The sequence below is a fragment of the Ursus americanus genome, chromosome 27 (assembly GCF_024610735.1).
Source record: "Ursus americanus isolate L20-20 chromosome 27, mUrsAme1.1.p, whole genome shotgun sequence".
In the NCBI taxonomy this organism is placed as follows: domain Eukaryota; kingdom Metazoa; phylum Chordata; class Mammalia; order Carnivora; family Ursidae; genus Ursus; species Ursus americanus.
Window position 1 is genome coordinate 24,410,198 of NC_142153.1, and position 254,438 is coordinate 24,664,635.

At 43.7% G+C, this 254,438-nt stretch overlaps 2 protein-coding genes, 2 long non-coding RNA genes, 1 other non-coding gene and 1 pseudogene across 13 annotated transcripts; 3 read left to right on the forward strand and 3 right to left on the reverse strand.

Moving 5' to 3' along the window:
- The first annotated feature begins 15,607 nt into the window (after positions 1–15,607).
- On the forward strand, positions 15,608–139,339 carry LOC148107642 (uncharacterized). Of its 3 annotated transcripts, none has more exons than XR_015721981.1 (6): positions 15,608–15,961; positions 20,072–20,181; positions 66,983–67,095; positions 101,065–101,211; positions 113,913–114,061; positions 132,070–139,339. It is a non-coding gene; the product is annotated as an uncharacterized LOC148107642 (long non-coding RNA). The 3 variants fall into 3 exon arrangements; XR_015721983.1 differs by having other exon boundaries at positions 132,331–139,339; XR_015721982.1 differs by having other exon boundaries at positions 132,336–139,339.
- On the reverse strand, positions 39,539–121,201 carry LOC123800914 (uncharacterized). Of its 2 annotated transcripts, XR_015721985.1 has the most exons (5): positions 120,916–121,201; positions 55,464–55,746; positions 54,296–54,469; positions 48,416–48,570; positions 39,539–47,892 (listed from the first exon to the last, which is right to left on the reverse strand). It is a non-coding gene; the product is annotated as an uncharacterized LOC123800914 (long non-coding RNA). The 2 variants fall into 2 exon arrangements; XR_015721984.1 differs by lacking the exons at positions 39,539–47,892; positions 48,416–48,570 and having other exon boundaries at positions 52,047–54,469.
- TRNAM-CAU (transfer RNA methionine (anticodon CAU)) lies at positions 112,001–112,073 on the reverse strand. The gene has a single exon. It is a non-coding gene; the product is annotated as a tRNA-Met (tRNA).
- Positions 139,340–155,468: 16,129 nt separating the features above from the next.
- On the forward strand, positions 155,469–157,730 carry CLDN23 (claudin 23). The gene has a single exon (XM_045810861.2). The coding sequence runs from the start codon at positions 156,044–156,046 to the stop codon at positions 156,917–156,919; it is 876 nt and encodes a 291-aa protein (XP_045666817.1). The 5' UTR covers positions 155,469–156,043; the 3' UTR covers positions 156,920–157,730.
- Positions 157,731–164,172: 6,442 nt separating this feature from the next.
- LOC123800916 (low-density lipoprotein receptor-related protein 2-like) lies at positions 164,173–204,261 on the reverse strand. 6 transcript variants are annotated; one of them, XM_087856468.1, is made up of 33 exons: positions 204,186–204,261; positions 201,372–201,485; positions 199,826–199,945; positions 199,188–199,427; positions 198,235–198,348; positions 196,833–196,952; positions 195,774–195,899; positions 194,854–195,057; positions 194,014–194,182; positions 193,468–193,636; positions 192,107–192,332; positions 191,457–191,582; positions 189,468–189,692; positions 184,516–184,827; positions 183,649–183,861; positions 182,274–182,471; positions 181,501–181,716; positions 179,726–179,964; positions 178,718–178,847; positions 178,316–178,500; positions 177,369–177,555; positions 176,570–176,788; positions 175,991–176,174; positions 174,394–174,595; positions 174,142–174,306; positions 173,765–173,965; positions 172,235–172,784; positions 171,697–171,822; positions 170,478–170,588; positions 168,950–169,186; positions 166,655–167,135; positions 165,148–165,256; positions 164,173–164,336 (listed from the first exon to the last, which is right to left on the reverse strand). In XM_087856468.1, exons 1-33 carry the CDS (start codon positions 204,259–204,261, stop codon positions 164,310–164,312), a joined length of 6,321 nt encoding a protein of 2,106 aa, XP_087712594.1. In that variant the 3' UTR covers positions 164,173–164,309. The 6 variants fall into 6 exon arrangements, with proteins under 6 accessions (XP_087712594.1, XP_045666824.2, XP_087712593.1 ...); XM_045810868.2 differs by lacking the exon at positions 204,186–204,261 and adding an exon at positions 201,637–204,145 and having other exon boundaries at positions 201,372–201,550; XM_087856467.1 differs by having other exon boundaries at positions 164,173–165,256.
- Positions 204,262–207,424: 3,163 nt separating this feature from the next.
- On the forward strand, positions 207,425–208,337 carry LOC123800917 (large ribosomal subunit protein eL30 pseudogene; annotated as a pseudogene).
- The last annotated feature ends 46,101 nt before the right edge of the window (positions 208,338–254,438 follow it).

Consider the following 254,438-nt stretch of genomic DNA (forward strand, 5'->3'; position numbering starts at 1 on the left):
CCCACCAGTGTCTCAGTCTTGCCCAGACTTATCTAGATGCCAATGGGGAGCAAAGCTCCCACTGGAACCTCCTGCTGGACCACATCTCTCTCCTTCATCCCCACCCTCCTCTCATCTCCCCTAGTGATGAGGAGCAGTTCAATTTCTCCTTTATATCTCTGGCCCAGATAGATAGATAGACAGATAGACAGACAAACTTTGATTTGTAGTATCTGCTATTGTTTCTAATTAAAAAAAAAAGTTTAAAAAAGGGAGTATATGGTCTAGGGAAAGCATTTTAAAATATATTTTTCTGAGTAAATAGAAATATGCCAGACTGAAGAAGACAAAAGCAATGCAGTATTCACCCAGAGAAACCACTATTTTATTTTCAAGATAAATTATTATTTTATGACTAGGGTTTAGAACCTTCTCATTATTTTATTTCCTCGGCTTTGTTTGCTGAGATTTTGTTAGTATAGCTTAATCTCCTGTTGCTCTCTGTAGATGTTGACTGTAGTGCCCCCATACCAGACAAGACCACCCGTGTCTTCTTACAGTTTCCATTGTGTGCACACCAAACGTGGATACGTTCCCACATAGCTCTCTAAAAATCTGGATCTGTAAGACCTGAAAGCTGATGATTGGTATATAATTTTATGTAGTTTTTGAAAATTATAATTCCTGAAATATGTAACTGTTCCTCTCACTCTACTCCTTCTGCCCCTCCCCTCTGTCCCAATAAATATTTGGGGTTGGGAATGTGCCCTCATAGAAGCCCTAGTTACATTTACTTATAAATACAAATCTAGTAGCTTGGGAATTTGGTCGGGGAAGAAAAAAATCTTCAAATAACTTCCCCAAAAGAGCAAAAGTCATGATGAACTTTTTATCACCTGGATTTCCTGCCAAGCAGAGCTGCTCGTGGAGCTGACTTTAGTCTTGGTGTCTAAGTGCATGAGGAGATGTGGTGGGAAAAGGGAGAGGCCCCTGCAACAAAGAAGGAAGGAGAAGGTCAAGTCCAGGGAGAGAGTAACTGCACACCCAGGGCCAGCGTGAGGAACTTCACATATATTTGCTGACTTCTTGGAGGTGTTCTGGGGACAATGGCAGCAGCAGATCCCCCTGATATTGCTAGACCCTTCACAGAGTCCATGTCACAGTGCTGGCATGGGGGCAGAAGGGGTGGGGTGGGGTGGTGAAAGCACTGTCTGCTGCCACCTGCATAATGGAGAGATTTAAGTCAGACAAATGGAGGCCTTCTTCGACCAGGAATCAAGTAGGCCAAGAGGTCCAAATTAGCAAGAGATGTTAGAGATTCGACATTCAGCTAAGCCAATGAGCAAGTCCCATGGTCTTCTGCCAAAATACTTTGAATCAGTTACATAAAAATGTTATTTTTTAAACAGGAAGAAAAAAGGGAAATTTTGTAAAATTTATCTTTGCTTTGGTAAGAGATAGTGCTGTTTTCATCTTTTTAAATATTCAAGTAGCCTGAGAGTTGATTGTTCCCAAGGAATGGAAACATTTGCTTTAGAATCTGTTGGGAATAGAATTCAAATGCTTTGAAACTGTGGGCTAGGCCCAAGGCTCCCAGACCTGGGTGTGCTTTGGAATAGCCTGAGAATCAGAATCTCAGGCTCAGACTGGCCTCAGCCAGGGGTCTTCAGAGTGGGTACAGGGACACAGAGGGTGTATTAGAGAACCCACTGCAGGGGAAGAGGAAAAGATTAGAGCTTCTCTTTTTATATATTTCATCTCATCTTTAAAAAATATTGGGGCGCCTGGGTGGCTCAGTGGGTTAAGTGTCTGCCTTCGTTTTAGGTCATGATCCCCAGGGTCCTGGAATCAAGCCCCGCATCCGGCTGCCTGCTCAGTGGGGACTCTGATTCTCCCTCTCCCTCTCTCCCTGCTTGTGCTCTCTCTCTCTTTGTCAAATAAATAAATAAAATCTAAAATAATAAAAAAAATAATAATATTTATTATTTATGTTCAAAATGTATGTAATATATGTTTAAATATATATAATATATTTAAAGTATAGTAATACCACTTATTTTGTATGTTTACAATATACACTAGCCTATTTCATGTATAAGTAAATAGATATTCATATTTTGGGTTCATGCTCGAAAAGTTTTACACAGGGAAACATGACTAAAATTTTGAAGGCCACAGACCTAGATCACTGGAGCAGCCTCCAAATGGTCTGTCCCTGTGGCCTGTCTCTCATCCTTATTCTTCCCATTTGTCATCTGACCATGTCACACCCCTCAGCAGCCTCAGGAAGAACACGTCGCATGCACCCATCTCAGCTGTGCGGCAGCTGCTTCCCTCCCTCCAGTCTCCCTTCTCTCCAGCATCCTCACTCCGTTCCACAGTCCAGCCATTTGGGACCAATCCTGTGCCCCAGACCCCTGTGTTGGTGGTCTTTCCCAGGCCTTTACTCACACTGTTCCTTTTCCTGGGACATTCTCTTCTTTCCAACCTCACTTGGTTAACTTCTATGCAACCTTCAGAGTTCAGTTTGGATATTATAGGCTTGGACCCCAGAGACTGGGCCAGGGGGCCTCCCCACATGTTCTCAGAGCCACCAGTGCTTCCCATCAGAAGGGACAATCATAACGCACAGAAGCTCCCTGTTTCCCTCCTGTACCATAAACCCTTGGAGGGCAGGCTTGTCCAGCTTTTCATTGTAATTCCAGCAGCTGGTATGTAATAGATATGTCAGATGTAAGTGGAAACCATTCCGTTGTTATTTTTCTAAACAATAAAAGTGGGTCATCTCTTGATGTTTGGTCCCCTCCTCCTCATCTTTTATGGTTTCATAAGAAGAACAAGAGAATTCACAGTTTCCATCTTACCCAATGCATAATCTCAGGATATTAAATTGTATGATCGAGATATAAAATTGGGGACGTGTGAATGAATCTCTCATCCAGGCCACCCAATCTCATCAGAGGACATTTGGCTATTGAAAGGAATAAAAGAAAGAAAAAAGAAAAGTAGCAAAGGAAGAAGCATTTTCATCTACTTGGAAGTAAAGATTAAAATACATTCTGTTCTCTTTGCAATCTCCAGCACTAAGCAGCAGTTGTTATTACTTTGTAACCCGCATTGTACACTATTCACCATGCAGCCTTCGCTACAGAAAGGTCATTTCTGTAAAGATGCACAATGGGATCACTTCATTGCCAACAACAGCTTATAAGAACACAAGATAGACAGCCTCGGTGTCCACCCAGAGTGGAGACTATAGCTCTCATCCAGGACATTGCCATGAGTTTCTAGTTTATATGGGAGACTGGGGCAGAGGTTATCAAGTGACATAAATAAAACATCACACACAAACCCAGCTAATCCCAGAATATCATTCCTTCCATGGTTTCCTGACATTAGAAATAGACATCCAGATGGGTCCAAATTCCCCTAAATAAGTTCACACGGGCTTGAGTCCACAGTTTGAGATCAGTGCCAACGCAGGACTGTTAGCTCTGTGTTCCAGCTCTGCCACTGCCTGAGGGAGCAGAGGTTCTGTAGTCTGCATACCAGTCAGTGACGGATTGGGCCACAGCATTAGCACCGACTGCCCATCCATCTCCTCAAGGGTGCCTTGCTTCTCATTCCTGTTTAAGGAAATCACTCCTGTAAGTTCAAGTGTGGCATCCTTGCAATCATCAGCTCATCTCATCCCCACACTGTTTCCCCATTCTGAACCAAACTCCACCCAGACCAAACCCTCCAAACCCTTCCATGTGTCCCCCAAAGTCCCAGAAAGCGCACAATATCTTCAACCACATTGCTGAACTTGCCTTTCAGCTCTTGGCCTTCTCAGAAAGCCGACTACTCATTGAGACTCTGCAAATGTCATGTTCTCTGGTGGCCAATGCAAATGCAGGCTATCTCCCACTCCCGCATGCGTGCGCGCACACACTCATACACACACACACACACACACACACACACACCCCTGCCAACAGCAGGGGGCTCAGCAGAGGCTTCCCAGAGGAAGGGCTATCCAAGGATGCATGCATCTTGCAAGATCAGTTACAGATTTTGCAAGGCCCAGGGCAAATAAAAATTTATGTCCCGTTGTTCAGAAATTATTAAGATTTTCAAGACGGTGACAGCAGAATATTAAACCAAGTAGGAGAGCCTTCTGAGCACAGGATCCTGTGTGACTGCATGTGTCAAATGCCTATGAAGGTGGGCCTGCTGTCAGCGTCTCTAGGGCTTGGATAAGAGAGTGTAAATAAGCATGATTCTGGAAACGACACAACCTAAGATTTGAAAATGAGAAAGACCCTCATTTGTCCAGCGTCTTGTTTGAGAGAGGTGATATATTATCTTCTCTCTTTAAAGGAGTTTTCTGAGGCTCAGAGGAGTGAAATTCCCCCCATCTCAGAAAAAGTCAGTACCATTAGGGTATTAGAGCCATGCTTCCACCAGGACAAAATGATTCTCAAGGAAAAGACAAGTAGTATGTTTTCTCTCTGTTTCTTGTGTGAACTGAGGAAGTAGGGGAGGAGGTGAAGCTAAGCCAGTGAGTGCTGGTGCAGCCTGACATCTTCTGTGGGGGCCGTCCAGATGAGCCTCTAGCTAGGCACTGCAGAAATGGTCTTTGCCGGGAGATTTCCCAGGGAAATCTTTTTGCCTCCAGCAAAAGTGTCAGCAGCATTTGCTTTTGCTCACTTGATGTCCTCTCTCCCTTGCATTGATCCTTTCTGGTCCTCTGCGTCTTTTAAATATCAAAGGAGTCCTTCATGGTGGACTTCCATCATTTGCAGGTTCGTGGTGGGAGACACATTCATGGTGCTAGAAGCCCAGTCCTGCTACAGAGGTGGCCATGCATGACCTGTGTCTGCAGCTATACCCTCCCTACAGAGAGAACACCAGTCTATCTCCTTGGAAGACTTGCCTGGGACTTGTGAACATGCCCAGTGTCGGCTGCATAAGACCAGCTGGTGTGAACAAACAAGCCAGGACACATCACTGGCAAGGCTGGGCTAGAGCTTGACAAGGTTCCGTTGGGTAAGTTAGGCCAACCTTTCCTCTTTGGGAACAACATAAGTCTCTCCAAAACAAAAACAAAAACAAAAGCAGCCACTAACATGGCTGCCAAGACTCTGAGCAGATAGATGCATGTTTTTGTGTGAGGGCTGCAGGTTTCTTTGGGGTGTCAAGCAGGATGAGGGCATGCTGTGGCTTCGGTTTAATTTAACGGAGACATAAGAGCTTTACGCTTCAGGCATGTGTGGGTATGTGTTTAAAGTTACTGTCACACCCAAAAGTGAATGCCAGGAAAGAAACTTCACATTTTCCATGCCCTGCAGCTTCTTTGCCTCAAGATCATCCCCTACTTGCCATCTCTGTACTTGACAAGGAAAGCCAACACCTTCCATAGTTGTTGGTACATGACAAAAGCAGACCTGTGACGGATGTTTGCTGAATGGGTGAATGAATGAATGAATGAATGAATGAATGAATGAATGAATGAACTCACTGCTGTTGGGCTTGGCCACCACCAGATGGAAACAGATGAAGCTGTAGTCTGTCAAAATCAAGTTGGATTGCTCCAGTGCGGTACTGTATTGACTATGAGAAAGCTCACCTTTCTACGAGTGCTAACTAGCATGCTCCCATTTTTGCATAGTAATAGACTTCTGTAGCCTATTATGTAGTGTATACATTTAAAAGGAGGAATGCTTTAATTAACATATCTGTCTATTTTATTATTAATGATATAATGTGTAAAATGCCTTGGGATTCACGAAGATGAAAGCGAGCAATTTAAATGTGGGATATTATTACGTTTCTTATAATTACAGTATGTGTATACAACAGTTCGCCATCATGAGCAGCCATCAAACAAAGTACCCCACCAAGCTGCTGCAACAAAAGGCAGCGGTTGGAAGGGTTCAACAAGGCCAGAGGATACCATTTTTAAAGGATTTGCGTTGGCTCGCTGTTTATGGGAATGCTTTGATGTGATTCAGGAACTTCAAATTCCATTGGCCCAGCCTTGAACATCAATTAATTTTTAATACGTTCAAAGAGTAAAACACAGCTCCTCCTAAACTTCCCAGGAGAACATTCATGGCACCTCCTGAGGCAGTGAGCGCTCGTAGCATGAGAAAGCTCTCCAACCTTATGGGTAGCCTGAGTCATTCAATGCTGGGGAATGGGGGTGGAGGTGGGAGCAGTGGGAGCATGGGGGGTGGGGAAACAGGCCCTTCTCATTTCTCATACACCTATGGACCCATCTTTCATCGACTCAACATGAATTTTCAGTGAAGCCAATATGTCCGCCAAGTAGGCAAAAACTGATTTTAAAAATTCTTAGCCTTTTTATATGTAAAGCACGGGTATTCATATAGTACATCAAGAATAGCTCTTAAAAATGTTTCTGCGGTATTAAAATTCATGGGGGAGGAAAATTCAGAAATAAATATCTAAGAGGTCTCCTCAGGGGAGTGAAACATGAAGAAGAAGGTTGAGAAACACTGCTCTTGATCTCTAAGACGAGTCTAATTGATATTAGACGTGCAGTTTCTCCATTCCATGCGAGGCAAGCTTCAGGGGGTGGATCACGGAATACTGGTAAGAGACAGGTCTTCCCAGGGAACTGTCACTGCATCATTTAATGGAAACCCGGCATTCCACAATTATGGATTTTCTCTTGTGACCTAAATTTTGAACCCTTGCCAAAGTGTGAATATCTCTGAGTGAGGTAATACTTTTAATTTTATCATCCACTTATATCTTGGCATAAGGATCTATCAGTCCGTTTTCTGACATCAGTTTAACTAGGAGCAGAAGAGACTATGAGGGTATTTGGTACGTGATGGGGGGAAGGGGGCACAAGTGGGGAAGGAGGTATATAAAAAGGAAAGGTCAAAAATATGATGGGGCCAATTACAGAGTTCCATCTACAGTCTCAATGGAAGAAATATATTTATTTTCTAGAACTTTATTTAGCTTTTTAAAGATTTCATTCTGCTGAGGTACCCAAAAATAAATCATGGTCAATTCAGGGTCTGTCTGTGTCCCAGAACTGGGCATGAGTTCCGTGGTAGTTGTGTAGAGCCAGGGCAGCGGTGACGGTGGGTCATGCTGTGACAGGTCTTCACTGTCATCTGTCATCTCATCTGGGCTTGGTCATGCAGATCAACACAGCGTCACCCTGCCAGGCCCTTCAGGTTTACTCTACCTCTGTGCTGGGAACTTGGTGAGACTCTCTAGCCCCAAAGGCCTAGGTACACCACATTCTCTTGGTCTTGCCTTCTCTCTGTGATTCCACCCAGGTGAGGGCACGGGTCTTGTCTAATTCTCAGTATCCCCCCAAAGCTATGTAGGGTTTTCATCTTCACCCCACACCCCCCACCTGTGGGAAGCCCCACTTCACAGAGGCAGGCACAAGGGGTGTAGAAGCCACCAGCACCTAAGCTCCCATTGCCTCCACCCCACCTTTCCTCCCTGCTGCAGCCTTGGAGTGCCTGCCAAGTTTCCAGGCTGAGGAGCTCCATCAACAAAGAATCTTCCAAATTCAAGGCTTGCGCACGTCTGTCCCTTCTATCTCCCCAAAGACCTTGGCTTCTGTGATTCAAGAGCCCTGAATGGACTCTTCTTTGCTCCACTCTCTGCTATATCACACCTGCCCCGAGGCAGCATGTGCAGAAATGCCAACCTGACTGGCCAGAGATAGGCCAAGAGGAAGAAGGAAATGCCAAGGGAGCAAAAACCAGTTAATATTTCAAAATATTTTACCACCTTAAAACAAAAAAAGGCATTGTTTCACAATTTGGAGGTTGGTCTACTACCCCAGCACTGATTTTGCTGACTTCCATTCTAGACTCTATTTGGAGAAATTGCCATGAATTTTAGGTATACAGGTGTGTCCTTCATAACACAAACCAAGTAAAAGCTCCCTCTCCTTTTTGCTCAGATCGTCCTATATTTCAACAGGGATAGAATCATAAAATTGTGAGTTTAGCTCCCAAGGTGAGAGTGGCATTAAAAAAATCATATAGGTGATTAATGAATAACAATTTTAAAAGGCTGTGATTATTTGAGTGTGAAATAAATGCTGTTGAAATGAATTATTCCAGGTCTGATAAGAACCAGGTAACTGTAGATATTACTTTGAAGTGAAAATAGGTTGAAAAAAATTACAAAGCCTTTCTAATAGTCCAGATGGAAAGTATATTCGTCATTCTGCCCTAAAAAGAAGCTACTGATGCTGCTTGGGTTGGGGGTGACTGGAAACCAAGGGTAAAATCTGTAAATGCAGGAGCTGGGTTACATCCCAGGCTATTAGCATAAGCTAAACTATTCTGGCTTGGCTTTACTGAGCATGTGGGGGTGCTTGTCATTGCTGGGGATGCTGTCATCACAGGAGAAATCAGACTTTCGCACAGGGGGCTCTCAACTCACTTGGTAAACTTGTTTCGTCCTCAAAGTGATACTTCAGATATGAGGTGGGGCAGGGGGTGTCTTCTTTTTTTTTTTTTTTTAAGATTGATTTATTTGAGAGAGAGAGCAAGGGGAGAGACAGAGGGAGAGAGAGAATCCTCAAGCTGACTTCCCACTGAGTGTGGAGGCTGACTTGGGGCTTGATCCCATTACCTTAAGATCATGACCTGAACCAAAATCAAGAAGTTGGACACTTAACCGACTGAGCCACCCAGACGCCGTGGGGAGAGCCCTATTCTTGTGTTTTCTGCAGTCTGATTATCTCATATTTACAATCCACATGTGTTCCTGAGGAGGAACTCAAGGTGTCTTACTCCTTACTTACAGATATTGCTGGGGAAACCATGATGGGAAGAGGGATGAACATCAATTTAAAGAGCAGTAAACACTGAGGTACAGTGAGATTTCTCTTTTCTGGTCACAGTAGGAATCAGAGAAATACTTTTTTGGGGAAGTTGCTTTTTATTCTCACTCCTAAATCCCACAATCCCAATAAATGCAGAGCTTTTCTGATTTTTTGTTCCCATCTTAGCGCTTACCTGACTACCAAAGCAAACAGAACAAAAACAAGCCTAAAAAGCAAAAAAAAAAAAAAAAAAAAAAAAACAAAAAACAATGAAACAACAACAAAAACTCAGAAAAACCACCCATTTACCTGATAAACAGATGATTTTCAAAGTTTAGCTTTCAAAATATATTGCCAAGTTCACTGTTCTTTGTATTAAGATGGAATGACAATGCAGTGCTTGGAAAGGCCGACAAAAACAAGTATGTCATCCCAGGTTACAGAGAAAACAAAGACACCAGAGAATCCTCACCAAGTTTTAACATGTGGAGATGGCAATGCACTGAACCAGATCCTTGGAGGCTAAATCAAGGGGAATAAAGCAATGCAACAGCTCATTTCCATGCGACAAACCAGCCCTGGGAACCCAGATAAGGCCTTAGCTTCATAAATGCTACAAATCTGTTTTCCGTTTTCCTGAAAGTCTTGGCAGTGATTCAAAGCCAAACCATGAAACAGACAGGAGGCCTGTTTCTGGCCAAAGTCTGTGACGGCGGAGGCTCTTTCTCCAGGCAATGTGAACAATAAGCGTCTTCTTTCTGGGTGGCGACTGAGTTCTCCCACAGAGCCCATTGTAAGTCAGGAGAATTTCTAGTAACTAGAAGCTAGCTGTAAGACAACTCTACTAGCGGTTATAATAATAATAATAGCTAACGTTTATTGAGTGCTTATTACATGCTAAGCACTGTCCTTGGCATTTTACATGATAACCTCCCCTATTATTTGCAATAACCCTGGTTATTATAGATGGTACTATTACTGGCTGTATTTTATTGATGAGGTAAATGAGGTCCAGAGAAGGTAAGTAATTTTTGTTTAGGGTCCTATGGCTAATAAATGGTATAGTTGGACTGGACTATGGAACCTATGCTCTTAATCACTGTACCATAATATTGCAATGTTCATAATAGCAAATATTATTATCCTCCTATATGTGTATTTGAAGGGTAGCATAACTAGGTAAAAACACTGCAGTTACTAGTAGACTACCTAGGAATTATTACTCTCCCCTAGATGCCAGACTGAATGTGACATACTAATGTGTAAGAAACAAAATGTCAACTGGTGGCATATTTGTAGAACACTTTGAATGCCTTTGAATGGTCATCGAAAATCACTGTTAAAATTTGGGGGGAGGGGAGGCAGAATAAGGTAAAACAGTTGCCCAAACTTTTATTTGGAGGACACAATCATCCTGTCAAAGTATAGTTTTCAAAGGGTTAAAAAACATGATTCCCATACAGCTACAAAATGAAGATGTGCAAAAGATTTTATTCAACTTATTAATTAATGGGGGAACCAGTAAGATGTTAAAACTGGTCCAAAGGGCATTTGGAAAGTTGCATATACACAGGCAATTTACTACATTGTTGAGTTAGATATAAAGCTGGTTAGTGCCCAATTCAGCTTAAAATGTAAACTTTGGGGTTATCTATTCCACCAGAACGAAATTATTTACATCTCTCTAGACAAAAATTTACAACTCGATCTCTTTCCCTACAAAGATATAAATTAGATCAGTAAATAGAAAGCGAAGCCTACCATTGCACTAGAAAAACAAACAAAACCCAAAACCCTACCCACTATTCTTTTACCTATTTTCAAGTTCAGATAATTTTTTCTAACAATTCTTACTAAGGTAGGGGGGCAGAGCCTGTGTCTAGCCAGCTCGAAATGGGGGGGGGGGATACATAAATATCTCCCTAACATGGGTAGGAAGTATGCTTTAAAATTTCTTAATAAAAATATTCTGTTATCTAATTATCAAGAAAGGACTAAGCCATTGGGTCAAGAGGAGGGGAATAGGCAAAGAATGAAGAAGAGGGAAGAGCAAAAATCTCAGTCCTCCATTTTGCTTTAGTGGAAAGTGCAAAGGATAGTGGGCTCATTTTATAGGCAGAAGTGATCAGTGATCAAATTTTAACACGAGGGAAGACAGATAATAAGAAGTCAATATGCTTTTAGCATATGTCCCTCTATATCCCATCAAAAGCCATTCCATCCCCTAATCAAAGTAGTCTTTGTTTCTACTCATGTAAAGAACATGAAATTAAATAGGTTCATTTACCCAGGGTAGTGTAACCTGATCATCGAAATCTCTGTTTTCCTTGAATTAGTTCTCACTTTTGTTTGTGTTACAGGTTAGAAATAAATTTGAGGCTCTTCAGTAACTAATTAAACATTTGCTAATTCTCAGGGCTTAATGTAACAGACTCCTGATATCAGTACCTTACTTGTGCTGAACTTTTTCTGAGCATTTCAGGAGATTTTTGAGGTTGGACTTTTAAGATGCCAATTGCTTATTCCTTATCTCATAACTATGATTTATGTACGGTGCTCTGGTTTTTATTCAGATTGATAGATAAATATAATAGTGTTCCTCCCCTTTTTTTCTTCTTGAGCAAATGAAATGTCAACTCTTCCCTCCCAACAAAACAAAACCAAAATATCCTACTATGGAAAACTACAACTGAATAAAACTGCCTTTGAAGAAGGTTAATGGATACTTTCTTAGACTATTGTAGAATAACTGGAAATCAAATCATTTTCATTGAATGTTACAAGCATCTCTCCCTCCCCCAATTCTATGAGATCCAGAAGCTAAGCTTGGAAAAGAAGAATGACTTGCCAACTCAGCATCCTTTGTGCCTTTTCAATAGGAAAACATGAATTGATAATGTTTATATCTGTAAGATTTCAAGGCATTTTTACTAGTTTTTATACTTAAATATTTGAAAAAGTTTAACAGCAAATATTTAGCATTCCTATAGTGAGAAAATAACTCCATGCAGCTATTTTACTTATTCCTTATTAACCTAAATTTTTTTTTTACCAAGACTTTTTTTTTTTTAGATCAGTTTAAGATTCACAGCAAAATCGAAAGGAAGATACAGATATTTCCCTTATAGCCCCTGCCCTGCACTTGCACAGCCCCTCTGATTATGAACATTTTTGTCAGAGCGGTGCATTTGTTACAATTGATGAACCTACATTGGCACGTCATAATCACCCAAAGACTAATTTATATTATGGTTCATTCTTGGTATTGTGTATTCTGTGGGTTTGGACAAATGTATGATGATAGGTATCCATCATTATGATATCATACAGAGTATTTGCACTGCCCTAAAAATTCTCTGTGCTCTGCCTATTCATCTCTCACCTCCTGCCCCCCTCAATCCTTGACAACCACTGATCTTTTTATTGCCTTTTCCGGAATATTATATAGTTGAAATCACACAATGTGTAGCCTTCTCAGATTGGCTTCTTTAACTTAGTAATATGCATTTAAGATTTCTTCATGTTTTTTCATGACTTGATAGTTCATTTCTTTTTTTCCTGCTGTATAATAGGCCATTGTCTAGTTGTACCACAGTTTATCCATTCACCTACTAAAGGACATTTTGGTTGCTTCCAAGTGTGGGGAGTTATGAATAAAGTTGTTATAAACATCCATGTGCAGGTTTCTGTGTGAACATATATTCTCAACTCCTTTGGGAAAAACCAAAGAGCATCATTGCTGAATTGTATGGAAAGAGTTTAGTTTTGGGGCAGCTGAGTGGTTCAGTTGGTTAAGGGTCTGACTCTTGGTTTTGGCTCAGGTCATGATCTCAGGGTGGTGAGATGGAGCCCTGTGTCTGGCTCTGTGCTGGGCATGGAGTCTGCTTAAGATTCTCTCGCCCTCTGCCTCTCCCCTCCCCTGCCTCTCCCCCCCTCCATCTCCACACTCTCTCTCTTTCTAAAAACACACACACAAAAAAAACCCCACAAAACAAAAAATGGAGCATTTGGTTTTGTAACAAATTGTCAAACTATCTTCCAATGTGGCTGTATCATCTTGCATGCCCACCAGCAATGAATGAGAGTTCCTGTTGCTCCTCACCATCGCTTGATATTGTCAGTGTTCCAGTGACAGGGTTTTAGGTTTTGGCCATTCTAACAATCTATCCCTGTTGTTTTAATTTACATTTCCCTGATGACATGTGATGTAGTGTAGCTTTTCATATGCTTATTTGCCATCTGTATATCTTCTTTAGTGAGGTGTCCATTAAAGTCTTTGGCCCATTTTTTAATCAGTTTTTTGTATTGTTGAATTTCTAGAGTTCCTTTGTATATTTTGAATAGCAGTCTAAAAGCAAATGTGTCTTTTGTGTCTTTTTTTTTTCTCCCAGTCCTTGGCTTGTCTTCTTATTCTCCTGACATTGTCTTTCACAGAGCAGGTTTTTAATTTTAATCAAGTTTGAGTTTATTGATTAATAATTGAGTTTATCAATTTTTTTTATAAATTGTGCCTTGAGTGTCATATCTAAAAATTAATTGCCAAACCTAAGGTCCTCTAGGTTTTCTCCTGTATCATCTTCTAGGAGTTTAATAGTTTTGTGTTTTACAGTTTGATCTGTAATCTATTTCAAGTTAATTTTTGTGAAGGGTGAGTGTAAGGTCCATGTTTGGATTCATTTTTTTTTTTTTTGGAACTTTTTTTTTTAAATAAATGCTGCTTATGACTTTTTTAAATTTACAAAATACTCCAACATACCCTGCAAACTGCAAAAAATCGAATACATTTAGAGTCATCAAAATGGAGAAGGGAAAGAAACTTTCTAGCCACAGACTCTTACCAAACTTCCAGTTGAGGAAACAAGTTTCCTCCTAGAGTTTGGGCCTAGACCACAGGGAGGAGGGGGGAAAAGGACCTAGAGGTTTCATCATGTCCAGCCCAACTCAGTAGTTTAGGAAAACTGGCAAAGTTTGAGGACAAATCTTAACCAGGAATAAACAGTAATATTTGATTGTGTCCTGCATCGTATCTCTCAGGAATCTAATACTGGTTGAATATGGACACATTAATTGCAAACCCTGCCATCTAGCATGCTTGATAACATCTGGGTAAGTAATATTCAGGGCGGGAGGTGGCATACACTTTTGCTAAGAGCCTCCAATGATAAAGGCAAGAGGAGCTACATTTTCCTTGGACTTTGTACTATATGGAGAGAGTGATGCCGCTGCATTAGCAGAGGTTCTTGATTTGGGTGCAGATTTAATTCTAACCTAAGGCAGATTTGGGATTGCTACTATCATACAGTTATATTAGCTACTTCAAGGTGTTGCTGCTATTATTACTGTTACTACTATTGATACTAATATAGCAATAAGAGGCATGATTTATTGTGTACTTACTACGTGCTTACTTTTTCTATGAGAAAGATATTCTTATGTCACCGTACATCTGGAAAAACTGAGACACAGAAATTAAGCCTTTTGCCCAAAGTCACACAGCAAGTAAATATCAGAACCAGCTTTTTAATCTAAATTATTTGAAGTCACCACCGTGGTTCTCTTTTCCTATTTCCGTATTTCTTAGTTTGTACACAGAGATCAATGTGCTATTTAAGGAACCTACTCCCACTCTTTCTGTTAAGGGCAAGCTGACATGTTTAGCTACATCGGCCATCAACGAGGGAGAGGCCAACAAGAGTGGGTTTTTAGAATTCCTGAGGTTTTTCCACAGATTGTCAAAGGCACCTGACCATGAACTTTACATACTGAGAACCTGAGATAAGCCAGTTTACTTTTTTTTTTTTTTTAAGATTTTACTTATCTATTTGACAGAGAGAGAAAGAGCAAGAGATCACAAGCAGGGGGGAGCAGCAGAGAGAGAGAGAAGCAGTCTCCCCACTGAGCAGGGAGCCAGACACAGGGCTCAGTCCCAGGACACCAGGATCATGACCTGAGATGAAGGCAGACACTTAACCGACTGAGCCACCAGTACCCCGAGATAAGCCAATTTCTTATACTGACTGAAAGGGCAGAAATATCCTGGAAAAACACACAAAAGATGATCCATTCTGGTCTCCACTGCTAGTGTTAGATGGTCAAATGGGCCTTCTCTTCCCCCAAGGAAAGGTTCCTCCTGGTTTAGGATTCTCTGTGAAACTTAAATCAGTCCTGATCAAAGGGGTGGAATCAGAGTATTTACCAGAGAAACCTTGAGCCATTTAATCAGTGAAGAGATACTTAAAATGAGTGTCTTCTTTTAAACAGGGAATTAAACATTTTCTTAGGTGGATGTTAAGGAAAAATTCATGGAATTAGCAAAATTCCAAGAGCTAATGAGGAATTTTTAAAAAATCATATCCATGGGACACCATGTTTCTGAGAATTAGGTTTGTTCTAAAGAGGAAGTGTCTGTTTTCTGTGGCTAAGACATCTTCAGAGACTGCTCATGAAGCCAGAGCTGTGACTCAGGAGATAGGTGGCTTTGGAAAAAGAACAACACATTCAGAGAAAAATGGTATTGGATATGAAAATGCAGTTTTATTTTGCAGTTAGGACAGAAAGAGTGGAAACATGAAACAAAGTGGGAAGGAAGAAAATATGGTTCAGCAAAAAGTCTTGAGGTAGATAGAATTTAAGTTGTGTGTATGTATGAAGAAAGAGAGAGAACAAGGCACAGTGTTCGGTGCTGGGAAATGAGAGAGTTTGGTGACTCTAGAACGATGCCCAGGTTTCTGACATGGCAAAGGGTTTAGATTAAAATGTCATCCATTAAGTGGGGCAGTCTTGGGAAGCAGTTTCCAGAGGCAACTCTAGTTAAGAGGAAAGGTGGGGGTGATTCTTCAGCTGTCAAGAGTAAAGAATATATGCTTTTTTTTAAGTGAGGAAATTCCCTGAGATTTGACAGCTACTAGCCTAAGCCACCAGCCAGTGCAGGAGGCAGAGAAAGGCACTCAGGAGGCAGGGATGGGACTTGGCATCCTGTCTGGCCCTGACAAGTTCTTGTGCTGGGACTGAACAACAAAGTTTTTTCAACCATCACGCTGGAAGCTCTTACTGCTCAAGTGGGGACTGCTGATTGTCGATGACCATGACTATCAGTGTTGACTGCAGATGAGACCACCAGAGCATGAGAAGTCAAACGATCATGGAGGTTGGTGGAAGACCATGGTAAGAGCCTGTGACTAGAGAGTTTGCTTCTCAGAGACACCCTTTTAGACAACTTTGCCCTGGCATATGTCACATTACAGGCTACCATGGTCCTGTGTATTTGTATTACTAAGAGCTTCTAATACAATAGCAAATATGAGCTAGCCAAAATTTCACCAACAGAGTGAAATTTTAAAAGCCTGATACATTCTTAACCGTATTCCTTATTCTTGTTTGATAGACACACCTCTGGACTTTTCTCTCTCTCCCTCTTCCACAACTTCCCATTCTTCTCCGTCACCACTTCTCTTCCTATGCTCATGCCCTACGCATTTTACAGATCAAAAGCTCATTTACTTCCATGGTGAATAAGCAGACACATTAAAGTATTCCCAAGGCAGCTATTCACTTCATTTGATCAGATGTAAAATGTCTGGAATTCGGATTAGCTTTGCAGCTATGGAAAGCTATTTCCAGGAAACCCTGACCCAAAGTTTAAAAGTTAATGCATCTGAGCATTTCTCTGGACTATGAAAATTAAAATAATCCTATTCCCCAGGAATCAAAGAGCATTCAAAACATTTTCACAAAATCATCACGCTTTCTGCAAGATACACTCAAAATTATGCACATGATCCCATCATTAATGAGATCTTGTTGGATTTTCTGAATGGAGGCTGAAGCCTTGCCTGGAAAGCTTTTGTTTTTGTTCCTATAAATGAGCAGCTGCAAAGATTCAGCACAAGCCCTGCTTCCTCAGCACTAAAATACAATTTTGAAACAAAAGACAGGAAGAGAGAGAGCTCTCAACCTGAATGACTTTCAGCAGAGGGTGCTGTTTGGAGTAGGCTAGCCATGGTTCCAGCAGGGATGAGATGTTCATTACTGACAGGTCAGGCATAGTGTGGGACATGCGGGCAAAGCTGCTGCAGGTTGGAGTGATCACATCATTTCCAGAAGGCAAGTGGAGGCAAAAGTCAGGGACCAGATCAAAATGGGACGGAGATTCGAGGGCAATAAGTCATCCCAGTCAGAAGGCAGGCTGAGGCCAGTAAGACTGGTGGGGGTCAGTTTACTAAACTGACTTCAGAGACCTCAATGAGTGCTCTGGGAAGCAGGTGCTTCCATGGTTTGGGCTCCTTCATGAAGTTTTTTGTTTTCATTGCCTTTGGCTCACTCTTAGTGGAGTCAGCTGTTCTTAAAGATCCAGGTCTGTTGCAATATGCAGGAAGGACTCACTGAGTGACTTTGACCTTGAGGTCAAAGGAATTTTGACCTTTAGGTCTAAGGAAGAAAAAAAAGAAGGAAATCAGCCCTTGTAAATTTTAGGTTTCTTCTCAAGCATTCTTTCATAAATCTTTATCTCAAGAAAATGGAAAGTAAGTATAATTATCCCCACTTCAACACATGATGAAACTAAGGGTTAGAAAGGTTCAGTAACTAGCCTAAAACCAACAGCTATTAAATGGAAAATCCAGAATTGAAAAACAACAATATATGGGGCGCCTGGGTGGCTCAGTTGGTTGAGCATCCGACTCTCGAATTCGGCTCAGGTCATGATTTCAGGATCCTGAGATCGAGCCCCGAGTCAGGCTACACACTCAGCGCAGAGTCTGCTTGAGAATCTCCTCCTCTCTCTCTCCTTCTGCCCCTCCCCCAGTTCGTGCAGGCACTCTAAATAAATAAATAAAATAAATAAATAAATAAATAAATAAAATCTTTTTTAAAAAGAGAGAAAAACAGCAATATGTTCCAAAGATCATGCTCTTCTTCCCCACCATATTACCCCATCTTCTGGAACAGCAGTTTGTGAACATTATGTTCTCAGTACCCCTGTACATTCTTAAAATTATTGAGACCCAAAAATCATTTTGTTTATGTGGGTTGTATATATCAGTATTTGTCATGTTAGAAATTAAAGCAGAGAATTTTAAAAATATTTATTCAGTTAAAATCATCAATCCCTTACATGTTAACATTTAATGAAAAATGGGTATATTTCCTCAGCAAAAAAAAAAAGAGTAGCATCATGAATTTTTGCAGGTGTTTTTAATGTTTAGTTTAAGGGAAGACAGTTGGATTCTCATATCTGCTTCTGCGTTCAATCTGTTGTGGTATGTTGTTGAGGTTGAAGTATATGAAGAAAATCCAGCCTCACACAGATCTGTAGTTTAAAAAGGGAGGAGTATTTAATCTTTTCAGGTAATTTTGTGTCCTGTTCTTTGAAGAATGTTGCAGTGTGGACTCTGAAACTATATAGATGAAGTTTCCATACTCTGTTGCATTAAAATCTCTTTTTAATCTCTTTTACATTTATTTTAAATCCCTTTTTAGGGGCGCCTGGGCGGCTCAGTCGGTTAAGTGTCTGCCTTCGGCTCAGGTCATGATCTTAGGGTCCTGGGATCTAGCCCCGCATCAGGCTCCCTGCTCAGCGGGGAGTCTGCTTCTCCCTCTCCCTCACCCCTCCACTCCCACTCATGCATGCTCTTTCTCTCTCAAATAGATAAAATCTTTAAAAAAAATAAATCTCTTTTTAAAAGTTTGTCTTACACTTTGAATGGATCTCTTACTTATGCATGATTTTGTAATGCTTTGGTTATGGTATACTGACTTATGCCAATGGTAGCATTCTCAATAGTAGCACATTTAATTACTCACTACCTAAAGGTCACAATTATTAATATCAACCCTGTTCTCTTCAGAAAATTTGTGAAGAATTGGGATGCTGTTAAGCTCAAGGTGGCAGATACAAGTGTTCCAATATTCTGTTTTCACCAGAAAGGTCAAATTTTCTCACTGGCAACAAACCCTATCAGGTTTTCTAGAAGTGACAGTTTCACTTCTTTCCTTTTTGAGAACATATCTACCAGATATCCAAGTCTGAATAACCATAGTTTGCCTATCAGTCATTTTTTTCAAGCAAAAAATGGTATTCCACAAAAAGCAGCCAGTTCTGCTCAGAACTCAGTCAGGCAGGTGCTTTCCCTCAGGACAACCACTGTCCTCAGGGGTGCCGCAGCACTGCCTTCTGGGTACTTCCCACTGTGTCACACAGAATGTTAAAAATATATATACTTAAGAGTCGAGAACTCTAAAATTAATGATTTTTATGGCTTTATTAAAAAGGGCATTCTTCAGTGATACTGGACTCTTCATTTATTTCGTTTTTTAAATTTTTGCTGTGAATGTATGGCTGTCAAGAAAACTAGTGCAGTTTGTTCTGCTGTCTTGATTTATATTAAGGCACAAGAAGTTTTTTGCCCACCTTTGCTTTTGCCCTATCAGTACAAATGCTAATATGGTAAAAAGGCAAATAGGGCCTGAGCATTATTATTAAAATAGATTCGATGTTGTGAACCCATGAAGTGGTCTTTGGTACCACAAGGGAGTCTTTGGGCTATACCTCGAGAACCCTGTCTGGAAGAACTGGATGAGCTTTCAGAGTCTGTCAAGGCTGTTTCCTCTCGCTCAGTGCCTTCAACCCGATGTGAGCCAGTCACCTGTGTGCAGGCTGGAAGCATGAACTCAGGACAGAAGCAGAATTCCCATCAGGCTTGGTCCTAAGATACCTCCTCTTGTCAAATTTACAACCTTTTCTGTCCTCACAGAATTTACATATTAGTGGCACAATGAACAGTATGAATAAGTAAATGAAAAAAAAAAAACCCTCAGACCTAAGTTTTGCTTCAGTCACCTGTTGAGGCAAATATTGTTCCCATTTTAGAGATGAGCAGATAGAGGTGCAGCTGGATTGAGTGAGGTGTTCCGTGTCCCATAGTTAGTAAATGATGAGCTAGGATTCAAGGTCTGAAGGCCGGCTCTCTCCACAGGCACGTGATTCTCACAGGTCCGTAACAGGCCTCAGTCACCACAGTAACATTTCAAAGTCAGTGACCCAGCTTTCGAGTTCTAAAGCTATTTAGGGAAATGAGATGACAATTTGCCAAGTAAAAGAGTGAGGAAAAAAGCACAATGACTTTCGAAGGCACTGAAATGTGTGCTTCAAAGGCAATCCTCAGGTTTTGACTGTTAGGCCTTCAAATGGGTTTCTTTCTAGATGCTAGGGTTCTTCTCTTCACTTATTCTGTGGGTGTTTAATAAGCATTTTCTTTGGGTCCTGCTTTGTGGTAGGTGCTGGGAGCAGAGACAGTTCCTGTGCTGAAGCACCCCACAGTCTTGAGAGAAGAGAGAGAGAAGGAAGAGAGGACATTCTGGAGGCAGAGAGACATTAGCATCAGAAAGTGAGTTTAAAATGGCTGAGTGTGTGTGCGCAAGCACACACACAGAACATTCTTATTCTGGGATCTGAGACCTCCTGCAACTATAATAGATGCAAATTTTAGAAGGACAGAAACAGCTCCCACCTCTGTGTGACCCACGTTCTCCCACAGGATAGGATCCTCAGAAAACAATAACCCTTTGTAATTCTAACAGCCGTACAAGGAAGATATCTGTAGTCTACAGATGAGGAAATTAAGGCTTAAAAAGTCTGTCTGCTTTCTTTTGTCCCATCTCTGTAGGTCTAAACTGCCTGGCAATGTCACCACCTCCCAGAAAGAGAAGTGCCTGGTGTCTCAGTCCTGCACACAGCATGTCCCAGGGCCTGAGCATCTCACTCCCTCTTTGTTTTTCTCTTTCTGCCTTCCTCCTGTTTCCACAGGGCTCTACTCTTTCTGGCTGTGTCTTGCATTCCGCAAACACTTGCTCACCTCTTACAAGCTCCTCTGGCCGAACCTTCTACACTTCGCCTCAAACTTCATTTTGTTTCGTTGTTTTGGTTTCTTTCAGACCTTTGGTTTTTACTGATTCTGCTTCTCATGACCTGGGGTCAGCCTGTCTTCATCCTGTCTCCACGACATCTGAGCCCCCTAGAGTCGGCCTCCTAGTTCAGGACTCTGATTCTCTGTCACTCAGTGTTGTGCAAGTGCAAGGTCGCCTTGAGAATAAAGCCTCCTTAAAGTTTACTCCCTGCACCTCTGTCTTGCATCTCCCTAGTGCTGGCCTTGCAAAAATAGGATGCTTAACATCAAAAATTCCCTGGGCATTTTTTTTTTCTTTCAAGGACTATATTATTTTGCCATTACTCACGCAGTAGAGGACCCGTGGGTATAAAATTACCGGAAAGAGTTTAAAATCATCTCAACCTTCTCTGAATCATAAACCAGTTTTCTCATGCATTCATAGCTCATCCTTGGATTCTTTTAGTTTATTTTCCTTCCTCAGTAATGAATTTTTCAATGAGTTTCAATGAGTCAAGAAGCATAAATCATTGATTCATTCATTAAATTATTCAAACATGTATTATTAGCACCAGTGTGCCAGAGTTTTTGACTGCTTCTGTTTTTTAATGGTCAATCCATGATTGGATGAGTAGGATTCATAAAGTATGATTACAAAAACAGCTTCATTATGTTTTTTCCTCACATCTTGACATGGATTCTATTTAATGTGGGTCACTCTCCTGACTCTGTAGGCACACATGGGTAGTTCTATGACTCTTCTGGTCACTCCTAAGTAAAAAAGGAAAGAAAAAAATCCTATAATCAATTTAAGTAAGATTCAGACATTAGAGTGTCTTGCTCAATATATTATTTAACACTTCAATCTTTATTTTCAAGCAAAAGCTCACCCTCCTTCCCCTGGTTGTAAGTTAGCTCACTGCTCTGAGTGACTCCTTTGGGATTGGAATGGGAGAGAGGGAGGTGAAGGGAGCTGCAGTTCCCACTTGACTGTCAGAAGTGTGAAGCTTCATACTCACTGGCCCCGGAAGTTCTGAAGAGGGTCTCTTGCACTGCCTGGCCCTTCCTTCCGCAACTCCCTCGATCCAGGCAAGGCTTTCTTTTAGATGGCTGCTCCTGTACCCTCTCAGATCCTGTCCCAGCCAGCTTGCTCAAGAGCTCCCTTCTGCTGCCATATCTTCACCCTGGGGCTTGGCCTCAAAAGATACAATCCTCCATTCTCCATTCCCCATAATATCCATAATATTAGCCATTCTCCTAGTGTTGGATGGTTGCGGTGGTTGTTTTCAAGATTCTGATGTTCTAAAGTATGGTATGTTGACCTGTCTATGAGGAAAAATGTGTTCTTACGTCGTTTTTACAACTCCTCAGACTTCAAGCCCAGCATTCTTTTCTATACAATGACATGGATTCTCCCCTGAAGCTATTTTAGTGTGAATTTCACTCTATGAATGGATGCCCCTACCTGGCTGATGCATTTTAACTGTAGAATAAAATGGCATTGGTCTTGTTAAAGATGTCTCAGGCATCAGTGGGTAATCTGGGATTGTTCTTCCTGGAGCCCTAAAGTCAGTCAGAGAGACATGGAAATCACCTGTTTCGCAAATTATACTTTGTAGGTAATGCTTGTTTATAAGTCAAGGTTGCTCCATCTGGCACATTCATTCTGTTAGGATTAGACTTGGCTCAATTGTTCTGTTAGACAATAGAGAAAAACACAGGGTGCAAATGTGTTAAATTTCTGCCCTAAGGGAAGAAGTTGGTACACGAAGAAAGAAACACTAGTGCAGGTCTCCCTGTAAACTTACAAAAGACTAAGAAAGCGAGGGAGTTGCATGAACCTAGGGCTCAGGTCCTCAGGAAACCTTCCCTAGGTGACTCTTCCTGGCCAGCAAGTGCATCCTCGCCTCCGACTCCTCAGCCCTGAGGAGTATAATTGGTTCCTCAGTTACAAGCATCTTTTCCTTCTTCTAATTTGCTTTTTGTTGGTGATGGTGGCGGTGATTTAGCTCCTGTCCTGTTTGCTGAACTTTTATTGAGTACTAGTTAGTGCAAAGTATTTATTGAATAAGTAGATAAGTAAATATGAATAAGATAGTACTTGCTACCAACAGCTCTGATCTGATTGAAGAGAAAGATATATAAGCAATTAACTCTAATACAGGCAGAATTAAACATGTGTCACAGGTGAAAATTATGGCTCAGAGGGAAAATAATGCATTTTCCCCAGTGAATCAAGAAAGTCTTCTGGAGAAGTTGACAGGAGAGCTTTTCTTTGAAGTATGATGGCTATTTTTAGAAGTAAATAAGCAAAGGAAAGCATTTCAATTTGAGTAACACAGCATGCGTAATGGCAAAAAATATATTGGTATATTTGAGGAAAAGTGGATTATGAGTTAGGCTAGAGACAGAGTTTGGGTCTAGAGATGAGTTGCCTAATGCAGTAGCTGCGTGTGCTCACTGAGCAACTGAAATGTGCTATAAATATAAGATATACACCATATTTTAAAGCCTTTATGTGAAAAAATAATCTAATCTGTCTTGATAACTTTTATGCTTATTAAATTTTGAAATGATACTTCGAATATATTGAGTTAAATAAAATTAATTCACTTTTTCAATCTGACTTTAAAAATTTAATATTACGTATGTGGCTCATATTGTAATTCAGTTAGATAGTGCTGCCCTAGCAATTAGAGGACTGTGAATTTTAAGAGAAGGAGTTTGAACATCCTGCTGCAGGCAGTGGGAGACTTTGAGCAATTTTGAATAAGTAACCCGTACTCTGTTCCCAAATCAAAAAGCCATGTTTTATCGAGAAAAGAAAAAAGCCTTATTTTCCATATCATGTATACTCTGATCCCCATAGGCGTTTAATGCTTGCTCAACAAATGACTTCTTTGGATATACACACTTTATCCAACTGATTATTGATCAAAATTACCCTACAAAATGCTTCGTTATAACTTTGACTTTAAGGCATGGGTATTAAAACTCAAATAAGCAAAAAGAAGGACTTAAAACTCACCCGGAATCTACTGGTCCAGATAGCTGCTATAAATATTTTAGTCCGTACCCGTCAAGTGAAGGACCATGCTGAGCTACTGTTCTTAAACAGCTGCATTGTATTAGCAGTATGGTGTACAGTTGACCATGGAGATAAATTTTGTTCCACGTGTGATTTTTAAAGGCTGTATAGTATTTCATTGTATCAATATATTCACTTAGTTAAGTAATCCATTATTATTGGACATTTGTTGTTAATTTTCACTACATAAAAGTTTCTCGGTGCTTTATTTCAGTTAGTTAAAGTTAAAGAAAAAAGCAATGAAAATAAAGATGTTAACATGGACTTTCATTTCTCTAAAGACATATAACAAAGCAGGTGCATAGCAATCACTGGCTCCCTTCAGGTCCAAGGCTGAATTTTGTATTTAAATGTCTTTTAAGTGTTCCCAGTAGCACAACAAAGTGATTCTAATTAATGAATCTCTCTCTCTCTCTCTCTCCCTCTCTCTCTCTCTCTCTCTCTCTCTCTCTCTCTCTCTCCCCCTCCCTCTCTCTCTCTCTCCCTCCCTCTCTCTCTCTCTCTCCCTCCCTCCCTCTCTCTCCCTCCCTCCCTCCCCACTCGGTTTGTGTGTATGTGTATGCATCATACAAATAAGCATAAGACAACTTTCTCTGGCTGAGTTAGCTCTCCACTCTCTTCTTGTTGCTGTTTGAAAAACTTGTTTATATAAAAGTTAGAAATATAGTACAAAGACCTTTTTTTCCTGAACCATTTGAAGGAAAGTTGCTGACTGGTGTTAAATCATCACCAGTTTAGTGTCTCTTTCTGCAGACAAAGACACCTCCTGTGTAACTAAAATACAATAACCAAATTCAGGAAATTAACCTTGATACACAACTACTATCTAATCTTCAGACTTTCCCCAGGTTTCTCCAGTTGTCCCAGTAATGCTCTTTATAGCAAAAGGATCCAGTTCAGAACCACACCAGGCATTTAGTTGCCCTGCTTCTTAATTTCCTTCAGTCTCTCCTTGATTTTTGTGTTCTTGACACTTTGATTACATGCCAGTTATTTAGAAGAATCCCCTTCAGTTTGGGTTTATGTGAGATTTCCTCACAATTAGATTCCAGTCATGCATCTTTGGCAGAAATATTACAGAAGTAATCCAATGTCTTTCTCATTTCATCCTATCAGGTAGCACACAATTTCAATTTGTCCTACCACTAATGACATTCATTCTGTTGGGTCTGCCAGGTTTCTCCACTATAAAATAACTCCCTTCCCCTTTGTAATTAGTATTGAGAAGGGGAAGTACTTTGAAACTATGTAAATATTCTGTTCGTCCTCAGGTTCTCAAAGTATTCATCTATTTATTTATATCAATAGGAACTCATTGTTTCTTACTTTATTCAATTTGTTATAACCTGTTATCACTACTTATTTTAATGCCCAGATTGTGTCTGATGTGGCCTGTGGGAGCCAGTTTAAGCTGGCTTCTGTGTCCTTCTAATGCCCAGTCATTGTTTGAGCATTTCCTTGCTTTCTGGCACAGGATATTTCAGACTAAATTTGTATTTGCCCTGTCTTAGTCTTGGAATCAGCCCTTGCTTATTTTAGTGAAAAACGGTATCTAGAAGCCAAGTTTTGGGTACTAGGAGTGCTTGTTGCTATTGGGGTGTCATGTTCTCAGGTCCTCCCAGTGGACAGAACCAGGAAGCATACATATCCACATACAATTACCTCTATGTTTATGTCTACATCTATCTTATATGTTGAAAACTGTAAGTTGATCCTGATGACTCTCATTCAAATCTAATACCCCAAGGTTCATTTTGTTTTTCTTTCTATATTTGTAATGCCCTTCTCTAGCAGTGAGAAAATGGGCTCCCCTTACTCTTAATATTTATATATGTGATCAACCTCCCTGTATGTACATGCTTTCCATCGCTGCTGCCAAATCCTCTCCCATCACTGCAGATGGCTCCCTCTCCCTACTTGGGCTCTGACACACCATCCCAGGTTCTCCTTGACCTTGGAGACTCCCTTCTTACCCTGCTAATGCTTTAACTTCTGATGCCACCTGACTGCCCTCCTCACCCTGCTTAGCCTCCACCACCATATCAGGAGACCCTTTTCTCTATTCAAACTTTGACACAGCATTCTGAGCTACTTGCCCCTCTTGTCCCTCTGCACTGACACCTAACTTAAAGGCTTTGGGACTGAATCATTCAAGAATGGAAGGAAAGGGGAAGGGAAGAGGAATATCTCCAGTTGTCTTTTATATTTAAAAAAATTCCCTGTTCCTTTGGACTCCAATGGAAAAATACTACTCACATCAAGGTATAAAGAAATGGCCCTTCTTTGTTGATAATTACAATAAGAGTCCTTAAAACTACTCTTTGAGACTCTGTACTTATTTATCTCTGTTACTCCTGATATACAGTATCATTTGTTAAATGAGGGACAGGGAGAAAGTTTAAATTCCCATGTGCTGATAACAGCAAAGAAGAGGAAATGTTCAGCCTACATGGCATTTAAAAAAAATAAAGAGGCAAATGTCTTCCAGCCTTGAGGATAGTGTATCTGATATATTCATTTGACTATTGAGATGTTACAAAAAAAGACTCATTGTTTAGAATCTTTGCAAGTTGACTAGATTTAAAAAAAAAAAAAAAAGAAGAAGAAGAAGAAGAGGAAGAAGAAGCCTCTTTGTGGGCTTTAAAGGGTTCCCAGGGCTATTCTGAAGGCCCTTTTCCACCTCAGATCTGCTGGTCACAGACGTCTGGCACTGCCTTCTGCGTTACAAGGCTTCACCAGCTAGAATGTGCTTCCTGGGCTCCCTTTGACCTTAGTAGAGAGCTCTATTATTTAACAGACACAGTCTGGTCAGGGGAAGACATTCTTGCATGTGTCAGGCTAATTACAGATCACTCTAAGTGCTACCAATGCAGATGTGTCATCCCCATCAAGGGCTGCCAGCACCACCCCTCCCCCCACAGCCCCTTCCCCAGGCCTTCCCTCTCAAAGCTGAATTCAGAAGGGCTGGCCTGGAGCAGACAGCCGCACAACTCCACACTATGACCAGGTCAATGTCTACAATGCAAGGCATTTTAAAATTGAATTTGGTCAAGACCAGGCATCAATGGATACCAGTATGGGAATCTAAAAATAAACCAGGCAGAAGAAGCTTCAAAGACTTTCTAGAAGGTGAAAGGAACTAGAGGTTATAGAGGGCAATGGGATGACTTCTAATGGCCTCATGGAAGCCATCAGGAATTCTTAAATTGCCAGGAATGTCATCAAGTACTGTACCATGCTGTCATGAATGGGGACAGGCAGAACTAAGCATAGTGAATATAATAGCTCTTCAGTATTTGGAACAGAAGTGTGTGTGTGTGTGTGTGTGTGTGTGTGTGTGTGTGTGTGTGTCTGTGTCTGTGTGGAGGGGGTGCCTTGTGGTGTCTGCCATGCATTGAGGATTTGATGTAGGTACACTCCATGCGCTGATGTCCTCAGAGTTTAGTTCCATCAAGAAATAGCCTATCAGTTCTTCATTTCTAGTAAATATCTGGTGCCGGATTTGGTGTGCAATTCTCCCTGCCTATCAGGGTTTTCCTTTGATCCCATTATGTCAAATTCAGCATGTCTAACCCATACTCATAGATATTCCTCACAAAACTACATGAACTCCGGGGTTTCCTTTTAGTCACACGGTCTTAAAAACTCAGTACTCCCTTTATATTCTTCCCTCCCTTATTCCTCCTTCCCTGCCAAGGACTCTCAGTTGCCAAGTCCAGAAGATTCCTTTACAACATCTCTTAATTATCTGCTGCTTGGTCCTTAGTTCAGACGCTAATTGTCTCACACTGGACTGCTCTAATTTAGCCTTATTTTTTAGTAAAATATTTTTTATTTAGTGCATACACATTTACACTTATTTACTAGCAAAATTTATAAATTCAGACTATAACCTATAGATCATTATGGTAATTTTTTTTTTTTTTTTTTTTTTTTTTTACAAAATTTGAACCAAAAAGTGGCATAAAACTATTCTCAATTGTATTGTGAAGTATCATGGGCAGTCCTTTTCTATTGTTGGAATAACGATTTATACAAATTTTAAGAAAATTATAAAACATTTAGGAAGGCCAATTTCTCCCACTCAAAAGTCCCCTTCATCACCCCGGGCCAGTCTTCCTGAGCAAACGGAGCCATGAGGGGAGGTGGGAAGTGACGGAGATTGCCAGTCATCACTGTTTATCCACGTGATCTGGACTCGTACCTTCACCCGTGTTTGCAGTTAAAGGCTGCTGTTGTCCATCACAGCCAAATGATCATAGTCTTGCTTGGAGTCTGGCAGTATTTAGGATAAGTGGTATAAAGATCGTAAGTTCTGACTGTAAGGTAGCATCTTCTTTGTAAAATCTGTTTTAGTTTTGCAAGTTAAGTAGCAGATTTGGAAGAACATAGAATGAGGCCACCCTACACACACATGGAAAAAAGTAGAAACTTGTTCCTTCTCTTCACATCATGCTGAACATTTGTCAGAAAAAGACATGGCGATAGAATTGAGTGGACGACAAAAAAAATAGAAATGAGTCTCTTTGATTTTGTTCTTTTTTAAATGTTTTTTATGAAAAATAGTACTAAAGTCATCCTAACAAAAGAAATAAATCTGTTTGGAAATCAGTCAGCCCATCCAGGCACTTAAACTGTGTAGTGAAAAATCTTATGCCTTCTAGCTCTGTCATTCCAAGTACCTTTGGGAAAATAACTAATTTACCTTCCTAATGGAATATTAGATGGACCATACTTGCCACCAGATATTGTTACAACATTCTTTGTGACCCCTTGTGAAAAGTCCTAGTGAGATACAAGAAAGGACACAGCCTAGAGGACACAAAGCACGTGTTTCAGCTGCTAAAACCAGGAGTCATCTGATATGCTTTAAAGTTCTCTCTCATCACTGCATTTATAAACAAATTACAATAAGCATTTTTGTAAGCACAATGACATCTTGTTACTAAGTATCTAATATTAAAGAAGCGTACCCTTTTAACTTCATTTAAAGTTAAAGACAATATGTAAAATATAATGGAAATTTTACATAACTACTTTTATGTTGTTTTAAGGCTGCCTTTGTGTGTTAGCTAAACGTTTCTGGAGCTTAAATGGTTGTTATTTTAAGTCTGCAAAATCAAAATTGCTTTGACCTTTTAGGGTATTGTTTTGGATTTCGTTATCACAGTGAACTTTAAGGGTATGATTCTGTTTTCTATTATCAAATACCTCCTTCTTGCAGTCTCATAATAGAAAAGTCACAGTCCTTAGCTCCAATACCCAATAGAATAAATATGACTATAATTTAACACAAAGAGTGAATGGCAAGGTCAGATTTTAAAAGCCACATGGAGATTAGATTGGCACAAATGAATGTATGCATGTATTATATTCAATTGAATAGAGTCAAATTATGTCTATAGTGTATGCATATCAATGGGTACTTCAGGGAAACTGTTCTCTTGGGTAGGAATTAGCTGTGGTTGACTGAGTTTGCAAAGTACGGCAAGGTTATTAAATAAACAATATAGTAAGACATTCCATTTAACCCAGATCCTAAATGAAATCGGTTGTAGGCTGTTTATGTCTGTGACGCGGAAGGCACAAATTGCCTTTCTCTTTCGGCAAGTGCGCTGATAAAGAGAAGAGATGCATCATGGTTACTGCTAAGCTTGTACTTGAAAATTATTCTACAGAAAGAAAGAGACAAAGACAGAAGCTGACTAATGGTGTGATGTTCATTGTTCAAGGCAACCAAATGACAAGGGCTGCCTCAAACTTTCCCCACTGGCTGTAGTTATAAAAAAGACAAGTTACTTTCTTGGGCTCTCCTTCAGGAGGACAGCAAGGTCCAGGCAGAGAGAGAATCACCGCAAAGCAGAACAGACCACTACCCTCTGTGTTCACACAGCCTGTCTGGCACCATGGAAATGCTTTGGCAGACCAGTTCTACCCTTCTGTACAGTTCATTCAGGGGCCTTACACTGAGAGGGGATAGTTCAAAGGGATGAGGCGCTCTTTGCAAGAGAGAATCTGAATATACCAAATACCAGAGCATCCTGGAGTTCTTCGGTTATACACTCCCTTGGGGGGCGTTTGTCAAAATGGGCTCTGATGGCGTCAGGTTCTTTTGTTTTCGGTAAATAAAATGGAGGGACTTATTAAAGAAACTCCTAAGTCAACTTTCCTGAAGCCTGGAAGCCCGCAACAATGGGGTAGGGTTAGGGGGAGGGCATCAAGGTAATGGAAATTCACAACCAACTTTCTGATTGGCGTGCATCTCTCTGATGGGGGAGAAAATCAGCCTTCAGTTCAATAACATATGCAGTGCAGACCTAGGTATTTGAGAAAAGCAGGACCTGTTGCATCCTCATCACAGTGAAGACCCAGGAGCAGACGTTCGAGGTTTATTCACAACCAAATGTGCTCATGACTGGCTTCCATCCTGATCAGACAGTGTCCTGGCCAAAGTGTTCTGATTGGTTGAGGCTCATCTACCAACAGTTACTACTCTGACCATCACCTCCACTGGAGTTCTTGCTAGCCCATGGCCCTTAAAGAGGCCAGAAAATTCACAAAACTGTCAGCTGCAGTTTTTCTGATTTGGAGAAAGAGAGAACGACAGACAGAGAGACAGAGTGGACCATATATTTTGTATCCAAAGATGCAAACAATTTAGCTATAGTTCTCCTATATGGAAAACTAAGCATTTTCCTCCCACTAAAGCCAAAAGCAAGCAAAGAAAGATGTAGGGAGATACGCTGTCTATGGTATGGTACTCCTGGAGCATGCCCTAAGTGTTTCCTCCTCACCATCTCCCTCCCCCCCCCCCAGCCCCCGCATCTGTAAAGCCCTTTCTTTCAGTTTAGATCTAACCTTTTGCTCCACGAATATGTACGCTGCTTTTTATTATTGGTTTCATTTTACAAGATCCTTGAAGGCAGGGAGGAACCATGTCATATTTTGTGTTGCCTTTGTTTCTCCTGCCTTATCTATTACAGAATATTTTGTCAACTGATCAATTAATACAAATAAATATGGTGTTGCTCCGTGGATTCAGTTCTTTCCAAGCTAAACAAGACTCCAGAGAAAAAAACTCTCTCTCATATCCCACACTTTTATTCCCTACTTTTTTATGAAAGACAGCCCCCAGTGTGTGGTTATGTGGTTCTGCGACGGTCAACCACAGCTCCTTCTGTGGGGAGGGCTGTGGGCACGGCAACATGGCTGCTAACCCATAGATTCTGGCAGAATGACTTGCTTTCAGGCAAAGAAGTGGGTGGATGAGTCTTTGCTTAATCATCTCCAGAGAAAGAAAAAGGACTGACAAGCTTCAGTGAGCTATTTCAGTTTTTAACTAATCTTTCATGGAGGAAGTTCTTTTTCCTGTCCAATCAAAATCATTCTGCCACAAATTAAGCCAAATTTTCCTGGTTTTCTTCTTTTTTGAGATAGATCAGAGGCGGGTGTCATCCTGCGTTTCGTAACTGGTTATGGGTAAAAATACATAGATCATCTAGATTGTTTACTTAATGACATTTATTAAGATGAGCATGTTACCAGAAGTCCCACTCAAAGTCAGTGGGACCTAGAAGGAAAAAGAGAGCTCACATCTTGCTGTGAAAGTGTGTTGAATTCCCCGAGTGGGGACAAAGGTGTCATGGGACAGTCTCTTCTTGGACAGGGTCTTGGGTGTCCTTTTGTGTTGTTTGGGTAGGTTGTGTGGGAGAGAGGATGTATTTGTTCAGCTGGTTTGGATGTTTGAGGTGGGGATGTGAGAGGGATTAGGTGAGGCTTCTGTGTGATAAAGGACAAAGAATCTTAAAGCTCTCTCCTCCTCACCTGCCTGTATTGGGAAAAGCACCTAACTCTGTCATCAAGGCTGTGACTTTTATACAGACAGGAACCACATGGAATATTTATACAAGATTGTCTGTTGTGTGGAATTTGTGGAAAGCAGACCACCCTTCCTATGGGTCCACTGCCAATGTCCTAAAATAGCTCTGAGGGCCAGGACCTTTCCACTATGGTATTTTGCTTTTCTGTGTTGCATACAACTAGGGGAAAGGAGGGTGACGTCCCATCATTCTTCATTGTGGCCTCTCTGGCCCCCAACATGTTACCACCCCTTTATTTCCTCTCATGCCCTTTCATCTGTCCAAACTTGGGAGAAAAACAGAGAAAGGGAAAAGAGGAAATGGAGTCTAGGACAGGCCTTCAGCTGAGGACAGCTGCCTGCAGCTTCAAGCATTTCTCGGGCATCTCCAAATACCTTCTCCAACCGCTGACCCCCACAGAAAATTCTCTTATTCCCTCCCAAGTTCAGATTTCCAACATGGATTGTATCATTCATTTTGCTTTATATTTATGCAATGAATTTTATTCTCCCCACATCTCCCCTCTACATAAACATACACACACACACACACACACACACACACACACACACACACAAATCCTCTTAATAATTTACCCATATTCTAGAATTATAATAAGAACATAGAGCACATTAGTGAGTACTCCTTGAGATTGTGAATTAGGAATTTAGAGAAACCTAATTCAACCCTCTCACTTTTCAATTAAGAGACTCAGAGGGGTAAAATGACCTATCCAAAATCAGACAAATCGTAAAATAAGGAACCAAACTAAAAATTAGTACAAATGCTTTGTGCAGGACTGTCTGCAGGTCATGGCCCTTGCAGCCAGTCAATGACCAATAACTGATGTGACTTTGAAACAAGGTATTAGAACTCTCTAATAATTAGGAATAAAGAGAACAGAGATGAAGAAGAGAAGATTTGCCCCAGGCTCAGGTACACTCTGAAAGGTTAAGTCTGCTGAAACCCAATGGAATATTAATTAAGGGAGCTTTATTCTGGGGCAGAAGCACCTAGACAGCTATTGTGATAGTCAAGACAAACTTCTGACCTTTCAGTCTGTCAAGTTTTATTGCCATGATTTAAACATTATGAAGCTTGTTTGAGCCATTACCTGCACCTCCTTTTGTTATAAATTACACTGAAAATGCTCCACGGCATCGCAAGAAGAAAAAAGGACCACTATCAGTAGAATACATAGAGTTTTGCTGGTTGAATAAGCCAAAGGGTTATTCAACAATGGCTAAAAATTCATTCCCCAAACCACATGTGTCCCTGCTAGTGTGTCCCCATTACCTCCTGCCACGCTGGGTTCAATGGATTATCCACCAAAGACAATGTCATGTCAAGTTCAAATATGATATATGAAGAACCAGGGTACAGACTCTCAGAGTTTTTAGAAAATGACATGTGATTTTGCAGAGATGCAAGATGTGGGAGGTGAATCCTGTTAGTAGTGCTTCTTTCTGTGAAATCCTAATGAAAATGTTTTTTGCTAACAATTTTTAAAATTAAAGTAGTCTACTACTAAAAAAAAAAAAAAAGCACGAGCAGTGATTAAAGTCAGTGGATTCCTCTGATCCTGTGCTATATTAAGAAATACAATAGGACAAATTAGCCTGGGCTTCTTTCACTTTTTGAAATGGTTCTGAAATCCTTGAACTTAAAGTCAGTACATAAAAACGTTCCATTATCTTAATTATCAGTGGTCATGGTTTTTCATGGAATGCCTTTCATTTCAGAGATGGCAGCTGCTTACTCAGCATTAGCAAATGTTAAGGGACACATTTACACTAACCCACTATAAGGTAGTCTTCATGGATAATTGAAATTCACATTTTTTCCAACTCTCTTTCATCTTTGAGGTAATCAGGAGGTACTGTCAAGGAATTTATCTCCTAGCCAATCACAAATTTTCCCATTGCTTCAGATCAGTACTTCTGATTGATGTAGTTTTTATGCTCGTAAGCTCTTCTGTCCACCTTTTGGCAGGGCCATGATGACATAAAGAGGATACCATTTTAGGAGTCAGGGCATTTGGGTCCAAGTCTGAACCCTGAAACATACTGGGGACCTCTGACAAGTCACTTTACCTCTCTATCTTGTTTCCTTCATCTGTGAAATGATAGCAGTAGACTCAACAAAATGCACATTTTCTTCTAGTTTTAGCACTCACTGTGTCTGAAATGGCAAAAAAAGAAAGAATGAAAGAGAAAGAGCAGAAGGGAACAAAGGGTTGGGCTAGGCCATGTTACAGGTCTTTCATGCCTGCATAGTTGGCAGTTAGCAGCACCAGAGAAACCAAACCCTGCCTGCTGGAATCGTTTTAACCTGGAGTGACAGCAGTCACCTTCTTGCTAGGACAAGATCTTACTCCATATCAAATAATACAGTTCCTCCAAGAGCTAACTTGGAATTAGTCATAATGCAAGAATTCCAAGGTATAATCATGATTGGATCACAATTCAATCACAAAGTGCATCTCTATATCTAACTTCTTCCAAGATCATTTTCTATATTAACCCAGGAATTTTTATCCCTTTTATTGTCCCTTTTTAGATATTTAACTAGCTTTTAAAACAAAGATGAAACTAACCTTTTGCAATTGCACACTGTAGTGTGAGGTACGATTCAGCTAAGGGCAATTTTTCTAACCATTTAGTGCTCTGGGAAATTACGCTGATGCATATTTATATACAAATGCTCAGTCATTTCCACTGAGAAATCCATACCTAGACATTTACCTGATGAAATCAGTTTTCCCCATTAGTTGCATTCCTGGCAATCCAACCCAAAACAGAAGGCCCCTTTGCAGAATCTGAAGACAGAGGTTAGGGCAGGTGGCATCTAATAGGATCTCTGAATCAGAGCTATTCTGGGGAAGCCCACGAGAGAACTTGCCTTTGGTGTCGGGGGCCGGGGGAAACACAGCATATTTCTGTCGGTTGGCCCTGGAGCTTTTCTGTCATGGAGCCCATGAGGTTTTTATTGAGAGGTCATGACAGTTAGAACAAGGATCAGAATGTGGCTTATGTGAGGCAGCTGACTCAGTTCCCTGGCGTGCCTGTGAGGCAGGCCTGGCAGTTGGTTTTGCTTCACAGCAGGTTATGCAATAGTGAAGCCCCAGGGCCTTTGCTGTCAAGATTCTCAGCAAAGTGTCCTTACACCGTTGGCAGTTCCTCTCGTGCTCGTGAGGGCGGCTCCATGTGACAGTGCACGTCCAGTTGCGCGAATCCAGCAGACATTGTTGAGTGCCTGTTCTGCATCAGGCCGCGTGCAGCCCTGAGAACATTGAGTTAATTATTCTCAATCCTTATCCCTTGAGAGCGTTTAGCTCCATCTGAGTTTCACAGAAACCTTCCTGGAGCAACTAATGCCTGCAGGGAGCCTGAAAAAAGAAGGAAGAGAGAGCCGCATGGACAGACTTGGGGAAACCTTTCCGAAAGAGATCTAGAAATGAGCAGAGTCTGGAAAGCTCCATCTCTAAAGGGAAAGGCAGGCAGGTTGGTGTGAGTAGAGCCCGGGTTGGCACATTTTTTTAAAGGGCCAGATAGTAATTTCTTCAGGCTTTGTAACCCTGTAGTTGAGAATACCCAACTCCGTTGCTGTAAGATGAAAGCAGCCATTACAGTTGGGTGTGGCAGTGTTCCAATCAAGTTTTATTTCCAAACCAGGCGGTATTTGGCCCAGGGACCGTAGTTCGCCGGGCCCTGGAGAAGAGCATCAGTTGCGTGAAGGGCAGAGCAAGTGTGGTGACTTTAAGGACAGGGCCTGTTGTCGTGGGACTTCTTCACCAGGTCAAGCAGGTTGGATTTGTGGGAAATGAGAAGCAGTTAAGGCCTCAGCTGCCCCTCTGAAGCCAAAGGCTAACGGGCCTTAGTAGGCCTTCCTGAGACTCAGAATGGAAAGCCCATACCAAGCAAAGACATTGGCGATGTCATCTCTTCTTCAGAAGGCCCAGAGCTCTTCCAAGGCCTTCCCTGCACAACTGGCATCATAGGAGATTCCAAGCTAAGCCAGGATCTTCCTGCATGTGACTAAAACAGCAGTGTCTCTTTCCAGTTCTCTCCAGAGGCTTTTGGAGACAAGGACATAATGAGATTTTTTTTATGTTTGTTCAAGAGCAGGGGAAGGGGAACAGGGGTTCTAGATAGCACCAGGGATCTTCTCAACAGAATACATGTATTTTCTCCATTCACATAGAGATTTGGGAAATCACAAGGATTTATGCAAATGTGTTTTCCATTACATTACCATTTCCTGTCTCTATTTGCAGACTCCCACTCCAACCATATTTGCTATGAACCCAACTGAGAATAATTTGGCTTGTTCCTTTCATTGTATGACAGTTTGGCTGGCCCCCTGCCACACATTCAGAATGTACCCTAAGTGAAATAGTATCTGCACTCTTCTTGTAGCTCTGGGTGAGGCAGGAAATACAGGGTTGCCAACACTCGGAGGAGTACAGCAAGGTTCAATCCAGCTGGGCAAAGGAGAAGTGAATGAATTCTCTTGGTGGTTAAGTTCTCCTTCTAAAACAAAGAGGAAGGAAAAGGGGAAATCAACATTACCCCAAGAGCCTTACATGCTTTGTCTCATTTGATGTTCCCAACAGCTGTCAGAGAAGGTTAGTGATGCCTCTATTTTCTGATGAGGAAGCTGGGTCTTAGAGATGGCTAAGCTAGGCTTCACTAGGTCAGCACGATTATCTTTGTAGTGTACATTTTTGCTCTTATAAATTAAAACAGTTAAAATTTATGAGTCAATATCACGAAGATTGAGATAGTATCTAAAGGTTATTGGCATGCAGTTTCCACAGTATTACTAGAAGTTAACACTGATTCATAGCCTCTCAGGGATGATGGGACTTCAGAGGTTATCTAAACTAAGCATTAGCATGGAGTGGCTGGAGCCTCGCCCAAGCTGGTGGATACGTAATGGTAAACCTGTGAACTCCTCTAGCATTGGAAATGTTAAGTGGTGATATGGAATCAGCCCAAACTATTTCGGGGTTTGAAAAATAGAAACATAGCTGGTAAAGACACCAATTAAAAATGACCCCTCTGAGCTACAGAAGATGGTGGGAGTTTTCAGCACATGGTACTTGTTAAGTATCTTTGACTATTTCAAAGCTTTAAATGTCTGGGAAGCTAAATAAGCAACTTGAAATCTCTATGCAGTTTCTCAGGGCATTGCCTAAGAAATACTAGCTCTATGATTGCAAAAGACTATTAGGGATACCTACCTCATTTACCTCTAGAGGTGAGAAATGCTGACTCCAAGAGGAATTTGTCTTTAACTGGAGCCAAAATGCTGTGGATAAATAGAAAAAGGAGCACGAGTATAATTGTGAAAGAAAACCCTAAAATACGAGGGCATCTACAAATACCAAGGGCTTCCCAAAAAACTAGAGAAGTATTTCATAGAATATGACTTTAGACCTTGAATTTATACTATGGCCACCGAAAGAGGGACACTTCCACCAAGAGATAGAGGAAATGTTCATGGATAGTTCCTTAAGATAAACGCTTCCTCAAATGTCAAGGCAACTCTGACCCTTGTAAATTATTTAGGGGAAAAAATGTAATTAGACTCAACAATTATGAAATGAAGACTGGGATAGGTTTATAAATTTTAACACAACCATATGCATCAGCTATAAGTCAAGTCCCTGTTAATACTAATTAAATCTTTAAAGTATTAATCATCTTTTGAATTCAATGCAGCTGTTGTCTATGGAAATACTTAGTCATCAAACGAAAAACACTTAATGGCAAACTCCAAATGTTAAGTCACTTGTTAACCTACTTTTAATCTTAACAATTGCAATTGATGAAGGGATAAGTCAATATTTTTAAAAATGTAAATGATCAACAGAAAAACTGGACATTCTGCTTAACTACAAATAGCATTCTCTCGGTTTATCTTCAGGGGCTCAGAAGACAGATACGAAAAGCATGGAAGCATGTCATTATCAAGGTTCTCAGCAGTTTGGGCATTCTTAAAGTCAGGACAATCCACTGTCACAGCTCAGAGATCTTTACAGCTCAACTCAGAAGCTGTGGGTGGTACCGTGAACTCTAGCCCAGTCCTTGCTGGACACTCAGATTTGGGTACCCACCCTACTCTCATTTTGTCATAGTAATTTCGGAGATAAATTTTAAAAACCACTGTGAAATTAACCTACCTTATTTAAGATATGGGTAAATCATGTTGAAGGAAAAAAAAAAGGATTCAAAGCATAGATGGAACAGGACTCCAATTTCCTGAGATATTTAACTTAGTTCTGTCTCACTGTTGGAATTATGGATGACTTTTCTTTTTCGTGCTTCCCTACATTCAACAAATATTGCTTTAATAGTTGGAAAACATTTTTAAATACTCTCTGTTTTTAATAAAGTATATAAGAAAACTAAAGGTGTTAAGCATGGAAAGTGTTTAAACTCAGACACTTAACCAACTGAGCCACCCAGGCACCCCTCATAAAACCAAGTTGAAAAAACAGAAGGAAAATACACATATGAGATGATTATAATTTATAAAAATATGTATACTTGTGGCCAGAGATTACAAGGAAACACAAAGAAAATAAAATAATTTTGTCTGAATCATGATTATGGGTGAAATTTTCAAAATAAAAGTTTAACATTTTATTTCATAAAGAAAATTTCTTTTGATAAAGTGCTCTAATATACAGTGTTCTCTTCAACAATGTGAAGCTATTCAAAATACAGTAGATGATGTGGGACAGGAATAGGGCAATCACCTCTTTATTTGTATCCTAGATCAGGTAGGTTAGCCTGTTAGAACCTGTTAGAATCTGTGTTCTGAGGAAGACATAGGAGTAAATGTTCATGATCAATATTAGACAATTACACAGGACACTGAGAGCACAAATGGCAAAAGAAATAATAGATACAGTGAGCTTCGTCAAAATCAAAAACTGTTGTGCTTCAAAGGATATCAAAAATGTCAAGAGACAATCTACAAAAAGGGGACTATATTTGCAAGTCATTTGTCTGACAAGGATATTTATAAGAATATATAAAGAATGACTACCACTCAACAACAAAAAGACAACAGAATTTAAAAATGGGCGAAGGACTTGAATAGTCATCTCTCCAGAGAAGATATGCAAATGGCCAATAAGCACATGAAAAGATGCTCAACAACATTCATCATGAGGGAAACACAAATCAAATCCACAATGAGGTATCACTTTATACGCACTTAGACGGCTATAGTCAAACCACAGACAATAACAGGTAGTGGTGAGGATGTGGAGAAATCAGAAATCATACATTGTTGGTAGAAAGGTAAAATGGTGCGGCCACTGCAGATAAGCTTCTCAGCTCTTCAAAACGCTAAACATGAAGCGACCATAAAACCCAGAAATCCCCCCCCCCACCCCGGGTATATATACTCAACAGAACTGAAGACATGTGCACATAAAAACTCATACAAAAATGGTCAGAGCAACATTATTTATAATAGTCAGAAAGTGGAAATAGCCCAAATGCCCATCAATTGATGAATGGATAAACAAGGTGTGATGTGTTCATACAATGGAATATTATTCAGCCATAAAAAGAATGAAATACTGGTGTATGCTGCACCAGTGATGAACCTTGGAAAATACTGTGCTAAGTGAAAGAAGCCAGACACAAAAAAACCACATACTACATGATTCCATTTATATGAAGTATCCAGAATAGACAAGCCTGCAGACAGAAAGCCAATGAGTGGTTTCCAGGGGACGGGAGGAGGGGGGAATGGGGAGTGACTGCTTCATGAGAAAAGGATTTCTTTTTCAAGTGATAAAAATATTCTGAAATTAGATAATGGCAATGGTTGCACAACATTGTGAATGTCAAAAAAAAAGCAACACTGAATTACATGCTTTAAAATAGTTAAAATGGTGAATTTTATGTTATATGAATTTTACCTCAATTAAAAAAAAAGAACATGCAAGAACATGATTGCTGCAAGTTTTTAAAATTTATTTATAGAGATCTGTTCAGTCTCAAAGTCGAAGAATTTCCAACTTTGAGTTTTGAATCAGAAAGTTGTTTCATTTCATCTCACCGTGTCTCCTGCCCAGAAGCTTTAAATCTGTTTGCCCATAACTAGAAAAGGAAAAGAGTCCCTTCTGCCCCTGGCAGCCAGGATGGCATGTGCCTAGGCTCAGACAATATAATTCTCTCACCCAGAATTTTGAATGTAAGGGACATGACACAAAGATTCGGGGTCAGTTTGTCAATTATTCCCGGAAGCTATGGCAGCATCAAGAGCTGGCAGAGGCAGCCACCTGTGCTCAGCTGAGTCCTGTGGCTTATCCAGGATTCTGGTTCATTTGTCCAGCTTCCCTGTTTCAATCAATCTCCAGGGAGGTGAGCATCATCTCCCACCCAGGGATTTCTTTGTATGTCAAGAGAGAAGACACAACACACCCACCAATGAATAGGAATAAAATGTATGTAGTATTCACAAGAAGCTGGGATTCCCAGCAAGGGAAGGCTTACTCTGTGTTTGATGAGAAGGTGACCAGAAGGCTTGGGGTGGGGATGGAGCATGGAGCTTCGATGGTGGGAAGGGGGTGGAGCTGGGTTGGGGCTATGCACTGGGCCAGAGGCTGAGGCTGTACTAATTGAGAATCTTGGCTGCCAATGGCAACATGAAACATCCACAGGTCTTAACTGGGCTGCCCAGATGTAGGGAAGAAGGGTGGGGACCTAAAAGCCGGCAGTGGTCAAACATTGAAAATTGAGTCACCTTCTTCATTACATGCCCTTTTTGTCATCTAGTTCTCTGTTCATAGAGCTGAATCTATGACATCTCGAAGAATCTTCCAATGGATTCTTTTTCATACAAAGTTAGCCAGACTTAATTTCTATTGCTTACAATCAAGGATCTTGACTGATACCAACAGCATTGGCAATTCTGAAAAACTATTACATACAATTTCAAATGAGAGAAACAGTCAAACAAGCATAAAACTATAAGCACAGAAAAACTGTGGAAAAGTGATTTTCACAAATGCATGTTCTTTCTGCAGGAGCAATTATAACAAGTCTCATGGGTCACAGTGTTGGAAGATGTCTTAAGAGGTCATTTAGTACAGCCTTCGACACAAAGCTGATTCAGGTGCATAGAAGCTAGAGCTTGAGGAGACCCAAAAGACTATTAAAACAAAACAAAACTTTAATTTAATGGTGAGGAAACCATCACTAAAAACAAAGTGCTTTTCGCAGGCGTATCAAGACTTAATGAAGTATCAGACAGCAGGCATTCAGACTTGTAATCAAGGGACTCTTACAGATTCTCTGAACTCACTTCAAGAGGCTTTCTCATGCCGCGGTGCTGGGAAGGACAGAATCACCCTTCACAACCTATAAAGGCTTTATCCTGTATCAATTCCACAGTGCTCTGGGGCTGCCTTGCTCATTTATGTCGGCTAATGCATTGATGAAGTCAAGGCCGTAGGCTTGAGTCCAGAGTGAGGAGCCAGTTTGGCTCATTTCCACAGCATAGTGTCCAGATGTTGGCTGGCCATGCTATAAAAATGAGATCTTGCTGGGGGCACCTGGGTAGGTGTGCATGAATGGCTCAGTGAGGTTCATGACCAGAACACCAGGCAGAAGCATGCTCCCAGGGGGACTGAGACGAGGACATGGCATCAGCTTTACAGATAAAGGATAGAATACTAAACCCTTTGCTTTAAGAAAACAAAGTGTATTTGACAGAAAACAGTAAAGAATTCCATTGCTAAGTGTAACAGCCTTGCCCATTTAGGAAACCCCCGCTATCTCAGGGCAAATGCTAGGTATTCTTTAACTTGAGAACATTTCTGTTCCTCCTCAGCTTCCTACTCCAGACCATGCCTGCCCTTTAAAAAGGGAGAAGGGGAGTGGTTCAGAGAATATTCCATTGCCATGGCCATACAGTTGCCAGCACCCAGTCTCTTATTGGTGGGATAAGTTTGGAAAGAACCAGGAACACCAAATGAACGCATATAATTGACTTAGTAAATTCAAAACAATGAAAGATGTCACTCTGGGCTGAACTAATTAAGAATTACTTGGAGAAAGAACAGATTCTTGAAGAGTGAGGAGGATTTTTATGGAGTGAAGGGAGTGTGGGAGGCATCCCAGTACTGAAGGAACAATTTATAAGCCAAGGCACGGGGAAAAGGGTGTGTGAGGCATCCTACAGAAAACCGACTGAAAAGGAAGGTGCAAGGAGGAGATGGGTTTGGAAAAACACTAGGCTAGGGCCATATTGTAGGGAACTCTGGTGACAGGCTAAGCAGTGTGCCGTTCTCTCTGTAGGCAGTGGGAACTATTTGGAGCTTTTTGAGCAGGGCAGGGATGACCGTCTGAGGCATATTTAAGGAAGAGAAATCTGACAGTGGTGTGTAGGCTGTGTTGGAAATGGGCAGCAGGGGGACTAGAAATTGCATTAGTTCAAGCAAAAGTGATGAAAAGTGACCTAACATCAAAGGGAGGTCTTCCTCCCTGACAGGCATGGACAGAGAAGAAGAAGTTACTTTTCTCTGACCAGTCCCAGAAGGCATGCCTTTGCCTCAGACCAAGATACCGAAGACCACTGCTCTGTTCAGTGGGCCTGGCGCTGCCCGCACAGACAGGCAGCCGAGCAAGCAAGCCTGATCCAGGAGCAGACAGGCCACTCTGGACCACACAATGCTTGGCCACCGTTTGTGCTTAGGGAGTCTTTGCTAGATGAGAGGTTTCGAGGAAAAACCAAGTGTGTTTGGTAGAAAACAGTGAAGAATCCCACGGGTGCCTTCATCTACCTTGTCCAGGACCCGCTCAACCAGATAGGATCTGACATCCATGAAAACCGCGTCTCCTTTGCAGGAAGGTGATGGGCTGAGGGTCCCGGCCCCTAGCCCCATGGAGCCTGGCCTCCAAACCCACTGTTTCCCTCTAGATGAGGAGGTGATTGCACCTGTCACCACACCACCCGGGCTGCAGGACACCCTACTTCCACCACCACACACTCACCCCATCGGATGGGGCTGGGGTGGAAAGGAAGAGACGTGAGAGAGACATTGACATTTTATTGTCAAATCTTTTAACTAGACTACATATCAATCTTAAGAATCTGGGTCCCTTCCAGTCCATGTTTATTCGGGTCTGTGGGTCAGATGATTTTGCCTGAATTACACAGCCCTCTAGGTCGAACAGACGGCCTAATGGCTATTTTACAGAAAGGACCTAATCATGGACTGTATCATCTGTACAGTTCCTATTATCAAAAGACACAGATGCTGCACTTCCCTGAAATTCTGCAGGAAGACTTTCTCGCAGATCCTGGCATCTTACCACCACGTTTGGAATAATAATCTTTTCTTTTCTGTTACCGCCTACATCCAACACATTTATGTGTAGCAAGTTTTCCCTGTCACAGAGCTTTAGAATCTCTGATTTGTCTACCCATAAGGCCAAAGGGGAAACTAGGTCTCAGCCTTGACAAAATCAGTAAGGGGAAAAAACGTGAGATAAGGGGAGTACAAAAACGCTTGGGATGCAGGCATATTCAGCCGGCGTATGCTCTGGGCTCACGAGATGGAACAAGAAGGTCCCGGGTCATTGGATCCCCGAGCCCAGAGCAGAAGCAGACAGACCAGGTGAGCCTGGAGGGAAGACTCAGGTCGGCCCAGCAAATCCTTGGCTTTGGACAAGCAGGCAGCACAGTAGCCTCCCAGCTGTGGAGCGTCCAGAGGAGTCCTCTGGCTACCGGGGCAAGTTCTCTTCGCCAGTACTTGCTCCCCTCAGCCCACTGCTGAGAAATTCAAGGGTTTAAGTGGCAAGAGCATTTCTGGCACATGTGTGGAGTCAGGGGAAATCACTGCCTGCTCAAGTTTGCCGGAATGTTCAAGAGGCTGGTTTCATTTGATTAAAAGCTCCATCCTCCAGGAAAGAAGCCAGGTCAGTGGGGAGCCTGATTACGAGCAGAATTCCACAGGGAAGCATGAAGACAAGTGAGGATTTGGACTCCGCTGCTACACAGCTGCGTTTATCCGTAGGGAGCTCCAAACCTTTCCAGCCCCAGGCTGTGCTCTGGGCACAATCCTATGATCCTGGTGAAAAACCAACTAAGAAGACAGGTCAAGCTCAATCCCGGGTGATGCTTTCCTAGGGACTCAATCAGGGAATATACCAGGCACATGTCCAAGAAAGAATTGTGCTTGTTGGTTCGATTTCAGGTCCAGCCTTTGCATGCTCTGTTCTGAAGGGTGGCAGGGGCGAGTGCATTTAGACAAGGCTCTGCATCCTGTCCTGGCCCTAACAGAGCAGTTCCATGGGTGTCCCAGGCGTCCCTCAGGCCCTCCCAGCCCTTTGCAATTCAGCTAAAATTGCCAATTCGATTCCCAAGACTTCACTTCTGCAATGTTCTCCCCACGATGTCTTCAGACCCGTGGAGGGTTTCCAGTGTCACAGTTCTTTCTGCTGAGTGACATCCTGCCTCCTTACCAGGTTCTGCATCACTTTGCTGAAGACCAGAAACTACCTGATTTCTTTGGGGGAAAAGAATAAAACAAAACCCAAAAACCCCAGCCATGAGAAGCATATGTGAGCACAGTAGACTAAGAAAGAACTGGATGTCACAGGGAGAGAGTCACCGTGCACCCAACATGGCAAGACATCGAGAAGCCTACAGTAGGCTCTCCTGTTCTGTAACCTCATTTCAGGCTCCCCATTGCTGGGCTCTGCTCTCTTGGCCCTTTACTGAAACAGAGCTGCAAAATGTCCCCACTGATGACTCTTTCCCTTCCTCTCTTCTTTCCTTCATCTACTCCATCCTCCTGGGAACTAGCTCATGTCTGCCTAGGCCCCTGGAGTATCACTGCCTACCTGAAGCCGTCATCCAGATATTTTTCCACAGACCCAGCTGATTCTTGCTATCCGCAGTTGTTGGTTATGTTCTGTAAAATCCTCGTGCGCTCTGCATTAGGGAGTGCCCAGCCGCTCCTCCCCAGAGAAATACAGGGTTAGGTTCTTAAAAGCCTCTGGTCACATTTTTCAACCAGTTGATGGCGTAACTTTGATGTGCAGTTTTCTTTAAAGACACCTTGTTTCAGAAATTTCGTTGATTCATTAGTGATTCATGGCCAATAGCACCGTAACTGGAGCCTGAATGAAATGTACATGACACATACATTTTCTCTGCGAGACACACCACAGGCTTCCTGGCCTTTGGACCATAGACAGCACTTCGGCACTATGCTTGGGGGATATCGTAAAGCAAAATCACCAACAAAAGCACAAAAATGAAAAAAAAAATATGTGGCACTAAGTAGATCTCTAAAAGGACAATGTGTTGACAGTTTGAGAGCCCAAAGAAAAAGGCAGAGCGTCGCCTCGTTTGACCTCAGCTGGGAACAAGTAGGTCCAATGACAACTTTTTTTTACTGCTCAGCAGATGTCTGTGGATGACAACAAAAGCACTGAAAGTATTGATTTTCTAGTTACACACATATTTTAGCAAGTAGGTGGATTGAAAAATATGCAGTGGGCAGATAATTGGGATCAATGGTGTGTCCTTTTGTAAGAAGCACCGTGGTGGCAACTGTTAACGTAACAGCTTCTCCATTTTGTCACATTTACATTGGCGTATGATTTCATTTGGAAAATTGGTTCTACTGTCTGAAGGAGATCTAAAAACCAGTGCCTGCCTGAGGAAACCTGATCCATGGCTCATTCAAGTGGTGATTTTCAGTCTGGTCTAGTGGCAGGGAACCGGTGAAGCTTGCCAGCCAGGTTGAGTCCTATTGAAAGAGAGCAAGGTTTGCCCACGTGAACAGAACAGAGTCCAAAAATGGGGATGTCACCTGGGAATGTTACTCGAAGTGGGGATGCCCCATGGTATTTTATAGATTCCTATTTGGTAGAGAAGGATGACCTCAAGGTCTTGATTTCATTGTCTGTAGGACAGTAACCAGTTTTGTATCTAATCTAGTAATCTTATTTTAGAATTCCTTTTTCCCCAAATGTCTATGTAGCAGCCCTTGAGAGTCTTATCTTCCCCTTCTGCAAGCCCAAGAAGCATTCTTCAGACCTTTCAAGGCCTCTGGGTATATCTTGCAGATGGTTGCAAACCTCAGAAAGATCCTCTTGTTTCAATTAAAAGACAAGAGCTACTGTAATGAACTTGTGTGTTTGTGTTGAAAATCAACACCAGTTTCTTCTTGTTGTGAAAAGTTTACCCTGAGGCTCCGGGATCAGCACCGGTCGAAATGCAGTAAACTCATACCGATGATAGGTTTACTGCAAGATATTTTATGTTTTTGGAGCTTTACCAAGGTTCCCAGGTATGCGGCCACTAACTGCTTTCACAGCTCCCCTCTGTTTGCTTTCAGCCATTAGATGTAATTGAAGGATAGAAGGTGGGTGGGGGAGCATGTGTGTTATTTTCATTTCAGTTATTTGAACAGCATTTACAAGCCTCAGTCTTTTGTGGTCCACTGAGCATGATTCTTGGCTGTGGAAACCTGACACCAGCTCGTCCTCCAGCAGCCGAACACGGGCATGTGTGCAGTCGTATTTACAGATGGCATTTCAGTCACTTAGCTTACACCTTCCTCCACTGTCACCACCATTCTGACAGAAATGAGTTACATTTGCTCCATTTTGCAGAAGGGTGAAAGACAACAGCAGCTTGCCAAGTTTACACAGTCAGTGAGAGCAGCATCTCGTCCAAGGTCGAACAAAACAAAGAAGTGATTGCAGATGTTAATCAAAGTGGAGCTTTTTAATTTGAGAATTATTTGATATGTTTATTCATTTGCTAAGAAAAATGATTGTAAACTTAGAAATAAAGCAACACCAAGAGCATGTCCTCTCAATGTTGTATCAGAGCACTGTTTAACAGGGTCACCCAAAGATTATATAATTATTTAGGGCAGTGGTTTTTAAACTTGGCTTCACGTTGGAGATATCTGTGGATCTTCAAAACTATGGATGCCTGACTCCTACTCCCAGGCATTCTGATTTAATGATAGGGGCTGATGTGAGGAGCTGAATCATGCCCCACACCCAAAGATGTCCACAACCCAATCCTCAGATCCTGTGACTATGTTACCTTACGTGGTAAAAGAGATTTTGTAGTTGTGATTAAGTGAAGGGTCTTGAGATGGGGAGAGGATCCTGGATTATCCAGGTGGGCTCAATATCAGCACAATGCCCTGACAAAAGGGAGGCAGGAGGATCAGACTGGAGAAAATGGACGCAGAGGTGAGAGAAGAGGAAGGAGAGCCTCCTCTGTTGGCTTTGAAGATGGAGGAAGGAGCCACAAGACAGGCAGTACAAGTGGCTTCTAGAACCTGGAGCAGGCAAAGAGTGGACTCTGCCTCGAGCCTCCAGAGGGAGGACAGCCCTGGGAGCCCCTGTGACACTTCTGACCTCCAGAATTGTAAAAGAATAAAGTCGTGTTGCCTTAAGCCCCTGTGTTTGTGGTAATTGTGTACAATAAGAAACTGATGCAGGTACAACCTTGGGCGTCAAGATGTACAAAATCTCCCCAAGTGATTCTGATGTGCAGCAAACCTTGGGCACCCACCGATCTAATGAAATGTATTTGCATTTGGCTTTGCCATTAACTGATCAGAATCAGCCACTACTGTGAGGTTCCATGAAAATAGAAAATAGATCCTAGTAGATATCTTTACAGATAGGTAGAGAAGATAACCTCGGGGTCATGATTTTATGGTTCCCTGGGACATTAGCCAGTTTTATACCTAATCCACGAATTTTAATTCCTTTTTTTCCCTCCAAAATGTCTATAAATATCTAGTTCTTCAAAATGCTTTTGGAACCATCTTTACTTTCATGCTAGCTCTCTCAGTCGTTGAATGCATTTTTGGCACATGTTCATTCTATATTTTTATGAGTGTCATGCCTTTAACTCTTTGAAAATATACTTTCACATAGTCAATAATAAATATTTGTGAGGAGGCAAAAACAGTGTGAGGATGCCAGTTTCCCCTGGAAGAGCCAGAAGTAAGGTTGAAGAGTTGCTTCAGAGGTTATGGCCATAAAGCCAGATCACATGTCGCTGAGGCCACATGGTTGGAGCAGGGACGAACCATCTCCTGCAGCCCCCTTCCTGGTTCTCAGGCGCTGCCAGGTCGGGCTGGCTTACATCTCCACTCTGCTGCTTAGTAGCTGTACGATCTTGAGAAGATCTTCTGAAAGTCTCAGTTTCTTCATCAGAAAAATTATGAAAATCTCCATCACAGCATCACTGGGGGGACGGAGCGAGAGAAGACACATGAAGCATGTCCACCTGGGGACACTCATCATAAACTGGACCCAGACGACTGAGCAGTGCTGGCTGGAGGACCCCCTCTCCTTACCTCTGGCACTACCCATGACCGTAGGGACAAAAAGTGTCAATTCCCTTCCCAGCGGGTCTCATTTTGGCCAGGTCAAAATTTCACCCAAGGAAGAAGCTGACCCCATTTGCCCCATGCACTCAGGCAGCCTGCAGGCCTTTTGAAGCCGATGGCCTACATTTCATACTCGGGAGATGATGTCATCATTGGCCAGCCTTTCCTTTGACGTTTCTACCATTCAGGTATTCCCTTCTCTCCAATAGGCTGGGCCCCGGCTTCAAATTACATGCTGGCAACTAAATGGGAATTAATGGGCTTTGCATTTCTCCCCATAATAATCTCTCAACATGGCTAAATGAGTGGGCACTGTCTACAGAGGAAAAGACTCTACGGCCATACGTTGAGGTGGCCGCAGAGGCTGCATTAGCTTACAACCCTCCTTTGCTGGGCTTCCAGTGACGGCACATCCATCAACATAAACAGGTCGTCATCAGAGCTGAAGACTCCTATACCTCACAGGGGAGTCTGTGCAACTCTCGCCTGGGCTGCTGAGGTCAAGTATGGTTCCAGAGGCTTGTACCTTGGACCTGGAAGGAAGTCAGACCCAGCAGAGTCAAATGATTAAGAATCTGGAGAGACTGATTTCAGGGATTAAATACCTACTCTGTCAGTTAACCCTCCTGCGAGTCAAGAGAGAGAGGAATGATAACCACGCAAGGAATTTTGACCAGATAAAGTACCAGATAGGTAAGGTCTCATTTAGGGTCACCCAGAGGTTATATAGAAAATCAGTGAAGCAAGACTACATCCATCACTAGATAGGAGGGGAAAAAAAAAAAAAAAACAACGAAAGCTTAACATTACTGAACCTAAATGAGAACAGAAGTCCCTCATTTAGATAAATCATGCGGATGATCAGATAGCTTCATTTATAAGTTGAAAAATTCACCAATTAATTCAGTTGGGTAGTTGTTCAACAAACATTTACTAACAGTCTGCAAATACCAGACAATGTGCCAAGTAAAGAAAAGCAAAAAGTATACCCCACCCCAAGGAGTACATGGTCCCTGCAGTGAATGTAATAAATGCTACTCTGGAGGTCTATACCTAGTGTGGTGGGGTCATAGGAAGGAGTGATATCCTACGAGAGGCTTCTAAAAATTACAGTGATCTTATGTAATTTCACATCTACTTCTGTATATATAGTTAAATATCCCTATTTTTAGACATCTAGAAATAAGCTCTTTTCTCAATTCTAATTTTAGTAGACTCTGACAAATGTTGGGCAGTATTTATTTTCCACAGGCAAGATACCACAAAGAGAAAATTTTCTCTGCTTCCCTCGAGAGGTCTGAAGTCCCTACTCAGGTCTTGACCAGGAGCAGCTCAGCCCTGGAGGAGGTGGCCTGTGGGAGAGGTGCCATGAGCTCTGGGAAGCCGAGACGCAGTTGGGCTCCCCAGCAGCAGGCCCGTGACCCTTGCTGCAGTGAGATCTCCAGGCACGGTCCCTGGCCAGGGGCAGCTCCTAGGGATAGCTCAGGCTTACATGCACGGAAGTGAGCCCACAGCCTCATACCAGAACCCTGCTATGGGAGCTGCCCTCAAAGACGGAAAAGAGAAGGCTGTGAGCTTGCTTTTTTGCTGTTAGCAATCAGCAGCTGTCTGGTTGCAGCCAGGAGATGCCTTCAAGTGAAGGAAGCAGAACCATCATGTATAATAGATTTGTTTCCAGGTAGAAGGTGTAATTTTTACAGTATTCGAGGACATTCAGTTCTGCTGTGGAAGATAAGCATATACATAGGAAGGGTGAAACCCATAAGATCTATTAGGTATTAGATGGCATTGTGTAGCGCCCACCCCCAAAATTCACGTTCACCAAGTACCTGTGAATGTGACCTTTTTTGGAAATAGGGTATTTGCAGATATAAGTTGTCAAAATAAGGTCATTCTAGATTAGGGTGGGCCCTAAATCCAATGGCTAGTGTCCAGAGAAGAAGGCCATGTGAAAACAGAGGCAGAGATTAATGTGCCTACAAGCCAAGGATCACCCAGGATTGCCAGCAACCACCAGAAGCTAGGAGACAGGCATGGGTCAGAGACGACAAAAGGAACCAACCCAGCTTCAGAAATGTGAGAGAATAAATCTCTGTGAGACAGGTTAGACACAGACAGAGTCGAGCGTGCACGTGCTGCACACGGATGGTGAGCAATGGAAGGCCCAAGGGACACCAATATTCATGGACCTCTGAATATACAGAAGGCACAGTAGGCAATCAAATTCATGAGGTCTTAAAGTGTGCAGTCATTGGAGACACCCATTCCGGCTCCACCTGTCTATCTACCACTCAAAATATTTAGGCAAAAGCAGCAACTGCTCAGGAGATCATGGTGAATTCCAGCGGCGGCCAGGAGTAATTCATTGTCCTGCAACTGTCTGATATAACAAGTGTGGGGTGGCCCCACATACCTCCTACCTGTGCGTCCCTTTGGCTCAAACCTCACCTCTAGTCAGCAGGGAAAGCTTCTATGGCAGAGAAGGAGGAAGTGGGGAATGGACGGGAAAAGGAGGAGGGAAGAAGGGAGAGAGAGAGAGAGAGAGAACCTTCAACTCTTGTGTGACCCAGGGTTCAGGTAGTGTGGTCCAGTCTTGCGCTTTATCCTAAGTCCGTTAACCAACTCTCCTCTTTCCCCTTGCTTCTCACTGCATTTTAAATTGAATCCATATACCATGTATTTTAGCATTATAATTTGGTCATGAGCCTTTCTGTTCCATGAATTCTGGAACAGCTTGCCAGATAGTATGTATGGAGGCAACAAGGTAATTTCCCATATCACATAGGGGACTCAGTTTCCCTGGTGGTATTTCCTGGAAACTAGTTACTTTTGAACAAATACGTATTAAGGACCCACTATGTGCCAGGCACAGGGTTAGGCCCCTGCTGTGCAATAATGAGCAATGCAGACTTGGCCTCTGACCTAGTCATTCGAGTTCCACAAAAAGAAAAATAATCAGTGTCTAATTTAGTGTAATAATTTCCCTGACTGTGGAAGTGTCCACATGACAGAGCACCTGGGAGGAGCACATAACCCAGTCTAGAACAGTGGGGGAACACTTCCTGGAGGAAGGATGTTCATACTGAGACCAGAAGAGCAGATAAGCAGTAGGGGGTATGGAAGAGTGTTCTAGGTAGAAGGAACAGAATGAGCAGAGTCTCAGAGGTAGAAAGCGGAAGGGGAGCTCTTGTATATTTCCTTCTACCTACCCTAAGGATTGCTTCTGGAACATATTTTTGGTCTAATGAGCCATGTTAGTTTTCCTACATAGTACCTAGTATTTGTCTCTTTGCTGCTGATGAAATAGTATATTCTAAATTAAGTCCCCACTCCCTCACACATTTTTTTAGGGCTGATATTTCCATCTGCTTTAGTATTGATAAAATATGAAACTTGTTTATAACTATGGAGAGTCAAATACATTATCAAGTTCTCAGGCCCCTGAACCTGGAACAAAACCAACCCATCGTCCATTAGATAAGACCTAGGTCAGCCATCTTTCCCCCTTCCCATACTCGTTACACCATCTCCTGAAAGCCCCTTCCTCCAGTCTCTGCCTCAGTTCTCCAGATCTTAAATGGCTGTTACACCTCACTTACCTGCAGAACATAATGAAAATAAGAGCAAAGAGCATTTTGAACATGAAACAATTTTGTTACTTATGAAGGACTGTACTTCTGCAAAGATGGCAAAATGTTGCTTCTTTTCCCCATAGCTCCTCACCCTGTCCCCATTTCCTTTTCTAGAGATTGTTAAACAATAAACACTGTGATGTGTGTGGGACTGCTAGGGTGCAGAGATGTCCAGAACAAGCATGATAATTCAGACAACATTTCCAAGTCCTGTCTGAATCTCTAAGCTCTAATTTCACAGATGTATCTTTTTTATACAATCCAAATATTTCTGAAAACTTGGAAATTGAACTTTATAGATTAAATAATATTTAGATTATACCTAATTAGCCTGCTTGTTTTAAAAACAAAATCCCAAAATAAATATTTTGACAAAATGAATTCTCCAAGTTGCATTTTATTTTTATGATTGACTTAGAATACAAAGAGGAATTTAGTTATGTTGGTAAATGTAATATCTGTGTGAAAATGTTTTGCAAGTGTAAAAAACTGTTAGTCCAACTGTTTAGACAGTTTTAGTTATCTAAATATTTGCTGCCTAACAAATTACCCTAAAACCTAGCAGCCTAATATCTCAGGAACGGTAAGAAGAGACGTTATTTAAAAAATCAGCAGTGGGGGCGCCTGGGCGGCTCAGTTGGTTAAGTGTCTGCCTTCGGCTCAGGTCATGATCCTAAGGTCCTGGGATCGAGCCCTGAATCAGGCACTCCACTGAGAAGAGAGCTTCTCCCTCTCCCTGTCTACTTCTCCTCCTGCTTGTGCTCTCTGTGTCTCTCCCTCTCTCTGTCAAATAAATAAATAAAAATCTTTAAAATCAATCAATCAACCAGAAATGTAAAACAACAAACGTTATATTTCATAGTTTCTGAAGGTCAAGGTTCTTAGCTGGGGGGTTCTGGTTGGGATCTCTTAAACCAAGTTTCAGTCAACCTATAGGCTAGAACTGCAGTCTTTGAAGGCTTAACAGGGGTCGGAAGATCCACTTCTAAGTTCATTCCCACAGCTGTTGGCAAGAGGCTTCAGTTCCCTTCCTATGTGGGACCCTGTGGGGCTGCTCACAACGTGGCTTCCCCCAGAGGGAATATCTACATGAGGAAGAAAACAAGAAAGACAGAAGCCAAGGTATCTTCTAACCTAATCTCAGATGTAACGTTCCATCACTCTCTATATTCTGTTGGTCACCCAGACCAACCCTCACACAGTGTGGACAGAGTGGCACAATGCAGAAGGTGTGCATACCAGGATGCAGGGAGCACTCGGGGCCATTTTGGAGGCCAACTGCCAAAAACAAGTTAAACAGATGATTCTTTCCAAAATCCTTGCCCTGTGACTTTTTATACATTCATATTAAGATTAATCAACAGATTTTCCCAGTGGGGTCTCCAGTTAGCCATAGAATCAGAGCCATCAATTTGAGACAAAAAGTTACATTAGATCAACTAGTATAGAAATACGTTAACTTGAAATATTTAGGCAAGGCTCTGAGAAAAGTATCCAATACCAAAATTAGTTGTGAGACAGAGAAGCATCTGTTTTTTAAAGGAAATATCTGAAAACTGGTTATACAAGTCTTGAGCTTCTCACCCAAGAGCTATTCCCACAGATCGGGGGTATAAAAAGGTCAAGAGGGACATCAGAACACGTAAGGAGAGTTGGTTGGAGAGAGTAATTTATTGCTGAGTCCCATCTAAAGGAGATGAGTGAGAGGTGCTCCGAGAGGGTTGTTTTGAGAGTGTGAAATATGTTCTCTATGGCCAGAGGGCAAAATGGTTCATGAGAGAGTCAGTTTCAAGTATCTGTAGGTGCAAAGAGGGTGAGCCCTCTAAGAGCAGTACCACTTGAGCAAGAACTTTCCAGTACCCCTGACCCTCTTCCTGCTCGGGTCCTGGTTGACCAGCTGGGGCAGGGTGCCACGGGGCGGGGGGGGGGGGGGAGACCAGCCACAGGCAGGAAAGCAAGAGGAGACCCCTTCATGCCAGGCTACTCACAGTAGGTCCTGGCTGGGGAGTCAAGGTTTAATGTTCACTCAAATTTAACATTTATTACCTACGACTAGACACGTTTAATTATTGTTATGCTGGATCTCTTCCCGAGGCTTCTTCTGACGAAACAAGTCAGAGGGGTCATCAAGTTTTTCTTCCAGAGGCAGGGTTATAATGGGACAGCAGGAGACAGCATAAAATTATTTATATAATTATATCCCATGATGTTTTTCTTGCTCAGTTTACAAGTTGCACTTCCAATTGCCTCTGTGTTTGAAATTAGGATCATTTTTTTTTTAGAGATATTACTTATTTACTTGAGAGAGAGAGCACAAGCAGGGAGCACAGCAGAAGCAGACTCCCTGCTGAGCAGGGAGCCCAATACGGGACTTGATCCCAGGACTCTGGGATCATGACCTGAGCTGAAGGCAGACACTAAACCGACTGAGCCACCCAGGCGCCCTGGAATTATTTCTCTCTAGGTGAGCTGCAGCCAGCACAGACCGTATTATCATAGGGGACAGCTTGACGGATAGAAAAGTGAACTAAGACAACACACAGAGCCCAATGACCACTTGTCACATGCCGGTAGGATTGAGGCTGTGATGTCTGTGGTTTCTCAAGGCCTGGTGGTGGGTCCTTACTTGCTTCGAGGCCCATTCGTCTGTTTATTCAGTCATCTCTTCATTTCACCTTTCTCAGAGCTCCTACCACATGCTAGCATCCTCCCACTCCTCCGGAACACTGGCTCACCATCTTCTGCATCCAGGTCATTTCTCCCGAGTCCCTCAGCTGCTCTGAGCCAGGTGGCAGCCTTCCTGTAAGAAACATTTGGATAGGGTTTTGAGAAAGTGAGTGTTCTATGTAAATGTGATACCGCACAAGGGCCTTGGAGGTCTCTGACACTTTTCTGTCCTAGTAGAACATCATATGTATATATTTTTTAATATATGTATGTAAATTCACATCATATATTTATATTTACATTATATGTATAGATATTCTTAGTAGCACATTTAGAAACAGACTTGCAATCTGGGAAGTTCAAATAAAAATAATACTGTGTATATTTATACTACTTTAAGAATGCTACCTAGTTTTATCTCCCAAGAAAGTCATCCTGACTTTTTACAGCCCAACCTGCTCACAGGCCCTAGACCTGTTACCCGTCTTGGTGAGGACGAGGGAAGCTGGATCATTGAACAACTAGATAAACTAATACCATCTGCTTTATAGAACACTTTAAATCACACTTTGGGGTTTTAAGTCTTTTTTTTTTTAAGGAGATTTCCCCCTTAATTAAAAAGCTATCTTTTTCATATATATATATATATATATATAATATTACTATCACATAGTATTTATATTTATATAACATCTTGACACTTAGTATATCTGAAATTAATTTGGATATGTAATGATTGATAGGAATGCACTGAATCATCGTTTCAGACAAATGGTTTCCTAATACCACATACTGAAAAGTCCATACCTGCCCCACTTATCTGAAAGGAAATCTTTAACAAATACTTAATTTCCATGGCTCTGTTTCTCTGTTCTGTTTGGCTGTATTCGTGCTGGTATAAATCCATTTTAATTACTACGGCATCAAAGTCCATTTTGATAGCTGGTAGCTATTCAGTGTTCCTTGACCGGCCTTATTGCCCGATCTTCTCCCCTCATCAGAATGCCTGCACCTCCTCTCCAAATCAGCCATCCTTGACATGCAGCTCAACCGGGGACACCTGGCTTAGCAGCAAGTTTAGGTACAAAAGGGTTTTTTGGTTGACCACACATTTGCTACTTACTTACAATGCAACATGGTGGCTGAAACCTGAGGCAACATTAGGCTGTATCAGTCGTGAATCATGTTCAGAGAATGACAACGTAAGGTCACAAGATGGTTGACTGGAATACACCCAGGGTGCTGCGCTGAGGGCTGGGCACCGCCTTTGGGCAGGAGCGTTCCCTGACTAGAATGGCCAGCGGATGGTGCGGGAAAGAGGGAAGGATGGTTGGTCTGCAGAGGAGAGGATCCCAGGGCTGTTGGTGGTTGTCTTCAAGTCTGAAGAGGGGTTGGGTGAAATTTTCTTGTCTGGAAAGGAAAACAAAGAAAAAGGGAGTTAAAGAAAGCCAGATCTCGGCTCTCTGCTGAGGAGAAAAATAAATAAATACAAGGGTCAATGTGTGAGGTAATGGATACTTGCTAGGGAAAGGTTTGAAAAGAAGTTGTATGCCGTGGAAAGGATGTCTGTTTGGGAAGGAAGATAAACTTGATACTTCTGTAGGAATTTTCCACCTCCCTTAATTCCTTTTCCCTCTGCTGAAACGTTTCAGCTCACAGCACTTGAACCCTCCCCCCAAGGACTCTGGAACTTCTAGCCTGTACCATCCATCTCCCAACATTCCCTGAGCTGAGTTTTCCCTTAAGTTGTTATTTAAATTTTCCCTCCTGTCTTTTTTGCCTGCAGGGACTCTTTTTCTTTTTCCCTTTCACAGCGCCTAGCTCAGCCCCTTGCATTTAAATGTGGCTTGATACGTGTTTATTTATCTTTCCACAGTGTTCTGACTGAGGTGCTAATTGTCCTGACTTCAGTCACCAGAACTTAACAGTGCTTGTCCTGGGGTTCTGTTTCAGAAATACCCACCTTTTCCTGTCACCACGTCTGAAACTGCCCGTCCTCATCATTCATTTCCCCCTCTCCAGTTCCCATCCTGTTGTTTTTTTTTTTTTTTTTTAAGGAAAGAACAATCCTTTGCCGAAATTAAACTCTTTTTTTGTGCGTGTGGTCAGAATTACAGACAGGAGGGGACCAGATGGCTGAGTTTTAAGGAGACAATTCCAGGCCGCTGAGGCTTAACAAGCTAATAAAAGGTAATTTACCAGAGACTTAGAGAGTCACGGGGCATTTGAGATTCTTTAAGGCCCCCAACCCACTGCCCTTGCCAAGACGTCCCCTCCCTCTCCCCCCTGCCCTTCTATCCTTCTGAAGAACGAAGAAGAACGTGAGGTTGCCAAGCTGCCGCTGATGTAGCCACTCTGAGGCTCCGCGCTCCCAGGCACATTTGCTGGGCTGTCTGGGTAACAGGCTGAGGCCCCATTGTCTTCCGGCAAATGGTCTTGGCACCGTTCAGCTGCCCAGGCCATGGCCCTGTGCACCTGGCTGGGGTCCCAGAGCCCCTGTCGTGAGAGCCACACAGACAGTGTAATGCTGCATTGGTGTCTTTATTTCACTGTGGGGGGAATGCCTTGTTTGGGTTCTCATTTCATTTTCCCCTCCCGAAAGGCCCAGCTTGACGCTTCCTACATCTGCTCTGTTCCATTTAGCGTTTGTGTCCAAAACCTCTTTTGATTCTGTTCCTCATTTTCTTTGAATAGAAAGCTTACGAAATGGCCCCATCTGCCTCGCCCAGGCTTCGTCCACAAAGGCAACCCGGACCTACATCAGCCATGACGGGGTGTCCCTTTGCTGTCCCCCTGGGCTGGGATCGCCACCGCCATACCCCACACAGGCCAGCCTCCAGGACCACCGAGAGAAAATGCCCTTTGTGGCTTTGTTTTCTTACGTTCAGGAGAGGATACTGTAAAACGTGTGTGACTCACTGTGGAATATCCAGGGTGCTTGGAGCCCAGGCTGGGTGAGGTGATGTAGACAGAACCTGAGTGGAGGCAGGAGTCATTAGCTACACGATGTCCTCCCTGCATCTGAGCTCTTGGTTTCCAGTGGAGACCGAGGGACTGGGGAGAAATTTGGCTTGATTTAGATTTATGCGAACCTAGTCTCTGAGCTTCGCCATCAGAGCAGCAAACGCTTCGGGACTGGTATGACTTTATGTGCCTGGCAATGTGCAAAGTATTTGCGGAGGGGGCGAGAGGAGCTTATGTTCAGTTACAAGAGGCAGACGGTTCTGCATGGTGTGATGATTGTTACGGGGAAGCGTGTGCAGGAAACCGCGGGTATACTCAGCCCTCCTTCTAGAGGGCTCCGAGATGTTGTCGGAGGTATGACTGGCAATTGAATTCCCATCCATCAGACAAGTCAGTGCAGAAGGGGGTTTCAGGAGCAAAGTAAGAAAACATGAAACACCCTATCTAAGACCCAGAATCACTATCTAGCATGCTGCATGGAGACTCCCCTGGGTGGTTTGGAATTGTTCTAAGGTAGGGCCATAGGAAATGAAGTTGGAGAATAAAGACAGGGCCATATCACAAAAGGCCTCCTGTAGTAAATGAAGGGGCTGTAGGTAAAGGGAGCTGCCAAAGATTTTGAGGGAGGAGGGACAGGATCAGGTTTGCAGTTTGGAAAGCTTGCTCTGGCGGGAGGATGGATTCCGAGGAGGGGTTCTGGACAGGGAGAACCAGGGGTGGGTCCACCACTCAGGTAGATTATCTCCCTATCCCTGACCCCACTACTTCTCTTACCATAACCAAGCAGTCCTTATAGTCCTTCCAGAAATTCCACTGGCTTGACTTTCAAAGTATTTCCAGAATCTGCTGTTTCTCACCAGCTCCACTGCTACAACCCTGTCCCAGCCACCAGCATCTCTCACCTGCATCATTACGACAGCCTTCTGCCTGGTCTCCACCTCTCTCCTGATCTCCCTAAGTCTGCTCTCAATGTGGCAGCCAAAATGATCCTTCTAAAACATGTATCCAGTGCCGTCATTCCTCTGCTCAAATCCTAGCGATGACTACTGATTCTGCTCTGAGGAAGCTGAAGTTCGTGTCATGGACACTGACCTAATTTCTGACCACCTCCCCTCCCTTCCTCAGCTCCGGTTGTGCTGATCTTCTGGATCCTTCTTGAACTCACTAGCCACTCTCCCATGTTAGGCTCTTTCCCCTTGTCCTGGCATGGTATCTCCCATGCAGATAACTGCATGGTTTGCCCCTTCATGTCTTTGCTCAAATGTTATCTTCTCAAAGAGTCTTACTCCAAACACCCTGTTCAAAATAGCAAACTGCAGCCTCCCCTACTCCCTCCCTCCCTACACTCCCACCCTACTTTTTTCCATTGGAATTATTATTTTTTTTATTGGCTATGTAATTTACTCATTTATTGTGTTCTTATTATCAGCCTTCTCCCTTCCTCTACTAACATGTAAACCCTTCAGGGCCAGGGATCTTTGTATATTTTGTTTGTTAATTGTATCCCCAGTTCCCAGAACAGTGCCTGGCTACAGTATATCCTTACCAAATATTTGTTGGACCAATAATTAACAGTAGTTCAAATGAGAGGTGATTAGGGCCTGAGCAAAGACGGTGATGTGGGAAGAAGGAGAGAAAAACTTTAGATACATTGATCAGACTTTCTGACTGATTGAAAATGCCAAGTGAGAGAAAGGGAATGACCTAGAATGAATGTCAAGCTTGGATGAACAACTGGAGCAGAGGACCACTTGGTATGGGGGAAAGGGAAGAGAATAATGAACCCCACTCAGGACATTTTGAGATGCCGTTGGCTGTGAAATACTCAAGTGGAGACCCAGCAGGCAGTTGGAATTCAAGCAAAACTCTCACTAGCAAGACCAGAACTGAGGTGTAGAATCTGGAGGCATCAGCACCAGCATATTGACTTGCAAATAAGCTAATGTTACCCTAACTTGCTCAAGGGACAACATAGCAGTGGCCAGAAAGACATGTTGTACTTTCTGTTATATGCACACAGAGGAGAGAGATGTCCCAAGAACATGTCAGAACCGTACGCAAAGGGGATGGCTAATTTTGTCTATAATTTCAAATTTCCTTCTCCAAGGGCAGTTTCTCCTGTGAGACACGATTTTTAATGTCTTAAGATAAAACATGCTTAAAGGTAAAACATTCTTGGGGTAATTGTATTTTGTTCAACTGAAAAGTACTAAGCACACGTAAAAATAAACTTAATTACATGGCTGGTCTCAGATAATCATCTACATGTTGCTGAAGGGGCAAACTCTCATTTTTCCCTCTAGACAAAAACACAGCTCCTGCCTGGGAATCTCAGAGATTTTTTTAAAAAGGCATTGTACTAAGGCAAGTAATATTATCTGCCTTTCCAGAAAGGATCAGGTCACAAGAAGGTTAAGGTAATTCCCAAAGATTGAACAAAGTCAGAGGACAACTCCTGGAACAAATCTTCAAAATCATGGATCCCAGGCCAGTGTCCCCCAAATTGAGGTCATCCTTATGGTCACAAAAGCTTTAGGCAGATTTACGAGACAATCAAGAAAAGTCACAGCAATGATGTTCGACTTCTTGGTTTGAACGCTAAGAGTTCACTCTTCTCTCTGATATTTAAAAACTCATCTCCTTTCATTTCAACCTTTTTAAAAAGCCTGAAGTCTCTCTTCCATTTGCATATTCTAGTCCTGGATCCTTCTGACCCAGACAGATTGGGGCAGGGGATAGAGGGGTCATCCTGCTCTCTCTCTCTAATGGAAAAGGGGCTCCTGATTTTTTTTTTTTTCTAGCAGTGTGAAACAGTGAAATCAGAAGTCAAGAACCTGAAACTCTGGGCAATGTTATGGCCCTAAGGAGCTGAAAGTGGCTGCGAATATTGGCCAGTGAGGCTCCAGTTTCTCACACTGCAAAATGAGGAAGCTGACCACCTTTGCAGCTGTGTCTTGCTCCAAAAGTCTGTAACTCCGTGTAAAGGGAATAAGTCTATTTGAATGCTATATCAAGATGTAGCCAATTCCATTCAAATCAACCAAAATGGGTGTATGTATTTATAGGTCAGTGGTATTTTTGTCCACTCTAATGCTGGGGCTCCCTGGGACAGACTGACCACATGGAGTTGCTCCCCAGCTGGAGGAAGTGTGAGAGCTGGGCCATAGCAGGGCCAATATGAAGTGGGAAAAGTTGTCCATCTGGCAAATGGGCCTTGGGAAGTGTTGGCAGTGAGGCTTTCGGGAGGCGCTGCGGTACACGATGGGATGCTTTTCTGGAACACCTCAGATTTCCAATTAAACATCATAAAACACAGGAGGGAGTATAGTGTTTGTGGAAACTAGAGAAAGGACAAGCTTTGTTCAGCTTGATGTCCACATTTGTCTCAGGTGGCACACCAAATATTCCAATGGGCTCACAAATAGAAACAGGAAAGCAAGAGCAAGAGATAGAAGTTGTGCAGAGGTCTCTGAATTGCTCCGACCCCAGAGCAAGCGTTAGAGTCCAACTTCACCTAAATTCTTGGGTGGCAAGGTAGCCAGCCCCAAGGGATATGTAATGAAGGAATATTTTAGGCCAAAGCCAGAACTCTTTGTCCCATTATTAATATGAATTGTAATATTTAATCTGTTTATATTATTATATATAATATCATTATTTCAATTTAAATTTATATTTAATGTAATAGTAACAGTTAATATTATTAATAAGTATAATATATATTGCACCTACAGAAATTTGAGTCCTAATTGAAACATAAAATTAGGCAAAATAATTATTATTGATGACTACAACTTTGTTCAAATCCAGTACTGAAACAATGACACACACATAGTATAAAACATCCCTAAAATCAAATACATGCCGTCGTTACAGATGTTTGCATGTGCCTATATTTATTGACAGAGAAGAACTACACAAGGTAATGTTGTGAAAAGAAAACCAAAACAAAACAAAACCCAAATGGCAGAGCAATTCGTGTAAATCTGCTTTTCCAATACATGTGTGTATGTATTCGCTTGGGGGGAAATACTGAGACGGATTTACATGATATGCATATACAGTGTCTATCTCTGCATGACAGAATTTCAAGTTTTATTTTTAAGACGTTTATCAAATAGGAGCGCCTGGGTGTCTCAGTTGGTTAAGCATCAACTCTTGGTTTCAGCTCAGGTCATGATCTCAGGGTGTGGGATCGAGCCCCGAGTTGGGCTCCGAGCTTGGTGCAGAGTCTGCTTGGGATTCTCTCTCTCACTCTCCCTCTGCCCCTCCCCGCCACCACCATGCACACACTCTCTCTCTCTCTCAAATAAATAAAATCTTTTTTTTAAAGTTTATCAAATAAATTTAATAAATAAATAAATGAAATGTTTGTCAATATATTCTAGCCTTTTTAGTACGTTTCTGTTTAGTTCAGAAAGTTCATTACAATCTGAAATCAGGGACTAGAAACCCAGTCAAAGGTGATGCCTCCTCACTGGCTTCTTCCCAAGGAGGCAGGGATAACCTTGTGTTAAGAACAAGTTGCCCCAGCAGCACTGTCCCCATCAGAACCCAGACCTGATTCCTGAAGCCAAAAAGCTACAGCCTACAGCACTGTTCAAATAGAGTGAGGAGAGGTGGCCTCTCGGGCCCAGTTCTTCTCTTCCTGCTCTCTCCTGGGACTGAGTTCCCTGCCGAGGACCAAATCAAGTTCTAGGGTCCTTGGCGTCACCAATGACCATTTTTGTTTAAGTGCTCTCCTCCCTCAGAAGCTATTCTTCACAATGAAAGGAGAGCAAGTCAGATGAGAAGGAAAACTGGATGAAGATTGTGGATAGAATAAGGATGTGTCCTTGAAGGCCTGTGGACACATGAAAAGTAATGCAGGCTTTCTCCTCAGATTTAGAGATCTGTCATGTCAGAATGTCTAATGTGTAGTCAAGGAGGCCATGGCTTGAGCTTCAAAGATGTTGGAAGCCCATGGTTCATCAAAACAAAAAGAACTAATGTGACTTCAGGTCATTTCTGGGCTGCAGAAGGGCCAGTAGTCATCTTGGATGGAAGTTCCATATGGCTCTCACTTCAAGCAGAGCTAATCCATTTGGAATAGTCAAGGGCATTTATTAGCAATCAATCAGTGAATATTTATTGAGCGTCTTGGACGGGGACTGGCTCTCTTGCTTAAAACAGTAATGAAACACTCCACGGTTGCATCAGAGAAGAGTTTCAGAAGGAAATTTCCAAATAAACAGAGGGAGGTAGAAAACCAGCCTCATTCTGCCCTACCCTTCCTGCTATAAGTTTATCTTTCCCTTAAGAACTTCAATTACTGCTACTATTATAAAACCCACCTCTTCTTCCTTTAAACCCCTGGTACAAGCTTAGATAAAAATGCCCTTTCCTTAGTTCCCTCAATAAAGCCTAGACAGCCTGACATTGGCAAGAGCAACTTACCAAATGTTAACACAGAACAAGAATAGTATTTTATAAAAAGTTTACCAGAAAAAACAATGGTCAGGATTGCGAAGTGGCTTAGTGCGGCCATGAGAGCACAGGTGGCAGGCCCAACTCCAGAGCCATCATACAGAACCTTCTTCCCTCCTGCTCCCTGGCAGCAGCCTTCGGACATCTCAGGGAGTTCCTCTTTCTGCTTCCCTGATAATTCCAAAGGCCCACAGTTCTCTTAGTTTCCATATGCTGTTCTCTAGGGAAGTACAGCATCTCTTTAACTGAGACCATGACAAGCATGTAATAGTTCAGGAGTGTTTAAGAACACCAGTCTTACCTCCTGGCCTTTCTCCTTACTTTAAATGTGTTATACAAGCCGAGGCCAACTTTTTGAAAGATGACAGTTGACCCTTTTTAAAATCTTGGTTAGGGCCAAACTGTAGTAGCAAATTCTAACCTCAAATAGTATGAACAGTTTTTAAATAGTGGGAATTGAGGGACACCTGGGTGGCTCAGTGGGTTGGCCAGCCGACTCTTGATTTTGGCTCAGGTCATGATCTCAGGGTCCCGGGATCAAGCCCTCCATCCAGCTCCACACTCAGCGGGGAGTCTGCTTGAGGATTTTCTCTCTCTCTCCCTCTGCCCCTCCCCCTCTCATGCTCACTCTCTCTCTCTTTCAAATAAATAAATCTTAAAAAAAATAATGGGAATTGAATTCAAGTCAACAAATATTAATTTAATAACCACTATGTGCTAAGTAATGCATAAAATATAAAAAAGGCTTACAAAAATAAGTAAAACGTGGCTTTGTCCTTCAAGGAGCTTAGAATCTAATGATGGGAATAGGACAAATATTGTTTTACTGTAACATAAGACAGAGGTGGTACTGCAAGAATTTTGTTGTTGTTTTGTTCTGTTTTTTTTTATGTGCTGAGGCAGCTTAGGGGAGAAAGACTACATCCAGTTGGAGGCTACTTCTTTTTTTATTTTTTAAAGATTTATTTATTCGTTTGTGAGAGAGAGAGAGGGAGAACATGGGGTGGGGGGAAGGGCAGAGGGAGAGAATCTTCAAGCACACTCCACGCTGAGTGCGGACCCTGAGGCAGAGCTCAGTCTCAGAACGCATGAGATCATGACCCATGAGATCATGACCTGAGCCGAAACCAAGACGTAGACACTTAACCAACTGAGCCACCCAGGTGCCCCTGGAGGCTATTTCTTAGAAGAAGGAGTATTGAAGGATGAACAGAAATGAAAGCACTCCCGAAAGGAGGAGTATTACTAAGCAAGGCCCAGAGTTGAAAAGCATGACAGCAGTCAGGTCACTGAGTATGTGGGAGGTTAATCAGAGAAGAAGCTGGAAGCAGATTCTGAGTCAAGAGTTTGGACTTAACTGCTAAAGATTTTTGAGCCTGGACACACTGACCTGAGCGGTACATTAGATAAGGCAGCTGCATGTGAGTACAGAGGCTAGGTTGCCCAGGGAGCCAGGTCAACTGCAGAGGTCTAGATGAGAAGAAATCAAGGTCCGAACGGGGGAGGTGTTGCTGGGGGAGGGTGGGGCTCAGAGCCTGGGAGAGGTAGTATCTGGTCTGCATGACCTAGACACCACCACTGTGCGGGGAGGGCAAGGAGGAGTGAAGGGTCAAAATAACTCTCAGGTGTGCAGCCTCGGAGGCTCAGAGGGTGCTGTTGCCTTGACAAGGAAATCAGGAGGGAGTACCTCTTTGGATTATTCAAAGTAGGAAAAACAGCCCCATGAAGCAAGCCAGTGAAGACCTCTTACAAGGAAAGGAGTTTTGGATCTTACTGCTTTTGTCTTTGTCCTTCATGCAGTGTTCAAACACGGGTAACTTCCCAGTTCCAGTCCCTTCCTTATAGGGATGGAAGGTGGAATGAGGACTTGTAATTGGTAGTTCCCACTCTTTCCACCTGGGAATGAGGTTTGAGGCTCTCGGGAGGCTTGATTCTCTCAGCTCGGCTCCAAGGGTCGTCTAATTGATGACAGAGGTGAAGTGCAGCCTAGGGATTAGGTGATCAAGGGAGGTCAGAGAATTCATTGATTCAGAAGCTCTTACAAAAAACAAATGCATAGGGCAGAGCTCTAACTCTGCAAATAGAACCTTTAAAGGAAGAGTCCCAGCAGAGAAAAGGGTAGCATTCAGGATGCTTCAGATCATAGATAAGCTCCCTCTCTAACCCAGAAAATCAGCCCCGGAGCCAACACTGCAGAGAAAAACTGTCCTCCCAGCACTCTTTCCCACTCTCAGTGGCAGGCAGGGTATCAGAGGGTCAGACATTCTCAGAGCTCTTGTCTTGCAATGACAGCAGAGAAAACAGCATCCAGGGCAGACCCAAAATTCAGTGCAGGTGTGTGACATGAGCATGTCCTGCTTCAGAATGGCCCTTTGATTACTGGTCCTCTTTGATCCCTGGGGATCTGGGAAGGAGGCTAGTTTCTGCTCAATGATCAGCTGAATTTTTTCCTTGCTTCTCCTAGAAAATGGGGACTCCTTTGTCACTTTGCCAATCTCTTCTGGAAGCCTCCAGACTTAGTGACAGACCATACATCTCAGTTTCTCTGGGACCACCCAGGTCTAGGCGTTGATCCCATATCTTTTTTAAGTTAAAATTTACATACAGTAAAAATACAACTCGTAAGTTCCAAGTCGATAGTTTTTGACAAACATATCCATCTGTGTAAGCACAACCCAGTCAAGATACAGAACATTTCTATAATTCCAGAAATTTCCCTCATGCCCTGGTCCAGCCGAACCTTCCCCCACACACATACACAGGCAACGGCTGCTCTGATCTCTATCACCACAGATTACTTTTTCCATATCTTAGAATAAAAATGAGCTTCGTATAAATGGAATCATACAGCTTGTACTCTTTTATGTTTGGCTTATGTCACCCAACATAATGTTTTTGAGATTTAGCCGTATTGTTGGTGTTCGTTCTTTTTTATCCCTGAGTATATTTCATTGTGGATGGACATGTGTGTTGTTTCCAGCTTGAGGAAATTATGTACAAAGCTGCTGTAAACATTCTTATACAGTCTTTTTGAAGGCATGTCTTGTATTTCTCCTGGGTATATACCTAAAAGTGGAATTACTGGATCATAGGGCAGATGTAGGGTCAACTGTTTTTAGAAGCTGTCAAGCAGTTTTCCAAAGGAATGTCTCGTTCTGTACACTTACCAGAAATATATGAGTTATAGTTGCTCTACATCTTAGCCCATATTTGTCATAATCAGTTTTTAAATTTTATCCATCCTCATGTATGAGAAGTAGCATCACACTACAGCTTTAACTTGCATTTTCCTAATAACTAATGATGTGCTTACTGATCATTTACCCATCTTCTTTCAACAATATGTATTTGGGGCCCCTGGGTGGTACAGCCGGTTGAGTGTCTGACTCTTGGATAGAGCCCCGAGTCAGGCTCCACGCTCAGTGAGGAGTCCACTTATGACTCTCTCTCCCTCAGCCTCTCCCCTCCCCCCAGATAAATAAATAAATAAACCTTTAAAAAAATAAAAAAATATGTATTTAAGCTTTTGCCATTTTTAATTGAAGTGTTTGTCTTTATTAAGTCTATGTAGAAGCCTGTTACATATTCTTGATTCCCATTCCTTGTGAGATATTAATGTATTGAACATAGTATCTTCCAATCTGTAACTTTAGTTTTATTTTCTTATTGTCTTTCCCGAAGCAGAGTGGTTGGTTAGTTTGTTTGTTTTTGAGATAGAAACTCACAACAAGTTGCAAAGACAGTACAGAGAGATCCCCTGCCCTCTTCACCCAATTTCTCCCGAAGGTTGCATCTTGTGTCACCATCGCGTGACATCAAAACAGGTCACGGACATTGCCACAGTGCGCATGTAGAGTTTTATGTCACTTTACCACAGGTGTAGATTGCTGTGGCCACCGTCACTTTCCAGATAGAGAACAGCTGCATCACCGCAGAGATCCCCCTCATGCTACCCTCTTACAGTCATGCCCATCGCTGCCCCCATTCCTAACCCTTGGCCATTTGTTCTCCAGCTTGATAAATTTTTCATGTTGAAACACTGTATAAATCAAATCACACAGTATATGACCTTTTGAAATTGGATTCTTTCGCTCAGCGTAACGTCCTTGAAATCCGTCCAAGTTGTTATGTGCATCAATAGGTCAACCTCAGTAATATTCCTTGCTATGGATGTACCACAGTTTAACCTATAGAAGGACCCTCGGGTTGTTTCTAGGTTTTGGCTGTACCGATAAAGCTGCTATCAACATCCACATACCGATTTTTGTGTGGACAGAGGTGTTCGTGGCTCCTGGATAAATAACCAGAGTGTGATTGCTGGGTTGAATGGTAAGTGGTATGTTTAATTTTTAAAGAAACAGCCAATATTGATTTCCAAAGTGATTGTACCTGTTTCACATCCCCACTAGCAATGTGGGAGAAGTCCAGTTTCTTCACATCCCCACCATTTGATACTGTCACTATTTTTTATTTTAGCTGTTCTAATAGCTGTGTAGTGATCCGATACACCTAATGCCTAGTGATCTTAAACATCTTTTCATGTGTTTCTCATTTGCCATTTTTATATCCTTTATGATTTGCAAACATTTTTCTCCCGGCTTGTAGATTTCATTTTCATCCCTTCAACAGAGTCTTTCACATGCAAATACTTTTAATCTTGATGAGTATCAGGTTATCATTTTTTTCCTTTATGGATCTTGCATTTGGTGTCATGTCTAAGAACTCTTAAGTAGCCCTAGGTCCTGATGATTTTCTTCTGTTTTCTTTTAAAAGTCTTATAGTTTTATGTTCTACATTTAAATCTATGATCCATATTGTGCTAATTTTTTATATAGATGTAAGGGTTATGTAATGGGGTAATGGGGAGTCAGTGTTTAACAGATACAGGGTTTCAGTCTGGAAGATGCGAAAGTTCTGGAGATGAATAGTGGAGATGGTTGCACAATATGAATGTACTTAATGCTACAGAATTGTGCACTTGAAAGTAGTTAAAATGGTAAATTTGATGTTATATATATTTAATCACTGTTTTAAAAAAAATTAATTCTTCCAAAAAGAGTGGGTATACTTCTGGATTTCTATTCTGTTCCACTCATTTATTTATCTATCATTATGCCAATATAACATTCTCTTGATTACTGCATAAAACCAGTATTTGTATAAAACAATTATTGTAGTAAGTATCAAAGTCAGGTAGTATGAATCATCGAACTTATCCTTCATGTTCAGGATAGCTTTGGCTCTTTTAGGTCCTTTTCATTTCCATATGCATTTTAAAATCAACTTACCAATTTCTACCAAAAAAAAAAAAAGCTTGTTGGGACTTTGGTTGAACTTGAGATCAATCTTAGATCAGCTTGGGAAGAATTGGCATCCCAACAATATTCCAAACCATCGTGTGATTGTGTCTTCTTTTATTAGGCCTTATTTAATTTTTTAAGCAATATTTTATAAATGTAGCAATGTATCTTTCGTTCAATTTATTCCTAGGTATTTGTTGTTGTTGTTTTGGTGTTACTGTAAATGGAATTGTTTTTATGTTATTTTCCAGTTGTTGCTATTAGTACTTAGAAATACAAACAATTTTTTGTATATTCATTTGTATTCCTCAACCCTAACTATATTAGTCTGGGCCTTCCAAAGAAATAGAACCAGGGATATATAAAGAGAGATTTATTATAAGGAATTGTTTTATGTGGTTATGGAGGCTGAGAAATCCCAGGATCTGCAATGAGAAAGCTGGAGACATAATTTCAGTATGAGTCCAAAGTCTAAAAACCACGAGAGTCAGTGGTGTAAGTTTCAGTCTGAGTCCAAGTTCAAAGGCAGGAAAAAAAGATGTCCTAGCTCCAAGATAGTCTTACTCTCCCTTTTTGTTCAATTCAGGCCTTCAGTGGATTGCATGAGGTTTACCCACATTGTGGAGGGCAATCTGCTTTATGCATCTACCAATTCAGATGTTAATCTCATCCTCATCCGGAAACATCCTCACAGATACACCCTGAATAACATTTAACCCAATATCTGGGCACCCCATCATTTAGTCCAGTTGACACTTAATATTAACCATTTATTGATTCCTTAGAATTTTATACACACATAATTATATTATCTGCAATTATTTTATTTTTGTTTTCCAACTTTTATGCCTTTTTTAAAAGATTTTATTTATTTATTGGAAAGAGAGTGAAACAGAGGTGGGGGGAGGAGCAGAGCGAGAAGGACAAGCAGACTCTGCACTGAGTGCAGAGCCCGACACGGGGCTCAATCTCACAACCCTAAGATCATGATCTGAGCCGAACCAAGACACTTAACTGACTGAGCCCCCCAGGCACCCCCAGTTTTTATGCCTTTTATTTATTTTCTTCCTTCATTGCATTAGTTAGGATCTCAAATACAATACTGAATAGAAATGGTAATAGCAGACATCCTTGTCTTGTTTTTGATATTAGAAAATATTCAATATATCATCAAGTATGATGTTATTAGCATTCTTTATTATAACCTTTATAAAATGGAGGAAGTTCCTTTCTATTCTTGATTTGTGAGAGTTTTAATCATATATGGAGGCAAATTTTTCTTCTGCATTTATTGAGATGACCATACGGTTTCTCTCTGTGATGGTGAATTACGCTGATGATTTTCAAATGCTATATAACATGCACATTTATTAAAATTTCCCTTTTCATTCTCAAAAGTGTCCCATTTTTTTACAACAAATTATATGGTTATTTGTTCTAGGTTCCTCTGTCAGTTCTGCATTAACTACTGGGCTTTCATTAATTTGGAACTTTATGAATCTGCTCTTTGCGGTAAATATGCCAGGCTCCCTCAGACAGCCTAAAGGTTTGAAGGCCTCCCTGATATTAGCGAGGAGGCTAGAAATTTGGGAATCTAAATAATTTCTTACCTGATGAGATTTTAAAATACGTAGAATTCTAAATACTACCTTTACCCAGATCTTCAAGTGCAGTCATCTAGGTTGTGTTTAAACCCACAGAAAAAATCCAAAATGTGGGCCATCAGTTGAGAATTAGTACTTATCCTTTTCTCTAGCCCCACCCTATACATTGACAAATATAATAATCATAGTTATATATATATATGTTTATTGTATATAAAGGGAATACCAGGTATATTATATGATTATATTATTATATTTTATTGATATGATATGATATGATATATGATATGATATGATATGATATTTATTATATACTTATGTGAGGGACTACTCCAGAACTGGGGTCAAAAGTGTCTCTTGGGGGGCGCCTGGGTAGCGCAGTCGTTAAGCGTCTGCCTTCGGCTCAGGGCGTGATCCTGGCGTTCCGGGATCGAGTCCCACATCGGGCTCCTCGGCTGGGAGCCTGCTTCTTCCTCTCCCTCTCCCCTGTTGTGTTCCCTCTCTCGCTGGCTGTCTCTCTGTCACATAAATAAATAAAATCTTTAAAAAAAAAAAAAGTGTCTCTTGGGGGTTCTCACTGTGGTCTGTTGCAGCTTCAGAGGTGAAGCCAAAGCTTTTCAAAATTGCTTCTTTCCCCCACCCCCCCCAGTTTTATTGAGTTGTAATTGACATACACACCGTATAAGTTTAAGGGGTATGGCATAATGATTTGACTTACATACATAGTGGAAAGAATACAATAAATTTAGTTAACATCCATTATCTCGCATAGATACCTTAATCCCCCAAAAAAGAAAAAGAAAAATATTGTTTTCCTTCTAATGAGGACCTTTAGGATTTACTCTCCCAACAACTTTTATGTACACTATATAAGCATGTTAACTATAGAGAGCATGTTGTACATATATCCCCAGTACCTATTTATCTTATAGCTGGTACCTTTTGACCGTCTTCATCCAATCCCTCTACCCACCATGCCCCACCTCTGGTAGCCACAAATCTGATCTCTTTTCCTAAGAGTTTGTTTGTTTTAGATTCCACATATAAGTGAGATCATACAATATTTGTCTTTTTCAACTGTCTGGCTTATTTCACTTAGCATAATGCCCTCAAGCTTCATCTGTGTTGTTACAAATGGCAGTATTTCCTTCTTTCGCATGGTTGAAAAATATTCCATTATATATATTATATGTAAATAATGTGTTTGTTATGTGTGTGTGTGTGTGTATTCTCACAACTTTATCCGTTCATCTGTCAATGGACATTTAGGCTGTTTTCATGTCTTGGCTATTGTAAATAATGCTGCCATGAACATGGGGGCGCATATAGCTCTCTGGCGTGGTTATTTTGTTTCCTTCAGATACATTCCCAGAAGTGGAATTCCTAGATCATATAGCAGTCCTATTTTTACTTTTGAAGAACCTCCATAGTGTTTTCTGCAGGGCTTTACCGGTTTACAACCCTACCGGAAGTGCGCAAGGGTGCCCTTGAGAATTGCTTTTAAATAATATCTAAAATTAATATGAAGAGAAATTACCTTTGTGGAGTAAAGTAGATGGCATTTTGATACCATCTTAGAATGGAACCTTCTTTAGACTGGGATTTCAGAGACCTGGTTTCTAATCTCTGCTTTGTCCTAACTCAATGTGTAAGACACGCCACTTATATAATTAATAACAACAACAACAATAATAATAATAATGGCTGTTGACATTTATGTAGAAGCATGCCAGGTATTCCGCATATATCATTTCACTAATATAAAAGACGAAAGATTGCCAGGGTGAATCCAAGAAAGAAATTCAAGAATAGAGATAATAAGAAATATCCAAAATAATAGCTGTCACTGTGATAAAGACTTGTCACTAAGTGTCTCACTGAATCTTCACAACAACCTGATGAGGTGGGTCCTATTACCCCAGGAAAGTGAGACTCAGCCTACCTTGCCCAGGGCAAGGCAGCTGGCAAATGAAATTTGGCTGAAATTCAAATCCAGGTAATCTGACCCTAAAACGTCTGTTAGTAATCGTGATGCTCATGTCCTACCATGGAAAACAGATACACAGAAAAAATAGATAAGCTTTTCATCAGAGCATGATCACAGGGATGCAGGTCAAGGAACTCTCTAGAACTCTTACTACTTTAGCCATTTACCTCACGGCTACCATTACTGAGTGTTAATAGATGAAAAGTTTTCCTGCAACACTTCACATGCATTTCTATTTTTACTCCTGAAACTGGCTCTTGCCATTGTCTGGTCTTACCCCACTGGCTCTGTAACATTGCTCCAGGGCCGTCTCTGGCCTCCTTGCTGTGGATGCCCCTTCTGATGCTCAGCTACTTAGGATTTAGCATATTTGTAAAGTTTCCCTGCTTTGCTCCCTCCTGAGTTTCTGAGAACCCATTCCCTTCGCTGAGGACAATCCAGTCCTTGGTCCTGGGAACCCTGACCAATTTCCTGGCCAGTCGCCAGCCCTCATCCGTGAGGGGTGACGGAATGATAAGGCCGTCTGCACCAGCATCTGCAGGAGCGCACGGGGCAAAGTTTTTAAACCTGGACTAAGCATTCTGAACTATATGTGATGAACTTGAGCTTCTCCTAACCAGCTGTGGAGTGGAACCCAGTGAAAACCTGCCCTAGTTCACTCTCAGGGGAAGCAGCAGCCACATGTCAAAGCCTAAGAGAACAGAGCACACAAAAGTAATACTGTGCACCCTGGGTCAGGACAATACAGCCAGGTGCCACACAGAGTGACAGCCAGAGCCTGAGGTTTAGATGAGAACCGAAATTCAGGTCTCGAGTTCAAGTCATGACTGGTTGGATTTTATTTTGGTTTTTTTTTTTGGTTTTTTTAAAAGATTTTATTTATTTATTCGACAGAGATATAGACAGCCAGCGAGAGAGGGAACACAAGCCTGGGGAGTGGGAGAGGAAGAAGCAGGCTCCCAGCGGAGGAGCCTGATGTGGGGCTCGATCTCATAACACCGGGATCCTGCCCTGAGCCGAAGGCAGATGCTTAACCACTGTGCCACCCAAGCGCCCCTGGATTTTATTTTGGTGGACAATGTTATTATGTGAAAACCCAGAGCCAGAAGCTTGGTCAAGTAGGAACCCAAGGCAACACCTCTGACTGGGGTATAACCTTGGCTTTTTTTTTTATTTTTTGTTTTTCATTTAACTGTTTCCCTCAGTGGGTGACAAAGAAGAGAGAACATGAAATCACTCAGTGCACTTGAGGTCAGAAAGTCCTGGGCTGGGACGTTAGCACCATTTTGTCCCGGATGTGAGTGTTATGATCTTGCCGCAATGTGTAATTATGGATTCTTGAAGGTCCCCGATAGTGGTCTGCAAACACTCTTTGTAAACTGCAGCTGTGGGCAGAATACTATCCCAGAAGCAGCCAATGGCATGATTTTTACATATTGTTTAGGGGAGTCTTCCGATTCTAGTTTTTCATGCAGCATGCCAGAGTCTCATTGTCATAGCGAATTCTCTCTGAAGTGTTTGTGGGCTCCTTGTAAAGCGAGAGCAAGGAGAACACACGAGAAACTAGTGCAGTGCCGTTGGCATCTTCAGATCCAGAGCGCGGGTAAACTTCTCACTTCCTGAGGCTTGGAGGGGCTGAGGGGGTGAATACCAGACCTGCCTGTGTCCTCTGGGCAGAAGCTGCTGCTTTCCCACAGACTCCTGGCCCAGGCACAACGCCTTTAGAACAGAGCCAGGAATGTTTCCTGGAGTTTAATGTAGCCCGGAGGTCATGGGTGTGACGTTGTGCAATGATTAATGACAGGGAACGCTTAGTCAGGATTATATTTAATTCATACTTAGGTGTTGGCAATTTCTTGTACACAATTATTTCTCCAGGACATTGCCCCTGAACCATAGGACAATTACTGTTAGATGTGCACTAGGGATCCCAGACTTAACATGAATATTTGATGGAAGACGCACAAGGCAGCAAATGTGTCCCTGATGGGCACCTGTCCCTTATGGTTCCTACGTTCATCCCTATCGTATGTCCTAAATTGGTGCCACTTTCCTCTAGTTAGAGGACTGTTCAGTTAATTGAATACTATCCAAAGAAGAAGAAGAAGAAGAAGAAGAAGAAGAAGAAGAAGAAGAACAACAACAACAACAACAACAACAACAACAACAACAACAACAAAGGGAAAAAGAAGTGTCCTCTTGTGCTGCCTTGTGTTCCAAAGTCTGTAAATGCAACATGTTATATGGTTCTGAGTTACATTATCCTAAATAGCCATACGTAATCTCATACCGTGACAATGTCAGACTCAGCTCGAAATGTAGATGGTAAGTCCATCCCTTATGTTTATAAATTTTGATATAAAATCTGAATCTCTGGGTTTGCTTTTTAGAGGAAATGGGGCTTCTAGTGATTTCTTAAGGAAACAGAGTTTCCTTAAGTAATTTACCAAAGTTAAGTTATCCACTTACGTAAAATAGGCAGCAAACAAAAAATGATCATGGGTGGAAAATCACTCTAACATGATCATATTGCCTCAAAGGCAAACATCCTGGGATCTTTATGAAAATCCCCAGCAACATACCCTTTATCACCACAGCGCTATTACTCCCCAGGTGAGAAGCCAAGTTTAGCGCTCACACATGTGGTTTGTGCTGATTTATCACGCTCCCGTGAGGACCAGGCTCCTTTCCGCATTCGTGTGGGTTGAGTGGATACGTGATCCATTCCTTCCTCCCAGCACTGGGGCCAGACAATGTCCACAAGCGTTTACTCACAATACATCCGCTCTTTCATCAACATGAACTCATGCCATAGCTTTATTCTCTTAATATAATTAGGGTAATTTGGTGTTAAACTATAATTGATCTAGCTGTTTCCTTGTCAACTGACCTATGAGGCAAGGGGAAAAAAATCAATCTCTAGAAATCTAAGGCAATGCATCTTCTCTGCCCAGAAGTTAGGCTCAATCCAGAATCCTCCAACAGATGTACCTTATCCTGGGGGAAATTAGACCAACTATATAGAAATTAGTGTTTTCAAATAGTAGCTGTTTTCTACCTGGGAAGAGTTCATTGTCCCAATAACATCCTAAGTTTAATTATGAAATAAAACTCATTATCATTATTGAAACTGGAACTTCTGGATTAATCTTAATTAACATGATTTTAGAATACCTAGTATTATGAAAGCATTTTCAAGCATACAAGCATTGGTTGCCTAGTTTCAAAAAGTGGAACGAGTCTTGATTGCCTTCAGAAACTGGCAAAATCAGCAGAGAACCAGGGTACACGGGAACATAACTGAGACTACCAAGATACTTGGAAAAGGAAGAGCTGATTTATATACTTTTGCCTGCAGCCTTGTAGAACATATTTGGGTGATTTAATTAACCTTTCTGAGCTTCATTTATTCAGATATAAAATGAAAAAATAATAGACCCTAACTCATTGGTTTACTGTGAGTATTCAATAGGAGGATGCTTATGTGGGTCATGTGGTAAGTGCTCAGTAAATATTAGCTATTAATTTTTTAAAATGAGGACAGAACAATGACAGCCCCTGAACAGAGTCCCTCTCTGCGTCTCCCAGTGTCACATACAATGGGAGTCAAGTCCTAGGTAGCATCCCACTTAAACTGAGGGCCCCAGGCTTTTATCCCAGAACTGCTCTGAAGCCCCATAGTGCTAAAGTCAAAGGGCCACAGAGCTCCCGAAAGATTTTGGCCCTTCTAAAATGACTCAGGGTGAGATTTCTACTAAATCCTGGTAAAGAAAACCAGATGTAAGTTAAGTTCATCACAGTTAAAGCTTACTTGGTACTCAATTCTAAGGCATACCTTTTTTTTTTTTTTTTACCATTTTAGCATTTAATAAATCAGTTTGCCTTAATCAATGTGGCTTTTAATCAATTTGCCTTTAATCAATTTCTACATGTAATTTAGAGTTTTTTCTCTCCTGTCCCACTCCCCTTTTGAATTGATGGTGTGTCTTAGAATCAATATTGATGTAAAATTAAATGCAGTGTGGGCATATATTATTGCTAAAACTTTTTACAAGTTTTATAACTTCTTTAAAAGTACCAGTTTGCTTTATTATAATTCATGGATTATTGGTATTTGATGACTGTTGTAATACAGAGTCGATTCTGATGGAAAAGCTTGATTGATTACATTGTGGGCCCATCTTGCTGTTAGTAATCTGTGGAAAGCTCGCACGGATGAGGGACATCAGCGCTTCTTTGAATCATAGGAGTAATATTTCGGAGGAAACAACACTCTGGAATGAAGCCTTGAAATCCCGCAGTGGTTCTCTGTGCCAGTTTGGGTGACGATTATGAGCCCGCTGGCTGCTCATGGCAGTACTTGCCAGGCAAAACCTCACACCTGATCACTTCTCTACACTCTGCTTCTGCCGCCTCCTCTGCCGAGCCCCAAGAAGAGTGAGAATGGTCTTCCACAAAGATCACCATATAAAGACGGCGAGATTCCTCTGGCTTGAAATATTTACCATTCCCTTTTTTGGGCATTAGCAACTTTTGGCTTTAGATGATGTAACACATATGGATAAGAAATGTGTTAGCAGGGGCGCCTGGGTGGCACAGCGGTTAAGCGTCTGCCTTCAGCTCAGGGCGTGATCCCGGCGTTATGGGATCGAGCCCCACATCAGGCTCTTCCGCTATGAGCCTGCTTTTCCTCTCCCACTCCCCCTGCTTGTGTTCCCTCTCTCACTGGCTGTTTCTATCTCTGTCGAATAAATAAATAAAATCTTTAAAAAAAAAAAAAGAAATGTGTTAGCAATATAAACATACTGATAAATATTAGATATATAAATTCTATGAAGTATATCAACTCTATATATCTAACAATAATAGATTTATATTGCTAATATTATAATAATCACAGATACTTATTTTTATAATACCCATTATTAGCAAATTCTACACCAGAATGCAGACATTCCATGGATAAATGCATGTTAGAATTACAGAATGTTGGATTGTATCATATATACAATCCTCCATCATTTATCAATTAATTGAGGGTTTGGCTTAGATTTTTTAATAATTAGAATTCATTAAATTTTTAAAATGGAACGATTAAAATTATCAGTCAGTGTTAAAATAAGGAATATTATGATGTTTGAGAATATTGCTTTTAGTCTTGAGTGTTACCTTTATTATAAGCGGCAGAGCAAGTGACTAATTTTATAAGCAGTACAAGTCTCTGTTAGAATAGGGAGACACCCTTCCTACTCCACGTGGCTTAAAATTTTCACCTTTGGGAACAGGGCTCTGGCAAGCATTAATAAAATTATGGATATGTCAAAATACTTTAATCAAAACATGTGTAGAGGTAAGAATTGACAACAGAAAAAATACGTGTGGTCCATTTACATATGAAAATGTAAACTTAATAATCAAAGAAACACAATGAAAATTATCATTTAAAAGTACCATTTTTGCCTTTCAAACACAAGGGCAAAAAACTTTTTTCACATGATGAAAATATTTTTCATCATGGTAAAAAAAAAATATTCTCATACACTTTCTAGCCCTTTCTCATTGGAAACTTTACAATACATATTAAAAGTCTTAAAAATGTTTAATCCCTTTGACCCCAGAAATCCATTCCTAGAAATGTACACCAAAGGAAAAAAAGAGAGAGAGAGATGCCTGTTAGTATTAGGTTTAAAGATAATCCATAGAATATTATTCATAAGAACCAAAATTGGAGGCATAACACATGTCTCACAATAGAAGAATAAACAAATTATAGAATATGCATGTGAAAAAAGGTTACAAATTAATTTTAAATTATGTTTGCAATTATTATTTTGTGACATGGGAAAATGTTAATAATCAGTGAGAACTGAGAAGTGTGGAAAAAGCAGTGAGACAAACGATATATACACACTATTTCCAACTTACTAAACTAATAAATTTGTAGAAGTTTGCCCAGGACCAACATTGTGGCCATATATTTTAGGGACACGAGAATTTTCACAAGATCCAAATTCGAAAGTCCAAGGAGGCCTCAGGCCCCATTTCAGGAGGACAGAATTGTCCTTCTTAACAGATGTCTTCCGAACAGTTTAGGTTTGTGACAACAGCAAAACAAGTTCTTATTCATGTGAAGCTCTTTCAGTTTACGGACGTTTTCAGATATATTTTCTCTCTGGACCCTCAAAGCAGTTACATCACATTATCTCCATTTTATGGATGAGAAGACCGAGGCTCCGAAAGTTACAGAGCTGGCAAGTGACGGGGTTCCCAGCTTTACCATTACCCTCCCTGTTCTCCCATTAGCCACTTCCTCCAGGGATGTGATTCATAAATACCTTCCATCAACTTTGGAATGCATTTCTATTTCCGACGTGCACTGCCTCCTGAGAAAGTGCATTGCTCACATATAGTCCGTCCTCTTTGTTCTCAGATTGCCATTTGCAGTGTCAGTGGGTAGAGAATAGATATCTATTTATATAATATATGGTTAGACAAAAGCAGGATAAGGGTGAGCCCCATCACACCACCCACCACCACCAGCAAACATGTTTGTAACCACCTTTCTCAGGAAAGTAAGATGGGTGTCAGGAAAAGCACCATTCAGGGCACATCCCTGGGGACAGGAGAATTTCTAGGACAGCACTGAGAATCAGCAGTCACTATGAAGGTAGGCCAGCTAAAGGAGTTAGAAGCAAAAGCTGAACTTGGCCTCTGTCTGAGGCCTAGAGGGAGGTATTTCCCACCCGTAGTTATTCTGCTCCACCCTGTGGCTGTCTAGGTCAGGCTTCTCAAGCCTCCCTGGGCAGATGAATCATTCCGGGATTTGGCTGAAACACAGTTCAATGGTTCAGTAAGTCTGGGGTGGGGACTGAGAGCGTGCATTTCTAGCAAACTCCCAGGTGACGCTGATGCTGCTGGTCCCATCCACACTTTAACCAGCAGGATCTAGAAAACCACCACCTAGTGGGTTGGGACAGAGAGATTGCACTTGATTCTCATTCCATAGAACAACTCACTTCTGTGTTTCTGTGTTCTCATGAATATCATTCCTTTATACAACTCTTGATCTTGGCTCTATATTATAATCACCTGGGGGGCTTTTTAAAACTTGATTCCCAGGTCACACGTGAGTAAAACTACATCAGAATCTCTGTGGGTGTGATCAGAATGTTTAACCTCTCACTGGGAGGATGAGGAAGGCTGAAAAGATCCCCCAAAAATCTGGCTCCAAGCTATGCTGCTGACATTTTTAAGTCTGGGTCTTTCCTTTGCCTTCGTTAACCTGAAAGTCGACTGGAAATAATTCCTTCAGAAGTCTATTTGCAAAGAAAAGTCACCTTCTTTGGAAACAGAGAAGATAATTTCAAGGAGACAACAGTGGAAGAAAGTCCATACAGTAGCTAAAGACTGAGTTTTTCCTTGATTTCTCTGTGATGGAATTATAAATTGATTCAGGATTTTACCATTCACTTCTATATCTTATAGACCTATTCTTTGAATCATGTTGGAAGAAACGAATGATTTTTTTTTTTCTCCAAGAAGGTGCAACACTTTAGACAAAAATCCGACTGATTATCTAGGTAATTAAATAATCACTTATAGGTTCTGGGAGTTGATGACACCATGAGACAGGAGTTTCAAATAGGTGAACCATTAAAAAGGGAAAAGCCTTTTTTCTCTGAAGTTGGCTCATTCGAGCAAAACTAGAACTGAAACCATGTTATTTTAAAAGCCAAACTGAGATGAAGAAGAGTTTTTAAAAATACAAAACATGTTATTCAGGGTGCCTGGGTGGCTCAGTACGTTAAGAGTCTTACTCTTGGTTTTGGCTCAGGTCATGTGATCTCAGGGTTGTGAGATTAAACCCCAAGTCCATGGAGTCTGCTTTAGATTCTCTTTCTCCCTCTCAGCTTCTCCCCCTGCTCCTTCTCACTTGCTCTCTCTCAAAAAAAAAAAAAAAGTAAAAATAAAACCTTTTGAAAAAAACATGATATTCATTCCAGTTTTTAGTTTTTCATTCATCTTTTCAAGTATCTGTGATTACTGTGATTATGATTCATTGCAAAAAAAAAAAAAAACCCAAAAACAAAAAGCTCCTTTTCTACAAATCAACCCGTATGTGATATATATTTTAAATCCCTATAATTCATTTGAAATTTTTTATTCTTATGATCCTCCAATTCTTTTCATAATGTCCTTATGATATAGGTTGCTAGTACATTTGTCCCCCACCAACAGGAAAAAAGCGCAAAACATTGACTGGGAAACAGCACACCCAGGCTGAATAAAATAGCCTCATCTCAGGAAATCGGAGAAAGCTTCGAAGTTCTGAGCCAATGTATCGTTCAGCCCATTGAGCATGTCTAGTAATGACATTCACTTGATACCTGAGAATTAAGTTTTCAGAATTGCCCAGAACATATGCATGCATTCATCCACACATTCATTCAGCAGGTATTTACTGAGGGCCTATTACGTTCCGAGCACTATTCTTAGGTGCAAAATATGGAAGTCATGGCCTTTGGCCTCAAGAACTTAGAGGCCATTGGGAGAAGTCAACTTATAAACAAAGAGGCAACGTGATACAAAGATGAACTCAGATGCTGGAGTCAGACAGATGGAGATTTGAATCCCAGCTCTGCCACTTTCTTTCTTAGCTGTATGATCTTAAGTTATTTACAGCCTCAGTTTCCACATCTGTAAAATCGGGATAATAGAATCTATGTCAGAGGGTTGCTGTGCAGGGTCAATGATATCTTAACCCTTCATGTAAACCACTTATCCCAGCGCCAGAAGTAGACTAAGCAAGCTAGGAATGCGAGGCCACGTACAGCTCAGTGGTAGCTCAAAGAGGACAGACTGGTCTGACTGAGTGGACAGAGGCACTTCTGTTTCAAGACCTTATGAATATAAGTAATACTGTGTTAAAGTCAGTTAGCCAAGAGCAGAGGGGCGATATCTCTAGAGTCGCTCTGTAGCCACAAAACATTCAACTTTTGAAGGACAGAGATACCCAATTATCTGAGGAGCTGAAATCAGAGAGGATCTTGATTAGCCTGAGAATGTGCAGTAAGATTTGATTCTTCCTGTCTCCTTGTGAATATACTGATAGCATATATTTCCTGTACATGCATATCCTGTTAGAAAATAGATATCATGATAAGGGTCTCATCAGAGTGTCATTACTGTCAAAACAGAAAATGCATGTGAAATTCTAAACAGTAAAGCATTGTACAAATACATGCCTGCCCCAATTATGCAAGACAAGATGAGGTACTCTCTCCAAAAAGCATGCCAGGCAGTCCTGAGTGGTGGCCACGATAGTTTTTCCAGAGCCATCCGGCTGACCTCTGCTCTTCTCTGCCCCCAGTTCCCCACCCCCTCCAAATCTGAGTCTAAAAAAAAATCAGTCTTCCCACCTAGGGGAACTGGGCACAGTTGATGAAGAGAGGCCCTGAGAATAATGAGGACATTGAGTAAGAAAGAATGAGTCAAGCAAATTCCACAGACTGGTCAGAAGTTAGAAAGGTCTTAGTATGCAAGGACCCATCGCCCTGGAGAGAAAGGGAAAATACACAAGGCGGATGGCACCTCCATTTGCCTAAGGAGGATGAGTCAAGGATTAGAAGATCAAAAATACACTTGCCCAGGGGCGCCTCGGCGGCTCAGCTGGTTAAGCATCTGACTCTAGATTTCGGCTCAGGTCGTGATCTCAGGGTCCTGAGATGGAGCCCCACATTGGGCTTCAGGCTGGGCGTGGAGCCTGCTTAAGATTCTCACTCTCCTTTCCCCTCTACCCCTCCCCACCCAGCGCATGCTCTCAATCGCGCGTGCTCTCTCTCTCAAAAAAAAAAAAAAATCAATTAATTAATAAAAATATGCTTGCCGGAAACTGTAAGATGAGTAAATAGTAGCTGGAGTAACAGTGAGCTAGGGCAGATGGGAACCCACACCAAAGAGCATATGTTAGAAAGCTCATACCGTGCCGGGACTGAAACACAGACAGAAATCAGAGTGTTGACAGCCCCCCATGCACGGGCACTGTCATGTTTGCCTGCCCGCCATCTGAATACCTGTGAGGAATCCACCATTCAGTGAGTCTTGCTAGGAAGAGAGATCCTGGGATTTGGAGTTTGGAGCAAGGGAAACAAAGCAACAGGAATCTCTTCCCTGCCCCAGTACGGGGACATCCAGCGGCCGGTGGTAATAACAGCATGTCCTAACCACCCCCTTCTTTGGCTTGGCGAGTAGAGCTGCTGGATGCCAGCTGTCATCTTATCTGACCTGGGGATCTAGCCAGCTCAAGGACTCAGATTCTAGGGGCTGGCTGTTTCCTCAACCTTTCACCAGCACCCCTTCACCTCTAAGGTGCCTTCTCAGACTTTTTTGTCCTGATCATTGCCTTGACCCCATGAAATTTTAATACTACAGATACTCAGTGTATCTGTTTACGTTCTATGGCCCTTTGTAAAGCGTCTAAAGACCATTGTAATAGTTAAGCTTTTGTTCGCTTGGCCAAAAATAATGTTCACCTGTTTTCTGGTGGCCACCTGTTTTCAAGATCGCCCCCACTGAGAAGGTGTGGAGTCCTTTCTCCTGCTTATGTGGACCAGAGTCAGTCTCATATGAGCCCCATCTCTTGCTGGTAAACCCAAATCCATAAAGTTGATCTTATTCTCATGTAACCTACATCAGAACTTTATAGGATTCTGTTAAAATTTAAAAATTTGGAAGAAATTAATATTTTTAAAAATACCAATAATGGCTGCCCTCTATGTATTTGTGCCAAGTGTTTTACACATTAGCTAGTTCACTCCCCACACCACCGTATGTACATGTCATTAGTTCTGCTTTACAGATCAGGACCCTCGAGTTCAGGCAGATCAATAACTGGGACAAGGTTACCCTGCTGGTCAGTGGCCGAGGGAGAAGGTGGGCCTTAAACTGTGGTGCAGAGTAAGATACACTCCCTGCTCACGTTGCCTCACGGGAAGTTTGCCTAGGCGCTTGAAACAGAGCTGTTTGCAGAGCGGATAGTTGTTTTAAAAATATTCATTTGTGGGGTGCCTGGGTGGCTTGGTGGGTTAAGCCTTGGACTCTTGATTTCGGCTCAGGTTATGATCTCAGGGTCGTGGGATTTAGCCTTTGTCGGTTCCTCTCTCAACGGGGAGTCTGCTGTCCCTCTCCCTCTGCCCCTCCTTCCTCTCTCTCCCTCTCTAATAAATAAATAAATAAATAAATAAATAAATAAATAAATCTTTTTAAAAAATATTCAATTGCTTTCCCATTTACAGTCCCGTGTGTCTTACCTTCCCCTTAGTCAGCGTGAGATAGTAAATGGGGTAGGGATGAAATTTCATTCGCTAAGTAGCGCATGTACCAGCCAAACAGAACAGATCAGGCAGCAGCCAATCACAACAGACCAGGCATCAGCCAATCACAACGGTCCAGGCGAGACATTCTGAAAGAGTCCTAGTGGCACCCGTTTTGCCCTCTGCTACCTTTGACCCCTTCCTCCTAAGGAAAAGGCCTGTGTGTGGCACATTCTGGGGACTTAGAGCAGCAGCTACTTAGCTACCATTGTGGAAGCATTTTAATATCTACCAGTTGATAGAGTCATATCTGGCGTATATAGTTATGTGTGTATGTGGCATTTACATGAGGGCACTAGGAAAGTTATAGGAGAAAGCAAAGAAAGTTAAGAGAAAAAAAGTAAATATTCAGCCTCTAACATTCAAAATGGCATTTTGAAGTAAGAAGATAGACTTGAAAACCAAAATCTGTTGAGAGATTTTCTAAATGTCTTCCTCAAAAATATGGAGAATCAAGTCTACAGGGCTCAGCGGGCTTTTGTTTCCTAGTGTAGAGAATATCTGAGTTATGAAGGACATTGCCCTAGGGTAGGAAGACAATAGAATCTATTGAGAGGAAAGGAGCCTGAAGCCCAACCCCTCTAGTCCAGAAGGGTTTGAGGAGGGAATAGGAGACAAAGGGAAGCAAGGAAGGCAGAAGCCAGAATATTCATCTGCACTTCACTCTTCTCACCTAACCTGGAGCGGGGGGGGGGGGGGGGGGGGGGGGGGGGGGGATTTAAAAACATCGGTTTGAGTAAAGTGACTCCCAAAAGGAAAGGCGGCTTTCTCTGCTTCCCCTGCCTTAGCTTCGGCACCTCCAAAACGGTACAGGAGTGATGCTCAGAAGGAGGCAGTGAAAGAAAGATAGATGAATAGTTTTGATGTGTTGCTCCTGCCTCTTCCCATGGTATAAAGTGGCCCAGAGGGGATCCAGAAACTCCAGGGCTAGAGGACTGGCAGAGGCCTGGCATGAAGATAGAGACGCTGATAAAGGCAGCATCTTTTAAGATGTGGAGCAAATACTCAGAACCATGGGTGGTGGGTGCAGTTCCTTGTGGAGATGCATGAAGACCACCCAAAGGAGGATAAGCAGAGGCTATTCATCAGAGTTTGCCCTCGCAAGGAGTCAGCCACTGTCGCTTGTGTTTTTGCAGAGCCTGGAAGACAGGCAGAGGAATGGGGAGGTTTTATAGTGGGGAAAAAAGGGAAGGCTTCAGATATGCGGTGATTGGAAGCTGTGAGCATGGGGAAGCTGTAGACAGACTAATTAGAAGGCTGACATCCTATGCGATTGGCTAAGGGTACATGTTTAGTTTTCTCTGGTTGGTCTGAAGTTGGAAGCAGAGAAAAAAATTAGAGAATCAATCAGTTATTAATCAAGCCCTGGCCATTTGGGGCTGATTCTTTAGGAAGCTATCTTTTGGCTTCCTGGATTGTTATTAGAGATAGCAGTCTGACCTTCTTCAAGCCTGACTTCTAGCAGGCTGGCTTCCCGGGCCAGTTATTGTAAATGGGTGATTTCCTGGGCGGTTCGTTTCAGGTGGTGGGTCAGAATTCTGTTTTTCTCCATGGCCTGGCCATTGTCCATTCGTGTGTTCTGTCTCTCAACCTCAACCCTAAAGGCCACATGGGACCAGTCATGTCTTAGGGTTATGAGTTTGGCTGAGGAGTAAGCCACCTCTCCCCAGCAGAGATCAGTGAAGATCCAGTGGAACTGGGTAAAACAGAGAACACCCCTCTTCAGCCAATACGCAGACTATAATGTGGAACAATGCGTTTTCAGAGAGGTAAGCACCATAAGGTTGGCAAAATTGTTACAGAGACTCTGCCCCCCCCTTCTCCATATCTGTCCACCTCTGCCCACCACCCGCTTTTAGGCATTGGGGTCCTGCTGCTTGCCTGCTTCTTTTCGCTCAAAGGAAAGACTCTGACGTTGGTCATTTGTACTTTATTTCAAATTAGGGTAGGCATTGTCCTTAATTTTTTATCTATACACTGTTTACTATTTATTATTCTATAATTATTATTTCATTTAGTTATGAAACAGGAGGTTATATATAATTTTAAGGCTATGGGTCTTTTTTTTCAGAGCTCCTGAAATCACAATACATTGGCTCTTAGCTGATTTATTAGGTTGACCTTTATGAAATTGCTGGAATTCATCGTTTTTGTTCCACAAAATAGCAATTTCATAAAGTCCAACCCAAAAACAAACTAGTGTCATGAGTTTTACTCCTAGGAACCAACTGGGTGACACGAAAATACTTTTTAAAAAATTACAAGACCACTTTAAAATTCTCCCTTTTATTTAGGAGAACTGCTGAGATGTTTGCCCCTCCCCACTTCAAAAATACACACAATGGTAACCAACTCCTATTATTTGTTTAAAGTGTGGAGGGAGAAACTAAAAGCACATCGCTCTCTAATTCAGCAGAAGGACTTAACCATTACAGGGGAACAATTTTCTGAACCATATTTTACTTCTTTCATTTATCCACTCTGGCGTAGAGACCTTCTTTTAAGCCTCAGAGTGATACATTTGAATTTCTCTCCCGGATATGATAATGAATAAAATTAAATGTAATCTCCTCTGCAGAGAGTTGGCGAAGGGAAGGCAGAGGGAGGTTGAAAACCGTGTTGTTAGCCTGTAAAGAAATATAGATGCCAATATTAGCTAAACCACAAGCGGTTACACGTTCCTCCCTGGTTATCAATTAAGGGGAAGCCATCACAACTCCCTGATGTTGAAAAGTGGGCTTGTCATTGATTTTCTAATGTGCTGGTGGAAATTTTGTCAGCCACTGTCAATTTAAAGCCCCATGTAATTACACTTCTTGCAAGAGAGATTCTGAGTGTATTTTCCGTCCCAAAGCCTTGTCCCCAAATACTATTTCATGGTAAATCAAAAGGGAGGTTGCAGCAATTGGTATCACAAGGGCCACATAAAGCTCCCTGAAGACTTTTCCTTTAATTAATGAATTAGACGCTCTATCTCTCCTATGGAGACCATCTGAGTCATTTCTCTTTCCCACTAGAGTGAAAACCTTTCACATGTGGGACAAGTTCAAGGTCGGGGAGTACTGTCACTGAAATTCCTGAAGCAAAAGAGCTGTCTACCAGGTTACATCAGATTTTTCTTTATGGACAGAAGGATATTCTATTGACATAACGATAAAGTCAATTCCTCTTGTCTCTGATTATTTTAGAGATCACACTTAGCACATATGAGTATTTCTTCCCCTCCCTTGATACTTAAAGGCAGCCTTATGATGTATTTTATGTTGCTAGTTTTTCTTATTTCTTTTACGTCATAAATCCAGTGAGAGAAGAAGCACCCATTTCAATACTGGCCATAAATTCGTATCTATTGAGTAGTAAGGGGACCTTCATCTACACAGGCTGGACCCTGTGCAACTCTTGAGAACCCAGGATAGAATACAAGCTAGCACTGTTGCTAAAAGGTATTGATTTGAACACTGGATTCAAATTCTAGGCATTAAAGTTTGATAGTTTTCTCATAATAATGGGGGATTTTGAGAAGCAAGTGGAAAGAAAGCTTTTCTATGCCTGGACACCAAAGAGAAGCACATGCGGGCCTTAGCCAAGGTTAGATGATTTTCAAAGGCAAGAGCCAAAGGAAAGCAGATAACTGACACTGTCTCCTGTGTCCTCCCTCAGAAAGGAGCCCTGGGGTTCTGGCCTTTCCACGTCTCTCCCACTCACAATGCCTGCTGTGTGCTACAAAACGGATTTTGCTCTGGCCCCTTGGCAAGATCTCCTCTCTCTGAATTCTCTAATAATGTCTCTACAAGGTTTCTGTACACCAAAGAAATATAAAACCAAAGATATCACAGGAAAAGTCAGAAAAACCTCACCCTCATCTTCACCCCTGGGAGCCATTCAATGTGAGCGTTTGGCACAAAAAAAAAAAAAAAAAAAAAAACCAAACATGTAAAGAAAAACAAAACAAACAAAAACAGCCCCTTGACTCTTTGTTCCTCTTTGTTCTCTTTGTTTGAAATGAAAATTTCACCTTGGAAATCAGGAACAAAGAAAATGGCCAGAAAACATAAAATCCTCCCGCGTTGGCTTCCGGCACGGGGGCTCCTGCACTGCCCGTTGATGCCTTTGCCAGATAACCCATTGCAGGCGTAAAAACCTCCAAAGCCCGGCAAATACATCATTCTGAAAGCTGGGGCTTCCCAAGGGTAGCATCAGAGATTATCAGTCAGGCAGAAATGTTAACATCCATTTTCCCATCGTTGTGAAGGCTTTTGTTGATGCGGGGTTTTTTTCCTTTGCAGAAAAGGCACAATGCCCTGCATTATGGGAACATTTTATGCAAAGCAGTTAGACTCTGTGAAGCTGCTCTGTGTTAGTCACTGTCCCCCAAGCAAATGCCCATTACGGAGGGATTTTCATCCCAGTGCAAAGTCACCTCACATGGCCCTCATATGAAAGGGTTGACACGGCTTGTCTCCACTCCCAGGTGAAAGGATCAGGCTTTGAGCTGACTGAACTCTCAATGGCGGCCCAGCCAAGGGGAGGCTCTATCCCACAGCAGGAAAGGGAATCTTCCAGGTCTCCTTTCCTGAAACTAAAAAGCAGGTCAGACCCTGGGTCAGTCTAACACTAGGAATCATGGGATTTCTGAGCTGGGAGCAGCATCTCATTTTATCTGCTTACCTCCACAGAAAAACTGAAGCCTAGAAAGGGGATGGGGCTTGCCCAAGGCCAGGGAGCCCATTCATAGTGATTCAGCATTGTATTTACTGGGCCACACACTGCCTATATTCATTCATTTCCTTAATAAGTAAAAATACTAAAGCAGGGTTCTGAAGAGCTAATAATAAATAAGATAAAACCTATGCCCCCTACAGACACTCACAGTCCAGAAGAGGAGGCAGAAATAAAGAGATAGACATGATGGCAAAAGATTGAACAACCTCAGTGCCTCTTATCAGGGAACTGGTTAAATCAGTTGCGATACATCCATACCGTGGAATATTAGGCTGTTGTGAAAACAGTTCTAGGCAGATCTGTAGTACCGATGTGGAAAGATCTCCAAGTTGTATTGCTGGGTGAAAAAAGCAAAGTCTGTGTTTTTCAAATGTAAAATGATAAGCTTGGATTTGTTTTTAAGGACTTTTTCTAATTTATTTGAGAGAGAGTGAGAGCAAGAGAGATCACAGAGGGAAAGGAAGAGAGAGAAGCAGACTCCCCACTGAGGGGAGAGCCTGACACGGGGTTCGATTCCCAAGATCATGACCTGAGCCAAAGGCAGACACTTAACCAACTGAGCCACCCATGTGCCCAGATGGATTTGGATTGTATCAGTGGTTTTCTGAACCTTTTAAAAAATTATGGTAAAATATACATAACAAAATTTACCATTTGAGCCATTTCTAAGTGTATAATTCAATGGTATTAAGTATATTCACCTTATTGCGCAACCATCACCACTACCCATCTCCAGAACTTTTTTCATCTCCTCAAACTGAAATTCCATACCCTTTGAACATTAACACCCATTTCCCTTCGTTACAGCCCCTGGCAACCACCATTCTAGTATCTGCCTCTACGAATTTTTTTAAGATTTTATTTATTTATTTATTTGAGAGAGAGAGCATGGGAGGAGGGCAGAGGGGGAGACGTTCAAGCAGACTCCCCACTGAGTGCAGAGCCTAATTTGGGGCTTGATCTCACAACCCTGAAATCATGACCTAAGCTGAAATCAAGAATCCGATGCCCAACCGACTAAGCCACCCAGGCATCCCTGTCTCTGAATGTGACTACTCTAGGTACGTGCAATATGTGCCTTTGTAACTGGCTTCTTTCACTTGTCATAATGTCTTCAAGGTTCATCCAAAGTTGGTTGTTGCATGTGTCAGAATTTCACTCCGTTTTAAGGCTGAATACTATTCCATTGTACACACATCTCACATGTTATCTAGTCCTCTGTCAACACTTTGGGTTGCTTCTACCTCTTGGCCATTGTGAATAATGCTCTTATGAATACAGATGCACAAATATCGCTTCAAGTCCCTGCTTCCAATTATTTTGATTTTACACCCAGAGGTGGAATTGCTGGGTCATATAGTAATTTTATATTTAACTTTTTGAGGAACCCTTATACTGTTTTCCACAGGGGCCGCACCATTTTACATTCCCACCAATGGTGCACAGTGGTTCCAATTTCTCGATGTCCTTGCCAACACTTGTTATTTTCTGGTTTTTGTTTTGTCATAGCCGTTCTGACGGATGTAAAGTGATATTTTATTGTGGTTTCAATTTGCATTTCCCTAGTGATTAGTGATGTTCAGTATCTTTTCATGTGCTAATTGGCAATTTGTAGATCTTCTTTGGTGAAATGTCTGTTCAGGTCTTTTGTCCATATTTTAATTGGGTTATTTATTATTTTGTTGTTGAATTCCAACCTTTTAAAATCTGTGGAAACTACTATCTTTAATGAAATTGTTTATCTAAGCCCAATATACAAAACAGGAAAAGGCAATGCAACTCCAGTTGATTTGGATTAATGTGGAGGGCCTAGAGCTTTGGCCCAGACCTTCCCAAGGGATCCTCATCCCAACTCTCTCCCCTCTATCCCTCTTGTGCCTCCCTCCAGCAGGAGGTGGCCTCTGGGACACGTCCATGCAAACCTCAGCACTCGCAGAACTGAGAAGGTTTGAAAACCACTAGACTAGATAACCTCCAGGTCATCTCTCAGGTATCAGGCTGTGTTTATGTGCAAAATTGCCAAAGTTTAATTTGCATAAAAGAAAAAGCTATTTAAAGTAAGGGAAGCTTCACCAATACTTACTTTCAGAGGGTTTGCTGTGAGGTTCACTTCCTTCCAGGAAGTCCCTTCAGTTTAACATGTAGGTCAGATTTATGCAACATTTTTATGAAACTCTATGAAGGTTTTATTCATGTGTTACCATTCTTGGAGTAAATCTGAATGCTCATCATGTCCTTTGGAGCACATTGCCTGGTAAGTCTGTTTGCAAAGTTTTTAAAAAATAATATGTTACTAGAATTATCCCTGTAGTACGTAGATGGCAAATTTTCCTTAATTTTTTCTCCCTTCCCTATATCCACCCTTTCGGCCCTTGCAATGTAACATTGTGGCCCCTTCATTAAGAAGTAGAGTCTGTTTTTCCATTTCCTGTGTCCGGGCTGGCCTTGTCATTTGTTTCCATCACTAGAAAGAGGTAGAGACTGTGCTGGACCAGTTCTGAGCCTCATTTCTACTCTCATTCTTAGAATCCTGTCCAGAGACAGTGAAAACAAGCCTGGCCTAGCCTGTCTAATAATGAGAAACAAGTGGTTCTATCATCTTGTTGCCCCAGTTCACAGCCAGCCAATAGTCACACATGTCACTAAAGCCACCCTAACCAATCCAGCCCCAACCACTCTACCCACTGACCACAGATACATGAGAGAACCCAACACAGATCAGTAGAAATGCCCAACTGGCCCATAACCCATGAGTAAAACTGAATGCTGCTTGTTCTAGGTTGCTGAGATGCTGGGTGGTTTATTACATGGCGGTGCCCAGCTGACGTTATCACCAACTCCTTCTTATAATAAAATCTGAAGTGTCAGAGGAGGCGGTACAAAAGAGGTAGCAGTTCTGAGATCCTTTTGGGTCCTCTACGGCTTAAATCTTTCTCTTAGTACCTTCTTCTTCAACAGGTACTTTGCCTTTCACCATCAGAAAGAAAGCACTACGAATTGAGTTCAAGGGGATTTGCACAAACCACAGAAGGGCCTGGAGAAAATGTGTCATTTCAAAATTCTCAGAGATGGGTAGAAACAAGTAGCTGGGTCCACCAAGGAAACATCCCTTGGAGGGGTTTTGTCCCCTACCGCCACGTGCTTGCAGTTGATAAGCCACATTTCTGTATGACACCCTCAAGCTTCACCAACATCATCTGAAGTCACTTCAGAAACAACATGTTTTTGTTTCTATTTGACTACGCAATGTTAAAAACAAAACCAAAAAGCAAGTAGAAATAACATTATATGTAATGCCCTTCCCACGTCAGAGAGTAGAGGGCCACAGTTGAATCCCAAATGCAAAAGGGAGTGCAAATCCTGAAATATGTCCTCTCTGTAAGCCCACAAGGGCTAGCCTTCTCTGTGTCAGGAGTAGCCCTGCAGTCATTTCCACGGTTAATTACAGGCAACCCTCCCCAGTATCAGATGGTCACCACAGCTCGGCCTTCTGGCTCCCATTTTCCCAAAGGCTGGGAGGTCTTTCTTTTGTGAGAGCTAAGCAGGAAGAAGGAAAATGAGACTAATTTATGCAAATGTATGCCACATAAATCAGACTGTGTCTGCCAGATAGCACAAATCGCAGACTTTCCCACTCTGCACAGAGAGCTCCAGACACCAGTTCTTTACTTTGGTGGCAGTGTACCTGGGTCACCAGCTAGGTTTTGCCGCAGTAATCTGTTTCTTTACCTTCAAAGAAAAAACAGGCACACTTCAATCTAACATACAACACGAATAGGTAAATCTACAAAGGGCGCGTCCACGTCTGAAATTCAGCAGGCCGGCAGAAAGGTAGAACATTTTAACTTAAGATCGAGTAGAATAAGAAAGAATTTTAAAAGGGAAGAATTTGAAAAAGGAGATGAGCACTTGGTCAACATTAAATATCTCAGGGACGTGGGAGATCGGGGAAACTCAAAAGAAACAATTATTTTTTGTGAGCTTTGTAAGCTCAACAGCCTTAGAATAATGGTGGTGGAAGCCAAATGAGAGCAGCTTTAGGAATGAGCAGGAATTGAGTGAGTAAAGATAGTGGGCGTGTTTATAGGAAATTGAGGGAGGAGAGATAAGAAATGCAGATGTAGTTGAAGGGGCAGAAGAGGTCAAGGAAAGAATTGTTCTTGGTGAGCAGGGTAATGAATTGCAGAAGCGTGACTAACCCAGAGCAGCTAGCAAACCGAGATTAACTGCATCAGGGAGAAAGGGGGCAAAAAGACTGTCCCAAAATAGGCAAGAGGAGACAGCATTCAGATAGAACAGGTTTAAAACTTACCTTTCTGGTGCTGAAATGTGCAACTTTATCTCCTTGTCTGTCATAGAACCTAATTTAGCTTATTAGCCATTTCAACTCAGGATCTCTGTCACTTTGGGTTTAAAGTAGGGTCAATTCAAGATTTAAACTCGGGTAATGGAATGTTAAAGATTGTCCTCCTCCCTCTTCTTCTCTGTTCCCCAGGAGGGATCTGACTTTCCATGGTCCTGGCACTTTGGCTTCCGCTGCAGTGTAGGTGGCTGTGCCTGGTCGTGGGCCCCATCATGACCTGACACACGCTGCTCACGTCCTTTCTCCCACATTCCCACAGTTTCTGCTCTCACATTCCATCGTCTCTGCATGCTCCTCAACAGGACGTCTGTGCTCAACCACAGCCTGGCAGACAGGGGGCGCTTATCTGCCACATATCATGCTGAAGGGCTGCTCTCTGGCCCAGCCACCTCTTCACCATGCCTCTAGCCACTGTCCAGCCACCGCACACACGTACATGCGGACCTAGTCTGTGAGTCTTCTAGAGTCTCCAGCTAATTCCTGATAAACGAGGCACTGGTCTCTCTGTCTGGAATCCCTCAAACTTTTCTGGTGTTCTGATACTCTCCCATCAGCCAGCAGAGTGTGGGGTTACCACTTCTCAGGCAACATCTAGCTATTAAACCCCAACCATTTCTCTTTCCTCCTCCCTGTTGGACCAGCTGTGGGAAATTTCATGGCCATTCCCAGTGGCCATTCCTAGATGCTGCTTTTTGGATTTGAGGGAAGATATACTTGTAGTTAGTCTTAATGTTTTTATTATTTAAAAAAAAATTGAAAATAACTAACTATAAGTTCCACTCAAGAATCTACAGCAGAAACCACTAAATAAACTAAAAACAGGCTGGAAATAGGCACCGGTTAAAAAAAAAAAAAAAAAAAGCAGCCAATATGTTCACTATTAATTCTCGTGGACTTCCCTCAAATCCCACTCAGTAACCCTGGATGCCCTCATCCTTCCTCTTCTAGAAAGTCAAGTCTCTGTTGGCATCTCATCCATGTCAACAACTGTAGAGGGTCTGAGATTTTACTCTCCTTGCAAGCTAACCAGTTAACCCATCACAGATTCATGGATGTTGGCACGAGACATGAGACTCCTGGGTCAGAGACAAAGAACTTTATTACAGCAGTACCAATAGCTAGGGCATTAGCGTTTTCTTGCTCTGATTCTCCAAGTCTCAGATTCCGGAGTGACATGAAGAGAACCTGGTGTCTCCTTCACATGCAGTGGATTGAGTTATGAGAGAGGAACTCTGAGTTTAGGGAATCCAAATCTTTTCTAATAGGCAGCAAGCATACCTGCCATTTGCTCTGTAGGGAGACATTATCTCTATCTTTCGAGATGGCTTGCTATACGAACATCCTGGAAAAGATATTCCAGAACAAATGCAGCCCGTGCCTCTGCTCAGAAACTACAGAAATGCAAGAAACCCGTGGAAAATTGTCTTCTAACAGGGTGGGGCCCTGTTAGTTTTCGGTAACCTATAGAATGTTTACAATTACATTGTTTCATCATTTCACTGAGAACTTGGGAGAAAGAAAGAGCCAAGTGTGTGTTTGGAATGTCATCTTTGTCTCTGAAATGCTGAAATTTGCCTGAACTTTGTTATGACCATGTTTCGCTCTCATAAAAGATATACTTAATTTATTTTAAAAGGAAGTTTTTTATGTATATGATAGAGTGTAACATGTTATGCATGTTTTACCATTTCTTTCATTCTGTGTACTCGTAATTGCATTTTATCCACATGGCCCTAGTGAACATCACCCATCATGTCTATTGCTATAGATGGAGGGAGAGGTGGGGAAAAGCTGCCTTTGAGATTAGAAATGTCATATGAAAATATAGTAGCCTTGCTTCAGTCATGCTATGGGAACTAATGTGTCAGATACCCTCTTCTACAGGAGGAGAAAATTTCCCTCAGACAGTAGAAGAGCTGCACTGATTTCTGGAGACAGAGAAAGATAAATCTCTATTTGCTCAAGCTGCCCTTTAACATTTCTAATATGGCAAAATCTTGACTTAAAGAGGAAAAGTGTGGGGTGCCTGGGTGGCTCAGTAGGTTACGCATATGCCTTTGGCTTAGGTCATGATCCTGGAGTCCCAGGATCGAGCCCCATGTCAGGGTCCCTGCTCAGTGGGGAGTCTGCTTGTCCCTCTCCCTCTTGCTCCTCCCCCTACTCATGCTCTTTCTCTCTCTACCTCTCTCTCGTTCACTTTCTCTCTCAAATAAATAAATAAATAAAATATTTTTTAAAAATTTAAAGAGAAAAAGTGGTTATGTCTCCATCATTCCTTCCGAAACCATCTTCAACGGCTTCTCCTCCAACATCCCTTTAATGTTAGATTCTTACTTCCCATATCCAGTCCTCTTTTCTTTTCACTCTACCTCATTTTAGTTGGCCTTATCTATTCCCAGCAAAACAATTACCTTATAGATTGCTAGTATACCAATGTAGCTGCTCCCCAGAACAAGAGATCCGTATATTGACTTTCCCAAGTCACTCCTAGATCAGGTGATCTACCAGGGTTTAGGTCGGTTTTATGATTTGCTAAGGTTGTGTCATATAGTTCGCTCTTAGATAAGAGGAATTAATCTTTCATGTATGAACTTTGGCACACAATGGGCCTTTCATAAATATGTATTGAACGAGTGAATGAGCTAGATAAGAAATAAGGGATGTAGACTGGTAATGGTTAATGATCATGTCTCTATTTGTAGATAGTGCTTTTATATAATATAATTGGCAGTGAACTGTCCTTCATACACATAAATATCACTGCTTCACTATTCATACAGTTCTTTCCTCCCACGCTGGTGATGAATTTGTAGTGAGCGATCTACCATTACTCTTTTGTCTGGTTCTCCTTGTAAAATGAATGGCACATACTGGTGGCCCGATAATAGACACTTCTACCTCCATGCTTCTTCCTTTCCGAGGTCTCCTTATACCTCTCACTCTTACTCTCCTTACACACGTCAGTTCAGTTGAGGATGGGGTAGTCTGGTTATGAAACAGAATGTAAGGAACTATGTCTTATGAGGACTGAAATCAGGACCTCATGTGTATAACACTTGTAACCAGTGAAGAGATGATAAATCTTTGTATTTATAAGAGTTAGTTAAATGTTCAGCTTTACTTTATCTACAATAGCCAAATTATGGAAACAGCCCAACTGTCCATTGACTGATGAATGGATAAAGAAGATGTGGCATATGTATACAAAGGAATGTTACTCGGCCATAAAAGGAATTAACTCTTGCCATTTGCAATGATGTGGAGGGAGCTAGAAAGTATTATGCTAAGAGAAATAAGTCAGTCAGAGAAAGACAGATACCATGTAATTTCACTCATATGTGGAATTCAAGAAATAAAGAGGAAAGGGGGGGAGGGAAGCAAACCAAGAAAGAGACTCGGAACTATCTATAGACAACAAACTGATGGTTATCAGAGGTGGGTGAGGGGATGGGTGAAATAGGTGATGGGAATTAAGGAGGGCACTTGCTGTGATGAGCACAGAGTGATGTATGGAAGTGTTGAATCACCATATTGTACACCTGAAACTAATATTACACTGCATGTTAACTAACTGGAATTTAAATTAAAACTTAAAAAAAAAATAGAAATTAAAAAAGCCAAACTCATAGAAATGGAGAATAGTGGTGGTTGCCAAGGACTGGGGGTGGGGGAAATTGAGAGCTTTGGTCAAAGGTAGAAACTTTCAGTTCGAAGACGAATGACTTCTGGAGATCTAATGTACAAAGTGATGACTGTAGCTAACAATGCTTATTATAAACTGGAAAGCTGTTGAGAGTTTAGATCTGAAATATTTTCACCAATAAAATAATGGTAATCATGTGGAAAAAACAAAGTGCAGCTTGAAGGAACATGCCTTGGGAAGGGGCTCCTAGAGCTAGATAGGTAAATACTCTTTTTTACAGTGAAATTTCTGAGCTTTATACACATTATCAGTAAGGAAAATCTTGAAATATCACTGCAATCACCTCGATTTCCTTAATGTGTATATCGTACATCAGACCGGGGTGGGAGGGGGGCAGAAAATGCAATGAAACCGAAGTACACGTGCAATGTTTGCATCTTCCGCCTCAGAAGTCTGTGTCTCTTTTGGCCAAAATTACTTTCAGAAAATATGAGTCCCCTGTAGTCAGCTTAAAGACTTCCTGGAATGTCATGGCTAAAAATGAATCAAATTCCTAGCTAATTTCCTTCAAGACAAGACAATACAAGAAGATATTACACTGCTTGCTTCTGCCTGGAGTTCCTCCTATCTAAAAATAAATAAGCATATTTAACATGAAAGAAATCCTAAGCCTTAAAAAAAAATCTTGATTTACTGGTTACATGAAACTCTTGTGTGCATACGATTGGTTATACTTGTCCTTACTTTGTCGTGGTTTTCGGCGCTTCTAGGCACACCAAAGAGACATCTTGCTTAAATTACCAAGGTTCTGTGCTTTCAGGAGACACTGGATTAGGAGCAAGGCGCTTCAGCCAGACTCTCCCTGGTCTCTCTGAGCATGTTCACAGCCTCCAGACAAGCCGACTACTCCGAATGAATTTCAAGTATTTGCGAAACTAAGTTGGGTTGATCACCGCCTCTTCACTGTTTTGTGCTCAAGCCTTAATTGTGAAGTTCACTTTTTTTTTCCAATCCATTTTCTATATTTTGTAGAAATATAAAAATATAGGAAACATTCTCTGTGTATTTATATTTTTCTATAGTTGTATATATTGATGAACTCTCCATTCAATTAATTTGGTATGCATTTTGGGAAGCAAGTTGGTAAATGTATCAGAAGTCATGAACTGTTCATAGGTTTCCTCCCTGTAAATCCATGCTTGGGAATCTTTCCTAAACAAAGCACCCTTAACATCTAAAACTTTATTACAGTCTTATAGCGTTGAAAAGGACCCAAATGTTCAATACGAGGGTGCTAATTAATATTAGCAAATATCTGTTATTCTATTAACTCAAAAACTGGATGCAAAATTATATTTTCTATATAATCATAGTATTCACAATGCAAGCACAGTCCTGGCACATAGTAAGAATTTTATAAATATTTGTGAAATGAATAAAGGAATGAGTCACAATTATGTTAAAAAGAAAAGATTCTTGCATAGAAAAAGAGACTGAAGCAGTATTTATACCTGATCTGGTTGTCTCTAGATGATGGAACGAGGCATGATTTTTCCCCCTGTATTTTAAAAGTTATTGTAATTTTTTAAAAAGTTATGATAATTAACACCTAGTAGGTTCATAACAGAGAAAATAAAATTTGTTTTGTGAAAGAAATATGTTCAGGAGCATATTCTGAAAAGTTTAACGCACAAGAAAAATTCAACTGTATCTCTAGGCTTTCATTGTCTAATAACTTTTAAAAAATATGGTCTATAGCCATCTGAAGTAGTATTTCAGATACTAGTTGAGAAATGTCATACATGACATGACGTTATTTATTTATCAATTGTAATCAAACTACCCTTTATTGAGTACCTAATTTATATCAGGTGCCCAGATAACATTATATACCATTGTTGTGTGGGTCTCGGCCTATTGCTGGTGATGCCGTCAGCTCAGAATGCCTGAGACACTCCCCTGGGCCCATACTGCATGGGGTATAGCAGCCCATTGTGGCTGGACTGGCTCTTGTGATTCTCATCATGATCACAGCCACAGCTGAGCAAAAACTGTCAGGGAACTTTGAAGAACAAGATTTATTACACACAGCTCCTGGAGGGCGCATGGCACTCCCAAGTGCCACACAACAAGGTCACAGTAGAAGGGAACGCAGACCAGGGTTCTGCCTTTATGAGGGGCAAGGGTGAGGTGCCTCGGGTTTCTAGGGTTCACTCTGTATTTACAAATTTAAAACATAAGAGCAGGAATTAAGGAGCGGGGAGAAGTGGGGGTCACTCAAGTGATCAGTTATGTAGGTTGCCCAGGGCTTTCTAACAGGGGAGCTTCGTGGAGGCCGGGGCGTGGAGGTGGCCTGGGTAATTACCTAGACGTTCTGCTAGTAGCTATGTTCTGCAGCTGGCAATGTGCTTACTCAGATGGGTGTCTTGGAAATGGATGCTGTGGCAATCAAAAGCTTAATGTCAGGCATTTATACTACCACCATTTAATTTTATTTTATTTTTATTTTATTCCTTCATTTAAAACATTTTTTGAGCACCTGCTAAATACAAGACACTGTTTTAAACACAGGAATATAAAGACAAATAACAAAGAGTCTTTACCATGAAGAAACTATAAGGAGATTTGACCTTATTCAAGGACAGCAGTGCTATACGTGCTAACAGACATTTGCAGGGGCACGAAGGAGGGGTGATCACATCCGGGTCAGAGGAGAGGGTCACAGGAAGGGCTAATAATTGAGCTGAAACTAGGATTAAAAGAAAGCCCTGTTGCCTCCAGGTTGGAGGGAGAGAAGGCAAGTCTGGGACATAGGTCGAGGCTGTAAGAGGAATGACCTGGCTCCTTCTTCAGAAACCATTGGTCGGGTTTCCCCAGGTTCGCACTTCCAAACAGTTATCTATTCAAAATCACAAGCCATTTTTGATGGGAAAGTGGGGGAAAAAAGATATTGCTCTCATTTTTTTGTTTTTTACAGGATATGTGTTCTTGAAGAAGGGATAGAAAATAGTAAAACCCACACGTGTCAGTGAGTGCTTCTTCTCTTGCCTTTACGGGCAAGAGAGTCTTTAAAGATGTGTCTACCATACCACTAATCAATGAAAACCAAAGATGTTTGATAAAATCTATTTGAGAAATCCCAGTAGAACTTTAAAAACATCTTTCCTTTGGGGCACCTGGGTGTCTCAGTCAGTTGAACATCCTGCTCTTGGTTTTGGCTCAGGTCATGACCTCATGGGTAGTAGGATCAAGCCCCGAGTCAGGCTCTGTGCTCAGTATGGAGTCTGGGGATTCTCTCTCTCTCTCTCTGCCCCTGCCCCCGTGCACATGTGCACACACTCTCTTTGTCTCTCTTTCTCAATAAATAAATAAATCTTTAAAAACATCTTCCCTTTTATAATTTCATTTAGTAGGCCTACCTTGAATACCAGGCTGATATATTTGCTAGCCAATAACTCTTCAATAAAATAATGATCACAGGACTTAAGCCACCCCTTGATATAGAAGCCAGATGCCTCTTCAGATCCTGAGGGATTTATTGGTTGATTAGTGAGTTAAGAAAACTGTGGTCAATTCTTCTACTAAAACAGTAAAATTAAGAAAAGTAAATTGGGATTAAAATAAGGCAGTTATTTTTTCATCTATTCACTTTGAAAAGGGATGTTTGCCAGCTACATCCCCCCCACAATGAACTTTCATTGAGTAACTATAGGCAAGATACCACTGGTCTGAGGCCATTAGATGAATTGTGTCATGGCCCAGTGTGGGAGAGAGCTAGCCAACAGTGATGAGAGAACAGAACAAAGACACCATGGTGAAAGCAAATGGCAGAGACCGTCTTGTAGCACAGCGAGCTATGGGGCAGCAGGCACGTCACAATGGGGAAGCTCGTTCTTACCCTTAAGTTGCTTGTGGGACTTAAGTGACCTGAGAGAGTTTAGGTCAGCTTCCTAGCACCGCAGGAAAGGAAAACGAGATCTAAGTCCGGATCTCACTGTCCCGTAACTGCTCTAACTTTTATGGCATCTACAGGTGGTCCTTTTGAGAAAGGAAATGGCTGAACTCCCTCATCAGGAAATGTAAAGGGGCACCTGCTAGTGCATATATTGTAATAAAATAGGTAGCTGTTAGAAGGTGGAGGAGGGTCGGTCATATATTCTCCCAACTGAGGAGGCACTTGGACACGGAAAAACGAATCAAGCCACTCCATACCACTAACAGTGTGGTATTCAGTGTCCCGTGGAAGATCTATGGCAACTGATTCTCTGCCCCACGAGGACCTAAAGCACAGATTTTATGGGGCGAGGGGCATCGTGGTGAGGTCACAGGGTAGTTATCTAAAGTGGCCCTGTCTGTATACCAGTCATCTCTACTACAGACCTAAAGTGGGGTCTTCTTTGTGCCACTTTAGGGAAGATCAGAACAAGCCTTCCCGTATTCCAGTCAGGGCATACACTAACCTCCATAGGGCCCAGAACATGTGGCCGTGAGGGAGGTCATTTCATGGGCATGAACAAGATGGCAGGCCAAGGATGTAGTCTGTGTAATCGGCACTCCCACAGTAGCCCTTACTGAGACCTTACCTTGTGCTGTGTATAAACCTAAACTCTTTATATGCATTATTCTAATTAACCCCCATAGTAATCCCACAAGGTAGGTACTGTTGTCATTTCCATTGCAGAGATGAGGCAGCCAAGCCACAGATAATGTTAATTAATACATCACAACTGGCAGGGTCTCCTTCAGCATCTGCTCTCTAGACCCTCCTGCTGCTCTGCATATTATGAAGAATAATGAATACCTAACATGATTAAAATAATAGTATCACAAAGCATTGTATATAACCCAAGGGCTTCTGTGCCTCTTCATACTACTCTTTTAAGTAATATTAAATAAAAGAATGTTCTAATACAATCAGAAAAGTCAGATCATCTTTGGATGTTTCTAATAATGGAATTCGAATGATGATCAAACTGCTAATAATATGTGAAAATATCCAGAGGAAGAAGTCAAGGATTGAGGTGTGATTTACTTTTTCCTTAGACAGCCAAAGTAATCTGACAAAACAAAACCATCCAAACTACAAGTCAAGAGGTCTGACAAGCGCTTCCTGGCTCCTCTAAAATACAATTTTGGCAGCAACTTTTGACAGGACATCAATTCAAATACATAAATAGAAGGACATGCATTATTACAAAGAGGACAGGGCTAAGCTCAGACATTTCCTATTTACATCTAAAATAACTAAAAAGTTGCGATCACTCTTTGAAAATGTATGCCCTGTGGGCTCTTAATTTCTCTCTGCAGGTCCCTCTGTGAGAAAGCAAATAGCAAGGGTTCCCAGTTCAGTACAGAAGTATTCCTGGTGGAAAGAATGATGACACAAAAGGCTGAAGGCAAGAGCATGCGTGAGATCAGAAGCTTCGATCGATCGATCGTGGGGTGCAACTGAAGGTTAGTGACTGAGAAGGGGTGTGGAGAGTGGAGGCAGAAGTGGCTGCAGGGGACTTTATCCCTAGGGCAAGAAGAAGCTATTGAAAAGTTTCAGTCGATATTAAGTAGATCTACTCTTTCCCAGGCCTGGTTTAAAGGATTCATGAAATCCTATTTGTAAAGTACATCTGTAGCCTTTAAACATGAGTATGAAGAAAATGCAAGGTGTTTATATCTCTTCTCCCAAATGGTAAATGCAAAACATCATCCATAAGGTCTTGAGGAAAGAAACCCATGGCTCTCCTTTTAATTGTGAAAGCATTCCCAGACATTCCCTCATGGCAAATCCCGAGAAGCCCAAATCACAGATCAAAACTCCACATGTTTTAAATGGCAAATCTCGACATATTTATAAACAGCTCTGGGAGAATTACACTTCCAAACACGCTTTTGCTCATAATTCTCCTTAAAGTGGCAAAACCATCACCGACCTGTGAACTAATTCTTCCGGAACACCTTGAGTCTACCCAAGTAACAACCACCAAAAGTTCCCAAACCACGCTCAGTGACGGACTTCCAAGGCATATAACAAATGAGGAACCACAGCCCTGATCCATGTAGCCCCTGTAACGAGGGAAAGCTGTAACAGGTACTGAGCCCTTGAGAGAAAAGTGGAAAAACCCACTCTCGGAAAAGACAGAAGATTAGAACCCAATTCCAGGACCCAGTTGGTCGTGCCGCAACATGCCTAGGTAATCATTACTTTGCCAACAGGGACACACAATAGGTACACATGAATCTTCATCTTTCTTTATCCCTTTCTAGCCTAAGGACAATGATGGATGATTATGACCATCTCTCTCTGGAACTTATAATCACTATGCCTATTCATCCATTCAACAAATTTTATTGAGCTTCTGCTCTGTTCTGGGCACTGTTTTGGGCACCAGAAAAGAGAAATTAATAGAACCTAATCCTTGCCTTTGAATTGCTCACGGTGAGATGGAAGAAGTAGGCAGGTTTAAAATATATCCATATTTGTACATAGAGTCAGGCCTAACAAGCATTGGAATATACAATGCTTTATTTGAAACTATGAGATCTATGTTATCCCCAGAACCAGGGTCAGAATGAAAAATAAACAGGAATTCCCAGCTGCAAGGTCCTACCAAACAATCCCTTTAACCCAGGACAACAGTTAATCTCTAATAGGAAAACAGGAAGCATCCTATTCAAAATCCTGGCTGAAGGATGCAGGCTGAATATTCATTAGGATGAGGGTGGAGGGGAGCAAGAGTGAAAAAACAGCAAGAAGCCAGGAACAACCAGGGCAGGAGAATTTCTCAAACTGCTGAGATGTGTTCCCTAGACAGCCTACCCGGAGGAGGGATGTTGAAATTTTCCTATTGTGAAACTAAATATAACTAGTGTAGATAATAGAATGTTCTTTAGTCCTCAATATGGTCAGCTCACAAACTCCTGATACACTTTCACATTAAGGCATGTGACAATAAAAGCATCGCTTGCTTTCTTTACTGTCACCTGAAGTCAGATTAAAGGAGTTCAGAAGCCACAGGAAATGATAATTTTGATGTAGTACAGCCAGGAAAGCTAACAAAAAAAGAATACACTTTCTCCTTGCTCTTTCTGTTGCTCTTATTAAGCTACTGCCTTCCTACTGCTGCTAACTGCGCTCATTGGGCTTGGCTGAATGGGTGGTGGGCAGGTCAGCCTAGAGGCCAACTGCCAGAGAGGGGATCATATAGATACAGTAGTGCTATAAATGCAGGACGATGAAACAGCTCACGAAGAATGAATGGCTGTCTTTTTCTCTCTCCTCTCTCCAAAAAAGGAAGGAAGAAATGCATATTGGCAGCATAATTAACAGTCAGCCTCCTTTCTGAATTGAGACATCATCACTGAATGCAGCTCCTCAAAGGGACAGCTAGGGAAATTTTAAAGGTGACCTAAAAAGGGATTTTATTATAAAAACTGAAAAATACTTGCTGGCAATATTTGAGTAGAAGCTAAATGCATTTGGCTGTGCTGCATAAAGGAAATCAATGTTCTCTATTAGCTAAATTTGAGGTCATTTGCGTTTACTTTCCCAGCCCCTGAGAATTTATAAAATCAGACAACCCAATTCTTTCAGAGTGAGTCACAGCCTTCTCACCTTCCTTCCCCTCCTCCCTCCCCCTGCCCACTCCACCTCCAGCCCCATCCTCTAGCTCTCACAAACACCAGGAGCTTGGCAGGATTGGCCCTTTGTGTACCTACTCTTTCTCCCACATCTTCCTGGGGGAATGGGCTGGGGCAGCGGTGGGAGCTGGGAAAGGGGTGACTCCCTCACACTGCCACTCTGCCACCAGAGCTTCTTACGGGTGTGCAGAGAACACCCAGCTCCAGTAAGGGGGGGTCCCTAGGAGGCAAATGGCACCGCATACTCTAGGGTCACCTCCCCTTCCTCCCTCCCCCAAAACAGCCTGCTGGAGGGCATGGTGGGGTGTTCGGTAAGGTGGGCAAGGCTGGGAAAGGGAATTTTGATTCAGGTTGATTCAGTTCAATTTGATTTGAGAATATAGGCCTTGTGGTTTGTTATTTGCGTATCTTTCAAGTTGCCCCAGCTCCTTTCCTCCCTACCATTCTACCTGAGCTCCCCACCACCACACTCATGCCCTTCCTTTTTTTTTTTTTAAGATTTTATTCATTCATTTGATAGAGAGAGAGAGCACAAGCAGGGGGAGTGGCAGGCAGAGGGAGAAGCAGGCTCCCCATTGAGCAGGGAGCCCAAGGGGACCCAGGGCTCAATCTCAGGACCCCAGATTCATGACCTGAGCTGAAGGCAGACGCTTAACAGACTGAGCCACCCAGGTGCCCCACACGCCCTTCCTAAAGAAGGGAAGAAGCTTTTGGGAGGAAGGATCAGTGGTCACCTATGCTTATAGCCAGGGGTTCTCTCCCCAGAAAATGAACATACACACCACATGTTTGCAAAAAAACTTCAGCTTTGGCTCCCCCCTAATCCTTCCCATGGTCTGCTTCTGCAAGTCAGAAATCCACCTCAGAGCTCCCCAGAGGAGACGCCATCCAGCCCCTTCTTTGCGTGACCCCGTCAGGCGACACCAGGATGTTCCCGGGGGCAGGGCCGCCTCCGAAATCTGAACTGCCCTCTTTCCATGCCTCAGACCCAACCGCTTGTGCTGCAGCATGATTTTGCCCTTTATAAAGCACCATGTACCTTATTCCATTGGAACCTTCTGGAACTTGGTGTGGTTTGTCTTCCCACTTAGAGATGAGACACAGGGACCTGAAGGCATCTTGCCTGAAGTTGTTCCTCCAGGGAGAGGGAGCTGAACTCCAAACTCATCTCTTGACTATAGGGCCCCCCACACCTCGCAGCTTGTTGTTAGTGTCTATGTTTAAGCCCTCATGACTGGGCACTTAAAATGAGTATCTGATCCAGATAGTTGCCCAAGGACTTGGGAAACCAGGGAGTTCCACAATAAGAGTGAAACCCCACCTTTTTTTTAATTTAAAACATTCTTTGGCATTGCATAGCATGAAAATAAATACTTTAGTGTACACACCCTTCTATTGGCAGATTTTCCACGAAGGGGTCCTTCAACATGCTTGTGAGACCAGGCTCAGCATTACTCTTTAGTGCTCCCTGATGTGCTCCTCATTTGTACTCCACCTCCAAGCACAGGGTATCCGAAAGGCCAAAACCTTAAGGCGGTTAGGAGCAAGGAATGTGAGATTAGCAGTTAGCAGACAATTAGCATGTTGCCAGAGTTAACTTTTCTTAGCTTCTTTTTTTTTTTTTTTAAAAAAAAAAAAAGGGTTTCACAAGAGAACAATTTCAAATAAATCATTTTATCTCTGTGGGATAGCCTCTCCATCCATAAAATAGGCATGACCTTCTTGGCCTTTCTGTATAAAGCAGAGACGTAAGGAAGACAAGGAGCTCTTCCGAGGTCAGAAGGCTTCCAAGCTCCTAGGTGATGGTGAGTGTGTTAGTGTCCTAAGACTGCCTTAACAAAAGAGCATGCACTGAGTGCCTTAAACAACCAAAATGTATTGTTTCACAGTTCTGGAGGCTGGAATTAGAGATCAAGGTTATCAGCAAGACCATGCTCCCTCTGAAGGCACTAGGGGAGGATCCGTTCCAGTCTTTTCTTCTGGCTTCCCTTGGCTTGCGGCAACATTAACTCCAGTCTTCACATGGTGTTCTGTGTGTGTGTGTGTGTGTGTGTGTGTGTCCGTCTTCTCACACAGCACCCTTTTTATAAGGACATTAGTCATACTGGATTAGAAGCCCACCCTACTCCAGTGTGACCTCATCTTAACTGATTACATCTGAATGACCTTATTTCCAAACAAAGTCACCAAATAAGGTGCTGGGGGATCAGGACTTCAACATATGACTTTGAGGGGGTGCAATGAAATCCGTGACAGTGAGCAATAATACAGCTGCCTGGAGAGGACAGTCCTGTGTTAATGTGCCCATGTCTGTTATCAGTAATGATTCTCAGTAATTCAAGGGATATATTAGGGGAAGGAAAAAACAAACAGCTTGCTCCTGCTCGTGGATTGTATGGCTGTGGACCTGCCAACGTTGAAGTAGGAGTCCGAGAACTGCCATGCCAGTTCCAAGTAACCAAGGGGAGGTAACCACGTGCCGGTGTGTGGCCTTACAGGACAGCTGGCTTCGTTGGCTGATGGCCACAACAAAGGTGGGGCAGAGCATGACAGCAAGAGGCTTGCAAGGTCCCAGTGAGAACATGACACGAGGCTTCTGAGCCTCCGGCAGATGGCCCTAGCTCACTGCTTCTGCCGTGTGCAGGGGCTGCCCCTCACGCCACCAGTGCCCTTCGAGCAGATTCCCGGAGGCTGAGTCACCTCACACGCAAGCACGCACACGAAATGCCAGCCTTTCATTTCTGCCAAAGGTTCTTTCTTTCCAGTAACAAAAATGCTCCCATTCCTGTCAGGAGCCCAGAAGCTTAACATCCTAACATGAATTAGAAGGACGCTGACTGAGCTTGGAGTGAAGTCTGCTGAAGCCTGATGCATCGTCCTCACCTGACCCACCACGGTCAAGGTCTTTCTGGCAGGGAACCCACGTGAGGGTTCCTCCCTCCCCTGGACGTTCTGGGTGAATACTGCCGAGCTCTGCCCCCGCTGTCCTTTCTCTGCACCACGGGCTGGCCACTCCCTGACGCTCACATGGTCTTTCTCCACCACGCCTGCAGTAAAGTCTTGTGAGGGTTCATCCAAATGTCCCCAAAGGAGCCCAGGGAGGGAAGGGGAACGGGGGTCCTTTGTAGTCTCCACGGGACTAATGAGATCTTCTATGTGTCTGACAAAATGAAGAAGCTTCCTCTCTCCCCACCTTCACCAGCCCTCAGTAACCCTCGGTCTTTTCAGCAAATCTACCTCGGTGGGTCATGTACCTGAGGATGAACGCAACTGCCAGGGAGACCTGCTCCAGCACCCAGGCAGGTCAGAGGTCAGAGAAACTCTAGGGGCCACTTAAAACAAGGATACAACAGTTAAGCTGCACCCTCTTCTCCCCTCCTAACACACACGCACACACACATACACACACACACACACTCTCTCTCTCTCTCTCCCTCTCCCTCTCTCTGCCTCTCTGTCTCTTCTGACTCCAGACAGGACCTTCAGGAGAGGAGTTGCCTCTATTGCAAAGCTGAGGTGTTGGAGCGCCCCCTATGTGTAATGCAATGCTAAGACTATTCTCCAGAAAGTTTCTGTCTGCCAGGATTTGGAGGAACATCAAGAATTAATTTGTTAATTCCACTCCTAAGAACATACTTATTGAAAATAATTCCATAAACCTACACTATATACATACACACACACACACACACACACACACACACACACACACAAGTTGGTCACTGGAGCTTTTCTTATATAATAGAAAAAAATTAAAAACCTAAGTGCTAGCATTAGGACCTGATTTTAAAAAGTATGTTTTATCCATACAATGAAATATGAATCAGCTGATTTAAAAACAAATTCTTGCAGATTTTGCCATGTCTTTGGGAGATGCCCACAAAATAATTATTAAAAGAAAAAAGTACGGGGGCGCCTGAGTGGCTCAGTCGTTAAGCATCTGCCATCGGCTCAGGGCGTGATCCCGGAGTTCTGGGATCGAGCCCCACGTCAGGCTCCTCCGCTATGAGCCTGCTTCTTTCTCTCCCACTCCCCCTGCTTGTGTTCCCTCTCACGCTGGCTGTCTCTATCTCTGTTAAATAAATAAATAAAATCTTTAAAAAAAGAAAAAAGTAGGCTATGAGACTATATTAAATTAACATTCTCTAAAAGGTTAGTTTTAGTACATGAGTGTACTAAATTTTTAAGTGTTTAAGTTTTAGTACATGAGTGTATTAGTTTTCATCTTTAGGCTCTTTTTTTTTTTCCTTTTTCTTTTTTTTCCCCCTTTAGGCTCTTCTGTATTTTCTAAGTTTTCTATAATGAATATGTGTTATCTTTATAAACAGAAAAAACCAACCATAATGGATGCATAAGAAAGAACCCATGTCTTGTTCTTTCCCTGATACGTTCCACCTGGACCCTGGGCCTTCTGCGGGGGAATTTCCCTACTTCTTAGCAAGCAGTGCTGGATCCAATACCTGGCCCAGGTCAACCTTGCTTTTCTTCACTAAGACAAGTCGCTCTGTCTAAATTCCTCTCCTCATTTCTCCTCCCAAGGCCCTTGACACTCCCAACTCCAACACAGAGAATCCTCCCAAACGCAGCAAGGAGCAACCTGGTCTTTGCACGTAGGCCCTGCAAGGTTCCTTTGTCCTAGCTAGGGTGAAACTTCCCCAGAGAGAGCAAGCAAAAGAGGGAGGGAGAGACAGAGTCAGAGACACAGAGAGAAGGGGGGAGGGGAGAGAAGTTGACCGATCTGACATTCAGCCGTCTTGGATGGAATTTGTCCAGTTCAGACAGGATGTATGAGGAACACAGGCCCATTCCTTCCCACATGTTTGGAACCCTGGCCCCGAGCCCTGAGCCCAGCATTCCATTTATCCTCTTTGTGGGCCGAACAGATGAAATTGCTTTAGCTGGAGGAAGTGGCATGAATTTACTTATGTATTAGATTCACAGGACACATCCAGCATACCGACCTTTGGATCAACTCGAATCATGAGACAAGTACACTCGAGCAGACAGATGAGGGCTGGGCGCTCACACCTCAGGGCCAACAGGGTGGGCAGCGCGGCCCCCATCCATGCACATGGGCTGGAAGTTGGCGGCTGGGCTGCTCCCCTTCTGACATGTAGGGTGGATTGTTTAGCAACGCTCAAGAGACCCCACAGCTGGCAAGAGGAAAGGCTGGTCACTTGCCATCTTGCCACCGCTGTGAGACCCGGACCAGAGGCTCCTCGAAGAGCTTCACCGTCCTCACATCTCCAGCCAAGTGGACAGTGTGAGACTTGTTAAAATAAACCATCCCAAAGGCAGTTCTTTGTATTTTTCTTTCCTTTCTGCCCACCACCCCCTCCCGCCCTTCCTTCCACAGACAAGAAACCATTTAACAAAGGACTTGGTCTCTCACCTGTTCTAAGACATCTTAGGCTGAAATGCCCCAGGGCCCATCTCTGATGAATATTAATATTAAATGCTCTCCCTCCCAGCACCAGCCTCTCCTCCAGACCTCAGAAGGCAGCCCCCCTCCCGCCAGGCAGCACTCCAATTCCCATTCTCACACCCCCACAATGGCTGCATTCCTCCCTTGCCTACCTCCCTTGCCAGACAGAGGCAATGTGTTAACGTGTCCCCACCTGAGACAGAGAAAGGAATCTTTGTTATACCTGCAAGATCCTAAACATTATCATCATTTAATTAGGGCCATTCTCCCAAGCCAACTTCTCGGCAGCGGGCGCAACTCCACTCAAATAGGCTTTTAAGTTTTCCCAGGGAGGCCGCTTCAGAGGTAATTTGTGAATGGAGACTAATTTAGGGTGTTGCTGCTGGGGTGTATAAAGAGGTGGCTCCAAAGTAACAGAGCCTTAAAAGACAAACGGGGGAAAAGTTAAGCATTTCCATCAGGCACAGATCAGCTTTTGGAAAGCACCACTTCTCTCAGATTCAAGGTCTTGGGCACAAACCAGTGGACTGCGTTATTAACTGGCCCAGATTATGTTTATTCTTTCTTTCTTTCTTTCTTTCTTTCTTTCTTTCTTTCTTTCTTTCTTTCTTTCTTTCCAACACAAGGAGAGCTGGGTCACACTCATTATGCCTTTGGTGGCCGGGAATTGTCTCTGGGTTGTGTGCTCAGGCACAAGGACGACTTTCCTTCAGTCTTCTGCTACGTGCATCAGCCAGGAGTGTCTGCTTGACCCTAAAAGGTGTCAGAAGCTTTCAAATTCTAAAATGTCACTCCATCTGCAAATAGTACAAGGATTCCACACCTGAAAGGATGACATTCCAGGCAAAAATGGCCCAGACTTTGGAAATGGGAACCCTGATTTGCTGCAAAGCATTAATGTGACCATGGGAACTCAGACTCAGCTCACACTGCCTGGACGTTTCTAACCATATGTGGTTAGGTCACAACCCTGCCATTTTCCTTATGACATTCTCATAGAACATCTCTGATTATGGGTTGCTTTAATGCTCCCAGCTGGAGTAGTTCTTCAGTGGTACTCAGCTTGGGCCACCTCGGTTGGAAAGAAAATCTGCTCCATCGGGTCAATGAGATCACTGACCATTCCTGATATCGGCAGACTGGAACTAAAACCCACGTGCCCAGCTTTTCTTTCTCCATCCTAAACTTATTATTATTATTATTATTATTATTATTGGGACGTAGAGTACATATAACATTGTGTAAATTTAAGGTGTACAATGTGTTGACTTTATACATTTGTATATTGCAGTGTGATTACCACCATAGCATTAACTACACCACTATACGTCACATAATTATTTGTTTTGTGGTAAGAACAATTAAGGTCTAGAGTCTTACCAACTTTGTAGTTTATAATACAGTAATTACGACTGTAATCTCCATGCCACGCATTAGATCTCCAGTAATTATTTATCTATTAATTGCAAGTTTGTACCCTTAAATGATATCCCCTGGATTCCCCCAGCCCCACCCCCTACCAACCACCATTCTGCTCTTTGTTTTTACCAAGTTTACCTTTTTAAAATTCCACACATAAGTGGAATTTGTCTGCAGTATTTGTCTTTCTCTGTCTGACTTATCTTAGCATCATGCCCTCAAGGTCCATCCATGTTGTGGCAAATGGCAACATTTCCTTCTTTGTCATGGCTGAATAATATTCCATCGTGTGTCTTCCAATGGAATATACACCACCCTAATCTCAAAGATAAGGGTAATTGTACCTTGCAAGTTCTATCATCAGAAATCATTCTCAGAGCACCATTTGCTTCTAAACTCTAGAATAGCTAATAAAATTACAGGAACAATTAAGAAAACATATGGTGAGGTCAGAGGAAAGTGGTCAAATTTGAACTTGGGTGAACTCTGCAGACAGAAATGATGATATTTATTGATGATAAATATATTAATGATGATAAATACCATACTAATGATGATATAGCCACAAAAGAAAAAATAAAGAGGGGGAAAGAGAATACACATCACCATGATGGCAAAACTTTATTTAAAAAAAAAAAAAAAGAGGTAGCTATCTCACTATATTTATCTCCTTGAAAGATATATATCAAGATTATCCATCACATGCATTTTCCTATTATCAGACCCAAAGTGACCATTCTTTGTAAGTATGTGTGTTAAATATGGAAAAGTGTTCCTTTGGAACATGTTCAGGAGGAGGTGAGGGGGTGGAGCGGAGAGACGGAAAGAAACGTAGGACAAGTCAAGAAGAGGGTTGAGGCATGCGTAGGGACATTACCAGAAATCGCACCCTAAGAGGCCTTGAGGAGAAAAGTGAAGTGGGAGGTTTGGGGCCCTCTGCTTAGAGAAATGCCCCACTCAGAGTCCTTAATGTTTCATTTATTTCACCCTGACATTGCCTTCTTGGTTCTGGTGTTGAAAATACCGTGGGGTGGAGGGATTCTCCGCACACCGCCCAGTGAGGGCTCATGTGTGACACTTTCTGATGCCGGTGTGTCTGCATCAGCAAGCAGGTGCTTTGCTGGAATCTCGAGGTGTCTGTGTAATAGTCTCTCTTTTCGAAGAGACGTGCAGCTCCTGGACAACGATGCCACACCGTGTCATCTCCGGGCAATGCAAGTAACACTTTTCTAAAGGAAAAATCCTCCCGTGCCCTTCTCTGCCCCCCTCTTCTTACACTGAGAACAGCAGTTATCGGGCCCCTCACTACTTGCCAAAATCTGGGGTAAGTATCTTACATTTACTGGAATTAACAGTCTCATTTAGCGTGTTCAACCCACCTTGCCAGCTAGGTGTTATTCCCATTTTACAAATATGGAATAAGCCTCTAAAAGTTAAAACAGAACAAAAACTGTCCCAGGTCACTGGTAAGAAGTCACAGACCTGAGATTTGGAGCTGTTTTCTTAAGTTCAAAACTCCCACTTTTTGTTGGTTTGTTGTTCTTTGCTCTTGGGAGAACAGACAAGGTCCTTTTGGCTGTGGCTTGCATCCTTTTGTTTTGAATGAGGTTAAATGATCTGCGTGTGGGCTTAGGCATTTACCCACACATGTCTTTGGGGGGGGGGGCATCCCTGTATCTGCCTGGCCGCGTAGGGCCTCTAAGCACCTTTGCTGAAAGTTTTTATTATTTCCTTCAAATACCCTTTTATAGCACAGAAAAAGAGCTGTGCCCTCTCTGAGGCTTGAACTCAGGACCTTCAGATTATGAGACTGACGCGCTGCCCACTGCGCTAAGAGGGCTGCTAGGCTGAATGTCAGCCTGAATAATAATGCCTCCTTAAATGGTAAGCTCCTTAAAGAGAAAGGGCTTGTCTTTGTAGTTCAGTCCAATGATTGAGTGGATTTGGAATAGCATCAGAAACGTTCTTTTCCCACATCTCCTCCCACAGCAGTAGATTCCTAAGTAACCTGGAAGATAACTCAGCAAATGATACGTGTACTTTGGAAAAACAAAAAGACCTCATTACGTTAATCGTAGCCCACAAGCAAAAGAACCAAAATGTTTTAGGCTCATCTAAAAGCGCAGGTGTATAAACATATAAATATTAACAAAAATTAAATGCTTGTCAACTTTGGCACAACTATCACTTCTTCCTTGGATATTGGAAGCTTATCCAATCTAGAAAAACCAGAGTCAAGGTGTAGACAGTTGAGTTGAAAAATTATTGAACATGACTTCTGAGTGAAAATAGAGCAATGGGCGTACCTCCCTGTGGCCACTCATTCCTGAAGCCTCATGAAATAACAATAAAAGGATTTGGAGAGACATAAATGCAAAAGGCAAAGGGAGAAAGAGAGGGGACACTAGCAATAAACTTGGAAGGTGGAAAACAATGTCATGGAAACCCTGTCTTACTTTGTAGAAACTTCCAGAAACTCAAGAGCTGGTAGCACCAGATACGTCTGAAAGTGGAGGTAAAGATGGAGCTAAACACAGAAAGTTGATCTAGTTAGTTTGTTGAAAAAATAGTGAGGCCCTTGGGTGGCCTCCCCCAAACCAAGCACCAGGCAGATTCTCCTGCCCTCAAGGGAGAAGACTGGAAGTATATTCTCTAGAGGGTAAAACAGAAGGTCTCTGGACTAGAAAGACCAAGCCCACTGAGGGTGGGCCATGCTGAGAAAGGACCCACATACCAATGTAGAGCTTCTCTAGTCTGTTCCCCTAGTTGGCTCCCCAAATACTAGAAGTCAGGACTGGACTTCTGCTTAAAAGTTCGTTCTCTGTGAAATATGACCAGCTCAAGAGAGGGAGGAAAGAACGAAGGGTGCTAACATCAGGAATCTCGTCCAAGAAAATAGGGCAGCAAGATCACCCTACGAGGAAGACCACCCGTGAGCACAGAGTGCTAGCAATCAGCTGTTCAGTACGTCACGCACACACATGAGCAGAAAGTCAAAGATCACCAGACATTGGAGGAAATCATATGAAATAAAACACAAAGACTTGACCAACCTGTATTTTAAAGGAACTTGGAAGAAACAAAGACTATCTGGGGGTAAGGAAAAAGTATTCAATTAATATTAATATTCTTGGAGAGCTAAGAAAAATTTGGATCCATAAAGCAAGAATAAATACACAAAATGAACATTTAGGATATATTCAGGATATATAAATTGCATTTTATTCATACAGCAGAGTTACATAAGTCCATGAGACTGAATAATTATTGCTGTGTATTGTGATGAATCTCACAAACATGGCATTGAAATTTAAAAAGCCAGACACAAAAAAAGTACATATTCTCTGGTTCCACCTATATAATGCTCACCAAAAAAGGCTACGGTGTTAAATTTAGCATGATGGTTACTCTTTGGAGGGAAGGCGTGGAGAAAATCTTTTCCGTTTCCAATACAAAAATAAACATAAAACAGGTTTTATACAAAGGATTGGGAGTCAGAGTGATACTGAATTTCTCAACAGCAGCTGTAAGCTACAAGGTAATAAAGCAAGCCTTCATATTTCTGAAGGAAAGTGATGCCCGTATCCTGCTAAATTATCAATTACTTGTGAAGCTATGCTAATGGCATTTTCAAACATACAAGATATTTCAAGATTTACGCTCCTTTTACCTTTTTCAGGCAAGCAACTGGAAGGTCTCAGGAGCTAGAGACACAGAAATATACCCAGGAAAAGGGACACAAGGGATCCAGGAAATAGATGCACCAATGGAAGAAAAAATCAATGAGAAGTCCCAAGATGGTGGCCAAGAGGGAGCCTAAGGAGACAGGTACGCAGCAAGCCTAAAGATCAAGGGTACGGTGGTGTCCTCAAGATTCATTGACCCACCACATAGAGAGAGGAGATTTACACAATTAGGGAAAGTTTAGGATTAAATATATATGTATATTAGATACATACATTATACATACCTACCATTGTAGGTGTATATAATTAAATTGCATATGTGTAGTGTTGTAACTAATATATTATGCACATTATGAAACAAAATATAAATAAGAAAGGATGAAATAAAAATAAATACAGTAAGAATTCTATTGTTTTCTTCCCTCACCCTGGCCAATACTGAACACACCTCCCGCTTGCACCCCATAGTTGCATGCCTAATACAAGTGATCACTTCCTGTGGTGGTTGATGAGATTAGCCAGGGAACATGGTGCCTCGAGGAAATGGATCACAGAAAAAGTAAACGTTGACACCTGGGAGAGAAGATCAAACACTGGTAAATGCCAGCCTCTACTGTGGTGGGCCTTCTAGGTACCACAAGCAGGCCCCAGCCAACATGGGGTCCTAGAACCTCAAAAGGCCTGTGTCAGAGAATCATAAACTCTCAGAGAAAACAAATGCCTTTAAGACCATCTCAATTATAGTTCTAAGTTTACCAATGAGAATACACTTCAGAATCTTGCCTAAATCTAGTTCTAAATCCATTTAACATATCTATATTTTATGGATGCCTGAATGAATGTATGAAAAGCAAATATAAAGAATTTTTTAAATTTTTTTATTTTCAAGTAATCTCCACATCCAACATGGGGCTCGAACTTACAATCCAGAAATCAAGAGTTGCATGCTCTAACTACTGAGCCAGCCAGGCACCTGCAAATGTACAGAAATCTTATGTGTGTTTAATCTCCTGTCCTCACTGTCTTCCACTGCCTAATTAGGCTGCCAACTCTCCTATTTGCCACAATCCAGGATATGAGGTTTCTCATAGTCAATGCCTCTGCAGTTCCTATACAGGCTCTGAGCTGGAGCTGGGCAGTTTCTTCCAAAAACATCCTTGGGGCGCCTGGGTGGCTCAGTCGGTTGGGCGACTGTCTTCAGCTCAGGTCATGATCCCAGGGTCCTGGGTTCAAGCCCCACGTCAGGCTCCCTGCTCAGCAGAGAGCCTGCTTCTCCCTCTCCCTCTGCCTTCTTCTCTGCCTACTTGTGTTCTCTCTCTATCTGTCTGTCAAATAAATAAGTAAAATCTTAAAAAGAAAAGAAAATATCCTCTGAAATATTTGTGAAGAGCTTCACAGAGCCCTTGTTATCTAAGAAATAGACCAAAAATCTGACTACAGGCATGTTTTCTTTTTCTGTTCCATCAAAGGAAAATAAAGATGAAAAGACTTTTTCTAAGTGCTTATGTCTTATTAGGACATTTTTAAAATAAATAGCTTTAGTCATTAATGTTAGAGGCAATCTGCCTAAAGTATATTTAAGGGGCTGGATTTCATAAATTCCAATTTACAAATTGAACTCATTGACCATAATTGCTTGCAACAGTTGGCTCTAAACAGAGAGATTAACATAATTGGATTGCAAACTCCTATTAGCATTTATAAATATAATTATAGCCAAGTATTGGGCTGTGTTGGAAAGATGCCACTGAAATTTATCTTGTGAAGACTTGAGAAGCACATATTCCTCCACCAGGAGGCAGTGTCATGATTAAGGGATGGATTGGTCCTGTGACCTTTAACCTCTCAGTGTCTCATTTTCCATCAGCAAAACACTGTGTTTCAATACACATTCAATATGCATTCAGTTTGCATGGTAAAAGAGTGCTGGTTGAGGAATTCCACTCAAGACAGAGTAAAAAGGACAGATTTTGCCTGATGCCTGAAAGAAACAGACACACAAACAAAAAGCAAAATATATTACACAACAGTTTTCAAGACACTGGTTATCAGGCAATGGTGGACTGTGGTCTCTGAAAGACAGGAAACAAATTGGGAGACCTCTACTATTGTCCCAGCTTACTACCTTTAGAGAGTTTCCAAGCTGTGGCATAGGAAGAGGGAGCCCAGGCCAAGCCCGGTGGACTCCCCAAGGTGAGGAGATGCAGATGAGCGTCCAGGGAGGCCAGGGAGACCAGGCAGCGAGAGTGTACAGACAGAGCACCAGACCAGAGACAGTGACACCAAGAGAGAATGCTGGTGATCTGGAGGAGGTCCCCTCAAGTATTCAGCAGAGGTCTCATCCTTACACACATGCAAACCTACTACCCAATGCCCAAGGAAGAAACAATCTGATGGGATCAGGTAAAAGCACCCGGCACTCTCACAGGGCCAAGAATATAGCCTGTTCCTACAGTCAGCCTGGGGGAAAAAAATCAGACTTTTCAGGACATTGGTCAGAATACTCATGAGGGTGCCTCAGTAGTGGGAAATATTTAGACCCAGACCAAACACTGACCCAGATCCACCTCATAAATCAGAAAACAGATCTGAAGAGCTCAAACTAGTAACTTCATGGCATCCCAGAGCAAAGCTCAAGAATGGCTATAGGAAAATAAAATGTCTCGCATTCAAAGAAGGTAATAACACAATGGCTGGCATTCAATCAAGGATTGCCAGACATTCAAAGTATAATGAAAATGTAACCCATAATGAGGAGAATAATCAATTGATCGAACCTGACTCAGAACTAACATAGATATTAGAATATTAGCTAATAGACAAGAATATTAAAACAGTTGTTATTAACTGTATTTCAGATATTACAAAAGTTAAGTATAGACATAAAGTTTCCAGAAAAGCACACCCAAAATGAACGTCTACAGATGAAAACTGCAACACCTGAAATGAAAAATAAACTTATGGGATTAATAGTAGATTAGACTTTACATAAGAAGACATTTGTAAACTTGAGGGGCACCTGGGTGGCTCAGTCAGTTAAGCATCCAACTCTTGATCTCAGCTCAGGTCTTGATCACATGGTCGTGAATTCAAGCCCTGCACTGGCTCCATGCTGGGCATGAGCCTACTTTGGAAGGAAAGAAGGAAGGAGGGAAGGAAGGAAGGAAGGAAGGAAGGAAGGAAGGAAGGAAGGAAGGAAAGAAGAAAGAAAGAAAGAAAGAAAGAAAGAAAGAAAGAAAGAAAGAAAGAAAGAAAGAAAAGAAAAAGAGAGGAAGGGAAGGAGGGAGGAAAGAAGGAAAAAGGAAGGGAGGATGGAAGGAAAGAAGGAGGGATGGAGGAAAGAAAGAAAGAAAGAAAGAAAGAAAGAAAGAAAGAAAGAAAGAAAGAAAGAGAAAGGGAGAGAAAGAAAGAGAAAGAGAGAGAGAAAGGAAGGAAAGAAGGAGAGAAGAGAAAAGAAAAGAAAGAAAGGAGGGAAGGAAGAAAGAAAGAGACATTAGTAAACTTGAAAACATGGCAATGGAAACTATGCAAAATAAAACCCAAAGAGAAAAAAATCTGAAAAAAATGAAGAGTATCAAGTGGCCTAATATATGTGTAATTGGAGTTGCCAAAGGAAAGGAGAGAGAAGAGACATGATGGAACAAATATTTGAAGAAAAATAAGGCCAAAATATTCCTAATTTAATTAAAAGTATAAATCCACAGATCCAAGAACTTCACCAACCCCCAAGCAAAATAAGCATGAAGAAAATTACATCAAGACCTGCCATAATCAAATTGCTAAAGAAACCAGTGATAAATGGAAATTTTTAAAGCATCCAGAGAAAGGGATAAGATATTACATAAAGAGGCACAAAGATAAGGGTGGGAGCAGATTTTTCATCAGAAACAATGTAGACAAGAAGATATCTTTAAAATACTGAAAGACAAAACTGTCAAACTAGAAGTTTATGCCCAGCAAGAATATGTTTCAAAAACAAAGGTGAAATAAAGATGTTTTGTTGGTTTTTTTTAAAGATTTTATTTATTGATTTGAGATAGAGAAAGAGCAAGAGAGAGAGCATGCGGGAGTGAGTGCGCACAAGTGGGGGGGAAGGGCAGAGGGAGAGGGAGAAGCAGGCTCTCTGCTGAGCAGGGAGCTCCATGTGCGTCTTAATACCAGGACCCTAGGATCACGACCTGAGCCGAAGGCAGATGCTTAACCCACTGAACCACCCAGGCACCCCAAAGATGTTTTTAGACAGACAAAAACTGAAAGAATTTACCAGCAAACCCACACTATAGGAAATTTTAAAGAAAGTCTTTTGGGCAGAAGGAAAATAATGCCAGATGAAAATATAGATCTACATAAATGAGTAAAAAGCACCAGAAATTGTAAATATATGATTTATTCTGATTAAATCTCTTTATATGATAACTGATTATTTAAACAAAAATTATAACAATGTATTGTGGGGTTTATAATATATGTATAGGTAAAATATATGACAATAGCATAATAACCAGAACAGAGAGATGGAAATATTCTATTCTAAGGTTCTTACATGCACGAAGTGGTAGATAATCACTTAAAGACAGTGATAAGTTAGAGCTGTATACTACCTTATACACTTTACACACCGTATCTTAGCAGCCATTTAAATAACAAAATAAATATTTATAGCTAAGAAGCCAACAAAAGAGGGTCAATGGAAGCACAAAAAAAATTAGTTAATCTGAAAGATGGCCAAAAATAAGATAAAGTGAATGAAGAACACATGGAATAGATAAAAACAAATAGCAAGATAATAAACGAAACCTAACTCGATAACCACAATAAGTGTAAATTATCTAAACACCTCTATTGAAAGACAGAGATTGTCGCATTGAATAAAAAAATCAAGTTGCAAATGATTGCTATCCATAAGAAATGTGGTTCAAGTATAAAGTGTAAGTATAAAGACACAGGTCAAAAGTGAAAGGATAGGAAATGATACACTATGCTAACAAATCAAATGAAATCTGGAGTGGCGATGTAAATAACAGAAGCACAAAATAATAGAACTTCAAACTACACGAAGCAAAAAACTGACAGAACTACAAAGAGAAATAAATCCAAAATTATAGTCAGAAATTTTAATAATTTCTCTCAATAATTAATAGTTCAAGTAAAAAGAAAACCAGCAAGCATATAGAAGATTCAAAAGGCGGGGTGCCTGGGTGGCTCAGTCGTTAAGCGTCTGCCTTCGGCTCAGGGCGTGATCCCAGGGTCCTGGGATCGAGCCCCACATCGGGCTCCCTGCTCCACTGGGAAGCCTGCTTCTTCCTCTCCCACTCCCCCTGCTTGTGTTCCCTCTCTTGCTGGCTGTCTCTCTCTCTGTCATATAAATAAATAAAATCTTTAAAAAAAAAAAAAAAGATTCAAAAGTCATTCGTAACCACTCGTAACCAACTTGATATAATTGACATTTATAAAACGCTCCACCTAACAATGGCAAGACCCACATGATTTTTAAGTGCACACAGATCATTTACCAAAATAGACCATATTCTGGACTATAAAACAAATTACAATAAATTTTTAAATGTTCAAGTTATACAATGTCTACTCTTCAGTCACAATGGAATTAAATTAAAAATAACCTTGGAAATAATCTCTGGAAAATCACAAATCTTTGCCAAATGGAAACTAAATAAAACACTAACAAATACTAAATGAATTAAAGAAAAAATCAAAAAAGATATTAGAAAATATTTTCAGTGAAGTGAAATGAACATATCAAAATTTGTGAAATGCTCTTAAAGCAGTTCTTAGGGGAAATTTATAGTACTAGGTGCTGTATGCTTCAATCAATCAATCAATTACCTCAACTTCTACCTTAAGAAACTAGAAAAAGGAAGACCAAATTAAATGCAAATTTATGGATCTTTGAGTTCGCTTAACACTTACAATTTTTTTATGAGCACTGCTTTAATCCTTGTCAGAAAATTCCAATATTATATCATCTTATCATTGGTGTCTGTTGGTTGTCTTTTCCCATATGATTGGAGGTTTCTGTAGTTATTTATATGTCAAGTAATTATGGTCTGTGTCCTGGACATTTTGGTATTATGCTATGAGACGATCGATCTTATTTATATCTGCTAGTTTGATAGGACTTAGAATTCTGGGTTCCTCCCCAATCTGCCTGCTGATTTATTTTTCAGCATTCTCAAACAGCTGTTCTTGCATTCTGTCCAGGTTTTAGAGTTGAGTTCAGTGGGAAATAAAGTGAGACATGTGCTAATTTCACATGATCCATAGACTTCTAAGACAGGTCCCAAGATTCCTGCCCCTCGTATAGACGCCCTTCCTAATCCCCTCCCCTTGAGTGTGACCAGGATTCATAAATATGATGGAATATCACTCCCATGATTATGTGACTTTATTATTTTTTTTATTTTGATGCAGTCCTATAGTTCTTTGTATTTTTTTTAAGTAAGCTCTAGGCCCAATTTGGGGCTTGAACCCACCACCCCAAGATCAAAAGTCGCAGGCTCTACCAACTGAGCCAGCCAAGCTCCCAGATTATGTTATTTTACACAGCAGTAGGGATCTTGCAAATGTAATTAAGGTCCCTAATCAGTTGACTTTGAGTACTCAAAAGAGATGATCAGATGAGGAATTAGATGAGCCCTTAAAAGCAGTCAAAGAGGTTCAAAGCCAGACAGGCTCTCTGGCTAATAACTTTGAAGATGAAACTAGAATGGCAGCTGAATTCTGCAAAGCTGAGAGGAAACGAACTCTGCCTGCAGCAGCTAAGCTGAAAAGAAGCCCTCAAGCCTCAGATGAGATGACAAGCCCAGCTGTCGCTTTAATTGCGGACTTGTGATATCCTGAGCAGAGGACTCCACTGAGCCCTGCCTGTACTTCTGACTTAGAAGAAACTGGGAAACTGACCCAACCAGTAGTGTTGCTTTGAGCCTCCGTGTTGGGATAATTTGTTACACTACAAAAATCTAATACACTTTCTCTTACCTGCAACAGGCTTGGAAACAAAGTGCAGGTACTCCGTAAGCAAATGTTATTCCACAGGTGTTGCGTATTTCTCAATATGTTCTTTTAACCAAGTTCTTTGTTGCTTTTCCTTCCTCTGAATTCCCAGTATAGTATTAGAGAAATATCTCAACATTTCAGATCTGTTCCGTATCAGCTTTCTGGCAGAGTTCAATGTGGCAATTTATCTGTGTGCGATCATAAGCTGCTTTGTTATTTTCATTTCCTTCGCTCCTCTTGGCTCATCAGGCTCACTGAGTTTTAGGGAAGAAAAGCTAATCTTATTAAATTATTGTATTAATTATTACCACATGAATCACCCAACAGGGACAAATAGCAAGCCTGGTATAATTAGTAAACCAGAAGTAGCCATTTACAGCCACCCATCAGATATGCCAAGTTAAGGTCACCATGAACTCACAGGTTCTCCCCTCCCCCCCAGATTTAACAGTTGTCTAAAGAAAGTATGATCTCCTGGTGAGAGATAAGAAGTGTCATACAAATCTAATTCACATATGGGGGGGGGGAACATGGGACACATAGAAACAAGATAGCATATCTTTTGGGATACTCCTTGAGAAAAAGATCTCTAATCAAATATTTGAAAAATACTAAATACAAACAGGCCCCCCTTAGAGATTCACAAAACTTGATAAAGACAGTCCAGGACCTGTTTAACTTGATTTATGCCAGCATTTCCCAAATGTATTAACTATGTATTCTGTCCCGGTTTTACAGTTGAGTTCGGTGGGAGGCGAACAGAGGTGTGTGTTTAATTCACATGCTAGGTACAGTCATTTCTTTGGCACGCTTATTATTCCCTAGAAACTCAAACATTTTTGCATGGAAAATATTTTGGGAAATGCGGATCTACAGATTTAAATGGATCGTGTGTTTATTTATCCTGCCCCCTCCTTCTGATGATACTCCACTCCAAGCCAAGTGTTGATAACATGTGAATTGGTGGGAAAAATTCCTAGCATAACTTCTCAAATAGAAATTGCTGCCCCACCCTCACTTCAAGTTGATGTAAAGCGCTATCGCTCCTGAGATAAAATGCATCCTCTGGAACTCAAAACTATCACACCAAAGCATTCACCAGACATTTGCTAGGAACTGACTTTGTGCTAGGCTCAGTGCATTCCCAGCACGCCAACAGGACCCTGGCTTTGCAGGTTCACAGAGGGCGTGGTCCTAATTTACAGAATGCCCAGTCCCCCCGGGGAGGAAGAGGATGAGCGGCCCCGGCTAGAAAATGACATTCAGCCCCAGCACAGAGAACCTCAAACAAGGTAATGGGGTGAGAGCTGCCGTGACCTCTCAAGCAGGGCCTTCGATGGGCCTGGATGGGGTAGAGAACTCATCCCCCAAAAAAGCAAAGCCAATTTACAGCAGACATTAGGTTCAATCAACCCCTGAAAGAAATTTCTTCAAATCAAGAAAGGAAAAAAAAAAAAAAAGAGTAGGAAAGAGGGGAATGTCAGAAATGGAAAGGAGTTACTTTCCATTTTGCATTGATGCTAAGATGTGCATTTTTTTTTTCATATTTTAACAACTCTAAACTCTGAAATTGGAATCTATCTTCTGACACAGAGCATCGTATAATTGTTGTCCTCCAGGCATCAACGCGACCCAGTTGTCGTTGCCTGCGTGTGTCAACTCATTCACAGCTGTTGCTCTTGTCATCACTTCAACGGAATTACGAGCCTTGTTGGTACTACACGTGCAGGGTTTAATTGCCATGTAAATGTCTTCAGAAAGATTCCACTGTGATTTCGGACTGAAAGGAAAACTTATGTGTATTCAAAAAGACGAGGGGACAGAGCAGTGGGGCATACATTTGTTATTTGTGAAGTGAATATTCATTAGAGGAGAAATGCTTGCAATTCCATTGTTCACGAAACAAACCAAGTGTTAGCGGCGCTACTCAAACTGTGGTCCACGGACCGGCAGCATCACCTGGGAGATGGTGAGAAATGCCGACTCTCGGGCTCTGCCTTAAACCTACCAAATCGGGATCTGCATTTTAGCAAAATCCCCAGGTGACTGCCCATAAAAGTTTGAGAGCACTGCTTTAAAGGATATAATGTGAAGCTGAGTCAACGTTGAATTATTGAGATACGTGCAAGGGAATGCTCATCAGAAGCCAAGCAGTGCAGCTGACAGCGGGGAGATTGTCAAGTCCTTCAGAATCAAAAGAAATTTCAACACAAGAAGAGGCACATGTGACCATTTCACTCACAGGCAGGGCTGTCATAAAGACACGGTGTCACAGCCTCGTTGGTGGGGGTTTTTTTCTGTCTTTGCAAAACATCAAAGAATGGTATGACTTAAAATGGAAGGCATTTTAGATTCAATTAAATTCAGTCGGTGAAAGGATCTGCCTTCGGCTCAGGTCATGATCCCAGGGTCCTGGGATCGAGCCCCAAGTTGGGCTCCCCATTCAGCAGGGAGTCTGCTTCTGTCTCTCCCTGCCACTCCACCTGCTTGGGCTCTCTCTCTGTCAAATAAATAAATGAAATCTTTTTTAAAAAATAAATTAAATAAATGTGGCAAGTAATCTTACTCCAGGGCCATGTGAGAAATTACAATAAAGGCATTTCCTTCGGTGAGGGGGAGCTGGCAGGCCACAGAACAGGGAAAATGGAACTAGAAATCTGAGAGAGAAATCTGAACTGGCAGGGGAAGGGAGGGACGGAGGTCGCAGGGGTGCTGCTGAGTATGAGCCATCCCACCTGTGTGCTGCTGTAGCCGTGGGTTCCAGGCTGCGGACCATCCTCCAGCTAATGACAAAAATGACATTTGACTCCCAATCCTTTCAAGTAATACTTACATCCATGATGTTGTATTATTTTTCTTTGATAACTCTTACTATGTCTTAGCCCCTTATCACCTCCCGAGTCTGACGGCAATCCCTGGTGAGTTGCAGCATGAACCGAAGTGGGAGGTTTGGATGATACTGTCCTTTCCAAGGTAGAGGTGAGGAAAATGGGTCCAAGATTGCCCTGCTGGTAAATAGCGGAATTGGGATTAGAACCTCAGGCTTCTGAGTATACTTTGGAAGTTCTAACAGGAAAGCAGGTATTGTTGGCATTTTGTGCAAGAATAAACAGGCTCGGAAAGTTCAAGTGAGTCGCCCATGCATGAAACTATCACAGATGGGAGCTATCACCCCGTTATCCTGGCATCTAACTTCACTGCTCTTTCTTCTACTCCCAGCTCCTTGGCAAAATCTGCTTAGTTATTCGTGATTTGAAGAGCTTTCTGTTATGACTCTAGAGTAAAGAGCTGAATGACTATGTTAACTTGACCAAAGAGCATAGGTATTATTTGAACATACTGAGGGTGGTCCCCAGGGAGGTGTATCACTCCCACGTATCTTTGAGAGCACTTCATACGAGGAGTGTGGCTGGCGCACAGCCTGTGCCTGCCACTCCTCTGATCCACGGCAGCTTTAATGCCGAAGCCCCATCCCTCCCGTGTGGTCCCGAGAACAACCGAGCAGGGCAGGGCTACGAGAGCCAGGCCGTTCCTGCCCGATGCAGGAATCCTCTGCTGGTTAGTCTTTGTGCTGGTTCTCTCCTTCAGCTGGCCAGGCCTTTCGCAGAGAGGCGATGCAGACCGAGTGTCCTACCCCCTCCTCTCATAGTGTCAGAGCAGCATTGAGGTGAGGGGGTCTTCTCTGCCTTCTCCTGCTTCCTCCCTCATAAATCCCCTCCACACATCTTCCTCCGATAATTCTCTTGCTTGCGCATTTCCACCTTGGCACCTGCTTCTCAGAGGACCTGAATGAAGACCCTGCCTCTTAAAAGGAAACTTCATAAATGAATACGATTGTGTGCTATTAGCGAGACCATTTTATCTGTATTCCTCAACTTACCTTTCAATTCTTCTGATTTTTTTCACTAATTTATTAAGAAATCTGTTTTTTCCCTCTACATTTTTTTTCTTCGAAACCATTGGTAGACAGTAATATAAAAGCTTATGGAAAATAAAGGTTGAGAGAGAAAATAGAAGATAAAAAGTGAAAAAAAATGCTGTGATTCCAGAACGCAGTGTTATTTTAGCATTTTTTTAAAGATTTTATTTATTTGAGAGAGAAAGTGAGTGAGAGAGAGACAGAGCATGAGCAGGGGGAGGGAGAGGGAGAAACGGACTCCGCACTGAGCAGGGAGCCCGACGTGGGGCTCGATCCCAGGACCCCAGGATCATGACCTGAACTGAAGGCAGATGCTTAACCGACTGAGCCACCCAGGCACCCCCCATTCTAGCATGTTTTGAATTAAATTTTTAATTTTGAAATAATCATAGAGTCTCACACAGTTGCAAAAAATAATACAGAGAGATCTTATGCACCTTTACCTAGTTTCCACCAGTGGTAACATCTTGCAAACCCATCATACAGTGTCACAACCAAGGTATTGACATCGATACAGTCAAGACATAGAACATTTCCACCGCAAGGACCTCTGTGGCCCTTTTATAGCCACGCCTCCTTCCCACCTGCCCCCACTTCAAGAATGTTAGATAAATGGACTCATGAAATGGTGAAGCTTTGGGGGATTGTTGTTTTGTTTTTGTTTTGTTTTTCCACTCAGCATAATTTCTCTGGAGATCCACATACGTTGTGATGTGTATCAACATTTTGTTCCTTCTGACTGGTGAGTCGTGTCCATGGCACGAGCACAACACCATTTCCCTAACCATTCATGCATTGGAGGACATCTGGGTGGTTCCAGTTCGTCGCGATCACAAATAATGCTTACTATAAACATTTATCTACAGTCTTTTATGAACATAAGTCTTTAGTTATCTGAGATAAATGTCCAAGAGCACAACTGCTCAATCATGTGGTAGCCACATGGCAAGTTTTTCTAAGAAACTGCCCAACTGTTGTCCAAAATGGATGTACCATTTTATATTCCCACCAGCAATGGACAAGTGACCCCGTTTCTCTGCATCTTCTCCAGCACTGGGCATTATCAGCGTTCCAGATTTTGGCCAGTCTAATAGTGTAATGGTATCTCACTGTTGTTTTCATTTGCATTTCCCTGATGATATATAGAAATGGAGCATTTTTGGGGGGTGCTTATTTACCATCTGTACATTTTTTTTTTTTAAGATTTCTTTATTTGAGAGAGAGCGAGCGGGGGGAGGGGCAGACAGGGAGGGAGAGAGAGTATTAAGCAGACTCCATGCTGAGTGTGGAGCCCAACATGGGGCTCAATCTCAGGACCCCAGAATCATGACCTGAGCCAAAGCCAAGAGGCAGACGCTCAACTGACTGCCCCACCCAGGCGTCCCCATCTGTACAGCTTCTAAGGTCTCTGGCCCATTTTTTAATCTGGTCATTTGTTTGCTTTTCCACTGTTGAGTTTAGAGAGTCTGAAAATATATTTTAGATGCTACTTTTTTTGCCAGAGGTTTGATTTGCAGATATTTTCTCCTGGACGGCAGCTTGTCTTTTCATCTTCTTAACATTTTGTGGAAGTTCAGTTGGTCCGTTTTTCCTTTTATGGATCATAATTTCTTTTGTCATGTCTAAGAATTCTGTACTTAGATCCTAGATGGTTTCTCATATTTTCCCCTAAAACCTTCACAATTTTACATTTTTACATTAGGTCCATGATCCCTCATAAGTTAATTTTTTGGTATGAAGTGTGAGACTGAACTTTGAGGGTATTTGTTTATTTATTTTTCAGCCCATGGAGATCCAATTGCTCTCGCACCATCTTTTCAAAAGCCTGCCTAGCCTCTGTTGAATCTGCACTTTGGTCAAAAACCAGTGGGGCGTATTCACACGCTTCTGTTTCTGCGTTGTCTCTCCTGTCACATGGATCTATGTGTCTATCCCTCTGCCATTACTAGTTTTGATGGTCGTCGCTACCAAACGCGTCTCCAATTTGGGTAGGCTGATTCCTTCCACTTCATCCTTTTTCAAAGTCGTTTTAGATATCTCCGTCCTTTTGCCTTTCCGTGTGAATGTTAGAATAATGTTGTCATCTACACAAGTTTTATCTTGCTAGGGCTTTGTTAGAAATTGTGTTGAACCTGTAAATCAATTTGGAGATACTCACATCTCTACCATACTCGGTCTTCCGATCTGAATCCGGTATCTCTCTCCATTTATTTATACCTTCTTCGGTTTTTGTGTTTGTTTGTTTTTTAAGTAGGTTCCACGCCCAGTGTGGGGCCCAACATGGGGCGTGGACTCACGACTCTGAGATCAAGAGTTCCATGCTCAACCAACTGAGCCCCCAGGCACCCCTACCTCCTTTGCTTTTTTATTAGCATTTGTTTTTCGTGTACAAGTCTTGTACACGTTTTGCTAGATTTCTACCTATTTTTCTGCCTCTTTGTTAGCAAATGATAAATAGTATTGTGTTTTTAATGGCGGTGTCCACCTGTTCATGGTTAGTACACGGAAATACAATTGCTTTTTGTATTGTGATCTTATATCTCGTAACCTTGCCAAAGTCATTCATAGTTTTAGTATTTTGTAGATTTGGGGGGATGTTCAATGCTAGGCTTTCTAGCATTATGTTGAATCTGAGTCATGAAACCCAACGTTCTTGCTTTGTTGTTGCTTTCTTCCTGATTTTCCAAATTTTATCATTTTACCATTTCTTTCATGTTTGGAGAACTTCCTTTAGCTATTCTTTGAGGGGAAGTCTGAATTTATTTTACAAAAATCAGAGCAGAGCCTTGGCCATTTCTTTACATACTGTCTGTAGCTCCTTTCCTGCTGGAACGGACAGTTGAAGAGCTGGAGGCAATGTTCATCGAACCCTCTTCCACTCCATGCGTCTCCCCAAATTGCAGATGTTGAGGGCCTCAATGTAAGGCTTTCTAATTCCTCACAGAAATATTCCACACCCCTAACACTTCTGCCCTTCCCACATTTGCCAAGCCGGAAAGTTTCTTGTAACTCCCTGAACACCTGTCGTGGATGGAGGAGAAAGACTACTGTGGAATCTCAGCTCAGGGAGCCCCACTGCCCCCGTCCTGGGTGCCATGCCCCGGCAACAAACAGACCCTCGACTCCGTCTGCGGTAGGCTGCAAGCTGGTTGCCCAGAGACGTCAGGTCCCAATCTCTGGAGCCCACAGAAGTTGCCTTATATGGCCAGTCTTTGTAGATGCAGTAAAATTAAGGATCTTGAGATGGAGAGATCCCCCTGGACTATCTGGCGGGCCCTAGATACAAACACACGTTCCCTATTAGAGAGAGGCCGAGGCAGATTCTGCAGGCAGAGGAGAAAAAGGCAACGTGACCATGAGGCAGAGACTGCAGCGACATGGCCACAGGCCCCAGAATGCCCCAGAATGCAGGACAAGCCCGTCAGACTTCCAGCTTAGACCGTAAGAGAATCAGCCTCTGTGGGAGTTAGTTGTGCAGCTACAGGGAGCTAATAAACCCTTCCTTTACTTACCTGTGCAGAGGCTAGAAGCCAGGTTTTTAATGTAAATTGAGCTACTGTCAGCGGAAGAAGTAACGATGAGGGGAGGCATTCGGTGATGTCTCTCACCAAAAATTTCCCCCTAATACTCTACGTCTCGAGTACCCTATGCAAGTAGAGAAGTAGAGAAGGCTAACACGTTCTGTGGCTTCTTATCCTGAAAGGTAGGGAAGGTTTTGTTCTCATCCTTACAGATGAGTTAGTGGTGGCTCAGAGTTTAAATCACGTGAATACCGAAAGTGACAAAGCCCCTGGAAGATCTGCCCCGATCTTTAGACCCCCAATCTCAAGACATTTCTCAAAGACGACACTCTGCCTCTTTTAAGGAAGCCGTAGCAAACTCTGATAGAGGCCCTACTGGTAAATCACTACCCATTTTCTTCATCTCTCTCCCCCCACCCCCAATTTGGAGACAAAAGACTGCATCTGGGAATCAGTTGTATTTCACGCCCTGAGATTTGCTGCCACCTGCTGGCAAAAGGAAGACTGGCACAGAGTAACGTTCTTGTGAAAAGGCCCCTGTACTGCCCTGCAGAGCTGTAAGCCAGAGGCCAGTGCAAACTTCCCCGCAGGAGACCGTAAAATAAAAGCAAAGAGCACTAGAAAAGGCACCAGGAGCTCGGAGCCTGCCCACCGGTCTCAGGCCAAGCAGGCAGAGCCACGAGACCCCAGTTGCGCCATGTAAACGCTCTATGGCCCGTGGGGCGGTCTGACGCGAAGTCTCGGAGTTTCTGTGTCCTGGGCAGCACGTACCAGGTGACTCATTTCTTGCAAGTACTAAGCTCACGGAGTTGCTCTGAGCAGAGCCCTGCAGTTCCTTGCCTCTGCTTTCCTGTAGCACCCCTATGACACACATTCTAGAATTATCCTAACTAAACTCTTACTGACATGGGTATGTTTAGATAAATAACCACCATACACATGAATACACAAAGGCCATCCTGTTTACCACTGGGTCGAAAGACGACCACCACGTCTGGCTTGTAAGACAATACTATACCATTTTATTCCACTAGGCGGAGCCAAAAGATCAGCCGAAGCGTATCCTGGGCCTTGACAAGTGGTTTCCAGCGCTCGGCAGTTTTAAATTTGGTGGGCTCAGCGAGCAGGGTTTTAGGGAGTCCGTATCCATCCTCATTTATATGACCCCCGCATTGGCCGTCCTTTTATGCCCAGCTTACGCTTCAGCCAAAACCCCCGCCGCATGTGTATAGATGGGAGCTCTGAGCGCCAGGCCTTGCCTCCGTCCTGGCTACCCTCGCCTAGTACGTCTCTCTAATCTCAGCCCTAAAATTGGCAAATCATGCTATCAAAATACCAAAATGTTCCACCTCGCAGACGCTGCTTCTTCCTCAACTGTACTGACCAAATCAAAGGAACCAAAAACAACAAGGAAAGAAGCCATTTATTGAGTACCTGCTGTATTTCAGGCATTTTCACGTGCCAGCCACAGGTGCATGGATACACAAAATGAGCTGTATACATACCGTGGAATACCTTCCAGAAGAAGGAGTGAAATTTTAGGGGCGCCTGAGGGGCTCAGTAGGTTAGGCATCCGCCTTCGGCTCGGGTTATGGTCGCAGGGCCCTGGGATCCCTGCTCAGAGGGGAGCCTGCTTCTCCCTCTCCCTCTGACTGTCCCTCTGCCTACTTGTGCTCTCTCTCTCTCTCTCTGTCAAATACATAAATGAAATCTTTAAAAAATAATAAAAATAATAAATAATAAAATTTTAAAAATCATCACCTGTTAAAAAAAAGAATGAAATTTTTATATATGCCACGGCATAGATGAACCTTGCAAATATTATGTTTGGTGAAATAAGCTACACACGGAAGACAAGTATCATGTGATTTCACTTATAGGACACGCCCAGAATCAGCAACTTCATAGAGCCAGAGAGCAGAGTGGAGGTGACCTGGGATGGCGCGGGGGCGGGGCGGGGGCGGGGGGGGGGGGGAGCGGTTACTGTTTAATGGGCACAGAGTTGTGTCCAGATCGTGAAAAGCTTTGGAGACAGTGGTTGCACGATATTGTGAATGTACCATTGAATGGTACACTTACAAATGCCGAAAATGAGAAATATCCTATTATGTACCATTTACACATCTGTATACTTACACAATTTTTAAAAATGTCTACTCACGTGCCTACCTCACCTACTGGATTGCAGCTTCCGAAAGGACCAGATTTTACTCATTTTACCCTCAACCCCAAGCCTAGAACCTGACACATGGAGACAATAAAGGGCATCATAGTAAAAACATACAAAGAAAAATCATAGATTTTAAATTTATTCAACAAAAGAGGGGGGGACAGGAGAAACCAAATCTACTGAATGCTTACTGTTTACTAGCATTTTAAAAGTCTCACTCACTGCATCTGAATGTCACGAGCGTGTCCCCGGTGCCAGGCACCAGGAGTGGACGGTGAAGAAGATGGGTTTCTCTGTCCTCACAGACTGTGTCTTTTCCGGATAGGAGACATACACAGAAAGAGATCAGTAACGAATACCCTGTCAGATGGAGCTGGGGTCTGAGAAGAGAGTAAAATGGCGTCACAGAGAAGTGTTGGAATGCGGTGGAAGATTCCCTGTGCCGCGCACGTCAGGGACTCTGAGAAGGAAGCATCTAAGACCTAAACCATGAGGAGGGAGCACATGCCAGTCTCAGGCACAGAATTCCTGGCAGGGAAGAGAAGGTGCAGGGGGGCTAAGGCACCGGGGACACGCTCTGGTACTATAGCACCTCTAAGAATGAGGCCAAAGTCCCTGCCAAGGTTGGAAAGACAGAAATACATAGTGACCTGTTCAGTATGAACTGAGCAGACTCTATTCTTGAATTTCTGTGCAAAACAATAGATTCATTACACACACTGAAGGCTGTCGCTTTTTCACTTGTTTGGAATTGTGCTAGAACTGGTTTTTTTTCCTAAGAGTTTTTATAACTCTCTTAGGTGAAATATTATATACATGTAATTATATATAACACAATATATAAGCTACATCGATTACATAACTATATTTATATGAAATGGTTTTAATTTTGGATCACAAACTTAATCAGTCATTCTTGGGGAAAACGCCACACCTGTCCGTGCTGGAATTCCACCTGACCGTGACTGCCAAGTGCGATCCGCCTGGCTGCTGGCCTCTGGCCCGGGACGCAGCCCCCACTGCTCTGTACAACTTGCTAGCATGTGTCTCGGTAATGCTCGCAGAGACGGTAACGCTAGCAGAGACGGTAATGCCCGCGGAGACGGTAATGTTAGCAGAGACGGTAATGCCCGCGGAGACGGTAATGCCCGCGGAGACGGTAATGCCCGCGGAGACGGTAATGTTAGCAGAGACGGTAATGTTAGCAGAGACGGTAATGCCAGCGGAGACCGTAATGCCAGCGGAGACGGTAATGCCAGCAGAGACCGTAATGCCAGCGGAGACGGTAATGCCAGCAGAGACCGTAATGCCAGCGGAGACGGTAATGCCAGCAGAGACCGTAATGCCCGCAGAGACCGTAACGCTAGCCGCCACGAGCGGCTTTATGCAACTTGCACTTGAAGAGTGATTTCGACCAACGTCCATTTTGCCAGCTCTGTATGAGGCAGTACGCGGGGAGCCGGGTGGCTGGCACCGTGTTTCCGATGTATCTGATGTAGTCCTTTTTTTTTTTTTTTTTTTTTTAGATTTTATTTATTTCTTGGAAAGAGAGAGAGCACAAGCAGAGGGAGCAGAAGGCAGAGGCAGAGGGAGAAGCAGGCCCCCGCTGAGCGGGGAGCCCGATGAGGGACTCGATCCCAGGATCCCGGGATCATGCCCTGAGCAGAAGGCCGATGCTACACTGACCGAGCCCCCCGGGCGCCCCTTTCTGATGTATTCCCACGGCACCCCGGCATCCCCTGTTCCTTTCTCTGTCTCTGTTCTCTCCTGATTTTTTTTTTTCTTAGCGCAGGTCAAATGGTCAACATTAATGAAGTGAAGATTCGAGGAGGCGTAACCAACATAATTCAGGGCCAGCCATGGGGTGAAATGCCCTGTGTCTTGGCAGAGAATCTGAGAATGCGGGATGCTCAGAGCTGGTACAGGCTCCCAGGAGAAAGCAGCCTTCAGAGACCACCCGAGATTTCTCCGCAAAAGGGCCCTGTTTTGGGACTCTGCTTCCACGTGGACTGGACACGGCACTGAGTGTGGCCATGGGTTGAATTGTGTCCCCACACACCAAAGATACGTTGAAGTCTTAACCCCCAGCATCTCACAATATGAACTTATTTAGCAATAGGGTCCTTGCAGATGTAATGAGTTACATTAAGACGAGGTCATATTGGAGAAGGATGGGCCCTGAACACCATATGACTGATGTCCTTCTAAAAGGAGGGAAATGTGGACAGACACACAGGGAGAAGGCCGCGTGATGATGAAGTCACACAGCCACAAGCCAGGGAGCGCTGGGCTGGGGCCTCGGGAAGCTGCAAGGTGCCAAGAAGGAGGCTTCCCTCAGCTTAGAGAAAGCACGGTCTTGCCAACACCTCGTTTTCCGACTTCTGGCCTCCAGAACGGTCCGAGAACCCATTTCTGTTGTTTTAAGGCACACAGTTTGTCTTACTTGGTTCGCTCCAGCAACCCTAGGAAACTAATAGAAGTGTGGACTGAAAAACGAACAAACTCCAAATGCCAACCTTGCACAAAAGCAATACAAGAAGTAAAGGGGGAGGGGCAGGTTCGTTCATAAGCTAGCTTCCCAATATCCTTGTATTTCTTATTCTACGCAGAGACTCATAACACACTTCTTTTCCACGGGCTTATTTAACCAGTTCAGATGGGAAAGTGGACCTTTGCGGTTGGGAGATATCCTGAGCCTTTGCTCCAAACTCTGGGAACCAAAAAGGACACATGTGGAGTCCAAGGGGCTTTGGTTCGTATATGAAATAAAACCCAAGGGCCGCCTGGGCAGCTCAGTCAGTGAAGCGTCTGCTTTCAGCTCAGGTCATGGTCCCAGGGTCCTGGGATCCAGCCCCACATCGGGCTCCCTGCTCAGCGGAGAGCTTGCTTCTCTCTCTGCCTCTCCCCCTGCTTATGCGCACAGGCTCGCTTCTCTCTCTCTGACAAATAAATAAAATCTTAAACAAAACAAAACAAAAACAAAACCTCGAGCTAACCTGAACCATACAACAGCTCAAGCCTGACACGTCTCTAAAGCGTCCTTTAGAACACAGCGTTCATTATAGCAAAAAAATGCTGACTGACCAACTCAAGTCATCATTTTCTCAGTGGATTTTTTTTCCGCTTTGGCTCGTGTCGCCAGGAGGTGGGTGACAGGTGACGGTGGCAGAACAGGTTGTACAGCGGCGTCTGGCATCTCTTGTTCTCAAGCTTTGAAGCTTCTGCCAAATACACGGAGAATTCGGAAACGTCACATTTAACCCTCTGTTGCAAAAGCATAGAATGAGTTGGTGTGAGCTCAGGATTTCGCACCCTGCTGGCACACGGCAGGCGCCTGGAAAATGCGAGCCATTATCGTTTCGTCATGAAAGAGACACAAGCTCAATTTTACCCTCGGGAGAATAGTTGCTGAAGTTGGCTAAAGTCTTGAACTGTACCTATAACCGGAAACTCCACTTCCGGAATAATAAAGTTGCCACGTATCCTGTTGTTTCAAGGCTCAATGAATGGGGATGAAAATGCTTTCAATCTGAGCTTCCCAGCGCTTCGAGGAGACATTTCGAGAAGGCAGAGTTCATTTCCTCCCTTCTCGTGGCCTCTCAGGGGCGGTAATGGAGCAACTCTGCAGGGCACAGACCGGAAAGATGTCCCAGTGTCTATTACTTCCGTCTATATGTCAAGATGGGAAAAGAATATTGGGAGAGGAAGCAAAAGTGGATAAATATGAGCTATGGCTATAAAGGTAAAAACAGAGTGTGGAAGGTAGGAAAACTGACAGTTCTATGCTCCTTAAAAAAAGTATTGTTATGTTAGTCACTTTTATTTTCAAGTGGGTTGACCTGTATTCTATTCAATTTCACTCTAAATATTAAAACAGTCCATTTCATCCTTAAAAAATGTATAATTTTTATTGTTGTATACAGAAAGCAACACTAAAAATCTAGGGGACTATAAGTTGACAACAAGATCACCCCAACAGATGAAAAGAGTCTGAAAATGTTGGCAGACCCAAAGAGGCACTGAGCTAACTTAAACAAGAGGCATCACATCTCACCCTGTTCGCTATCAGAATCTCTGAGTCATCTATGAAATCTTTTTTTAAATTCATTTTTATTCATTTTTTTACTTTTTTAATTTTAATTCCAATATAGTTAACATACAGTGTTGTATTAGTTTCAACTGTACAAAATAGTGATCCAACAATTCTCTACATTACTCAGTGCTCATCATGACAACTGTACTCTTTTTTTTTTTTAAGATTTTACTTATTTATTTGACAGAGAGGGAGACAGCCAGCGAGAGAGGGAACACAAGCAGGGAGAGTGGGAGAGGAAGAAGCAGGCTCCCAGTGGAGCAGTGAGCCCGATGTGGGGCTCGATCCCAGGACCCTGGGATCACGCCTTGAGCCGAAGGCAGACGCTTAACGACTGAGCCACCCAGGCGCCCCTGATAACTGTACTCTTAGTCTCCACGTATAACACTCATTCCCCCACCCACCTCTCCTCCGGTAACCATCAGTTTGTTCTCTATAGCTCAGAGTCTTGTTTTTGGCTCGTCTCTTCTTTTTTTTTGTTTGGTTTCTTAAATTCTACATATGAATGAAATCATATGGTATTTGTCTTTCGCTGACTGACTTATTTCACTTACCATTATACTCTCTGGATCCATCCATGTCATTGCAAATTATTCTTTTTAATGGCTGAGTAATATTCCATTGTAGATGTATACCACCTCTTCTGTAGATGGTATATATTCATCTATCAGTGGGCACTCGGGCTGCTTCCATGATTTTCCTTTAGTAAATAATGCTGCTATAAACATGGGGGTGCATGTAACCGTTTGAGTTCGTGCTTTTGTATGCTTTGGTGAATACCCAGGAGTGCAATTATTGGATCATAGCATAATTCTATTTTTAAGATTTTCAAGGAAACTCCATACTGTTTTCCAGGGTGGCTGCACAAGTTTGCATTCCCACCAACAGTACAAGAGGGTTCTTTTTTCTCCACATCCTTACCAACACTTGTTCCTTTTTTTCTTTTTTCTTTTTTTCTTTTTTTTTTTTGCCATTTTGACAAGTGTGAAGTTTATCTCATTGTGGTTTTGGTTTGCATTTCCCTGATGATGAGTTATGTTGAGAGTATAGAATCTTTTTTTTTTTTTAACTTCCAAAGTTTCCAAAGGCAAATTCACCCACACTCATATCCACAAGCCCTAGCCCTCTTCCTTCTCCAACACCCAAGAGTTACGAGTCCCCATCTTAACTCTTGGACGTGATTTTCACCTTCATCCAGACGCCAGGCTAAACACCACCGCCACCCTTCCCTCACCACGCTAATTTTGCTTTTCTCTTCTCCAGTACGATCGCTTCTGTCCAAGTCTGACATCTGTCACCTGAAGCATTACAATAAACAGCCTCCTAGCCAGTCTCCCCGCTTCCCACTTCTCTTCTGTTCTGCTCGAGAGATGGCTCAAACCCAAGTCAGAACAGGGCGTTGCCTAGCTTTACAACCGCGGCACTTCTCTTATCTGCGGCATGGGGGCGCTCCTGAGCACGGCAAGTTCTTTCAGAGCACTGCCGCTGGCCGTGTGATCGCACACATTTATACAAACACACATTTGCGGATTCTCAAGAACCACCCCGTGGTTTTGCTCCTACCGGTTCCTCTCCCTGACCCCCTTTCCCCTTTATCAGCCTGGTGGAGTCTCATCTCCCAAGACCAGTCCACCTTGTGTCGTCTCGCTGGCTTTCCTCAAGCCACCCCTTGCCCCCTCCCACCCAGGAAGACGGCTCACCGCCCTGTCTGATAGGACCCCTGAGGACCCCGCCCAATACCCAGCAGAGTCAATGTGTGCGCCTAGGATGGTGGTGGCTGGGGCTGGGTGAGGCCTTCAAGAAAATCAAAGCAACAAGAAGACACCGTTTTGTTTATTTATTTATTTATTTAGGAATTATTTCTTTCTTTTTTCTTTTTTTTAAATTTATTTGACAGAGAGAGACAGCCAGAGAGAGGGAACACAGGCAGGGTGAATGGGAGAGGAAGAAGCAGGCTCCCAGCAGAGGAGCCTGATGTGGGGCTCGATCCCAGAACGCAGGGATCACGCCCTGAGCCGAAGGCAGACGCTTAACGACTGCGCCACCCAGGCACCCTGAAGACATCGTTTTGAAGTGACAACTATGGAAGAAAACCGAATGAATAAGGAAAGAGTCACTGAAATGAGAAGAATGAATCATGTACAACAATGTGTCCATACTTTTAACTCACAAAATAAGATGAGATGAATCTGTATTTTCAAGTGGCTTGATGTGACACTTTGTCCAAGTTTACTTTAAGCACTAGAATAGCACAATGCAGCCTTAAAAAAAAAAAAAAGAGCCATGTATTTCCACATTCACCAGGAACAAGTAATTTGTCAGGTGCTCAGAAAACAATCTGATTTTCTTAATAGTGTCAACAGTGCAACTTGTGAATGAGGATGTGGGTAAGTCAAGATAAAAACAATGTTTGAAATATTTTTCCCTGTTATCTACAGGGATAAACAGATTAGACTTACAGACTGGAATTTTAAAACTCCCAGGAACACATTTCCTTAGTTACGTAATGAGACAATGAGAAACACTTGAGTCTTGGCCACATTCCAAAAAATGATATTTAGATACACTGCATCAGGAAGTTCAAGGACATGTTCTGATGACAAAGGGGAGTGTGCTGAAGCAGGTCAGGGTGAATTCATAAGGTCTTCTCTTCCATCTACTGCCCAGAAGGAAATCAATCCATTCATGTCACAAATGCAGATTACCTTCAAAAGCCAAAAGTCATGTTGGGAATTATGTTCACCTGTCCATGAGGATAAAATTACCAGCAGTAAAACTTATATCATACTGAAAAGAAAACTGCAGAAAGGAGACAAAGGATAAATCCTGAACCCCCTAGCAAAATATTACAAGAGTTGTCCTTTTCACTTTACAGACCCTAGTTGGAACTTCTTGCCGAAAGGATGGTGAAGAGCTAGATTGGGGGAAGTCAATCCAAAATGGACTGGAAGATGGGGCACCCGGGTGACTCAGTCAATTGGGTGTCTGACTCTTGATCTCAGCTCAGGTCTTGATCTTAGGGTTGTGAGTTCAGGCCCTGGGTTGGGCTCCATGGAGCCTTCTTAAAATAAATGAGTCAAATAAATAAATAAAAACAAAACAAAGTGGATTGGAAGAACGGGGTCCACCACAGGCAAAAGGCAAACCAAATCCAGTCCTACCACCTGGTTGGAAGAGTGCTGACCATTTCTGAAAACAGGCTTGCACTTAGCCATTTCCGGGTCTTTGGTCCCCTTGTCTCTGCCTGGAATGTCCTTTTCCAACCTTCTCTGGCTCACCCATCTTACTAACCCTTCATGACCCAGAGCAAATGCATGCCTGTGACCCTTCCGTGCTCACTCCACATCCCCAGAAACGGCACTCCATGCAGACCTCTCTTACAGTGTTTATCTCTCTGTATCCACAACTGTTTACTTACAATTCTATCTCTCCCTCTAAACTGAGCCAGTGTATTTCGTCACCAGGAATTAATCCTCAAGGAGTGAGCTCAGTGAGCACTCATGAATGTGTGGTGAAAGAGCGAATAAATTAATGCATTAATGGAAACCAAATTTCTGGACACAAGCCTGACGCAATGACGTCACCCCTCATTACGCTCCCTAATCCTAGCTTCCAGTACCCCTTCATCATAAAGAAACACAATGAAATGATTTCTAAAATAACTACAACTCTAGGACTCTATGGCCATGTCCTTCAATATCAGTGAATTATCCCCACATAATAAACCACCCCAAGAATGAATGACTTACGATTTATTCTTTCTCTGCACTTTGATTGGTTGAGCGCTCTCATGCAATGGCATTCTGGTGGCTGGGATGGAAGGGCTATGAGGGACTCACATGTCAGGGGTCTTGGTGCTAGCTGGGTGCCTTGATTCCCTCCCAGGCCTCTCACCCACCAGCCACTGGACTAGCACACTAACATGGACAGGCTCCCCTGAACACGCTCTGATCAAGCCCCCCTTATGTCCTCTATGCAGGTGTCCATTGGCCTGGGCGAGTCACAGGAGCTTACACTCTACCCCTTGAGGACAAAGTGGCAAAAACTTTAAGTCATTTTTTTTCAAAGATTTTATTTTTAAGTAATCTCTACACCCAATGTGGGGCTCGAACTTACAACCCCGAGATCAAGAGTCTCAGGCTCCACCCACCGAGCCCGCCAGGCGCCCCTGTAAATCATTTTTAATCTGCTCCAACATCGCAGAAATCCTAGTAAGTTAATTTTGTTGCTACCACTATTGCAAGTGGAGAATGGGACTTTTTTCCTTTGCTTTTCTTTCTTTCCTTTTTCTGGGGGGGTGGGCAGCAAAGCAAGGTTTATTGAGTGACAGCCAAGTGATAGTACAAAGTTCCCAAGGACGGAGGGGCCCCGAGTGGTTTGCCACCAGAGTGTCTAAGTCTAGGGGTTTTTATGGGCTTGTTGGCGGGCTGTTGGAATCTGATTAACGCTCCCTCCTGTCATCCAACCAGGTTTTTGTCACTTATCGATCACATGGGAAAGGGTGGAGGGCTCCTTCCAGGGTGTGTAAAATCCTTTTAAGGGTGGTTTCCTCTTAGGGCGGAGGCCCTTGTCCCTGCCTGCCTACCTTCCAGCTATCCTCCATCAATCCCCCCTCCAAGGAGGGAACCCTAACAGCTGTTAGGGAAGAAGGGCGGTGACCCACCAACCGATCGTGGCTACTTCCTGCTGGTCAGGGGCATTGGGTGGGGTGGCAGTCATCTCATCCTGATCTCTCACGGGGTCTCCTGTAGATGTGTGCTTTGACCTCCATGTCAGGCTCCATCTGAACCACCGTTTGGAGTTGATGACCTTTATCCTGGAAGATAGAAAGCGGACTAGGGCATTTAGGAGGGAAGGCCCAAAGCACAAAGCAAGACCCAGCACAGTCAGGAGTCCTACGAGAGATAGAGGATGTTTCAGTGAACCCCCCACATACTGTGAAGGGGGGGAATGCAATAAGAATTAGGATTTTGATGGGATATAAGGAAAGTAACTTTTAAGAAGACTTAGCTGTATCTTGTCGCTTCAAGACTAGTTTGAAGTCCTCTCTGGGTTCACCGAGGGATTTCAGTTCCTTGTTCTTAGCCCCCACTGGGGACCAGGGTTTGATTCTGGAATAGTGGACAGGCTTCAAATGGAGGCACTTTGACACTGTTGGAGTGGCTGAAGTCACTGTCTGCGGGCCTTTCCAGACTGGCTCTAACAAGCACTTAGTAAATATCCCACTTGTTGCGTTGATTCTCTGGGCCAAGGCCATTCCCTTTAAAGCTGGGGCACTAAGCAAGGTCCTCTTGAGATTTTTATGTTTTTCTGACTCTGGATCCCACATTAATAGATGGGGGGCATCAGCTGTCAGGGTGTCCTTGGTCAACCAATAGAAGGGGTGTGCTATTTCTCCAAATCCTGGTGTCCACTTTCCAACAGTGAGTGTCCTGTTAAGCCCCAAACCCCTTTCCAACGAGGGAAAGTTGGGGGGTCCTTAAGGTGTATGGGAACGGGCACTGCTGTGAGGACCCGATTCACTTCCCAGCCTGACTTGCCCAGACCCGGGAATTATTATCAGCCTCTATTAAGGGGAGGCAATGGCTAGTCTGCCCAGGGGCTACCAACATGAGAGTTAATATCTCTGCCTAAGAGAGGTGTGGGGCTCTCGGGCATTAAGAAAGACTGAGAGAAAATTCACTCTCCCCAGGTGCATCCCAGGGGCGAGAAAAAACTTTGACTATCGGGTCACCCAGTGACGCCTTTAATGACAACACTGCGGTTGGACAGTTGGCCTGGGGTGAGAGTAGAACAGAAACGTGGCTCCAGGAGCAAGAAGGAAATCGACTGGTTTTCCTTCTATGTCCAAAATCACCTGAGGCTCTGGGTTCCCGGTGGTGAGCTGTTTCCAAGGAGTCACCACACACAGCCCTGGGCCCCATCAGCCCGAGCAGGGGCGCTGGCCACCCGAGCCCTGGCAGCTTGAGGTCCCCAAGGGCATTCAGAGTTCCAGTGTCCCCCTCCACGAGTGGGACAAGGGTTACTGGGCCTTGGCTTTTGCCATTGGGGGGTATTCCAGGGTCCTGGGCGGCTGCAGAGGCCGCAACCAAAGCCTCAGCCTTTCTCTTCGGCTTCTGTTCCTCTCTCTCCTCTCGGTCCCAACTGTGAAAGACCCACTGGCAGCTCCTTAGAGCTCTTCTAGGGTCCCCTTGGAGCCAACAGCCAACTTTTGCAGTTTTTTCTGAATATCTGGGGCTTCTGGGTCTTTAAGAACCATCCTGGCTGTGGGAGAACTGGGGGAGATAGTTGTGTATTTAATGAGAGCCTCTCAATCTTTCCAAGAAAACTGTTGGTGTTTTCTTCCTGAGTTTGGGTGGACAGTTAGCATGTTTACCAACAGACCCAAATATCCTTTACCAGAGACTCTGAAAGCTACCTTAACAATCACCCATGAAAACTCTGAGACAGACAACCACCATTTTTCACCAACAGACCCAAATATCCTTTAAAAGTGCAAACCTATGTCCGGCCATCGATGCTTTAGCACTTTATCCTATTGGGAAAAGACCTCGAGGTAATCCCATCGACCCTCCAAGCAAAACTTTCTCAACAATTACCCAAGAAAACTTTGAGATAAACAAGATTAACTGCCACTTTTTTTAAAGATTTTATTGATTTATTTGACAGAGAGCACAAGCAGGGGGAACGGCAGGCAGAGGGAGAAGCAGACGCCCCATGGAGCAGGGAGCCCGATGCGGGGCTCCAACCCAGAACCCTAAGCCGAAGGCAGACGCTTAACCGGCCAAACCAGTGAGGCACCCCGATTAACCGCCGTTTTATCGCGAGTTTATTTGACTTTCAGCAAACCTAGATGGAATCATTCCCAGTTCTAAACCTCATCTGCTTGGACAGCTGAGCAAGCAGACTCTTTGGTTTTTTCCACCACAGTGGAAACATGCCGTCCATGTCAGGCCAGAGAAGACAGAGAATTTCCCCTAGACAAAGTGAGTTTCGGGAGTTTTGTGTTTTTTTGGTTTTTGGTGTTCGGTTTTTTTGCCTCCTTCTTCCAACACGTCTACACTCAAATTTCAGCTCTTACGTCGTTCCATTGCTTCGCCCTTCCAGGTCCATGTGGAAAACAGCTCTGAATTTATTGGGAATGCTGATGCTGTTTTACCACTTTGCTGTTGGCTATTGACCTAAGTACATACTCTCACCACTGGGGGAAATCTCTCTTTCCTATTTCGCTAGGGGTTTTCGTTATTTGTTTTAGTTATAGTAATTCATATTGAATGTGAACAAATAAAAGAAGCTTTTAGGGTGATTATTTCTTTTGGTTCATTAGCACGATGGATTGTATTCCATTTCCTGCTGTTGAGCACTCATTCTGTTTCTTATCCAGGGCGTCCCTCCCCGCCCCTCGCCCTCCGCTGCCAGGGATGTGTGCGGGGCTGGGAGGGCTGACTGCTCTGCACCCGGACTGTGGATTAATCTCAGTCTTCCGGTCCCACTTCTCCCCCTTCCTCACCTGTTAACGGCCACATCTGTGCTGCCCCAAAGCACAGGGGCGACTGGCCACACAAAGTTATCGAGCACTTGGAATGGTACATACGAGCTGAGTTGTGCCATAAGTGTAAATAAAACACGTCGGATTTTGAAGGCTTAGCACACACCAAAAAATGTAAACGCTCTCATTAATAATGTTTATATCAGGTACATTGAAATGACACTATTTTAAATATATTGGGTTAAATAAAATACAGTATTTTTTTTAAAGATTTTATTTATTTATTTGACAGAGATAGAGACAGCCAGCGAGAGAGGGAACACAAGCAGGGGGAGTGGGAGAGGAAGAAGCAGGCTCCCAGCAGAAGAGCCTGACGTGGGGCTCGATCCCACAACGCTGGGATCACGCCCTGAGCCGAAGGCAGACGCTTAAGGGTTGTGCCACCCAGGCGCCCCTAAAATACAGTATTAAGATTAATTTCACTTGTTTCTGTTTACTTCTTTTTAATGTGGCTACTAGCTCATTTAAAATTACTTTTTCCATATATAGACACCTGTATGCATACATAATTATCTCTCTTGTACCACATCCATCCAGATGAAGGCTACTTTTTGGTTACAAATATTTCTAAGATATTTTGATGGTCTCATTCAAAGATAATTGGACAAACCTGTGATAGATGGTTGCAGGATTGGCCCCAATTTGTTCTCATCTCTCTCTCCACGCCCTGGGTAATCCCTTCCCACGCTCACTCTGGCCTTGGCCGTGTGACTTGGCAAAGTGAGCAGAGCCTTGCAGAGCGCTGGTGCATGAAGGGCCGCCCTCTCTTGCTGCTGGAACCTTGGAATCAGACTGGAAGTATCCCTGGCAGCCTCCTAGAGGCCGAGAGACCCTGAGGAGAAGCCAGGCTGTGTGGGCATCCCAGGTGTTCCAGCAGAGCCTAGCCGCCAGCCCTGACGTCAGCGGGCAAGAGGGACAGAAGGATCACACAGCCAAGCCACAGAATCAAAAGAAACCATAAATCGTTGTTGTTTGACGCCCTGGAATTTTGATATAATTTTCATGCAGCAAAGGCCAACCGATTCAGTGCTTTCAGTCTTGAAGATAGAAATCATGCTGTAGAATGGGATTAGTCATAATTCAGTTTAATTACATGTCAATGTAAACCACCTTCTCAGATTCTCGATACTATCATATGATGGGTTTTAAAGTAGTCGATTTGGTCACCAGGATGTCATTTCCTACCAATGTCCTCCCTTACTTTTACCTGCCTTATCATGCAGTTCAAAATTCACATACTTTATAGATCTCTCTCTCTCAAGAAACTTCCTCTTCTCCTAACCACTTACAGATAAGCACGCTTGCCTCCAGGAGGTGACTTTTATTGCCCCTACAATAAGCAACTGTTTACAGGTTCTGTGACTAATGAGCGGCACCGCCAGGATTTCTGAATCCTAGTCGTTACTTCTCTTGGGAATCTTCCAGCGACTCGTCCTCCACAGCCAGCCTCCTCCCAGTGGGACCGGCAGGCGTTCCCCCAGCAAAGAGGGAACACATCTTCCAATTCATCAAATCTGTTACTTACAACAGAGCCAACAGCCAAGAAACATCATGACTAGAATTGTTTATGAATTGCACTCCAGTAAAATCAATTTTGCCCAAGAAATTTAAAACATTTTTTTTAAAGATTTTGTTTATTTATTTAAGAGAGAGAGCACAAGCCAGGGGAAGGAGCCAAGGGAGAGGAAGAAGTAGACTCCCCACTGAGCAGGGAGTCCAATGCGGGGCTCCGTCCCAGGACCCTGGGATCACGCCGTGAGCGGAAGGCAGACACTTAACGACTGAGCCACCCAGGCGCCCCTTAAAACATATTTAAACCAAAAACACAAATAACATGTGGCTGGCTTCTGAAAATCACATAAGGTATCAAGTGGCCGTCCTTCTAGGTATCAGGCAGAAAGATTCCGATTCTGATGGGGTCCCCTTTCTTTTGATTCACTGTCTTCCTCGTTATACCAACGATATTTTGTATGTATCTTCAACAAAGCGTTATTCCAATTTAGAATTTACATTTGTAAAAAAAAGAGAATTTTTTGTGTTGTCCAGTTATACATAAGCATATTCCACTCTCAGCAATGTTCTACTACACTTTCAGTGACCGAGAGAAAATATTTTTAATCGGCATTGGAGCTCCGTATCAACACTGGCCAGAACCAACTGCTAAGATTTCTATGTATCTCCTTCTCCAAAACAAACGAATTTTTAAAGTATGTAGGTTTTCAACACTTGAATTTGCTTTACAGAAAGAGTGACTGAAATCTGAAGATAAATGGAGCGAGAGCTGAGGATTCAGGTTGTTGTTAACGCTACATTGGTTTGTAGACTGGACACACTGGTTTTGATTCCCCACCAGCACGTGTGGGCTCTTCGTCTTACGTCCCATAGCTACAGAAAACTAGATACACCTAAACTTTGCCTTTATTCCAAGTCACTCCCACATCATCAACACGAACACACTACTCTCTGCTACGCCCTTGAGACTTATGGGTTCCCATCTTTATTATATTTTGGAAACATTATAAAGGTTAACTCATTCATCTTTTTTTTAAGTAGACTCCATGCCAAGCATGGAGCCCAATACCGGGCTCGAACTCACGACCCTGAGATCAAGACCTGAGCTAAGATCAAGAGTCAGACACTCACCGACTGAGCCACCCAGGCTCCTGACTCATTCATCTTTATAACAATCTGGTTACATAGGAACTAAGTGCTCCATTTATATTTGAAGGAAGTTGAGATTCTGGGACGTGAACTTGCCCAAAGGCAAACAAAGCATGGCAGAGCCGGACTTACACCCACATCTGTTCAGCGTCAAAGCAGGCGCCAAATACCTTCGCTCCATAGGTCTGAAAGCCCCCCCTCCTCTCCGCGACTTCACATCGGGGACGTGGAGAGGCTGGAGCCCACCTTCTCATGGTCCTGCCAGCCCCAGCATGTGTTTCCTTGGACACACCTGGTAGGCTTGCCCGTTCTCTGCTGCTGGGTTTCATCTGGGTCTTTCTGATGGGAAACAGGGTCAGGAACTGAGTGCGCCCGACCAGTCGTTAACATTCTGTGGGGTTTCCTGATCCAGGGGAACCGAAACACTGAGAAAATGCCTGGCAGATGGCATCAAACTTCACAAACAACTGACAAGTTTTACAAGTTTAACAGGTTCCTTTTGGAATTGCTTCTACAACAGAGAGGTGGAGAAGCACGCGGGGCTGGCCAGAAAGGGGTCTTTCTCAAAAGTGCCGGCAGAGAAATGGCACTGTGGCGTGGCATTCATTTGCCAGGTACCAGACTCACCAAATGCCACACCAACCGGAAAGGGAGTAATAACACATTTCTGCAGGTTTCTCCGTGATGTGCTTGTGAAATCAGTATCCAGAGGTCAGGGATATAAAACCCTTCTGTTTCTCATACTCAAGTTGTTTCGGTGAAATTCCCCCCTCTCCCCATCTCTGTCTGTTGATGTGAAACGTAACTGTGAACGGGAGCAGGACAAGACAAAGAACTTTCCAGCACAGTCTACACTGCATTCTCCTCTTAGCACTGAGGAGCAGAGATCGAAAATGTGCAACTGTCCAGACAAGGGGGATTATCTTTGCTCTGAAATTAAGGAGGGAGACAGGTTTTCCTCTACTCCTTTTTTGTTACTGAGTCCAAAGGATCCATCAGGCAAAACAACGGCTTGCTACATTTATTAACTTTTACTTTGTCCTGATAAATTAAACCCTTTGGGATGGGGCAATAGTTTCTTTTAAAGGCACTATAGTTTTGATATCTTTAGGTCTAAACTTCCCCTTCAATCTAATTGAAACTCCGTAATTGAAGCCTATGGACTAGCAGTATACGGTTCCTGCCCATTACTGGGTTCAATGCATTTCCCACACGTATTCAGACATAGCATAATATGGTAAACACAACACTGGGTCCTTCACAGCAGAGTATTATCTGCTTAGCAACCACAAGAAGTGTATTCAGAGTTCCAGGAAGAAAAAGAGAGACTATGTTTCTTAATATTCTTAAGTATGCACATTCACCACAATTATGAACATGGTATTATTAAAAATGCCCTTCCAAAGAAGAAATAACATAAAAACGAGAAAGTGGGGTGTGTGGTCATTCTGTTAGAAATGAGTTGGACAGTTGGGTAGTCAGGACCAGGGTCCCCAACAAGAACATATGGAGTCAGGACAGCTAAGAAAAAACAGCACTGACGTCCTGTTTTGCACCTTAGACAGGACCGCGCTAGCATTCCGCTCTGCTGCCGTTGCCGAGGTGACTTCTGCAAAACGTCCTACAATAAGGCCACTAACCACAAGGCATTTGTCACTATCACAGGCAGGGGCCAGTTACAGCACAAGCCCGCCGCCCGCTGTCAGAAAAACAAAAAGAGCATCTGCATGTTGACATTAACCTAATCGGTAGACAGATGATGCGACCAAAGCCCAGTTTAGCAGGACTCAGCACATTCTGACTGCTGAGGATACTGCCTTTTATTCCAAGTCACTCCCACATCACCAACACGAACACACTACTCTCTGCTACGCCCTTGAGCCTTACAGGTTCCATCTTCATTGTAGGGTATAGATGATCGATTTGTTGCTATGTAAAGAGTGTTTCTAGATCATGTAGAAGCATGAAAAATACTTGGAAGTATAAAAAACAGCACCCAATCTTCTTTCCAAAATAAGTGCATATCATTTCTTGTGTCTGCATTTCTTTTCTTTTTTTTTTTTAAGATTTTATTTATTTGACAGAGAGCTAGGGAGAGAGCACAAGCAGGGGGAGCAGCAGGCAGAGGGAGAGAGAGAAGCAGACCCCCGCTGAGCAGGGAGCCTGATGTGGGGCTCGATTCCAGGACCCTGGGATCGTGACCTGAGCCAAAAGCAGCCTCTTAACCAACTGAGCCCCCCAGGCGCCCCTTGTGCGTGCATTTCTGAGAGCAAGTCAATGCTACGTCACAAGAGAATTCAGCTCTTTTACTTTTCACTTAGGACTAGGCTTACTTGCGGCCAGAAAAGATGGTGCATTCACAATTGTGAAAGAGATATTGGTGTCGTAAGAATATGGAACTTGACTTTCAAAGTCAGAAAAATGGAGGAACTTAACTGACGATGAACTTTCAGAAGTTGTGTTTTTCAAATTTACAAAAGTCTACGGGAAAGAAAATTTGAAAATTTAGACAAGCTCAAAGAAAATGAAAAGTAATCATAAATCACATCACTTCAAGAATAGCTAACATTTTAGTATATCTCTTTCTAGTGTCTTCCAAAACACACATACATCTTTTTAACCTAATTGGTCTCATGCTGCAATACTATTTTATAATCTGTTTATTATAAAGCATACTACACCGAATAGCCTTATAGCTAAAGTCTTTCCACATCCTCAGTTTATTTCCTTGAAGCAAATACCTAGAACATTAATTGATAAATCAAAGAGACAGCACATCTCTAAGGCTTTAAAAAGCAAACTATAACATCACCTCTACAATAAATACACTATTTACTTTCCCTCCGGTAATGACTTTTTCCCCAACTCTAGCCAAAACTGGGTAGCGTTTCTCCCCCTTAACATTTCCTGTTTAAGAAAACTGGTTCCCCCATGTTTGGTTTTGGATGCGTGTGAATAAAAGAGTCACTTAATTGATCGCCTTCGAACAAGGCTTATTCGATGTTTATTTTCCTCTGTGATTGTGCATTTTCTTTGCCCGTTTTTCACTCTGCTCTTCACTATTCCTGTGGATTTGCCACGCAGATATGAAATATCAACTGCTTTTCCGCCACAAAAACTAAAAAGATTCGTCCAAATTTTGAGAAATTATTAAATTAAAAACGGTACGTTTCCATATCATTAAGTCTATCGAGCTTTTTCTCTATAATTGTCATCTTTGGTGTTTTGCTTAGAAAGCCTTTCCAGGGGCGCCTGGGTGGCACAGCAGTTAAGCGTCTGCCTTGGGCTCAGGGCGTGATCCCGGCGTTCTGGGATCGAGCCCCACATCAGGCTCCTCCGCTAGGAGCCTGCTTCTTCCTCTCCCACTCCCCCTGCTTGTGTTCCCTCTCTCGCTGGCTGTCTCTCTCTGTCAAATAAATAAATAAAATCTTTAAAAAGAAAAGAAAAGAAAAAAGAAAGCCTTTCCACAGCCCATTTATTCACCTCCCCCTCTACTTCCTTCCTCTTCTCTCAGGATTCCTTTCTACATGTAACTCTGCCATCCACGTAGACATTTTTCCCTTCTTTTTTTACATATTTTGTGATGCAAGGACTTACGCTTTTTCTTCCCCCGAAGCTCAGCAGTTGCCACAACACTATTGAATTTTCGTGCCTTTCTCTAAGAGCTGAAATCCCACTTTATCGTATTTATAAGTTTGTGCATAACTAGGACCCCCTTTTTGGCCTTGACTATGTTTTATTTCTCCACCTTCCCATTCTAGTGCTAAGTTCACACTATTGAATTATTAATTACAGCTTCGTAGCACATTCAACAGCCAGAGGGTGATACCCTTTTCATTTCTGCTGTCTCCAGAGATTTCTTAGCGTATTTCATTCACTTATTTTTCCAATTGAACTTTGAAATTACCTATTCGATCCTAGCATGACTTTTTATTGGAATGGCACCGAATCTTTCTGTTAACTGGGAAAGCATCCCTAGCATTACAGCACCAGGTTTCTCCATTTAGCAGTTTGCCACGGCTGCAATGGAGTGTAGATTTTGGCACACGCACACGCACGCACGCACACGCACGCACACCCACACAAACACTTGCAAATAAAAAAATACCATTCTCAAACTGAAAACTATCTCAAAGACCTACAGGCATCTAGTCCGTGGCCTGGCAAATATTTTTGCTCCGCGGTAGACAGGAGCGGACAGGAACGGACAGGGCTGCAGAGAAGCAGGCCATGTACGGCCGCCCGAGCCACTGCTCCCCCAGAGCATGCCACCCACACCTTGCAGCCCCATTTTTGCACAGCAGCAGCCTGATGCTAAGGCAAGAAGGGTTTGAAGCCTTTATTTTTTTAAAAAAGGGCTTTCTTTGTTTATTTGAGAGAGAGAATGAGCCAGAGGGAGAAGCAGACTCCCCACTGAGCAGGGAGCCCGATGCGGGGCTCGATCCCAGGACCCTGGGATCATGACCTGAGCCAAAGGCAGACACTTAACTAACTGAGCCACGCAGGCGCCCAAGCTCAAAGCCTTTTGAAGATAAAACTTAAGCAACTTCATTTTGTTTTGATTTGAAGTGGCATGATACCTTCCGATATGTACGAGAGGGATGGCAAATAGGTTCTTGCTTTAGATAGGCAATCACCATACAGAATGAAATGGAACAAATTGAAAGTGATATGCCATCAGGGAAGCATTATGCACAAAAGCCAAAAGGTGGAAACAACCCAAGAGACCATCGACAGATGACCAGATAAGCAAAATGTGGTATACACATGCAAAGAAATATTATTCAGCTTTAAAAAGGAAGAAAATTCTGACAGATGCTACAACACGGATGAACCTTGAGGACATTATGCTAAGAGAAGTCAGGCATGAAAAGACAAAGAGTGTAAAATTCCACTGATATAAGTTGCATAGAGTAGTCAAATTCACAGATGTTTTTTTAAAGTGTTGTATGCTGTGGGGCGCCTGGGTGGCTCAGTCGGTCAAGTGTCGTCTGACTCTTGATTTCCACTCAGGTCATGATCTCCGGGTGGTGGGATCGAGCCCCGCATCGGGCTCCATGCTCAGTGGGGAGTCTCTCTCTCTCTCTTTCCCTCTGCTCCTCCGCCCTCGAAAAAAAATAGATATATCTTTTTAAAAATAAAGCGATGTATGCTGTAACTTCCTTATGTGATATTGTGTGGAAATTTTATAAAACTTCTTTCATCAATGTAGTACATATTTACATATTCAAACGATTGAGTACCTACTAGCTAGGAATATTCTAGGTGCCAAAATACAGCCACAAACAAGACCAGCAAGGTCCCTAGTGTTTGGAATGTTACAATGCAGTGGGAGAAACAGACTATAAGTAAGTCAATACATAATTAATTTTTTAAAAAATTTTTTTAAGATTTTTTATTTATTTATTTGACAGAGAAAGACAGCCAGCGAGAGAGGGAACACAAGCAGGGGGAGTGGGAGAGGAAGAAGCAGGCTCATAGCGGAAGAGCCTGATGTGGGGCTCGATCCCGGAACGCCGGGATCACGCCCTGAGCCGAAGGCAGACGCCTAATGACTGCGCTACCCAGGCGCCCCCCAAAAAATTTTGGTAGTGTTAAGTTCCATAAAGAAAATAAATTAGGGTGATGTGATACTAAGCCGACTGGGTGCTATTTTAAATTAGATATCAAAAGTTATTTTGTTTTACAGTAAGAGGCACAAAGGCTAGCAAAAGAGCGCTCAGGGTGTTTGCCAACAAGGAAAGCGAATGTTATATTGAAGGGACTTTGTTCAATTCTAGCTGTTTTAATGCTGTTTTAAAATAGAGAATGGGGGCGCCTGGGTGGCACAGCGGTTAAGCGTCTGCCTTCGGCTCAGGGCGTGATCCCGGCGTTCTGGGATCGAGCCCCACATCAGGCTCTTCCGCTATGAGCCTGCTTCTTCCTCTCCCACTCCCCCTGCTTGTGTTCCCTCTCTCACTGGCTGTCTCTATCTCTGTCGAATAAATAAATAAAATCTTTAAAAAAAAAAAAAATAAAAAAAAAAAATAAAAATAAAATAGAGAATGACAAAAACAAAATAAAGAATGATTATAGTTTAATTTTTTTAATTTATTTTTTATTCTATAACCTACTGAATTTGCCGTTGAAAAACTAGCGACAGTGTTTAAGGCCTTTGTCTGTGGAGAGTGAAAGGTAAGGACCTTGCAGAGGGGCTCTGGGGATACCTCGTAAGAGTGCACGGCGGGGGGGGGGGCTGTGGGCCCCCCGAAGTTTGTCACGTGACTTCCAAGATCAAGTCCCTGCAGAAGATTGGCACTGCGAGCTAGGTGTCATCTGTGACCCAGCCGGCGAGGGATAACAAGGGACCTAGCCTTCGTCCCTTTAGAATTAGTGGCTGGGAGCTCACTATTCATCTGGAATCCTAGGGCATTGTACATAGATTCGTGTCTTACCATAGGACCGGTCTTCAGAAAACAAAGCTGTTCTAGGGCCTGGGGATCGGCTTACACTGACAGCTACGAATCTGAGCGGTAGTTCATTCCTGCCGCACCGTGATTCGTGCTTTCTCACCCCGCCTTACGATGAACTTGGAAGCCCACGGAACAAAGAGATCAGCTGATGCAGGTCTGCAATCAGAGGCTACCCTTACTGCCATCTCTTCTTTCTCTTACTCCCATAAAAGTTACCCCCACGGGGCTACCCTTCTTTGTCAGAAATCTCTGGAGCTAGCCTCCATGTCCTTGTTTTCTGTGCTGAGGAAAAGTAAGCGCTCATACAACAAATAAGTTGTATTGTTTACTGAAATTTGGTAACGACCTGTTTTGGCCAGAGGTCAGCTGTGACATGGCTGCTATCTGGGAGAATGCAGGGCAGAAGGAGCTGCGACTGGGTCGTTGTGTGGTACGTGGCCAGGCCCCAAGATGGACAAACATGACCCCCGCCCTCAAGAGTTTACGGCCTCGCTAGCCAGCCAGGTGGCTCGTGTCATGAGGACCTGCGGCAGGTGCTGTGGCAGGAGAGAGTGTGTGGCCGGACCCAACAGGAAAAGCTAACTCAATCCAGGAGACTGAGAAGCCCTCCCAGAGAAAATAGTATTTAAAGCAACGATCTGAAGGGTGCCTTGGGGTCTGGAAAGGGCAGGCAGGACTCCAAGAAAGGAAACAGCATATGCCAAGATCTTTGGGGAGAACAAAACGGAGCACAACACTTGGGGAAAAAATGAGAAAAAAAAAATTCAGGTTTTGGGGGTAAAGGTGTGAAAAAGAGCTGGGGGGAGGGGAGGTGGGCAGGAGTGGGTAGCTGGGGCTGGGCTGTGGACAGCCTTAAAAGAGGTTAAGGTAGGAGTGCCTGGGTGGCTCAGTTGGTTAAGCATCTGACGAAATAGGGCAGGGTCCTGAGATCGAGTCCCAAGTCAGGATCCACACTGGGTGTGGGGCCTGCTTAAGATTCTCTCTCTCTCCCTCTGCCCTGCCCCCGCACGTTCTCTCTCTCTCTCTCAAAAAAAAAAATAATAATAATCTTTTTTTAAAGGTGGGTGCTAATATAGGCACAAGATTCAGTTTCAGTTTTATAATGTCAGTTCTGAGGGCCTGTGTGGCTAAGAGAAGGGGAGAGAGGAAGTGTGGGTGTAGGAAACCAGTTAGAGGCCAGTTTAAGGGGAAGACGGCAGAATGTCAGGGGCTGAGGAAGAGGCAAAGGCAAGGAGAAGCGCAAGGGCAGGAGACAGGTTTAGGAGGCAGAACAGAGCGATTCCCGCCCTCCTCCCAGGTCACACTGCCTGGGCTTCATTCATTCCACGCAGGAATCTACCTGGGAAGAGGATGCAGATCCCATGGAGTCTTGGGCAGTCTCTCGATGTTCTAAACCACAGTAAGAGATAAGCTGTGAAATGCATTCAAAAGCAAAAATGTCCTCTCAGAGCTGAAGGGGATTTCAACTGTTTTTGGCTACACTGGCTTTGTGTCCCGCACTTCCCTAAACCTAAGAATCCCCCGGGGGCTTGTAAACCCACAAATTCCATCACACTGCCCTGGGGAATCCCATTCGGTGGGAATCTGTGTTTTCCCTTAGTGATGGCCCCAGGTCATCCTGAGCGCGGACGCGTTAGGGGGCTGCTGGACCCGGGGAGACTTGCTGGTAGTCTTCTGCATGTGATCCACTCATACAAAATTCTAGAAAATGCAAACCAATCTATACTGACAGAAAGCAGATCAGTGGGTGCCTGGGGATAAGGGTGGCAGGGGAGATGAGAGGGCGGATTACCCAGGGCAGAAAGAAAGTTCTGTGGGTCATGGATGTATCTACCACACTGATTACGGTGATCGTTCCGCGGGCGTTATATATATATCAGAACTTAGAAAATTTAATGTGTGCACTGTATGGTACGTCATTTCTACCTCATTAAAAATACATAGGTCAGTAACTTCCAATACTCAGTCTCGGAGTGTCTTAGATCAAATTTCGGACCACATTCACCAACAACGTATTAGCAAGCAGGTGCAAAAACAGTCTTTCGATCTGTTCCATAAATCTGACGAAGTCTCAGTTCTCTCTGTCCATCGAGGCGCTCCGCGAGCATCCGTCAGGGAAGTTCACTGGAGGCAATATCCCAGCAGCAGGATCGGCTAACCGTCTGGCTGGGGTCCAGAGAGGTGACTTCTCTGAGGCAGCCTCTAAACACGGGGTAATGTATAAATCAAGGCTGGGGCAGTATTCTCGCAGGTATTGGGTGTCGAGATTCTAACACGTTGTTCCTGGAGGGCCAAGAATGCTTCGCTGGTATTTCTAGCCAACCCACAAATCCAAGACAGGAATGACTTTGCCAGTGAAAGAGCATTAGTAACAGGTATTGGGCACATGATCGAAGTCTCTGGTACTGATTGGAGACGAAGATGGCTGAAGCCTGTAGATTCTGCTTCCGGAGCGTGATGTTTTGATTCAAGGCCCTGAAATGTCATCTAATCGGCCAGACAGTAACTCAGAAGGTGGAAGCAAAGTGTGCATCAAAGGATGAATGGATAAACCAAGGAACGACATTCTGAGACATGCTACTACATGGTTGAACCTTGAGGACATTATCTAAGTGAAATAAGCCTCATAAATACTGTATGATTTCACTTATATGAAGTATCTCGAGGACTCAAGTTCACAGAGACAGAAAGTGGGATGGTGATTGCCAGGGGCTGGAAGCATGCGGAGTGGTGGCGGAATGGGGAGTTATTGGTCAATGGGTAGAGTTTCAGTTTGGGAAGATACAAAAGTTCGAGACACGGATGGTGGTGACGGTAGCACAACAGTATGAATGTGCTTCACGACAATGGGCTGTATACTTAAAAATGGTTAAGAAGTAAATTCCACGCCATGTGTATTTTACCACAGTTAAGAACAAAAAAAAAGTTTTTAAAGACAAAGGTTATTATCCACTCTAGAATGTTTAAAATTATTTCAAATCAACACTTTGATTTTTAGAAAGTTTTTATTTTAACCAATTATAAAGGTAATATACCTCCATTGTAAGAAATATGGAAAAGTGAGAAAAACATCATTAATGATTTTTAGAAAAATGTAGGGGCACCTGGGTGGCTCAGTCATTAAGTGTCTGCCTTCGGCCCAGGGCGTGATCCGAGGGTCCTGGGATCCAGTCCCATATCGGACTTCCTGCCCCGCTAGAAGCCTGCTTCTTCCTCTCCCACTCCTCCTGCTTGTGTTCCCTCTCTCGCTGGCTGTGTCTCTCTCCGTCAAATAAACAAATAAAATCTTTACTTAAAAAATGTAAAATCATGACTTCCACACAAATATAAACTGAACACCTGTCAAAGATTTTATTTAACTCATTAATAAGTATGATGTTACAACCAGTTCAAAGAAGAATGCAGAGCACACATTTACAGATAAATAGCTAAAAAATTTACAAATCAGTGTCAAATTGGCCAGTATCTGTTGGGCACTAATCATTTAGGTTCTACTGACTCAAGCTCATTTTAATTTGTTTGCTCGTTTGTTTGCTTATTAAGGGAGGGGGGGATGCAACCGGTAGTGGCAGAGGGAAAGGGAGAGAGAGAGTGCCAAGCAGACACCTGGCTGAGCAGAGCCCCAGGCTGGGCTGGGTCCCACACCGGGAGAGCACCACCCCAACGGGAATCAAGAGTCAGAGGCCCAACCCACGGAACCACCCCGCGAACCACCCAGGCGCCCGTCATCTGCATTTCTATGAACAGACGTCACTGGCGGTACTCTAGGCTTTCTACCATTTACAGAGGGATGCAGTAGCTCAAACACAATGAACGGACCCTGGACCTATATGGTTGATACAACTGAAAAGTGTGCCACACAGGACACCCAGTAACACTCTCCACTTTTTTGGCCTCTTCAAAATTTTCCATGGGTCCAATAATAATTATTATTATTATAATAAAATCCTCTGGAACTCCTCATCCCAGAAAAGCACTCCTTTTGATTCTTTTGCGTGGAACGGAAACTGGAGTAGTGAGCTTTTACTAAGCACGCTCAACACGGCTTGCTAAGAGCCTAAGCGCGGCATCTGGGACAGGGACCCTCGCGGCGCACCCGCCCCGCGCCTCCCCTGCCGCGCAGGGAGGAGCGCTGGCACCGCCCCTCGGCCGCGAATGGCTCAAAGTCAACAGCGCAAACTTCGAGCGGACATCGGACCCGCAGCGAGTGGAGCCGGCAGAGGCTGCCTGCGCCGGGCCGACGGGCGGGGACGCGGGAGACTCCGGCAGACCCAGATCCGCCGCGAAGCCGGGCAGCGGCGCGGCCCCCGAGCCCGGTGCGGCCGTCCGGGCGGTGCCGCCTCTCCCCTCCCCCCGCCCAGGGCCGGCCCGGCCGCGGAGCCGCGCGAGGAGCAGGGGCGGGGCGACCTTTGCTCGGTCCCGGAGAGCCCGGCGGGGTGTGGACGCCGCCCGGAGCCCGCCGCGCGCGAGCCTCCCCGCCGCCCTCTGCTCGCGCACCCCCCGCCCCTCCCACTCCCGGGCTGGGCCGCGCCGGCCCCTCCGGGCGCTCGCACCTCGGCCCGCGGTTTCGGTCAGACCCGCCCGCGAGCTGGTTTCGATTGAGGCCGGCGGCCGGGCGGGAGGCCGGAGGGGCGGGGACGCGCGGAGGGACGCCGAGGCGAGCGGCGGAGGGAGGACGGTCCCGCGGCGACTTCGGCGCGGGCGGCGGGTGCGCGGGGTGGCGCGAGCGCGGCGCGGACCCCGGGATGCGGACGCCGGTGGTGATGACGCTGGGCATGGTGCTCGCGCCCTGCGGGCTGCTGCTCAACCTGACGGCCACGCTGGCGCCCGGCTGGCGGCTGGTGAAGGGCTTCCTCAACCAGCCGGTGGACGTGGAGCTGTACCAGGGCCTGTGGGACATGTGCCGCGAGCAGAGCAGCCGCGAGCGCCAGTGCGGCCAGCAGGACGTGTGGGGCTACTTCGAGGCCGAGCCCGTGCGCGTGGCGCGGGGACTCATGGTCACGTCGCTGGCCGTCACGGCGCTGGGGCTGCTGCTGGCGTCGCTCGGCGTGCGCTGCTGGCAGGAGGAGCCGCGCTTCGCGCTGGCCGGCCTGTCGGGCGCGGTGCTCTTCGCCGCCGGCCTCCTCAGCCTCATCCCGGTCTCCTGGTACAACCACTTTCTGGCGGACCGCAGCGTCCTGCCCGCCGACGCCAGCCCGGTCACGGTGCACGTCAGCTACAGCCTGGTGCTGGGCTACCTGGGCAGCTGCCTGCTGCTGCTGGGCGGCTTCTCGCTGGCGCTCAGCTTTGCGCCCTGGTGCGAGGAGCGCTGCCGCCGCCGCCGCAAGGAGCCCCCCCGCAGCCCGCGCCGCAGCAGCGTCAGCATCGTGCATGTGGACTGGCCCGAGCCCGCGCTGCCGCCCGCCATCAAGTACTACAGCGACGGCCGGCACCGGCCGCGGCCCCACGACGTCGCCAACGCCGGCAAGCCCAAGGCCGGCTTCCCCCTGCCGCGGCCGCAGCCCCGCGCCTACACCAACCAGATGGACGTGCTGCGCGGGGAGGAGGCCCACTCCGCCCGCGACTCCGCGGGCAGCGCCGGGTCCTGCCACGCCTCGCTGCCCTGCGACTCCGACCTGTAGCCGGCAAACCCCCCGCCCCCTGGCCGCCGTGGGCCGTGGGCCGGTGCTGCGCGGAAGAAGGCCTCGCCCCACCACGCCCAGCCTTGAACTTGCCTGTTACTGTGCGGCTGCAAACCCCTGCCTCGGAGTCTGAACCACGGACGCGTTCCTGTGACTGGTTTGGAGGGTGCTCTTCCTTTCTGGTGGCTAAACTAGACTCCTTGGATGGTTAGGTCTGGTTGGGTTGGTTTTCTTTCTGTAGAATTTAGTTTTCCTCCCCAGAGGGATGAGGCTCCTCTTACAGACTGACGAGGCTTTTCATACTTGAAGCTGAAGATCTAGAAAGGGCGCCTTTGCATCGTGTTGACACGGGACTACGACAACAAGGCGAAATCAGCAAATAGAGGCTCAGAAACCATTTTAACACCTCGAAACAGTATCCGGATATGCCAGTGACGTTTATATCAATATAATGTTTTTCCGTTGTATAATTTATTCTCCTGCAGACTCTCAAGGGACCAATAAACTGGCTATGTTTGATTGAAGCTCTTAAAATAAAGATAGAGCCATGCAAACACCAGCTTTTGTGGCTTTTATGGAATAACTTGATTAACTCGTATTTACATTTCTTCAAGTATATATAGGATTTATCTTTGTTACTTATTTTTGGTGTGAACATTGAGGTCACTGCAGTTTCTCTCCTAGAAGCCAGGTGGAATTACCAGACTAACTCTACTACTGTATTCCTTGCGTACCTCACACTGGACGTTGAGGACCATAAATTAAATATTTGTTACAGAATGGAACCTGTTAATCACATTACGTTAAAGAACAAGGGCATATATCTCTTATTTATAAATAAAAGCTGAACAGGAGAGTTTCAGTATACACACAAGCTTTTTTTGTCTCCAGTACAAACTTTGGGAGTTTACTCATTCATTACTAACAATTTCCTGGCTGCTTGGGCACTGTTTCTGAAATCTAGCTCTCAGATCTTTGCCCCTCTTAGCTTAAGATTACTAAAAGGAGCCAATGGGCCCCACTTAAATCCCTGATTGCTTTATTTTCAAGTTCGTGCTATTTTCTGGGCAAAGCCAAGTCTATTGTTGAAAAAACTAGAAGCACCAGTTTCCAACATGAAGTGAGACTAGAAATCTTTTCCTCTTGTAAACTGTGGTGCCTAAAATCACAGGTAGGCGGCTGTGTTCCAGGAAGGGGACTAAATCTCAGGCAGGGCCCGCTCTAATTTCAAGGGGTTGATTTAAGGGAGCCTTTCACGGAGTTGAATTTCATCTTTAAAAACCTGCCATTGGCAGCCATCAGCGGTAGGAACGTTCAGTAAGCACTGATAACAGAGAGCTAGAGCAGAACTAACTAAACAGCACACGCCACTCATTACAGCAGAAGGGACAGTACAGATATATTTTATACCCTTCTGCAAACAGACCTGCAAATGCAGGCATATCACCCGGTGATCTCTTTCAAATGCAAATTCTCATTGAGTGGGTCTGGAGTGAGGCCCAAAAGTGATTTCCTGATCAGCCCCCAGGAGTGAGCCAGAGCTGATGGTTGGTGGCCCCCATTTGGGGCTGCAAGGCTTTCCTTGGGACCCTGCCTCACTCAAAGTGCAATCCCAACTGGAGGCAGAGAATGAGACCTTGGAGAGCTTGCGGCCTCCCCGAGCTAGGGCACTTGCTCCAGGGAAGAGAGCCAGATGGAGAAAAGGCGACACTGCTTTCTCAGTTAACACCTCCAAAGGCAGGGATGAAGGGTCTGGGAAGTCAGGACCTAGCCGGTAACAAAGATACTGAGTTCCTAGCAAGTACTGAATTTAATGAATCTTGCCTGCTTAATCATTCCAAATATTTCTCAGGGAGACCTGGGTAAAAACAACACTAGTGTTTTGTATGTTTTTATTTTCCTCCCTGCCCAATTATTCTCCTGTGGCTTATATTCAAAACACTCCCCCTCTGGTGATTAAGGATTTGTTGTCAAGTGAGAGCTCCGTTTTTGTCCAAGCAACAGAAATGAAACCAAAACTCCCTTAAAAAATGCAAACTGGTTTTTGCTATAAAAATAGTCAAGACAGCATAGAGAGGCACTCCTGCGTCAGGCTGGGTTCTGTTTTGGGCACACGGGTCATTCTGTGCCACAGCAGCACAGAGAGACAATGGCTTAGACACTGAGGACACTGGCCCAGGTAGGAGGCTGTTGTGGGCGTCAACTTCTCCTAAACCGAATACCAACTAGCCAGGCAACCTCCCCACAGGGAAGACACGGATGGGGAACAGCCCTGCCACCTTGCCTCAAACCCCTCCCTCGCCCCCTTGCACCATCACAACCAGTTCTTAATGATCCCAATCACAAAGTATGTGTCCCCAATTCATGGGCGAAGCCTTCTCAAGATCACTCAGATTGTGCCTACAGGGACCGAGGAACGTGTGAAAGTAGAGCAGACACCGCGTTCACAGGGTTCCTGCTCTGCCTGCTTGCCAGTCTGGCTCTGATCTAGAACCGTGCCCTCACTAAGGAGGGCTGAAGTTCTTAGCACACAGGCTGCTGAGCCTTTGCGGCGGCTGTAAAGGTGCTGCCAGTGATGCTTCTCGACCACTCTCCTCTTCATTGCATAGGTCATCCAACCAGTAGGTGTGGGGACACCTGTCGTTCTGTCAGCACATTTGTGGACACCTTGGAAAACGAGCATTCCAGGCTCTGCCTTTGGGGGAACTTAACATGCTCAAGCATAGCGTGAGAGCTGTGTACAAGGAAAATGACGAGTAACAGACCAGGGACAAGAGCTGGAGGGAAAACGGGTAGTATTTTGAGAAAGGTGGTCAGGAGGGAGGTGATGCTTGAACAGAGAATGGCGAGAAGGGAGAGGAGTGCATTCCAGGCCCAGAGCACAGTGATGGTGCAGCAGGCCTGGGGGCAGCATGTTTTCTTCTGCTTGGCTCTAGAACTGGCTGCTAAGGACAGGAGGAAGCTGGCGGTGTCTCTGAGTGAGGCGGGGGCAATCTTGTCCTCTCCGCTTTGTCAAGCTAAGAGCTTCTTGAGGAGGGAATGCAGTCTGGCACAAACGCAGTCTTTCATAGAATGTTTTCGGAATCAAATATAAATGAGTTGATCTGTGACTACCTCGTAAGGAACCTCACACTCTGTCAACGTACAGACAGCCCACGGTGCCGTAGCAGAGAAGGAAATTCGAATCTCCAGGCCTTGTCACATCCCCAGATGCGGATCTTGCCCCCATACCCACCTCATAGCTTCAGTCCCACCTTCTTAAAGTGAAGGCCTGTCGATCACGTCTTTAAAAGCCTGAAGAACTTCCTTACATGTCATCCACTCTCTGCTTGAATTTCATTCATGGCTTGGCCAAGGCCTCCGTGATCACCCCCCCCCCTACACACACACCCTAAATGGTTACTTTCCCTCCTCAGCTTCAAGGCGTCATATTGGAACGTATCACTCACATGTTCAAGTGTGTCATTTTCTTGATGTACTTTCCTGTTTTACCTCTAAATTGAAGGTAAGGGTACGATGGTTTCTATGTATGTTTGTAGTTCCAGAATGGGTATTAACACTTGTTCAGGGCCCGTTAGAAATTTAATAAGTTAATGTTACTTCTAAAATCTGTTTCTGTACCCTAAGTGCCTCCTCGCCTTATACACGACTTGCCTTGTACAGAGTCCTCTGTGGCCTGAGGCCACGGGCCTACAGCGGTGGAGGCGCATGGACATGGGTGGGGGGGGAGGAACGGGCTGCAGGAGCAACTTTGTGAATTGGGTTATGATCGGCTTGCCAAGACCAGTCCAAAGCAACTGGTGCCTCCTCTGGTCTCAGCACATCATGGATGAGATTTTCTCCATGTACGGGGAACAAAATAAGAGACAGCGTCACAACGTCAAATAAAAATTTGTGGGAGGGGCCAAGGAGGGGAAAAACAAACTTGTATGCAATTCTCATCCAGTCTTCCCAGTGCCCTCCACACACATTCCTCTCTTCCCTCACTGCACGCGGTTAAATGACCCCCTCCAGCAACTCTCCATTACACAGGACTGAACACAGGAAAACAAGGACCTTTGTCCGAATCAAGGAAAATACGGACAAGGCTTTTGGGGTGGAGGACCAGGCGGGGAGCCCGAGATGGCAGGTGCACTCACGGGCACTAGTCACGTGGCAAACGCCCCGCCCCTGCTCTTCCCAGCCACCACGGTTGCCTCCCCAAGAGCTGCCACTCATCACAGGGCTGAGGGCCACTGCATTCGAGTTTGGGGGACATAGGCTTCCTAACAGCGTAAGCCCTGCCTTTACAGGATTTCCGTTTTCTCCTCTGTACAAGTGGGAAGACTGGGTTAGATGTGATCACAGAGCCTTTCTAAATTTCATATCTTGAGAGTGAAGGTTAAGAATTAGGTGAGGCCGAGAGGAGAGAAGCGTATGTGGAGAGTGAAGGCTGGGGTTGCCGACTGACCTGTAAATTTAGTAACTGGTCTGATGGTAATAAGCTCCAAGTTCTAGTTCCTGGTTTCTCTGAATTTCACAAGCCTTCCAATAGTTAAAATAGTAGGAACGTGGTGCACTCCTCCCATCATCAAGGATCTCTCCCCCATTTGTTTCCTAAAAAGAGTATCGAGTGTTTAACCAAATTGCTAGCTAGAGACCTAAAAGGTCAAGTTTTGCATTGGGCTCTTTGAACCTTAAGCATGAACCAATGAACTTTTCTTAAGTTCCTTGTCCCTCTAGAAGAAAACCCAAACCTACCACCTGGTTACAGATGTTGAGTTCCTATAAGAAAATTCAAATTTTACATCTGCTACGGAGTTCACTGCCTCATCTATATAGGTGGAGAGAAATTAAGAAATTAACAATATAGAGATCATCACAAAAGAAGGCTCTTCACAGTTAACATGCCTTCGCTCCAAACAGATAAGATTATGAAACTGACCTATGAAAGCCAATTTGGGGGGCAGGGATGGTTAGGGATTGTTAATCTTCGAGTGGGTACTTAACACTTATACCTAAGTCTTTCCGGTGAAGACGATGTTCAGACGTGTCTTGTAAATTCTTGAATTGGGGAAGCAGAGCAAGGTGCATTAAACTAGCTTTAAGCGGGATAATACTTAGGCACGGATAATACTTAGGCATGCATTCATCGGAGACCGAAGGTAGGAAAAGGTGTAACTAAGCTGGGGCAGGGCGTAGAGGGAAGGGGGGCCTACATGACACACAGATTTGACTGCAGTCAGCCACCCTTTCCTCCCAGGAGAGAAACGGTGGATGTGTCAGGGGTCTCACCAGAAGGTGGGCCTTGCAGAGTGGAAGGTGGGGCCACGAGTCCCGTTCCAGCGCACAGCCTTGGGAAGTCGGAAACAGTCGGAGCTGGCCAGAACGCAAGCCTTGGACGTCTGGTGGCCGCTTAGGGTCTGAAGGATGTGAAAGCAACAGCTGAAGTGTTAACCAAAGTGGTAAAGCTGTCTTTTTTACTCACTCTACCACAGACAGGCAGAGCCTTGCCAAGGGCCAGCAGGGGGATGCTCTTGGGAGAGGTGGCAAGAGAAAGCAAAGAGTCACTCCGTGGCGGACAGGGTCTCGGGCGCTTTGGTGCTGAACCGGTTCCTCTCGAATACAGCTAAGTGCCTGAGGAAACCGAATGCTGCTCCCTGTATCTCTCAGCCCCAGGAAGGGCGGAGACCCCAGCATTGTTTTTCCAGCCAAGTTGATCTGTACTTGGGAATTTTTATACTTGACTGCAAAGCACAGTCGATTTTATGTACCGTACCCCCAGTAATAAGTCTAGAACTTCTCTTTACGCCTGGTAGCCTATACAAATGCGTTCTGCAAGAAACTAAATATGAATAGTCTAGAAAAAAATCCAAGCAAGAAAAGACTTCCAATTCATGACTATAATTTGGACTTAGGTTCTCAGCCTCTGGTACTATGCACTGAGCAGTGTACAGGCATTTGTGTATTTTCATGCGATGATCCATTGGCCTGATGTAGGGTTCTGTTAATCCTCTTGTTATCATTGGGGAAACAGTTCCATGATTAAGTGATTTGCCCAACGTTGCTACTGAATTTTAGCCAACACTCCTATGACCCGTCTCCCATCAGAGATTCAGTGCCCTTAATTCCTCACATAGGAGTGTGAAGGAAGAGGTCATCTGGAGGGTTAAAGGCAGTCTGGGATGTAAGCAGCACCCGCGAGTTCCCCCAGCAGGCAAGAGCTCATTAAGATGAACTCTGGCCCACACCTGGAACACCATGCCGAGGCCCCCAGTGTCTACCCACTTGAAGTCTTAGACAAATCACTCGTCTGAGTTTCTACATCTGTAAAGTAGATTCACCTGTACAGTTGATGTTTGGGCATTCAGGGGTTGGGGCGCCCACCGACTGCAGTAGAAAATCCACATATAACTTGACTCCCCCAAAACTTAACAGCCTACTGTAGACCAGAAGCCTTACCCATAACAGTCGATTAACGCATATTTTGTATCTTACATGTATTCTATGCTGTATTCTTTTTTTTTTAAGATTTTTTATTTATTTATTTGACAGAGAGAGAGAGAGACAGCGAGCGAGAGAGGGAACACAGGCAGGGGGAGTGGGAGAGGAAGAAACAGGCTCCCAGTGGAGCAGGAAGCCTGATGCGGGGCTTGATCCCAGAACCCCGGGATCACGCCCTGAGCTGAAGGCAGACTTTAACAACTGAGCCACCCAGGCGCCCCCCTCTATGCTGTATTCTGACAATAAAGTAAGCTAGAGAAAAGAAAATATTACTAAGAAAATCATGAGAAGATACAGTCACACTGTTGCACGTGCTGACTGAAACAACCTGAATGTGAGTGGGCCCACACAGTTCAAACCTGTGCTGTTCAAGGGTCAGCTGGACTTAGTTTTAGAATCAAATGACAGCATAAGAGCACTGTTTTTACAAATTTTCAGCAAAAGTGAGTACTAACTTTGCAGTAACACGTATCTGAGAGGGAGTGATAAAGAATACTTGAACACTCGCTACACTGCAAAAACTTGACCTTCACCTCATTTCCTTTTGTAAGACGAGGAAGCCAGTTCAGAGCAATTAAGTACACCTCCAAGTTAGTGACAGAGCCAAGATTCAAACCCGGAACCTCTGACTAGCACTGGGCCGGGCACGCTGGGACTGACAGTTTCTGCAGATGAACTCTAACCGAAACCACATGGAGCTTGTACTGAAATCGGTCCCCGCCTGTGACCGTGCAGTCCTCCAACACCCACCAACAAAACCAGACGACCTCTTCCAATTTAAAAAGCAGTTATTTTAATAAATCACCATTTTAGCATATAGTTACAATAAGTTACAGACGTTAAAACAGTACACAATGCAATGTATAAACAATTTTCATTGAGATGTTTCAGCTCCTGTTTTATCAAGTTAGTCACTTTGTAAAGTTAGCAGTTCCTGTAGGAAAAGAGACGTGAAGTTAGAGAGTGCGTACTACGATAGTTTTTTTGGTTTTGTTTTTAAAGATTACTTTTCAGTAATCTCTACACCCGACATGGGGCATGAGCTCCCAAACTCTACATCAAGAGTCACCTGCTCCACTGACTGAGCCAGGCAGACACCCCTTAATATTGACTGATTGATTGACTGATTTTTTTAACTGTAAGCTCCATGCCCAGTGTGGGGCTTGAACTCGTGACCCTGAGACCAGGAGTCACCTGCTCCACTGACTGAGCCAGCCAGACACCCCTTAAGATTGACTGATTGATTGACTGATTTTTTTAACTGTAAGCTCCATGCCCAGTGTGGGGCTTGAACTCGTGACCCTGAGACCAGGAGTCACCTGCTCCACTGACTGAGCCAGCCAGGTGCGCCTGAATGCACACGACGTTAAAATACGGCAAACGCAGAGGTGGTTGAGTGACGGAGAGGTTAGGAGAGATCACAGGGGGACACAGTTTTAGGGGTAAATCCAACTAACCCTAATAACACCCCACCCCAGGACTGAGCCCCTTGTGGAGGTTCAGCAAAAGCTGAACGTCTTGGTTACGATTTCATGCACATTTCACTTTGGTTTGAACTAGAGATTGAACAGAGTCTAAACAAGTTACTGAACGTTCGTTTGATTCGCCTAACAGCGTCATTCTCCATTACAGAAAGCTCTCTAAGGTAACACTGCCTGCTTTCACCCAGCTCGGATTTTTCAGAAGGGGCCTCCTTCAGCTGTCTCTCACCATCTGCTCTCCTCAATGACACTTCCCAGGCGTACCTGCTCATCACAGGCTTCGTTGACAAAGGTCTCACTATTCATTAGGTTCTCCTCTTCTTGGCCGTTTTCTTTATGGCGGGTCGAATTTCTTGATGTTGCTGCACGATTTCTAAGAATCAAAAGAACAAAACAAAACAAAAGAACAGAGTCAAAAGAGTGGTTCCTTGAGGTTGAAGCCAGGATGGGTCTATGGTTGGAAAGGGCCAACTCATCCCCTATCAAAGGCTATTGTTATGGGAATTATGTTCTGTTTTGTCTTCTGAATGAATCCAATGACCTAGAATGGGTGATACTTGAGTCAATTATGATTTGTTACTTGGCATTCACTTAACTTCCAAAACAATACACCTTCTCAGTTGGGGCACACTACTAATTGGGGTCAAGCAGAACAGAATCCAAGGACAAGTAGGTGGCGATTAATGTGGTAGAAAGACCTGAGGTGACCATCAAAACCCCAGGGGTAGCATTCAGTCAGTCTTAATGTTAGTAATCTATCAACCAGTGTTACCTTGGGCAAAGACGCACCATTTCTTCTGGCCTTTTCTTCAGTCTGTGAGTGCGGGACAGAAACGTAACTTTTCCAACTTTCCTTATCTATTTCTTGAGACACAGGCTGCTTAATGTCCCTCCTCAGCATGTGTAACCTCAACAGCGTCTTCCGTTACTACAACTTCCCATACTAAAGCCAATTCTGTCATCATCCCTACTCTAAGCCAGCATTGTATTATCGTTTGTTTCTTTAATCTCTCTTGCTCTTGGGCAAAACTTAACGTGTTTGCTTTTAATCTTTCCCGAGTTCATTTCACCTCCTGCTATGGGCTGAGTTGTATCCCCTCCAAATTAGTATGTTGAAGTCCTAATCCCTAGTACCTCAGCGTGTAACTGTTTTTGGAGATAGAGTCTTTAAAGAAGTAATTATGTTAAAATGAGCTCATCAGTTTGGGCCCTACTCCAATATGACTGGTGTCCTTATAAGAAGAGATCAGGACACAGACAAGTACAGAGGGAAGACCATGCGAAGACACAGGGAGAAGTCTGCATCTATAATCCAAGGAGAAACCAGTCCCACAGACGCACTGATCTCAGACTTCCAGCCTCCAGGACGAAGAAAATAAACCTTTTGTGTAAGACACGCAGTCTGTGGTATCTGTTACAGCAGCCCCGGCAAACTAACGCACCTCTCGATTCTTCCTCCTGTCGTTGGCACCAACTCTGCCTCGTTGGTAAAGAATCTCATCACTTCATCCCTGAGATTGTGCAGACTGCCGCTGAGGCAAATTTTACCTGCACGAATGCCTCCTATCCCTTACAAGATCATTTGCCCCGGGTCTCAAAGACGTGGCCTCTCTTGTTTCTCCGGGTCATCTAACAAGTGATGGCTGCTTCGTCACCTAAATCCTTCCCCAGCGGACAAGGTCTTAGGGGAAGAGTCATACTTCCAACCCCACTAACCCTAGAAGCCTTCTTGGGCTTGAACTCCCCCATGATGACGTTAAGAGCTGCTCACCTTTTAAATTTGTGTTCTCTTCTAAAATAGACAAACGCTCCCAGAGCGACTAGCACCACTGGCAGGACAACTGTGAAGCTGAGGACGATGTAGCCAGGGGCAGGTCCACGCGCTGGCTCCTCACAGAACTGTCCGCCATATTCCATCAGACAGCGGCACTTCCTCAGCTCGCCCACCACTGTACAGATCCCTCTCCCATTGCAGAAATCCGTGCTGCAGGGCAGATGTGCTGCACCCTGTGAGTCCTTGCGCTGAACGAGCTCGCCTTTTTCCTTGGCTTCTGAAGTCTTGCTTTCTCTAGCAGGAATTGGAGGAATTAATGTTTTTCTGAGAGGATAACTCATCCCTTCTGGACCCGGGTATCTAGCCTTGGTGGACTTGGTAGCTTGGAGAGGAGGCCGGGCAGCTTTTGGAGTCAACCTTTTTCCAGCCTCTGCATTTTTAGATGTTGGTGTTGAATGGGTTTTATCTGGATAGGTACCTACAAAAACAGGTACGAGCGTGGGTATATACACATATTTGTCAGTTACGAAGGATTTTAGGAGAATAAGAATTCTAGAAGATTTAACCAGATAAGTTTGAATTTATGAAATCATCAAATCATTACCATTACTTTTGGCCAACCAAAAAAGTATTGAAAACATATAAAAAACTGCATATCCTAAGGCACTTAAAATGTTTGGTTTTGAGACCAGTCTATCATACCAATCTACTTTTAAACAATGGTATGCCCAGTTTTAGCCGTGGCAGATTCCCTCAGCTACAAAAATATTTTATTCTGTAAAGAATAGTATGGTAGATCTAAGTGGTAAATATCTAGAAAGATTTCTAAGATGTATGTTTATCTGTAAATATGGATTTTTTTAGTCCAAGTTGACTGTTGGTTTCATAAGATGTACAAGCTGCAAATCTTGGACCAGATTTGGTGGCAGTCGTGGGCAGGAGGGAGGAGGCAACAGGCTGCTTCTAACCAACGAATTGAAAGTTAGGTCTGTGTGTAAGACATTTCACCCTATCCTCCATCATCGTTGGCACAAGCATCGTTGCATACGTAAATACCAAAGACCAAACTCTGGGGAGGGAAGGCAGCAGTGTTAGTGACAAAACCGGTTGCTGCCTCTGCCTCGAGCTGGTGTCACAGGAATGTTTCCACTCCTGGGCAGTCTGGGGTCCCTGACAGTTGGGTATAGCCAGAGGAAGGCAGTCTAGCTTTACATGCCCACCACCATCCCCTCCGAAAAAGTTTCAGGTACAAGTCAGTGGGAAATACTTATTGAATAGAGCCAACTCGTGGTCATCAGGATGGGGGAGCAAGTGAGGGTAGGTCAGGCTTCCGGTTTAGGTCTAAAACCAGACAGGGAAGGCGATCCATTTCTCACGCACTGACCTGCCTCCTAGAGTCACTGTAACGTGAGGCTTTTGAGAAAACTGCCCTCATTCGAAAGACCATAGAATCAACTCTGGGAATCAAAATCTATTAACTTTCCTATTTAAGATGAAGTCATTGGGGGAACAACTGGTATTCCAACTCGTCAGCTTTGAGGAAGATGAGGATTTAAATTGAGAAGTCAGTAAGGACTCTTCACTGTAAGATTCCTTCTCCAGTTTGTTTTCTCACTAGTTATGACAAGTTTCAGTGTGGAGCCCACTGTGTCCTCGATGCCACGGCTTACGTGACTTGGCTACCACTGGAGTGGTGTAGAATTTGAGGAGAGTGACCACCACAGAATTGCTCTGTAACAACCGTCTACTAGCCAGCATTTAGGAAGTAACCTGACAACGGTAAGTACTAACATGGCCGCTTTATTCACACACTCTTGTATTCTGGAACTGTTTGAGATAGAAAGCGCTACTGCCCCATTAAAAAGGGAAACCGAACCAAGACAAGTTAAATCATTTACCCCACCTCCTCCTCCTGGGCCACCCTCACTATGTGATCAATTTAAATGGACAGAATCAAATCTAGTTAAATAAGTGCTCTTTCAGACAACACACAAACTGTCAAACCCTTTGGAGCTCTCATATCGCCCATTCTAAAACTGAATCAGAGGGCACGCTAGCTTTCCAGAAGGCGTCCGTGTAATCTATACCCAATTGCCCATAGTTAGAAGTTTTACCTTGTTCAGTTTAGAAGTGCCAGTAATAAAAGGCATGATTGAGAGGATAAAAGCTTCAGGGATACTGCAGAATTAGATATTAAGAATTAGATTGTGATACCGAGGATTATATTATAAAATATTCAAAGTATGTCATGTATGGTGATGAACAGTTGGCTCCTGGCTAGGAGTTACTCACAGCTCAGCTCATCAGATCCATCCAGACAGTCAGCATGACCATCACAAACTTGCTCCACGGAGACGCACTTCTGACCATCCTTACAGGCCTGGGACGGCTCAGAGCACGGGGCGGCTTCCACACATTTGCTTAGGTTAGCCAAGGAGTGCCCACTGGGACACTTACAAGTCAGTCCTTCAGGGTTTGGTAAACACATATGGCTGCAGCCTCCGTTGTCTTTTGAGCAGCTGTTACTACCTGTGGATCCCCCCCCCCAAAAAAAAACCCCCATTGATTTAATGGTTTCGGAAGGGTCTTCTGTAGACAGTGCTCTACAAATACACTGTCAGAGTTACAGAACCCAGATGTCCTTTCCGGTGGATAGCTTTTCAGTTTCATCCTTTTGGTCAACCAGGTACCAAGTGATTGGTGATTCTTCTTCACGGGTAAGGATGGCTTTAGAAAGCTGGGAGTTCAGACAAGGGACCAGCTTAATAAAAACTGAGCTGAGCTCTCGCCCACCCAAGACCCCTTGTGAGTTCTCCTTTCCCCTCACACCAACATCAAAACTAGGGGGTCTTAGAAATAACGCTCTCTTTAGATGAAAACATGAAGGCTGCGGTGTCTATTATCCCTAAGAATCCGAGTAGTGAGTCAGCTATTTATAGCTGACCATAGCTCAGCAAGGCTCATATCTCAAGCTTTAACTTCTAGTAAGGTCTTATTTTGAGATATTCCAGGACTTATGGAACAGGTATGTATGGAGTGCAGATAAAACCTACCTCAGGAGCGGCAAGGACCCTCCTTCTGCTTCTCAGAACTAAGCCACAGATTTTCATTTCACTTGGATGACCATAAATCACACTGAAGAATTCTAAGAAGGTTCTCTCCGCAAGGCCAAGACTTCAGAAGTTTAAGCTTGACTAACACTAGCTTACAAAGTTTAGCTTTCCAAAACAAGGCAATGGAGAAGCATTCGCTTAAGACCAGTATACTCAACATCCCTGGTAGTGGTAGATGTGGTTAACATTTGCGCTCACATTGTTGGTGTTCCCCTCGACTAGGAAAAGATTATATCTATTACTACTTTAACTAAGCCCATCATTACTCTACTCAAACACTGGAGAAAAACATCCGAGCATGCCCAAGTTGGAATTTCAAGGATTAGTTAACATCGCAAGTAGATACAAGTAGCAATAAGTAGAATAAAGACTAGTTTCCACTGCAGAGCTAAAAGACGATTTCGAGTATACCACGGTTGTAATTCCACCTACAACAGAACTTAAAATTATATAAAACTCCAGCCCAACGTATTTACCACTACTTTGTCTCCTAGAAAAGTAACAGCGCTAGTTATATACCAGAAGTATAATCCATGTAACTGCATAAAGACAAGAGAGTTATGCAGATCTGTAAGAATTTGCCAGAGAAATAATTTAGTGGGAAACAGAAAGCCATTTCAAGGAGATCTTGCGGGAGACAGAGGATCCCCTTCACGGGGAAATTCAGCAGGCTTCAATGTTGTCATAATCATTACAAAGTTGCTTACCCTGTTGACTAAGTTTACTATAAACTTTTAAATCCACAATCTTCTGGTCAATTTGGAACCACTGGTTTTCTGAAAGTTCTGCCTTGCTGTACCAAACTTTAGTGATCTGGGCTGAAACAAAAGCCAGTGAAAAATCATTAAGAAAAGCAAAATTTAAATTTTTTTAAGAAAAGCACATTTTAATTTTAAGACAATTTCCTGTGCCAAGAAAATTGCTCACTTTGAAAACCGTCACCCGTGTGCGTAAACGCCAGTTGAATAACAAGCGTTTTTACAGAAGAGACATGTGTTTTTCTAATTTTTTTTTTTCTGGGAAGAAATTTCAAGACAAATCAAAATTGTTCTATGCCTTCCTCCAAAATAAAGTCAAGTATAAGTTATGAGCATTCATATATGTCCAGATATACAAAGATAGATAATTAGGATCTGAGACACTTAAATGCAGTTCATGCAAATGATGGGTAATGATTTTAAACATTGTTCTAGAAAATACCTGAAAATGGCTTTCTGTAATAAGTGTTACCAGGGGATCTTAAAACAGATACCAAAGTCTCAGCCCACATCTAATAAGATAGCACCTCTCGGGTAGGATCAGACAACTCGTTTTTGCAATTGTGATGTGGCCAGCCCAACTGGTCAATGGACCAGCATTTGGAACTATTAGAGATAGATTTAAATAGCATTTTCCAGTTTAACCAAATCTAGACTCTAGGCATAAACAATGTACCAGGACACTGTTGTTTAGGCAAATCTCTTTAAATACTAGTGATACCCTGCAAGTACAGAATATTCCGTAGTTCACCTAGTACTTTTATGTGTACTGAGTCAAGTGAGACAGGTACTGTCTTCCTTTTACAGGTAAGGTGTTACAGCTACTAACTGATGGAGCAGTTATGCTACCTGGCTCCAATTCCTGGCCCAGCTCTCTCTGTACCGGATCACATTGTCCTTGACAGCAGAGAGCCTGAGATGAAAGCCAGAAATCTCAGGCAGAACAGGATTAAGCACATTCATATATAAAGAATGACCAAATAAGTCAAAGCTTCCCCAAGTCATAGAATCCCTGTTACACATACATGTTAGATTAGGGAAGTTGCTTAATTATTCGTCCCGAAGAAAGACCCTGCCAAAGATCAGTGCTAGGCATTAGCAGATTCGCTTAAGAGACCCAGGAGTAAATTCAGATCGCAAAGACAATCAGACGCTGAATGAGACTTACCATCATCAACTGTCGTCCAGAACATCATGCCTTGGCCGAATGTAAAGAGGGTGAGGCCCTCAATTCCTCTGCGGTCTACTCTGTAGCTAGAGCCATCTTGTTGAATACTCTCTAGGAGTCCTGTCCCTGGAAAGAGAGGCTCAGTGAATTTCACTCGGCCTACACAGCTCTACTCTACCCTGTAGCTGTGTCTTGTCTCGTCTCCCCTCCAGGAGGCCTTTGTCTACTCTGAGCTTTCTGAAGGACAGTTCTTTACTCACTCTACTCTAACAGTGATACGCCAAGATTTGCACATGCATATTTGTTAAGTTCCCGATTTTATGCCTTCACGAAAGGACAACTGCACAGCTCTGTGGGCCATGACATTCTACTCAGAATGGGGAATCACTGGGTTTGTTCGGAAGGTGGTGCAGAGTATGTAAACTCAGACCTAAAAGCTGTTTGAAGTCACGGCTGACGACCAGAAAGCAGAACGTCACCATTTCACTCTGGCCAAAGTCCTTCCGACTCACGTTTAGGGTGTGTTCTAATTGCTTACCAGTATCAGCCCAGTAAACTCGGGTTCCCGAATCTGAAAAGGTCAGGCCCTCAGGGACCTGGGCTTTCTGCCACAGCACCTTCCTCCTGCTGCCGTCCATGCAGGCACATTCAATGCTGGACCCACGCTCACCATCGTCCTGGGGGCCCAGGTCCACAAAGCACATGACTGCAGAAGGTGGGTGGAGCACAACAGAGGTCGGGCGGTAGAGATTGCCGCTGACCAGGACGGTGGGATACTGGCCTTCTGAGGAAGCTACATTGATGTGAGGATTCTCACTGTCAATCCAATATATGTTTCCACTCAACCAGTCCACAGCAAGGTCGATCACTGTTCCCTCCACAGATACGATTTTCCTCCAAGAGAGTCTTCCGGATTCTTTGAGCCTCAGTAGCCTGATATCACCGTTATCCAACTCTGAAAGGTAGAGAGCCTTTTCCTGGACTATGTAGTCCAGGGATGCCAGCTGGTTCACACTGGTAAAGGGAAGTATCCTATGTTCGGGTAAAGCTGGTTGTCCTAGCAAAGCTTCTAGATTTTTCAGATAAATCTATGGGAAAAAAATTAGGTGGATGGCACCAGCTGAATCGAGTGTAATTCTTCATCTTGATTTTGCATTAGTGTTACAATACTTAGAATATATGAAAATCTGAATTCATCATCTAAAAACAGGTAGCCGTTATTTCTCTCGCTTCCTGGAGCTTTAAGCACTTAAAAGTCCTTGAATCCACGTGTTTCAAAGATTGACTCCTTTGTTAAATGCCCTCCCCTTTATTTTGTAAATATTGAGCTATAATTGACATATAACATTTGTCTAAGTTTAAGGTGTTCAATGTGTTGCTTGGATACATTTATATATGAAAGGCCCTCCCCCTTTAAATGAGACGCTACTAATATCTTACTGAAACTCAAGTCAATCCTCTACCCCAGCATTTGCCATTTTAAAGTGCCCAAGCTGATAAATACTCTATATGGTAGAAGACAGAAGTAACTTGTTTGTTGGTACCTCCTATGACTTAAGAAAAGTTTCCTCATAAAATGTACCTCCCCCTCACCAGGCTAGAACCCAGCCGAGCTGCTCGGATTCAGAATTACTCTGTATCATCAGTGAGATGCTTGGACAGCTGCACTAGGTGAGCCGCACTCTCAGATCCCTAACCTGTGCTCTGACGTACTAGTTCTCAAGCTGCAGTCTTCGTCTCATAGCCCCTTCGTTTTTGGTCACGATAGCTCCCAGAACACAGTGAACACGAAAATTTAAGTTGTTTTTGAAGACTATTCCGGGGCAGTGGGGAGCACCTGGCTGGCTCGGTCAGTAGAGCATGCAATTCTTGATCTTGGGGCTGTGAGTTTGAGACCCACGTTGGGTGTAGAGATTACTTAAAAAATTAAAAAGTGAAGAAAAAAAAAAAGAATACTCCAAGGGCCATGGCCCCTACTATGTATAATTGTGCCTAGAGAACTCGAATTACTCAGTCTGTAACGGATCAGCCCAGGCACAGACATGTGAGTAAGGCTGCAGAACAGTACCTGCGTGATAACTGTGGGCAACGCGAGGAACAGAAATGCGGACTCCTGGAGCGGAACACAGGTGATGCCGTCATCTGCGAGCAGGAGTCCAAGTGGGCAGTGACAGCTTCCCTTGGATCGTGGGCTCAGAAGGCACAAGTGAGAACAGCCAGCGTCCAGACAAGCATTAGGTGACTTGGGCTGGAGCACTTCATGCATTATCTGCAAGAGAGGAGCTGGATGTCACTACGCATGATTGAATCCTTACAAAGAGCACATGAAGAAATCTTGCTTTTTAATCATGAGAAGGAGGTCACTACAGCTTGTACTTGGGAAGCTCATACACGTAGCCTTTTCAGGGAGAAGTAGGGGGATATTTTGAAGAGTACACCGTAGACCTTGAGTCCATAAGGCTGTTGGGAACGCTTGATGAGGACCGCCCTGTTCTTGCCTGTCGTCTTCCTCATGCGCTGTACTGTTCTCATCTTCATCTCAGACCAGAAGACCTCATCCTCAAACACGGCGACCGAAAAGGGGCTCTTGATTTGTGTTAGCTGCAACATCTAAAACGGGGATGATGTGGTTTCTGGGTGAGTTTTATACAGGCTTATAAGACATCTCCTGCAGCCTAATAACCAAGGAATACTTACGCTAACACCAGTACCGTCTAGGTTAGCAGAGCCAATGCAGTGAAATTTGTCATCCGACCAGAATATCTTCCAGCTCAACCGGTCGAGAGCTATGCTGGTTGGCCAGCCAAGACCTTGACTGATGAGGACTTTTCTGCTGCTACCATCCATCCCTGCTTGTTCTATTTGAGGTTCTCCTCCGATTTCAGACCAGTACATTAACCTGTACCGATAAAAGTCAGCTTTCAAGTATTACCTCCCAGAAAATATTGATTCATTCCTTATGATACTGATGTCTAGCCCAATTATTTCCTCTTCAAACGTTGTCTATTCCTTAAGTGAAATTGTGAAGTAAAAGAGAGTCTCCCTTGAAATCTAATGGTGCTTGTTTAGTCATCACTTGGGGATAAAATATCCTGATAGCTATAAGCAGCCAAGGACCACAGGAGTTCCTGGACCTGGAAAGTAGCCAGGGATCCCGCCAATCTTTCCTGGGCTAGAGAGCAGGTTGGTTCTATGGGAAGATGTGCACCTCAGACCTTATTCTTGGTCACAGTCAAAGCCATTAGATGCCTCGGAAACTACTGCCAATTTCCTGAGGACCATGGTAACTGATTCCCGGTTGAAGGTATTGAAAAGGTGAGAAAAGCAGATAAACGGTACCCAATCTGGGTCACCTTTCAGTCCTAAGTTTTGCTCTATCTTGTTCGTACATTGGATGGCCATCCCAATGAGGGCTTGGGTTCTGACAGCTGGGAAATGTTGTGTCTAAGTTCCTGGCCTTTTCCAGAAAGAAAGGACTCTGGATGCAAGAACCTAGATTCAACCTCAACACATAATTATTTCCACCACTACCACCAAGCACATTAGTGTAAATTAAACACTATCCTGGGGTGCCTGGGTGGCTCAGTCGGTTAAGCACCTGACTCTTGATTTCAGCTCAGGTCACGATCCCAGGGTCCTGGGATGGAGCCCCGCATCGAGCTCTGCACTCTGTGGGGAGCCTGCCTGAGATTCTCTCTCTGCCCCTCCCCCTGCTTGCACTCTCTCTCTCAAATAAATAAATCTTAAAAAAATAAATACTATCCCTAGTTTCATTCTCCTTCCTCTTGCCATTTAAAGCCATAAACAAATATACCTCTGAATGGAGAATTATTTTAGCAGAAGAAAGTACAGGTGGGCCACCAAGTGAGAACATCTATATCTCACTTTGCTGAAATAAAGAACCTTTTTTCAGAAGCTTTTAAGATTACTATACATATGGGGGCGCCTGGATGGCACAGCGGTTAAGCGTCTGCCTTCAGCTCAGGGCGTGATCCCGGCGTTATGGGATCGAGCCCCACATCAGGCTCTTCTGCTGTGAGCCTGCTTCTTCCTCTCCCACTCCCCCTGCTTGTGTTCCCTCTCTCGCTGGCTGTCTCTATCTCTGTCAAATAAATAAATAAAATCTTAAAAAAAAAAATTACTATACATATGGTTGACACACATCACCGTAAGATCTGAAGTCAAGTCAGATAGGTTTTTTACTCATTCTGTGTTAAGTGAACACAACCAAAGTAGAACTAAAGAGGAATAAACAACTTAGAGGACTTAGTGGCATTCTGACCCCTGGACTCACCCACTTAGGGGATCTAAAGCCAAAGACCGTGGTTGAGTCACGTCGTCATCCAGGACAATCGTGTGCTCAGATTTTCCTCTCCACACAGCGGTCAGCGGAACTGCCGAAATCTGGCCAGCTGTCCCATCCACCCAGTAGAGATTCCTCCCAATCCAGTCGACCGCGACACAGTCCGACTTTACCCCTGAAGAGAGAGCGGAAACCACTCAAGGTGTGAATCTAGGTTAAATTATGGCTTTTCCTAGGTTTCAGCTCAGAGGCATCGGACTTGAGTACCGTGTTAACTCATTTTACAACTGGTATATGCGTCTCCATCAGAGCAATCTTCAAATTCCTCCAAGGTTCTATTTGTAGAGGAAGATGACCGTGAGAGATAACGGCCACTGGCTGACAGTCTGCCGGGCTCCTGTGGTCTACTGAGGTGACAAGGCAGCCTTCTCATTTCTAGCCCACTAGCAGGCCTTGGTCACTTTGAGTTAAGATTTCATTAAATCAATGTCTAGAACGTTAATGGCCATTTTACTTTTCATGTTATGCATCATTCATAAAGGCAGGACAAAGCCCACACAGGGGACATACCCTTCACCATGGTCCCTCTCTTCTTTGCGTCCATACTCATCCACTTAATGCTTTCTGCACTGAGATCCGCCCAGAAGACTTTCTGGCCCACTAAGTCATAGTCAATAGAGATAATCATCACGTTCTTGTCTACAGTTGTCAGAATATCTTCCTTCAAGCTCCTCAAGCCATAGAGGAGGAGGCCGAACTGAATGGCCACCAGCAGGATCGGTTCGGTACCTGCCAGATAAGAACTGTGTTCAGCACAGGGCCTTACGGAGCTTGAAACTAACCTCAACACTGGCTAAGGAATTAGAGAACAAAGTAGCCTTTGCCTTCTCACTGCCAGGGCTGGGACACCAGCTGGCTGGTGTCTCAGCAGTTCTCCCCTAGATGTCATGCTTGTGCTAATACAATTTAAAGATACTTAGAATAAAGGCATGATTGGCATAAATTGGGGGAAAAAAACATTTCCAACTAAGTATTTAGGTGTAGGTGGAATCTAGCACTTCTACGAAGGGCTTGGCAAGACTTTTGACTCTTGTTCTAACTTGAGGTAAGGCTGACCTGTAGCTACAGGGGCCAGAGTTGTGGTTCTGCTATCATGATGGCTTATCTGTCAACACCTTCAGACTCTATTCCATCGAACCGCTATATTTAAAAAGGGGATCTGGAGAATGTGCTAGGCTTGCTCGGCAGACAGAAAGCAGGCAGGAGCATTTAAGACTCAAGAAAGAAGGTTTGCATTTGTAGTCCTGGGAGATTCAGGGCTTCGAAGTTCCTGACCTGTGGCTCCAGAGACATCCCGGTTCCAGCTTACCTGTTGCTTTACAGGTGTGGCCATCGGGCTCCAGCAAGTAGCCAGGGTGACAGGTGCAGCTGTAGGAGCCCTGGGTATTGACACAGGTCTGACTGCAAGGCTGACTGCCCGGCTTCTGGCACTCATCCACGTCCTTGCAGACATGGCGACTGCTCCCCAGCTCGAAGCCTTGTGCACAAGCACATACCTGAATGGGATTCAGAAACATTAAGACTTCCTGAAGACACTGAGACATAACCTTGATGAAAAGGCCTGACCTTGTTCTTAAAAGCACATGGCGATGCACTCAATTTCAGCAGCTCAACACGAAAAAGTTCTTAGAACCAACTTCATCTTAAATTCAATCATTCTCTCAGTCTTATCGATGTTGCCACACACCTCACACCCTTGCCACCACCGTGGGTCCTGAGTTAACAAAGGGGTCCAAGTTCAGCCCAGGACACCTGGAAGCCCAGCAGAACCAGTAAGACGCATGGAGACTGAGCTGAACTGGCTGCCCGCCACTAGAGAGGTTACCGTGATCAGACGTCAGAACACTGTTTTCTTTACTTGCCCATCAGAGCCAAGTTCACGATGTTCAGCCCGCTAATAATGCTAGACCAGAACACGGGCAGTCCTCGATTTAAGGGCGGGTCCATTCCAAATACAGCTATGGAAGAGACGTCCATAAAAACGTCTGGCTTAGTCCCAAGTGTCACCCTGAGCTCACAGTAGCAGTTTCTGGAAGTTGGGTGATAAAGTTCCAGGAGACACGACACAGGGAAGGAAGCTGACAGGCCTCCGCAGGAGCCAGCGAGGGCTCGGCGGACATGAGAGGACGGATCAGGGCAGCTCAGCCATGTAAGGCTCGGGGCTTCGTGACCAGTCAGGGCCAGACTGATGAGGTTGCCCCCCCGTCACTAAACCAAGTTTACGGCTGCTGGTGAGCAGTAGCTGAATGAACTCACAGGCCCGTGCGGGGACTGGTAGCAGGCGTGGGAACACTGCGCGTGGCTGCATGCTGACGACAAGCACCTTCCCCCTTCGTCGGAGCCGTCGGCACAGTCCTCCTTCCCGTCACACACCAGGCGGAGGTTGAGGCAGCCATGGGAGCGGCACTGGAACTCAGAGCTCTGGCACTTCTCGGGGGGGCCTACAGAGAATGACTTGTTACTTTTATAGTTTGCTCCCCACCGTCCCGAACATCCCTCCCGCAGCAAGGATGTACAATCATGACACCTCCATCCTGGTCAGGGAGTGGACGTCAGGGCCAGTGGCACTTGCCGGCTGAGCCGGCTTCAGGCCAAGAGGAAGCGAGCAGCCGGGGCCCCTGGAAGTGCCCTCCCCTCCGCGGGAGCGCCCGCGCTTACACCCAGCCTCGTCGCTGCCGTCCTCACAGTCTCTCTGGCCGTCACAGCGCCACATGTCAGGCACGCACTGGTCTCCGCCGGCACAGGACCACTGCCAGGAGCCACAGAGAAGCTCCTCGGGGTCACAGTCCTGAGGGGACAGTGACTCCGTCATTGACACCTGCACTCAGAGCCCAGGATGGGGGTCTCGGCGGAAGAACGAGCCTGGCTTACAAGACAACGCTCGAGTCCCTTCTGCAACAAGGCCAGAGAAAGCCCCAAGACTCAGAAAAACGTTTTCAGCAGCCAGAGTTGAGGTGAGGAGGTCTGGGTAAAGCGAACCTGGCTGTGAAGTGAAAAGGTCTGTTTTATCAAATCAGGATATCTCCATTTAAAAACCTAGGCAGGAGAATGTGCTCTAGAAGCTTTTCTTCAGAATCCCTTTGCCATTTCAAAACCATCCCAGCACAGTAAACACTAGGGCACCCTTTGCACCTGCCCTGACTCGGACGCTAGGCTCTGGGGCAGGATGTACTAGAGGAGGGGAGGGGACACCTGTGCCTCTGCTAATAGCCCCGAACCTTCGGAGGCATTCTCACCCCCTCAGGCACCACAAGGCCCATCTCCTACCCATTTGACAGAGGAGGAAGTAGAACCTGAGGGGAGTAAGTACTTCCTTCAGGTCAAATGCAAGCAGCAGGATTCAAGCCAGGCTGCATGTCCCACAAGGTGGCAGGGTCAGGGCACTTCTCAGTGATGCGGAGGCAGAGCTTCGGAGCAGATCTCCTGGGCGACATTTACACCATGGCCATGAAGACCGAACACTTGCAAACCTACAATAAAAGCCTCTTAAACATTTGTCTTTTGACAAGAGATCTTCTCTGGACACTCTGATGTCATGACGAGTGGCTTTTTGGACAGTAGGGATGAGAGCCTTCACTGTTTTTGGGTTTTCTCATGTTTTCTATAAGGAGGGCATGCATTCTGGCTGTGAGGAGAAATCCAGTTTTCTGAAGAAGGGTGTCCTACCTTCTCGTCAGTCCCATCTTCGCAGTCGAAGTCACGGTCACACAGCCACTCCGTGGACACACACTCTCCGCTCCCCTGGCACTTCACCTCCCCTGACGGGCACCGCAGTGGCCAGGCCACAGAACAGCCGTCCTCGTCGGAGTGGTCCCGGCAGTCTCGGTTCCCATCGCAACGCAGAGAGTTTGAGATGCACTGGCCGTTCTCGCACTGAAATTCAGGGGCACTGCATTTTGCACGAACTGGAAAACAAAGCTTTAGGTAAGAACTCAGCCAGATGTGGAAGCCATTTGAAGGCACATGAAGCGGTCTGAAGACTCCCCAGTCTTCTGCTCTCACCTGGGGAACCAAACCCCAGCCCTCGATGGTGGTTTGAATAGTGTTAGGCCAGAAAAGGCTACTAAGCTAGCCCAGAAAAACCCTGTCTCGGAGAATGAGGGCTGGGGGACAGGCATGGGACACACGTAGACGGACACTGGGATAGGCTGAGGAGTAGGACTCTTCTCCAGGACCTTAACGTCATCCATGAAGAGAGAAAGTCTCTCATGACGTCCAACACACCCTACACGTTACGTTCTTGGGCTCAGTTCATAAAGACAGAAGTTGCTTGACTTCGCTCAAGAAAACTCAGGTCCTAGGCAAAAACCATACATATGCATTGAAAAGTAAATTATACCTGGGGTTCCTTCCTGCCTCTCCTCCTGATGTTCTTCTCATAAGCCCGAGTGCACTGATATTGCCTGGCTACCCAGTGGCCTCTGCATTCGAATCTATCATGGTACCTCACCCAGCCTCCTCTTCTTCCCACTTCAATTCTCCAAGTTCTCTCTTCTACCCTATTCCCATAATGTGATTAAGGTCCTTGAAACAGGTCATTGAGAAGACTAAAAAGAAAGATTCCCATCGAAAAGAGGGGAAAGCAATCACACGTAAAGATAAGGACCCACCACATGAGAAGACCTAGGATCAAAATTCAAATCTTCAAGATGGTCGATTCAAGCTCAAGAAACATTGTGTCAAGTAAACTGGTTTTTCCACTGATGGGAATCTCGTCACGGAGGGGAAGTGTTATATCACCAACATCCCTCCGACTCAGACCCTTTCACCCCAGTCTGTTAACTTTGTGGTAAGTACAGTCCATCTCCATTATCTGCAGATTCATTATCTGCACATTCCCCTACTTGCCAAAATTCGTAAGCCGCCCTGGAATCCATGCTCCCATGCTTTCATGGTCATTTGAAGACAGGCATATACACAGCAGAACTCTTGTGTTGCCTAGCGCATGCGTCCACTTGAGATGGGACAAGGTGACGCTCTGCCTTCTCGTTTCAGTCCTCACACTCTAAACAAGAGTCCTTTCTGTGGTCAATCTAGAGCCATACTTCCCACATTTTTGTACTCTGGGGGGATTCTGCTGTTGAAAAGGGCCCCCAGGGGTAGTACGGAAATGCTGTCTGGTGTTCCTAGGGCGAGAAGTCTGTAGCTGCCTTACAGAGCAAATACATGTGTTAGGCTTTGTTTGGGCAGGAGTTCCAATGCTGTTGGCTGTGACTTCGATGTTAATGAGACAACAATGTGTGTATCACATGGTCTTTAAACAGCAATACACCTAAAACAAGGTTATATGTTGATTCGTTGACAAAAATATTGTCACGACAGATTCTCAGAAACCTCACCCTGTATTTTTTCTACGAGCAATGATGTGCTATCTGTTCACTCAGGGTTGGTGGCAACTTCGGAGAATGTAACCTACCACGAATGAGCTGCACGGTACTTACTGCATCCTTGCTCATCGCTCTGGTCAGAACAGTCTGCGTTGCCATCGCACAGCCAGCTCTTAGGGATACAGCGGGTCTTGTTGTCACAACGTAAAGAGCACTCTTCAGTGGGCTTCCAGCAGCCCAGCTCGTCAGACCCGTCGGAGCACTGCTGAGCCCCATCACAGTGGTATTTCTCCTCAATGCACTGGTTTCTGTTCAGACACTGGAAGACCCCTAAAATGGAAAGGACCAAGGGCTCGCACCATCTACTCAGTCCTACTGAAGGCTTAAAATTAGATGAACTCACCCTCTTCCCGGAGTTTGAGGGGTAAGTAGACTGCACCCTATTTGTTCGAGCTCGACAGTTTATCTAATCCAGAAGCAAGCCTTACTAAAGTGCTCAGGTCAATTACACTAGCAAGCTGAAGGAGGCTGTTTAAGTACCAAACGCTCATAGTGGTTTGGTTACTTTAACGACTTACTGAAAAACACCGCCAAATCTGTTCTAAGCGGTCCATTCAGGTCAGCTTATGGCTCAGCCTTTATAAAGGCAAATATTGGAACAGTTAAGCAAATTTGAGGAGGCAAGGAAGCAATAGTTAAAAATTACACCTGGTAAAACATCTGACTTAACTGCGATAACACGGATACTGGCAGAGTGCGTATTCTGACAGACCAGGACCTTCAGCTACAACAAGTTACCCAGAGGAAGCAAGGGTGAGTGTGATGAACGCTGGGCATTCACACCACCAGCCCAAAGCCGCATCGGCATTCCTGACGCAGAGACAGACCTGGTCCGTTGCAGAACCGGGAACAGTCCCCTTCATCCGAGCCATCCTGACAGTCCGGCTTGCCATCGCAGAGGTTCTCCGGAGAAACGCATCCCTCCCCGTTCCGACAGGGGACAGAGGATGGGGTGCAAAGCAGTGGGGGTGCTAGAGGAAGTGCGAGGGGAGGACCGCCTGCGGCCGCCTCTTCAAGCTCAGGATCTATAAGAAACAGTGGCTTCAGCAAGGCAGGCCCTGGGGTCTTGGCACCAGAGACGTACTTCTGTTGTCCCCCTCCTCCAAAAACCATGTCGGGGCTCGGCAGCTACATGTGTCTACCTCGTAGGAAGAAAAAAACGTGAGATGGCCTCAAAGCCTAGATCCTTAGGTGAGATGCTGTCCATCGGCCTGTCATCTCATGGCTTCAAATTTGGGCAGATTGTTTTCTCCTTCCAAACCTAATAACTTCTCACTGCCTGATGCTATCTGCTAGGAAGGAAAAATAAAGTTTCGGGCGCCTGGGTGGCTCAGTCATTAAGCATCTGCCTTTGGCTCAGGTTATGATCCCAGGGCCCTGGGATCAAGCCCTGCATCAGACTCCCTGCTCGGCGGGGAATCTGCTTCTTCCTCTCCCACTTCCCCTGTTTGTGTTCCCTCTCTCACTGTCAAATAAATAAAATCTTTAAAAAGGAAGGAAGGAAGGAAGGAAGGAAGGAAGGAAGGAAGGAAGGAAGGAAGGAAGGAAGGAAGGACAAGAAAAATAAAGGTTCTGTAGGCAGGGACTTGTTCTGTCTGGCTTCCTAGCCTATGACAAAGTCCCCTGGATCCTGTAATAGGATTTCTGCTTTTTCTGCCTCATGAGCCAGAGTCTGATTTTTTGTCTCCAGGCCAAAGGCTCGTGTGAAGAGAAAAAAAGCAGCGTAAGCAGGGTGATCTGGACTACCCGTGCAGCTTCAACAGCAGAAGGAACTGCGTGTCCTGGTATCCGCAGCCCCAGAACGGCTTTGCAAAGGATCCTCGGTGAGATGTTGCTGCTGGAGGAAAAGGGGGTTCCTCGGTGAAATCTGTTGGGGCAAGTGCTTTAGAACCAATTAAATGGATCTCTATACCGCCAGGTGAAGAGGTTTAAGGTGCTAACATGCAAGAGGACTCCCCAAAGGGGTTATGGGGGGCAAAGTTCTGGGAGTTTTGCCTGGGGTCTTGTGTCATTAAGCAACTTTGAGCAACGTGTCCGATTCTTACTCTTCCAGATAAGGCCAAGTTAGGGAGAAGGCCCGCTGCACTGTGGGCTGGGGCAACTGCCAATACAAAGATACCCAGGATTTTATCCTCAGAAAACACACTGATGAGAGGCAGAGAAAGTGGATTTCAAAGAAGAAACCCACAAAGGAAGACTCGCCTGAAACTTGCTGATTCTCTGCCAGGATGATCATTGTCCTCACATACGGCTCTCTTGACACTGCGAAGGGCTCCGGCATCCTCCTGTCCCACAGCAGGAGGGCTCCCCCGTGCACGGTCACCAGGTAGGGCTCGTGAGCCGCTATAATGCCGTCACTCCAGGTCTTGTTCAAAGTGTATGTTCTATTTTTGAGGAGACTCAGACTTTGCAACCCTAAGGAAGAGTCAGGTGCTTACAAGCTGGCAGAGAACAAGGAGCCCATGACAGTGGGGGGGGAGGGGGGCATGGGTAGCCCTCTATTGAGGTTCAATGAGCCCCACTGAAAATAAGCACAGATTCTTCCTACTGAGTTTTGTAGTTAAGGATAGCCCTGGGAAGTGTTTAAAGCTCCAGGAACGCGAGATGGGCCTCGTGGAAGCATCAGGCATGCTTTACCTCTTTCAGGCAGTGTGCTAACACACTCGGTCGCCTGCGCGCAGCCACCAGCCACCCGAGAAGACGGTCAGCGGCAGCGGCAAGGCAGGAGTCACATCTGCGACCCAGTGGACCTAAAGCACACCTCTGCTTCATTTGCAATGCAAGTTCGGGTCTGCTACTTCTACTCATGGAGACAGAAACACATTCTGAACAAACTGCGACTAAGTATGTTAGCTCTGCAGTTTTCTACCTTTCATGTCAGAAATCTAGACTTACAAAGGAAACCGGGTTTGAGCCTAGGGACGTGTGCCCAGGCTGTAACTATGAAAACCAGAATCTGAGCCTAGATCTAGCTAGTTCTAGGAATGACCGCGATCCTCATGCCGAAACGAGACTTACCATCACCACTCCCCAGCTTCTTCCAACCGCGTCGCTCTGGGTAGCCCTTACCTGACCCTTTGGTCGTCCAGAAGATGCTAGACGAGCCAAGGTCTAAGGCCATGTGGGTGTCCGCCGTCCAGGTGCCCGTCCAGACTTGCCGTCTGTTTTTGCCAGCGAGGGTCATACTTTGCAAGTGTTTCCCACTTTCTACCCAGTAGAGCACTCTCTTTGGCCAGTCGAGAAGAAGATGCAGTATAAGGCTGCCTGTTCTGTAGAGGGTCCATGTGTCCGGGCCAGGGATGCTAGTTTTCTGGATGGCACTTCGGTCACACGGCAGCCAGTACAAGTTCCCCGTGGATATGTCCACATTCGCTGAGCAGACTGTGAGGGGGGGAAAGGAACTCCCAGTAGAAAGGACATTCAAATACACTCGTGCTTGGTCTTACCGTTTTGGGTCAAGGATGGAAGGGAGACACTTGGAGGGATGCAAAGGCTGGTCCCTAACAAGCCCGCATGCCTCATTTACACGGGGAGTCCCATCATGCCCACTCTGGTTCCCGCACCCATCTGTCATACGAGCTCATGTGATCCTCACGACCAGCTGGTAAGGGAGATACCCACCACCTTATAGAAGTTAGAGATCTAAGTGGCAACGCTTGCATTTGAACGCAGACCTGCAACTTTGGATTCACCTCCCTCTTCGTCGGTTAAGTATGAAAATCAATCAATTACATGCCAAGTGCCTAGGACTGAAATCGCTATGGGAAAGCAGAGACTGGGTCAAGTGTCACCACAACAGTGGTGTGAAAGGTCACCAGTAGCATGGATAGATAGTGAGGAGACCTAGAGCTAGAAGACAGAGATAGCATAGGGACCAAGTATATAGAAGCCACAAAGTGGTAGCTTTCAAGTGTAACAGACGTGGGCACCAAGCCACCAAGCACTCCCTACTCCCATCCGGCCCACTAGAGCCACACAAGTCTCAGCTAGGTAGTACGTACTCTGGGGTGCAGGATAGCATAAAAGCTAAGAGCAGGACGAGGCTAGCAAGTCAGACTGCCATTTTGGAAGCACATTTCAAAATAAGATGTCAGGTAATTACTGTGCTGTAGTTTCTGCAAACGCGTGATAGGGACAGGGCTTCTCTCAGGTTTGAGGATTAGAGTGCGTACCTACGAAAAGCTTAGGTGAGCACCCGTTATTTCAGAGCGGTGTGCTGGAGCTCGTTTGCACAAGATCGAAATGGCTGGTTGTTAAATTCAGGAATGCTGCAAGCTTGCTGTCCAGAATAGTCGTTATTAAAACTAAATTACATCAACTTAATTGAATTCGAAACGAAAATACTCCAGTCCTCACTTTCCTGCATTTTGCTACCACACACCCCTTCCTAACCCTACGTTAAGTGACATTACATTGGGAGCTTGAAACCTGGCACTGTGGGAATATTTTTAACCAGAGACATTGGCAAACACTCCATATCAGGGCTTGATTTGTTTTCGGTTTTGTTTTCTAGACCAGGGACTGACAAACAATGGCCCTTGGGCCAATTCCAGCCTGCAGTGTGTTTTTTGTAAATTCCGGGGGAACACACCACGGTCAATCGTGCACATATGGTCCTCGGCTCCTCTGCAGATACAATGGCAGAGTGCCCGACCAGCCTGAAATACTTATTGTCTGGTCTTTTATAGAAAGAGGCTGACAACCCCTGGCCTGGACTTAAGTGGTAGAGGAAAATGTTAATACTGCACATTAAATTCATGTGTGTCACACCTATGGCCATGACATTTTAAAGACCACAAAAGTTGGGAAACCATTTTCCTAGAATTTGAAAACAATTATCCAAATCCATAAATAACTCCTTTAGTTCAATAAACTTATTCTAATTGGTCTTCACTGCTGCACTTCTTGCTTGTTTACGGAAACAAGTGTCACATAATGTTACAGGACTATATTCACTCAGGGATGGCAGCGACTCTTTGCCAAATCAGATCGCAATCAAGCATTTATTCATAGTTGGATTTTGTTAAAGTTTGACTGAACTGCAACTATAAACTGCTTTTTTATTCTGAATTCTTGGATCTGTAGCCAATCTGAAAATCATGTAGCTACAAGAAGTTTACAACAAAGAGCACTGTATACTTTGTTATTTGTAAATTGTGTTACAACCTTTGTATCAGTAAGCTTTATTACAAACATATATAATGTATCTATGCACACATCCCCCAACCCCAGAGAGCTGGGTCTTAATAGAATACCCTGTGGTGTGCTGGGATATATTTCAGAACTCCAATGTTAACTAAGGGGGAGGCTGACCAACAGACGAGGCGGGAAGCTGGGGCGTCGCTGGCAGAATGGACAAGCCTGTACACACAGGACTCCTGTGTTCTAGTTCTCCCCACTTCCTGGGTGTTAGGGGGAGAGGTCCTACTATTCCTCACATTTTCATGTGGAGGAACTCACACAGAGTTGTCCCCCATGTTCCTTAAGTCGCTCCAGGAAAGAAGGGCTCGAGGTCAGCCAGTTAAGAACAGACCAGCCACACCCGGTGCAGCTTCTCTCTGCTCCTTTGGGCTCCGCCATCTGCACAGAAGATGCTCTCTCTCTGGCATTAGATTTTACTGGTGCTGTGCAGATTCAAGGTTGAATGCCCAGTTGCCAGGGCCACGGAATGTTCTTTGAGAGATTCTACACAGGTTCTTAAAGACATGCACTCTTGCCTAAAATGTATTTTTGAAGCCCTCCTATTTTTTTTTATTAGCAATCTCCTCTGTATTTCCCAGCCTACACTTGTCAATGAGGACAAGATTAACTCATTCAAGAGAAAACACCGGGGCACCTGGGTGGCAGAGTCGGTTAAGCGTCCAACTCTTTGTTTCGGCTCAGGTCGTGATCTCGGGGTCAAGAGACTGAGCCCCCCATTGGGCTCCACACTCAGTACAAATCTGCTTTAAGTATCTCTCTCCCTCTGCCCCTCCCCACCATGTGCTCTCTCTCTCAAATCAATCTTTTTTTTTTTTTTTAGAAAAAGAGAAACCGCTGATATTAGCACCCTCTGATGTAAGAAGCTGAAAGCTGCATGCTCACAAGGGCTGTAAGGAGGCCCTGAGATCTGCAAATAGGTCCTGAGAGGTAGTGACCAGCCTGATTGATCCCTGCTGTGAAGGGCCTGCCTGGCTTTGTCAAGCTTTCAGGCACTGTACAAGAAAAAACACACCCCTGTGGCTCCTTTACTCCGCCAACACTTCTGACACCAGATGTGGGGGTATGGGGGGGGGGTCGCCATACCAAGCAATTCTGCAACACTAGCCGAATGTCTTACAATTCAGTTCTGACCCTGTCCTCCTAGACAGGCATCAGATCCCACAGGTTAAGGGCTCCATCCCAAGACTGCCCCCACTTCTGATGCCAGTCACAAGTCCGGGTTGTCACGTGCACGCTGATCCACTGGCTGTAAATCAGTGGATTTACAACCCCCTCGAGTTTGATAATTTGCTGCTCACAGAACTGAGGGAAACACATTTACTGGTTTATTTCATAAGCGATACAAATGAACAGCCAGCCAAAGAGATCCACAGGGCAACACCCAAAGGGCCCACGAGTAGGAGCTTCTGTTCCCATGGTGATGGGGTATACCGCCCTGCCAGCACAGGGATGTGCTCACCAACCCAGAAGCTCACTGGAGCCCCTACTTTGGGGATTTCATAGAGGCTTCATCACACAGGCATGATTGATGACTGATTCCATTTCTAGCCCCTCCCCCCTCTCCAGAGGACAGGGAGTGGGGCTGCAAGTTCTAAGCTTCTAGTCATGGCTTGGTCTTTCTGGTAAATACCCTCCCAGGGTCAGTGGTAAGGTTTTTAAATTTTTTCTGGTCTTAAGTCTGGGTAATGTAGAAATGGATCTTAAATTCAATTTGCATTACACTGCAGACCCCACTAAATTTGCTTCATTCAAACCAAACTCTTCCAATCACCTAGAAAAATTCAAAGGACTTAGGGGAACTCTGTGTCTGATGCTATGACTCAGGACGTTGCAAAGGTCTTAGGAACTCTGTGCCATTAACCAGGGACAGAGACCTACAGATTTTCTATTATTTCAGAGCCACCTACCACAGGGACACAACGTTCCACCCTAGAAGACTGCTCGAATGAAGTTGCCAGTCCCTTACAAACCCTTGATGTGATCACTGTAACACAGAAACCTATTCGCTAATATTAGCCAGTGGAGCGAAGGTGGCATTTTAACTGGTGGGAAGATATGGGAAGAAATTCAAGATCATAAGATTCCTCAAACAGCCATCAGAATGCTGCCCATTTCACTTTTTCCTGAAAGTTCTCTGGGGCAGGTACTGGAAGTTCTTAGGTGTCAGGCATTGTGCTTGCCCACAGGACTTGGTAGAGTCTACCGCTCTGAAGGATGTCTCAGGAACATGCATTTCAATATGGCGCTTCTTGTAGTAAAGCGTATCACTGGTACTTAGAGTACCCAGGGCGCAAGACATTCAGAAATCAAATTACTCACCCTAGAGCTCTAGCCCCAGGTCTCTTTTATAAAATAGATGTTTGCCTTTAGGTGGAGTACAAGGCGCTAAGGACGGGCTAAGTGGGAGAGTGTGGGAGAGGAGAGAAAGCATATATTACCACGTTAAGAAGATATCTTGCTAGTTCTTTCAGAAATCTGCATTGCAAATCACTTCTAAATTAGTGCAAGAAAAATCTGCAATGCAAAATTGAAATATTTAAGGTCTATTTCTATCTTACCCAAACTTAAGGCCAAAAAAATAGAATTTCAAAAAACTTACCACTGACCTTAGGATTTCCTGAATCATGGTAGCCTTTTAACAGCCTGCACACCTCTTGTAAGTACAAGGGTAAGTCACAGTTCATATTTAAATTAGTTTAAAACCACTCTTTGGCATTAAGGTTGATTCAGATCGGGAACAGGTACTTTTTTTTTTTGGTTCTAGTGAATATTAGAGCCAGAAAATAAAGGGGAAAATCCAAAAAAGCCATCCAGCTTACCTGTATGCTCTGTCCAAATCTCTTGCTTTTCTCCTGAATAGCCAGTTGAGCAGAACAGCTGTCCCTGGGCATTTGTCCAGTAGACGAGGTTTCTTTTCCAGTCAATATCCAGTAAATAGATGTTTCTAGGATGCTCTTGGACTAGGGTTCTCTCTACAGCAGTCCCCATAAAACCAACTTTCAACAAGTAGAGACGTGTGCCAGAAGAGAACACTAGCTTTAACTCTACCAAGAAAAAGGAGATTTGGCCATTTGTCAGATAAGCCCCATGCTTCCATAGTGAGCAATCTCTCCAGCTGAGGTACACCTTGAAAGGGGTCTTAGCAAGTTCGCTTCTGAGGCACACAAACAACACGAATGCCCTAGCTTCCTTAGAGAAAGGAGTCATTTGGGCAAATGAAGAATTGCTCTGCTCTCCCTGTATATATAATGTTCAAGGTACAATTTTTTAAATTTTTTAAAACTTTTTTTATTTATTTGAAAGAGAGAGAGATCATGAGCAGCTGGGGAGGGTAGAGGGAGAAGCAAACTCCTCACTGAGCAGGGAGCCTGATGCAGGACCAATCCTAGACCCTGGGATCATGACCTGAGTTGAAGGCAGACACTTAACCAATTGAGCCATCCAGGTGTCCCTCAAGATACAATTTAAACTGAAGTCCTGAGTTTGGCACAACAGCGTATTACATACACCGTGATCACATTCAGTGGCTTCCCCTGAGAATTGTGTTCTTTAAAGGTAGTTAGGGCATGAACATATTTACATCATTTATCCTTCTTAAAACCTGAGTGTTCTTTAGCAAAAAAAGTAATTTGGGGGGCACCTGGGTGGCTTGGTTGGTTAAGTGTCGGACTCTAAGTTTCAGCTCAGGTCACAATCCCAGGAATGTGAGATCAAGCCCTGCACTGGGCTCCACACTCAGCAGGGGTCTGCTTGAGATTCTCTGTCTCTCTCCTTCTGCCCCCTCCCCACCCATGCACTCTTTCTCTCTAAATAAAATCTTTCCCCAAAAAAGTAATTTGGATAGAGATGTTCAATGGAGCTTGTAAGCCTCAATATTTCAAAGACAAAACAACATGAAGAATTTATGTTAACAATATTGAAGTAGACCCTGCTTACAAACCTAAGTCAGAGTACACAACGGTCATAAGACTATGGAGGATTTCTTTCTTATACCAACTTAATTTGGGGTAAAACTGAGTGGTGTAATCTGTTTTTCCTGTTTTATAATCAAACAAACCCAAATATTCATTGATGGATGAATGGAGAAACCAAATATAATACAAATAAAATGATTATTCAGCCTTAAAAAGAAAGGAAATTCTGACACATATTACAACACGTATGAACCGTAAAGATATCATGCTAAGTAAAATAAGGCAGCAATAAAAGGACAAATACTGTAGGATTCCACTTACATGAGGTTCCTAGAGTAGTCACATTCATACAGAAAGCAGAATGGTGGTCTAGGGGTGGGGCTGGGGGGAGACGAATGGGGAGTTATTGTTTAATGAGTATAAAATGTCAGTTTAGGAAGATGAAAAAGTTCTGGAGAGGGGCGCTTGAGTGACTCAGTCAGACGTCCAAGTCTTGATCTCGGCTCAGGGCGTGATCTCAGGGTCATGAGATCAAGCCCTGCGTCAGGCTCTGCACGCAGCAGGGAGTCTGCTTGGGTGTTCTCCCTCTCTCTCTGCCCCTCCCTCCTGCTCATGCCCTAAAATAAATAAATCTTTAAAAAAAAGTTCTGCAGATGGATGGTAGAGTTGCACAAGAATGTGAACACACCTGATGCCACTATACACTTGAAAGTCGTTAAAACAGTTATATTTTTAACGCAATGAAAAAAACCTAATCAAGATCTTTGGATAACAAAACTTATCAGAGTAAAGTTGTCAGTGTAAAAGTGATCCCCAAACGGAAGCTATGTTATTTCCAGGCCTACCATGCAATGTGTCTCCTTGAGCCAAGCCCATTTCACCCAGCATACTTACCACTACATGTACCAGAAGGTAAAAGGAACATTCCCTCCGGACAAACACACTTATAGCCCTTGGGATGGACAGGGGACAGGAGACAGAGGTGGCTGCATGAGCCTGGAGCACATGCTGGGTACCTGCCTATTTTCAAATAGAAATAGGTTAGATACGATTTCAGAATTCTCCATACTAGTTCAAAACTTAATACTCAAGGGGAGTTAAATTAGTTTTGCCTTAAGAGGAATCCTAGTACACTCGTTACCTTCTAGGTTAGGCATGCTGACCTTTAAACTCCCGTAATCCCTTTTGGATAGTGGCAATTACTTAACCATATTAACCTCAGGCCAATAAGTCTTCAAGGAACAACCAAGTCTTTTGCCCTAGAGTTAAGACAAAAGGACTGCCCGGCTTCTGGATAGAAAGACTCCTTTAGAAGTAAATAGTGGTCTCGGCTCTCTACTTCAGTGAGTCTCTCAGACCCACTTAAGAAGCATTATCTGAGTTGAATTTGACATATAATTTCTGATTAACAAAAGCTTTTAACTCCTAGTCAATGAATATTTGACTTCCTCCAATAAAAGGATGCTGGGCTTTCTTCAATTTGCTGTCAAGAACAGAAAACTTTTAGTCAACAATAATTAACACTTAATGTGTCAATGACATACCCTTGGGCTGTTGGGATTTGTGGAGCACCGAGAAAGCAGATATGGAAGCATTGAGCAATATCACTCTCTCCTTTGGGGTGTGGGGTGAAGTGTGAAACAGCCGTATTTTATTTGCCCAGAAGAAAGAGTTCTCGAATACAGCTAGTCCTATTGGGTTGTCATCTTCCAAGAAGATCTCAGGAAAGGTGTGCCTCCCACTGCCATCCACGTTTACCGTCTCTATGGACTGAAGGGTAGAGTCATGAGAGCCGGTGAGCATTAGCAAGAGATGCCAACGTCAGTGCGCCTCTTGGTGGACACCGATTTACCATCTTCACGTGCTATCAACTTGATAAAGATGAAAGCATCTTAGAATTCATGGAGGCTAATGCCAAAGCCAGTGGCTGGACTGCTTCTTGCACGAACTGGGGTCACAGGTACCCTGTACAAATAGCTACTATATCTCACTGTCTGTATCCAGACATTGTACCAAGTCCTTTCCCTATGTTCTCCAACTGCTTTCCGAGGTAAACATTCTCTCTTTTCAGAGAGGGCAATGGGAGCTCAAACAGGTGCCATAAATGGCCAAAGTCACGACTGAAGTAACAGACTTAAAAATACGATTCCCAGGGTCCCTGGGGGGCTGTTGGTAGAGCATGCAACTCCCGATCTCAGGGTTATGAATTCCAGCCCCACCCTGGGTGTAGAGATCACTAAAAAAATGGGGCACCTATGTGGCTCAGTCGGTTAAGCATCTGCCTTCAGCTCAGGTCATGATCCCAGGACCACGGGATCGAGTACAGCTCCCTACTCATCGGGGAGTCTGTCTCTCCCTCTCCCTCTGTCCCTCCCCCGCAAGCTCGCCAGCGCTCTAATAAATAAGATCTTAAAAACAAAAACAGAACAAAACAAAAAAACTAAAGTCTTAGAAAAAAACCTGTGACTCCCAAGCCTATGCTTTTAGCCACCATGTCATATTGGTCTGTCAGTTTGATGCTTCCAAAATAAGATAAAATCAACAGTAATATTAAGACCTAGAAATAGGAATGCAAGTAAGTACTAAGAGGTACTTAAGGAGGTGATCTGCCATCTTAAAAGGTTTTATATCCTGGGTACAACATATAATATGACCTATGCTACCAGGAAATTCCAGTGCTAAGTTTGACCGCAGTGTTCGAGAAAGTCACACTGCGTCTCCCCACCCATGTTGATCCGGTCGAGCTCTACTAAAGATACTGTGCCATCATAGCTTGCTTTTCTCACTCTTCATGGCCAGAAGGCACCTTGCAGTGCCCATGCGAGACTTCGGAGAACTTTGCGGTTACCCACTGTCCTACCAAGCCCTGACTAAAACGTTTTTCTTCCTGACCTCTCTCCAGTACCTCTTTATATTCACTGATCCAGTACAGCCGGCCGGCCACATAGTCAAGCGTCAGCCCCACAGGCTCCTCCATGTGGACAGCTGCAAGCACCTTCCGATCTGAGCCGTCCATCCCTGCAGCTTCGATAGTTCTCGCGCCTTTCTCGCCACGATTTACCCAATACAAGGACCTGAGGAACGCAGAAGCGCAAAGTGTTAACAGTTCCCCCACCCCCCGCGCTGCACATGCGCTGTCCTGAACAGCCCAGTCCCCCCCCCCACTCCGCCCCCATCCACCACACTGCACATGCGCTGTCCTAAACAGCCAGGCTCCCTTAGCGCTCTTGTTCAGGCCCAGGCCGTTGTGCGGCTAAGAATGCGGAGATTTCTGCCCTTAGACTCAGTGGGCTGAAAAATTGCTCTCCCTAGGATTCAATTTAGACTTAAAATGAAGACATTTCTGGAGCAAATGAGACCTACACTGAAAACGTTGAAGGGCTATCTTATCAATTTAAACATCAAAGATAACCAATGATTTAGGATATATTCTCAGAGAAACACTACTTACTTCTTTGTGGGAAACACGATTAGCTGCTCTGGCACCAGATCCTTTTCCAAGATTTTGACATAGCCTCTGCCATCACTCAGACCAGCACAGATGACGCTCGCGAAGCTGCTAGCCCAGTACAACTGCCCCGTGAGCCAGTCCAAAGAGATACTGTCTATGGTTTTAAGTTCTGGGGATAACGAGACAGTATTATGCTCCTGTATTCTTCTACCTTCTTCTTACCTTGAAAGAAAGATTCAGACTAAACTTTTCTACATCTGGTTTCAAGCTGTATGAGGTGGCAAATGGGACACAGGAAAGGAAGACCAGAGACATGCTATGTGCAATCTACAGTGGGCAGTAGGGCAAGAGAAGGACCTTAGCAGAAGCAGAACCAAGAAATCCAGCGAATGCAACAACCTCAGTTTGGGGCAACATCTATTACAGAAGTCTCAGGGGAATTGCTAGGAGTTGTTCATCCCATGTGCCATTCTACTTGAAGCCCCCCCTCTTACCCAATGAGACAAGGGCTATCGCGTTCGTCTTACTGAGTATGGTTCAAAGGGGTTAACAACTTGCTCAAAGTCGCATACCTAGGGATGAAGCTGAGACTAACCTTGGCCTGAGCCCACGTCCCCAGACTTTCTGTACGTCTTTAGAGCGATCCATTCTCTGGTTATGCTCTACCAAAGCTCCTGTTGAGCCAAATCACGTGGTCTTATCTCAAATCGGGATTGTATGTATACACTCTCATGATTCACGACAAGTGAGTCACAGACGATGTCCAGATGAATACATAGGCTGCTTATACTCTGCTGAAGTAGCTTTAAGAAACTAGGCTCTTAACATCAAGAAATATACCTGGATAGAGAGGAACTGCGTTTGGCTTCCCAAGGATGAACACATGTAAGACTTCATCCACCCAAAAGTACATGCTTCTCTCAAGATCATAGGCAACAGAAGTAGGCCTCGATTTTATAGGTATCAGAGGCTCATAGATGCCTGTTCTTCGGTCCAGGACCCCAAGTTCTGTGTCTGCTGCTATGAGAATTTTTACAGCATCATCTGCAATAGAAGGTGGAAAAGGAATAGTGACACATTCCTTTGACACTTTCTTTCATGCTGTTCTCTTTCACCAAAGATCCTGTCCCATCCGCCGTGCTGAAATCCACTTATCCCTCAAGTCTGGACTCAGGTGTGTCTAGAGGAGATCTTGCTCAGCACCCTAAGTCACAATTCCTCCTCTGAACTCCAACACATTCCAACTCATCTTTGGAACTTTGGACCTATTTGATTTCAGATGCAGCCCTTCCCCCAACCCTAGACAGAAGTACTCTCCCTGCCTCGGACATAGCAGCCAAATGGAATTCACTGTCCCATGATTAAAGCAGCACAGGCCAAGTAGACATTACATCAGCGGGGTCTCTGGAGCACTTATGTGTATAGCCCACAGAACAGCTCAGTCATCTTAAAGATCCTTAATAGGGGCACCTGGCTGGCTCAGTCAGCAGAGTATGCAACTCCTGATCTTGGGGTCGTAAGATCGAACCCCATGTTGGGTGTAGAGATTACTTGAAGAAATAAAATGAAAGAAAAATAAAGACACGTAATAGCAACGGACACTTGATTTGGCCAAGGAATGCTGCAATAGCAGCTTCTTTATGGAAAGAATAAAGTCACCCCTAATACTAGACCCTAAAGTGAATCGATAGCACTTCTATCTATACTTACCACTAAGGACAGAGCAAGGGCTAGGCTTTGCATAGGGTCTCGAAACTCACCTGTAACTCGACAACTGGTACCATTGTAGAGCTGGTGACCTTGAACACACGCACAGGAGTAGGAGCCTGGGACGTTATGGCATAGCTGGCCACAGGGACCGTAGGCCTTGGAGCACTCATCTATATCTGATGATAGAGAGTCAAAGTCAGAGGCGACCATGGAGTAATCTCTTGAGCATTTGGGGGCCATTGGGCCCCCTTTCAGATGCTCACTGGACATGTATTATGTGGAAATCAGTGTGCTGGGTGCTGGGACAGACAGTCCCTGGCTCTGTGGAGCTGCCATACGAGTAAGGGTAATTCAGCCGGAATGTCAGTGTAGAGCCCCCGGGTGTGTGGCTGGTACAGAATCCAGATGGAGGTTACCCTAGCAACACTCTTGGGGGCATTGCTGATTCAGAATGAATGGTAAGACGTGGAGAAACGGAAACACTTGTGTGCTGCTGGGGGGAATGGCAAGTGGGGTAGCCCCCATGGAAAACAGTTTGAAGGTTTCTCAAGTTAAACGTAGAAGTTACTGCAGGATACCATAATCCCACTTCTGGTGTATACCCTGGAGTATGGAAAGCTGGGATTCAGACATGTGTACGCCAATGTTCATGGCATTGTCCACGACAGCCAAAAGGTGGAAACCTCCCAAATGCCCGTCAACAGACGGATAAACAAAATGGGGCACATACATACAATGAGGCATTTGGCCTTAGGAAGGGAAGGAGAGTCTGTCACCTGCTATGACATGGATGAACCTTAATGACAGGCTAAGTGGAATGAGCCAGACACAAAAGGACAGATGCCACATGACTGCACTTACATGCAGGACTAGAACAGGCAAATTCAGAGAGACAGAAAGTTGATGGAGTTTCCCAGGGACTGGGGACAGAGTTTCTGTTGGGGAGGATGAGAAAGTTCTGGAGATGGATGGGGCTGATGTTTACACGTGTTGTGAATGTGGTGGAGGCCACTGAATTATACCCTTAAAATGATTCAGATGGTAAGTTGCACGGCATGTATATCCCACTGCCATAAAAACTTTGCAGGATGAGCCAGATGAACTCTGACCTGCACAGCTCTGCCCGTCCGGCTGTAACTGCCACCCAGCTCCACACGAACACTGGACTCCCCAGGTGGTGTCACTGCACTGCCCCTCACAGCCCCCATTGGCCAGGGAGCAGTTTTTCCCTGGTAGAGACAAGGCAGCGGTCAGGAGAGTTGAACATGGTACAGAGCAAACGTTTTCTAAACCATGGTGTTACAACCCCCTACATGGTGTGAGGGCTACAGAGGACCTCTAAAGAATAACCTTTGACCCTGCCCTCTGACCTAGGAATGTGGAGGCTTTGGGGAAAGACCATAGAACAGGGAAAGTGAGGAATCATGGAGCAGGAAAAAGGACTTTTCTAGGCAGACAGTCTGAACAATTTCAAATGCTGGTGTATTGCTCACCCACGGAAGGGCCAGCAACCTCTTCCCTATTTTCTCTAGAAAATATGAGTGGCCAGGACCCTCACCTCAGGAGGAGATACAGTAACTTCTTAACCTCAGTGATTTATCTCTACAGCACCGGAAACCTGTGCTTTGTCCCACTGTTCATGCTTTCAGTGTCTTACGTGTTCCTTTAGTAGAAAGCAGCTTTCTCAGCCCTCAGCAGCACTACAGGGGTCTCATCACATGCATCTAAGCCCAGATTTAAGGAGGAAATGAGACAGATGACAACGTGACCTGGGGACAGGTGCCCTCTCCCCCTCCCACCCAACTTGAACCAACAGTGATTTTTATAGTGAGAATCACAAGGTTTTAAAGCTTGAGATGCAGGGGCACCTGGGTGGCTTAGTTGTTAAGCGTCTGCCTTTGGCTCAGGTCATGATCCCAGGGTCCTGGGATCGAGCCCCGCATCGGGCTCCCTGCTCAGCGGGAAGCCTGCTTCTCCCTCTCCCACTCCCCCTGCTTGTGTTTCCTCTCTCACTGCCTCTCTCTCTGTCAAATAAATTAATAAAATCTTTTAAAAAAATAAAAATAAATAAAACTTGAGATGCTTGCTCAGGAACCTCCCTCCTCACCAGGAGATAGTCTTCCTCAGTCCTTCCTCAGTTAAATCCTTACAGAATTCACCATATGGTCTTGAACACGTGATCTGCTTCTCAGTGGCAAAGTCTATGTTCTTTATTCCAGAATTTTTGGAGCAATGTGGTTTGAGGTGTTTAGTCTATTTCCCTAGAGCCATAACGTGAGGAGAACTCGAAAACTTTTACAGCTCAGATAAGCTTTGCGCATCCACAGGAGACCAGAGCCAAGGCCTGGAACTTGTAAAATGTGGGGGACCCATCACAAAGGATGATTGCTGACATAGGAGTTTGGTCCAATCACTCTCTTGAGAGCGTGGACCCCCATGATAACTAAGGCATCGGCTGACGTGATCGGATTCTCCCCACCCCCACGTGACACCCGACAATTGGGTCCTCACCACATGTAACGGGTTCATCAGCACCATCTGTGCAGTCTGCTTCCCCATCACACATCAGGGATTCCAGGATGCATTTCCCTTCATCACATCGAACCATGCCTTCTGGACAGGAAGCTGTGTAGGAAGGAAAGCCGCCTTTTCCAACAGCACGTGGGGGAAGGGGGAGTCAAAACAGACAATTATTAATTACAGTAAGGTGGCAGTATTTCTAGAACCCAAGGCAAGTCTAGGTAGGAAAGAAAGTCTTATCATTTTAAGCAGAATTGTCAGGGAATTAGGACTTAAGACTTGATAAAGACAAAGTCAAGGGAAGCCACTTGGGCACTACATTGAAATAATAATGAATTCGAATTGAATTAGTATTAAGTAGTTCTAATTGAAATGGTGTTAAATTCTGTCAACATGAGCCCTAAAGGAAGACCCTCTTAAGAAACCAGTTTATACATGATAAAAATGTTAGAATCTGAATATATTCAATATTGCAGATTTATTTCTAGAAAGATCAAGTGGGATTGTGGTTTACTAAGAAGTTGGAGGTTCTACTGCATTGTGTATGTGGGGTAAAGAAAAGGAATGTGGTACTCATGAAGTTCTTTGCAGGGGTTGGGGGGTGAGGGGGGTCCTCCTTTAATAAGAAATTTCCCCCTGTCATAGTGACTACACAAGGCCATGAGGCGTCTGTTAGGAGACCTCCTTCAGATATGGGCGCTCCTGCGTTCTGTGCCGTGGCCATATTGCCTAGAGTGTCCAGCACTGATCAATGTTTCCATGGATAACTACATCTTGGTTATTGCTAGGAAACATCCTGTTTTTAGATATAGGATGGAAGTCTCAGTCATAGGAATTAAAATGCAACTTGCAGAAAGCAGCTCACATGGTACAACCTTCCTCTTTAAAGGACGGGGCGGTGGGGGGGGTTGTTGGGGGAAGGACAGAGGGGGAGGGGCACTCACCACAGGCATCCTCGTCCGAGGAGTCCCCACAGTCATTGACCCCATTGCACCTCCAGCTATCCGAGACACACACCTTGTTCCTGCACTGCCACTGGCCCACCAGGCAGCGGTTCGGGGAGCAGCGTGCTTCATCGAGACCATCTTCACAGTCCCTATGGACATCACAGAGTTCCCAAGCCTCGTGACACTGAGAATGTCCCGGACACTGGATTTTCTGGCCAGGGCACGCCGTGGAGTTCTCTGTAAAAGGCGGGTGTCGGCTTAGTGAGGTGGAACGGCCGGCCATGCAGGCTTGTGTATTTGGGTATTCATGGTTTGCTCATGGATTTGGTCTCCAGAAAACCAAGAACTGAACGGGATGCTAGCCACTGGACATGTGGCCCCAACTCTGTACGCGGAAGTTTCACCCAAAGGAGTTTAAAAAGCCAACAGAGGCAAGAATCTTTTAGGTAAGTTTGCAACATGCAGAAGTGGATAAAAGGTCACGTGTCATCCTGGCAACAAGTGAACATGTGGATTTCGCCCCTGTCCAGCAGAAGGCTATCTAGTGACTTGCTGGTGTCGCCTAATACCGTGGAGGTCATCAATGAGGCTAACACAGAGAGAACATGTCCGAAGAGAAAATAAATTGTACCTACCACAGTTCCCCTCATCGGAGCCGTCCAGGCAGTCCCCGGCACCGTCACAAAGCCAGCTAATAGGAATACACTTTCCGTCGTCACACTGCCAGGCCTGTGGATGTCCACGACACACTTCCTCTGCGGACCGGTGGCGGTGTTCGAGAGGCAGAGAGGAAGAGGTGTTTGTCAGGGCACTGACAGCTTTTCGACTGGGGTTTCATATGAAGTATTTTCAGTAGCAAAAAGCACAATTAAGTCCTGATCTGCCACGGAGGCCATCCTAAATTTGCCTGTCCTTTCCATGTCACCCTTAGCAACACACCATACCCCTGGCTTAGGGACAATCACCTAGCAGCCCAGTAATGCTTACGCTTCCCATCATGCTTCTAGAACACTGTCGTCCAACAAAAACTTCGGCAATGATGGAAGTGTTTTGTACCCATGCTGTCCAAAGTGGCCATCACTAGCCACGTGTGGCTATTGAGCATCTGAAGTGTGGTTAGTAGGATAAAAGAACTATATTTATCATTTCAATACATGTAAGTCTTCACATGTGGTATTGGCCAGTATAGCTTTAAAGCTTCACTTCTTGGAATCCCTTTGGTGTTTGAGACCATATTAAGATCGAAGATAACCTGGAAACTGTCAGTCTGGGGTCCAATGGGACCTTCGAATATTGCCACCTAAGTGTGCCTCCTGGCAGATGCAAGTAAACCTTGACACCTGGGGGGGAAATGTACCGGGGAGCAGAGCACAAGGCATTTCTGCAAGTACAAAATTTAATTCGAACCTGTAATAGTACAGGTTTTAATATCAAAGGTTTCACATTAAATTAGTTACAGTAAGTGGCCAGCCCAGGAATGTGCATGTGGGGCAGAGAAAAGGAATGGATCACTTCCCAAGTTCTTTGGCGGGCGGGGGGGGGGGTGGTTCCCTCTTTTAATCAGGAATTTTCTCCTTCCATATTTACCGCTCGAGGATGTGAGGTATCTGTTAAGAGGCTTTCCTCATCTACAGGGGCTCAGGTGTCCCTTCTGGGGCTGGGAGCACTCTTAGCACAGAGGTGTTTGAGCTGAATTTCAGGAAGACATTTACCACACGGCTAACTTGGCTTCTATTGGTTTCATAGTTTTCTTTGTCCTCAATTTAAAAAATCATCTTCTCATTGTCCAAAAGCTCTAAGCAAAGCTGAAGTAGTTGACTGTATATATTTACAAGTAAGTGTGTGCACTGGGGCACTGGGGCCGGTGAGGGTTTCCCATAAGGCAATCTGTGGCATTCCAGTTTCAGTACCTGCCACATGTTGAAGCTAGAATTGAAGGTAAGAGCCAGACTTGTGCTGGATTTTCTATCCCAACTAGCCCTCCACACTTGTCTTGATAACAATGCTACCAACGTGTACATCCCTAGACTTACCTGCTGAAAGCCTGCAACAACCCAGAACACCGCATATTTCCGAATACCCCCTAAGAGGGAAGACCCTAAGACCCGACACCGTAGAGCCAGGCACGCAGCACTGAGGACCATTAATGGATGAGAACACGATACAGCGAGGAGTACTCACCACACTGCTCATCGGTCCCATCAGGGCACTCTTGCTGTCCATTGCAGAGCCAGGCCACAGGAATGCACCTTTCCCCACATGCAGCTTGCTGCGTCATGGTACACCTTACTTCATCTGCATTGGATGAATGAAAAGCAAATCCATGCGAGTTCCTGGCTTCCTCGGGTCCAAGAGAGCACCTTTTCAGAAGAAGCTGCAGTGAAAAGGTCATTCAGAGGAAGGTCCTTCAACTAACACCCAGGAGAACACTAGGGGGATTCAGTACCATAAAAATCCATAGGACTTCTGCAGTAATGATCCATGGAAACTGTTCTTTCTGGTGGCGTGCAGTTGGGAAACTGCCATTCGCCTCTGTTTTCCCATTCGAATGGGGCTGACTTGCACTGTGCTCAAAGAGACCCAGCAACGTCTTCAGCTCTGGTTTGATCTTAAAGACTCTGTATGAACAGTTGCATGTTTAGAAGTCTAAGCTCAAAGTCTAGACTCCAGTTCACTTTTAAGCATGTGCAGACACATCTAAAAATTAGATTAGGATTTGGGGTCCTACATACTATCTTCATAAAAATGCCTCTGATAGGTTGGTTATAAATATTTAAGTTTCCAGTTATTTGTGTGAGACTGATTTACACTATTTTATTCAAGTCATGAACTTGTGTTTATCAACCTTGAATGATTAATGCTCAAAAATAAGCCTGTTATGGAATGTGGTCCTCAGAAGGAAGTACCAGGAAGGGCTAACTATACTGAATTTACTATACTGTCCTAACCTTCAAAGAGAAAAAGCCAATCTTTAGTTCCTGGAAAAGATAAACCACATGGCCTATACTAGAAGTCTCTGTAAGATGCAGTGAAGACCCCCCCCCCCCATGGTCTTACTCCCAGGAACAATTTGTACATGGAATGGAAAGTGGTACGCAAAGTTGTGTAATGGAAGTTGACAATGGAAGGCCATTGTGTAGACCACACCTTCCATGGTAAGGGACCATTTCTCAGTCTTACTTGAATCCCTCTAAGATAGTACTTTTAGCTTAGCTACTCAAGGTTTTTTGTTTGTTTGTTTGTTTTAAGGCTGGCTTATAAAAAAACATTTTAAATAAAATATTCAGAAAGTATTGGTTACTAGTTGGTAGCTAACAACTCTGCCATCTACTCACATACCATCCAGGCAATCTCACTTAGCTTGACCAAAACCACTGAGAGCAGGTGATGTTACCAGCCACTAATATGGGAGCACAGACTTAGCTCTCTGGCTACATAGGCTGACCTTTTAGTGAGACCACTTACTAACAATATGACCTTGGGAGAGTTACATTCTCTCTCTGGATCACAGTTTTCTGTCTATAAAATGAGAATAGTAAATAAGTGATAAGAAGAGAAAGATTCATAGATTAAATGGCCACAAAGCCACTTGGTGCCATATACCCACCATATAAATCTTCATAAAGCTTTAACTCTTTTGCTACCACTTCCAGCAGGTCCTTCCAGAAGGATCCCAATTAGGGGTCCACTCAGCCCTCAAAGACTTACACTTCCAGGTGAGTCACACCTTGAACAATATTTTGCCCTGGTGCTTCTCAGTCTGGAGACCAAGTGTGAATATAGATTCTACACACCTGCAGATGGGCCTCAAAACATTACTTTTCACTTATGTAGATGCTTGCTGTGAATAAATAAGAGATGTATTAATATATTTACTTGTATGTTAAGTATAGTCTCATAGTCTGTTAATATGCCAAGTAGGGTGATCACATGCTATTCTAGAACAGACATCCTAAAGAGGGCTACATGCCAGAAGGCTTTGGGAACGACCGCTTAGTAAAAAATGCAAGTAACTGTAAGGGTGCTTCAGGAGTGGTGCAAAAAGACCACACAGAACAAGGGCTTCTCATCACTGCATAGATGCCCCACCAGGCTCGGCACAAACCCTGTGGGTTAGAATCGCTCCTGGAAGACAAACAACTCAGTTAAAAGTGGCACCTCCACCGAACTAGTTAACACCCCCTTGACCAAGAGTCTGTGTAAGTTAAAATGATTTAAAACCAGCCCTCAATCTATGAGGGCCATTGAGAGCACCTGTCCGGAGAGCTCCGCAGGCCAGACGGTTTGACAAAGGCTAGGCACCTCCTACACGTGGCTAAGCCACCAACCGGCCACCACCCCTTGGCAACTGTGGGTGTCTCGGTCACCCTGGGACATAGACTCAGCTCTCCTCTGCCCTGGGGATCTGCCTAAACCTGAGTGGAATCAACAAGTGCCACAGAAAGTTGCGTCCTAACTGCACCTCAGACCCAAGCCCCATTTCCCCGCGCTGCTTCTGGAGCAAGGTTATGTCTTCCCAAGGCCCCGGGCCTCCACCCAGGCCAAATCTGCTCCCTGGTGAACGCTGAGCGGCAGGTCCCCTCGGAGACCGCCAGGGCTAGACAGCGAATCCCACTGGGCCACGACGCTGGGGGAAGGAAGAGGGTGCGCCCTGCGCGCAGGTGTGCAGACAGCTCTCTCCCACACGCTTGGGGAGGGATGAAGGAAAGCCACCGCGTGGGTCCGCTGAGCCCACCTACCCTTCCACCCACTGGGCAGGGTGGGAAGGCGTCCGGGGCAGAGAAGCAAGGGGCCACGCGACTCCCCGGGCAGCCCCCCAGAAGGCCCGAAGTCACCCTCCTCTATGGAAGGTCACTGCAGAACAGAGGGTGGGGGGCGTCGCGCACAACAGCGAGGGTGCCCCAAGCTCTCCTCCCGCCCCTTGCAGCGCCGCCCAGCCCGCCACCCCCTCGGCTGCGGTCCCTTCCACGGCGCCCCGCCCGCGGCCCCACTCACCGGTCCCGGAGCCCACGAGGCCGCCCAGCGCGGCCAGCACCGGCGGCAGGAGCAGAAGGAGCGCCCGGCGCCCCATGGCGGGGAACCGACTGGGCGCCTCGGGGAGGGCGTCGCACTCTCGGGAGGAGACCGCGGGCGGGAGGAGCGCGGGCGGCGCCGGGGGCGGGCTTTCCTCCGCTCGCGCCGCTCATTGGGGCTGGCTGGGGCCGTGGGCGGGGCGTGAGGAGCATCGGCACCGCCCACTCCCGGGGTCGCGCTGCCGGGGACCCAGCCAGGCTGCCCGGAGCACCGCGCCCGCCTCTCCGCAGGTCACCCCTCCTGCCGTGGGATAGCAGACGCTCGTCTAACTCGGGGCCTGGCCACTGCCACGCGGCGGGGAAAAGTAGGAGCGCTCAGCCATGCTTAACCAAAGCATTCCCAAACTTTTACGAGCACAAGAATCACCTGGAACTCTCCTTATTAGGCAGACTCTGATCCTGCCGGTCTGGAGCGGGGGGGCCTGAGAGTCTCTAACAAAATCGTCGTCAGGTGAGGTCTTTGTTGCTGGTCCTCAGACCTCCCACTGAAACGCCAGGGCTTAATAGCTTCCAGACTAGGGCAGCACTGTGACCCCAGGTCTCCCGCTCTGCCTCCTGTCTTCCCAGCGCACCTTGGCAGAAGCAGGCCTTCCTGACCTGGGTCTGTGCTGATGACTGAGGCGTCTGTTCTCTTTGGCTGGCGGTCAGTAGACTGTAAATACAAAGAGTAACAGTAGAAAACCCTGAAAGATATCATTCCTCTTTCAGTCGGTGTCCCTGCGGGAGTGGAATGCTGTCATAAACAATGGGACCCCGACCGTGATCGGATTTGGTGGGTTGAAACCGGAGTCAAACATAAGCCCTGGAGGGTCGCAAACTTATAGGACTGGAAGTATTTGAAGGTCATTTTATCCAAATGCTGCCATTCTGGGAAGAAGATGATGGATAAAAATGAGAGTTGGTGACACATTACCAAAGACATAGACTACCGTCCTATCCCCTTATTTAGCTAAGCTGTGGCATTCCTTCTTTCCAGTACACCGGGAGAAATGAATGTCAGATTCTTGGAGAGAACATGACCAAGTTAGAATTTTAGAATGTAAAACTGGCAAGGAACATTTATAGTGTTTGGGAGTGCAAGGCAGCAATAAAACACCAGGGGAAAAAAAAATAGAAACAGAAAACTGAATTGCAAAGTGCCTGCTTAGATTTTATTTGCAACACAGTACTCCAACAGCTTTCTTTAAAATCATACCTCCTCTTCATGTTCACTGCTGGTCCCATCAAACCACACTTTGAAGATATCAGAATGCCATATGCTCTGAAGTTTTCTTTAAATTTGTTGTATGCTCTGATTGCATAAGCCACTTAAAAGGACCCCTCCACTTTTCACAAAAATCTCCTAGTGTATCATACTGATTTCTGCTGAAATGTTGTTGTTTTAGAACCAGATTATCTCAGATGCTTCATGGTCTTGAGGGACACAATAGAGCAACTCAGAGTTTTAAGAATATAGACTAATTTTCCTCCCAGGAAGGAACTGAAGCTAGAGGTGAGTACCTGGACTCGAAGTGTGAGGACCTGGGGTCAGGCTCAGCTAAATGAAGTGATATGTGGATACCAATGGCAGCTATATTGTTATGAACAGCCATTGTTGGCTCTTAATAACCCACACCAGCTGAAAAAAGCCACATCCATGAGTGACATAAGAATTTCAGTAACATTTATATTTGTCTTTAAATCCTTATATCCTAACTTGTTCTTAATGACATGCGTTGTCCTCTCCTAGGTCTGTCCCCACATTTCACCTTTTCAATCAGCTCTGTCAGCCTGTGGTGAGCAGAATAATGTCCCACCATTACCTGAAAAAGGTAACATTCTAATCCCCAGAGGCTGTAAATTGTGATTTATTGTTGTTTTGGTTGCAGGATATGAAGAAAATCTGGCCTCACAGAGATAAGTGTGGGCTTCAGAAGAAGTAACAGCCTTTCCAATTAAGCGTAGATATTCTTTGATGCTGCTCTTCGTTTGATTTTCTGCCTCCCAAAAAATATGTCAATGTCCTAACTCCCAGTACCTCGGAATGTGACCTTATTTGGAAGAGGATCTATGCAGATTTGCTGGAGTTCAGGTGAGGGCATTAGAGTGGCCCTAATCCAATATGACTGGTGTCCTTATAAAAAAGAAATATGGACACAGATATATATAGAAGGAAAACAGTGTGAAGAGACCCAGGGAGAAGGCCATGTGAAGGTGGAGGCGGAAATAGGAATTATGCTTCTATAAGCCAAGAAGCATCTAAAGCTCCCAGAAGAGGGAAGAGGCCAGGAGGATCTTTCTGCTAGAGCTTTCAGAGAGGACATGGGCACCTTGGTTCCAGACTTCTGCCCTCCAGAACTGTGAAGCAATACATTTCTGTTCTTCTAAGCCACCAAGTTGCTGGTAGTTTGTTATGTCCTCCCTATGAAATTAGTGTAGATACTAAGACCAAAATTTAAGAAGTGGTCATTTCTTAAAGGTTAACTGCAGTGTGGAATCTGAAACCACATCAATGAGCATTTCATACTGCTCTTATTAAAATCCATCACCCGAAGGGCACCTGGGTGCTTCAGTCGGTTAGGGGGTCTGCCTTTGGCTTGGGTGCTGATCCCCGGGTTCCTGGGATCAAGTTCCGCATTAGGCTCCCTGCTCGATGGGGAGTTTGCTTCTCCCTCTCCCTCTGCCCCTCCCCTGGCTCATGCTCTCTGTCTCTCAAATAATAAATAAAATATGTAAAATAAAATAAAATCCATCAGCCTATTTTGTACTTCAAGTGGATCTTTCACCCATGCATGACTTTGTAACATCATGCATTGGTCATTTGGAAAATAGGGGTTCACTAACTTATGCTGCTATTCCAAATATTGACACCTTCTATCCTACAATATCTTTAAAGTCACCCTTGTGAACATCCCTACTGATATCATCAGAAAAGGTTTGGACTGCTGGGAAGCTAGTAAGCTCATGATGGTAGACTCCAGTTTCCAAAAATTATAATTTTCCTTCGAAAGCTCAAATTATATCATTGGCAACAAATACTGCCAGTTGTTTTCCTTGAAGTGACACATATGCACCATTCATTTTTGAGAATCGTGTCTGCCAAGTACCCTAGTCTGAATAACCAGATGTCTATCAGTCATTCTTTCCTGGAAAAATGGTATTCTGTGAGACGTGGGGCTCATTATGCTTGCAACTCAGATGGTGGCACAGGCGGCTTCCTCCTCCAACTCTGGTACGCAGCAGAAGGGCTTCATGCAAGCTCCCCATTTAGTAACAGAGAATATTAAAAAGCTATATACTACCAGGCTAAAATTTAATAAAATTAATCTTTTTTACTGCATGAAGTACATTCTTAAGTTAAAAAAAAAAAGGCATATTTTAAAACTACAAGGGTGTGGCCGTGGAGAGTATACTGACCACTGGTCCAGCTTGGTGCCACCACCTTGATTCATGGTAAGGAGGTAGGAGTTTTGCCCACCGTTAGTTTTTGTTTGTTTGTTTGTTTGTTTACCATCAGTTCAAATGTCAACATAACAAAACAGGCAAATATAATTTTGGAAATCGTTTTGACCTTGCAGACCCACAGGTATCTCAGACCCACCCCTATCTCAGAGAGGTCTCATAGCCACCATATATAAAAAACTCTTACAACTCAATAATAAGAAGCCAGCTGACTCCTTTCTTGCTCCCAGCCACCTTGGCAGCTGCTCTTGGTTGGAGCTCTCCCGTACCTAAGGCAGGAAGATGGCCACAAAGAAAACAAAAGTCTCTGAATTCAATCGACTCTAGGCTCCAACTCATTATAAGAAGTGGAAAGTACGTGCTGGGGTACGAGCAGACTCTGAAAATGATCAGGCATGGCAAAGCAAAACTGGTTGTCCTTGCCAACAACTGCCCAACCTTGAGGAAATCTGAGGTCGAATACTACGCCACGTTGGCCAGAGCCGGTGTCCACCACCCACAGTGGTAATAATATGGAATTGGGCCCCGCATATGGGAGATACTGCAGGGTATGAGCACTGTCTCTCATCGATCCAGTGATTCTGATATTATTAGAAGCATGCCAGTACAGACAGATGAAAAGCAAATCACATAAGTTTTCTTTAATAAAACTGGCCAGAGCTTATTTTTTTTTTAAAAAGCTAAATGACCAAAATTTTTACCTGGTTAACCAAGATTTGAACAGCCCCTTCACAAAAGTAGATATATAAATGGCCAAGAATCCATAAAGAGATTTCTATACTTGTAATTGTTAGAGAAACGCAAATTAGAACAAGTTAGGTAGACACAGCTTTACAAGCACTTTGATAAGCTAAAATTTAAAAAGCAACAACTTGACAATATTAAGTGTTGTGGAGCAACTGGAACTCTCATCCATTGCCGGTAAGTATGTGAAACAAAATGACCAGTTTAGAAAAACAGTTTGGCAAGTTTCTTATAAAATTAAACATCTACTTAATATATGACCCAGTGATCCCTCTCCCAGCTGTTTAACGAAGAGAAATGAAAGCATGTGTTCATAAAGAGAATTTTACATGAATTTTATAGCAGAGAATTTTACATGAATTTTATAGCAGTTCTCTCTAGCCCCAAATTGTACTAATGCAGATATTTATCAACAGTGGATCAAAGTGTCCGAGGTATAGCCATACAACAGAATACTGTTCAGCAATAAAAAAGGACAAACTACTGATAGGTCCAACAACTTGGAACAACTTGGATAATTCTCAAAACCATCGTGTTAAGTAAAAAAGACAAACACAGAAGAGTACATATTGTATGATTCCATTCATATGAAACTCTAGAACAGGCAAAACTAAGCAATAGAATGGAGTTCAGACCAGTGGTTGCCTGGGGCTGGTGACGGACTGAAAAGGTATAAAAGGAAACTTTAGGAGATGATAGTGCGTGGGATGGTGGTTGCCCAGATGCGTTCATTTGCTAAAACTCATTAGACTATCCCCTTAAAATGAGGGCATTTTTTCATAAACTGTAGTTCAATAGATGCTTTTTTTTTTCTTTTTAAGTGTTAGGCTCAGGTGAGTTTTTGTTTGTTTGTTTGTTTTTTGTGTTTTTTTGCCTGAGATCTAGTTCACTTTTAAAGGAAAGATAATTTGGAAACTATTAAAACTATTACTAATCAGAGAAAATTTTGGAAGTAACTCCACTTTATCTTATGAAATTAATATAATTTTAATACTTCATAACAGACATATTACATATAAAATGGAGGCAAAACGTCTAAGCACAATAAAGCAAATTGCATCAAGTAGTTTAAAAAGCATAATACTGAATAACAAGTATGGTTTATCTCGGTAAGGCAAAGTTCATTTATCATTAGGAAATCTTCAATTACTTACCTCAAAAATTAAAGGATTAATGTTATATTATTCATATGATTTGTAAATATATGCTCAAAACCTTCGATGAAATTCAGCAGTCATTCCTACAAGATAGGGAAACAAAATAGGCAGTATAATAAAAGGTATTATAAAAGAAAGAAAATATTTTATTTACCAATGCCGCTATATCCAGAAAACTTAATAAACCCGAAGTTAAACTAAAATTAGTAAGAGAATTTGCTAACATAAGTGGAAACAAAATAACAGCATCTTCTCTGAAAGCAAAGAAGCAGTGGAAATGGAAATTAAAAAAAATAAAAACAAAATCTATAAGATACTTTGAATAAAAAAGATAGTGGACATAGATTGAAATTATAAAAACTTACCAGATTTTATTAATATTAAATACAATATATGGTAAATATAATGTTACATATTATACTATTATAATATTTCTATTAATATTAAAATAGTATATTATTAATAAAAAGATATATATGCTTCTAGATAAAAAGACCTTAATTTCAATAAATGTTTTTTTTATTTACCTGAACAGCAAACTACTCAAAATATAGAAAGACTTTCTTAAACAGGCAGGCAGTTTTTACAGGGTCATGCTAATCACTATTTTTCATATTATTACACAACATTTTACTCTAATTATCTCTTTACACTTCTGTTCCCCAACACCCTTGAGATTTTAAATTCAAGGTAAGAAACTTTTCTCTTTTTTTTAAGGTTTATTTATTTATTTATTTTGAGAGAGAGAGAGCACGAGTGCACATACTTAATGGGGAAGGGCAGGCAGACAGGGAGAAGCAAGCTCGCTGCTGAGCAGGAAGTCCAACTTGATTCTAGGACCCAGGAATCATGACCTGAGCCAAAGGCTTAACAGACTGAGCCACCCAGGTGCCCTGGTAAGAACTTTTTTTAAACATCTTTGAGCTCCACCATCTAGCACATTTTTAGTATAAGCGAAGAATTTATGACTGTAGTGTTAGAAGTTATGGGTGAATAACATCTAGAGGAAATGACCCAACCATTCTGTTCGCTGCCGAGGACAGCGTCCTTGTACAACAGTGCTCCAGAGCCTGGTGGTCAAATGCTTAACTGACTTTAGATGTGGTCCAGCAAGACACATCTTGCAAACATCTGCTAGGGCTAACTGAACCGGTTGTGATGGTTAATTTTATGTGTCAACTTGAGATGCTAAGTGATGCCCAGGTAGCTGGTAGAACATTATTTCTGGGCATTTCTGTGAGGATGTTTCTGGAAGAGATTAGTATTTGAATTGGTACACTGGGTAAAGATCTACCCTCACCAATGTGGGCTGGCATCATCCAATCCATTGAGGGCCCCGATAAGAACAAAAACATGGAGGAAGTTGTGAATTCTCCCTTTCATCTTGAGCTGGGACCTCCATCTTCTCCTGCGCTCCAACATCAGAACTCCTGGTTCTCCAGCCTTTGGATTCCAGGACTTACACCAGCAGCCCTCCAGGCTTCCCGGTTCTCCAGCTTTCAGATGGCATATTGTGGTATATATAGACCCCCATAATCATGTGAGCCAATTCCCATAATAAATCTCCTCTTATCTATATATCTATATCAATGTCTCTATTTATATACGCTATTGGTTCTGTCTCTTTGGAGAACCCTGACTAATCCATCAGTGTCATGAAATGACTGGATGTCATCCTAAATTTGAACCACATATAAAACCAAAATCTAGACTTCAGCCCCTGGGCCTCTAGAGTTCTATTAGGTAATTTTTGGCATGTTCAAGATTCTGTCTAGAAAAATCTTATATTAGTTCTCCTATTTTTATCCATATCTTAACAGGAGATTTGCATTTATGGTTATGCCCCAAAATTGCAACCCATATAAGGGAAACAAGACAGAAGAATTATGTAATGTAATCCGCAATGCTGAACTCTCACAACTGGGATCTATCATGCAGGTATTCTGAAACTTTATATTTTTACCTTTTTTCTGAAGTTCACTGTCTAGTGAAAATAAACCGATAGCATAGTGACAAGTGTCCTGCCTGTAGGACATACCTGATAAATGTTGAACCAAGTTGAACTGCTGTTAATGATTGTTCTGCTGTGGTTTTTTTTTTGTTTTTTTTTTTTACTTTTTAATTTAATGCCTCAGCCTTCTGATCTGATCTAGAAAATACAGCTTGTTTTATGAAAACTAAAGTGCTTTATGCATTTAGTTGATTATTATTAATAAAACTGCCCTCCCTCTCAGCTCTGGTTGATTTAAAGAAAAAAGTCAGGAAGTGAAACTCTGAATTCCATGCAGTAAGCACTTAAAGAATTTTATGGAGCAGCAAGCACTAAAGATTCAAAATAATTTAAGATATGTGTCCTACGATTTATAGCACTGGTAACAGACCAGCACACCAATAGCTGCAATACAGTAGGATAGATGTAACAGCAGGAACACACAGATATGTCATGGATGCAAAGAGGAGACAGCGGTTGGCCTTTGAGAGGCACAATCAGGGCAGGTTTCAGAGAGGTCATGACGTTGAGCTAACTTTTGAGAGACGTGTTATCTGTGTAAAGAGCATACTAGGCAGACAGAGTAGAATATATGAAGGCACCGAGGTATTTTCTAAGAAATTCCCATGACTTCAGAATTGCTGGAGTGAAGGGTTCTCAAGAGGTGGTAACAGGCAAGCAAGCTGGACAGACAAGCAAATCCCCAAGCATGAGGTGCCTGGTGAGCTAAGCTGAAGAAAGTTTAACAGAGGACAAAGGTTCAGACTAGACCCAGGTTGAGCCTTTCAAGAGGAAAAGAGGAGATCCAGTGGGGAGGGTGGTTAGCAGTAAAGGGGTTGCTGGCATAGCCGTTCTAGAAGTTTTAACCAGATGGAGCCATGTTACAGCAACTGAAAGTAAGAAACCAGACACCTACTGCTGGCTTCCCTCTCCCTGGACCCAGGAGAAGAGTAGGGTCACCAGACAGGGACTCTGTCAGGAAAGGAATGGTCTGGAGACAAGGATGGACAACCTTTATTTCAAAATCCATTGGCCAGATTCTTTAATAACATTGATGTTCATAATTAGGATATCAAAAAATCTTTTGAATTATCAAAGACATACTGCAATGTGGTGACATGGCAAAGAACTTGGAGCGAGTAGACATGAATATTACCAAACAGCAACACTTTGTTGATTTTTTGGCCACTTGGGATCTGGGCCCCTTCTTAAGAGCGCCTGAATAGCCTTGTGGAATTACCTCCTTGCTGGGAGCCCAGCCCCTGCCTCCCACTAATGCCCAGAGTCAGATTCTTTCTCTGTCCTTCCCTGAAGGGTAAAGGAGCAGACACATAACCCAAACGTGGCTGATTAATCTCCCCTGGGACTTTGAATTTCAAGCTAACAACATTCCCAGTCTTGAGGGAAAGCACTCAGGCTTTCTCCGTTACATAAGATGTTCACTATGGGTTTTTTTTATAGACACCCTTTAACAGGTTGAGAACGTTCCTTCTATTCCTGGTTTGTTCACTACTTTTATCATGAAAGGAGTTAGGTTTTGTCAAGTGCTTTTTTTGAGTCTCTTGAGATGATAATGAGGTTTTTATCCTATTTTCTACTAATATGATATATTATTATATTGATCTATTTGCAAATGTTAAACCAATGTTTTGGGCTGGCCTCAGCCTGTCACGTAGGAGTGCCTGGGGCGCTCACCTGGGCCCCACTACTCCCCGCAGCACCCACAGACATTTCCCAACCAATACTGTGGTCGGCCCTTGCGATTCTTATTATGATTGCAATTAATAATAAAATGATGGGATAAATTGCTACAAAGCTTTATACTAATGACTGACACTGAAACTATTCATTTGTGTTCCATGTGTTTATCTTCTAACTGTGGGATTTGCTAATTTGTATATGTTTAAGCATCACGAATCTGCGTCAGTGAGCTGATTCACCAAGACCTTATACTCTGCCAAGCTGGGTAGCGGAGAACCGCGTGGGTGTCCACTAAGTCTCAAACAGCCAAAAGGAATAAATGTTGAATGATGACATGCCAAGAGATATCAGCCTGGAAAGATTTCATGAAAGAGATGAAATTTAAGCAGCCAGTTGAAAGAAAAGAGAAACATGCTTCAGAGAATCATTTACGTAGCAAGTCAGATCTGTGTTAATTTCCCTAGCTGTGGATCTGGCAGCAATGGCAACCTGAGCCACGTTGGAAGCACCCATCTGTCAGAACATAAATACCAGAGAATCACCTTTTCCCAGCCTCCCTTGCGGGTGTCCATCTGGGCCATCTGATTAACAGATTGCTAATATAATCTGGTGTGACGTGAGACATTTTGAAAACTGCGACCTGCTTCACCGCCAATGACTTTAACCATGTTTCCTGGAGGGCTCTCCATCCCATGGATCCATTTGACTTCACTCCTGGCCCAAATTGGTGTCATTGGATTATTTCAGTTTAAAAGGTCGCACTTTCCATTTCTAAAGAGTCATTCAAATGTTGTCACGGTTAAAATAGTCATCTTAACTCCTTTTGCTGTGTTTCTCCAAAGAGTATGCCCCGGGGCCACTCAACCTGAACACAGGGAGTAGCAGATCTTGAAGTTATAGAGCAGGAAAAAATAGTAAGTCCCGTACTGGCATTTCAGTTATAGAGTTATTAGCCTTTATCTTAAAAATAGTGGCAAATGTCAGCATGGAATCATCACAAGCAGGGACCACAAAAGGTACAGATATAGGAAGACCTCAGAACTGCAGCTGAATGTTTGGGGACTGTGTCTGTGCCAATGTGTTCTGTTTACATATTAATTTTCTAAGAAGAAAAGCATTTGTGGGCACCTGGGTGGCTCAGTCGGTTAAGCATCTGCCTTCCGCTCAGTCATGATCCTGGGGTCCTGGGATGGAGCTCCAAATTGGGCTCCTTACTCAGCAGGAGTGTGCTTCTTCCTCTCTACCCTCCACCCCACCCCCGGTCGTGCTCTCTTGTGCTCTCTCTCTCTCTCAAATACATAAAATCTTGAAGAAAAGCATTTGTTAGTGAATTTTCTCTATAGGCTTCTAACAGTTGCCTTGTTGGTTCAATCAGGTATTCGTCACGTCAAATAATTCCTCCTATTCTATGTGCTTCTCCCTCTCACATCACCCCCCCCCCCCATCTCGCGCCCCTTGGCCGCAGCCCAGTTCTGGCCCCTGAGGTGCCTCTCAGATGCTCTTCTCAGCGGCTTGTGCTCAGTGTCTGTGCTGAGAAGTATTTTCCACAGCCCGACTTCGGTGGGGGCTGAGGGACCCCCCCCAGCCCACAAGCAGGCGGCGAGTGAGGAAGGGTGGGCAGGCTGGTTGAGAACAGGGGGCTTCCGCTGAGGTAGAATCGGCACACAAGACAGGAGGACATTTTAATAAATACATAAAAATAACTCTTTGGAGATATCATTGGAGCAAATAGAAGACTTTCAGAAGTTCAAAACACGATTTGCGAATTTAGAACGTCAGCAGACATGAGAAGTACCGTGGTCACTGCTGAGAGCCGAACTGGGATTTTGGGAGAAGTGGAAAAAAAGAGCTGAGCCCACTGAACAAAATACAAACAAATAGAAAATATGAAGGAAGAGCTAAGAATGGGCCTCGCCTGGAGATTTATTATGTGAATAATAGAGTTTCTGAGGGAGAAAAAGCACTAGATGGGGAGAAATTAATGCTTATATAAATATAGAAGAAAATTTCCCTAAGCTGAAGAGAAACTGTTTTCTGTCAGAAGGTGCTTGCCAATTCCCAGGCAAACTTAATGAGAACAGAATTCTGTCTGGCCATACATCGCTGAAATTTCTGAACCCTGAGAATGGAGAAAATACAATGTTTCAGACAAGGAACACTGTACTTGCGTAATGAGAATCTGGGCTAGCAGCAAACGTCTCATGGGCAGACTTCCGGTAGACAAAGGCTGTGATCTGGGAGCTGTGGACAGAAACATGCCATTCAGAGGTGAGGGCAGAGGAAGGGGATTTGTAGACATTGAAGAATTCAGGAATGTATCACCCTTGTTCCTTTACCAAGGAAATCACACAATGCTCCAAAAAAACAAGAAAAATTAATTTAATTCCAAGACCTAATGACAAAAAAAGTGAGAATACAAAAAAAAAATTGTGACAAGTGTATATACACTTATAAAATGCATAAATTTAAATTGATAAGGCTTAATGCAAATGAGCACAAACTATATGTAGTTCTGCCATTTCTCCCTCTTCCCTCCTTCCTTCCTTCCTTCCTTTTTTCTTCAAGCTTGTATTTATATCAACATGAACTGAGTGATTTTTACTTTATGCTTTCCATTATAATCCAATACTACTTCTTAAACATCTCTTTGCTCAAATTGTTCTTGTGTATTTGTGTATAGGAAAGAAGGAAGGGAAGGAGGGAGGAAGGAAGGAAAGAAGGAAGTGAGGGCAGGAAGTAGGGAGGGGAGGGAAGGAAGGAAGGAAGGAAGGAAAGAAGGAAAAGAAAGTTAGGAAGGAAGGGAAAGGGAGGAAGGGAGGAAGGAAGAAAGGAAGGAAGGGAAAGAAAGAAAAAAAGAAAGAAAGAAAGAAAAAGAAAGGAAGAAAGAACAGACCAAGAACCAAGAAGGAAAGAATCCAAGTACCTTGCCAACACAGTATTTGCCTACATTGCCTCATTTCGGGCCATTGAGGTGGAGAATTGGAAATGAATCTTGAACTCTTTTTAGTGACTTGCTTACTTTAGCAGCATGGACAAAGTAATTCTGAAACTGTTTTAGCTGCATTAAAGGAGTGAACAAATGATGACACGTGCTGATCGTTGGGAGCCAAGTCCTCACTGCAGAAGAAGGACACACAAACATGACTCCTGCTGCCATATGTGACACAGTTTGAGTGCCAGAATAGTTAAGTACAGGACTGAATTACAGACCATTGAAAATATAGGGATTAATCGTTTCATGCCAATAGATTAGATCAATAGGTAGATAGATAGATAGATAGATAGATAGATAGATAGATAGATAAAATAAGAGCTCTTGGTTACAAAAGAATGCCAAGAGCTGATTGGTAAATGTGCAGGAAGTGACAGAGCTGGAAAAATCGCTACTTTGCAAACATCGTAAGTAATGACTGGATCAGGCAAGAATCATCAGTGGATGATAAATCGGGGGGGGGGATTTTGATAAGGAGATGGATAGATGCATGGCAATGAGGCCTATCACTCTGGACTGCTCGGCAAGGGAGAAAAAGCAAACCATAATGACAGAACAGGGAATAAGATAACAGTCTGCACAGGTGGTCGAAGTTCACACCAGCAGGGGAGGGCAGGCAGGTATTGTGTGAGGGCAGAGGAGATAAACTCAGGGAGACAGGAGCTCACTCGATGAGAGCGAGATGAGGGTGCATAATCTGAATTAATCATGATGGAAGAGTCAGACAAGCACAAAATAAACAACCTTATATTTTTTAAATGTCAAGGGAAACTCTGCTCTTATAAAATGTGAACATTTTCCAAAGAAGACATCCAGATGGCCAACAGACACGTGGAAAGATGCTCACCATCGCTCATTATCAGGGAAACGCAAATGAAAACCATAATGAGCTGCCACCTCACACCTGTCAGAATGGCCAAAATCAACAACATAAGAAACAACAGTTGTTGGCAAGGATGTGGAGAAAAAAGAGCCCTCATACACTGTTGGTGGGAATGCAAACCGGTGCAGCCACTGTAGAAAACAGTGTGGAGATTCCTCAAAAAATTAAAAATAGAACTACCCTATGATCCAGTAATTCCACTACTGGGTATTCACCCAAATAAAATGAAAACACTAATTCCAAGAGATACATGCACCCCTATGTTTATTGCCGCATTATTCATAATAGCCAAGATTTGGAAGCAACCAAAGTGCCCATCTATAAATAATGGATAAGAAGAGGTGGTAAATATATGTATATACAATGGAATACTACTCAGACATAAAAAGAATGAAATCTTACCATTTCCAACAACATGGATAGACCTCGAGAGTATAATGTTAAGCGAAATAAGTCAGACAGAGAAAGACAGATATCATATAATTTCACACATACGTGGAATTTAAGAAACAAAACAAATGAACGAAGAAAAAAAGAGATAAACAAAGAAACAATAAAATGGACTCAAATACAGAGAACAAACTGGTGGTGGCCGGGGTCGGGGTGGGAGGGTGGGGGCGGTGAAATAGGTGAAGGGGATTAAGAGCACGCTTAACGCTGATGAGCACTGAGTAATGTATAGAGTTGCTGAATCAGTATATTGTACACCTGAATCCTGACATAACCCTGTCTGTTAGTTACCCTTCAATTTAAAAAATGTGGATGTCATAAAATACCAAGAAAGGCTATAGAAATTTCCAGACTATGGGGCGCCTGGGTGGCACAGCGGTTAAGCGTCTGCCTTCGGCTCAGGGTGTGATCCCGGCGTTATGGGATCGAGCCCCACATCAGGCTCCTCCGCTATGAGCCTGCTTCTTCCTCTCCCACTCCCCCTGCTTGTGTTCCCTCTCTCGCTGGCTGTCTCTCTCTCTGTCGAATAAATAAATAAAATCTTTAAAAAAAAAAAAAGAAATTTCCAGACTAAAAGAGGCTAAAGAGGCACAATCGAATGTGATGCTTAACCCTAGACAAGGCCTGCACTGGTGGGGGGTGGGGATTGCTATAAAAAACATTATTAGGTCAACTGACAAAACACGAATGTTAACCATAGATTAAGTTAAGATATTACAACAAAATGTATGAAACTGATAATTATATGATGGAAATTATAAAAGAATATCACTCTTCTTTGGAAGAACACACAAAATGTTAGGGATAAGAGGAGATATAAGGTTATATATGTAGGGGCGCCTGGGTGGCACAGCGGTTAAGCGTCTGCCTTCGGCTCAGGGCGTGATCCCGGCGTTATGGGATCGAGCCCCACATCAGGCTCCTCCACTATGAGCCTGCTTCTTCCTCTCCCACTCCCCCTGCTTGTGTTCCCTCTCTCGCTGGCTGTCTCTATCTCTGTCAAATAAATAAATAAAATCTTTAAAAAAAAAAGGTTATATATGTAACTTACCCTCAAAAAATAATTATAGCTGTGTGTCTGTACAGGGAAGTAAATAATAGAGGATATTGGGGTAAACTGTTAATAGGTAAATCTAACAAAGGGCAATATAGGTGTTCTTTGTACTAGCTTTCTTTGTCTTTTCTTTTTTTAAGATTTGATTTTTAAGTAATCTCTATACACAACATGGGGCTTGAACTCACAACCCTGAGATCAAGAGTCACACATTCCACCGACTGAGCCAGCCAGGTGACCCTGGTTTTGTTTTTCTAATCGTAAAATTGTTTTCAAAAAAAGTTAGAAAAAACGATCCGCAACTACAAATTTAATTTAATGAACAAAATATAGAGGTTAGGAATGGTTGGTGGGGAAGACAAGGACGATGTTAAGTCTTTAGAGGGTCCAGGGGACACTGCGATTCCAGCACACTGACGGGGACTTCCAGCTTGAAGGATGAGGTAAACGTAAGAGCAGTTGTGTTGCCCGACAGGAAGGACAACAGGCAAAAGAATTTGAAAAATGAATGTCCCGATTAATCTGGAAGAAATGTGAAAGGGGAAAAGCATGAACAACAATAAATACAGTAAATGGTAAAGATAAAGTAAGAAGGAAGGCAGGAAATCAAACTGCCACAAGAGATGGGAATGGGGTGATGGGGGGATCTGATGATAGGGACTCTCGGACTGGGTGAAGATACAATATGGAGCTCTATGCTCTCTGTGAGACACATACTCTACATTTTTCACAGAAAATTTGAAAATTAAGGGATAGGTAAATACAAATCAGGCATATGCAGACCAGATAATATCAGATGAAAGGAAATTCCAAGGCGATCATTTTGAGATTACCTGTAGGAGAGCCACATGGGTTTACAAGTGATGAGAAATCATTTTAGACCTCCCCATCTTCTGTCTACTTCTCAGAGGGTCTGCATTATTTCCACAAGGGAGAACCTGGGGGGCGCCTGGGGGGCTCAGTCGGTTAAGTGGCCGGGTCTTGGTTTCCACTCAGGTCTGATCTCAGTTTCGTGAGATCAAGCCCTGCGTCAGGCTCTGTGCTCAGCAAGGAGTCTGCCTGAGTTCCTCTCCCTGTCCCTCTGCCCCTCCCCCTCTCAATAATAAAAAATAAATCTTTTTTTTTTTTTTAAGGGAGAACTTGTCCCACCGTGAATAACATGAATGATGACTGTCACAGGCCATAATTTGAAAGCTATCTCTCATTAAATGTTGAACTTAACCTAATAATGCCCTATTGCTAAAGACATTCTGATTTTCTTTTTAACATGAAGAACCACAAATGCATGATCTCAGATGTCTTCATTCATGCTGAACAATAGATAAGAAAGCTTCAAATAGTATGTCAAATCTACAAAGTTATGGATGCTAAAAACTTCCAGGTCTTTCTTACAAATTACTAAAGGCAAGTAGCAGACCCCCTACAGGGCAGTTCCGGGAAGGCTTTATGCACTGGCTTCTTTGTCCATGCCTGAGTTTCTGCTGCCACCTACAGTCCGGTCTGGGCATAGCACTTTGCCCTTAGCGCTATTTTTCACAGTTGCCAAAAGGTCCCTTAAACGTCGAATGTGCTGCACCTTGCACAATGAACATGGTGTGCATCCAGCACCTACAGACATACGTCTACGCGCCAGAGAGAAAATGACACAATTCATTCCTACCAGGAACATCTTCCCTTGCCAGGCCCTGAGTTGCCCCGAGTGCAGAATCCCAGGGTCTCACATTCTCAGCCTGGAAATCCCGCTTACTCCACACTCACCCCTGCTCCTCCCCTCCTGAGTCAGCCTCACCCTGCCCACCCCGACCTTCCAGTGGAAATAAGAATGATGATATTCACAAGAAACACCAGCATTTATTTCATGCTTCCTCTGTGCAAGCATCTTGACTGTGCCTGATCCCATTTATTCTTCACGGTACAATCAGATAGTTACTCTTATCCCCTTTTTTACAAACAAGGAAACAAACCAAGGTTCAGAAAAATCAAGGTCCTTGTCCAAAAAAATAATGCAACCAGTAAATGATAAGCCCCAGGTTCAAACCCAAATCTTGCGGTTCAAAGTCAACAGCTCCTTACAGTATGACATTCTTGATTCGCTCAAGTACATGGGAAGATCACCCCCATGGCTGAGCAACTGAGACAACCTCTCCCCAAGAAAGATAAAATGTTATTTCACCATGAGGCTTTTCCATATCTTATTTTCCTCATAGTATCTATAGAGAAATGTCCCATTCAAATAACCTAGAGCAGGGATCCTGGGTGGCCCGGTTGGTTAAGCATCTGACTCTTGGTTTCAGCTTGGGTCATGATCTCAGGAGTCCTGAGATCAATCCCCCCAGGGGCTCCTCGATCAGTGGGGAGTCTGCTTGAAGAGTCTCTCCCTCTGCCCCTTCCCCATCATATAAATAAATAAATCTTAAAAAATAAAAAGCCAAGAGTAACTGGAAGCATGAAATTGCTAAGTTCTTGAGAAGTCAAATTAGTAAAATGGCCATATTAGGCGACCACACTAGCTTCAGTGAGCTGTCCATCTGGTGAAACAGGTTGTCATTCCTCTCTTCCTCCCTCCCTCCTTCCCTTCCTCCCTCTCTCCCTCTGTCCCTTCCTTCCTACCTTCCTTCCTTCCCTCCCCCATTCATTCATGTCAACAGGTTCCGGGAGCCACGTTGGCCACGGAAACCTACCGGGTACAATGCAGTGGTGGCACCAACAGGGGCGTGTGGGGCCCACGGGGCGCAGGGTGACACACTGTCATCTGTCAGCATTCATCTCGAGTCAATTACAGTGTTTCCTTCTTCAGATGCCTTCTTCGTGAAAACTGTCTGATACCTTCCTCAAGCTACAGAGAATGTTGCAAACCTTTCTTTTTACTGCTATGGGTTTCAGAGCTTACATTTTCTTAATTTTTTCCACTTTCATGCAGTTTTCCGCCTTTTGCTGGGCTTGGCTTCACTCTATCTTCTCCCTCCCCCACGTTCCTCAGGATAGTCCCCACTTAGCAGGATAACACATATTGCAAATATTACATTTTTTCCTCCATGTTTATATATTCACATGTGGACATATAAACCCCCACACCTTTGGGGGGAGAAAAGCCAAGAAAAAACTTCTTTCTGTGTGTACCCATAAAGTGTGCAAAGCTATTGTGTGGCTGTTATCTTTCACCTGCTCAGCATCTGTGCACTCTTGCAGCTGGAAGGTTCCAGAACCCACCTGCTCAACCCCTGCCTGTGGCAAGTGAGAGGCAAAGCCTCCACCTCAGATTATTCTCCTCTTAAAGATCTTCCTGATCAAAGGCTTAGTGATGAGCCCAGGCAGGTGGACAAACATGTCTGTGTTTCGTCTTTTAGGGCAGATAGAATATTTTCTTACATCTAAGTAACAGCTCTCCAGCTTCATCTAAATCCGTTTTACAGAATAAATATTTACTGGATCCTTTCTTTCTAAAATCTTTAAAAGCTATTTGAGAAAACAATGAGAACCCCGGAATTCACAGCAGAAAACTTGAATTGGCTAAGATAACATTCCTACTCTTGGTGGAATGTGGGCCCCAACTATGAATGCAGATACAAGAAATAACTGATAAAGTTCACGTGAAAGGCTTGTGTTTGAGAGCTGAGCAATCTGTTTCTCTTTTGCAAATAAAGCACTTAGCAGAGCCGCTGGCAGCCATACGTGCCCCGTCAATGTTACTGATGATCATTCATACAGTACAGGCTAACAATTCAGGGAGGCAGAGCGAGAAAGTACTGAATGACAAAGGTGCCCAAGTGTGGGGGCCCTGCAGGTGCATGGCCCCTGGACCTCCTCCTGCAGGAAGCCAGCTGATTGGGTGCCCTTGCATCTCCTCTCAGGACTACTCCTGGGCCAAGGCCGAGGACTGGGGCTCCTCTGACCCCACTTCAGCCCTGGAGTCCTTAGAGCTGCACCTTCCCCCCAGCCCTCCCTCCTGCCCCCCTCTCTCTGGTCCACAGGCTCTGGCCCGTCCTGGCTCTCCCGTTTCATCCTTCACAGCGGACCCCCAGGTAATCCCTTGCACGCAGAATCCTATCTCTGTGTGTCTACTAAATAAGGGTCCTGACCCCACAGTCACTGAGGGACAAAAAGGACCTACCTAGATGGCTTCATGAAGAAGTCAGAGTGGGGGACCAATAGGAAATAGACATGGCCCGGCTTAAATTCAGAGAATGAGCACTCAGACCCACGTGACCTTCGGAGCAAGTGTGGACCCGGACTCTAGACCGTCCACTCAAGGCCGGTCTGCCTGCAGACCCGGTTTTAAGACGTTGGGCTTTCTGGAACAGTCAGTAGGGAGCTCATTGAAGGGCTTTGGTCATGAGGACAGAGGATGAAGGAGCAGACCACAGCTCCGGAATCCTGCTCTTCAAGCTTTCTCTTTTATTGTGGAATGCAAACCCTTATCTTCCGTCAAATGAATTCTCTGCTTTAGCAAGTATTTGAGGAAAGGTATCTCATTGCACCATACAAACGAAGGCTGATACTAGAGACACCGAAGGCTTGGTGTAATTGCTGCCGAAATACCCAACTTAATAAAGACTCTTCATTATAAAAAGTATGCAGGATTTCACTGGGGGGCTCATCAAATTATTTTCCCTTTCTGAGCCTTTGTTTCAGGAAGCTGAACAAAATAAAACGAAACTGGTCTTATTGCCTCTATAAAATCCACTGCCGCGCTGGAACCCGTGCTTTGAAGAGTCAGCCAGCCGTGAGTGGTGGCGTCTCGTCCAACTTCCGTTTCAGTAGCCCAGAGACGCTAAGCTGGTTGTATCTGCCGGTGCTTGACGTGGTGTCACCGAAAAAGGTGTCTGAACAAATGTGTCTTTCTTGTGATGTGAGACTTTCAGTGTCATCCGTTACACGAATAATCACTGTTGGCAGTTTATACTGACCAGTGTTTGAGCAGTTGTTGGTAAGATGTTCCTTTTATTGATTTTTTTTCTTACTTATATATAATAACTAAAATAACTGTAGCTCAGAGGGTAACTATGAATTGAGCCGTAAGAGCTCCCTGATACATGGCCAAGGAACCCTCGGCTTCCCCTCTGACGCTCACATATATTACAAGTAACAAGAGTGCAAGAAGAATAACCAGAATGAAGACAGGCTGAGATTGGTATCTGAATAAGTTATCAAGAAACCCTAAGAACAGCCACAGGTGTCTTGAGAGACGATTATCAAAAGCCCTCCGATGGACAGCATGAGCCACCAGATCAGAAAATAGAAGTGAAAGTCTCCATATTGAGGGGCGCCTGGGTGGCTCAGTCGTTAAGCGTCTGCCTTTGGCTCAGGGCGTGATCCCAGAGTGCTGGGATCGAGCCCCACATCTGGCTCCTCCTCTGGGAGCCTGCTTCTTCCTCTCCCACTCCCCCTGCTTGTGTTCCCTCTCTCGCTGGCTGTCTCTCTCTCTGTCAAATAAATAAATAAAATCTTTAAAAATAAATAAATAAATAAATAATAAATAAATAAATAAAATCTTCAAAAATTAAAAAATAAAATCCTAAATCAAAGTGATTCTTCCACCCCAGAAATCCAGACCGAGCCAAAGGATCAAGTTTGAGGCTAAAGACACGTTCTGTGTTACCTCAGGCAGGGGTCATAACCTCTCTGCACTTCCAGTGTTCCCCCCTAAATGGAGGGGTAACACCTGCCTTGCCCATCTCACGGGGTCCTTGCTAAGCCGTGAAATCAAACACGGCTCCGTCCATGGAGGACTAACTTCCCTGCAAGTCATAAATTCTGGGGCAGTGTCTAATCCTCTTTGGATTGTCTAGTCGCCCAGGTCAGTGACGTACACACAGTAGGCATCAATAAAGAACAAATTAGTAAGATTTGTAGAAAGACTTTCTAAATGTTGAAGCATGGGGCACTTTATATAATAATGACAATTTAGAAACTTAATATATATAATACTGCATTAGAAAAAAATAAAGGATGGCATAGCCATCAGATAGAATACTATGTATTTATTTGGCCTGGCAGAGTGTTCAGGCTATAATTCTGGGGTGTTGAGGGAGAGTTACAGGTCTGTGGGAAGTGACATCCCCCCCCACACACACACACCCATGCAACCTGCTATATTTCCCAATTTAATTCCCAAAAGAGAAATGAGCAGAATGCAGTTGCTCCCTGAGGGAGCAGGGGAGAGACTTGAGAGATTTGTCCCCGCCTTTGGCTTCCAGCTGAAGAAGCCGGTGTCACTCTCTGTCCAGGTGACCCTGTCAGGGTTGAGAAAATAGCTAAATCTTTGCAGGGTCACTACCCTCTCATGCTGAGGTTAGCATCAGCAACCCACCATAATATAGCACCCATCATCTATGTGCTTCCATCTGAAGCACAGAAGAAATACTTCTGAACATCGATCTTTCCTTGCCCTTGAACCTGATTCCACAGCCCCGAGGCTGCGTGCTCTTCCAGGTAGCAGGTGAAGGCTGTACCTCGAGGGCCCTGAGTCCTATCTCTCTGCTGTGCTCTCTCCACTGTCCCAGGAAGCCTGTCCCCACCATCCACTCCCGCGCTCATTCCATCCCCTGCTCCCCGGCGCATGCTCACACTGGGTTGGCTTGAGGCCACTATCACAAAGCCATATAATCCACCATCTCAAATATTCAAAGCCGCGCATGAACGGGAGTAGAAGAAAATATGATGAAATATTCATAGTAGCTGCCTTTGAGTGGTGGGATTACAAATAGGAGTTTCTTGTTGTTGTTCCTTTATTTTGTGTTGTTCTGATTTGGCTCGAACGCTTTTTCAGTACTTGCTGAAGGTCCTGCAGTCCGCAGGCATTGGCCAGAGCAGGGGAAGCACTTCGCACAGTGACTCACGCTGCTGGGTACAACCAGAAATCATTTGCCTGGGGCGCCTGGGTGACTCAGTCCAGAAGAGTCTGCCTTCCGCTCAGGTCCTGATCTCAGGGTCCTGGGATCGAGCCCTGCCCGCTCATCCAAGCTCCCTGCTCAGTCAGCAGGGAGTCTGCTTTTCCCTCTCTCTCTGCTTCTCTGCCCCCTGCTTCTGCTCTCCATCTCTCAAATAAATAAACAATCTTAAAAAAAAAAAAAAAGAAATCATTTCCCCTGTTATCATTACTTTTACTGTCAACAATAAGCTAAAATAGCTCAAAATGTGCGGGCAGAGATGTTGACTATCTTGCCAAATATCATGGGCATACTTGTTTCGGTAGAGTTCTGGGCAGTTAGGACTGTAAGTCCCTGTGAGATAATAAAAAAATATATTGGCCTCTGCCCCTGGTTTCTGGCACAAAGGTCCTGCAACCCTTGTGATTTCCCGAGTGACAAGAGTGCCTTGGTTCTAAGGAGGAGACTGGATGGGGGCTGGTCACCAGAAAGCTCCCCCCAGGATTAAATGCTTGGAATTTTGGCCCCGCCCTCCATTCTCCGGAGAGAGGAGAGGGACTGAAAATGGAGTTAATGATTAACCATGCTTCCGTGCTAAAGCTTCCGTCAAAATCTCAAAAGCATGAGTTGCAAGGAACATCCAGAGACCGGGTGGGTCACCCCAACTGCACAGAGGCAGGAGCCCCTGTGCCCAGAACGCTTCCAGAACCCACCCTATGCATCTCTTCAGGGTGTCCCTCTGCGTCCTATCATAATACACTGGTCAGCACAAGTCAGCGTTTCCCTGGGCTCTGTGAGCCGCTTTGGCAAATGATTCGAACCTGAGACGGGGGTCATGGAACCTCCAATGTGTAGCCAAATCACACAGACGTCGTGGGTAAGCTGGGGTCCTACTGTTCATGATTGGCATCCGAGGGAGGGGGCAGTAGCAGGAGCCTGTGGGATCTGACATTATTTCCGGGTAGAACATTGTTCGGTGGGGGGAAGGAACCCACACATTCGGTGACCAGAAGTGTCAGAAGGGAAGCGTTCCATGTGAGTCGTGACAGGCACACAGGAAGGGAGAAATAAAAGTTTTTCCCAAGAACTTCTGGTACCACACAGCCAACATCATGTTCCAGTAAAATCCAACGTGCCTCACATCTGATGGTGAGGCATAATTCTGAGAACTGGGGAGGGTGGGGGTGTGGGGGGTGGGGTGCAGGGCATCCCCTCTGCTGGTAGGCACTGCCCTCTTGGCTACAGGTGTGAAACCAAAAGGAATTCAGAAATCGAGAAAATGAGGACATGGTCTTCAAAAAGCAGAGGAAAGAGCGCAAGAAGAAGCGAAATCCCAACGAACTATTTAAAACCAGACTTTTAAATGAATTTCCATTTTCTGTTTTGGGGGGAGCCGGAAGTGCAGACGAATGATTTGGAGACCATAAGACATCCCCCGGCACCAACTCTCACCTTCCCGTCAACCAGTTGCAATCTCCTGCCACAACGTCCTCACATTCCAACCACCCGGTTCCAACACCCCGCAGATTTCTCGATAACCAATGAGCATCTGTCGAATAACCATACGGGGCATTAACTTGCTTGGTGATTGCGGAGGCCCCTTTTCTAGCTCCTCGCTCCTGCTGCAGATCAGCTGGTCTACGGAGCGTGACTGAGGTCATTCCAGGAGGTGAGCCCCTGGTATGGACACGTGAGAAATGTTTCAGCAACAACTATGTCTCACACGTTATAGTGAGAAGGCCGCGAGCCCCAACAGGCATATGCTCATTTGGTGGAATAAATCAATAGAAACCTCATGAGAAAAATTCCCATAGTGCCTCTCCTTAATCAACTTCCGGTCCCCACCCAATTCTGTAACAAAATTATTAATGCTAGCCTTAGGATATGGACAGTTGATGCTTTTTTTGGTGATCTGTACTCTGCAAAATAAAAACAAAATTCTTAGGCAAATAACTGCAGCTTTCCAGCCGCACATCCCCCACTCACCCGGGCTCGTGCTGTAGCCAAGCGTCCCAGAGAGAGACTCCAGGGCTGGGCACCACTCAAAGAATTACCTCAAACTTTTTCACTCCTGGAACAGAATTTGGTAAAAACTGCGCACTTCCTTGCACGTGATTAAGCTGATACAAAGATTTCCTCATCCCATTTAAATTGCTACAAAAGATGTCATTTCTGATGTATTTGTAAATGCTGACATTTAGAAATAAAACTTTCAGTCTTCTAATATATTCAATAGAATCCAAGCACTCTAGAGATTTAATAACCACCACGGTTCATTTTAAATATGCATGAGCTCCTTTCAAAGTAAGACATTTGACATTATTTCTTTTCCTCCTCGACTCCATTTCATTTCTTCCAGAATTGTAGCCTTTGGCAGCACTTTTTTAAGCTTGCAAATCTTTTTTCAACCATGCTTCATATTTCTTGGCCATCAAAATATATGTATCTAAATAGAAATTTGCATTTTTTTGTTGCCTATCATAGAATTCTAAGCGCTACAATGTTTTTCTCTTGGATTATCTTTACAACTAGCAGTACAATAATTTTAACCAAAGCAACATCGGTATCTTTCAAATTGTGATAAATATTCAACATAAGAAGTGAAGACGCATTGGAAGTCCGGCATTTAATTAAATGAATGTTGCTCTTTTACTGCTAACTTCGTGTATCCATAGATCAAAATTAGTTCGAACACATCCAATCTCTTCCTATTTTTCCTTATTAAAGACTTAATCAAGGGGCGCCTGGCTGTCTCAGTCCGTGTAGGGATAGACGCTTGAACCTGGGGTGGTGAGTCAGAGTCCCATGTTGGGTGTAAAGATCACTCAAAAATAAAATCTTTAAAAACAAAAACGACTTAAGCAAAGAGAAAGGTCATTCACATAAATAAATAAGTGGAAATGGCAGGTATGTTGTTACCAAAGTGTTACCCGCGTCTTTGAATTCCTCTGTAATGATACTGGGAGAGCTACACCACGATCTATTATGTGGTCATTGCCAGTTATCTGTCAGCGGGCAAATCTCTCCTTTCATTTTGCTCCTGACTTGCAAAAGCATTTGTTACCCCGGACGTTAGAGTCCATCATTCACCAATACATAAACCTGTTCTCCTGCCAGTTACCGCGGAGATTTTTGCACTCCAGGGCAATGAATAGGCTTGGGGGCGGGCGAGGAGTGGGGATTGAGAGGGTGGGGACGACGAAAAGGGCGTTTTGGGGAGAGACGCCCCCTCGTGGCGCCGCACCTTCAATGCAGAAAGATTTTAGAGGAGTACAAAGGAAAGCGATTCACCTGTAAACAAATGTCCGAAAGCCACCTTGCAAGAAACCCTTGTAAAGTTTCCGTGCCAGCTCAGGGCTATGCAGGGGTTCGAAAACTACTGATTCGGAGCTCCAGGACTACAGGATCTTGCTACGAGTACAGCCTGCTAAGAGAAGCGCTAGCTAGGCAAGATGCAGAAGGGACTTGGCAACGATCCACTTCTGTAAGGTCTGTATTTCCCCGAATGGACTTCCGGATCACCTGCATCCAATATGACCTGGATGTTTAATTAATATGTTTAAAATAATATGTTTAAAATAAAATACACTCCGCCCCAGGCCAACTGACCTGGAATCTAGGAAGAGATACCTAGGAAGCTGTTTTTCTTCAAACGAGCAAGCCTTGTGTTTCGTAGGCACAGTAAAGTTGGAGAATATTCTCTTGGCCATCTAGTTTCTGTTGTTTGGATCTAGCCGGAACACCAGAGGGTGTATACTTAGCTGTATCTTTTGCCCGCTGCTGCCTTTACTGACTTTCATCTTATGTCTGAAGATGTTGTAAAAGTTACAAACATATATATGTACGATGCTGTCACATCAGTTTATTGAATTGTTACAGAGCACATCGATGTCTCTATCACTCAGTCTCCTGCATTACAAGCCTCATTAAGGAATTTAATTTAGAAAGCAGAGCTCAGAAATATAGTATATCCCTTGCTGGTCTGGCATGAGATGTAATACATTGTAATGAAAATGTGCTGACCCTGTTTTTTCTTTTTTTGCCCTAACTGCCTGAAGCTCATAAGTTAAAGTTTAATCACACCAACTATGTTGAACTTCATAATTAAAAAAGGGATGTTCTTTTTTATTGCTCCTGAATTTTTACATCATTTTTTTTTAAAAGTCATTGTGCTTTTGTAATAAACTATGTTCAAATATAAATTTTTTTAAGTTTTATGTATTTAAGCCATCTCTACACCCCACATATGGCTCAAACTCACAATCCCGAGATCAAGAGTCCCTAGGTCTTCTGACTGAGCCAGCCGGGCGCCCCTCAAATCTAAATATTTGACAGGACTTTCTGCAAGGAACTTAAGCCAGAAGGTTTAGTTATTTCCTTTTTTGTATTTTGTTTCAGTTATTATTTTTTGTTTATTAGAAAAATATAAGTTAATTATATACAATTTTAGAAAGCCTGATAAAAGTATAAAGAAGAATTGATCCACAATCTTACCATTCGGAGATAGTCACAGTATTTTCTTGCTTTTCTTTTCTTCCTTTTCTGTATATATGGAGAGTTTTTAGGGTTCTGGGTTTTGTTGTTGTTGTTACAAAATTGGAATCATACTATATGCTGTGAATTCTGACTTTTTAAAATTTAACATGATTATATCCACAAAAGCATTTAACCATGTCATTAAATATTCTTGAACCCATGTATCCCTTCTTCTGGATATATCAGAATATATAGATCTCCTCTGGTTGCTTCTAGTTATCTTCTGCTCTACCAGTACAGTGATAAGCATATGATACACACAAGTTTTATGCTCACCTGTGATCATTTGAGATAGATTTCTAGAAGTAAAATCACTAGATCAGCGGATAGGACCATGTAAGTCTTTTGCTCTGCCAATTCACTTTCCAGAAATGCTCTCTGAAACTTATTTAATTCTCTAGTTCCCCAAACTCCATAGCAATAAAACCCCTCAGTTCTCCTTCCGCGAATTTCTTTTATCCACTCCTGCGGCCCTAGGTCAAGTCCTACCATCTCTTACCTGGGCTGTCGGGAGCCCTCCCCACCCAGGGGTCCATCTCTGATTCTTCTCTTCCTGTTCCTCCTCCCCTCTTCTCCTGCCCCTCTTCCTCTGCCCTATGGCCTCCTCCTTCTCCTTTTTAATTGGGATGCTTTCTTTTTAGTATTTTGTTTTCCCTTTGCTCAAAGTGGCTTTTCTTCCTCTTTTAATGAGTGAATAGGTGTTCATACCATGAAACAGAGCTTTCCAGAAGTGGCTAGAGTAGTGAGCCCTATTCTTTCTCTTGTTAAAAATCCAAGTCCTTATCTTTATTAAGCAAGGAGCTTGAATGCCCTGTGTCCCTAGGAGGAGAAGAAGCCCCCATTTGGCCTGTGTGACCGACAAAACTTGGACAGATAACTTCTTTAATCATAGATCTTACTCTCCTACTTCTTTGCTTAAAAACGTTGAAAGGTTCATGTTTTATTACTACCTGGATGAAGTCCACGTTTCCTGCACCGTCATCAAGACCAGCACGATCTGTCCCCAGTCTGGTTTCTAGTGCTGTCGCTCCTCACTTGTGCCTCGTGAACATGCTGTTCTGACTCCAGCCTAAGTGCACGACTGGTTCTGCTGAAAATTCTCCCAGTCTGGCATCTCGCCGCTTGAATCGCCTGGCCCTATGGTCTCCCTCCGTCCAAATTCCACGCAGACTTCGCTATCAGTTTTCATGCTCCTCCGAGAAGCCCCCCCTTCTGCTTGGAGTCAGTTGCTCTTGTCATTAGCACCCACAGAATCCCACTTTGCCTAACGCTTCCAAATCCTTTTCCTCTACCACAACCCTGGGCAGGATCTATGCCTTCTTCTTTATATCCACATCTCCTGGCCAAGGGGCCGGCACATCCTTACGCTCAAGAGGTAGTTATTGTATCAATGAATTTATACTAAGTGGGAAATACAAAATGAAGAAGATGGAAAAAATAGTTGAGGACCCCGCCCACCCCCACCATATAAGGTTAGTGCTTAATTGTATACACTAAAGAGATCCGTGATGGGATTTTCACAATCAAAAGGTAACCTCTGGATCAGCTCTGTCTGATGACATCTAGTTTCTATTATCTTAAAATTTGTGCTGAGATAGGGTCCGTGGTGGAAAAGGCAGGATAATGGGATGGGCGATAGGGTCACGCCTGTAGTTTTTGGAACTGTGGGCTATCAAAATGGAATGCGTGAACACCTACTTACCGAGGACCCTGTAATCCTCTTAGAAAATAGTGACAAGAACTTTGGGATACTTCTCAGGACATTCACTGTTCTGGGTAATATTTGTAAGCCAAGTCTGGAGATGCTCTCTACTGCTCTGGAATAGGGGGTGGTAATCCCAGAGAAGGACAAAAAACCTGTTAATTTGTTAGTCAAGTGCTTTTCGGCCCGACATCTGAGAATTTATCTTCAGGGCCTTCATATAGGAGATTGTAAACTAAAAGAGTCAAGTTACCTACAGAAGCCTAATTGAAGGCTGAAAATGCTGGTGGGTGAGGAACGTCAGTGAGCAGAGCCCTGAAGGATGAGCTCAAGACCGCACAAGAGAATCTAGCAATTGCTCATTGTAACCACCAGGTGGCGCAGCAGAACGCCAAACTCTCCGCAGTACAAGGCAAACGCGTCCTTTGGCTGTTCTCAAAGAAAAGGTTTGGAAACGGAAATTGGAGGACGGCTCAGAGTCAGACACCACTGAGACTGTAACGTAACACCTTAATTTCATCCTTCTCCCAGTTTTACACTAATTAGTCCTTCCAGAAAATATATTATCTGGTAGAACTGACTCGAGAGCCGATCGCTAAATTTTAAAATTAAAATTAGATTATATAAATTGAAATTAACTAGATTATATTTAAAACACAGGTAATAAACACCCAAAATGTATTGTGTCCTCTTTTATTACATGTCACCATTTTGAGGTTATATACGGCTATGGTAGCTAAAGGGTACAAACACTGTAAAATAGGGTACACGTCTACATGATATAAAGACTATGTAATGGGGAGTGCTGTTGCCCATCTTTTCCCAACTCCACGTTCAGTAACATCAAGTTGGTCATTTGAAATTGGCCCCGGAAATTGGCAAATGCTCCAGATCAGCGCCTCAGAGGGCTGGCTGTTAAACATTCAGCAAACACCAGTGGGCGAGGAAGAGGGGAAACTACACGGAAACAGTGCCTGGAGGCAGAGGGAAAGGGGTGGGGCACCCGGTGTGCCTCTGATAATAACACAGACACGCAAAATGCCGCAGCTCAAGACTTGTACTCTGGGGTAAGGATTGCGCTCTGCCACCTGTTAGCTCTGCACCTGCAGCTACTGACTCTTGGTGCCTATTAAGCTGTAAAAAGGATATGGTAGTGCAGCCCCACCCCCATCATAAGGTCATTGTAAAGATTCAGTGAATTCCTACATATATAAGTCAACTGAAACAGCTACATGTGTTGCCTATTGCTGTTGCTAGAAGGTTATGAATTATTAACGCCCAAGACGAAAGTAATGATGACGCAAAGAGCAGAAACACACTTGGATTCTAAAGCCCTAAGGCCATCTCTCAACCTTGCTCCATTTTTATGTTTAATTTCACGGCATGATTTAAATTCATTTTCTGGAAAGAGACTAAACACAATATCAAATTTCGGTACAGAATAATATGTTTACTGTCATACATTCCCTTTTTAATATTTGGGAAATACATTTAAATGTACAGGGTTTAGTCCTAAAGGCTTGTATCCTCATTTCCTAAATATTTCATAAACATCAGAAAATCAGTTGGGTTTTCCCAAAGAGCATGCCATTTAACCCCAGAGTGTATTTTAAGTTGTCGGATTCAAACAGAGAGGATGCTCAGAAATTGGGGTCATAGAAACTCCATGTCCAATGCCTCTAATGAGGGATTAGGAATTCTCTTCCATCTCTGAAAGGCGGCAGCCTTTGAGAATAAATTTAGGGACTGATCTCTCATAGTGACAGAAAGGAATGAGAAGAATTTAGAATGATTAGAAGTGTGATTCTCTTTCCAAAATCACAAATTAAATGAAACACCCAGCTTTGTGATGTGAGGACCTTGATCATTTAGGACTGAATTTTGTGTGATATAAAATTCAGGGTGTCTGTTTGCACATAGTTGTGAAAGCCCTTTCTGGAAGTTTTGGAGAATGTCAGAGTACTGCCTTATCCTCCGAGATCCCAAAGTCTTAACGGTTTGCTGCTTGAAGCCAGAGGAAAACTCAGTGACCCACCAGTCACCTCTAACGAGCGGACACTGGAAAGCTGTTAACTACATGGGTCAGAGACCATCAAATCCGTTCCATTCATTCAGACCTTAAAGCTCGGACTGCAGAGCGTTCTACTCACGCCAGTCCCTCATCCTTTTTTGATTCATTTTTCAGTTAGCTACTCGAACTAGTAGTTAATCCCTCTCTATGATTTATGCCCCAATTGTGAGAAGAGCTGTTTTAAAACTTATTTTCTAAAACTATCACTAAAGGAAAAAGAACACTTTTCCAAGACATGCAAAGAGGAAGAGGGCAGGTTCCATAAATTTGTAATAAATAATAATTTCGCTCGAAAAAGAAACCAATGACACTTCAACAATGCGGACAAGTCCAAGTTCACCACTCTGGACCTCATAGGCTCCCAGAAGATGCCAGGATGTTTCTGCACCAGACATGCACATTCTTAGGATTCCTTCTGTTATATGATATACTCATGGCCTCAGGGGACAAACATGTGACCCTCAAAGTCATTTGAGACTACAGCTGTCTTACTGTCACGATCCCATTCAGAACTATTTTGGCCCCGCCGCCGCTGCTGGGGGGCCCAGATGGGTGTAACCACGCTTGCGGAGAGTAGTGATACGAACAAGACAGCTGAACCGACTGACAAGGTGCCATCATGACATCAAGCCCTTGATGGTGCTTTTGAAAATTTTAAACATATGTGTGTGTTAGAAAAACAGATACATGCCCAAGGTTGCATATGTATAAAATGTATAAAAGCATAAAGAAGATGAATTTTCTTTTCTTTTGCCCCAGCTTTACAGAGATAGAGTTGACAGACAACATAATGTAAGCTGTACAACATGATGATTTGACGCAAGTACGGACTGTAAAATGTTTACCCCAGGCGGGTTTGTTAGCACATCCTTCATCTCACGTAATTACCTTTTCTGTGGTTGATGTTATGGCGAGAACACAGATCTACTCTCTTAGCCACTTTTGGGGACACAATATAGAGTGTTGCTAACTGCAGCTGCCGGGCTATACGCTAGATCGCCAGAACTTACCTTACAACCAGAAGCTTGTACCGTCTGACCAACAGGGCCCCATTTCCCCCAACCCCTGGCAACCGCGATTCTGCTGTTTCTCTAAGTTCTGTGTTTTTTCAGATTCCACATCTAATGAGAACATACAGTATTTGCCTTTCTCTGTCTGGCTTATTTCACTTGGCATAATGGCCTCGAGGTCCATCCATGTCATCACGAATGGCAGGATTTCCTTCCTCTTTAAGGTGACATAATATCCTTTCGTGTTTATACGCCACAGTTTTTCTACCCATTCATCTATCAGCGGACACTTAGATTGCTTCCGTGTCTTGGCTATTGTAAAACATACTGCAGTGAACATGGGCAGATATCGTGTTGAGTTGGTGTTTTTACTCCCTTTGGATAAATACCCAGAAGTGGAATTGCTAGATTGTATGGCAGTTCTGTTTTTAAAGTTTTGAGGAACCCCCGTGCTGTTTTTTTTATAGGGGCTGCATCAGTTCACATTCCCACCAACAGTGCACAAGGCTTGCCCTTTCTCCCCATCCTCACCAACACTTGTTATTTCTTGTCTTTTTTGGTACTACCCACTCTAACAGGTGCGAGGTGGTCTCTCTTTGTGGTTTGGATTTGCATTTCCCTGGTGATGAATGAGGTTGGTTATCTTTTCAGGTTCTTGTTGGCCATCTGTCTGTCTTCTTTGGAAAAATGTCTATTCAGATTCTCTGCCCATTTTTATTTTTATTTTTTATTTTTTTTTAAGATTTTATTTATTTATTTGACAGAGATAGAGACAGCCAGTGAGAGAGGGAACACAAGCAGGGGGAGTGGGAGAGGAAGAAGCAGGCTCCCAGCAGAGGAGCCTGATGTGGGGCTCGATCCCATAACGCCGGGATCACGCCCTGAGCCGAAGGCAGACGCTTAACCGCTGTGCTACCCAGGCACCCCCTCTGCCCATTTTTAAATCAGACTGCTTTTTTTTTTCTCTATTGAGTTGTATGAGTTCTTCGTATATTTTGGATACTAACCCCCATCAGAAATATCATTTGCAAATATTTTCTCCCATTCCGTAGGTTGCCTTTTCATTTTGTTGACGGTTTCCTTTTCTATGCGGAAGTTTTTAGATTGATGTAGTCCCATTAGTTTATTTTCACTTCTGCTTCCCTTGCAAGAAAATTAATTTCGAATGTAATGTCCCACCATCTAGATACAAACACTATTTACACTTTTGCAACATTTTTTTTCAGACATGTTCCTGTGTGTTTGTCGGGGGGGGAGTGAGAGGAAGAGAGGGAAGAAGGGAGGGACTGAAGGAGAAAGACATTTTTTCTTTTTTCCCCTCACTAGCTCTACCATTTATTTTGAAATGGTTTCAGGCTTACAGAAAATTTGCAAAAGTAGTGTCAAGAATTCCAGTATTCTCTTCACCCAGATTCCCTAAATATTAACATTTTATCATATTTGCCTTCTGTATCTCCCCTCCCCCCATATGTGTTATATATTTTTCCCAGCCATCTGATGGAAAATTGCAAACTGGCTTCTTACTACTCCTGTGTGTATTTCCTAAAAGCAAGACCAGTGTTACACATACCCACACGGACTCAACAACATTGGAAAACTAACAGCGATACCACCGTATTAAATAATCTATAGAATTCCACCACTGAATTTCACCCATTGTCTCATTGCTCTTTTCCCAGAAGAAAAAAAAAAAATCCGGCCCGGGACCCAGTCCAACATGACTTAACAGAATTTAGTCTTTTTGGGGTCTAATGTGGATGGTTCTTTAGCCTTTCTTGGTGCTCTTAAAGATTTTCTTGCGGGACATTTTTGAAAAGTACAAGCCAGTTATCTTGTAAGAGGGTTTGAAGTTTGTTGCTGTTTCCTGCTAATTAGATCCACAGACATATGTCTTCAGCGGAAGGGCACAGAAGTGAGGCTGATTTGTCCTCAGGACATCAGATCGGGCCACATGCTAGGGTGTTGACGCATTACTGTAAATGATACTATTTTGCCCTTTGTCATTAAAAACTATCATGTGGAGAGAACTTTAATACTATGTAAATATATTATAACTCTTGCATTACTTTTACCTACTATTTTTACCATCCTGGCTGATTTTGGCCTGAATCGATCATCATTATGGTGGCTATAAATGTTGATAATTCTCTAATTCCATCCTTCCTCATTTATTAGCTTACATTAAATCCTTTCCTGCCTAGTTGTTTATTAATTTATTCACTCATTTATTCAATATCAGTACTCACGGATTCTCATTTTAGTCTCAATTCTGATGCTCACATTGGTTCAGACTTGGTTGGTGGGCGCCCCTTCGATCTGGCTCCAATGTCTTTTTGAGATGTGCCCAACGACCTTCACGGACATCCTTACGTATCAGCACAGTAAGAAGTTCTCGCCCCGGAATCAGCCAGTCCTCCAAGTACTCCAGGTCCTTTTCGTGGCGAATGACATTTAAAAACCAGATATGGGCACTAAGCCCGTTCATTGCTCCTGGGGCGCCGTCGTTACAGACGTCCTCAGCAAACAGTGTACGTTTGTGTCCTGAAAGTCATGTTCATTTCTGATCTATGTATTTCGTAACTGTGTTTACACTAACACCTCCAATTCCAATACAACCCCACAGGGTACATTCTAGACTTCTCCTTTCGTGTATTTGTAATTTTATTCTCTGATGGTGAAAAACCTGGATCCCATCATTTGCTCAATCTAAGAGTCTCCACATACAGTTTCAGAATTGCTGACATACACCGCTGCGGGGGGGGGGGGCAACCCGAACCCCTCCCAGCTACAATAATTTCAATAGTTTTTGTCTTTAGCCTGAGGGCATAAAATCAAATTACTGCATTCAAAAATTACTTAATTGATTCCCTATGTTCCCTTTCTGTATGGTTGCCGTTTGTCTTAAATACCATTAGGATTATTTGTTTCTGCTCATGTTCTGTTTGCAGTTTTCCTCCCATATCCCAATTGCTTCTATTTACTAATGTGTTTATTCATTCTTTGAGTGTGTGAAGAATAAACATGGTTCTAAGAGTCAAAACGATACAAAAAGCTTACTCAGAAGAGTGTGACTCCCCTCATCCTTTCTACCCCATGTCATCCACTTCCCTGAAGGTGACCAATGTCATTTATTTCTGGGCTATCCTTCCTATGATTCTTTTGACACAAATTAACAGATATATGAGTATTTTCTTATTTCCCATTTCTTTGTTACACAAAAGGTGGTAAAAAATAGAGACTCCTTTGCACACGGCTTTTTCACGTAACGGTATGTCTTGAAAATTATTCTGTATCGGTCCATTGTGAGATCTTCATTCTTTCACAGCTGCAGAGTACTCCGTTGTGTGGCTATATATCGTGGTTTATTCAATCCCTTTTGCATACAGGCCCTTTCCAATATTTTAAACAATGCTACAGGGCATAACCTCATGCATATCTATTTTCATTTTGCTGGTGTTTATATGCAGGATAAATTCTTAGAAGTGTAATTACTGGGTCAAAATGTAGTGGATTTTTTTGGTTTTTTGTGTTGTTAGTTTTTTAAAGATTTATTTATTTGAGAGAGAGAGAGAGAGAGCACATGCACAAGCAGAGGGAGGAGCAGAGGGAGAGAATCTCAAGCAGACTCCCTGCTGAATGGGGAGCCCGCCTTGGGGCTTGATTGCAATCCCGAGATCACGACCTGAGCTGAGACCAGGAGTCAGATGTTTAACCAACTGAGCCACCCAGGGGCCCCAAGAGGCAGTTTTAAGTAGATAATGTGGTTATTAGATATTGCCAGAATCCCCTCCAAGGCACTGTACCGGTTTCCATTCCCACCAGCAAAGCATGAGCCTGCGTACTTCCCATAATTTCTCAAGTCGAGTATATTGTCATACTTTTTAATTTTCGCCAATCTGATAGGTGAGAACTGGCATTTCAGTGAAGTTGTCATTTGTATTTCCCTAATTATGGGTGGGGTTGAATTTTTTCTTTTGGGGACGTGAATATTTTTCCCGTACTTAGGCTAGTTTTGGATCTTTTTTGCGTGTAAATGATCTTTTATTTCTTTTCTTTATTAGTTTTGGTCTCCTTTCCCTTAATTTTAAACAGTTCTTAATATATTGGGCACATTATCCCTTAATCTGTGATAAATGTTGCAAATACCTCTTCACAGTTTATCAGGTATATATTTTTTTGTTCACTTTTTTGGCAAAAGATTTTATTTTAATCAAAAGATTTTTATCATCTTTTTAAATTTTTTCTTTATTTTTTTTTGTTTTTGTTTTTGCTTCTGGCCTTTGAGTCTTAGAAAACCTTTCCTCACATACATGTAATAATAGATTTCACTCCTGCTTTCTTCTAGTGCTTACGATTTCATTCTTTAAAAATTCAGATAATGGATGTTGAACCCCTTTTTACAAAGTTAACATTACTTATGAAGACTTTCTTGTGTTGGTAAACATTATCAGAAGATATGATTTTTAAATGCTCCATTTTCTTTGAGTGGGATTGATTATAATGGCTTGACTTATCTGTTATTGTTGGACATATTGGTAGCTTCTACTTTTTTTGATAATCTAAGTAACACTGAAATATATATGTATTAGGATATATATATATGGATATATAAGGATATATATATATGTCTATCCTTATATGTATGGATATATATACACTTATACATAAATCTTTGAACAAGTCTATGATTGTTTCCTTAGAATAAATGTCTATAAAAATAAAATGGACAATTTTATGCCAATAGGCAGGTGAATCCATCAATAAGCCATGGTACGCCCACACCATGGAATACTACACAGCAATGAAAAAGAAAAAATCAGATGCGTTGAAACCACATAGATAAATCTCACAATCATTATGTTAAGTGAAAAAAATAGAGACCAAAAGAGAAGAAAAGGAGGATGTAATGTATGATGTAGGTTATATAAAATTCTTAAAGACGTCAACTGATCTGTAGTGACAGCAAGTACAGTGGTGGTTTCTTGTGGATGGAGGTGAAAACAGCACTAGATTATAAAGGAATAGATTCGAATAGATTACAAAGGGAATGGATATTACATAGAAACATGTGGGGGGCATTTTCTTGATTGATGACAGTTTCATGGGGGCGTGTGTGTATGTCAAACGTATCAAATTATACCCTTTAAATACGTGCAGTTCATTGTATGCCCGTTATACTTCATTAAAATTGTAAATAAAAAAGATATCAGGCCAAGTGGACCAGGAGAAAACAGATAACAGGCATTTCAAAAGGCCTTAGTACTTACCGCCAGTGCCCAGCTGTCTTATGCTTTATAGAGTCTATGTGTATAACCACTTCTCCATAGTTATTAGCAACAATTTGGCATCTTCAAAAATCTTTGTTTTTTACAAACAAATATCAAAACAATCTAAGATTGTTCTAAGGTGTATTTCATTAAAAATGCAGCCCAATATTTTCATATATATACCTGCAACTTATATTTCTTCTTCTGTGAATGGTAGAGCTTGACCATTTTGCTGAATTTTCATTGATTTTTAAGGTTTCTTTTTATAACATATCATACCTTCATTCCTGTACGTTGCTAATATTTAATTTTGTCTTTTTCTTGTCTTTTGCAAAAAAAATAAACAATAAATTTGTCTTTTGCTTTCTTATGTTGTCTATGACATTTTTAGATGGACAGAAATTTTTTTTAAAGATTTTATTTATTTATTTGGCAGAGAGAGAGAGAGAGAGAGAGAGATCACAAGTAGGCAGAATGGCAGGCAGAGGGAGAGGGAGAAGCAAGCTCCCCGCTGAGCAGGGAGCCCAATTTGGGGCTCAATCCCAGAACCCTGGGATCATGACCTGAGCCAAAGGCAGATGCCTCACCGACTGACCCACCCAGGTACCCCAGATATACAGGACTTTTAAAAGATGCATACAATCAATTGTAGTGATTTTCTTTATGGCTCTTGTTAGAAAATCCAACCACATTCTGAAATCAATTCACTCTATTTTCCTAATGTTTGTTTCATTTCGATTTTTACGCTTCATCTCCTATTGCCCTCTGGAATTTACTCAGGTGTATGCTAAGAAAAAAAAAATCTAACTTTTTATCCCCCACAAGTAGTAAAACCTATTTCTGAGGATCATTTTGGTGATATTTCTAAAGAATAAATGCCCATTTAAAAAAAAACCCAAGGATTTGTAGTTCTACTGTCCTAGCTGTCCTATGTGTAAAGCAGTTACAGTAATTTCCACCCCATCGCTGTGCACACACATAGGAAATATTAGCTTATGCTGAACCAGGCTGGCTACTTCTTACACTCACATAAGCATTTTGAGAAGAGGCTATGGTCCCCTGATGCCCTGAATTAATGCACCAACAAGGGCTTGAATCAATTACAGCTAAAACCCATCCAGAGCTAAAATGAAGCACTTTGGCCCAAATGTGCTCACTGATGACATTCTCAATGTTATCCCTAAGCCTCTTGCTTTTCTCTTTTTCCAACCCCTCTACGGACCACTCATCAGACATAAAGGGAAGTAAATCAGATCAACTGCAAGACAAGGAGAGGGAAAGAGGATTGGATAGTGAAATTCACCTGCTTAAAAGAGAATCTACAAGCAATTTCACCTGCATGAATTTGACTCCAGAGTTTTCCCTCTATATGCTGTTCCTATATATATAAGAAAAAAAATGTATTGACTCTCACCTTTACAGACTTTTTAAATATTGCAGATGTAACTCCCAGCACCTAATATGCGAAACTTCAAATTTATATAAAATGTAAATTTGAGGGTAAATTTGCTACTCCAAAATTATCAACTCTATGAATGCTTTTAAAGAGCTAGCTATCCCAGTACACTTAAACTCGGACCGAACTGACAAAATACAATGTTCATGGATGGAGAAAATAAAGCTCATGCCATTTCTGTTTGGCTTTTAGTCTATATATAGCTGAACTCCTACCCGGGAAACACTGTAATCATCTTTTTGACCTTCATCCAGAAAGTATATTGTAAGTGGCCTCACTATTTTAATAATATAGGAACCCTTTATAACATTTTATGATCACAGGCTTGGATAAACCATTGGTTACATTATGCACTTCTAGAACAGTCACTAAATAGGAACATTGCATCCTTAGCAAAGATTCTGCCAAACATGGTCAGCCTTATTAGCATTTCCAGCCTTGTGGATATTGGTTCTTTTCTTCCTTCCCGGGGAAACATACACGAACATTTGCAAGAATCTCTAGAGGCAGAGCCTGTGCTAATATTATTGGTAAAGGCTTCTTCTTGAAGGGCTTGTATTTTAGGTGGTCTGTGTCCCTAGGGGTGGGGTCATGCTCCTCGTGTGTCTACTGGTATGTCTAACTCTGCTGGATTCGCTGTAACAAAATACCAGAGACCGGAGGCTTAGAAGTCCCAGATCAGCGTGCTGGGAGCTTCCTTGTCCGGTGAAGGCCCGCTTCCTGGTCCACGGATGGTGATCTTGCTGGGCCCCCTGCTGGGCCCTCCTACGGCAGAGGGGCAAGGGGCTCTCTGAAGTCTCTTTAACAAGGGCACTAATCCCAGACATGAGGCTCTACCCTCATGACCTAATCACCTCCCAAAGGCCCCCTCACCTAATACCATCACATGGGGGTTAGGTTTCAACGTATGAATTTGGGAGGTGGGGACTGACATTCAGTCTGTAGCGTAGCCTCGGAACAGCACAATGCTGTGGACTCCTTTTTACCTTGAGGCCAATTCTTAGCCACCTACCGGGTGGGAGCCTCCCTTTTTGGAGAGGGTGGAAACTCAGCTTTCTTTAGTGCGTTGAGAAAAGTTTTGGCAGGACATAGAAGAGAAGGGGCACTGGGAGAACTCTGTCCTAGAGAGTGGCGGGGAAAGAGTTCATGGCTGTTGCGAGATCCTGAAAGAGGAGGTGTGGTGACCCAGAGATCTACCTCGTAAGGCTTCAAGGATTCTAAGGACTGATTGCAAATCCTGCCTTGTGGGCCTATCTCCCCCCCCCCCCCCCACTTTCCTATCTTTCAGCAGGAGTACGCCATCTGACGGAGACAGCTCAGGGCCCCGAGGGCCCCCTCTCTCTCTCCGGCATTTATAATACAAGGGCGTTCCGAAGGTGCCACCCGGGCCAGCAGCACCAGCAGCACGTGGGATACCCGGACCGAATCAGAAAGTCTTGGGGTGGAACCCAGCAGTCTATGTATAAGAAGGCCTTCGGGTGATTCTGAGCATGCTAAATTGTAAGAATCGCTGCTGTTCTGTAATTGCATGTTAACTTGTCTCTACTCTCAAGACAGTGTCTTAGGGCACAAATGTTTTTATCACCTTTAAAGTACAGAATAGCAAAAATGTTTGGTGAATGAACGAATGAAGCAAATGAATTCCTGCACAGTCTTAACTGTTTAATAAATGCTCGATAAATACTTTTGACAGCATCAGACTCAAGGTGAATCGCTAAGGAACCAGAGCCAATGAGTTGCTGAGAAAAATCCCTCCCCTACCCTGGAAATAAAAAACATCTAGCTGTGAAAACCAACATTTCTCCAGAATCCATTTAGGACTCATTTAAGTAAATGCATTTTTTTTCCCGATGGGAAATGGGATGCAGTTTCATCGTAGAACAATTAGAAGAGGCAAAGAAAATATAAAAAAGAAAATAAAAATGTATCTCTTACTCCACCACCTTCTGAGTCTTGTCTATGTACTTCTATACATATCCCTCCATTGTGATGTTTAAAATAAAAATAAATCCTTTTTTTATACTGAAATGCAACACATGCTCAGAAAGTTTGGAAAATACAGAACAGCATTACAGGGACAATAACATCACCAATAATTCCATCATTCAGAATGTTAAAATACCCTGGAGGGTCTCCCTCCAGACTGTGCGTCTTTGTGTGTTTTTTGAAACCTGGCTATGTTCTACACCTCCTCCTCTGTGATTCCACCCCCAGTCCCAGCATTTCATATGTGACTTCTTCCTGCTCTGTGTAAAGTACAAAGCACACTCCCAACGAACTTTCAGGAAAACCCATATGCTGGGTGTGGCCCAGAAGCCCTCGGCTTGAATCTGCTCTCTGATTTCCCTTAGCACCACCCTGACTTCTTAAAGGATGAGTTAATTTAATGGGCAAAATGCTGGAAACTTAAGTCTCGTGCTTTCACTGAATGAGAAGCCTATTACATTCCGAGAAAAAGGACGAAGCTCAGTGGGCCTTCCTGAAGGAGGAGCTGCGCTGACTTCCGCCCGCTGTCTTCTGGCCCTGGGCTGATGCTTAGGATTTCAGGAACGAGCAGTCATCCTCAGATGGGCGTCTTACTGGGTTGCTTCCTATTGTCTTCAAGGTAGTCGCTGGGAAACAGATAGGCATTGCCCTCACCCACCCATCCTGGAACTCACCGCTAAACCTGTCTTCCTGGGCTGTGACATTTGTAACCCTCACCAGCAGAAGTGAATTTTGTGCCTCTGATTTTCTCGTTTCCAGTGTATCTGTGGGGAGAAAGGGATGGTGGTGATGAATGGGGAGACAAGGCAATCTCAGATAAGGGTTGGACACTCATTGGCTTTTTCTAATGACATTGTAATTTCAAGGTCAAGCTTATTGTAGGCAGTTTGGAAAACAGAGTGAAGTGTAAAGGACAAGGGAAAATAATCACCTGTCTTCCCAAATCTAAAGAAATCCCATTAGCATTTTGTCTTTGAGGTTTTTGTCTGTGATTTTATCTTCATGAGCATTGAAAAAATATTGTATCTAAAACTTGCAACCTCATTTTTTCACCGAAAATGGTAGCAAAAATTTTGTTTATTATTATGAAACATTCAGAAGCATAATTTTAATGCCATTTCCCATAATATACTTCCCGGAATTCTTTCCCTACCATCACTTTGAATTTTTTAATAAAGATTTTTATTTATTCACTTGAAAGAGAGAGAGGGAGCACGAGCATGAGTGGGAGTGGAGGCAGAGGGACAAACAGAATACCCGCTGAGCGAGAAGCCTGATGCAGGGCTCGATCCCAGGACCCCAAGATCATGACCTGAGTCAAAGTCAGATGCTCAACCGACTGAGCCACCCAGGCGTCCTGCTTTAAGTTTTTTTTTTTGAGTTTTTATTTTAATCACCCAGTGCTCATCACACAAGTGTCCTCCTTAATCCCCATCACCTATTTCATCCATCCCCCCCCGACCTCCAGTAGCCATCAGTTCGTTCTCTATGGTCGAAAGTCTGTTTCTTGATTCGTCCCTCTATTTTCCCCTTTGCTCGTTTGTTTTGTTTTCTGGATTCCACAGATGAGTGAAATCATATGGTATTTGACTTTCTCTGACTGACTTATTTCACTTAGCATTGTACTGTCTAACTCTATCCATATCATTGCAAATGCCAAGATCGCATTCTTTTTTATGGCTGAATAATATTCCATTGCATATACATGTAGCATATCTTCTTTATCCATTCATCAATTGACGGGCACTTGGGCCACTTCCATATCTTGGCTACTGTAAATAATGCTGCCATAAACATAGGGGTGCATACATCTCCTTGAATTCGTGTTTTTGTATTCTTTGGGTAAATACCCAGTAGTGTGATTGCTGGATCACAGGGTAGTAATTTTTTTTAAGATTTTATTTTTTATTTATTTGAGAGAGAAAGAACACACATGTGCATGAGTGGGGTGGGGGAAGGGCTGAGGGGTAGGGAAAAGGAGAGAGAGAATCTCAAGCAGACTCTGTGCTTAGCATGAAGCCTATGTGCGACTCGATCCCACGACCCTTGAGATCATGACCTGAGCAGAAACCAAGAGCTGGACACTCAACCAACTAAGCCATCCAGGCACCCCATAGGGTAGTAATATTTTTAACTTTTTGAGGAGCCTCCATATTGTTTTCCACGGTGGTTACACCAGTTTGCATTCCCATCAACAGTGCACGGGTGTTCCTTTTTCTCCACATCCTCCCCAACACCTGTTGTTTCTTGTGTTTTTGATACTAGCCATTCTGACGGGTGTGAGGTGGTATCTCACCGTAGTTTTGATTTGCGTTTCCCTGATGATCAGTGATGCTGACCATCTATTCATGTGTCTGCTGGCCATCTGGATGTCTTCTTTGGGGAAGTATCTGTTCATGTCTTCTGCCCATCTTTTAATTGGATTATTTGGTTTTTGACTGCTGAGTTTTATAAGCTCTTTATATATTTGGATATTAACCCTTTATCAGATATGTCATTTGCAAGTATCTTCTCTCATTCTGTACGTTGCCTATTACTTTTGTTGGTTGTTTCCTCTGCTGTGCAGAAGCTTCTTATTTTGATGGCGTCCCACTACTTTATTTTTGCTTTTGTTTCCCTTGCCTGGAAAGACATATCTAGAAAGAAGTTGTGATAGCCAATGTCCGAGAAGTTACTGCCTGTGCTCTCTTCTAGGATTTTGATGGTTTCAGGTCTCACATTTAGGTCTTTATTCCATTCTGATTTTTTCTTTTTTTTTGTATATGGTGTAAGAAAGTGGTCCAGTTTCATTCTTTTGCATGTTGTTGTCCAGTTTTCCCAACACCATTTGTTGAAGAGAGTATCTTTTCCCCCATTGGATATTCTTTCTGCTTTGTCAAAGATTAATTGACCATATAATTGTGGGTTTATTTATGGATTTTCTATTCTGTTCTATTGATCTATGTGTCTATTTTTGTGCCAGTACCAAACTGTCTTGATCACTATAGCTTTGTAATATAACTTGAAGTCTGGAATTGTGAAGCCTCCAGCTTTGCTTTCTTTTTCAAGACTGTTTTGGCTATTTGGGGTCTTTTATGGTTCCATACAATTTTTAGGATTGTTTGTTCTAGCTCTGTGAAAAATGCTGTTGGTATCTTAAATCTGTAAATTGCTTTGGATAATATAGACATTTTAACATTTTTTCTTCCAATTCATGAACATGGAATGTCTTTCCATTTCATTGTGTCATCTTCAATTTCTTCCATCAGTGTTTTATAGTTTTCAGAGTACAGGTCTTTCACCTCTTCGGTTACATTTATTCCTAGATATCTCATTATTTTGGGACAATTGTAAATGGGATTGTTTTCTTAATTTCTCTTTTTGCTGCTTCATTATTGGTGTATAGAAATGCAGCAGATTTCTGTAGATTGATTTTGTATCTTGCAATTTTACTGAATTTGTTTATCAGTTCTAGAAGTTTTTTTGGTGGAGTCTTGGGTTTTCTGGATATAGTATCATGTCATCTGCAAATAGTGGAAGTTTTACTCCTTCCTTACCAATTTGGATGCCTGTTGCTTTAAGTTTTTGCTAAATATTCTTACATATGTAGCTTTGACCATATTTCTGCAAAGCTGGGGTAGATTCCTCAGAGTGGGATAAAATTTGGATATGTTGATGGTTTTGATAGCTATTCCTAATTGCTTTCCAGAATGGTCCAACTTCCACAGCCATGGCCTCAGCATATGAGTGCAAAAGAAGCACATGTGAAAGGTGCACTGTTCGGATTCTTCACAGCACTAGCTGGCACAAGATGTCAAAACTCAGGTGGGTTTACTGACATGGTCCCTCTTGGCATCTACATTCTACAATCCTAACAATGCAACACAAGTCACTTTTAGATTCCATCTGGGCGTTTGGCTTCAAAATGGCTCACATTACAGGCTGGTCAGCCCATGTTTTGAAAACACGGGTTTCAAGCACAATATTCTAGAAGTGTCCCCTGGGTGTAAATACTTCTGAGGAAGCTAGAGTTACTGTTTTCCTTTAACTGTGTTGATTTTTTACAAGACATCACCCTCGCACAGAAAACGTATCACTCATCCAACCTGTCCACCTAAGAACTTGAACATTTAGTTCTTTTCGCTTGAGTTTAAAAATAACACTATGATAAAATCCTTGAAGGCCAGTGACCACATGTGTTGGTTCATTCGCTGTTAGACTCTGCTGCTGAGAAGGTATGAGTCCTAGAAGCTGGTTCCTTCAGACTGTGTATGGGTAAGAGGAAAAGTGTCATGGCCCAACCAAATCCCATTACCTGAGGCCACTATGTGACAGATGCGGAGTTAGTCACACGGAGAACCAGGCCAGAACCTGTGTGTGGTTCAGGACAACTAGAAAAATGACCCAAATGTTGATGAGTCGGCGTATCAGTAATTTCGTAGATGTGAGACAACAGTCTAATGAACTCGCACAGATGTAACTCAAACTGTGGAAGGGCCCTGAGCAATTAGTCAGAGACACGCCAAAGATCCCATGGCTAGTTAGTTGCTCTCTGGGTCTTTAACTGAGTCTTCTGATTGTAAGCTAAGTGCACTTGCTTCCTCTCTGGCCCATGTCCATTGAGCCTTGGCAATGTCACTGGAGCTTGGCAGAGTGGGTTGAGAGAGAAGCCTGGACTCGTGAGAAGACCTCCCTTATTACTTATGTTGCTGCCACCTGTAAATAGTTAGTGGAATTTTCTGGTGCAGGCCAGAAGCTGACAGTCATCCACTTATTCTCATATGCATCTCTCAGGAAGAAATAAAATGCACTTAAGAATTCAGTTCTTGGACGCCTGGGTGGCTCAGCCGGTAAAGTGACTGCCTTTGGCTCGGGTCATGATCCCGGAGTCCTGGGATGGAGCCCCACATCGGCCTCCCTGCTCAGTGGGGGTCTGCTTCTCCCTCTGCCTCTTACCCCATCCTTTCTTTCACTCTCTTTCTCTCTCTTTCTCAAATAAACAGTCTAACAGTCTAACAACTCATTATCCTGTATTTTCCTTTATTTCAGTTTTGTGTCTTCACTTGCAAACCTTATCATTCCATTCTCAATTTGGCTCCATCACTCCCTTTGTTCTCCGAGTCTTTCTCACAGAAGCCTGTGTCTTCGGCAGAGTGTCCCCCCCGCCCAGTGGGCCTCGTCTAATCCGTTGAAGGCCTGAACAGAGCAAAAGGCCAACCCTCCCCTGAGTAAGAGAGAATTCTCCCACCAGATGGCCTCAAACTGAGACACCAGCTCTACAGATTTTGGATCTGCCAGCTTCCGTAATCGTGTGAGCCAGTTCCCTCTCGCCGAGTTCTTTCCAGCGTAGGTTATTGATTCTGTTTCTCCGGTGTACCCTGCCTAAAAGAAACCCATTACTCCATTAGTAGTCAGTCCCTACCACTCCTCCCTGCAGTCCCAACCAACCACTGCATAGGCCTATACTGGATATTTCACATCCCTTTCTGTCTCTAGTAACAGTTTCGTACGTGCACGCGCTTTAACGGCTATTGCATCTGATATTGGCATAGCTGCTTCAGCTTTGCCATGGCTGTTCTTTGCCTGGCATATTTTTTCCATCCTGTTACTTTCCACCTATTTGTATCTTTACATTAAAATCCGCCTCCTGTGCAGAACATAATTTTTTAATCCAAAGAGGCAATCTTTGTCTTTTAATTAAGTTGTTTAATCTCATTGGGGCTCATGGATGGCTCAACTGGTTAAGCAGCCGACTCCTGATTTTGGCTCAGGTCATGATCTCAGGGTCCTGGGATCAAGCCCTGCCTTGGGCTCCGTGTTCCGCAAGGTGTCTGCTCCAGGATTCTCTGCCTCTCCTTCTGCCCCTCCACCCTGCTCACTCGATTTCTCTCTTTCTCTCTCTCTTTCTAATAAATAATCTTTAAAAAGTCTCCTGATGTTAATGATATGGTTATTAATGATATGGTTAGATTGCCATCTGCCATACTGGTTTTTGTCTTCTGTAGATCTCATTTTGTTCCTCTATTCCTCCTTTACTGTGTACTTTTGCATTAACTGGGTATTTTCTAATGTAACATTTTAATTCCATTAACTTCCTAAATATGTTTTTGAATTCTTTTCTTTCTTTTTTTTTTTTTTAAGATTTTATTTATTTATTTGGCAGAGAGAGAGAAAGAGAGAGAGCACACAAGCAGGGGGAGCTGCAGGCAGAAGGAGAGGCAGGCTCCCCACCGAGCAAGGAGCACGACGTGGGACTTGATCCCAGGACTCTGTGATCATGACCCGAAACCAAAGCAGACACCCAACTGACTGAGCCACGCAGGCTTCCTTTTTAGTTATTTTCTTTTTTTTTTTTTTTTTTTTTTTTTAAAGATTTTATTTATTCGACAGAGAGACAGCCAGCGAGAGAGGGAACACAGCAGGGGGAGTGGGAGAGGAAGAAGCAGGCTCCTAGCGGAGGAGCCTGATGTGGGACTCGATCGCGGAACACCGGGATCACGCCCTGAGCCGAAGGCAGACGCTTTAACGACTGCGCTACCCAGGCGCCCCTCTTTTTAGTTATTTTCTTAAGGGGTATTCTAAATCTTACAATATACATCTTACCAAAATCGGCTTCAGATTTATACCGGCTTAGTTTCAAGGAAATACAGAAACTTTATTCCTACATTAACTCCATTTCTCCCACGCTTTTTGTGCTGTTATTGTTAATTTGCATTACATCCACATCTTACAAAAACAATACATTGTTATAATTATTGCTTTATATAACATCTTCTAAAGATGCTGAGAGAAGGAGAAGAGGAAGTATATACTGTAACATTTGGTATAATAGTTTTCTTATTTACCCTTTTAGCTCATTCATTTCTTCCTTTGGATTTCAGTTACCATCTGCTGTCATTTCCTTACTCCATCGCCACGTGGTTCCGCTTGCTTCCTTTGTGCTCATGTTGTCAAATATATATTATGTTTGTGTATATTCTGTTATATATGGATTATTTTGTCTGATTGTTCTAAATCAGTTAAGAGAAGAAAGAAGACACGTGCAATCATACAATTTTTATCATCTCCTCCATAGTCTCCTCCACTGGGGCTCTTTGATGCCCCTGCTCAGACTTTCCCCCTTATTTTTATCTTGTAGCCCCGCAACCTAGGGGTTGCTCCTGGTTCTGCGTAAGTCACTTACTGGTCAAAAGTTGCGCTTAAGTCAGCAGTTGGATTTTTACCTTCTACTTGTTGGATGTGTGTAGCTTGTAGGCGGCTATCACGTTTCGGGGAATTTACGTTTTTTGGTTCCACATTCAGCCGGAGACTAGTAGCATGAGTTCCTCTCTGATCACTCCTGAGACAGCTCAGTCTTGGACATGCACAATCTTCTAGGCTCCCAGGAATGAGAGTGATTTTTGCTGCAAGTCTGCCTTCCTAGGAGTAGCCCCTTCGTGGGAGTAGCTTATTGTTCTGTCGGTGTTTGCTCAGAGGTTGTGTTAGAGCCCCTTGTGCCAGGGAGGCTTCTGCTCTGTGATGATGGGACTAAGTGTGGCTTGGGGATGCTCTGAAGTCTGCTCCACGTTCTGCTCTGATTACTCCTGAGTGGGTGCGGCCTAGAGCACGTCCAGAATTGATTGTGATCCCGGGAGCTCTCCTGGCTCTTTCCCTGGTTCTATTAAACTTCTGGCTGCTCTGCTGTCTCATGTGTGTCATGGAGCTCCCCAGCCGCCTTTACTGCTCTCCACCGAGGTATGCACTGTTTTGACAACATCCTTAAGCATGCCGTTCTGCAGGCTCGGTTCCAACTAGAGTCAGTCTTCTCGGGCAGAGCTGTGATGATATGCATCCTTATGGCCTGCCTTTCCTCTGGAACAGACCCCTGTGTCTCTGCACTGCAACTGAGGGTGGGGACCCGCTTTTTCTGACAGTGCGCCTCTACTCTACAAGCGGGCACTGAGGGAGGAGGAAGTGGTCACCCCTGGTCTTCCTGGCTTGCCTCTCCCGGGCTGGGGAAGGGCAGGGACGATTCTTTCCTGCCCTGACCACCCTAGAGCACCGCCCGCAAGCAGGAGGCCCTGGTCCTCTCAGCTACTCTTGCCTGGAACAGAGCTTCTGCAACAAAGGGCTGGGGAGGAGGAGAAATGCAACCGCAGCCCCGGACAGGGAGTCGGGAGAGAGCATCTCCATCTTCTCGGCCACATCTGTCCAAAGTAGAGGGCCCAGGGTACCCCTTCTGGAACATGGCGCTGTGGGGGAGGAGGGGTTAGGGAGGCCATACCTCAAAAGTCACAGACCCTGGTCAATTTTGTATTTAGTGGATTTTCTTGAGTGAACATTTGTCCATTTGCTGTATGTCCTTAGGACAGTTTCTGGAGATTTGAAATGACCATGGCTTTGCGTGTGTGTGTGTGTGTGTGTGTGTTTCTCTAAAGATATTTATTTATTTATGTATTTATTTATTTATTTGAGTGAGAGCAAGAGAGATCACAGATGGAGAGGCAGATGGAGAAGCAGACTCCCCACTGAGCAGGGAGCCTGATGTGGGGCTCGATCCCAGGACCCCGGGATCATGACCTGAGCTGAAGACAGATACTTAACCAACTGGGCCACCCAGGTGTCCGATCTTTACAACATATTTTAAAATATTTATTTCTAAATGCATTCATTTTTATTTATTTTTTTTTAAAGATTTTTTATTTATTTATTTGACAGAGATAGAGACAGCCAGTGAGAGAGGGAACACAAGCAGGGGGAGTGGGAGAGGAAGAAGCAGGCTCATAGCAGAGGAGCCTGATGTGGGGCTCGATCCCATAACGCCGGGATCACGCTCTGAGCCGAAGGCAGACGCTTAACCACTGTGCCCCCCAGGCGCCCCTAAATGCATTCATTTTTAAAGCAAACATTTTATCACTAGGGCAAATGACCAATTAGTAAATATGATAAAACCAAAAATTATTTAAAATTCTAGGTAGGTACTCTTCCTTTCTTTCCTCTTCTTTTTCTTTCTTTCTTTCCCTTTCTTTCTTTTCTTTTTTTTTCCCCTAGGCAGGTACCTTTAAAGACTCAGGCTTGAGGCCTGCTTTCTTGGTAAAAAGGGGCACCATGCAAGTAAAGAGAATGAGCTTAGCTGCATTTGATCAGTGCTCGCTGGTGCTGGGCACTGTCCTAAGCCCTTTCCACGTAGAATCTCATTGGACATTTATAACAACTGTATGAGGTAGATTGTTTCCCCCATTCTGCACGTGAGGAGCATAGATGTCAGAGCCAGGATTCAAACAGGGGCGGTCTGGAGTGAGCGCTCTTTGTCACTCCTGCTAACACAAAAGGCCTCCAGAGCAGTGGTTATCACCGGATGCTGTCCACCTGGCCCACAAGTGCCTGTGTAGCCCTAGCGGGGCAGCCCCAGACCCTGGAAAACCTGCTCTTGGAGGGGATCTGCAGACGACTCTGGAAAGGCTTCATTCCACACTTGTACATGGGGAAATGCCGCCCGGAGCTCGGCCGCTCACAGTCTCTGTCTGCACCTCAGAGGCCTGCAGCGACAACGGGTTATTTCATGCAGCATTTCTCAAACATAGTCCATCTCGGCACTCCTCTGCAGAGGAATACGCATTAGTGTCTCAGGAGATAACGTTTCCTGAAGCAGTTTGAGTAACACTGAATTAGTCTCAGTGTTTAGGACGACTTCATTTCATCCAAAGATTTCTTGCATATAAAGATGAAAAAGACACTTCTTACTTGAGCTTAAATATTCAAATAGGGTTTCCATTGCCAGGTGAATTTTCTCATGCCTTCAAACGCAGATAACGTAAACGATCATCTGCTTAATAAAAACCTCTTCCAGCAACCGCTCTTGTCAGTGCAAGAGTGCCTAGTTCTAGGGGGGGAGGGCCTTCCTCATTCCCACCACCACTGTGTGCCGGAGGCCTGGGCGAGGGAACCCCTGGGCTTTTGAACTCAACGCCTGAGCGGCCCCCACATCTGGAACATAGTATATTCAAAGCAAACCTGGGCAGCTTCAAAAAGCTCACCATCAGGCAAGAGAAGCAGCCTGGAGAGGGAATGACAGGTGATAAATCACTCACTGTAGCTGTGGCCACTGATACCTCCTTATCTAGGACGTGCTCGGCAGGTTTAAAGAACTCCGAGTTTCTTGGTTTAAAAAAAAAAACCAAAATGGGGCGCCTGGATGGCTCAGTCATTAAGCGTCTGCGTTCGGCTCAGGGCGTGATCCCGGTGTTCTGGGATCGAGCCCCACTTCAGGCTCCTCTGCTGGGAGCCTGCTTCTTCCTCTCCCACTCCCCCTGCTTGTGGGCTGTCTCTCTCTCTGTCAAATAAATAAATAAAATCTTAAAAAATAAATAAATAAATAAAAAATAATAAAAAAAAAAAACCCCAAAACGAGGCCCCAAATGATGAGTAATGTTCCCTGTACTACTCTTTTCAGCGGGAGGGGCAGCAGCAGGACGGAGGTCTCGCCTGCCCCAACGGGCTTCCCTAGCATTTTGAAAACCAATTTTTTCCCCAAGATTTTATTTATCTATTTGACAGAGAGAGACAGCTAGAGGGGGAACAGGGTCACACTCAGGTGCCAACTTTCGGGCTGGTAGAGGTGGGTTTGGGTCCACGGCCCCCGGAGGCTCCACCTGCCCTCTCAGGAGGCCCACGCGGAAGCGCTCAGGCCGCGAGGCCCAGGAGGGGCTTACTGCTCTCAGTCCTCCCTGGAGGCCGGGCTCCTGCAGAGGCAGCCGCTTTTCCTTGCCTCTGAGCCAGTACCAGCAGGTCCGGTGAATACAGGCCCCTCCCCACGCCCCGGGCAATATTCAAGGAGATGGCAAGGCCTGCTAAGAGCTCTTGAAAGCAAGCAAGCTCTAGAAAGGGAAGTTGGAAACGTGTGGTAGAT

Coding starts and splice junctions, on each gene's coding strand:
- CLDN23 (XM_045810861.2), top strand. CDS start 156,044: ATGCGGACGCCGGTGGTGATGACGCTGGGCATGGTGCTCGCGCCCTGC.
- LOC123800916 (XM_087856466.1), bottom strand. CDS start 201,734: ATGGGAAAACAGAGGCGAATGGCAGTTTCCCAACTGCACGCCACCAGA. Junction 194,183..194,853: donor CGCAGTTCCTCTCTATCCAG/GTATATTTCTTG, acceptor CGTTATCCCCAG/AACTTAAAACCATAGACAGT. Junction 184,828..189,467: donor GATTTGGACAGAGCATACAG/GTAAGCTGGATG, acceptor CCCCCCTCACAG/TCTGCTCAGCGAATGTGGAC.